Here is a 228575-nt window from a genome sequence, read left to right as displayed (position 1 = left end):
ATCTCCAACTTTGTCTTTGGCTGGAGAAAAACTCTCTCAGAAACAGCCTTTAAGTGGAGAAAATTCACCCCAGAAACAAAGTACATACAAACTGTAACTAAAAATCCAAATAAACCATGCTGCAGTAATTAACTTGACAGGGTAGGATTAGGAATTTCCGACTTGAAAGCACAGCAAAACTCAACACAATTGGGAAGACGCCAAGAACACAGATAAGCCTTGACGATACCAGGTAATTCACGATTTGCTCCCAACAAGTCGCTGTGCACAATTTCCCTGTTTAAACACTGTGTTCCCAGCTGCAGTTAATGAAGGGAATCAGGACCCTTTCCTCCCCTGTAAGCCGTGCAACTCATGTTGCTCCCTTCTCCGTTCCTCCCTATGTGCCCTAGGATGAAGAGCGGGTGGGCCTAGGTCTTCCTCTGAATGCACAGCTGGACTGTGCCCTTCCCCAGTTTCTTCCACAGCCAACAGAGCCACACTCCTACTCCCTGTCAGCTGCTCAGCCTCCCCCTCTGAATCAGATTCCAATTGGGACATAACAATCCCCATGGTCATGTGATCAAAATTCAGATGCTTGGCAACCAACTCATATGTATGATGGTTGCCGTGTCTTGAGGTCATGTGATCCCCTTTTGGGACCTTCCAACAAGCAAAGGCAATGGGCAAGCCAGATTCATGTAACAACTGTGTTATTACCTGAACAATGGCGGTGATTAACTTAACAACGGTGCCAGGAAAGCTTGTAAAATGGGGCAAAACTCATTCAGTAAACACTTGTCTTGCTTAACAACAGAAATTTTGGGCTCCATTGTGGTTGTAAATTGAGGACAACCTGTGTATTATTTATCCAAAGCACTCGAGGGCAGGACAAGAAGCAACAGATGGAAACAAGGAGAGAAGCAACCTAGAATTAAGAAGAAATTTCCTGACAGTGAGGACAAGCAGGGGGTTGGACTAGAAGACCTCCAAGGTCCCTTCTAACTGTTCCCCTCCCTCCCCTCCCCTCCCCTTCCCTACCCTGGCCTCCACTCTACTCCACTCCACTCCACTTTCTACTCTACTCTACTCTACTCTACTCTACTCTACTCTACTCTACTCTACTCTACTCTACTCTTCTACTCTCTACTCTATCTATTCTACTCTAATCTACTCTTCTACTCTATCTATTCTACTCTACTCTTCTACTCTCTATTCTACTCTATCTATTCTACTCTAATCTACTCTTCTACTCTCTCTTCTACTCTATCTATTCTACTCTACTCTACTTTTCTACTCCCTATTCTACTCTACTCTATCTATTCTATTCTACTCTACTCTTCTACTCTCTACTCTTATCTATTCTACTCTACTCTTCTACTCTCTATTCTACTCTATCTATTCTACTCTAATCTACTCTTCTACTCCCTATTCTACTCTATTTATTCTACTCTACTCTTCTACTCTCTACTCTATCTATTCTACTCTACTCTACTCTACTCTTCTACTCTCTATTCTACTCTATCTATTCTACTCTAATCCACTCTTCTACTCCCTATTTATTCTACTCTACTCTTCTACTCTCTACTCTATCTATTCTACTCTACTCTACTCTACTCTACTCTTCTACTCTCTATTCTACTCTATCTATTCTACTCTAATCCACTCTTCTACTCCCTATTCTACTCTACTCCTCTATTTTAATATTTTCTATGGTGCCCTGACATTAGACTTCTCCACATTGTTCTTTCCTTCCTGTAACCCTGCCTTTCTCCAAACTCCTTCTGTGACAGTTGTTTCATTGTGGTTTCCTCCAGCTACTGAGTCAAACCCAGCTAGCCCAGCTTTCTATTTTTTACCAGTTTGGCCTCAGAGTTGAGGAACCTGTTTAACAACACAGAGCCCTCCCCCCGCCCCCTCGGTCTGCTAGAGGAAACCTAAGTAGATTTCACGGATCGCTTGCACCCTTCCACGGTGGTGAAAAGCCACAGAATTGTATTTTTAAACCTTTCCTCTTGCATAGCTACAAAAGAGGAGGGGGAAGGAGGGAAGGGGGGAGGGTGGGGGACACACACACATGAATTTATCAGATTTGGTTTTTTTAAAACCAATCTGAAGCAAACCACAAATGTAAGGAAGTTAGAAGCTGCAACATATCTGTACATGAAGCATTTTTGCACAGACCCCAGAAAGGGCCAATTCCTGCAAGATCGAAGGAAAAGCTGTTTGAAACTCTGCAGATAGAAGAGCAACCAGGATGATTAGGGGACTGGAGGCTAAAACATACCATGAACTGGTTGCAAGAACTGGGCCTGGCTAGTCTAAGGAAGAGAAGGACCAGGGGAGACAGGAGAGCATCTTCCAGTATTTGAGGGGCTGCCACAGAGAGGAGGAAGGGGGTCAAGCTATTTTCCAAAGTGACAGAAAGACAGACAGACAGACAGACAGACAGACAGACAGAAAGAAAGAAAGAAAGAAAGAAAGAAAGAAAGAAAGAAAGAAAGAAAGAAAGAAAGAAAGAAAGACATCTGAGCAAACCATGGATGGAAAAGAAGGCAAGGAAAAGAAGGATGGGGTGACATGATACCAACATTCCAATATTTGAGGGGCTGCCCCAAAGAAGAAATGTGAAAAAGAAGTTGAGACTCTTGAAAAAAGGATAGAGAAGAGCAATGAAGATGATGAGCGGACTGGAGACTAAAACATACAATGAAAGGTTGCAGAAACTGGGCCTGGCTAGTCTATGGAAGAGAAGGACCAGGGGAGACAGGAGAGCAGTCTTCCAATATTTGAGGGGCTGCCCCAGAGAGGAGGAGGAGGGGGTCAAGCTATTTTCTAAAGCACCTGAAGGCCAGAAAAGGAATAATGGATGGAAACTGAACAAGGAGAGATTCAACCTGGAAATAAGGAGAAACTTTCTGACAGTGAGAACAATCAACCCGTGGAACAGAAGTTGCCTTCAGAAGTTGTGGGAGCGCCATCACTTGAGACTTTCAAGAAGAGATTGGACTGCCATCGGTCAGAAATGGTATAGGGTCTCCTGCTTGGACAGGGGGGTTGGACTAGATGACCTACAAGTTCCCTTCCAACTCTGATTGTCTGTTATCTGGAGTCCTCGACTTACGACCACAACGGAGCCCCCAAATTTCCTTCACTGAGTGACACAGTTTTTAAGTGAATTTTGCCCATTTTACGCCTTGTCCTGCCATAGACCTTTGTTGAATCACTGCAGTTGTGAAGTTAGTTACAGGGCGGTTAAGTGAACTGTAACCCTTCACACAAGATCGCAAAGGCGGATCAAGTGATCCCGGGACACGGCAACCGTCATAAATAGGAGTCAGTTGCCAAGCATCTGAATTTTGATCATGTGACCATGGGGATGCTGCAATGGTTGTGTGAAAAACGGCCATAAGTCCCTTTTTTCAGTGCCGCTGTCACTTTGAATGGTCACTATACGAATGGTTGCAAGTCAAGGACTATCCAAACTTTCTCTGCAATTTAATAGAATAGCAGAGTTGGAAGGGACCCTTGAGATCTTCTAGTCCAACCCCCTGCTCAGGCAGGAAACCCTTCATCACTTCAGGCAAATGGCTGTCCAGTCTCTTCTTAAAAACCTCCAGTGTTGGAGCACTTACAACTTCTGGTGGCAAGCAGTTCCACTGTTTAATTGTCCTCACTATCAGGAAATTCCTCCTTAATTCTCGGTTGCTTCTCTCCTTGATTGGTTTCTATCTGTTGCTTCTTGTCCTGCCTTCAGGTGCTTTGGAGAATAGCTTGACTCCCTCTTCTTTGGGGCAGCCCCTCAAATACTTAAAAGAGAACAATAGGACAGGGTCGGTAGGCACATTGGTGCGCTTATGCACGCCCCCTATAGGCCTCTTAGGAAAGGGGTGAGGTCAGTAGTAGGCAGTCTAAGGTTAAAGTTTTGGGGGAAAAAAACACAGGTAGAGTATTCCAGACATTGACCACTCTGTTGCTCAAGTTGTATTTCCTGCAATCAAGTTGGGTGCGATTAACCTTGAGTTTGTATCTATTGTTTGCTCTTGTGTTGTTATGGTTGAAGCTGAAGGATTCATTGACAGGTAGGACATTGCAATGTATGATTTTATATACTATACTTAGAACGGACCAAAGGCGGCGTAGTTCTAGGTTTTCTAGGTCTAGAATTTCAAGTCTGGTGGCATAAAGTCTTCTGCAACGAGTAGAGGAGTGGAGAACTCTTCTTGTGAAATATTTCTGGACTTTCTCTACTACGTTAATATCAGATACATAATGTTGGTTCCAGACTGATGAGCTATATTCAAGCATTGGTCTAGCAAATGTTTTGTATGCTCTAGTTAATAGTGTGATATTACCAGAGAAAAAGCTACAAGCAGGTTAACAACTCTTAATGTCTTTTTGGCTATGTAGTTACAGTGGGCTCTAGCACTTAGATCATTAGAGATGAGTATTCCAAGGTCCTTGACAGAGTTTGAATCATCAACAAGGTCTTGACTATTCAGCCTGTATTTTATTTTCTGATTTTTTTTTTGCCAATCTGAAAGACAGAGCATTTATATTTGTTGAGATTTGAAGTTGCCATTTGTTTGACCATTCTGATACACAGTCGAGGTCTTTTTCTGCCCAATTGTTCGGATTTAAAGCCCGTTCGATGGGGGAACCTATTTGGAAATTCAGCTCCTAAGATCACCTCCGTCGTCACTTGCCTCTACCAACCATCGTTTCATCCGTTGTTCGGAGCGGCAGGCCTGGAGGTCTCCGTCTGAAGGTTGAACCTCCCTGCAGTTGAGCCCCCCGTAATGGCCCTGCCACATCCCACACCTGCTGGCATCCATCACCGAGGACAAAGCTGTTTCTGCAAATCCTCCCCTTGGCCGGGGGAGAAATGTAATTTGGGAGCGCTTCCGTCTGCTAATGGGAAGGGAGAAGGCGGTCACATTCCATCACTCAGTTCACTGGCCCAGGGGAAAACGTGGGGTTAAATCCCTGCCCCAGCCTCCTCCCCCCCACCCCCCCAAAATACAAGGTTCCTCCTATGATGGAGTTTGTTTTAACTCTGGAGATTCCTGCCCCCTCTCTTTGGACTCAAAGGTTGGATTGGGGTGGGGGGAGGAAAGCAGCGGGGAGGGAGGGGCAGCCAAGCAGCAAGAGCCCCCTTCTTTCTGAGGGGAGGGGACAAGGACTGGAATCCGAGGTCAGTCCAGCATCTCCCAGGGATGAAAAAACAGCACGGTCACCCAGGACTGGTCTCAAAAATGAGCCGAGGGGGGAAAAAGAAAGGAAAGCTGAAAGAAGAGAGAAAGAGAGAAAGAAAGAAAGAAAGAAAGAAAGAAAGAAAGAAAGAAAGAAAGAAAGAAAAAGAAAGAAAGAGAGAGAGAGAGAGAGAAAGAGAGAGAGAGAAAAACCAGACCTCCCAAATATTCACCTCGTCACAAGAAAACAGGAAGCCATCTCTTCCTTCGGTCCTGTTTTATTCAGGACAGCCGATGCTTTTTTTTTACCGATGGCTTTTTTTCATGAATAAATTCAGTATTGCTTTCGTTTGTTCTTTGTTACATTTATTAAACCAATTTTATCTGTTCGTGTTTTTATCGGCTGTGTGTTTTTAGGATTGATGATTTTAATGTTTTGCAATGTTTTTTTTTAATGCGGTAAGCTGCCCAGAGTGGTTGGATAAGAGATGGGTGGCAAATAATAATAGACAGATAGTCAGATAGACAGATAAGTGATAGGTGATAGATAGATAGATAGATAGATAGATGGATAGATAGACAGACAGACAAACAGACAGACAGACAGACAGACAGACAGACTTCTTTATTGGCCAAGTGTGATTGGATAGATATGCTCTCAGTATACATAAAACAAGTCAAGAATTAAAAGGTACAACAATAATAGTCATAGGGTACAATAAGCAATCAAATCGTATGATAATCATAGAGAAGAGAGAGAGGAGAGAGAGAGAAATCACAGATAGATGATAGATAGATAAGATATAGATAAGATATAGCTAACTAGCTAGCTAGCTAAGATATAGATAAGATCTATCTATCTATCTATCTATCTATCTATCTATCTACGGTATCTATCTATGGTATCTATCTATCTTCTATCCATCCATCTATCCATCCATTCATCCATCCATCTATCGTATCTATCGTATCTATCTATCTATCTATCTATCTATCTATCTATCTAGCCAGATAGATAGATAGATAGATAGATAGATACGATAGATAGATAGATAGAGATAGATGATAGGTAGGTAGGTAGGTAGGTAGGTAGGTAGATAGATAGGTAGGTAGATAGATAGATAGATAGATAGATAGATAGATAGATAGATAGTTGATAGATAAATGATAGATATTTTGATCACGTGATGATGGGACATTGCAACCGTCATAAATAACACACCAGTTGCCAAGCATCCAAACTTTGATCACGTGACCCTGGGGATGCTGCAGTGGTCAAAAGTGTGACAGGCGGCCATAGGTCACTTTTTTCCAGTGCTGTTGTAACTTTGAACAGTCATGAAAGGAATGGCTGCACCTGTACACATGTCATCCTGGGAGCAGGAGACAGGTGGCAGATTCAGCACCATGGAGAGTTCTGACCAAAGCTTCTGATTTTGGGTCCCAAAGGTGCTTTTTCCAAGAGGCAACTGGACTTTTTTGTTTTTTTTTTCTTTTGAAGACGTTTCGCTTCTCATCCAAGAAGCTTCTTTCACTGTTGAACCCGGGTGCAGGTTGTTGGAGGTGAGTCTGTTCAGAGTTTTCCAGCATTAATTCAGCTCCACAAAAATAAACACAGATGGCTGGTGCTTCATTTAACGTCTTTATAAACATACTAAGTAAATTTTACAATACCAGTTGTAGATTTCTCCAACCTGGAGCCAACTCAAACGGAAACATGTTCCAAGTTCAAAGCAGAGCTCCAGTCTTCAGCAAGCAAGCAAGCAAGTTAGTTTCTCTTCTACTTTAATTCAGCAGGAACTCAACAGGCAGACTCGGAGCTTAACATAGCTGCAGAGTTGCAGAGCTTAATACAGAGCCAGGCCTAGGCTACTTCTAGTTTCAGTTTCCAAACAGTCCTCAGCGGCTGACTTAGTTGCTGTGCCTATTCATTGGCTGACCTTGTTAGCAAGCTCTATTCCAGTTCATTTAATATACTCTGACAGGGTCTGCGTTGTCTTCATCTCAAACTGAAGCGCAAAGGGTTTCTGTAGTCTGCGATTTTTCTGGAAATCTACTCACACATTTGAAAGGGTCTCATCCAGGGGTGGGATTCAAATTTTTTAACAACCGGTTCTGTGGGTGTGGCTTAGTTGGTGGGTGTGGCTTGGTGGTCATGTGACTGGCTGGGTGTGGCCAACTCAACATCACTCACATTGAGGCACGAATCTCCTCACCTGGCCTCTCATGACTGTGGGGATGCTACAACAGTCGTAAGTATGAAAAAATGGTCATAAGTCACTTTTTTCAGTGCCATTGTAACTTTGAATGGTCACTCCACACAAGCAAAGTACCTGCAAAGGAGGGGAAAAAAACTCCAGGGAAGTTCCAGAGACAAGAAGTCTAGTCCTGCCAGGAACGTAATAAGGGTTAACGGAGAGGCAGTTTCTGTAAGCAACACCAGAATGCTTCCTTCCTGCCTTCCTTGCAGGATTAGCCCAGTAATTCCTTCTCACAACCGGTTCTCTGAATTGCTTAGAATATTAACAACCGGTTCTAGCGAATAGGTGGGATCCTGTAGAATCCCACCCCTGGGCTCATCCTAAAGGGCATCACAAAATGTCTGCAGAGAGTCTCAATCCTCCGGGTCATAGTTGTCCCAAAGGTGCTTTTGCAAAGGAGGCAACTAGATTTTCTGGTTTTTCAACCCAGACTCATCCCCAGCAGCCTGACCGTTTTGCACACTTATGACAGTTGCAACATCCCCGCGGTCACATGATCAAAATTCAGACGCTTGGCAACAGACTCGTATTTACGACGGTTGCCCCGTCCTGGGGCTACGTGACCCCCACTTTTGAGACCTGGCAAGCCAAAGTTGATGGGGAAGCCGGATTCACTCAGCAACCCTGTGAATTGCAGTGATTTACTTTGCAACAGCGGCGAGAAAGGTCGTACAACGGGGCAAAGCTCACTTAACGGACGTCTCACTTAGCAACTGGAAGTTTTGGGCTCAACTTGCAGTCATAAGTCGAGGGCTAAAGCTCCAGCCACCCAGTGCCGAAACAATTTAACCCAGGTCAAAACCAAAGTGAAGTTAGCTTCTTGTGCCGAGACTTCCCCTGAACTTTCCCTGATTCAGTTCAACACTTTAGAAGAAATACAAAAGAACAGAATAACAGAGTTGGAAGGGACCTTGGAGGTCTTCTAGTCCAACCCCCTGCTCAGGCAGGAAACCTTAATGCCATTTCAGACAAATGGTTGTCCTATCTCTTCTTGAAAGCCTCCAGTGTTGGAGCATTTGCAACTTCTGGTGGCAGGCAGTTCCACTGGTTAATTGTTCTCAATGTCAGGAAATTTCTCCTTAATTCTAGTGTAGGAAGTTAGCACCCACCCCTCTCCGAGAAAATTGAAATGTCCTGGGAAATATGAAAAAGGCAGAATATTTCCCCTAAAACGAGTAGAAACTCAAGAGCAGAAACTCCCCTCAGAAGCAGAAGCTCACCCCCAGCTTTGGTTAATGGGTGGGCCATTAAGGCCTGGGCCAGAATACTTTACATAACAAAGATCTCCAGGTAAAGCAACAGCAATTGCTCAAAAGCCCTTTCAGCGCATCATCATCCAGCAAGGCTCAACCAAGCCTGGAACTCAGGACAGCCTACAGAGTTGCCCCTGGGAGTCTGACAACCAATCAGAATACAAGCTCAAATTCAAATCCCAACAGAGGTTATAAAACCCAGGCGCTCTCAGCACCTCGGCCCCTTTTTTGATCTGTTCCTTCACCTTGAAGCATGGGATCATCCTTCCTTTTCACTCTGGAGCTCCAGGCCACGTGGTTCTGCTGTCCACCATTAAACCTTCCAAACAGCCTCCATGTGTCCAGCGTCTTTTTCCCCACTTGGAACCGAACCCAGTAGGATAATTCTTCCAACACAAGGTTGCTTCTCTCCTTGATTAATTTCCACTCATAGCTTCTTGTCCTGCCTTCAGGTGCTTTGGAGAATAGCTTGACTCCCTCCTCTTCTTTGGGGCGGCCCCTGAGATATTGGACCACTGCTATCATATCTTCCCCTGGTCCGTCTTTTCATCAAACCAGACATACCCAGTTCCTGCAACCGTTCTTCATAGGTTTTAGCCTCCAGTCCCCTAATCACCTTTGTTGCTCTTCTCTGCACTCTTTCTAGAGTCTCAACATCTTTTTTACACCCTGGCGACCGAAACTTGATGCCGTATTCTAAGTGTGGCCTTACCAAGGGCCTTATAAAATGGTAACGCTTCTGTTTATGCAGCCTAGCCTTTGTGCGAATGCAACCCACGGTTGCCCCCTCCTCTGACAGACACCCCCTGCCTCCTCCTCCTCTTCCTCCCAAAAGATGAAGTGCTCTCTTTCCTTGGGATTGTGCAAGCCGGCATCCCAGTTTCAATTCGGTTCTTAAAAGGATTTAAATAACCAAGGAGGAAATGAGATGGAATGCCGATTATACCGCTCACTCCTTGCGCCCGGCTCTTGACCCGGTGACCCCGAGACCCTCCCCCTGCTGATCTCAAGGTCAGGGAATGCCTTAGGAAAAATGGGGGTCTGCAAATCTGCTGGCCCAGGGAAGGGATGGAACCAGAGGCTTGTTTTTATAACTCTGTGTGGGAGCGCCTCCTTCATTCCTGCTCATTTCGAGAGCTTCGGGCAAATTTAGCTTTCTTGAATCCGAGACCTTTCCTCCCTGCTGGGAACAATGGAAGGAGAACCCCTCCGCAGTTCTGGCTAATCCTATTTGTGGACGTTTAACTCTTTGAGGGACTTCATCGGGAGGAAAAGATAAGAGAATAACAGAGTTAGTGGGGACTTTGGAGGTCTTCTAGTCAAACCCCGCCGCCCCGCTCAAGCAGGAGACGATATAGCATGTCAGACAAAGGGGCTGCCAGAAGGAAGAGGGAGCCGACTTTGACACATTGTAGGTACTTCATCACTGGAAATTTTTAAGAAGAGACTGGACAGGCACTTGTCCGACCTGGTGTAGGTCAGGGGGCTGGACTAGAAGACCTCGAAGGTCCCTTCCAGCTCTGTTCTATTCGAGATAAATGAACAACTTTCTACAAGAAGAAATGAAAAGAAGGGCTGGAGGTGACAGGACAGCAGTCTTCCAATATTTGAGGGAATGCCACAAAGAAGAAGGGGGTCAATGTATTATCCAAAGCGGGATATTTATTCACCTGAAGGCAGGACAAGAAGCAACGGGTGGAAACTCACCAAGGAGAGAAGCAACCTAGAACTCAGGAGGAATTGGCTCACAGGGAGGGCAATTCGCCCGTGGAACAACTTGCCACCAGAAGTGGTGGATGCTCCAACACTGGAGATTTTTAAGAAGAGAGCGGTCAGCCACTTGTCTGAAATGATGGGTTGGACTAGAAGGCCTCCAAGGACCCTCTGGACTCCCTTAATCTGTTTAATGGGAGCTGAAATCCACAGGTCGTAAGGGGCCAGAGATGCCCCCCCCCTGATGGATACTGGCATGAAAAGGATCCTTATGTCCAAATTGGCAAACGCTTTAAAAAACGATTGAGCCTGGAATTCAAGACAAGCGTTGGGACTGCAGTGGGCGTTAAGAGAGGGGATTTATTCTTTTCTTCCTTTTTATGACTCTGGAAACAAAGGTCTTCTTCCATCATTGACTTTCTTCACCCCACAGGTGCCTGGGGGGGATTTAAAAAAAAAAATTGAATGCTTGCAGCAGCTGAGAGAACAATGGTTTTCTTCAAGACTGAGAAATCAGAGAGGAGAGAAATTCTCTCTCCCTCTCTCCCTCTCTCTTTCTCCATTTCTCTCTCTCTTTCTCTCCTCTCTTTTTGTCTCTCCCTCTCTCCTGCTCTTTGTCTCCCTTTTGCTTTTTCTCCCTTTTTCTCTCTTTCTTTCTTCCTTTCTGTCTCTTTCTCCTGCTCTCTCTCTCTCTCTTTCACTTTCTCTCTTTCTCCCTCTCCCCCTTCCGGCTCTCTCTTTCTCTCACTCCTGCTCTTTCTCTTTTTCTCTTTCTCCCTTTCTGTATCTCTCTTTCTCTCCCGCTGTCCCTTTCTCCCTTTCTCTCTCTCCTTCTCTCCTTCTCTCTCTCCTTCTCTCCTTCTCTCTCTCCCATTTACATCCCTTGACGTTATCGAAGGGTTTAAGCTGAATACAAGGCGTCCATGACCGTCATTCACAGTTGCTTTCACAATGAAATAGGAATCATTGTGGTTTATTCCATTTTCACAGTTGACAGATTGGGCCAGATGAGTGCAAACACAGATAGTCCCCGACTTACAACACTTCGTTTAGTGACCTTTCAAGGTTACAACAGCACTGGAAAAAAGTGACCGTTTTACAGACTGCAGTGATTCAGGGGATTCTCCTCCCTGGAGACTTTCCAATGGACAAAGACAGGGTGGGTTTTGTGAGGATTCCTACATGGAGCAGGGGTTGAACTAGATGACCTTTAAGGTCCTTTCCAATGCAAACATGATATGACTCTGGGATTCAGGAGGGCGGCAGCGGTGAAACTAAAAGAGAATTAAAGGGAGGACTCATCCCTGGGAATTTTCAGAATCGATAAAGGAAAAAAATGGTAACACACAGGAAGATTCTTTTAAGGGACTTTCCCTCTTCTTATAAGAAGCTGCTCAAAATCTGGGGGATTCTAAGGGTGGAATTTAATTTGCATGGTGCAGATGAAATATTTGCATCTCTCCACAGATCGGGGTTCGAAGATTAAAGATGCTGGGTTCAAAATCAGGAGACCATGAGCTTTAATCCCTCCTTAAGCATGAAAGCTGGCAAGGATAATCTGTTGAGGGATAGACTAGACTAGATTAGGGGTTGGAAGGGACCTTGGAGGTCTTCTAGTCCAACCCCTTCCTCAGGCAGGAGACCTCTCCTTGATTAGTTTCCATCCATTGCTTCTAGTCCTGCCTTCCTGCTATCATGTCTCCCTTATTTATTTTTTTATTTATACTTATTTATTTGATTTGTCTATCGCTTACAAGATAACAGGTATAAGTATATACATAGTTATGAATACATGAAATGGGTACATATAAGAAAAATAAAAGAAACAATAGGACAAGGACGGTAGGCACATCGATGCGCTTATGCACGCCCCCTACAGACCTCTTAGGAAAGGGGTGAGGTCAATAGTAGGCAGTCTAAGGTTAAAGGTTTTGGGGTTTGGGGAAGAAACCACAGAGTCAGGTAGAGTATTCCAGACATTGACCCCTCTGTTGCTCAAGTCGTATTTCCTGCAATCAAGCTTGGTGCGATTAACCTTGAGTTTGTATCTATTTTGTGCTCTTGTGTTGTTATGGTTGAAGCTGAAGTATTCATTGAAAGGTAGGACGTTGCAATGTATGATTTTATATACTATACTTAGATCGGACCGAAGGCGGCCTAGTTGTAGGTTTTCTAGGTCTAGAATTTCAAGTCTGGTGGCAAAAGGTATTCTGCAACGAGTAGAGGAGTGGAGAACTCTTCTTGTGAAATATTTCTGGACTTTCTCTACTGTGTTAATGCGGGTTCCAGACTGATGAGCTGTATTCAAGTATAGGTCTAGCAAATGTTTTGTATGCTCTAGTTAGTAGTGTGATATTACCAGAGAAAAAGCTACGTAGGATTAGGTTAACAACTCTTAATGCCTTTTTGGTTATGTAGTTACTTAGTCTCTCTTTTCATTAAACTAGACCTACCCAGTTCCTGCAACCATTTTTCATATGTTTTAGTGTCTCCCAATCCTTTTGGTTGCTCTTCTCTGCATTCTTTCCAGAGTCTCAAGATCTTTTTTATATTGTGGTGACCAAAACATGATGCAATATACCAAATGTGGTCTTACCAAGGCATTATAAAGGGGACTAACACTTTGGGGGGTGGGGTCTCTTTTATCAGGATCCTATGTGAGCTGAAAAAATGATGAAGATGATGATAAGGAGGAGGAGCAGGAAGAAGAAGAAGAAGAAGAAGAAGAAGAAGAAGAAGAAGAGGAGGAGGAGGAGGAGGAGGAGGAGGAGGAGGAGGAGGAGGAGGAGAAGCAGCAAAAGAGGATGAAAATAAGAAGAAGAGAAGGAGAAAAGGAAGAAGAGAAGGAGGAGGAATGGTTGCAGGAACTGGGTATGTCTAGTCTAATGAAAAGGACTAAGGGCGGCATGATAGCAGTGTTCCAATATCTAAGGGGCTGCCACAAAGAAGAAGAGGGAGCCAAGCTATTTATTCTCCAAAGCCCCAGAAGGCAGAAGAAGAAATAAGAATGGAAACCGATTAAGGAGAGAGATTCAACCTGGAACTAAGGAGAAATTTCCTGACGGTTAGAACAATTAACCAGTGGAACAACCTGCCTCCAGAAGCTGTGGATGCTCCAACACTGGAAGTTTTTAAAAAGATGTTGGACAACCATTTGTCTGAAGTGGTGTAGGCTTTCCTGCCTGGGCAGGGGGTTGGACTAGAAGACCTCTAAGGTCCCTTCCAACTCCATGTTATTCTGTCTACATTCAGAAGAGGTGGTGATGGTGGTGGTTTTCGGGGACCATGCCAGGCAACCTTCAAAGCGGTTATCTCAATCTCAGCAATATGCTGGCTGTTTGGGGAATTCTGGGACTTGAAGTCCACCCGCCTTCAAGTTGCCACGGTTGAGAAACAATGCTTTAAATAAAGCAACGACCTCTTTTCACAGTGTCGCAACAAAGAAGCAGCTTTCAAACCAGCAGAGATGGACCAGAGGTGGTGAATTCAGCAGGTTCTTCTGACCAGTTCTGGAGAACCGGTAGTGGAAATTTTGAGTAGTTCTGGAGAACCATCAAATCTCACCTCTGACTGGCCCCGCCCCCATCTATTCTCCGCCTCTCGAGTCCCAGCTGATCAGCTGGGTCTTCTTTGGTTGCCCTGCACAGGAGAACAGAACTGGAAAGCAGGTTAGAAAACAATTTCTACCAACCTGCCTTCCATGGAGGACCTGTATCCTGCACGAGTCAAAAAGAGGGCTGTGAAAATATCTACAGACCCCTCACATCCTGGACATAAACCGTTTCAACTCCTACCCTCAAGACGACGTTATAGAGCCCTGCACACCAGAACAACTAGACACAAGGACAGTTTTTCCCCAAACGCCATCACTCTGCTAAACAAATAATTCCCTCAACACTGTCCAACTATTTACAAAGACTGCACTACTATTACTATTAATCTTCTCGTCACTCCTTCTTACCCATCCCCTCCCACATGTGACTGTATGACTGTGACTTTGTCGCTTGTATCCTTATGATCTATATTGACTGTTTCGTAGTATGATTTGATTGCTTATTGTACACTATGACTATCATTAAGTGTTGTACCTGATGATTCTTGACTCTTGACGAATCTTTTCTATTATGTACACTGAGAGCATTTGCACCAAGACAAATTCCTTGTGCGTCCAACCACACTTGGCCAATAAAGAATTCTATTCTATTCTGTTCTGTTCTGTTCTGTTCTACTCTATTCTATTCTATATGCCAATATCCTATTTGATTGTTTCCTAGTATGATTTGATTGCTTATTGTACCCTATGACTATTAAGTGTTATATGTGATGATTCCTGACTCTTGACAAATGTATCTTTTCACTTATGCACACTGAGAGCATTTGCACCAAGACAAATTCCTTGTGTGTCCAATCACACTTGGCCAATAAAGAATCCTATCCTATCCTATCCTATCCTATCCTATCCTATCCTATCCTATCCTATCCTATCCTATCCTACTCTACTCTACTCTACTCCTATTCTATGCTATGCTATGCTATGCTATGTTATTCTATTCTATTCTATTCTATTCTATTCTATTCTAGTGGGGTAGGGTGGGGAGGGGGATTTTGCAGTAACCTCCCCCTGCCACGCCCACCAAGCCACGCCCACCAAGCCACGCCCACCAAGCCAAGCCCACAGAACCAGTAGTAAAAAAAAATTGAATCCCACCCCTGAGATGGACTCTGTATGCCTGGGGTTCCCAAGCCCCTCCCCATCCTTTTCCTATCGTCACCCCTCCCACCTATTCAAGCCTTAACTGGCCCCCAAGTGCCCCTTTGCCAACGTCCTTCCCCTGGGCGCACAGTTGTTCCCCCCGCCCCACGTCCCCAGGTCCACCTGCGAGGCCAGCGTCCCTTTTCCCAGAACCCGAGGAAGTGCGTCGTCGTGGCGAGGGCTATAATGGGGACAGGCGGAGGATTTTCCTGCTGTCTGTTTGATGGATGTGTGCTGGGTGTATGTGTTTATGTGTGTGTGTGTGTGTGTAAAAATCTCCTCTTCTCTGGTTTAGGGTGCCGTGCGCAGGCTTGGGTTTCACCATTCTTCAGAGCCCCGCGACAGGGAGATCCACAAGGGAAACAGATGCCCCGTTCCCAAAGGCATGCCGGCATCCGGCAGGTTTTTTTTCCCATCTGGATGTCAGCGCCCCCCTCCTCGCCATGCCCTTCCTTTCCCTCCCTTTTCCATTCTCCCACTCCTTGCAGGAATCTCAAACTGGGGGGGTTGCAGTGGGGGGGGAAGAGCCTAGATTTCCGGTGCAAAAGGACCGGTGCACCTTCCCCCCCACACACAGCCCAAAGGAACAGGCCAGGAAAAGGCCTGGGGGGTAGGAGGGCCACCTCCAGCTGCAGGGGAAGTGAGTCAGAGGTGAGAAGATGAGGACAGTGAGGACGGGGGCCGGGGGGGTGAAATAAGCCAAGGCTCTGGGATTGAGCTGAGGAGAGGAGGAGGAGAAGGAAAGGCCGTCTGAATGGGGCATATAGGGCAGTATCGGCCAGCTACCAGTCCTGTGGGCGTGGCTTGGTGGGCGTGGCAGGGGGAAGGATACTGCAAAATCCCCCTTCCTTCCCCATCCCCGCTAACCCGCTTTCCAGCTCCGTTCTCCTGTGCAGGGCAACCAAAGGAGACCCGGCCAATCAGCTGGGATTCTGGAGGCGGAGAATAAATGTGGGCGGGGCCAGTCAGAGGCGGTATTGGCCGGTTCTCCAAACTACTCAAAATTTCTGCTACTGGTTCTCCAGAACTGATGAGAACCCTCGCCCTAACCCTCGCTCTAACCCTGCTGAATACTACCTCTGAATCCTGCCCTATTGGACTACAAGTCCCATGACTCCCATAAGCACAGAGGGTGGCTTAGCCGCCTGCCTTACGGTGGTTGCAACGTCCCTGGAATCCCAGACTTGCCGTTTGCTGTCTTCCAAAGCAAAGTTCACGTGGGAAACCGGATTCGTTTAACGACCGGTGTGATTTCCTTTAACAACTTGGGCAACAACTACAAAAGGGGAGGGGCATGTATTTGGGCGTGAGTCACTTAACAACCATATCACTTAGCGACAAAGCCTCCTATAGCAATTGGGGACGTAAGTCAAGGACGACCTCTAAACAGCAGAAGGCTGGGAAAATCGCCCAGGAAAGTAATTACCTGGATAAAAGGTAGTCTTCGACTTACGGCCCCAATGGAGCCAGGGGTAGGATTCAAAAATTCCAGCAACCAGTTTATTGGGTGGGCAGGGCCATGGTTGGCGGGGCCTACCGGAACTTCCTGTTTCCGGCTTCTGGTGGGCCGGCAGGCCCGAGGGAGGCCATTTTTGCCCTCCCAAGGGTCCAGAGGCCTCCCCTGGGCCTCGGGGAGGGCAAAAACTGCCTCCCTTGGCCTCTGGAGGCTCTCCGGAAGCCAGAAACAGGCCCGTTTCCAGACTTCCAGTCTTTTCCCCCCCCCCCAGAACCTCCACGCGGACCCTGCACTTACCTCCATCGAAAATGGGCCACGTGGAGGCTCCTGGGAGGGAAGGAGTGGAGCCAGCCGGTCGGTTGAAATACGGGTTCGGTGAACCGGCTATAACTTTAACATCCGGTTTGCCCGAACCGGTAGAATCCCACCCCTGAACGGAGCCCATAATTTCTGTTTGCTAAATGAGACAGTTGTGAAGGGAGCTTTACCCCGTTTTATGACCTTTCTGGCTACAGTTATTCGATATATCACTGCAGTTGTTAAGTTAGCGACCTGGTTGTTAAGTGAATCCGGCTTTCACTTGGATTTTTGTGTGTCATAAGGTCGCAAAAGGGGATCACGCCACCCCAGGACACTGCAACCGTCATAAATATGAGTCAGTTGCCAAGCATCTGAATTTTGATCATGTGACCACGGGGATGTTGCGATGGTTGCAAAGTGTGACAATTGGTCACAACTCCCTTCTTTTTTTTAGCACCATTGTAACTTTGAACAGTCACTACATTTTTATTGTATTGCAAACAGTTGCTGGGGTGAATCCACAGTTTCATTGTACTTGTACAATGACAATAAAGTTCTTCTAATCTTCTCAAATGAACTGTGATAAGTCGAGGACTATCTGTATAGGAGAATATTTGAAGCTCAGGGTTGAAAAGAAGGGTTCTTGGGGCTCTCTGAGCTTGGTTGTCTCCTTTCATGACCCAACTAGGTAACATCATCAGTGCTAGAAAGGAAGAGGAGAAGGAGGAGGAGGAGTGGCCTTTATCGGGGTAGGATTCTACCGGTTTGGACTGGTTCTATAGAACCGGCTGTTATGATTCTATGCAGTTCAGAGAACCGGCAAATAGTGACCCTGGATGGCCCCGCCCCTCTCCGCCTGGCCCTCCTCTTCTTCCCCAGTCAGTCCTTATCGCGCATGCCCGACATCGCTGACTGCATCCTCCCCCACCCAGTCATCCTTAAGGTATTACTTTCTTTCCCCCTCCCAACATTCAGCTGTTCCAACGATCAGCTGTTCCAACGATCAGCTGTGCTGGGATCCCCCCTCGCTGTCTTACTGCTTAGCCCAGGAGGCTTCCCTGGGGCCCAGGAAGGCAAAAAATGGAGTGTGTGGGGGGCTCAGGCCCTTCCCTCACCACCCCCCACGCTCCATTTTTTGCCTTCCTGAGCCCCAGGGAAGCCTCCAAAGAGCAAAAATACCCCCCCTCAGGAGGCTTTCCTGAGGCCCATGAGGCGGTGCTGCCCCCCCAAAAAATATTGAATCCCACCCCTGGCCTTTTTTCAGTGGCCTTTCGAACGGTCACTAAACGAACAGCTGTAACTCGACGACTACCTGCGCTCAACTGGGTGCAAAAGATGCTTGACCGCTGCATCTTTCCATAAGATATCTCTATCCCCATCCCTGTCATCCTGATTGCCTCTGTGCCTTATTCAAAACATGTTTTTATTTTTAAAACATACGAAGGTTTTGTGGGTTTTTTTTTTTTGTTTTTTGAAATTTATTTTTAACGTATTTTTAAACTTCCAGGTTTGGGGCTCAAGCAAGGAGACGTGCCTCTCCGGAGAGCATCAGGGAGACTAATGCATTTCTTTCCCTGAACTCTCACCCATCACCCACCAAGCCTCCTTCTACCTTTGGACTTGTCAAAGTTAATTTAGAGACAATTCCCCAGAGTGGTTTTCTCCCTCCCACTCCACCTCCTCCCAGCTCAGCAAATGTCTCCTTTCACATTATGGGAAAAAACACACAAAACCAAAAAAATTGCAGTCGGTTTGTCAACTCCCACCATGGAAAGCATCCTGCTTCACCCACCCCGGGCTGGGAGGTAGCTGAGATATGGGGAGAAGGGACATGAGATCCTAAGGCGGGTCTTCAAACTTGGCAACTTTAAGACTTGTGGACTTCAACTCCCAGAATTCCCAGAAAGCTAGAGCCGCTGAACAACCCGCAAGGTCCACTTGATTGTAGTGATTTGCTTAACAACGGTGGCAAAAAGGGGTCATAAAATGGGCACAGCACGCTTAACAACGGTCTTGCTTAGCAACAGAAATTTTGAGCTCTGTTGCGGTCGTTAAGTCGGGGACTGCCTGTACTTGGACGTTGCAGAGGTTGTGTGATGACCCAGAGTGTAACACCAACGTAACAAAATCCAAAACGTAAACAAATGTCCGTTAATGCCTCCAACTTGGCCCCACCGTTCAATAATTCTCACTTGGAGATAAAACGTATTCAAAAATAGTCTTCAAAAGAAAGCAATACAGTCCGAACTTAATGAGCAGATAGAGGTGAAATAAAAACAAACAAACAAACTACAATGACGAAATCTCCACAACGGACCAGGATAAGTAATGACCAACTCCAAGGAGATAACAAGGCACAGTCTGTTGGAAGGACACCAACCAAGATAACTTCAGCCCAAAATAACACACGCTTTGCTTCTAGCAGTGCTGTGTTTTAATTGTCTCTCTTATATACTAGTCTCCCCAGCTGCAACCAATCAGGGGGATCATGGCTGCTTCCTCTCTCGTAAGCCAAGTTGCTCCCTTCTCTGTTCCTCCCTGCATGCCCTAGGATGAAGAGGGGATGGGCCTGGTTCTTCCTGACTGCCCAGCTGCCTTTGCCCTTCCACAACCTCCTCCACAACCTCCTGAGGCACACCTCCACTCCCTGTCAGCTGTTCAAAGTCAGTCTCAGAGGGGGCATGACAGATTGTTTGACATATCCTTCTTTAGGTCTAGTTTAGAAAAATGTTGGATATATCATTATGGGATCTCAGTTAAAGACAGGGTGAGCAACTACTAGGGGCCCTTTATGAGCTGTGGACTTCAACTCCCAGAATTCTAGCTGGGTCGGAATCCATGCTGGCTCAGGAATTCTGGGAATTGAAGTCCACAGGTCATCAAGGAGTTGTAGTTGCCCACCTTGGTCTCAGACATAAATTCTCAACCTTAGCAACATTAAGATATCTAGAACTCTCAGAATTTCCTAGGAAGTTTTAACTCCCAGAATTCCCCAGCCGATTCCACAGGGAATTCTGGGAGTTGAAGTCCACAAGTCTTAAAGTTGCCAAGTTTGTAGACCCCTGTCCTAAGGGTTTGTTGGGGAGAGCTGGCTTTCAAAAGATGACATTTCTCGAATTATGACCACGACGGAGCCCGCAATTTCTGTTGCTAAGCGAGATGTGAATTTTGCCCCATTTTCTGGCTGCCGTTGTTAAGTGAACCGCTGCCGCTGTTTAAGCCAGCACTGTGGTTGTTTAAGCAAATCTGGTTTGACCGTCGACTTGGCTGGTCCGAAGGTTGCAAAGGGGGATCGCATGACCCAGGGATGCTGTGATGGTCATTAATAGGAGTCGATGGCCAAGTGTCTGAATTCTGATCACATGACCATGGGGAAGCTGTTATGGTCGTATGTGTGAGAAACGGTCATAAGTCACTGTTTTTCTGTGCCATTGTAATTTTCAATGAACGGTTGTAAGTTGAGGACTGCCTGCTCTCTTGGGAACTTGTTGGGGGCTCAACAACCCTTCCATTTCAGACAATAAGCGAGTTGGAAGGGACCTTAGAGGACTTCTAGTCCAGTGGTCGCCAAGCAGTGGGCCAGGGACCACTGGTGGTCTGCGATAAAATTTTGGTGGTCCACAGGAAAATATCACCCCCCAAGCAGATAATTCAGGCTGCGCAGGAACACAATGCAGCGCTGCCCACATGGCCCGTGGGAACACAAGGCTTGCATCGCTTGCATTGCGAACAACACAAGATAGTGAGGGGGGGGTAAAGGGGGGAGGGGGAGAACTTGCCCCACGCGCCCCACGCGCCTGACCTGGCCACCGGGCTGCTTCTTTCCACTTCTTTCTTCTTCTGCTTTTAGTTGCATGCAAGGAAAGCAGCAGAAGTCTTTCTTTCTCTCCACCAAACTCCATCAGAAATGAGACTTTGGGACCTTGCAAGGCCTCCTGCTCCAAGAGGCTGCACCAACACAAGTCTCACAAAGACTCATTTCTGGCAGAGTTTGAGGAAGAGAAAGAAAGACTTCTGCTGCTTCTGCTGCTTTCCTTGCATGAAGCCAAAAGTCTCTCTTTCTCTCCCTCTCTCCTCCTGAGAACGGAGCTGGAGACGGTATCCTGCGATCCCAAATAAAGAATAATCGATCGGTAGGAAAACAGGGTGGGGAATTTTCTTGCAGACTTTTTTTGGGATTTTCCCAGGGTCTCTGCTCCTCAGGATTTAAAATTATGAGTTTGGTGGTCCCTAAGGTCAAAAGGTTGGAGACCTCTGGTCTAGTCCAACCTCCTGATCAAGCAGGAAAAGAAAAAAAACTATACAATTTCAGACAAATGGCCGAAATTCTCCAGCCCCTTCACCCCACCAGGACTTGCTGACAAAGTACAGGTAGCACTTACAACAATTTGGTTAGTTCAAAGTTACAACAGCACTGAAAAAAAGTGACTTATGGCCATTTTTCACACTTATGACCATTGCAGCATTCCCCCATGGTCACATGATCAAAATTCAGAGGCTTGGCAACTGACTGGTACTTCTGACGGTTGCAATGTCCCGGGGGTCACGCGATTCTTCTTTTGCGACCTTCCGCCAAGCAAAGACAATAGGGAAAGCCAGATTCACTGAACGACCGGCTGGCTAACTTGTCAGCTGCAGTGATTCACTTAATGGAAATTTGCAAAAAATCAGGAAAAAAAATCACTCAACAACCGTTGCGCGCTTAGCAACAGATATTTTGGGCTGGATTGTGGTCGTAAGCTGAGGGCTAGCTGTATTTGTGAGACGTCTAGGGTGCTGGACTCCTTTGGGGGGGTGGCTTTTCTAAAAATAGAGAACAATAAAAAAAGGAAATCCTACACATCTGAGATGAAGGCCCTTCAGATAACAGAAGACACAGCTTTGAGGAGCTCCTCTTCCTCTCCAAGGTCTGGGAGACCAGCCAAGATTTCCAGAATGCAGGTAATCTTCAACTTAGAGCCATTTGTTGCATGGCCAGAGTTATAATGGCACTGAAGAAAAATGACATTATAACTGTTTTCCCACACTTCCGGGGTCATTTGATCAGAATTCAGGAGCTTGGCAATTGTCATGTACTTATTTTTGTTTTTAATATTTTTATTTTTAACATACAATAAATCCATTCCATTTCAATCGTGTGTCGATTAGGTACATAGTTCACTTGCTTAACAATTACTAACAAGATTCTTCTTATCAATATAACAATATAACAACAATCACATTCCCATATATATAATATAAGTAATATCCAGTATATCTATTACGCTAGTTTTTATTATTGCTTTATAAATACATCTAATCCCTTTTATTTTCTAACCATTGGTAAAACAAGTCCCATAACCGTATAATATTGATTCTTCTTTTTCTTTGAGTTCTAATGTTAATCTATTCATTTCTGCACATTCAAATATTTCTTCAGTTACTTTTCCCTCTACTGGTATCTTGTCACTTTCCCAATTTTGAGCAAATACAATTCTAGCCGCTGTTAATACATGTTATAATTAAATATGTTTTTTTCTTTACTGTAACCTTCAGGTACCATTCCTAATAAGAATATTTCAGGCTTCAAGTCAGAGGTGGTATTCAGCAGGTACGGACCGGTTCTAGAGCACCAGTTATGGACATTTTGAGTAGTTCGGAGAACCAGCCAATACCACCTCTGGCCCCGCCCCCATCTATTCTCCGCCTCCCGAGTCCCATCTGATTGGCTGGGTCTTCTTTGGTTGCCCTGCCAAGGAGAACGGAGCTGGAAAGCAGGTTAGTCGGGTGGGGAGGGAATGGGGATTTTGCAATATCCTTCCCTGCCACGCCCACCAAGCCACGCCAGCAGAACCGGTAGTAAAAAAAAAAATTGAATCCCACCACTGCTTCAAATCTATATGCTGTTTGATTATTTTTTCCAACCATGTGTGGATTTTGGTCCAGTACCTTTTAGCCTCTGTGCAAGTCCACTACATACGGTAATATGTTCCTGGTCTTTGGTAACACTTCCAGCTGGCATGTACTTATGACAGTTGCAGTGCCCCAAGGTCACGTGATTCCCTTTTGCGACCTTGCCGGTGGGCTTCTGACAAGCAAAATCGATGGGGAAAAGCTAGACCCGCTGAACAACTGCAGGGGTCACTTGATTGTAGTGATTCGCTTAACAACGGTGGCAAAAAGGGGTCATAAAATGGACATAACACACTTAAGAATGGTCTTGCTTAGCAATGGAAATTTTGAGCTCCGTTGCGGTCGCTAATTCTGCACTTAGATGTTGCAGAGTGTGTTCGACGAATCCTTCTTTGAGAGCTGGTCTTGAAAAATGTTGCATATATCATTATGAGATCTCAGCTTAAGGCAGGGAGAGCAACTACTGGGGCCTTTTTGTGAGCTGCGGACTTCAACTCCCAGAATTCTGGCTGGGTCGGAATCCATGCTGGCTCAGGAATTCTGGGAATTGAAGTCCACAGGTCATCAAGGAGTTGTAGTTGCCCACTTTGGTATCACACTTTGCTTCTCAACCTTAGCAACATTAAAGAAATCTGGATCTGAACTCCCAGAATGCTCTAGCAAGTTTTAACTCCCAGAATCCCCCAGCTGATTCCATAGGGAATTCTGGGAGTTGAAGTCCAGAGATCATAAAGGAATCATAGTCGCCCACCTGGGTCTAAGGCCTTGTTTCTCAACCTTAGCAACATTAGGATATGTGAATCTGAACTCCCAGAATTCCCTAGCATGTTTTAACTCCCAGAATTCCCCAGCCAATTCCATGGGGAATTCTGGGAGTTGAAGTCCACACATTTTAAAGTTAGCACGATTGAGAGACACTGAACTAGAGGGAAAAAGACCAGGAATCCCTATTTCTTTGCAAAGCAAGTGGCATCGAGGGAGGGGCTGGAAACACGCTGGACTGTTTTAAGCTGCCGCTTGAAAGCGCTGCCCCAACCCCCCCGCTGCCCTCCCCACCATCACTCCAGTGAATTCTGAAGTGGGGGGGGGGACAGGCTTCCTCTCTTCCATTCAGAGAATGGGTGGGGTGGTCAGAGTACATCCTTCCTTTAGAGAGACCCCCTCCTGCAGCCAAGAATTGGATCCCAAGTGATAATAATTATATCCCTGAATGTATTGTTTATTTTAAAATGCATGAATCATCTTTTCATCTCAACAACTTTCAAGGCAAAATGCAGGTTGAATAACTAACACAGAGAGGGGGGAGGGAGAAAGGGAGGGAGGGAGGGAGAGAGAGAGAGAAAGGGAAAAGAGAGAGGAGGGAGGGAGAGAGGAGAGACAGACTCACAGAGAAAGGTAAAGAATGCAAGAAATAGAGAAAGGGAGAGAGAGAGAGAGGGAGGGAAGGAGGCAGGGCAGGAGAGGGAGAGGAAGAGGAGGAGGGAGGGGGAGAGAGAGAGAAAGGGAAAAAGAGTGGAAGAGAGAAAAACAGAGAAGGGGAAAAAGAGGGGAAGGGAAGGAGGCAGGGAGAGAGAGACACACACACACAGAGAAAGGTAGAGAGAGTGGGAGAGAGAGAAAGAGAGAGAGAAAGGGAGAAAAAGGGAGAGAGGGAGGGAGAGTGGGAGAGACAGAGAGAGAGAAACGGGGAGAGAAAGAGAGAAAGAGCTATGAATCTTGAAAACAACAACCATAACCCAATTGGTTCTTCCACTGGGGCTAATTTGGGCATCTCCTAGGGGTAATGGAGCAATTTGTAATTGCTTGTTTGTGAGTTGAAGATCCAGCGTGTGTGCTTGTGTAAAACAGCAAATCCTGGGTTTCGTTTTGGGGTTGTGCATGTTGGCATGAGGGTAATTGCTATATTGCAGACCAGGAAAATTTTTGTAAGACTGTTTAAAAACCACTGCACGAAACAGCAGAGTCAATTATAGAAGAAACCAAGAAGTAACTGTTGAATTCATCCAATGCCACCTTGCAGCTAAGCCAAGATGGAGGTCGGCCTGACCTTCTCAGGCTTATCTTCAAGATGGTGCTCTCTTGAGAGCTGTGTTCTGGCAGACGTTTCATTACCAAACTCGGTAACATCATCGGTGCTAGAAGCGGGTGGGGTTTGCTCTTTGTTTACATGCAAGGAATTTGCCCTGTCAGTGTGAGTGGGACTGTTGTGTTGTCCCCTGACTTCCAAAATGCCTACCCCCTGCAAGCTTCATCCAGATGTGAAAACTTTTGGGGACCAAAAGGGTACAGCTGGGTTCCAACCTCCAGGGAATGGTGCACCCACCACTTCTGGAGCCAAGCTGTTCCGTGGACTGAAAGTTCTCGCGGTCAATGGGATTCATCGGGTATTTCAAGAAGCTCTCTCTTCTTTTGACTTAACGCAAACTAAGCATCCAGTTCGCGCTTGGATGAGAGGCTATGTGCAAACCCCAAAGTTTGATCTGAGATGGGAAGTCAAGCGCATCCCCAAAGACAGCAGAAGTGGATCTAACCTAGAAGAAGTAGAAAAGACCCACCCAGGAGATGCTCCCAGAAGAGAGAACCAACCTAGAAGTAAGGAGAAGGTTTCTGACCACGAAAACAATTTTCTCTCCAGAAGTAGTGGGGGCTCCATCACTGGAGGTTTTCAAGAAGAGAGTGGATAACCATTTGTGTGGAATGATATGAGGTCCACCACTTGAGTAAGAGGTTACAAGACCTCTAAGGTCCCTTTCAGAGTTGGTCTTCAGCCGGTTCTGACCAGTTCTGGAGAACCAGAAGCGGAAATTTTGAGTAGTTCAGAGAACCGGCAAATCCCACCTCTGACTGGCCCCGCCAACCCCATCTCTTCTCTGCCTCCCATTGAGTCCCAGCTGATCGGCTGGGTCTCCTTTGGTTGCCCTGCACAGGAGAATGGAGCTGGAAAGCAGGTTAGTGCAGTGGGGAGGGAATGGGGATTTTGCAGTAACCTTCCTCTGCCACACCCACCAAGCCACGCCCACAGAACTGGTAGTAAAAAAAATAATAATTTCACCACTGCTCCCCATCCCAGTCTCGTCTCCACAGTAATCATTTCCCATACCAATCTTAAAACTGAGATGATCTTGGTTAGCTATCTCAGCCAAGGTTTGCTAGAGGATCCCCAGGGATCTTGCTAGATCTCTTGCTAATTTTCAATTCCACTCTATTTTTTTCCCCCTCATCGAATAACACTTGAGCACAGGAGAACGGAGCTGGAAAGCAGGTAAGTGGAGTGGGGAGGGAATGGGGATTTTGTAGTATCCTTTCCGTGCCACGCTCACCAAGCCACGCTCACCAAGCCAAACCCACAGAACCGGTAGTCCAAAATGTTGAATCCCACCACTGGTCTCTTTCAATCCTATTATTCTATGTTCTATGCCAGGGATGGCAATTATGACCCCTTTGTCAGGAATAGGCCCATAGCAAGCAAAACTTTGAGGCAGGTAAATTCCTCAAAGAATAGCTTTATTGGACGTATCATATTGGCACAGTTCTGGTGAAAACCAACTCTGGAGTTTCCCATGGTTTTCACCTAATTAAAAGTAAAAATTAGTCACTCTCTCAAAACCATCAGTCACACAGTCCAATCATGGTGTATAGTCTGGTTTCCAGGTGACATCACTCCGCCTTCCTCTGACCAGGGGTGAGAATGTCCTTGGTTCCCAAGAGAAAGCATTTTGTTTTGGCTACAAAACCCCCAGCTATCTCAAATTCCCCCCTCCCTACCGCTCAGCTCCAGTGTGGCAACACTGAAGCTGTCAAGATGTCTTCAGCCAGGGCTGACACCGTTTCTGATCTATGGATTTCAACTCCCAGAATCCTAAGGAAGCATGGCTGGCTCATGAATTCAGGGACTTGAAGTCAACCGGTCCATAAAGGCACCATCACAGTTGCCCAATCTTGTTCTGTGTTCTCTAAATGGTTGAGGTATCCTTGTGAAGGAATTCTATCCGGGTAATCCTCTGGGATTTTGGTCCACTTGTGTTTTTTTTTGCAAAGAAACCAGCCCATCCTATTCAGCAGACGCTCAGCTTGGTCATTGTTAACCAGGGTTAGTTTTGGCTCGATCACCACAGACCCAAACATGTTGACTTAACACAGCCTGGGATTGAGTCATTGTTCCTTTGCTCAGTCTTCTTTCGGGAACACTCAGCAGACAGGAGACCAGGAGCAAAGCCAGTGGGAACCTTTGTTTGCACAGTTGTGCAAACACGCGGCGTCCATTACTTCTGTCTTCTCGGCCATCACAAAGGAGGGGGAATAGGCTCCCACTTGGTTCCCCGCTGAGGGAGTCCTCAGTAACCCTGACACTCTGCCAGGGTGAGGTTGGGAGGAATTAGCAAAGCGGCCAGAGAGGGGGAGTTCCTAGAGAGGCCCCATTTTCAGGGAAGGGGCTTCTGCAATAGAATTTCAGGAGTCTGGAGAATCCATGAAGCCCCAGTCAGTTTGCACAATATGGGAAGGGAGTGCAATGGATCTAGCCCCAAAATACCCCAGCAGGGTTTCTCACAAAACATGGTGAAAAAGATTTCTTTCGTTCTTTAGGAAAATACATCTATATATAACCAATATGTATACAACCAAACTATCAATCAGTCAGTCAGTCTGTCTATCCGTCTATCTATCTATCGATCTAGCTATCTCCATTTCTGTCTGTCTGTTTGTCTGTTTGTCTACATCTCTCTCTCTCTCTGTGTCTACCTATATTATCTTTCTTTCTATCTATCTATCTATCTATCTATCTATCTATCTATCTATCTACATCTGTGTGTGTATGTGTGTCTGTCTCTATCTGTATCATCTGTCTATCTATCTCTCTATCTCTCTATCTCCATCTCTCTCTGTGTGTGTGTCTCTCTGTCTCTATCTGTATCATCTATCTATCTATCTATCTATCTATCTATCTATCTATCTATCTATCTATCGATCTAGCTATCTCCGTTTCTGTCTGTCTGTCTGTCTGTCTGTCTACATCTCTCTCTCTCTCTGTCTACCTATATTATCTATCTATCTATCTATCTATCTATCTATCTATCTATCTATCTATCTATCTATCTATCTATCTATCTCCATCTCTGTGTGTGTGTGTGTGTCTGTCTGTTTCTATCTGTATCATCTGTCTATCTATCTATCTATCTATCTATCTATCCATCTATCTATCTATCTATCTATCTATCTATCTATCTATCTATCTCCATCTCTGTGTGTGTGTGTGTGTCTGTCTGTTTCTATCTGTATCATCTGTCTATCTATCTATCTATCTATCTATCTATCTATCTATCTATCTATCTATCTATCTATCTATCTATCTATCTATCTCCATCTCTGTGTGTGTGTGTGTGTCTGTCTGTTTCTATCTGTATCATCTGTCTATCTATCTATCTATCTATCTATCTATCTATCTATCTATCTATCTATCTATCTATCTATCTATCTATCTCCATCTCTGTGTGTGTGTGTGTGTGTCTGTCTGTTTCTATCTGTATCATCTGTCTATCTATCTATCTATCTATCTATCTATCTATCTATCTATCTATCTATCTATCTATCTATCTATCTATCTCCATCTCTGTGTGTGTGTGTGTGTCTGTCTGTTTCTATCTGTATCATCTGTCTATCTATCTATCTATCTATCTATCTATCTATCTATCTATCTATCTATCTATCTATCTATCTATCTATCTATCTATCTCCATCTCTGTGTGTGTGTGTGTCTGTCTGTTTCTATCTGTATCATCTGTCTATCTATCTATCTATCTATCTATCTATCTATCTATCTATCTATCTATCTATCATTCTATCTATCTATCTATCTCCATCTCTCTGTGTGTGTGTCTGTCTCTATCTGTATCATCTATCTATCTATCTATCTATCTATCTATCTATCTATCTATCTATCTATCTATCTATCCATCCATCCATCTATCTATCTCCATGTGTGTGTGCGTGTGTGTGCCTGTCTGTCTCTGTCTCTCCATCTCTCTCTCTCTCTTTCTCTCTCTCTCTGTGCCTAACTGCCTGCCTGCCTATACAATCCAGCCCAACATTTCTGTGACCACGCAAGATGTTTGTTAATTGAATTTTTCTCCATTTAACGAACTTCCTTGCCACAGTTGTTAAGTGAATCACTGCACTTAATTAGTAACAGGGTTGTTAAGTGAAATTGATTGTCAATCAGTGTTGCTACCTAAGTGGACCGTTTGATTTCACAGAAGTGTGATTGACTTGGAGTTACATTGTGTTGTTTAAGTGTTCCCTTTATTTTTTTGAGCAGTGTATAATCCAGTCCAATCTAATCTATATCATATATGATATGATATACCATGATATAATTCATAAACTCTTTGGGGTCCTCAGTGGTTTTAAGATGCCAAAAGGGCCCAGAGACGAAAATATTTGACAAGACAGAGTTAGAGAGCTCACAGATTCTACATTCCTGGGACCTGGGTGATTGTATGTGTGAACAGGACCCAAAGACGCTTGCCTGGCTTACATGAACCACGCTGCCTAAAAAAAACACATAATCTCCCGTTCTGCTGAGCGATTGTGTTATTTGAGAAGCCTTCTCAAATCTGGGACCAAATGCAGATGGGAAATTCAGATACAGCGTTCCCTTTTCCCGACCAGCTGCTTGTGTGCAAAACAATCTGCCAAAGTGAGGAACGGAGACCTCAGAAAGTGCCCAGAAGTGGCAGAAGTGAAACCTTCCCAGGTTTGGAAGTGGGGTGTGTGTGTGGGGGGGAGATGCTTACATTTTTTAGAGCCCTCCCCAAGAACACCCTCCTACCCCAGGAGGTTTGGGCTGCTTTGGTCTGCCCTGCGCACTTGGGGGAATGGCGAATCAGAAGCTGTGGGCTGCAGCTGCTGTGCGTGGCAGGGGATTGAACCCCGCCAGCTAAATAAATATAAAATGTCCCTTCCAGCTGAGGAGGAGGGGAAGGGGGAGGAGGAAATAATTTTGGAGGGGGGAAAGTATAGCATGAATGCCTGAAGTCAAAGATCGCAAAGGTTATTACAAGAATTCAGGAGGAGTATCAAAGACTAGTTGGAGTCAGAAGCAGCTGGAATGAGGACACCTTTGTGTAGCGTTTCTCAGCCTCAGCAACTTTCAGATGTGGGGACTTCAACTCCCAGAATTCCCCCAACCAGCCATTCAACTTGGCTCCTTTTAAGATGTGGGGACTTCATTTCCCAGAATTCCCCCAACCAGCCATTCAACTTGGCTCCTTTTAAGATGTGGGGACTTCATTTCCCAGAATTCCCCCAACCAGCGATTCAACTTGGCTCCTTTTAAGATGTGGGGATTTCATTTCCCAGAATTCCCCCCAACCAGTGATTCAACTTGGCTCCTTTTAAGATGTGGGGACTTCATTTCCCAGAATTCCCCCAACCAGCCATGAACCTTGGTCACTTTACAATGTGGGGACTTCATTTCCCAGAATCCCCCCAACCAGCAATTAAACTTGGCTCCTTTTAAGATTTGGGGACTTCAACTCCCAGAATTCCCCCCAACCAGCCATGAACCTTGGTCACTTTACAATGTGTGGACCTCATCTCCCAGATATGGACATCGAAGCAGCAGGGTTACATGTATGCATGTGCAGAATGGTATGTATGTGTGCAAGGAAAACATGTGCAAACAAATCAATGCAAAGCTAAAAAAAACACAAGAGGCTTAATGAGTTTGTGGCTCAGGGTGCCTGGATCCTAAACGAAACCAAACATTGTAGGAAATCTGTCAACAGGATAACTCAGTGAGCCATGGCTTTGTACAGGTGATCCTCGATTTACGGCCACAATGGAGCCCAAAATTTCTGTTAAGTGAGACACTTGTTAAGTGGCTTTTGCCTCAGCTGTTAAGTGAATCACCACAGTTGATAAGTTAGTCACACAGTGGTGAAGTGAATCTGGCTTCCCCATGGACTCTGCTTGTCAGAAGATCGTAAAAGGGGATCATGTGACCCAGGGGTGGGATTCCAATTTTTTAACTGGTTCTGTGGGCATAGCTTAGGTGATGGGCATGGCTTGGTGGTTATGTGACTGGGTGGACATGCCTTGGTGGTCATGTTATTGGCTGGGTGTGGCCAACTCAATATCACTCACATGGAGGCACGCATCTCTTCGCCTGCCCTCTCATGACTGTGGGGATGCTGCAACAGTCATAAGTGGGAAAAATGGTCATAAGTCACTTTTTTCAGTGCCATTGTAACTTTGAATGGTCACGCCACACAAGCAAAGTACCAGCAAAGGAGGGGGAAAAAACTCCAGAGAAGTTCCTGAGACAGGAAGTCTAGTCCTGCCAAGAATGTAATTAGGGTTAACGGAGAGGCAGTTTCTGTAAGCGACACCAGAATGTTTCCTTCCTGTCTTCCTTACAGGATTAGGCCAGTAATTTCTTCTAACAACCGGTTCTCCAAACTGCTTAGAATGTTAACAACCAGTTCTAGAGAATAGGTGTGAACTGGTAGAATCCCACCCCTGATGTGACCTTGGGACACAGCAATGATCATAAGTATGAACCCTCTTGCCAAGTGTGTGAATTTTGATCACGTGACCATGGGGATGCTGCAAAGGCCATACCTCTGAAAAAGTCATACTTTTTTTTCAGTGCCGTTGTAACTCTGAACCATTACTAAACAAACTGTTGTAAGTTGAGAACTACCTGTAGTTTATCAGCAAGTCCTGGTGGTGCGGAGAAATTCAGCCATTTGTCTGAAATGGTGTAGGGTCTCCTGCTTGAGTGGTGGGTTGGACTAGATGACCTCTAAGGTCCATTCCAACTCTTGTTATTCTGATCTGTTGTCTCAAATGGAATGGTCATTGAGTCCCGACAAGGTCACAAGAGTACAGGTAGTCCTCGACTGTAACTTTGAAGGGTCACTAAACTAACTGCTGTAAGCCGAGGCCTTACCTGTATTGTTCCAGACACCCTGAACCCATAATTTGCTCAGCTTCTATAGGCCAAGCCTACTGTGTGAACTCAGCCTGCGTGTCTGCTTCCTATAGTATAGGGTTCTCTTGCTTGAGTAGAGGGTTGGACTAGAAGACCTCCAAGATTTCTATTCTATTCTATTCTATTCTATTCTATTCTATTCTATTCTATTCTATTCTATTCTATTCTATTCTATTCTATTCCATTCCATTTCCTATTCTATTCTATTCTATTCTATTCTATTCTTTTTCTATTCTATTCTTCTCTACTCTACTCTATTCCATTGCATTGCATTGCATTGCATTCCATTCTATTCTATTCTTCTCTACTCTATTCCATTCCATTCCCATTCTATTCTATTCTATTCATTCCTATTCTATTCTTTTCCTGTTCTGTTGTTTCTATTCTGTTCCCATTCCATTCCACATACTCCACTCCACGGTATTCTATTCTATGGCGTTCTGTTCTGTTCTTGTCTAATCTAGTCTATTCCTTATTCCATTCGATTCCATTCCTTCGAGGGTCCTGGGCTCTAGGAAGAGCCGTGGGAACCTTCCTGGGTCTGGAATGCACTGGCTTCTTGAGTCTCCCGCCTCCCCCGAAAGCGGCACCTCGGGGCGAGGGCAGCGCACCAGCTCGTGTGAACCTTCCCTGTCCGCGGAGCTCGGCTCCCTCCCGCCGCTTCCCCCTTCTTCGAGGGCAGGAAAGGCCCTGACCGTTGCCAGGACAACGGAAACCTCCGCTTGCCCTTGGCAACAATCTTGTCAGGGCTGCGCTCTCTCTCTCCCTCTCTCTCTCTCTCCCATCATGCTCAGCGCCCCACAGGTCCGGCCGGTCACTTGACAGTTGGCTCCCACCTCTCTCTCTTACTCACTCGGGGAGAAACAGACGCGCGAGGCTCCATCGGGGCGTGGCTTAAAAGAGATAGGGGTCCCTCTCTACCCAATCAGGGACGAGATCGCCTGCTCTTTTTTTTTTTTTTTTTTTTTTTAAAGCCCCGGCCGGCCCCGCCTCCTTCTTTTCCTTGCCTTTGCCGGCTTTACCGGGCTCGAGCATGGCCCCTCCCCACTCTCCGGCCAAGTTGGGTGAGGAGGAGGAGGCAGGAGCGCTCGCGCGCCCCTCCCCCCGTCTTGGGGGTGGGAGGGGGGAAAAGAGAGAGAGAGGGGAGGAGGCGGGAACGCGCTCCGGCGGTCCGTCTCCCCCGCATCCAACCTCCTCGCGACTCTCCTTTTCCCCCACAGCCCCGTGAGGGGAGCGCGGCGAGAGCGTTTGGCCGCTGCCCCCTCAGGTAAGCTGAGGCCGGAGGCCGAAAGCCGCTCGCAACTTGGCAACTTCCCTCGCGGAAGGGTTGGGGGGGGGGGGCGCCCTGTGTGTGTGTTCAAGGTGAATCCCCTCTCTTGCCCCCCCTGAAGCCCCCATGAGGCTGAGGAGAGATGTGGGGCGGGGGCGGGGGTGGGGGGAAGAAACCACCTTGTGGGCTGAAAGAGGGGGAGATGAGAGAGAGAGAGGAGATGCCCCCCCCGCAAGCGCTCCTTGAAGCTGGGGGGGGGGAGAGACCACCTATTCTGAGGGGAAATGAGGGGATGAAAGAGAAGGGACGTCCCCCAATAGCCCCTTGAGGCGGGGGTGGGTGGGTGGGTGGCCACCTTGAGGGCTATTCTGAGGGGAGATGGGGGGGGGTGAAAAAGGAGATTTCCCCCCCCAGCCCCAGGGCTCCTTGAAGCTCCAGGGAAGGAGGCCACCTTGAGAGCTATTCTGAGAGGAGTTGGGGTGTGTGTGTGTGTGTGTGTGTGTGTGTGTGGAAAGAGAGATGTACCCCATGAAGTGGAAGGGCGGGGGTGTTAAAGTGGCCACCTTGGGGGCTATTCTGAGAGGAGTTTGGGGGTGAAAGAGGAGCCCCCACAATACCCCTGAGGCTGAGGTGGGGAAGGAAAAGGCCACCTTGCACTGGCTGTTCTGAAGGAAGGTGGGGTGTGTGTCAAGAGAGAGCAGATAACACCCCCCAATTCGCCCCCTGAGGTTGATGGGGGGGTGGGTGGAGGAGAAGCCACCTTGAGGACTTGTATCCTGAAGGTTAGTGGGGTGGGGGGCGAGAGATAAAAGAGAGAGAGGAGATGACACCCCCCCTCCCCTGCAAATGGGGCAGGGGGCGCCTCCGTTCTCCTTTTGCCCCTGGACGCGCTTGCCTTATTTGGGGCTGGGGGCCGAGGGGGTGGGAGGGCTGAGGGGCAGGCAAGAGGCTGACTGGCAGGGGGTTAACCCCCCTCCTGCTGCTCCCCTCCCCCTCTCCCCCCCCCCACCTCCAAAAGGGGAATTTTCCAGCTGGTAATTTCTGCTGCGTCAACACCCAGCTGGAGGGACTGGAGAGGAGGGAGACAAGGGGGCATTTTCACAGCAGCTCCACTTCGCCAAAGAGGACCAACCACCCTGACCCGGGCTGGGCTGATAAAAGAGAGATATAATTATTATTTTTTTAAACTTTTTAAAAATTAAGCATCTGTGCAAGTTGGACCAAGAGTTACTCAAGAGAGAGAAGGGGAGAGGATAGAACCTGCTTGGGAGGAGAGGAGAAAAAAAAGGGGGGAATGAGGTAATAATGTTGATGAATCATGTATCTTTTCCCACTTTCTGCTTTCTCTTTCTGCCTCTTTAAAGCCATGCTGGTTCTGTTTGGGGTTATTGTGTCTTTCCCTAAAGCCAGACACAGTTCGCCCGATCTTTGCCTCCATTTTAATTGCAGACAGTAAACATTGAAAGTTACCCCCATACCTTGAAAAAGCCAGGCTCGGAATGTAGTTACCTTATAGTTCTGGAAGTTATTCAGACTGTTTTCAACAACTTAAGGTACCGGTTTGAAAATGTAGGTAGGACTTAATGGAAGAACTATCCTTAGGTTAGTAGAGGAAAGAAGAAGTTATAGCTTCTTTTTAAAAAGAGAAAAATGCAGCAACGGTGTTTTCTTTTTGTATGTGTAAATAACTAGGTTTGTTCCATAGATGTAAGTAGCCTTTTATAGGGAAATCCCCATGACAAAGCATAATGAAGATTTCTTGTTGTATAAACAGTGGAAGGTGGATTAACTGGAATAAATTGAGTAATTGAGTTCTTAAGCTAAGTGATATACTGTATACTGTAATTTAGGACAAGAAATGTGCATGCAAGAACAGTTTCATAATTGAGTTTTCTCCCTATCTTCAGTTTCTTGAATTTGTTTGACATGGAGTACTGAGAGGATTATCAGCTTTGTTTCATGATATTATAAAAAGAATAGTATAGCAAGTGGTGTTATTGAAAGTACCTGTACTGAATTGAAAGGGTTGTATATATCATAAAGTGATACTGTCTGTCTGTTTGACTGTCTATATCTATCTATCTATCTATCTATCTATCTATCTATCTATCTATCTATCTATCTATCTATCTATCTATCTATCTATCTATCTATGCATTTATTGTATATCTGTGTTGAGTGTTGCTTCGATTATAAAAGATTTTGTCCAAAGAGAAAAACTTTTGATTTAAAAAATGAGACACAAATCTTCAATTCTCAGAAGAGTTTTTTTCTCATGTGTACTGAAAACTTTGGGTGCTTTGGGTTACTTTTAATAATTATAGTATATTTCACAAATAAAAGTGCATAATAATGGACAGTTGATTCTGTTTTATTGCTGATTTGGAATGATTTTATAGCAGTTGAATAAACTACTAGTAGTCAAGTTCATTCTTGAAATCTTTGTGATACGGTACATATGTATTTGCCTGGACTTTACAGTTTCAGTAGAAGAAAATATATGTAGCTTGGGATGAACAGCAGAGCATTAAGGACTCCTCATTTACAGTTTTAATTTATGTAATGAACAATTATCACTTAACTATATCACATGACAGATTGCATTCTGTAAAATACTTGTGTCTTGATTTAGAACTTGTGCTATATTTACGGTATCAACCTCAGCACTAATTGTGGCTGTCATTTACTCTGATGAAATACTAATTTTGCTGTTGGTAAATTAGACCACTGATTGAAATTTTGTTCTAATAGAAAGGGTTTATTTCAGGTTGTGATATATCATATATACAACTCTTCTAAACACTGATCCAATTTATCTGGTCTTTTCAAAAGGGCAGTATTTAGTAATTAGACGAACATTTAATAACTGATGTGGAATATACAGCTCAGATCTTAAAATATAAGGGAAAAAAGGAAATGGGCCATATTGTCCCTAGGGCTTGTAATTTTAGGATGGTTTTATAGTAGTAATTACGTTTTTTTCAGGTGATGTATCTAAAAGAGATGCTTGAAGAATTTTATAATACAACCTTGGCACACTTTTTGTGGAGAAGCTAGGATAAGTACCTTACTAACTAAAAAGCTAGCATTGATATGAGACAGCTATACTCCATGAGAAAATTTCTACCTTAAGTGAACCCATTCAATAATACTTCACTTTCTTATTAATAAAAGTTTGCATACATTTATATATATAATTTATCTAATTCCAATTTATGTAAAAGTAATTTTGGCTATTATTTTGACTATAATTTAATTGGTTAATAAAAGGATGAAACCACTTAGTTAAAATTGTTGAAAGCCTTCTTCTATTTATCCCTTTATCTCCTGTTAGCTATCCTTCATAATTCCCTGAATTACTAATTATTTCTTTATAGAAGACCATAACAACATAGTAGACTATTTGATGTATTCTCAAATTCCTGTAGTAATGTACCAGTTGGTTAAAGGTTAAGTAGAGTTTTTCTCACAAAATCTGTCAGTTCAACTGTTTAAGCTTTTTTCAAATAATAACAGAGCAAATTAAAAATTTAAAGCTAAACTTTCAATGTTGCAGTAGTACTACCGTAAAAGCTGACATTCTCAAGAATATATTCTGCCAGATTAATTATTGCACATTTGTTTTAAAACAGATCATTAGTTCATTGATTTGTAAGTACTCTAGATATTTTTTATTTTAATAAAAGGATTAAAATATTTAGCTTGCAACAATTGTATGCATATATTGGAAAACAGTACTGTATTCAGAGATCTGTTTCATGTGAATTTTGTCTTTGTATCTACTATCCTTGTTCCATGTCTTATGTTGTAGAAAACAAGACAGTGGGATCATATAATATAGCCATAGACAGTGCATTAAAATATATGAATTATAATAAAACCAAGACAGTGCATGAATGCAGCTAGCAAGTATTTATCGAAGTGTGATGGTTGGATCTGAGATTTGTGATTTTTATCACATTTGTTAGTGATAGTTGATCAAGTTAATTGTATTCAATTTTGAGATGGCAAAGCCAGAATGGATAGGTATTATCTTAATTAAAGAAAATAAAACGTAAACAATTTTGTTAGAATGAAAACTGGGAACATAAAACATTGTAAAACATACCATAAAATAAATTAGAAATAATGAAAAATTTAATAATTAAAAAGGGATATGGGGCATAGATATGTATCTTGAAAGCCATATACTTGAAAAAATGAGATTGTTGTTTATCACAATTGAAAACTAAACACGAATATATTCCACTACAAAAAAGAAAAACCCTGGTGTGATATATGGCACAATAAAGCATCCACAGTACAATGCATTGGAAGTAATCATTCTATTTTATTCTGTGTTATCTGAAATACTAGATCAAGATCTGGCAAATTGCAATTTAGCAAGAAAGTAGAAAAATCAATTTAGAGGAAGGCAGTCAAAATAGTCAGAAGTATACAAACAAAGATATACAGGTAGACCTTGACTTATAACAGTTCATTTAATGACTGTTCAAAGTTACAACAGACCTGAAAAAAGTAACATAACCATTTTTCACACGATTATTGCAGCAGCATCATGGTCATGTGATCCATACTCAGATGCTTGGCAACTGACTCATGGGTTGCAGTATCCCAGGGTCATGTAATCTGACAAGTGGAGTCAATGTGGAAGCCAGATTCACTTAACAAACGTGTTGCTAAATAGCTGTAATTAGTCACTTAACAACTATGGCAAGAAATATCGTAAAATGGGGCAAAATTTTCTTAACCAATGTATCAACAACAGAAATGGTGGATTCAATTGTGGTTGTAAATTGAGGACTAACTGTACAATGTTACAGAAGGTTAAAGAACTGGGTACCTTTATGCTTCCTTAACATGGCTATCCTCCAGATGTGTGGATTTCCATTCCCAGAATTCTCCAGCCAGCATGAACTTTGGATAAAATTCTAGGAGGTTTTATATATAGAATCCCAAAATTTTAAGGGCTATCAAGTCTGGTCCTTTGCTCAGAAGTGGTTAGTGTTTATTTGCTGGGTTCCCAGTTAATTAAAGCTTGTATAACTATCAGAGAAGAAGGGAAAATGGAAAATGGGAGATGATAATGCCTCTTTTCAAATATTAATGATTGTCACAAGGAAGTGGATTTATTCTTTTCTACCTAGATCTAATAAGTTTAAGGGAAAGTCAATTTCAATGTGAGACATTAGAAAACATATCTGAATAGAAACAATAGAAAATACAGCTATTTATCTAGGATGCCACTAGGCTTTATTTTGCTGAAGTTTTTCAGGAAGAGGATGATCTTTTGAGATGCTGAAATTTGGATGATACCATCCAAATTTGATTTTGTGGCAGGATATACTAACTAGTAATATATGCACATATAAAAGTAATTCTTCAGGTGTATATTCTTGAACAGGTAGTCCTTGACTTATGATCCCAACTGAGCCCAAAATTTCCACTGCTAAACAAACAGTTAAGTGAATTTTACCCCATTTTATGATCTATCTTGCCACAGTCGCTAAGTGAATCACTGCACTTAAGTTAGTAACCTGATTGTTAAGTGAACAATGCTTTCACCATTGACTTGTCAGAAGTTGCCAAAGGGGATCACATGACCCCAGGATACTGCAACTGTCATAAATATGAGCCAGTTGAAAGTGTCCGAGTTTTGATTACGTGACTGTGGGGATGCTGTAACGGTTCGTTAATTGTAAAAAACAGTCATACGCCACTTTTTTCAGTGTTGTTTAACTTCGAACAGTCACTAAACAGGTGATCGTAAGTTGAGGATTACATGTAGAACCAAACTGACAGCAGCCATGTATTGTACACGAGGTATGCATTAGCATCTTCTGGTTTTGAATATTTTCAGAAATATAAATGAAGAGATTAAAATAGGATTTTAACCTGGGAAATAACGGATAGATGGAAGAATCTATCTTATTCTATGCTGCAACATTGGTAAAAGTCATAAATTATACTAAGCCTTGTTATTTTGTAAATCTGTTCACTGTGATTTAGCATAATGGGTGATCCAGGATGCTATATATTCTTCAACACCAGCAATTTTAAAATCTCTTGTTTATTGTGAAGTGTTAATTCTCCTTAGAGCTGCTCGGAGCATCCAGAAGTGGGTGGTGCTTCAGTCTCTGCATTTGTAGGCTGAGCTTAATTTTGAGGAACGCTCCTCTTCCACGTGACTCCTCCATAGCATTCCCCAGTTTATGCTCAGCCTCGTGCGAGACAGGCAGTGATTCAAAGAGCTCCTTGGCCGTTCCAAGAAAATCTCATTCTGCTTCATTTTTTCGTTCAGTTTCAGGTTGTATTATTTCTTTATCCCCCTTAGCCCTGCGCATTTGGTTTTCGGATTACCAATCACCCCAGGGAGGCGTTTTTTCCTCGCCCTAGAGGGTGGCAAAGAGGAGGGCCAGCAGTGCCTTCATGCTGCCCCCCCCATAGTCAAACTCCCCTGCCGTGCCCTTTTCCTCACCGCTTGGTTTTTCTATTTGTTTCTCTTAACAGCGGCTTGATTTACTTTCAGTTTAATTCCGTTTACCCCCCCCACCGCTGTTTTCGCCACCAGAAGAGTTTTTTTTCTCTTCCTTCCTGCTCTCCCTTTCCTTCGGACCTTGACTGGTCCCCGGGGAGCAATTTTTCCACCACTGAGAGGCCCCTGAGAAGTCCGCATGTCGCAGGCGGCCGCCATTTTGAGCGCCGCATCGTGCTCGGGCGCCATTTTGTTTTTCAAGTGTAAACGCTGCGCTGCGATTCTAACTCAAGGAACAGGACCCGTAGGCCTGTTCAGAGCCGTTTTTCCCTTCATTTATCCAGCCTTTCGTTTCTGAGGCTGATTCACTGAATTACTACTCGTTGGCTGATCCCGCAGCTTCTCTCAGCAGGCACAACAGTAGCAGCACCACACCCGCCCAGTTCCGCCTGGGAAGGCAGCTGCTGAAGGCCTACTTCTACACCTTATTAGCCCTCTGGCGTTCATTCGGCTGATTGGACCCCCGTTTTTTTCTGTATTTTTTTTTAAATAAATAAATATATACATATACATATACACATACACATACACACACACACACACACACATATATATATATATAAACAATAGTAAAAAAAGAAGAAGAAGAAATCAACGGGGGCGTGAAATACTTTTTAGGGCACCTGGCCTTGTTGCAGGACGAGCCCTAGGCGTGCCAACCGCCTCTCATTTAATTCTTATATTCTACAATTACCTTTGAAATGGCAGAGGGCAATCCTTCCAGAGGTCCTTCACTGAAGGCCAAATCCAAAACCCACCATCTGCGCAGGCAGGCTAAGGAAACTTCCAAAGCCTCTCAGAGGGATGCCTTAATACTCCACAAGGCGCTGGAAAAGGAGATTGACAGATGCACCAGACAGTCAGGCTCAGTGCCTCTGGTCCTACCACCCTCCACTACCTCTACTCAACCCTCCCCTCCTCTAGTCTATTCCTCCTTATCCAGGCGCAGCTCACCCTCTCAGGGTCATCAGGCTCCTGGAACACCGGCCAGACAGGCACCAGAAGCTACCTTCACCCCTACAGCCGCCGGTCTACACCAAGAGGAACCACTCATACAAGAGGTTCCAGAGCAACTGAGATTCTGGATGGAGTTGGCTATCCGCCAAGGGTTCGCGGAAGGACTCCAGCAGATAGTCAGGCCCGGTCTCCATCCGATGGCCCCTGAATTTGAATCTCAATCCGTAAGATCCCTGCCCAGATCGGAACCGCTCCATGAACAGGTACCCCCTCAGGGGGAAGTTCCCCCTTCAGTAAGGGAGGAGGAGGAGGAGGAAGGGGACTTAGATCTAATAAGGGAAGAAGAGGAGGAGTTTGACTTGGGGTCTTTGCAATACAGCGAACCCCTTTCTGAGGTGGACCCATTAGAAGCGGAGATGTCTGAGGACGAGGGTCTCACTCCCGACCAACTCGCCTTTGTGGGGCTATTCAAGCCCCAATTATTCAAATCCCTCCTTTTCAAGGCCAGGAATATTTCGGGCCTAAATACTCAGGCCCCCTCTGATCCCACTCCCCTTGCTCCAGAAGGTCCAGAGGACTCCATTTTTAAACAGCCCGTAGTGGAGGCCGAAGTCATCCCAACTCCTCCCATCTTCTCTGACCTGGTGGTTAAACAGTTGGCCTCTTCAGCGCCCCCCCCCCGCCTCGTCGGCCCACAATAAAAAAATTTTCAGTCTGGACCCAGAATTCTCCAATTTATTGGGCACTCCGGAGGTTGATGAGCCCATCGTGGGTCTTGCCTCTTCCTCCACCCTCAGTGACCCCCTGGAGGCCTTGAGGCCGGAGGAGAAGCGGGCCGAGCTGGCCTTGCACTGAGCCCACCAGTCGGATGCCTGGGCAATCAGATTGGCCATGGCCGCCTCTTTTTTCACCCGGTCATCCATTCGCTGGCTCCGCCAGCTCAAGCAACATGTCCCAGTCTCCAATGTCAGAGCTCATCAGGACATTGCCAAGATTATGGCCACAGCCAAGTTCTCGGCCGACGCCACCTTCCACTCTGTTAAATTCTCCACCAGAGCTATTTCATCTCATGTCACTGCCCGCTGTCTGTTCTGGCTGAAGCATTGGCAGGCAGACCTCAAGAATAAGGTTAAATTGGCTTCCGCTCCCCTTGTGGGAAACAAATTGTTTGGATCCCCTCTTAGTGGAAGGTTGCAATAAGAAGAAATTTCTCCCATCCCTTACCCGGAAGTCAGAACCCAGAACCTCTCAGCCCTTTCGGAGAGCTCCCTTTCGGCCCTTTTACCAGACCTCCTTCTCTCCTAGGTATCAAAGGCCCCCTCCCTTCGGGTCGGGTCAACCCCAAGACAGGACCGACTCCTCTGACAGAATCAGAAGGGGCGGTAACTACAAAAGGCCCTTTCGGGGATCTGGTAGCCAGCCCTTTTGGCGCTCCAGATAGGCCACATGATCCAATTCCCATTGGCAGGCGTCTTAAAGCCTTCGCCAACCAGTGGGATGCCTCTACATCTGACGCCTGGGTTAGGGACACCACCAGGTTCGGCCTTGCCCTCGAATTTCAATCCGCCCCCCCGCCCCGATTTCATCATGCCTTGTCCGCTATCTGGTATACACGTTGCAATCTATCCTGCTGGGAACTAGACAGGGAGACTGGTTGTCATCCATTGACCTCACAGAGGCATACCTTCACATCGCAATCCGACCTTCCCATTACAAATTTCTACGTTTTTGTTACAATAACCTCCACTTCCACTACGTGGCACTTCCATTCGGTTTAGCCTCCACCCCCAGAACCTTTACCAAGGTTCTAGCTGCACTAGCTGCCCACCTCAGGACCCTCCCGGTGCGCCTCCACTGTTACCTGGACGACATCCTCATCCTATCCCACTCTAAAGATCAAGCAGTGAGGGATACTCAGGTTACTCTAGCCACTCTCCAGGAACATGGGTTTCTTATCAATTGGAAGAAAAGCCAGTTATCCCCTTTCACCAGGATAACCCACCTGGGGATGGTGATTGACACTTTGAAAGGGAAGGTGTTCCTATCTTCGGATAGTCTTCCGTTAGAACCATCAGGCATCTTAAGAGGGTTTACCTTCTGGAATTATCTCAATTACTGGGGAAAATGATTTCATGTATTTCCATTATTCCCTGGGCCTGTTTACACTCCAGATCCCTCCAGTGGTTCCTGCTTCCATACCAAAGAGCCGGATCAAGCAACTCAAAACTCAAAGTCAGGGTTCCACCAAAGGTCCTCACGTCCCTCCTTTGGTGGAGCAAATTGTCCATCAACAAGGGCTGCCTCCTCAAGGAGCCCCAGACGCCAGCCTGTTCGGATGTGGCACTCATATTCAGTCCCTCACATCTCACGGCAGATGGTCAGCGACAGAACAACTATGCAACATAAACTGGCTAGAACTTCACGCCATCCACCTGGCCCTCCGCAGCTTCCTCCCTCAGGTACGCGGCCACCACATCCTCATCCTCACAGACAATGTCACGGCCAAAGCCCACATCAACAAACAAGGGGGCACACAATCATTACGCTTGATGAGGGAGGCTGAGCGCCTCTGCCGTTGGGCGGAGTCCCACCTCCTTTCCCTCAGGGCAGATCACATATCGGGTCTATCAAACACCCAAGCAGACTGGTTGAGCAGGGCCACCATAGACCAGTCGGAGTGGTGCCTCCACCCATCACTGTTCAAGGAGGCGGCATCCATCTTCGGGCAACCGGTAGTGGACCTGTTCGCCTCCCCCCTCAACGCCCAACTTCCAAGGTTTTTTTCAAGATTCCCGTCCCAAGGGGTGGAGAACCACAACGCCTTACATTGCCCGTGGCCCACGGGACTACTGTATGCATTCCCCCCCTTGGCGCTGGTGCCCAGGGTCATTCAAAGGGTACTTCACGAGAAAGCGGAACTACTTCTTGTAGCACCTTATTGGCCCAGATGTCCTTGGTTTGCGGACCTCCGCAGCCTATCAGTGGCCCTACCCTGGAGGATCCCATCAGACAGGATCTCCCTGTCTCAAGGACCTCTTCTCCACCCGGACCCCCAAGGGCTCCAACTAGCCGTCTGGAGGTTGAGCGGGACCGCTTGAAGAGGGAAAACCTATCTAGCGGTTCATTAACACTATACTAGCAGCCAGACGGCCCTCAACTATAAAAATCTACAACGCCACATGGTCCATTTTCCGTAAATGGTGTGTCAAGCTACAAATTGACCCCGCTTCCCCTTCCATTGCCCAAATTCTAGACTTTCTGCAGGAGGGACTCAGCAAGGGGCTGTCCCCTAATGCATTAAAACGACAGGTAGCAGCCTTATCAACGGTTATCTCCTGTGAAGAGGCCGGTTCCCTTTCCCATCATCCCTGTATTTGGGCCTTTCTGAGGGGGACCACAAATTTACACCCCCCGACCCTTCACCGGTACCCAACCTGGGACCTTAACAGGGTCCTTACCTCACTCACAAAACCCCCTTTAGAGCCCTTACGGGAGGTTTCTCTCCAGTTTCTATCCTACAAGGTAGTCTTCCTTTTAGCGATCACATCAGCCCGTAGGATATCAGAGATCGCTGCACTATCCATTAGAAAAGACTTTTGTGTATTTCACACTGATCGAGTGGTCCTCCGGCCCGACCCTTCCTTTTTGCCCAAAGTCAATTCGGTTTCCCACAGGGCTCAGGAACTTATCCTCCCAAATTTTTGCCCCAGGCCATCACAGGAAAGGGAGAGGCAATGGCACACTCTGGATGTGAGACGTGCCTTGCGTGTTTACATCAAACGCACAGAGGCCTTTCGAAAGTCAGAGGCCTTGTTTATTTCCTTTCAACCTAAAACACAGGGATTCAAGGTTCCACCAACCACCATAGGCCGTTGGATAAGGGCGGCCATTGCCAGATCATACCAGTCACAGGCCCTCCAGGTACCCAGGGATATCACGGCTCACTCCACCAAGAGTGCAGCAACCTCGGCTGCCTGGGCTACCCAGGCTCCAATAAACGAAATCTGCTGGGCAGCGACGTGGGCCTCTCCGTCACCCTTTATCAGGCATTACAAGATTGACATGTATGCCTCAGCTGAGGCTTCCTTTGGCAGAAGGGTTCTACAGAAGGTCTTTAGAGAGCCCAATGTGACTACAGACCAGACGGCGCCCCTCCCGTAGGACAGGCCCAGCTTTGGTAGGTCCCACTTCTGGATGCTCCGAGCAGCTCTAAGGAGAATGGGTGTTGGTACTTACCTGACACGCCATTTCTCTTCGAGCTGCGAGGAGCAGCCAGCCCCACTCTGATCTTTCACCGTCTGGTGGGGTCTTGTTTCGGCCAATGAACCATTAGCTAGTTAGGATGAGAGCACAAATTTTTTTCCTCTCGTCTTCACAAAACTGGGGAACGCTATGGAGGAGTCACGTGAAGGAGGAGGAGCGTTCCTCAAAATTAAGCTCAGTCTACAAATGTAGAGACTGAAGCACCACCCACTTCTGGATGCTCCTCACAGCTCGAAGAGAAATAGCGTGTCAGGTAAGTACCAACGCCCATTCCAACCATTATTTCAAATTCCACTTAAATAATATACAGTCAAATTAATCTAAGAGGTTACAGTTGTTTTCTTTGTTATTATTTGTTTGCTTTCTCTCCCCTCCCTTCCTATACTTACAACATAAATAAGATTTTTCCAGTATAAATAAGATTTTTTGCTTTCTTCTATCTCTTTCTTGCATCTTTGGTAAGAAAACAAAGAAATCATTCAGATGAATTGCATGTTTTTAAGAAAAAAATAAATATTGTAGCTTAGTATAATTTATAATTATCCCCTCAAGACTGTGTTGGCCTAATATATTCTGGCATAATTCTCATAAATAGAGTAAGAGGTCTTGAGAAGAATATCACATCTTTTTTTTAGTAATGTTTAACTCGTGAGATATAATTTTAAGAAGTAATATAATTAGGGTTTACATGTATTTAACATTTTAACTGATGCACTATAACCCTGAATAATATATTGAATCTAGGAATAGTTTTATTGGATTTTGAGAGAAACTGCTTTCATTAATATCGAATTGTTCCTACGTTATTTTGGCTGAGATTCTAATTTCAGTAGCAAGCATGGCACTTATACTGGTAGTATTAGACAAGCATTGATTCACAGCTGTGCTCACTTCCATATATACAAAGAACTGTCCAGAAGAAATGTTTTAGCTGGTACATTACATCAAAAGCATGATAGCTTTTCCTTGCAGCCACGGATTAATATTGCTATAGTAGTTGTGGTACCTGCTCATCAGTAAAATTGTGTTTGTATTGACTTAAAACTGGTGGAGGCTTGAGGTCATTTTTATTGTGCTTTGCATAGCTCAGGGGTGTCAAACTCAATTTCATTGAGGGCCGCATCAGGGTTGTGTTTGACCTTGGGGGCCAGGGTGGGCATGGCTAGCTTGATGTCACTCATGTCGGGGGCACCTATGGCTGCCTGAGTGCTCTGGCAGCAAAAATGGGCTCGTGAGCTCCGTTTTCAGCCACAATGGCCTCCTGCAGCCCTTTGCTAGCAAAAACGGAGCTCCGTTTTCGCTGGCAGAGGCACCATGGCCTGGTCCTTCGCTGTTTTCAGGGCAACCCCGTGGGCCAAGATCTAAGCATCCCATGGAACGGATCCAGCTCCCAAGCCTTGAGTTTCACACTCCTGACATAGCTGATCTTCAGATCAAAAGTCATCAAATGATTTTTCAGTGGCAATATGTCAGCCCTGACTGTTAATAGGATGTTTTTGAAAAGTAATATATTTGGGCTGCCTTATAGCATGAGTATTGGGTAATCTTTCTATAGCACACTTAATTCAGTCCATTACTGATCTTGTCAAATCTTCTTACTGGTAGCTTTGGCAATACACAATCATACTATGCATCTCCTCTCTTCCTTTTAGTTGGTTCCTTTTAGTTTGGCTACTGTTTAAAGAGGATATGTCTTTTCTTAGAATAGGAAACCCCTGCCAGAACCATAGCATATTCCTCAGTTTGGATCCGAATACAGTACTATACTGCATATTCTACTCCTATTAACTTTTCATTAACTCACTGATAGTGAAATTTTTGTTTACTAGAGTTGCTTTTTTCCAGGCCAGTCTATGAAGTGATTATATAGATGTTGTGGAAACAGGAATTATTTACAGATGTTAAAAAGTATGGAGAGGAATTGGGAAAGATAACAGTATAAATATACCCTCTTGGCTATATTTTCTTTCATTATCTCATGCCTTTAATTTCTTTGGCATGCTACTTGTTTCTGCTTTGTATAATTTTCTCTATTGCAAATGGAAATAGCTGACAGGCTTATATGTATATGTGTTTATGAATCAACTATCTAAATTCTGACCCCAGTGAAGAAAACTTGACAGATACTTTCAGACAAGACGAATATATTAAATTCAAGAAAGACAGGCTTGTTGGGCCCAAACAATTTTGGAAGGATATACAAGATCTGATGGTAAATCTTGAAGTAAAAATCATGTGGAAAAAATGAATGATAGAAGATTCAAGATAGACGAACAAACATTCTTTGCACAGCATATATAGTCAGCATATGGAAGTACTTTCCCTGAGATGTAGCAATGGTTACCAAGCTGGACAGCTTTAAAAATGGATTAAACAATTAATGGAGGATAATACAATTAATGATGCTTGTATGCTTCTTTCAGATCTGAGATAGCATGCCTCTGACTGCTACTCATTGGGGAACAATAGTAGAGAGAGAGAGAGACTGTTGCTTTCATGGCCTGTTTACAATCCGTATTCCCACAGGAACTATAGGCACAGGATGCTACAGTAGGCAGCTTTTTAGCTTGATCCAGCAGAGTTGCATTTAATAGTACATTAACAAAATAATGTTCATCTAAATTGAGCCATGTGTTTTAAAAGGAAGCTATCACAAAATTAAGAGCGATGAAGTACTCTATCACGATTATTATATTAATGTTGTTTGGGGAAGACATGCATTCATGGTTCTCTTTGTACAAACGTACAAAATATTTAGTCAAAGGTAAGTCAAACCAACCAGAATCTCTCTCATTCTAATTATTGTGCCTTCCTGAGAGATCTGCATATATCTTGTCAAAGCAATCTGTCATAAATCAAATGACTGCACGTTTGCTCTAATAGTGGAAATATGTGAGATGATTCTGAATGCTAATCTGACTTGCATTTCAGGGATTTCCAAAAAGCGAGAACATTTAAGCCTGAGTTTGTGTCTTGTCTTAGCTCTCACACAAAAGCTCAAAGTTCCGGTTTGAAGGGCTTCGGAAACAGACAGAAATCCGCAATCGTGCGCGGTTTCTGTCTAGGCTTGCCGCTGGAGTGCCCTGAGCCAGCTGGTTTCGGGGTTAAGCTACCCCGTAGAGGTGGTGAAGAGGGGGGAGACCACCAGCAGGGTTGAGGAGAGCCGCATCTCTCCTCCTCAGCTGGCCATTACTCCCTTTCCCGAAGGCGGTTGTAGCGGTGGTCAGAAATGGCCACCACAAAGGAGAACTCGACCGGAAAAGAATGTGCAGGAGGAAGATAAGTGAAAGTTTCGGCTGACCGGGCTAAATTGTAAAAGCAACAACTAAGGTACCCTGGAATTTAAACTTACAAAAAATAACATCACTCCCAAAGAAGAGTCGGAAGCAGCGAAGGAAAGTGAAAAGGGAAAGGTTTGGCTTTTTTTTTTCTCTCTCTCTCCTTCCCTATACTGACAACTAAGACTTAAATAAGAAATCGGAAAAATTCTCTTTGACATCAGTAGGCAATTACTGAAAATAAAACAAAATGCCAAAGGGATAATAAAGATTTCTGGACATTAAAATTTTTCTTTTTCATAAGCAGGAAGGGAGAGAAAAGGAATAAGGGCAGGATCTGGAAGAGGGAGGAGACTGCCTGGAATTAAAAAGAATCTACAGTAAAACTTCAACAAGACTTCTAAAAGATACATTTTAACTGAAACTTTGCAACTAAATAGTAACCCCAGGAAGAGAAAGTGAAAAAAAAGAGCAAAAAAGAAACAGCTTGCGTGTATTTGGATTATTTGGTGATCTTTGGATTCTTGGTTATTATATTTGAATGACTAAAATCAATTGGGTGGTTGTTTAAAAATTTATACAATGGCACCACTTCTGGATGAATTGAAAATGGGACTTAAAAAGTACAAAGAAGATGCACAAGAAGGGAGGGGTTCTTTTGGCTTCGTTTTTCAATTGTTAGAAATGGAGATTTGGAACTATGAGAAACAACAAGAAACGGCTGCAAAACAAGAAAACTGGGACAAAGCCATTTTTAATGAACAAGCAAGTTTATGTGGGGAAGAAAAAGGAAAGGGGGGAAAGAGAATGGAGAATTTAAGACTTTAAAAAACAACCAAAGGAAAGAAAAATAATTCGAAAAATAAGTATAATACTGGAAAGCAACAGAAAAGGGGAATACAGAAAAGAGAAATAGAGGTAGAGAGACAAGGGGGTAAAAAGGGGAGAGAAGAAGAGAGGGAAGAAGGAAAGGAAAAGAAGTTACAAAGGACTGGAGCAAGATATAGAGAAACAGGACCTATTTAGAGATAATGGGTGAAAATCTAACTGAAAAAAAGGATTCTGTAAAGGTACATAAGATTGTATTGTTATATTAGTAATAGAAATAACTTTAGAACATTGGAAACAACCTATGATTAAAATGAGGGATAAAATTGTGTAATTTAGTGAAATGTTTGTGAATAAAATAAGTGAAATAAAATAAATGAGAAAATTGAATTAGGAAGGAATGGGAACATTTTAATTAGTTAATGTTTTATAAAATATAAGCGAAAGGGAGGGGAAATTAACTATGGAAAGCTTATAATTGTTCCCATAGAAGTATGATATTTAATTGAAAAGTAATGTTAAAGATGTTAAGACTTTAATGAATATTAATATTAATGATAGAATTGAATTGGAAAGGAATGTTGTTTTAATTATATACATTTATATTTTTTTCTTTTTTTAAGAATACAGTGTGTATTTTAAGAATGTACCAAGCAGAATCTGAATGGAAGTTATGTATTATATTGAATGTTACAACTTTAGGGAAAAGATATAAAGGCGTCATACTCCAATCAGTAACTACAGGAGAAATTTTGTTTAATGAGAAAAGATAATAGATAATTGAAACAGGACAGGCAAAAAATATAAATACAATGATTTGAATTGAGATGAGATAATTAAAATAAAATTGAGAAAATTAAAAGAGGGGAGAAGCTATGCAGAAAATGTAAAATAGTAATAAGATATGGAATAGAATATAAAAATGAGCATGAACCTGAATTTGTGTCTGTACGAAGAAATGTAACCCGGGATTATGCTGCTTTCAAAAAAGATGTTTTATTTGTATTTTTTTTTTCTCTTTGTGAAAATTCAAATAAAATTTACAAAAAAAAGAAAAAGTTCAAAGTCATATTATTTTAGATTTAAACAAAAGCAAAAAAAGCTGTCCCAAAGCATTTTGAACAAAGGTAAAAGGACCAGATTATCTGGGTAGTCATAAGAAAGGATGAATTCGAAGTATAGAATACTCTTGTCAGTCTGTTACAGATATTGTTTCAACACTTGAAAGTTCTTAGGTTGAGATCTCCAACCAGTCACAAGTGGCACTGGTCAAGGCTGATTGCAGATGCAATCCAACGGTCTATTCCCAAGGTGTTACTCAAAACAGCCTGTCACTTTTCCATCTCCCTCATGCTTTTTGACTGTCATTGTTGACTTGAAGATCATATTACTGTGTCAAGATGAGTATCTAGATTTACAAGTCGGAATGGAAAAAGCCAGTTCAGTTGAGCCTCAGAGCTTGAAGAGATTAGGTTCATTAGTTTAGTTAGTTAAACACTTTATTGTATTTAGCTAGTGGAAACTAGTGTGGTTATACTTGTATATTTGATATAAATTTGAAATTAGTAATAATACTATGTACATCCAGAATGTTCAGGATTCCTGCTTGGCCACCCTTCTCTCCTCCGAGGTATTTGGATTATTGTACCCTGCTCTGTACATGAGGCTGCCTTTTAAGAGACAATTCAGAAACTACAGGTAGTCTCCGACTTACAATCACAACTGAGCCCAAAATTTCTCTTGCTAAATGAAACATTTGTTAACTGAGTTTTGCCCCATTTTACAACCTTTTTTGCCACAGTTGTTAAGTGAATCTTTGCGGTTAAGTTAATAACACAGTTGTTGAGTAAATCTGGCTCTCCCATTAACTTTTCTTGTCAGAAGGTCACATAAAGGGACCACGTGACCCCAGGACACTGCAACCATCATAAATATGAGTCAGTTGCCAAGCGTCTGAATTTTGCTCACATGACTACAGGGATTGTAAGTGTGAAAAACGGTCATAAGTCACTTTTTCAATGCCATTGAAACTGAGCAGTTACTTAATGAATTGTTATAAGTCAAGGGCTATCTGGTTCGGATAGCTGGTTCAGCATTAGGCGGCCTGTTATGGACACACTAAGGTTTATCCGGTATCTCTTCTGGAGAGCCTGCATTGATTGCTGGTTAACTTTCACATGCAATTGAAGGTATTGGTTGAGGCCTTAAAGCCATATATGGCTTAGAGGCTTGGTGTCTCTGAGACAGCCTGTTGTGAGTGGAATCTGTCTACAGCATTTGGTAAGACCGGGGAAAGAAAGAATGTTAAGAGTGCTGAGATTAAGCCCACTTCAAGGGCCTGAATTTAGGCTGTCTTATTATTTTGGAAAACCTTTCCACTGGAACTAGAGATTTTTCCTTCCCTGTTAAGCTTTTGAGGACTCTTGAAGATCTGGCTTTTCTGGAGATCATTTGGCATATGGATGAAATACTGAACAATGTCTTTTCTTTTTTGTTGAAACAGAATATCTTAAAAGTTTCCTGATCCTTGCTTCTGATTACAGATAGTCCTCTACTTACAACAGTTCATTTAGTGACCATTCAAAGTTACAATGGCACTGAAAAAGTGACATGACCATTTTTCACATTTATGATTGTTGTGGCATCTCCTCAAGGCCACATGATTGGATGCTTGGCAACTGACTCATGCTTATGATGGCTGCAGTGTCTTGGGGATCAAATCATCTTTTGGGGCCTTCTTGATAAGCAAAGTCAACGGAGAAGCCAGAATCCCTTAATAACCATGTTACTAACTTAACAGTTGAGTGATTCAACAACAACTGTGGCAAGAAAGATCATAGAACGGGGCAAAACTCACTTAACAAATGTCTTACTTAGCAACAGAAAGGTTGGGCTCAATTTTGGTCATAATTTGAGGATTACCTGTATATTGTTTTAATATATAACTGTAAGCCTCTTAGAAACTCCTGATTGGAGACTTTTTTCTCCCATGACTTTGCCTTTCTATCTTTCTTAGATTTTTCCTCCCCTTTTTATATTTTTGTCATGTTACACTGCATGTTTCAGTAGCATAAGCAATAGCACACATGTTAGAGGCTTACAAACAGAGGGACATTTTTATTTCCCATATTCCAAGTCATGTAAACATTAGAGTGTTACCTTTATATTGTGTATTAATTTTATATAATCAATTTTGCACAAATATAGTATTGAGGTAATAAATATACTGTATTAAGATTTGTAACAATAAAAGGGAAAAAGACATAGGATAGGAGTTACTTTAAAACTGCTGATTACCATCAAGGATTGTTCACTTGTGATTCTCATTTTGAAGATGTAATAAACTGAGATTGAAGTGAATTTATGTATAGCTCTCTCACTACATAGTTTGCTGATGTAATCTTAGGACAGTGGCTTCCTTGAGAGTTACTGCTATCTCTCTGGTAAAACAGAATCTGTATTTGTATACAATTTCAGCAATAGTTTGATACCATCTTTGCATACTATAAGTTTAAATTCTTTTTAGAATTGAAAACTAATTCTTCTGTTAATTATATTTGAAAGATTCATAGGTACAAAATGCTTGGGTAATTATTTGAATACCTTATAACTGAGCTTTTAAACAACAATAATAGTTGATGAATTATATCTCAGAGTTGAATCAAACCCAAGGTAAATGCTCCTTTGAAATGGCTTTGCTAATGTAGAATGCTGATCATCACAGGAATTTAAGCAGATCTGCTGGTTTTTAGCCTTCCCCTCCCACCAATGACCCCCGTGATGTTTGGCATTGATGTTCCTGTCTGCATTGAGAGAAAAATGTCCATTGCTGCCAACGTGTTAACGTCTGTCTTTCTTCCTCACAGAGTGTGCAGACGTGGGAGTGCAAATACTTCTAAATGAATAATCAGAAGGAAGATATGGAGATTGCCTCCCATTATCATCATCTCCTTCAGGAACTCAATGAACAAAGGCAGCATGGTATCCTCTGTGATGTTTGCATTATAGTGGAAGGAAAGATTTTCAAGGCTCATAAAAATATTTTACTTGGGAGTAGTCGTTACTTCAAGACATTGTATTGCCAGGTGCAGAAGACCTCTGACCAAGCCACAGTCACTCATTTGGATATTGTAACGGCACAGGGCTTTAAAGCAATCATTGACTTCATGTACTCGGCACACCTTGCGTTGACCAGCAGGAACGTGATTGAGGTGATGTCAGCTGCCAGCTATCTTCAGATGACTGAGATTGTGCAAGCTTGCCACAATTTCATAAAGGCTGCTCTTGACATAAGCATAAAGTCTGATGCATCGGATGATCTTATTGATTATGAGTTTGGGGCTTCCTCTAGCAGCAGTACGGATGCTCTGATTTCTGCTGTCGTGGCTGGTAGGAGCATATCTCCCTGGCTGGCTCGAAGGACGAGTCCGGCAAACTCTTCTGGAGATTCAGCTATTGCTAGCTGTCACGAAGGAGGAAGCACCTGTGGAAAAGAGGATCAAGAGCCAAAATCAGATAGTCACGATGACATGTCATCCCAGTCTCTTTGGTCGACTGATTTGGCCTATGGGACTTTGCGTGTCAAAGAAGAACAGATCTCTCCCGCTCATTATGGAGGGAATGAATTACAGTCTGCCAAAGATAGTGCAATGCAAAATGCTTTCTCAGAACAAGGAACTACAGATGGGTGGCAACCGACAGGGCGTAGAAAGAACAGAAAAAATAAGGATACTGTGCGCCATATCACACAACAACTTGGAGAGGACAGCAGGACAACTTCACCAGTGCCACCCTTTCTAACTGCCCCTGGATGGCCATACAGTAATCAAGAAGCAAGTAAGAATGTTTAACTCAAGTTCTGTGCAACTATATAATGCTCATGAATAGTTGTTTATAATACATTAATTTTTAAAAAAAACCAAAAGTTTTTAAATACTGTAGTTTTTATTAGAAGTTTACATATTTAACAAGAACATTCAAAGAAAAAGATAAATGTGAAAGAGAAAAGGAGATAGATAAAAGAAAATAAAAGAACAGAAAACATGAAAAAAATATAAATAAGTGATTTCTGATCTTCCTCTCACATTGTAACCAAACGTACCCTTCAAAAATTATATCATTATTCCCTTTTTTCTATAATTTTTCTAATAAGTCATACAATAATTTTTTACACAAAACATCCATAAGGGGTCTCTAGTCATTGATGAATATCAATAACAATCTTTCTCCAGTCACGTTTTGTCAATTTTGTCATCAAGTACTCAGTTTCACCAACCCATTTCCTCCATGTGGGGTAGTCCTGGATATTTCCATCTTTATGCATAAAATAAACTCGCCACGTAATCCTATATTGAAATACTCTTCCATGAATCTTTTGTAACTGTATATCCATCAGTCCTGAAAGGAGATGTTCTGGCTTCATTTGAATGTTTATATTTATTCCATATTCCAAATATGGCATATCTAATAACATGAGTTTTAAAATCCACGTTTAACTTTATTGTACCATAAACATCCATGCCATCTGAAGTTTAGTTCATAATCTTCTAACTCAAAAATCTTTTGTTTTGTTCTTTCTTCCATATCAAACAACAAAAGCAATATAAAATTTCAAATTTGGTAGACCAATTCTTTCTCCTTTATTTTACTTTATTTTCCTTATTTGTATCCTGCTTTTATTATTTTTACAAATAACTCAAGGTGGCAAACATGCCCAACACACTTTCCTTCTCCTACTTTCCTCTTGGGCTGAGCAAGAGTGATTGGCCCAAAGACACACAGTTGGCTCTCATGGCTAAGGTTGGACTTATGCTCACGGTCCTGCTTTCTCCTGCTTTCTAGCCTGTTGCCTTAACCACTAGACCAAATTGGTTCTTACAATATTTTATATTTCCATGCAAATTTAGTTATATCTTTTTGCCATTGCTTGAAAATACATCAAGTGTCAAAACAGACACCATCTGAAACAAAAACATTGTTCATTTTTAATCACAGAAATTCTCCTCAACAGTGTCAATTTTAATTTCTCCCATCTTACTTAACATGCCCTCCTTCATTTCATTTCATGTCTTTAACACAATTATGCCATTGCTTTCTTGGCTATTGCTACTGCCTTTTGGAACATTCTCTTCCAAGAAGTGATATGGGCCCCCAGAAATGCCTAAAGACCTGGCTCTGCCCGCTGGTTTGGCGCTCACAGGCCAAGGGGCTGGTTAGTACCCTGAAAGCCCACCCACCTTTTAATTAAATTTTAATCTGAATTTTCTTTGCTTCTGTTTTAATATTTTACTTGTACATCATCCAGAAGCATTCTGTAAGGGAGCTGGGGGGTTTCTAAATTTAATAAATATCATACAATTCATATTTATTATAGTAGTGTATTTATTATTATTTTTTAATTTTATTTTTATTTGTCAATTGCTTACAAGATAATAGGTAGAAGTAAAAACATAGTTATGAATACATGGATACATATAAGAAAAAAATATATAAAAGAAACAATAGAACAGGGACGGTAGGCACGTTGGTGCGCTTATGCACGCCCCCTACAGACTTCTTAGGAAAGGGGTGAGGTCAACAGTAGACAGTCTAAGGTTAAAGTTTTGCGGGTTTGGGGAAAAAAATCACAGAATCAGGTAGAGTTACTAAGAGCCGCGGTGGCAAAGTGGTTAAAATGCAGTACTACAAGCTAGTTCTGCTGACTGCCGACTGCCTGCAATTTGGCAGTTCAAATCTCATCAGGCTCAAGGTTGACCAAATCTCATCAGGCTCAAGGTTGACTCAGCCTTCCATCCTTCTGAGGTGGGTAAAACGAGGACCCAGATTGTTGGGGGCAAGAGGCTGACTCTGTAAACTGCTTAGAGGACTGTAAAGCACTGTAAAGCAGTATATAAGTCTTTACTATTGCTATTAGTAAAATTACTATCATAAATGTATCTCATTTTTAATCTTAAAATCTGATAGCATACCAAAGTCCTTAATTCTCCATTGATATTTTTACTCCCTCTTAATAGAAGACAAGCTCAGGATTCAGAAAGATCTTGACAGACTTGAACAATGGGCCCTAGCCAACAAAATGAAATTTAATGTGGAGAAAAGCAAGATTTTACACCTGGGCAGGAAAGTACAGATTAGGCGAAACCTGGCTCAAAAATAGTAACTGAGAGAGACCTTGGAGTCTTAGTGGGCGATCACTTAAACTTGAGCCAGCAGAGTGTGGTAGCAGTCAAAAAAGCTAATACAATCCTTGGTTAAATAAACAGAGGCAAAGAATCAAAATCACTTGAAGTTATTAGGGCTACTTTATAAAGCCTTAATAAAGACACACCTGGAATACTGCATCCAGTTTTGGTAACATTTGTCCTTGTTACTTCCATTTGCATTTAGCAGGAACTTTTAGAATTAAAACAAGCTCACAAAGGAAGAATAATTTCAATTTTATATTCTTCTATCACCCACCATCAAATTGTACATTTTCTGCCATGGAACCCTTGCATGCCTTGTAGGCCTGGGGCAACATGCCAGCCAAGGAAGGTTATAGGTAGAAAAGCAAGGATTTCTTCCAGCCAATGAAAATACAGTAATTTTCTTAAGGAGTTTTTATATATATTATCATGCTTCAGGCAAGACACTGATGATTGCAAGATGCAAGTAGGTAAGAGTCTATGTTTGGATAAGATGATCTGGTTTCTGTACATATATTATTCTGATTTGTATGTTATTTAGCCCTGAAATCCATAACCATGTAACTGTCTGCAAAAAATTTTTAAGAAAAATAGAGCTCAAATTAAGAAATACCTGAAGAGCACAATTCATTTCTGAAATATGAGGGAGACCAAGATCCCAGATCCCCTCCTGGGATCTGGATCCTATGGGGATGGATATGGATATACCTTGGCCCTTGTTAAGTTTCAGTATTGAGAAAGAAGAAACATTTATAGCCAACCAGTTGCTTATTTTATTTATGTGTGCAATTTATATAAGCCTCAGTCCTCAAGGCAGTTTACAGACATTATAGATATTTGGAAGTGACCCCATTTTTTTCTCATCACTAAGGCAGGGGGAAAAGGGGTGTGACTTGGATTCAGTCTTAACATGTTAAATGGAAAATCCTCCGTTTTATATTTGAACTGCCAGCCAAAGTTTTTCAACTACTAAAACAGCAGTAATATTAAGATACTTTGAACATAGGAAATCACATGGTATATAAACTGAGGAGCACCTCTGAAAATATTGTACTGATTGTTGAAGACTACTTTTTCACAATTTAATATATGTATATTACTCTCATAACTTTCTACAACTTTGATGTATTTGAGAAATGTGTAGGTTAAATGTTATACTGTATTTCATGTAACATCAAGAATAGGTTTGAAAAGTATGTGTGACCAATATCAGGATTATTTTTGCCATTTCTGACCACTTACTGTAAGTCATTCTTCCAATTTGAAGTCTGAACAGATGAAGGCAGTCTTTTTGGTAGCTGTCCAAAAGTGCATGTTGGCAGTAATGAACAACTTGGGTTTTAAATGATGAATGAGCCAACACTTCTGACATAGTGAAAACAATATCCTGGGCATTCACCATCATGTAGTAAAGCTTTAAGTATATGATTTCATTTTAATAGCTCCATTTGTTCCAAATTTATTATCTAATTATGATGGAAATGTCAGTCTTTCATTACAGACAGTTTCCTAGAGGAGGCTCCTTTTGGATAGGGTCTATGCATACTATCAGGGGAGAAGTTCTAGGTTTGCCAAGGGAAGAATCTTACCAAATGGTATTGTTTTGAAAGAAAGAGGTAATTTTTCCCTGCCATCATAATAAAAAAAATAAATTATGTCTTTTTCCACACAACTTTGCATTTCATTAAAAAGAGGATATATGCTGTATTTTTTAAATCTGATTATTTGAAGACTCAAATACAATAGTGTTTTAGTGTTGCTTCATTTAGCCTAAGATATGGGTAAAGGTAATGCAAAGAATTGTTTTTATCATATCAAATGCTACATTGTCCCTCCAAAAAAAAAGAAAAGAAAAGAAAAAAAGCCAGATCTGCAACACACTGGTTTTATTGTTATCCAAGTTAGACCAATGTAATGTGCACTAGTGTGGCCAATGATTTTTTTTAAACTATTTGGAAATGTAATTAATACTGCCCTGGAATATTATCCAGAATACATATCCATGGAGCATATAATTAATTTTTATGTTATCTTTATTGCTCCCTATAGAGTTTTTGGTGTTCTCTGTGAGTGTGATTGTTTGCTTGATTTCTTTACCCAAATAGGTACCATTATTAGTGCTGATCACTGATGGCAGAATCACTTATTGGGTTGCTATTTCTTTGTACTATCAATGAAAGCTTTTTGCATATTTATTTTATTTTCATCTCTAATACATTTAATACATTTTCTGTGATTGAAAAAGAAAGGAAGAGGTACTGGGAAGCAGCAGTATGACCAATCAAAGACACTTTGATTCCTTCCTCCCCTGCTCTTTTGCCAGGTTCTATGAATAAGGCAGAGCAGAACTATTGCAGAATAAAATCTGATCTACTCCCAAATGATGTTTGGATTTTACAGTCCTGTTTAGTTGAAATCAATGTAAGGATCATCTTTGGAAGTCCTTCTTTAGTCCCTAGTTGTATGCAGTAGAAAGCAATTCTCAAGCAGGATCTTGATAAGGAAACATCTGCCTGAAAATGGTCATTTTTGATTTCCATCTCCTGTGAAGAAAAATTAGAGAGTAAGAAATGTGTGCTATATTAGAGGGCATTTGGGACAAAAAAGCTAATTCTTTCTGGCCAAATTTCATTTCTATTTAATTATTGCTAGTTCAATAGTATCTTATTAAATGAAAATGATGTATATCTTCTGTGAATAGGAAGCAGTAAAAAAATACCCGGGAAGATACTGGAAAAGATAATAAAAAAACAGATCTGCCAACATCTAGAAACAAGTAAAGTAATAACTAGCAGTCAGCACGGGTTTGTTAAAAACAGATCATGCCAAACCAATCTTATTTCATTCTTTAACACAGTGACTAAATTAGTAGACCAGCAAAATACTGTGGACATAATATATTTAGTTTTTAGCAAGGCATTCAATAAAGTAGACCACAACCTACTTCTTAGTAAGCTAGAAAAAAGTGGAATAGATAGCACCACCACTAGATGGATTCGCAACTGGCTGGCAACCCATACTCAACGAGTAGTCCTTAATGGGTCTAAGTCTGCATGGAGGGAAGTAAGCAGTGGGGTGCCACAAGGTTCCGTCTTAGGCCCAGTACTCTTCAATAGCTTCATGAACGACTTAGATGAGGGAATAGAAGGGGAACTTACCAGATTTGCAGATGATACTAAGCTGGCAGGAATAGCTAACGCCCAAGAAGATCGGCTCAAGATCCAGATGGATCTTGACAGACTAGAACACCATATCTAATAAAATGAAATTCAATATAGAAAAAGTAAAGTCCTACACTTAGGCAAGAAAAACCAAAAGGACACACACAGACTGGGGGAAACCAGGCTCAATAGTAGTAACTGTGAGAGGGATCTTGGAGTCTTAGTGGACAACCAGCTAAATATGAGCAAGCAGTGTGCAGCCGCCGCCCAAAAAGCTAATGCAATCCTAAGTTGTATTAACAGAGGGATACAGTCAAGATCAAGGAAAGTACTAATACCACTCTATAAAGCCTTAGTAAGACCACACCTAGAGTCCTGCATCCAGTTTTGGTCACCACATTATAAAAAAGATGTTGAGACTCTAGAAATAGTACAGAAAAAAGCAACCAGGATGATTAGGGGACTGGAGGCTAAAACATATAACGAACGGTTGCAGGACCTGGGCTTGGCTAGTTTAGTAAAGAGAAGGACCAGGGGAGACACGATAGCGGTCTTCCAATGTTTGAGGGGCTGCCACAGGGAGGAGGAAGGGGTCAAGCTATTTTCTAAAGCTCCTATAGGCCAGACAAGGAATAATGGTTGGAAACTGAACAAGGAGAGATTTAACCCAGAAACAAGGAGAAACTTTCTGACAGAACAATCAACCCATGGAACAGCTTTGCCCTCAGAAGTTGTGGGAGCGCCATCAGTTGAGATTTTCAAGAAGAGATTGGACTGCCATTTGTCAGAAATGGTGTAAGATCTCCTGCTTGGTGGTGGGGTTGGACTAGATGACTGACAAGGTCCCTTCCAACTCTGATTATCTGTACATCTGTAAATACTTGTAACATTTTCTTTCCTGTTATCTAGCACAGTGTCCATTCTTCATCAGTTTCTGGGCTAATACTTTTACTAATAAACTTTTTCTGTGCTGTATATTCTGTTATAGTTATGCATCCTGTTGTGTTAAGTTTAAGAACCAAAAGTTCAGCAGGTTCAATATAATGAAAGTGATGGTCATCATTATATTACAAGAAGATGAACTTTCTTGAATTAAATATGTTAGGTTACAAGAGTAAAAATAATGCACATTAGACTAAAATATTCTGACTAGAATAATTATCAACTTCCTTTTCAATGATCTTGGAATAGTAACTATAAGTTCAAATTCTGATTCTCAGTTAACGTCTTTCTTTGTTGGCCAGTGATGAAAAACAGCAGTGTGTCTTATGGACATGTAAAACAATAGAGTTAGCTTTTAGCATGCTACGCTGTCACAGGTTTAACTTAGGTCTTCATCACGACAAAAATGACATTTCACAGAGCTCTTCCTACACCAGTGGCAGTCTACATGCATATACATAGAGGTAAAATTCTGGGGGTGACAGTACTGAGTTAATGGTGGAAGATCTGGAGCATCAATTATAAATTGTACAAGAATTGTTTTTTCAAAGGGATTAAATCAGCTGCCCTGTTTATTTACAGTTGTGTTTCCAGCTAGGTAGTTTAATTCAGTTCAGGTGGTAACACAAAATCCGTAAACATAAAATAACCAAATAAATCAAAATGTCAAACATTTTATGAAATTTTGAGCCCGTTTAAGTTTTTGTCATAAGTATAGATACATTCAAAAGCCAGGTTTTTATATTGTGGGAAGCAATCAGTTGTTCAGAGAATGGTGGATAAGTTTTCAGATACCTTAGAACAGGGATGTCAAACTTGCAGCCCATTGGACAAATGCGTCATGCACTGGCCACACCCACACCCAGTTTAGCGAAAGGGGAAAAACACATGAAAACAATGCAATAAGAAAGAGAGATAAAACTGAACCTGATGGAGTACAGGAAATACGTATTATACCTAATAACCAAAGAATCTTGTACATAAACCTGCTGCAATAATTTCCTCAGTCCCTCCTACCATTCTGATTAACCAACTGACCCAGAATAGGAGAAAAGAGAAAGCAGGTCTCAGTGAATGCTTGTTTCTTTTTCCTTTGTTGTTAGTGTCCAGTTACAAATGTTTTTTTTTAATTGTGCCTCTTGATCACTAATTGGACATTAACACCAAGGAGTCTATAGATTTTAAAGTGATAAATTACTTCAAATGTATTTAAAACCATTTTAAACTAACTGTGATACATCAGCAAAAAAAGGAATGTGAGTAGAAAAACAAACCAAGGAACTAAAACCTGGGGAAGATTATTTTACTTTATTTGTTAAAATTGTACACTAACACTACCTTTTTACTAGGTGATCTATATATAAGAAATAACACTTCCATTCCTTAAAAATCAGATTCTTTTCAAAAATCAATGTACCTCTCCACCATAAAAACAATGTTAGAACATAACTTCCAGAAAAGGCGAGGCAGTCACCCTTGTACTTAAGTGGAAATGTCTGCTTAAGAAGAAGTTTCTTCATACCAAGAACAAAGGGAACAAATACATATTGTATAAGATCATGGCAACCACAGAGAAAGTCAATCTTCTATCTCACATCCTTCTCACATTTTCTTGGGGCAGGATCTTAAACTGGTCCTCTCTAAATGTTCTCACGGGAGGGGCAAAATCATTTTGAATAACGTGCATAATAGTGGCAGCATAGCTGAACCCTTAATGTAAAAGATAAGAGGGCTCACACCTTGTCACACAGAAACCCTGGAATCTTCACACCCTGGACCTGCCTGCCTTTCTGCTTTTGAGTATAATACCTTGGGATTCTGTGACCATGCAGTTCAAGCAACTCGCAGAGATCCTGACTTAATGTAAGCCACAAATGTGGGTATGGAGTATATCTCTAGATTCCACGAACCTGTAATCGGACCCTTTTTGAAACTGGCATTGAACCTGGTTAGTGAGACCAGGCACAAATCTTGCTTGTTAATTGTGTGCTTCTATCAGGGGCTTTGATACAAGAATCATTAAGACTGTGATTTTTTTAAAAAAAAAAACTAGGGGTAACTATCCCTAAGGTGTAATTTGGGAATATCTTTGGGGTGGTAGAACAAGTTGTAATTGCTTGTTTGTGAATCAAGATTCAATCTGGCCCAGCTGCTGCTGAGATGCTTGTGTAAAATAACAGATTCTGGGTTTTTGGGGGGTGGGAGTAATGACTATATGAACCTGGAAAAAGAGATTACAATTTAACAAATTTAACAATTTAAAAAGCACTGCTTTAAGAGATTGGCTAGTCCTACCAGGGATAAACAAAATAAATTTATTTAAAAGGTGAAAATATGAAGTTTCTTTTTAATTGTAGATTTTTAAATGGTAACATATTCTGTTGAAGAGAGAAATAAAGGGTTCCTTTCAAATAAATAAATAAAGGGGGAAATGTAAAATAAGATGCAGTGCTTCAGTCAAACCAAACAAATTGCTTCTGATCACCTACAGAGTCATCAGAAGGAAACTGGAGGCTGAGGAATGACAAAAAGAATTAAAGGAAAATACATACCATACACAGTCCTTGAAAAAGAACAGAAGCTTTTAGAGATCAGTACAATACATTCTGCTAGTTAGTCTTCTCTGAAATGTGTATGATGAAAGTTATTTAACATTGCATCTGCATCTGGAAAGAAGTGTAAGGCCGTGAGAAAGACTATATTTTACCTCTCAAATGTATATACTGTTGGGAAACATGGTCACAGCTATTTGCTAATGTAGAAAATATGCCTAGCGTTCAAGAGGTCCTAGATTCCTTTTTTTTTTTTTTGGCATGTCGCATTAGAGCTGGGAAAGATATTCTGAAACCTTATAGATAGCTGCTGATTGTTTACACAGAGAGTTGAAGTAGATATTATCAACAGTGTGATCACTTTATATGAAGCATCTAACCTGGAACTGGATCTAGTATTTGCTTGAAATGTAGGAAATCTTAAATAGACCCAAATCTCTCTGAATTAAATATTTAGCTTTTTAGTTTGCGAACCATCAATCATTACATTCAAGTCTATTCCTTAGCACTGGAAATAAATCTTAATAATAATATTTAGCATTTGTTACTTTTTAATAGTGTTTCTCACTTGGCACTTCCTTAAAACACCATGTAGCAGCTGAGTTTAAGCAATATTTTCACCTATTTACCATTATTACATTGGAGAATGGGAATTGAAAAAATAGTTTCAGTCCAGTGGCTGCTTAATGAATTTAGGTAAGCCAAGATCAGAATCACTGATCTTTAAACTGATTCTAATAAATATGAAGTTATCTTTGAATGAAACTCAACTCCTGGTGATTTACATAAGACAGATTGATGAATTAGAGTTCATGAATTGATATGAAAGCACTTTTGGTATGACTTTGCTCCAGGGTGTCTTTTGGTTTTTCAGTCTAGCTCTAGGTTTCCCATCTAAGAACTAACAAGCAAGGAAACTTGCTTAGCTTTCTAGATAATACGGGATTGGCTAGATGCTGCCATCTGCGGAGGCATGCCACAATTCTTTATTTGTATATTATGCCAGTTGGTAATCAATTTATTTCTCTAGGAATTAAGATTAGATAGTACTGGGACTATAATTAATCAATTTGCAAATCAGTTTGTGAAATACAAACTAATGTCCCAGATCTTTTAGCACTTTCTCACTTTATCAGGATCCTCTTCCTGACTATTATTTTTGTATTATAAACGTTATTTTTTAAAATCTTGGAGTTTTATGTTATGTTTATATGTATCTGCAAGAGTCTTGTTTATGATTGCTATACTATAGAACCCAATTAAATTAATGCACTCTTTGTGTCCGTGTGTGTAGGTATGTGTATACACACAGAAATGTTCCTTGAATTAATAAAATAGATTGACCAGGTCAGTGGTGGGATTCAATTTTTTTTACTACCAGTTCTGTGGGTTTGGCTCGGTGGGCCTGGCTTGCTGGGTGTGGCAGGGGAAGGATACTGCAAAATCCCCATTTCCTCCCCACTCTTCTACCTGCTTTCCAGCTCTGTTCTCCTTTGCAGGGCAACCAAAGGAGACCCAGCAGATCAGCTGGGACTCCAGAGAAAGAGAATAGATGGGGGTGGGGCCAGTCAGAGGTGGTATTTGCCGGTTCTCCAAACTACTCAAAATTTCCGCTACCAGTTCTCCAGAACCGGTCAGAACCTGCTGAATACCCCCTCTTTTTATTTATTCTAATTTTTGTAGACTACTTTTATGACTTTCAATAGTGAATTTAAAAAAAACCAAAGAGTAAAAAGAGAAAAAAGATTAACAAAATAATAAAATATCTTCACTTTAATTTTATTGTGAATAAACTATTCCATTATTCAGCAGGGAGAAAGAGAGAGACTTGGTTTAGGAGGAAGGAAAGGATTACTTTCTACCTGATCTAGGTGACAATGGGATTTGAGAGAGGCTGGTGGGGTGGGTTGAGTAAGGTACGCCGACCTTCCACTGAGAGCAGGATTGGACAGGGCATGTGAGATGGATAATTTGATGGAAGTTATGGAATTGTGTTACCAGGTGCAGCTGGAGGGGATTAGAAGAGGAAAAGCTAAAGATAGGCAATGTGTACGAAAAACATTGCACAGAACAGCCAGTAACTTCAGCAAAATGAATAGAGGTATCCCTGAGTAATTGTACAGCAATAATTGGTAGACTATAATATTCAGGTTTCATGGAACAATTACAGGATAAGTAAAGCAATGAGGCTGTGGGAATAGCTCTATTTTAAGGCTCCTTTATGAAAGGGTTAGGTCAAGTTATTTTTAAAAAAGAAGCTAAGAGATTGCTTGAAACTCAGACTTTTGTTTGACTACACCCTAGTTTAAATGGGCTCCACCTCAACCCCATTTTATCTATGTGTCTATTTCCCTTCCCCACCCTATATTCCATTTTCCTCAAACTCAAAATCTTCTACTGCATCTACTCCTCCCCATAAGAACAGCCTTTCCTGCAATAATGTATTTAACTCTCTATACTGGAGCTTACTTCCTTTCTATTTTTGAATGCTTTTCTTGTTTGCTTTAATGATTGGCTTAATTAGAGACTATACTATTCACTAATCTATTTATGTTGCCCTTTAAAATAAATTGCTACTATCCTTTCTAATTGTTGCAACCTAGCTGCTTTTCTTAATTATAGCTTGTCCTAATTATTGACTTTTATGTCAAAATTTTGAAATTTCACCTTCTTCTCTGTTCTGTTAGGTATTTTTATACTTACAATGGTATATTGATCTCATTACTTTAAATTACATAATGATTGCACCTGTAGTCTCATGCAGATATTAAATAGCTCTGGGGACAAAATAGTACTCTTAGTTGTCTCCAAAGTGCTGTTATAGAAAGATAAATCAGCCTTGAAGCCATAAGGAGCCTCTTTGGCACAGTGGTTAGAGTGCGGTACTTCTGTAACCAGCCATCTACAGTTTGGCAGTTCAAATCCCACCAGGCTCAAGGTTGACTCAACCTTCCATCCTTCCAAGGTGGGTAAAATGAGGACCCAAATTCAACAATTTGGGGCAATATGCTGACTCTAAACCTCTTGGAGAGGGCTGTAAAGCACTATAAAGTGGTATATAAGTCTAAGTGCTATTGCTATATATTGTAGTCATCTTTCTTTTCCAAGAGATCCTGCAATTAGGCCATCACTAGTGTTTCAGTCTTATCCAGAAATGGATTCTACCAAGGGTTTCAGGCAGGGGTGGGCTGCTACTGGTTCACACCGGTTCAGGCAAACCGGTTATTAATTTTATGGCCAGTTCAGCGAACCAGCAAATCCCACCCATGGCTCATCCCACCCTGCCCTTTCCCGGCATCCCCACACGGCCCGTTTTGGATCATAGGTAAGTGTGGAGGCTGAGGAAGGCAAAAAATGGGCCTTCCGGAAGGCCGGAAACGGGGCCTGTTTCCAGCCTCCAGAGCCCAGGGAGGCCATTTTCGCCCTCCTGGGGTTTTGAGGAAAGCCTCCAGAGCCCAGGGAAGGTGAAAATGCCTCCCCCATGGCCCGTTTTTGCAACCAGGGTGATGCAGGAGGCCTACTAGGTCATGCACACCACGGCCACACCCAGCCAGCAGCCAGGCAGAGAACCGGCTGTTAAACTATTTGAAGCTCACCCCTGGTTTCAGGCAACATTTTTCAAGAACTCCAGGGAGGTGGGTTTTTTTTCAGAATGGTTCCAAGGTTGCATAAGATGCATTATCCATTCCCTCAGCCCATTTGGCCAATGCCTGCGGCTAGTTTTAATAAGCTGTGATGGGCAGTAGTCAAGAGGTTCTAAGATGGGCTGCATTTCTGCAAGAGTTTCTGAGGTTGATTCCATTAATCTCTGTAGCAGAACACTAATGCTGTGAAATCAAACTTTATACCAGCAAATGTTCTTATATAATCATGTGATTTCAATCCCTCCTGTTATCAGATCACCTGTCTCACACAATGGGGTGAATACCGGATCAAGAGTGTATGAGATGAAATCAATAGAGTGTCCTGCCCTGTGTGTGGGGCCACCAATGCGCTAAAAAAAAAACCCTGATGGTTGCCATAGAGTCCATAAAATCCCCAAATGGATTGTCCAAGACAGCATGAATATCCCCTTAGGCATACAACTTCATTCTCAAAATTACTTCAGCCAGCTCATGCAGAAAGGCCGCTGGGTAATACAGTGGAAGGCAGGCCAACCGCAATCCCCATCTGTCTCTCTGATCTCACTGCATGATCAAAACATCTCCTGCTTAGTAAAATGGGCGTTCTTTGAGTCACAGTACCCCAATACCCAAGCTTAGGATGGTCATGTACCATGAACCTTTAAAGATGTACCAAACCAGTTTAAAATAATTCCACTCATCTTGTACCACCACCACCCAATTTATTAATGTATCCCAGATTGAATTTCCTCATCAAATCAAGGATTAATTTGGCCTTATGAACTGAACTAGTACTGAACAATAATACCAAGGGAAAAGAGGGAACAGCAGTAGTGCAATCAGTTAAGTGGGAAATAGAAGGAAGAGGGTTTGTTTGTAAATAGATATGTCTCTTACTCCCACCAGCATACCCTTGGTTACTATAGCAGTAGCACTTAGACTTAGATACCACTTCATAGTGCTTTACAGTACTCTGAGCAGTTAACAAATGTCAGCATATTGCTCCCAACAATCTGGTTCCTCCTTTTTCCAACCTTGGAACAGGGGTGGGATTCTACCAGTTCATACCTATTCGCTAGAACTTATTGTTAACATTCTAAGCAGTTCGGAGAACCGGTTGTTAGAAGAAATTACAGGGCTAATCCTATAAGGAAGGCAGGAAGGAAACATTCAGGCGTAGCTTACAGAAACTGCTTCTCTGTTAACCCTTATTACATTCTTGGCAGGACTAGACTTCCTGTCTCAGGAACTTCTCTGGAGTTTTTTTTTTCCTCCTTTGTTGGTACTTTGCTTGTGTGGAGTGATCATTCAAAGTTACAGTGGCACTGAAAAAAGTGACTTATGACCATTTTTCACACTTACGACTGTTACAGCATCCCCACAGTCATGAGAGGCCAGGCGAGGAGATGCGTGCCTCGATGTGAGTGATATTGAGTTGGCCATGCCCAGCCAATAACATGACCACCAAGCCATGTCCACCCAGTCACATGACCACCAAGCCACGCCCACCAACCAAGCCACGCCCACAGAACCGGTTGTTAAAAAATTTGAATCCCACCCCTGCTTTGGAAGGATGGAAGGCTGAGTCAACCTTGAACCAGCCATGGTTGAACTTCTGGCTGTGGACAGATTAGCTTTCAATACTGCATTCTAACCACTGTGCCACCATGGCTACTATGATAATGCCCTCTTCTTATATTGACTAAATCACAGCTTCAGGAGTTATACCTTGTGCTAAATGAAGCATGGTTCACAGATGATACAGTAATGGATCGTTTTACACAACGCTCTAAATTAATATAGAAGAAACCATATTATACTTCATGTAGTGTATAAATACAACCCCTGTGAACTAACTAGAACTGATTTCAGTATTTTAAACGTGTGGCAAAATAAATACCATATGGGGCAAGGCATATAGTTTATGACAATGGTTAAATAATATTTTTAAGTTAATACTTTTCATTGGAAAGAAAGTGACAATGGCATTGAAAAATAGTCATAATGTAAAATTGTTTTGAGTGTGTCCACTTCTGAGAGTGTGACTTTAGCAAAATTTAGAAGACTGAATATGACCAAAACAGTTTGGTCTATTCCTCTTGTAAAGGGTTTATTAATCCTATAAATTGAGTTCTCAATCATACATCAAGACGAGTGTTTAAAATCTCTTCACAACCTTTTTCTCTACATATATCAGAAATCTAGTTCTATCACTTTATTCAGTTTGTTTTTCAGATTGATAAGGGTAAGCAGAAATCAGGTTTGTTTTTATAAATGACCTATTAATAAAATGGAAGCTTTATTTATTTTTTTAAATTCTGAGTTTCTAGTTATTAACTTCCCCAACTCCTTTCTGTAACAGATGGAGGAGGTTTTTCAATTTGTATTCCTGTAATGTCTGATACAGCTCCCACAATTTAATTAAGTTTTTCATTTATCTGTGTCAACTTCTATCACCATTGTATCATAGTTCATGGTCTTGCCCTTCTTCATATAGCAGCAGTAAATTTAATCTTGGACAGTACAGTTCTTGGTTCATCAGTTCCCTGATGTGGGTGTGAAAATAGAATGCTGAAACAGGATAACAAAAATCTGGAAATGATTTTTCTGGCCTTCCAGTGTAATTGGTTCCTATGTACTAAGAATTTGAAAATGGTTTGTTCTTCTGCTTCCAAAGAAGATGAAGGGCAGTGAGGTAGTTCAACGCTCATTAATAGATACTGATTACCCTGAATATTTTTTTAAAATACATCTTGTTTCCAAGTTGCTTAATTGATTGCGATGGTGTGATCTCAGCAGCAATATCTGGTAACTAGACACGGCAAGAGTGTCTTTGACAGACCTCAGTGACTTTTATTGTTATTGGTAATAGCATTTTTCTGGTCCTGATTTCTGAAAGAAGATATTCAGGACATGGTTCTATAAACTTCATGTTCTGCTACTTGATCTTTGAAAAGTATTGTTAAAAAATGAAAGTATATTGCTATGGAAGTAATGAATTTCATGAGAGACCTGCTTTTTAACGCTACCTTTTAAGTTAGGAAATAGTATAAAATGTAGTGTACAGTACACTCTTTGATTAAACTGTAGCAGAGTTAACAAAAGAAACAAAAAGCTAATCTGGATTAATTTTTTTAAACTGGTTAATTAGTCTTTGGTACTATAGCAGCAAAGATACAACAAAGTGCTATATATATATATATTGTATATCTTGCAAAGTGTACACTCTATGAAAGTAATATCAGTGAAGAGATCATAACATGAAGATATGAAATGTAAGTTGGGAAAAAAGCATATATTTTAAGACTATTAGCTCTGAATACTGGTGCTGACACTGTGAGCTCTAATGTGATTTTACAAATGCACTTCTGCTAAGTCTACATGCTTAAATTATTTCTTTCTTTTTCTTTCTTTCTTTTTCATTCAGGTGTGGATCTGACAGGGGCAGAGCCCAACAATTCTGACAACAGAATAGAGAGAGTGGATCTTTATGCAAAGGTTGATGAAGCACTCCTAGGAGGTGATGTGAGTTATCTCTCTCAGCCACTTAATCCAGAGAAAGAGGATGCACTTCAGGCTCTAGCAGTTGCTAACTTGCGAGCAGCTCTCATGAGCAAGAATAGCTTATTGTCCTTGAAAGCTGACATGCTGGGAGAAGAGAGTTCTCTGCTCTTTGAATATTTACCCAAAGGCACACACTCATTGTCCTGTAAGTTGCTGTTTCTGTGTATACTACTAAAAGGTTAATTAGCATTCATAAAAGAGCTGTTAAACCAAATTCAGGTCACTCTAAATTTATGTCCCTGTATGATGGACGCAAAATATTCTCAGCCATCTTGAGAATGTACAGTCTGAAACATTTTAGGTCTCAGATCTCACAAATAGTGGCTAGGGCAATACATTTATGTTTTGATTGTACCTTTCGTAAAACATGAGAAATATCTCTGTGTATAACCCTTGTCTTCCTCTTGTGATGGTATGTTTTTAGATCTAAGATTATTTTTCCTATTGGATTGTTTGGGAACATTCAATGATATGAGTCTGTGATATGTGGTATCTGCACTATTTCATTTGCTGATCAAATAGCAGTATTTCTAATGTTGCGGCTTAACTCTTTTCTGTTTAGTTAAGGCTAACGCACACAGATTGGCTTTCTATATGGAACACCTTGGCCTGAGTGATTGATTGATTTGATTAATCATATGAATGTTGTGCTTATCGGGGTCGTTAAAATGTCTAACATTACGTATGTCAGAGTTTGATTGAGCCACCATATTATTCTAAGGATCCATAAAGTAAATTTATTAATATAAATAGTAATATAATAGCTGGTGGTTTGTCTTTGGTACTTTGCTTCTCATTTTGTTAACCACAGAACACATGCCTGAGTAGCCTTATCATTTCCCCAAAGTTTCCCTCTTCAAAGTAGCTAGAATCTTGCATCTTGATTTAATGGACCTTGATTTTGCAGGTTTATTTTTTAAAAGTTCTGTATCCAAGTTTTATCCAAATTCTAGGCAGTGGTGGAATTTTGCTACAATGATTGATAAAGTATGTTACTTGGTATCAGTCTGGTCAATTATTGCTGTTCGCCCTTGAAATGGGCATTCACATATTGTTGGTAAATATAGCTTGGAAAGTAGGTTTCTTCAGAACTGTCTACTTAAAATAGAGTTGACTCATCCAGCAAGATCCTTCCAGGATAAGTTGCTTGTTGTCCCCCATTTTCATGAGGTGAGATGGGGTAGAACCAGATAATACTGTTGTTTCATCGTGGCTCCCATACACTTGAACAACTTTCCTTCAGAAGCTTAGATGTCTTCTTCAGTGGTGACCTTCAAGAATGTAGTGAAATGATATTCTTCTGGAAGTCTTTGAAGATAAGTGTTATTGGAACCAAATTTTGGCTTGTTTCTTATTTATTAATCTTGTGCTCTGGTGTGAATGTGCCATATGATAAATAAATAAATAATCTTGTGCTTTATTTGTTATAATTTTTTACTTTGGCTTGATGATACAGTGGCTTGGATTTTATTTTATTGTAATCTGCCTAAATTCATTATGATTTAAGCATATTATGAGTTTGATAAACCAATTACATTTCATTTAGTGTTTTACATGTAGCAAACAGGAAGATACAGTGGTTCTCCCTTGAGCTGTTCAGAGCATCCAGAAGTGGGAGGTGCTTCAGTCTCTTCTGGAAAGGCTGGGCTTAAAACTCCGGGACGCTCCTCCTCCTCCATGGGACACCTCCTCAGCATCCCCCAGTTTTAGCTCAGCCTTCATGGTAAGAGGTTGTGCACTCCCTGACTGGAACGGTTTCTGATTCAGCTACTCAAAATTCAGGTTTGCTCTTGGGTTAATTCGGCTTGTAATTTTTTTTTCCCAATTAATTTGGTGATTTCAAGGCTTGTGGCTCTATTAGGTTATCCCCCCTGATCACTTGAGAGCAGCTCTTTGTGACAGGCGGAGCCTGCCACTCCATAGGCAGCCTGAGACAGCCGCTTCAGGCAATTAGCTTATCTATTCCCCCGATCGTTTTATCTCTGCGATCTTGGTGGAGCGCTCGCAGCCGCGGCTCTCTCCTCCGTGCCGTTTTGACTGACAGGATCATTTATCTGACAATTTAGAGAGTCAGCAGCAGCGGCTCGTTAAGCTGCTCAGGCAATTAACATCGGAGATTCTGCCTTCCCGCCATTTTCAACGCCTGGCTTCAAGTTCACGACTAAATACACAGGCGCCATTCCCCGCTGGTTTCCCTTCTTGGGGACCGGGGCAAGTCCTTCCCACTCCACTTTCCTGGGATTATTTCTCTTTTATCTTGCTGGCGTTGGATAAGCAGGCTAGTTCTTAAACAGGAATTTCTTTGCAATTCCTTTTGAATCATTACATTGGAGTGAAGCCGCAAATGCCATTTCAAACAGCGGGACGTTTTTTGACAGGAAAGGATCCATCCAGGTCCTGTATAGCTGGTTTCCCTTGTTGGGGACCCTTAGATCACCATATACTCAGTTTTACATACATACATACATACATACATACATACATACATACATACATACATGTTATGTCTCACCTTTCCATGGAAGATGAGAACTCCCAAACTCTGACCAAATACAGGCAGGCAAGAAGATTCAGTATTTACAGAGTTAATTCCTTTGAGTCGGCAATGTTCTTGGCAGTATCACACATGCTGCCTGCCAAGTCCGACAAAATAACAGAAACATTAATCACGAAAGTTTTCAAGAAACAGGATACACCAAAGATCCACAGAAAAATTCACACTTTGTCCCGTACGGAGTTCCCAGAGCAAACACACCCACTTTTATTCCCTGTGGGGTGTGTCACTAACTCAGCTCAGTCTCTGATTCGTCCATGTCTCCTGCGTTGCAGCTCACACTTTTTCCTGCGAAGCTGCCTAGCATCAAGCCAGCGTTCATCTGCTTGATTCTCTGTCAAAGGCTACTGCGATATGCCCTCCTCCTCCTGATTAGCCTCAGGCTGTCCCTCTCGGTTATCTGCCAAAACCTGAGGCACAATCGGGGAGGAAGGCATTGCCGAAGACGAAGGTCCTGGGGAGGAAGGCATTCCCAATTTCACCTCTTCCTCATCTTTCGAGTCCTCTTCCTCTAAGAATGCAGACTCAGGACTCGGAGCCACAACATACATACATACATACATACATACATACATACATACATACATACATACATACATATATATATATATATATATATATATATATATATATATATATATATATATACATATATACATACATATACATCTGTATGTGTGTGTGTGTAGATAGATAGACAGACAGAAAGACAGACAGACAGACAGACAGACTTACACTCCTGGAGAAGCATTCTACTTTCAACCACAGGGGTAGGCATCACCCCTAACTACAAATAATAATAATAATAATAATAATTTTTAAAAATAATATTTTTTTAAAAAAAATAAAGTTAGAGGCACAAGAACCAGTCCTCCATAATGCAAGGTGACAACGTCTTTCGCTCCAAGACAAATAAGTCCCGAGATAAGTCAGTGGGCCCCAAAAAGGCCTCTAAGGTGGCGGATAAGGATGCCCATGGACGGCACCAAGCCTTGGAAAGGCAGTTGCAGAAACGGGCCAGGGAGGCGGACAAGATGGTTATGACACATCAGTCGGATCAGGACCCAAGTCCATTGCTGGGGCCCTTGGACTTATCTACCCAGCCCAGACAGACTATCTCTCGACAGCCTCCCATAGACATAACTCCTACAATGAGCATTGCTCGGTGAATCCCAGAGGCAACCTTCACCCCTACGGCTGCTGGTTTAAGACAGGAGGAGGGATTACCTGAGACTATTCCCATCGAAATGAGGCAATGGATGGAGATGGCCATAAAAACCGGCATTGCAGCTGGAGTTCATCAATCCATCCGGACCAGATACCTTTCGGCTACTTCAGAAGCGGGATCCCTATCTGCTCGTTCCTTTGCGCATTTGGGACACCATCAAACTCAGATATTCCCCAATACTTCTGACTTACCAGTCCAGGGTCTTCGGGAGGAGGTGGAATTAGATGACCAGAATGTTCCGAAGGAGGTGGGGTCAATCCATCAGATGGACTTGGGGTTGTCAGAGGCTGACCCACTAGAACGAGGAATGTTGGATGATGAAGGCCTCATTCCGGACCAACTTACCTTCTCTGGCCTTTTTCGTCCGCACCTCTTTACAACTTTACTGTTCAAAGCAAAGAACACTGCTAAACTAGGGACATCAAACCCTCATCCATTATCATCAGGGTCTCAGGACGAATCCGAGTATCTAATATTCTCATAACCAGCTAATGAGGCAGAAACTATTCCTGTCCCTCGTATGTTTGCTGATTTAGTACAAAATCAATGGGCATCAGCAGCATCCTACCCAGCCCCAACAGGGTACGATAAACGATATTATAATTTAGCACCAGAGTTTACAAATTTTCTCAAAATGCCGGAGGTGGATGAGCCTATTGTGGCACTGGTCTCTTCTTCAACTTTTCCCACCGAGGCCGAGGAAGCCCTGAGACCGGAGAAAAAGAGAGCAGAGTTGGCACTCCGTAGGGTGCACATTTCTGATGCCTGGTCCATTAGGGCAGTTACAGCTGCACCTTTTTTCACACGGTCCTCCCTACGATGGCTCTTCCACTTGAGGGATATATTGCCAGCGTCAAATGTCAGAGCCCACCAGGACATTGCTAAGATTATTGCAGCGGCAGAATTCTCCACCGACGCCGCTTTTAATGCAGTCACGTATCAGCACGGAGACTGCTATGGCTCAGACATTGGCAGGCGGATACCAAGCATAAATGCAAGCTGGCATCAGCCCCAATATCGGGGGATAAATTATTTGGCAGTGTCTTAGAGCCCCTGCTTATTGAGAATAGGAACAAGAAAAAAGTGCTTCCCCCTCTTTTTCGGAGGTCTGAAAACAGAACGCTCCAGTTGTTTTGAAGGGGTTCCTTTCGGCCCTACTATCAAGGCCCATACATTCCCAGATCGCAGAGAACATCAGGCTACAGGCCCAGTTTTAGACAGGAGAGATCGGAATCTTCCGATAGAGGTCAGCGGGGAGGCCAAAACAGAAGAAACCCCAGAGGTACTGGAGGCCGATTTTTTCATCGCCCCAAGTGAGTCCTTGACAGCAGCTCCCATTGGAGGGCGACTAAAATTGTTTGCTGATCAATGGGATAGTTCCACCTCTGATGCATGGGTCAGGGACACTGTTAGGTTTGGTTTGGCGCTAGAGTTTCAATCCTCCCCCCCCCTGAACTTTTTCATTAGGAGCCCTAGGTCCACGGACCCCATTAAGAGGACGTTGATGCAGGAGGCTATCAATCATCTTCTGCATATTCGGGTCATTAGAGAGGTCCCATCTGAACAACGGGGTCAAGGCTGTTACTCTATTGTTTGTGGTCCCAAAGAGTTCGGGGGGCTGGAGGGCAATTCTGGACCTCAAACGTTTGAACAGATCATTGGTTTATCGAAAATTCAAGATGACTACTGTCCAGTCCATTCTGCTCAGCATCAGAGAGAACTATGTCCTGACCTCTATAGATCTGACAGAGGCTTATCTACATATACCAATTAGACCTGCTCACTAGAAGTATCTCAGATTTTGCTATTGTGATCAGCACTATGAATATATCGCCCTACCATTTGGTCTGGCTTCGGCCCCTAGGACCTTTACCAAGGTCGTGGCGGCTTTGGCTGCCTCCCTCAGGATCAAATCTATTCGTTTACAATGTTATCTGGATGATATTTTAATTTTGTCATCTTTCAGACATCAAGCAAATTTGGATTCCAAGATTACTCTGGAGACCCTTCAAGGTCACGGCTTTTCCATAAATTGGGATAAAAGCCATTTGACTCCTTCAACTAGGTTAGTTCATTTAGGGGGCAGTGATAGATACCGTGGACGGCAAGGTTTTTCTCTCTCAGGACAGGCTGAATAGCATCTAGTCTTTGGCCAGAAAGATCAGAACCTTAAAGAGGGTTTCCTTGGCAGTTCTGTCTCAACTGTTAGGGAAACTGATTTCTTGTATTTCCATTGTGCCTTGGGCTTGGTTCCATTCTAGAGATCTGCAATGGTTCCTGCTACCTTTCCAGCGATCCGGAAGAGCCACTTCCAACGTCCGGATAAAGGTACCACACAATGTTCTCCGATCGCTCCACTGGCGGTCGGAAAATACGATAAACAAGGGATGTCCTTTCAAGGAACCTTGCAGGGCAATAATCACAACTGATGCCAGCCTGGTAGGGTGGGGAGCTCACTTCCAATCCCACACTGTACAGGGAACTTGGACTATTTCCGAACAATCACAAAGCATCAACCTGTTGGAACTACGAGCAGTTCATCTGGTGTTACGCAGTTTTCTACCCCTTTTCCAATCATGCCACGTTCTGGTCTTGACAGACAATATCACAACCAAGGCACACGTAAACAGACACGGGGGGTACCCATTCCAAACTTCTGATGCTGGAGACGGCCAGGCTGTTCAAGTGGGCCGAGACCAATCTGCTTTCGCTCAAAGCAGAGCACATAGCAGGGGCCTTAAACACACAAGCGAACTGGCTCAGCAGGGCCACGATAGATCAGGCAGAGTGATGCCTACACCCATCTGCCTTCCAGGAAGCAGTGCGGAGGTTTGGGCAACTGGTGATCGATCTATTTGCCTCTCCCCTCAACGCCCAATTACCCCAGTATATTTCAAGGACCTGACTTGGGGCGGAGGCCGTAAACGCCCTGCGATGTCAGTGGCCTCCCGGACTTCTATATGCGTTTCCTCCACTCCCTGTAATACCTAGGTTGATCCAGAAGTTATTGGAGAAACGAGTGGAATTGATATTGGTTTCCCCTTACTGGCCCAGGCGAACGTGGTTCGCGGACTTACAGGACCTGTCGAGACAACCACCTTGGAAAATTCCACCATCGAGGGTTTCCCTCTTGCAAGGGCTGGTACTTCATCCGGAGCCACAATGGCTCAGCCTAGCCATATGGAGGTTGAATGGAGCCGTTTTAAGGACCCAACAGATTTCAGAGGATGCCATTGCCACCATACAAGCATCCAGACGGTCCTCAACACATCGTATATACGAGGCTGCATGGTCCGCTTTCTGTCACTGGTGCCGGGGGTCTAAGATCGATCCAACCGCCCCATCAATAGGACAATTATTGGCCTTTTACAGGAGGAGTTGACCAAGGGCCTATCTCCAAATACTTTACGCAGACAGGTGGCGGCCTTAGCCTCGGTGATATCCTGGGGTGACCTTCGTTCCATAGCGCACCATCCACATGTCCGCAGCTTTCTTAAGGGTGCTGCAAACTTACAACCTCCTGCAATTCACCGCTATCCCACTTGGGAACTCAACAAGGTGTTAACCGCACTTACATCTGGCCCATTCGAGCCTTTAAGAACCGCTAATCTCAAATTCCTGACATATAAAGTGGTCTTCTTAATTGCGATCGCATCAGCAAGGAGGATTTCCGAATTGGCAGCATTGTCAATGAGAAAGGACCTGTGCGTGTTTCATGCAGACAGAGTGGTTCTCAGATTGGATCCATCGTTCACCCCTAAAGTAAATTCAGTCTTCCACAGAGTGCAGGAGTTGGTGCTTCCAAATTTTTGTCCGAAACCATCTCATAGACTGGAGCATCAATGGCATCGACTTAACATTCGAAGGGCATTGAGCATCTATCTGGACCGCACGGCGGCATTTCGAAAATCTGAGGCTCTATTCCTATCCTTCAACCCATCCACTTTAGGACACAAGGTGTCAACAACCATTGGTAGATGGTTGAGAGCCACCATAGCTAAAAGTTGCGAATGCCAGTCCATCTCAGTTCCTAAGGGCATTACAGCCCACTCAACAAGGAGTGCGGCAACATCAGCAGCATGGGCCACAAGGGCTTCCATAGACAAAATTTGCAGAGCGGAAACTTGGGCTTCACCATCGCCCTTTGTCAGAAATTATAACATTGATGTCTATGCCTCAGCGGATGCTTCATTTGGCAGAAGAGTCCTGCAGAGGGTCTACAGAGTTTAGGAGTGGATTTCGATCCAGAAGGAGTCTCTCCCTAAGGACAGGCCAAGCTTTGGTATGTCCCACTTCTGGATGCTCTGAACAGCTCATGGGAGAAAGGGCGTTGGTACTTACCTGATACACCTGTTCTCTGTGAGCTGTGAAGAGCATCCAGCCCCACCCATTTCTTTCCATCTGGTGGGGTTCTGTTCCAGTCAGGGATCTACATTAGGTGATGAGTTCCGGACTTTGGCACTCAGTCTTCGCAAAATTGGGGGACGCTGGGGAGGTGTCCTGTGGAGGAGGAGGAGGAGCGTCCCGGAGTTTTAAGCCCAGCCTTTCCAGAAGAGACTGAAGCACCTCCCACTTCGGGATACTCCTCACAGCTCACAGAGAACGGACGTACCAACGCCCTTTTTATTTCAAACTGTAGTGCAACATACAGCCTTGTAAAACATGTGAAAAGCTTTGTGTAATGAAAGTGTCCAATCTCTGCATTATAAATCATGCTTCTGTATTTAATATAATTTAATATAAATTAAATATAATATGATTTAATATAAAAAAGCTAGTCCAGAGGTGTCAAACTCACATCATCACATCAGCGTTATGTGACATATCAGGACTTTTCCCCCTTTCGCTAAACTGGGGATGGGCGTGGCTAGCATGTGACACATCCAGCCCGCAGGCTGTGAGTTTGACACCCCTGAGCTAGTCCATAAGAGTGTTTCAGATAGTTGCACAATAGTGAGGAAAAAATCGAATTAGATTCCTAGAGAGAAAAATATGGACTTATTTTAATAAGTTCTGAAATAAATGAAGAAGTCACCTGACAGGTTTTGGTGCTTATTATTGAAGAAGTTAGCATTTGGGTGATAAGAGTATAATATTGAACTTTTTTGCCCCATGCTATCACTCTGCTAAACAACTAATTCCCACAACACTGTCTATGCCTTAGGACAGTGATGGCTAATCTTTTCCATGTTGCTTGCCAAAACTCTGCATACCTGCATCCATGATGCAATACGTGCATGACCCCCCTGCTCCCCTTCACATGTGCACACGACCCCCTGTGCAGCATGCCTCTGTGCATGCGCGCGTGACCTGCTGTGCGCCCCCCGCGCTCTGTTTTTTGCCTTCCTGGGCCTCAGGGAAGCTTCCTGGAGGCAAAAACACCCCCCAGGAGGCTTCCCTGAAGCCCAGGAAGCCCAAAAACGGAGCACCCGGGGGTGGGGAGCTGCAAAAAAAAAATGTCATGCCCACCCAGTCACGTGGCCACACCCATCTAGTCATGTCCACCTAGCCATGCCCACAGAACCAGTTGTTAAAAATTTTGAATCCCATCCCTGACCATATGCAACCTCTAGTTTAGTTTACTTTATTGTCATTGCACCTCGTACAACGAAATCAAACACCATCTTCAGTGCACATCATGACCATGACCGTGAAAATAAACACAAACACACATCCTTCACCCTTCACACATTGAACCGGAAACCCCGACACCACACCAACACTGCACTATACAGCAGAATTCAAAAGAGCTACTGCCCTGGGATAGAAGCTGTTTTTCAGCCTTTTTGTCCTTGTTTTTATTATTCTGTACTGTCTGCCAGATGGTAATAGTTCAAAAAAAGGGTGTGCCCAGGATGAGATGGTTTTTGAGAATGTTTTGAACTCTTTTAAGGCAGCGGGAGCTATGAAGCTCTTCCAAAGAGGGGAGAGGGCAACCAATGATCTTCTGGGCAATGATGTTCACCTTCTGGAGTGCTTTCCTATCTGCCACTGTGCAATTGGCAAACCATACAGAGGTGCAGTATGTTAAAAGGCTCTCTATGGTGCAGCGGTAGAAGGTCACCAGCAGTTTTTCATTTAGTTGTTTTCTGAGAAGTCTCAGGTAGTATAATCTCTGCTGGGTCCTTTTGACCAGGGCTGCAATGTGGGTACCCCAGGTCAGGTCCTCTTTTAGGGTAACACCCAGAAACTTAAAACCGGCCACTTGCTCCACTCGGTCTCTATTGATAAGCCAGGGCTGGAGGTCTGATCTGTTCCTTCTATAGTCCACTATAAGCTCCTTGGTCTTATTGGTGTTGAGGTCCAAGTTATTGTCTCCACACCACCAAAGCAACCGGTCCACCTCATCTCGGTAGGCAGACTTATCTTACTTAATTAGCCAGAAAAAGTGGAGGGTGTTGCAGTTCAATTTGGTTTGTTAATTTTGTTTAGAAATGTAGAGAATGAGAACAGACTTTCGTTTTCTCTCCTCCTGTGTGTTTGTGGGGAATGTGTGTGTGTTTTCTATTTATCACTGGTCCCTTGGCAAGACAACTAGTCTTCTTTCGGTTTTTCTTATTCTTGGAAACACAAGGTATATCTGTAATCTTGTGCACTCCTGCTCCTGTGCGGTTTTATCATCCTTAGGGAGCTCTTGACAAAGTGAACAGGATATTTAAATATATTCCAAGGCCTCAGGTACAATGGCAGTTAGAGTCAGAAAAGACATATTGGTTCCTGGAATGCAGTTTATTTTTCTTCCTTTAAGCTTTACATAGATAACCATCCCAAAAGAATTGGTTATTTTTCAGAAAGGACAGGTATAATACTTACATGGCTGTCAATGTGTGGGGAAAACCTATTTTTTTCTCCCTGGACAAAAAATAAGGTAATACCCTGGAAATATATTTCTCCTTACAAAAGGCCTTAAAATTTTGAGCACATGACTGTGGGGATGTTGAAACAGTCGTAAGTGGTTTCCTTTGCTTTTGATTATATGTTATGCTTTGATATGAAGTATGATGACTTGTGATCAGGGTTTCAAATATTACTATTTCTGCGTATCCAGAGTTAAGCCATTCACAACTTTACATTTCCAGTATTTGTTTCATTAGCCCATTATTGTAATCTAAAAATATGCAGTAGGCAAATTTTCTACAATTTAAAACTAAATATTTCTGTACTTGCCTGTGTCTTTATTTTTGAAACTTCTAAAATGTGGGAGGAGAAGGAGATATATAGTGTAGCATTAAAAACTATTAATCATATTTCTATATGTTTTTTATAGAAGAAGCTCTTGTCTGCCTAATTAACTTAGATAACCTTATAATCTTCTTTCAGTTCCTTCTGTCAGTTTTCTTTTTAGAAACTGCCTAGATATGGGTTATGTTCTGATGTTCAAGTACAGCCTTTATAGGAAAAAGCATAGAGTTATGGTGAGGTTACTGTCTTGGAACATTTTTAATATAACTGTACACATTAAACAGCATTGGTTCCCCCCGCAAACTTGATATGCCTCTATATTCTCTATTTATTCTATATATTACATAACTTAAACAAATAAGATCCAAGACAATAAGGTGAAAGTTTGCACACTGCTCTTTATTTTTTGTTTTGGAAGTACCAGGTGTAGAATTCCTGGTATCTCAGGGGCTTGAACTACACTTTGCATATTTGGTACACTTCATTTCTACGTTCATATCTTGGAATCAACTCTTACATTTTCTTCAGCCATATCATGCTGTGCTGTTTTTTTTCTCACACAAATCTACTATACGTTTTAACAGTATTTTACCATAAGATGCTGTATAGTTCATTTCTAGCTAACCATGTTAGATTTCAGCATAATATATGAATGAGATTGTATCTAATTATAAGATTGAGAAATGATTTTCTTTTTATGCTATATTTTCTCAAATGCTTCTTTCTTGAAAGCCTTTCTGTAGAATAGATTGTCTACTATTAAATGAGCAGTTATGCTCGGTTTAGCTAAATTCAGCTTTATCTTGGTGCATGTTATTTTCTCCAGCAGTAGGAATATTTTATGTACCTCAGCCCATATAAGCTGTGGGACATAGGTACCATAAAATTTAAATTCATGTAACATTTTGTTCTTTTTTTTTAACGAAATGGATATTTTTCTACTGGTATTTTAAACAAATCTTCATTCATTTTTGTTGAAATTCATATATATTTTCTTATGAAGCTCTATTGCAGCAAATATCAGCACATATCCAACTTTGGGTGATACTGGAACAGCTAAACAGGATCAGTTCAGTTAGCTGGAGGAGAGACTACCAGGAAGTCCCAGAGTTTCAGTCTATGTTGAGAAGCTTTGTTTTTTTTCTCTTAAAAACCCTCCTACAGGCATGCAGATGGTTTCTTTATTGTTACCAAAAAACAGTCTTGTAAGTCACCAGCATCAAGCTGAACTAGACAGGATAGTTATGAACCTTCCAAACCATCTAATGAAAAAGCATGCAGCATCTGTTGCCCTTTTTCCTCACAAATACTGATTTTTGTGGTGAGAAAATAATAGAAAAGGACAATTACCTTGAAGACAGTGACATCTGAGCCTCTTTGTAAAATTAATGATTGAAGTAGCTTGACTTTATAGGAGAATCCATCTCTGGAAACATCTCAAAGTCATTATTTGATTGTTGTTATGGCGCCATTTTTATTTCAAAAAGTTTTGAGAAATCTTTTGGAAAACCAATACGGACTGGAAAATATTTTGAATGCTACCGAATGCTGAAGAAAGATGATGATGGAATAATATGCCAATGTCAAAGGATATCTGGAATTTGCTCTCATCGCCTTCCCTCCTGGTTCCCTCTGCACTTTGTGGGGGGGAGATTATTTAAAATGACCTGTGGTCCCGGACTGTTTTATCTCTTCGTTCCCTCTACTGACAGAAGATTAAGCTGCAGCAGTTCATTCTCTGCCTTTTGTAAAACCATCGGCTGATGGTAATTCATGTGGGTGAGATTCGTTTCCTGTGTTCCTCAGGGCCTGGCAGCCAGTTGAATAATTCCAGGGATGAATGTAACGGCAAAAGGGAAGCACCACCTCTGCTGCTGGTTTCATCATAGCTTGCCACTCAGATCTCTACTTCCATCATTACAACTTCTGATAATGTATCTAAAATCTCCAGAAACTCTTAAGAGAGTGACTCTTGTCAACTCAGGTAAGATGATAATTGACTATGATGATGCTTTATAGACCCACATATTGTCAGATGTTTAGGAGATATTAGAATTAAATTAACCCTGAACCTGTGGCTTGATGTAGCATACATACTTTGTTAGATGGGATAATAGTTCAGAATGATTAAAATACATTATTTATCATACTGCTAACACTATACAGATAGTCCTTGACTCACAGCCACAATTGAGCCCAAAATTTCTGCTGTTAAGTGAGACATTTGTTAAGTGAATTTTGCCCCATTTTATGACCTTTCTTGCCACAGTTGTTAAGTGAATTACTGCAGTTGTAGAGTTAGTAGTACAGTTGATAAGTGAATGTGGCTTCCCCATTGATTTTGCTAGCCAAAAGTTTGCAAAAGGGGATCACATGACTTTGGGAGTCTGCAACCATCATAAGTATGAACCAGTTACCAAGAATCTGAATTTTGCTCACATGATCCTGGGGATGCTACAAAGGTCGTATGTGTGAAAAATGGTCATAAGTCCCTTTTTGCAGTGCCGTTGTAACTTTAAATGGTCACTAAATGACCTGTTGTAAGTCAAGGACTAGCTGGATATCTCTTTTGCCTCTTCTTGTAAATGGTAAGAATATCTTTGTAATGCATAGACACATGGTGATTTATGCCTTCTACTTGAAACAGTAGTGGGTCTTCATTAAATATGTAGACCAGTTAGACAGCAATTCTGTTTTTACTTTCTGAAAACAAGCTTAATTGAAGTCAATGGATTCTGGACTTAATAGAATAGAATAGAATTCTTTATTGGCCAAGTGTGATTGGACACACAATAATTTGTCTTTGGTGCATATGCTCTCAGTGTACATAAAGGAAAACATACATTCATCAAGAATCATAAGATACAAGACTTAGTGATAGTCATAGACTACTAATAAGCAATATAATCATGAAAACACATGTTGTTTAGAAATACAGTTTAGATTTTTATTGGATAGATTCAGATACATTTGGAAGCCAGCCTTATACCAGAGATATCATAAAGCAGCACTAACTATTGTTTAGATAAATTTATGATGAAGATATATGGAATTATTTTCCATATATCTTGCTATTATTCTAAACACAAAGACATGAGTAGAGTCAAAGACAGTTTGATAACTGTAAAATGTAATTTAAAATTCTGTAAAATGTAGGTTAAAAGAATCACATTTAATTTTTAGCTAAAAGTTTCATAGTGTTCTCAGTGTTCGCTGTCCTGATGTTCTTTAATTATCTGTTATTCCTGTTAGAGAAGAATGATCTTTCACGTGAGATATACAGTGTGAATAATTTGTAAATATAAACTATTCTTTTAAATGAGATTATTGTTAGTTAGAGTTGCCCCTAAAATGGATAAAATAGGCATAGCTTTTGTTTGGAAATTTCAAAATTAATCATTCAAATTTGGGGAAATTTTTTTCTGTCCAGGAACAGTTTAGTAATATTTTTGTATTAGGTTGAATAAAGCAGTTTTGTAAGAAATTCACTGACATTCTCTAAAAGCAGCAAGTGAGAAGGCATGAGAGAGTTTCACTTTCCCCTCTGACCATGTGAGTCTTCTATAAATAGAACCAATACATTGGATAAAGTGTTCCAAATCTCTTCTCAGCTAGGACGCATCCTGAGAGCTCTTGAGCACTTTATTGCATGGAGTCCTGTCGGTTGTTTGAAACTGAAAATATTTGTGTCAATGCAGAACTGGGATGTATAAGATTTTTCCTTCTATTGCAATCAATTAGTCATCTTCAGAAGACGCTCTGTAGGTGGCCAACTCCATTCCTCCAGAGCAGATTTTTGAGGACATGGTGGGATTATAGGAGGGAAGAGGAAAATTACATTGCATGACCAAAAATCTATGGGCTAAATATCACCCGTTATGTCTTAAACTAAGCTAGTTCACATAATTAACCCATAAAAACATTAGTGGCTAGAGAACAAAAGCAGCACTTTGAATCCCTTTGACAAATATGTATAATGCAAATGTATATAAATGTTTCAATTAATAAAAATTTATAATGAAATAATTAAGACAATAATTAATTAAGTCTACTACTTTTTAATAGGGAAATTTTAAGGTTGTTTTACTCATAGCCTAAAAAGCTGTATTGATATGAAACTACAGTCAGCTCTCTATTCAAATATTAAATATAATATCTAAAGGTCTGGTTTCTGTACTATTCACTAGAAACAAAGATGATTTTAAGAACAATAAAATTGCTATGATAATAATACTTTATTTGTGGTCACAGACCAAAACACAAATACAACAAAAGAAGAACATGGGAAAATTAGTCATGAACAATTGGTCACCAAAAACTTGACTAAGGGGAATTACAGTGTTCTCCTCTGATGGTTACAGCTCTTAAAATTTTTTTGGAAACCTGAGAAGTGATATATGAGGAGCCACCCCCTACACAATGTAAGAACAATATAAGAACAAATTACTAACATTGGGTCTAGAAGGGTGTGTTTCAAGGAGAGACAGTAACTTAGATCTGCCTGCATTATACATAGGGTAATATAAAAGGACATGCTGCACAGTTTCAACCTCAGCTCTGTCACAGGAGCATAGCCGCTCGTTAATCGGGAGCCTCTTAAATCGCTCATCCAGTAGTGCTGAGGGCAAAACATTAAAGCGAGCTAGGGAGAAAGCTCTTCTATACTTGGGAATGGTTAGAGTGTAAAAATAGGAAGCCATGCTCAGTCTGTAATTATTAAATTGGCTGAAGATCAGAGGGGAGCAAGTTTTGTTAACTCTAGCTCATAGATATTGCAAGTCAATGTCCACAAGCCGTTGGACTACCCTAAATTGGGCGTCCTTAAGACCATAATCTCCCAGGGCATCCCCCATAAAACCTAGCAGGTATAATTTCTTCATCAGCTCCCTCTCCCAATGAGAAATATGAGAGTCAGCCAATGCCAGGGAGAGGTAGCTACCAGAGGCTGCCAGAAAGAGCACCTGAAACCACCATTTAAAGGTGTTAATCCATGCCATACATTCAACTGATTGAGTGCCCAGTTCCAGGTACATCAGAGCAAAACCAACACAAGAAGGAAGACCCAGAAGTTTTCTAAGAAAGACAGTCTGGGTTCTTTCAATACAATCCTTGAAGCCCCGTATCCATATGGGAATTCCGTAGAGTCTGAGCCAAAGTTTTGGCTTTGTAAATATGCAGAGCAGAAGGAATAAACTGGCCTCCTTGGGTATAAAAAAATCTTAAAATCTGCTGGTGACTACAGGAGGCCGATTTCAGCACCTGGCCTTGACAATGAATAGGAGGGCATACGCATCGTCAGCATAAAGGAGAAGCGGGATCTTTGTAGTTGACAGCTTTGGGCGATGGGATTCAATACGTCCAATGTGAAAGGCCAAGTCAGATAAGAATAAATTAAACAAAGAGGAACCAGAACACAACCCTGCCTTACTCCGTTCTTAATCGGGATAGGATTTGAAAGTTCTCCCTGCAAACCACACCTAACCTGACGAGAGGTCTGGTTGTACAAGGATCTAATTAGGAACAGAAGACGTCTATCGATAGAACTTTTGAGTAGTTTTGACCACAGCAGTCCCTAGGGACTGAGTCAAACGCTGACTTCAGGTCGATAAAAGCAGTAAAAAGTTTGCCACCTGGTATGGTAGTATATTTATCGACCAGGTGCTCTAAGACAAAGCAGTGGTCCAGTGTGGCACAACCCGCTTTAAACCCAATCTGTTCAGCACTGGTAATATTAGACGACTCAACCCAAGTGAGGAGTCTACATTGGAGATATTTACCATACAGTTTTCCAATGATGGAGAGCAGGCTTATGGGGCGATAGTCGGCTGGGTTGTTCCTATTTCCTCATTTAAAAACTGGAACAATAATTGCTAAGCTCCAGGAGGTAGGGATCCTGCCAGAGGTATTGATATGTGTAAAGTCTTGTTAAGAGAGGAATCCACCACTCGGGATTGGATTTTAGCAAATCGGGGTATAGTATCAGGGCCAGGGGCTTTGCCTGACTTGAGTTCGGAGATAAGCTCGGTAATCTCAGCATGAGTCACAGGTTGCCAGTCAGGAATTGCAGGAGGCAGCTGTGGCCCAAGCACGATCAAACTTGTTAACGCCTGGAAAATTGCCAAGAAATGGTTTTCCCAATCTCTGTTGGAAATACAGCAGAGGGGGGCTATAATAAAATTATAGATGTTAATGACCCATTCTTAGAATTTGGATGTCCAGGAAAACGATATTTAGCTTTTGGAGATAAAAAATAATATTGTGGAAAAAGTTTATTAATATTTATGAAATTACAGCCAGATTCAGTACCAAATTATTTGTGAAAGAGATATTATTTGTATCTTTAGAGCTACAGGATGTGAAAGAATCAAACCAAATACAAGTAATTTCTGAATTTCATTGTGCTTTTCTATTTCAGTTCACTTATGATAGATTTCTAGCATTGTGGCCTTTAGAGGGCTTTCACACAGGTAAACGAAAAGAACAGCGCTCAGTCATTTATGATTCTGAGTATAAAAACTAAAAATTAATGTATTCATTCCTATTTTAGATACGAATACTGCACAATCTGAAGACCTGGGCTTGGACCATGAAGATTTGTTTCTGGATTTTCCAGGAGCCAGGACACTGTGCTGTACTTTCTGCAGGAAAATTTTTCAGTGTTTGACTAAAGGAACATTTCCAAGGACATACATTCCCTATGATTATCTCTCTTGATATGACTGACTATCATAGGCCAAAACTGGCTGGTTCTGTTCTTCAAGCCTCATACCAAAGTCAAAACTGGATCGGCATGAAACAAACAATCCATTTCATGCAGTGCCCTCACTGCCTCAAATTATTTCAAGAGAAAATAGACTTAAATCGGCATCTTATAATCTGTTCACTCCAGCTAATGTCTTTTTTTGTGGGAAGGGCTTTCTTTGGTACTTGGAAAAACCTAACTACTCATAAGAAAGGTTGCTATCTAATTTTCCCACAGCCATCTGAAGAACATCTACAGAATATTGATCAAAATCAGGAATACGATCTGAAGTAAGAAAACCAGGGGTGGCATGGAATTCAGCTCTTCAGTCCTTGAAATACCTAACACCTCAACTGGGTAGTGTGCACGTAGTTCTTCTTTTAACAACCATTCATTTACTACCATTACAAAGGCACTGAAAAAAGTGACTCGTAACTCGCATACACAACCGTTGCAGGAACCCCGCTGTCCAATGATCAAACTTTGGGCGCTTGGCAACTAACATGTATTTTATTCAGGGGTCATGTGATCACCATTTGTGGCCTTCCCATCTAGTTTCTGACTAGCAAAGTCCGTGGGGGAAGCCAGATTCGCTTAACAAACTGCAGGATTCACTGCTGTGTGATTCGCTTAAAAACCGGGATAAAAAAAAGATCATAACATGGGGTGCGCCTCAGTTCACAACTGCCTTGCTTAACAAAGGATATTCTGGTTGCAATTGTGGTCATAAGTTGAGGGCTACCTCTGTTTACAGTTTTGTGGTATAAATCTTTTTAATATAAAGTAAATCCTGATTAACATCAGGTACAGAAAGGGATTGTATACTCTTAGCATTTCTAAATTCTATGACCAAAATGGATAAATATGAAAGTTTTAATTTTTTTAAGGTTTGGTATGCATAATTTTTAGAGAAAACATTTAAAAGATTTTTGTACTATATTTTTACAGTTGGTTTAAATTATCTATACTACATTTTAATACTGTATGATATCAGCACTTCGCAAACCTACTGTAATTCTGCTTTAGTAGCAGTATACTATTTAGAAATACATCTACACTGATTCTTCAACAGAGTAAAAGTACATTATATTATATTTTCATTGGAACATTATATCTTGCTACATTTATTGTAAAAAATATTTTTCTCCCCCAGACCTCATGGTTATGTGTGTGCATTCTGTGTCTGTTGATGTAGGCCTACAAAATTCTGCTGGCCTTTTAAAATAAGTTAGAAAGGAAGCAGTCCATCCACCTACATGATGGTATCCAGTAAAGGGCTCCTTGTTTGACAATTAAAAAAAAAGACGTTTTGTAGATTCTTCATTTGTAATAGATTTTCTGTGAATGTGGTAGGGTGACTGCACAACACAAGCCTAATTTGAAGCATCTACAGGATGTCCTATTAAATAAGAGATAATAACCCACACAACTTATTTGTTTATAATTAAAAGAACTACAGTACTTGTTCTTTGAGGCTAGAAAAGCTACCCATAGTCATCATTCTGTATTGTGTGAACAGTGGAAGAAGTTAGAAGAATATATTGTTATTAGATTAGATTTTGTCAGGCACAAATAACAGCAATAGCACTTAGAGTTATATACCTCTTCACAGTGCTTTACAGCATTCTCTAAGCTAGGTGTGTCAAATTCAATTGTGTCGCAGGCAGATCGTGATGTATCGTGATGTTTTTTGCCTTTGTGGAGCCAGGGTGGGCATGGCCTGTGTGGGCCATCAGTTTGATGAGCTTGCTCTAAGCAATTTACAGAGTCAGCCTCTCTCCCCCCCCCCAAAAAAAAATCTGGGTCCTCATTTTACTGACCTTGGAAGGATGGAAGGTTGAGTCAACCTTGAGCCGGTCAGGATCGAAGGAATCAAACTTCTGGCCTGCATGAGCAGAGTTAGCCTGCAATACTGCATTCTAACCACTGCACCACCACAGCTCTTAACCAGGAACAGAAGTTGAGTTCAAAGCGCTAAGAGTTTAGTTTTGCCCATCTCCTACAGATTTTTTTTATCCCACCTTTATTACTTTATAAAGAACTCTAGGTGACGAACATACATGATACTCTTTCCTCCTATTTTACCCACAACCACCAGCACCCCATGAAGTGGGTTGAGCTGAGAGAAAGTGACTGGCCCAAGGTCACCCAGATGGCTTCCATGCCTAAAGTGGGACTACAGCTTACAGTCACCCGGTTTCTAGGCCAGCACCTTAACCATTACACCAGACTAGTTCTATAGATGCAGCAAAACAGCTATAGTGATCAAATCATTCTCCCATGAGCTGTTCAGAACATCCAGTAGTGGGAGGTGCTTCAGTCTCCGCATGTCTAGGCTGGGCTTAATTTGTGGAACACTCCTCCTCCTCCATGGGACTCCTCCCCAGCGTTCCCCAGTTTTTGCTCAGCCTCGTTGTGGATAGGCAGTGCTTTTTGTTCTTCCTTGGCCGAAATAGGAGTATTATTCAGCAGGTTTGGATATAGTCCAGTTCGTTTTTTCAGGCTTTTAGCCTCCAAAGCACTTTACGATCTCCCAATGTTAGCTCTCTCCATCTGGTCATCGGAGATAATTTGCATTTTTGGGCAGCGCTGTTTCACGCCTGAAGCGGCGGGTGGCTTCGGCATTGCTCCGAGACCCCCCGCATCTGCTTGTTCTACCCCCTGCCATTGTGATTCCGCATTGCCTTTCTCTAAATCGGCAATAGCGGCGTGGGCATTATCGCTCTCATCCAAGTTGTATTGTTGAGTTTTCCCCTCAGAATGCCGTCTTGGTGTGGAAAGCAGTAAGAATTCTTTCCGCCCCTTCCGCTGCCATTCCTTTTAGCCACAAGGAGAAGTCGTTGGAGGCATTTCCCCAGGCGGCAGGAGTTTGTTGCTGGGAAGCACGCGTGCACCAAAAATAACGGCCATTGTTTTTGCCTTTACTTAAAAAAAACAACTGCGTGGCCATGCTATTTGTAACGTGAGCTGTGTGAGGTAGTTTTCCTTCCTGATCAGAGGTTTTTCCTTCTGATAACCTAAGGAATTATTACACCTCATTTTCTTTTTCGATTCGAGGCCATCCGTGTATTATTGTTGGCTTAACCCTCGCAGTGTTACCTAGCGGCACAACAGGAGCACCCAGGCCCGTGTCCGCCTGTGCAGGGAAGCTGTTGAAGGCCTCTCTTTATTATCTTGGCCTTTCAGGCGTTCTTAATTTTGGCTGCTTGGATATTCACTCTATCAAGCTGTTTCTCTCTCTCTCTCTCTCTCTATATATATATGACTTTCATTCGCTCCAATAATAATAATAATAATAATAATAATAATAAATATTCAGTATTAATATTTTAATAAGGAAAGATATTATTACTGTGATACGACTCATATTATATATACATATATCTTAATTGAAAAAAACAAGGGGATAAGATATCAGGGCAACCGGTCCCTTCTTGGATCAGGCCCCTGGGCGTGCCAACTGCCTCAACAGTATCGCTTTGAATAACGAGCATACTGCATCTCTTTCAATTCAAAATGGCAGGCGGTAGTAGCTCTCAACCCTCAACATCAAGGGTCAAAGCTAAATCTCAGCACAAATCCAAACAGACAAAAGGGCATTCTAAAGCTTCAGAAAAGGGTGCCAACAGGCGCCATAAAGCATTAGAAAAGCAAATAGATAGATGTGCAAGGGAAGCACACAGAGCCTCACAGGACCTTCTGCCCCCCCCAGTCCAGTACCGTCTACCTCTTCCCATCCTCCTCCTCCCCTGGATTTCTCCCTCTCATCCAGACACAGCTTGGTTTTCCAGAGTCAACAGGCCCAGTTACCTGGAACACAGACCACGCGAAGAGCTCCTGAAGCTACATTCACTCCGATGGCTGCTGGTCTTCAACAGGATGACATTCTTCCAGTGGAAGTTCCAGAGAGAATGAAGGCGTGGGTGGAGCTGGCAATCCGTCAGGGAATTGCAGCAGGTCTTCAACACGCAGTTCTGACCAGGGAACACCCGGTAACCACTGACTATGATTCTCAATCTCTAAGGTCATTGACGAGATCGGAGCAACACTATACCCAGGTACAGTTTCAGGGGGACATGCCCCTCCAGGGGCCGCAGGAGGAGGAGGAGGAGGAGGCAGAAGAAGTGGATCACATTGATCAAATGGAACAGATTGGGTCAGGATCAATACATGACAGTGACCCGACCCTGTCAGAAGCAGACCCCCTAGAAAGTGGGATGTCTGAGGATGAGGGCCTTATTCCTGATCAACCGGTATTTTCAGGCTTATTCTGCCCACAACTATTCAGATCACTTTTGTTTAAGGCAAAAAACATTGCACGCCTGAACAAGTCGGGCCCTTCTACCACTCCAACTCTTTCAGAAGTGGGACCAGAAGATCTAATTTTCAACCAACCGGTCGAGGCAGATGTGATTCCAGTTCCTCACATGTTTTCAGACCTGGTACAGAAACAGTGGATGTCTGCAGTGGTGTACCCTGCCCCCACGGGATATGACAGGAAATATTTTAATTTGGCCCCTGATTTCTCAAAATTGTTGAATACTCCTGAAGTAGACGAACCTATAGTGGGATTAGCGTCCTTGTCCTCCATTCCCAGTGAAGCGCTGGAGGCATTAAAGCTGGAGGAAAAATGAGCCGAGCTTGCCCTACGCAGGGCCCATCAGTCTGACACGTGGGCCATCAGAGTGGCCACAGCCGCTTCCTTCTTTACCCATGCTGCTTTCAGGTGGCTCCGTCTCTTATGGGAGCATGTCCCTAATTCCAACATTAGAGCGCACCAAGATATTGCAAAACTTATAGCAGCTGCTTAATTCTCAGCTGATGCAGCTTATCATGCGGTCAAGTTTTCAGCCAGGGCCATTACCTCATATGTCACAGCGTGATGCTTACTATGGTTAAAACATTGGCAAGCGGACATTAAGCACAAATGCAAGCTGGCTTCATCTCCTGTTGTGGGAGACAGACTCTTTGGCCCTGCCCTCGACCCACTGCTAATTGAAACCCGAAACAAAAAGAAAATTCTACCTTCCCTTTTTCGGAAGTCAGATTCTAGAAACCCTCAGTCCTTTCGGAGTGGATCCTTTCGGCCCTTTTATCAGGGATTCTTCTCACCCAGATACCAGAGACCTCCATCTTTCAGACCAGGGCAGCAGTCAGATAGGTCCGACTTCGGGGATAGGAACAGAAGGGGTGGCCAATCCAAGAGATCCTTTCGAGGAGCAGGAAATAGGTCTTTCCAGCGTCCAAGATAACTCCCTGGACCCGGCTCCCATTGGCGGATGCCTTAAATTATTTGCAGACCAATGGGACTCCTCAATGTCTGATTCCTGGGTCAGAGACACGATCAGATTTGGTCTTGCACTGGAGTTTCAATCCACTCCCCCAGACTTTTTTATGTCATGCCCTGTTTCCAGAGATCCGGTTAAACGTAATCTTATGGAAACTCCCCAGACTTTTTTATGTCATGCCCTGTTTCCAGAGATCCGGTTAAACATAATCTTATGGAAACAGCTATCCATCATCTACTGGACATACGAGCCATCCAACCAGTAGCTACCAATCAACGAGGGTGAGGTTTCTATTCACATCTTTTTGTTGTTCCCAAAAGTTCGGTGGTGGTGGTGGTGGAGAGCAATGTTGGATCTGAAACGTCTCAACCGTTTCTTAGTATATCGCAAGTTTAAAATGCACACCCTGCAATCTATCTTACTTTGCATCAGAAAGAATGATGTCCTTACGTCCATAGATTTGACGGAGGCATACCTACATATTGCTATTTGGCCTTCCCACTATAAATTTCTGAGATTCTGTTATAATAACCACCATTTCGAATATGTGGCCCTTCCTTTCGGACTAGCTTCTGCCCCCAGAACCTTCACGAAAGTTCTCGCAGTGCTAGCTGCTCATCTCCGTGATATCCCCGTATGACTCCAGTGTTATCTTGATGACATCTTGATTTTGTCATCCTCCGCTCATCAAGCAGTCAAAGATACTCAGAACACATTACAATCCCTACAACACGGATTCTCAATAAATTGGAAAAAGAGTCATTTAACACCATCAACTCAGTTAACCCATCTGGGGGCAGTCATAGATACGGTGGAAGGCAAAGTTTACCTGTCACCAGATAGACTAAATAGCATTCAGCAATTAGTTAAGGAGATCAGGGGTCTTAAGAGGGTGTCCCTAGCAGAACTATCAAAATTGTTAGGCAAGATGATCTCATGTATATCTATCATCCCCTGGGCCCGGCTCCACACTTGATCCCTCCAGTGGTTCCTGCTCCCGTACCAGCACTCTGGCCGAAGCAACTCCAAATACAAGGTCAGGGTACCATCAAAGGTCCTCATATCTCTCCTCTGGTGGACCAGGCCAGTCATCAACAGAGGCTGCCTCTTCAAAGAGCCACACAGACTTACCATCACCACCGATGCCAGCCTGTTTGGATGGGGAGCGCACGTTCGATCGCTCACAATCCAAGGCCGCTGGTCCTCCATAGAACATTCGTGCAGCATAAACTGGCTCGAGCTTCGAGCAGTACACCTGGCTCTCCGCAGCTTCCTTCCACAGGTACGCTATCAGCATATACTAATATTGACCGATAACGTAATAGCCAAAGCTCACATAAACAAATGGGGGCACACAGTTGAAACATCTCATGCGGGAAGCGGAGCATTTGTGTCGTTGGGCGGAGAGCAACCTACTTTCCATCAGAGCAGAGCACATTTCGGGCCTTTCAAATACACAGGCAGACTGGCTAAGCAGGGCCACGATCGATCGATCGGAATGGTGCCTCTATCCGACCCTGTTTCAAGAGACGGTCAGGACATTTGGACAGCTGGTGGTGGACCTGTTCACTTCCCCCCTCAACGCTCAGCTCCCGAGATTTTTTTCCAGGTACCCCTCGCAAGGAGCGGAGAAGTTCAATTCACTCCGCTGTCGTTGGCCCCCGGGACTTCTGTATGCATTCCTGCCATTTCCACTGCTTCCCAAGGTCATCCAGAAACTGCTAGACGAGAGGGCGGAGCTGCTTCTAGTAGCTCCTTACTGGCCCAGACGGCCGTGGTTTGCAGACCTCCACAGTCTATCCATATCAACACCATGGAAAATTGCACCAGACAAGGTCTTGCTAACCCAGGGACCCCTTCAACATCTGGTCCCTCAATGGTTGCACCTGACCGTCTGGAGGTTGAGCGGAGTCGTCTGAAGAGTGAAAAGTTTTCCAACAGAGTTATCACCACCATCCAAGCTGCCATACGCCCCTCAACAACTTGCATTTACAATGCCACATGGTCCACTTTCTGCAAATGGTGTACCGAGTCTCGAATTGATCCCATCTCTCCATCTGTGGCTCAGATCCTAGCGTTCTTGCAAGAGGGACTTGACAAGGGATTATCACCTAATACGTTGAAAAGACAGGTGGTGGCCTTGGCGTCAGTTCTCACTTGTGAAGGTCTACTATCTCTTCCCATCATCCACGCATATGGAGTCTCCTTTGAGGAGCCACAAATTTACGCCCTCCAGCGGTACACCGTTATCCCACATGGGACCTTAACAGGGTCCTCGTCACACTCACTAAGGGCCCTTTCGAACCCTTGAAATCATCAAGTCTCCAATTTCTGACGTATGAAGTAGTTTTCCTTGTAGCGATCACTTCTGCTCATCATATTTCAGAACTTGCAGCTTTGTCTATCAGACAAGATCTTTGTGTTTTCCATTCTGACCGGGTGGTCCTTCGTCGTGATCCTACGTTTATTCCCAAAATTAACTCAGTCCTTCATAGGACACAAGAGCTGATACTTCCTAATTTTTTTCCCAGACCATCCCAAGGGTTGGAACTACAATGGCATAGGCTTGATGTGAGGCGAGCATTGCAAATATATATTATCTGCACAGCAACTTTCAGAAAAACGGAAGCCTTATTTGTGTCATTTCAGCCCAACACTCAGGGATGCAAGGTGTCATTTACAATAGGCTGTTGGCTACGGGCCGCGATAGCGAAAACGTATCAGACTCAATCACTGCAGGTGCCCAGGGGCGTAACAGCTCATTCAACAAGGTGCGCCACAACATCAGCAGCGTGGGCCACACAGGCACCAATAACTGAAATTTGTCGAGCCACAACCTGGGCCTCTCCATCGCCATTCATTAGGCATTATAGAATAGATGTGTTTGCATCCGCTGAGGCCTCCTTTGGCAGAAGAGTTCTGCAATGGGTCCACAGGGACCAGGATGGGTTTCCAGGCCTGACGGAGTCCCTCCCGTAGGACAGGCCAAGCTTTAGTATGTCCCACTACTGGATGCTCTGAACAGCTCATGGGAAAAAGGGCGTTGGTACTTACCTGACACGCCCGTTCTCTTTGAGCTGTGAAGAGCATCCAGCCCCACCCTTTTTCCGTCGGGTGGGGTCCCGTTTCGGCCAACAAATTTGTTAGGGCATTGAGGATGAGGGCGTTCATTTCTCTCGTCTTTGCCAAAACTGGGGAACGCTGGGGAGGAGTCCTGTGGAGGAGGAGCGTTCCACAAATTAAGCCCAGCCTAGACATGCGGAGACTGAAGCACCTCCCACTACTGGATGCTCTTCACAGCTCAAAGAGAACGGGCGTGTCAGGTGAGTACCAACGCTCTTTCTTTCTAAGGGTGGTATTGTCAGTGTTTATGAAGATGAACCGTAAGCATTTTTCTCGTTAGTAAGAGTTGTATTTCTGGCAACATTCCAATAAAATGTCAGGTGTGAGAGTAGGAATCCAATAAGTCCTGAAAGGAGCTGAACTGATGGCAATATTTAGCATTAAAAGTTTGGTTTCCTAATCTTATGCCCAGATCTACTTTTCTGAAATCCAGCTTCTTTGCCCTTTGACAATTTTATTAATTTTGGTGATTTTGAAACTGTTGCAAAATGTTGGGCAGGTCAATATGTACGGTATAAATGATTATTGTTCATCCTAATCCTTAATCAGAAGAAGTGCTATCAAAAATTCTTTACCATAATTTTTTTAAGTTGATGGTCGTCAACATATTTATTACGTTTTTTCATGTTTATCATTCCACACATTGATTCTATTACAAACTCTCATTCTCATACTAAAAATCAGCAATATTGCATTAAGTTATTCGATGTATACAAGTACACAAAGGCAAGCCCTGAAGTGTACCGCCCTTTATTCTTTTTGCAAAAAGGTGAAAAACTTGTATACGTAAGGCAAACAGATACATAGTAATATAGCTGGATACTATTGTGAGAAAAAGACTGATTTCTGAAGAACATTTTGGTACCTCAGGTCCTCACCTACCTTATGAAATACAACCCCCTTCAAAACTCCCAAGTCAATATGTTTGCAGGCCCATCTGCAAAACAAGCTATCTGTAAGTATGTTTTGGAGAATTAAAGGCCTGGCTTCCAGGTCAAATTGAAATCAACTGCTTCAAGGCAAGATCAATACTTTAATGCTTAAGTCACAGAGTTAAGCTCCCAGCTGAAAAGAAAATGAAAAGCACATTGTGAAAGGAGGCTTTGTTCTGGCCAAGGGTCACTAAAGAGGTGCTTGGATAATTCTAAACAGCTTTTTAAAACACGAATTCATTCACAGGGAAGACATTTGGATAGTGGATTATCATGGTAGACTGGGTGCTTTCTCTGGTAGTAAATGTACTAGTGAGAAAATTGTGTTGTCTATGTCACACAAACTGCTGGTGGTCTTTTCTTTTTCTCCTTACCTATGTGCAAGTTTGTTTGGGAAAGGATTTTTGTGTAATAATGGGTGTCACTTGACGTAATTTCTCTCTCTTCGTAGTATGCTTTTGTTAGGGTTTAATTGTTTCATCTTGAGGTAATTAGTAAATACAAGTAATTCTATAAAGCGTAAAGAAGTGAACCTGTGCAGTTAATACAATGAGAGAATGCTTTGACTTTTTGGTTTTATATCTCCATCCACTTGAGATGGTATCTCATATCATATCCGTTCAGGTATGATAAGCTAGTCTTGCTGTGCTTCAGCGTGCTTGGACAGGAACTGTTTTGGACCTGTAGAAGCAGGACAATCTGCATCTAGCCATCATTGGCTGAAAACATAAGAGGCTAAACAAGGTCAGACCTGGTTATCCCTTGAAAGGGAGACCACCAGAATATGCTAGAGGTAGGAATACAAATTTAAAAAAATCCTAAAAGGCAAGATAATTACGTGGATGTATCCATGATGTTACCAAGAATCAGCACGGAGTGGAAGCCCACTCCCTGAATATTTGTTTTCTTAAGTTTTCGCTGGTATTTATATGTATGGTATTTAGCATTGTTCGGGTATTTTCCCACGCCATTATAGTTGTGCTTTTAAAGTTGTAGCAATGTTTCGGCAGAATTTCATCTGCCATCATTAGGCTTGTGTATTGGGTTCATCTATGTGTCAGGCTGAAGAAAAAAACCATTCTAACACAGCAGTAGGCTAGCACCAAATTTAAAACAGAAACGGCTGTGAAAGCCTGACACACAGACGAACCCAATACACAAGCCTGATGATGGCAGATGAGATTCTGCCGAAACGTCACTACAACTTTAAAAGCACAACTATAATGACATGGGAAAATACCCAAACAAAGCTGAATTACATACATACATACATACATACATACATACATACATACATACATACATACGCAAATTTAAAAGGGAAAAAAAGTTACTTTCCACTTCATAGAGAAAATATGATTTCAGTAACTGATAACCTTCGTACTACAGTCCAACTTTCAAAAAAACTATCATGTTTTCCACCAATCAACACATCTTCCGATTGGAAGGTTTCTTACAATTAATTTCAAATTCTTCATTTTTTTTTATAAAATTCAAAACAACCCACAGGAAAGATTCTTGCAATTAATTTCAAAGTCACTTCAGCTCTATGCCTGATGCCTTAATTTGTTTATAACTTTCCAAAATCCATGATCTAATCAACCTTTTGCAATTTACTCCAAAACAAAAATATTTTTAAATCCTTAAACCTTGCATAAAATCTTTTTCGGCAAGGATTGGAGGAAACTCACCTGGTGTGATGAAACGTGCCTTTCTGAAAGTTCTTAATATCCCCAAAAAGTTAACTAGTTATTTTGAAAAATGATTAAGAAAGGAAATACAGGTAGTCCTCAACTTACAACAGTTCATGTAATGACCTTTCGAAGTTACAATAGCGCTGAAAAAAGTGACTTATGACCATTTTTCACACTTACGACCCTTGTAGCATCCCCATTGTCATGTGATTTACATTCAGATGCTTGACAGCTGACTCACATTTATGATAATTGCAGTGTCCTGGAGTCATGTGATCCACTTTTGGGACCAGCAAACTCAATGAGGAAACCAGATTCACTCAACAACCGTGTTACTAATACAACAACTGCGGTGATTCACTTAACAATTCTGGCAAAAGTAGTGGTAAAATAGGACAAAACTCAATTAACAAATTTCCCATTTAAAAACATAAATTTGGGGCTCAATTGTGGTCGTACGTTGAGGACTACCTAAATGCAAACCCAGCATCCAGTTGAAGGCTCCAAACCTGGGCTTGGGTGGTGATCGCTCAGTTCCTACCTGTCAGATTCCAAAAACTAAGAAAGACACACAGAGTTACTTCTAAGCAATTTCCTTTATTGTTCCTCACATGTAGACAGCATCTGGCCAAACTTGCATCGTTAAAGTTGTATCTGAGAACTTCTAGGAAGGAGCTGACTTTACCCTCTTCCTCTCAACTACAGTGTCTAAACTTAGCTGTCTCATACTCCTCTAGAAGCCATTCCTTCTCCCGTGGGAATCAGAACTACATTCTTCCACATTACCACTCTAAATCCTCTGGAGATCACTATGGGTAGTCCTCAACTTACAACCGTTCATTTAATGACCATTCAAAGTTACAACAGACTGAAAAAAATGGTTCATGACTGTTTTTCACACAACGGTTGCAGCATCCCCATTCTTGGCCACTGGTTCATATTTATGACGGTTGCAGTGTCCCGGTGAGGTCATGTGATCACCTTTTGTGACCTTCTGACAAGCAGAGTCAATGGGGAAGCCAGATTTACTTAACAACTATGTTACTAACTTAACAACTGAAGTGATTCACTTAACTGTGGTAAAAAAGATCATGAAATGGGAGCAAAGTACACTTAAATATCTCACTTAGCAACAGAAATTTTTGGCTCAGTGGAGGTCGTATGTTGAGGACTACCTGTACTTTCCTCTACCAGCCTCTTTAAATAAGCTATCTTGAAACATATTTAATTTAGCTGTGTATGGAAGCAGAGGCATAGGAAACACCAATCATAGAAACAGCTAACCCAAAAAAATTCAGGGACCAAATATTAGAATAATTTAAAACATGTATTTTATGTTTCTTGATTAAGATAGTTTTCAGATACCCTGTTTCCCCCAAAATAAGACCCATCCTGAAAATAGGCCCTAGCCTGTTTATGCATGCACCTAACATGAGCCCTACCCCCCCCAAAATAAGCCCTAGTTAAGTACCTGCGCAGCAGGCTGGCTGCCTATTCCATCTGGTTGCTCTGCAGTGCGAGGCAGGTTGGGTGGGAGTTGCCCCACACACCCTGCACTGGCCTACCTCAGGACCCCGGGAGCCATCCATGCCCCCACAACTGCCTCACAGCAGCAGCACCAGCAACCATTTGCAGCCATGGCCAATGGCCCACTTCTGCTTGTTTGCATCCAAAACAAAGCAGGAGGCCAAGTGATGCGCCAGTGCCATGAAGCAAGGCAGGCAAGGTGGAGGTGCCTCATGTGCCCTGCACTGGCTTACCTCAGGGCTCCTGCAGCCAGGCCATCCACGCCCTGACAACTGCCTTGTGGCCACAGCATGAGCGCATCATTCAGCCTCTTCTGTAGCAGCAAGCAGAAGTGGTAAACCAATGCGTGGTGCATGGGGAAGCTCAACCTTCCCACTTTGTGGCAGTGGCACTGGCGCTCTGGGCAGCCCTTCTGCCTTGTCACGAGTAAGCAGAAGAAGTGGGCCTCACACACGGGAAAAAACAATAAGACATCCCCTGAAAATAAGCCCTAGTGTTTATTTCGGAGCCCAAAAGAAAGTAAAAGTGGGTCTTATTTGGCGGGAAATGCGGGTATATTGGCTACAGTATGGCGAAATTCTGTCCTGTTGCCTTTTCATAAATCCTCAATCTGGGAATTCTTCACATAGCGGTTGATATGACAAATTTCAATGATCTTTGAAAGCCTGCTGCCTTAAATAGAGACTTGCAGATAAACTATTTTTAAAAAAATATTTATACAAAGTATACCGAGTTGAACTGGGAGGAAACCCCCCCCCACCCCCGTGGCATCAAAATTTTCCCCCTGTGGTATCTTATGTGGAAATTGGTAGAAATTATCCTCAACCTTAGGAGGCTTTTAAAAAACAACCTTTGCCTTTTGAACAGCAAATATTTCAAGCTCTCTTGCTCTGTTTTATGGACTACCGGTAGCAAAATGTTTGGCATGAGTGTGCAAACAAATATTTCCCCCATGTCTCCTTCCAATTATCACAGCTAGCCTGCAATTTTACAGTCTGGCGACTGCTAAATAATTTATTGTGCTCTTTGGCAAACAGTGGGTGGGGAAAGAAGAAAACACAGCAAGACCGGCAGAGATCAGCAGATGAGATTTGATACTCTGGGGGAAAAGGCTTCTGGAATATGTGGGGGCAATTTTTGGCTAAGAAGGAGACAGCAGATCACTTTCTGAGGCCAGAAGCTAAGTGGCTGCCTGGGATAGGCTCCCATGCATGTCCCACTAAATTGAATTCCCCAAAGGTTGGGTTTATGCAAAATGTTCTCAGCAGGTTGTTTCCACCTGGGTTTACAGTTCAGTGGAAGCTGATTATGCCAGCAAGGTTTACTTCAAGGAGTGTGTAGCATTGCAACTTTGTTCATTGACAAAGGTGATTGTTACAAGCTGTGAGCCAATTCCAAGCACTTGCAGAGGTCATCTGGACAAAGAATAGCAGAATAACAGAGTTGGAAGGGACTTTGGGAGGTCTTCTAATCCAGGGGTCCCAAACCTCTGGGCCACGGCCCACTGCCGTGCCTATTTAGAATTGGGCTGTGTGGGACTTCCGGTTTGAGCTTCTTCAGCGACAGACCGAAACCTCGTCTCTCTCCGAGGCTTCGATCTGTGCTCGCCGCTGGAGCGCCCCGAGCCGGCTGGTTTTGGGGCTAAGCCACCCCGTAGAGGTGGTGAAGAGGGGGGAGACTGCCAGCAGGGTTGAGGAGAGCCGCATCTCTCCTCCCCAGCTGGCCATTACTCCCTTTCCTGAAGGCGGTTGTAGCGGTGGTCAGAAATGGCCACCACAAAGAAGAACTCGACCGGAAAAGAATGTGCAGGAGGAAGATAAGAAGAGAAAATTTTGGTTGACCGGGTCAAACAGCAAAAGCAAATAAGGAATTTAAACTTAACAACATTGTTCCCAAAGAAGATTTTGAAGCTGCAAAGGAGAGAGAGAAGGGAAAGGATTAGGGTTTTTTTTCTTCCCTTCCTTATACTGATTGCTAAGAGACTTAAGTAAGAAATTGAAAAAAAATCCACTTTGACATTAATAGGCATCTAAGCTGAAAATAAAAGTCAAAGGGATAATAAAGATTTGTGGACATTTAAAAGTTTTTAAAAGCAGGAAAGGAGAAAAAAAGAGAATAAAAAGGCAGGATCTGGAAAAATGGAGGAGACTGCCTGGAATTAAGGAATGGAACTGTAATTAAAAGGAACTTGCAGTGAAATTTTAACAAGATTCCTCAAAGATACATTTTAATTGAAACTTGGTAACAAAATAATAGAACTCCAGGAAGAGAAAGTGGAAAAAAGAAGCAAGTAGAAACAGCCTTGGATTATTTGGATTATTTGGTGTTTTTTGGTTTTTGCATCTAGATGACTAAAATTAACCAGGTGGTTGTTTAAAAGTTTTTAAAATGGTATCACTCTTAGAAGAACTGAAAACGGAACTTTAAAAATGGAAAGAAGATGCACAAGAAGGGAGAAGTTCTTTTGGCTTCGTGTTTCATTTCTTAGAAATGGAGATCTGGAACTATGAGAAACAAAAAGAAACGCTTGCAGAACAAGAAGATTGGGACAAAGAAGAAGCCATCTTTAATGATCAAATAATTTTAAGTGGGGGGAAAAAGAAAAGCGGGGAAAGAGAGTGAAAGGTTTAAGACTAGAAAAAACAACCAAAAAGAAGAACAATTTGAAGTAGAGAGATGAGTGGGTAAAAAGGGGAGGGAGAAGAAGAGGGGGAAAAAGGCAAGGAAAAGAAGTTGTAAAAAAACAGAAACAAGAAATGGAGAAATAGAGAAAAGATATAAGGATTGTAACACAAGCTTGTTTAGAGATAATGGGTGAAAATTTAATTGCAAAAGGAATTCTGCAAAGGTACATAAGATAGCATTGTTATATTACAAATAGAAATAATTTTAGAAAATATGATGATGGATAAAATATTTACTGTAATGTAGTAGGATGTTTGTTAATAAATAAATGAATTAAAATGATTGAGAGAATTAAAAGGGAATATTTTTAATTAGTAATGATTTATAAAAATATAACTGAGAAATATGGAAAAAAAAGAATTAACTATGGAAAGTTTATAAGTATTCCCAAGGAAGTATGATATTTAATTGAAAAGAAATGTTAAAGATGTTAATATTTTAATGCATATTAATGATAGAATTGAATTGAAATGGATTGTGTGTTTTATTTACATATATATATATATTTTTCTTTTTAAGAATATAATCTCTATTTTAAGAATGTACCAAGCAGAATTCAATTGGAAGTTATGTATTATATTGAATGCTATAATCTTAAAGGTATACATTGAAGCTTAAATAAGAGTTTGAATGGATAAAATTAAAAGGTGTCATACTCTAATTGGTAACTACAGGGAAAATTTTGCTTAATAAGAAAAGATAATGTGAAATTGAAACAGGACAGACAAAAGTATAAATATAATGATTTGAATTGAGATGAGATAATTAAAACAAAGTTGAGAAAATTAAAAGGGGACAAACTATGTAGAAAATATAAAATGGTAATAAGATATGGAATAGAATATAAAAATGAGCATGAATTTGAGTTTTGTGTCGGTATGAAGAAGTGATAACCTGGGACCATGCTGTTTTCAAAAAAGATGTTTTATTTGTATTTTGTTTTTGTGAAAATGCAAATAAAATTTTCAAAAAATAATAATAATTGGGCTTCGTGAATGGCTGGCTGGAGCGGTCATGTACGCAGCTGAACTTGCACGACTGGTGGGCCAGTGTGCAATCGTGCACACACGTGCCAACCCGCTGCTCGCGCAAGTCAAACAGCATGCATGCCAGAGGTGGTGAATTCAGCAGGTTCTGACCAGTTCTGGAGAACCGGTAGCGGAAATGTTGAGTAGTTTGGAGAACTGGCAAATCCCACCTCTGACTGGCTCTGCCCCCATCTATTCTCTGCCTCTCAAGTCCCAGCTGATTGGCTGGGTCTCCTTTGGTTGCCCTGCACAGGAGAACGGAGCTGGAAAGCAGGTGAGTGGGGTGGGGATTTTGCAGTAACTTTCCCCTGCCACGCTCACCAAACCACGCCAAACAGAACTGGTAGTAAAAAAATGCGAATGCATGCACACTGGCCCACTGCTCCTGCGACCCAGTTCCACTCCTCCTCCCAGCCAGGCTGCCAAGCCACGAAGGTTGGGGACCACTGTTCTAGTCCAATCCCCTGCCCAGGCAGGAAACCCTATAGCATTTCAGACAAATGGTTGTCCAAGCCCTTCTTAAAAACCTCCACTGATGGAGCCCCCACAACTTCTGGAGTCAAGTTGTTCCACTGATTAATTGCTCTCACTGTTAGGAAGTTTCTCCTTCATTCCAGGTTTCTTCTCTCTTTGATTAGTTTCCAACCATTGTTTATTTTCCTGCTTTGGAGAATAATTTGACCCCTTCTTCTTTGTGGAGGAAGGTGTGCTGGTTATGTTTGCCATCTTGAGTTGGTTGTAAAAATAACAAAGACAGGATACAAATTAAACAAACAAATATTCAGCCTCATCTATAGCATAGGGTAATGGCTGTGGGAATAAAAAGAAGGGGAATCCTAGAGAAAGATGCCTTGAGCTCCTATAAAAATGATTAGATTAGGATTAGATTAGATTATTGATTGGAAAGAGTGAAATCACCCTGAGATGCACTGCCATGGCTACTACTTTCTCTTACCTGTTTATTCAGTCTCAAATATTATTCCTTTCCTCTTAAATCTTTGTCCTTCATCTGTAACAATCTGATATGTTTGAAGTTGGCATATGTCATCTTGACACCTAGTAGCTACCTGGGATTCCATACAGATGAGTGAATAGACTGGCTTTTTTTTTCTAGAGATGATCGGGCAATAGAGGAATAATTGCTTTTTTGTGTGAAAGTGGATTTATTACTTCCATGCATTTCTTTGCTTCTAGTCTCACATACACATAATGTTATCTTATTTTGATAATTCTTTGATTACAGAAATCCAAATGTCATTGGGATTTTAAAATAAGGAATTGAGACAAAATCCATATTTTCTGCATTATTGATTATAAAATTGTTCTTGTTTTCTTCAATCCTGTTTTTTTTTCATTACCTATAGTGTCAATATACTAAGAGTTTTACCTGCTAGATTTTCTTTCTAAGGCAGTTGAATGCTGATACTAACTGATATAACAAATTTGGTTTAGCAGATATTAAGATTAAATATGTAATGTAGTCATAAAAGAAAATGAACTTAGACAGTTGTATAGCCATTATTTTAGATAAAAACCTTAGGACCCTTAAAGATGAATACATATGGGGTGATTGGTTCTCTCTAAACATGATTGTTTGCTAGCAGATGTTTCATTACTCAAGCAGATAACCTTATCAGTATCAGCCAGTATGAGGTTACCTGTCTGTTTACATGCTGTAGTTTGCTCTGACAGTTTTTGGTGGGGTTGTAGTTCTCCTTGATGGTTCCTGGATCAAAGAATTGTTTTCTGCCTGATTGTTTGTCTGATGTTGATCCCTGCTTATCTAATATTGGATTCTACGGAGAGGATCTGTTGTAGTCTTTTTATTTCCTTTCTAGCTTTGGTACTATCTCTTCTTAATGATGTGTAAATGTGGTTTGTCTCTGTGTCTATTGATGGCTGATTTGTCTGAATACCCAACTTCCAGGAACTCCCTAGTATTTTTGGATTTGGCTCAATCCAAGACGCTAATACTGTTCCAGTCGAAACTGTGGTTGAGAACAGTTCATGTGTGTGGTTGGACTGTGGTTGAGAACAATTCATGTGTTGTCAGATTGTGTTTTCATCATGTCTTCTGGCAAGAATTTGGGCTGCTCTGCCAATCTTCTGCCTGTTAGTTCTACATACAGTCCTTGCATTGTATATTGTAGATGATCCCTGTTTTTTCTTTTTGGGCTACTGGATCTTTTGGTTTGCTCAAAATGTTTTGGAAGGCTTTTGTTGTGAGCTATAGTAATACCATGTCTGTTGAATGTTTGAGTTTTTTTATGCACGGGACTGTTATTTTCAATGTTTTGTGCTATAGGAGGTCAATCCTCAATTCTAGATGGCTCATCTGTTATTCTAGCTGGCTCACAATTTAAGGGTTCTTTGGAATTCATGGCAGAAGCCAAACTCAGGAGAACCTTCACATAATTGCATTTTCTGTACCAATTGTGGTCATTTCTGTATCAGAAAACCTTACGCATGGTGAGCGCTCATGCTCTCATCGTGTCTCAGTTGGGCTACTGCAATTTATTCTACATTCCTGCAGCTATCTATGCAATTATGGAGAGATTGAAATTTGCCCCTGTAATGCTGTTATTTTGGGAGCTGCACTGGCTGTCAGTTAGCTTCCAGGTGCTGGATATCTTTGAAGCCTTCCACGGTTCTGGACCTGGATACCTATGAAACCACTGCCTGCCAATGAGATTAGGAAGAGAACACCTGTTGAACATACCCTGTAGGTGGTGGAAAAGTCAGCTACATCAGTGGTCCCCAACCTTTTTTGTGCCGCGGCCCGGTACCAGCATCACAAAATCATCCGCGGCCCGGTACCAGCATCAGCACGCATGGCAAGGTGAGCCGAGCGACCGGCCAGCCAGCCGTCCCCCGCTTCTTCCCGCCACTTTCAACTCCTCCTTTGTATCTGTGTCGATGGGCTTCGGGACGGCTTCGGGACGGTCACTCGGCTCACCTTGCCATGCGTGCTGAAAGAATCCTCGCGCCTTAGTTTTGTTCGAAGCCGCCCCCCCCCCCGATGAAACTAAGGCGTGAGGATTCTTTCAGCACCCAAACGCCGCTTTCTACCCGGAAAAGCTCACCGGAAGCACTTTTTCATCAAAACAAGATGGCGGCGCCCAGCAAACCGGCGGCCCGGTAGAAATTGTACCATGGACCGGTACCGATCCCCGGACCGGTGGTTGGGGACCCCTGAGCTACATAGAACTGATGGGTAAGCCTTCCCAGCGATGCCCTCTTCCTCTGGAACAAGCCTGCCCTATCTTATTGGGCTTCCAGAGGGCTAAAAAAAAAATGATCATTTGAAAGGTTTTAGGGAATGTGGAAATTTAGACTGCCTCCAGGCATACCAGCCACCTAAGATGCAACATTTTTTAACCCTATGTTTGGATTGCCACTATGGACCCACACAAATGTACAGCACAGAAGCCCAAGTCAATACATAAAATAACCTTTCAGTAAAGAAGACCAAAGATGCATTCTTCCCCTCACCTGTTTACTTGGAGAGTATCCCAGTTCCAGTTCCATTGGAAAGGCCAGCTGTGAGACCACTGTGCATTCTGCTAGTTAAATTAGACTTGTTATTGCAGCTGTCTGAGAATGCATCTAGGACCATGTAAAATGTGCGTAAAATGCACGGCAACGGGGATGAACCACATCTTAAATGTGCATTGCATACAGGTCTCATGTTGACATATAATATGTAAGCCTTGTCAACCTAGGAGTTGGGGTGGTGAACAACATCCTAGATAGAAGTTGGCTTGATTCCAGACCTTGTATCTGATGACTGAGATGCTCTGCCTCATTTCAGCAGGGATAATGATTTAAAGCTGCCTGCTATTAAATGGAACACCTATCTCCTTATTTCTGAAAAATGTATTTCTGTTCTGAATGACAATATTATAGCTCAACGGGCATCTTTTCACTCTTGGGGTGTTCCTGGTTACGAAGTGCAGATTTTGGTATATTGCATTTATGGTTCGGTGGCTCACTATGAGTTGTTTATGGTCTCACTCCATATATCAGGGCATTGTTGCTAGGGTCAGACTCAGCCTGGACATCAAAAATCCATATAGAAGACAGTTACACATTATTACTTAGTGCCTCATCAGAGCTCAGAAATATTGCCACCTTGTAGCAAAATATTTGAATTTGTGATGAAGTCACCCATCACTCCTACATCAGTGAAGAGATATTATTTAAATCTCTAAACAGTACAAGCATTAAGAAGTTGGTGCAGCTTAAATCAGTGTATCTGTTTGCACTGTTCTACCCTCATAGGAAATCTGGCTCTTGCCGTATTTATTTTTTTATTTATCCATATCCTGTCTTTATTATTTTTACAAATAACCAAAGGCAACAAATATAGTCAATATGCCTTCTTCCTCATATTTTCCCCATAACAACATCTTGAACTAGTGATAAATTTAGAAACTTTGGCAGAATCTCAGCAGTAATTATAGAAAAGTAGTAGTAGTAGTAGTAGAAACCAAAAGCAAAAAAAATGCATAAACACATGAATTGATCATGTACTAAAGAAACAATCCTAAATTCATGTTAATATTTATACATTTAATACAGTTCATTTAGTGACTGTTCAAATTTACAAAATTCAAAGTTACAAAGCAGCATTGAAAAATGTGACTTATGCCCGTATTTCAGAGGTACCACCTTGGCAGCTTCCCTATGATCATATGATCAAAATTCAGACGCGTGGTTCAGATTTATGACTGTTGCTGTGTCCCAGGGTCATGTGATCCCCTTTTGCGACCTTCTCAAAAGCAAAGTCAATGGGGATGCCAGATTCACTTAACAGAGCTGAAGAAGCTTCTTGGATGAGAAGCGAAACGTCTTCAAAGAATAAACAAAGTCTTGAAAAAAGGACCTTTGGAACAACTGAACAACTGCAGTGATTTACATAGAAATCGTGGCAGACAAGGTTGTAAAATGGGGCAAAACTCGCTTAATAGTCGTCTTGTTTAGCCACAGAAATTTGGAGTCAATTGTGGTTGTAAATTGAGGATTGCATGTACAAGTGAGAACTATGGGGGCAATTAGAGTTTTCCAGGGCTTTTTCTTGAGCCATTTGAAGTTTAATGTTACATTGCCCTATTGATCACTTTGTCATGTTGGTTGTTTTTTAAATCAATTGTATTGCTTAACATTGTTCCTCGAAGGGCCGTTCTAAATTTATTTTAAGATGTAAACCTCGGAGAGTCATTCCAGATTCTAAAACAGACAGAATACAATAAATTTCTTTGCAACATAAAATTATGCACTATTTCCATTATCTTCCTGTTCATTTCCAGAAAATAATATAAACACTCAGAAAATACTTAGAAATAATGTAAGCACTTGAGGAAAAAAAAACAATGAAACTCTAAAACAATAACAAGAAATAAATCAGGCAGAAGTTAATACTCTAATCCAGGAATCCCCAAGGAACAAACTACACCTTTACCAAATTGGCAGTATAAGCTACTTGCAGCTAACCTCACACTCACCACCACTGATAAGGTAACTTACCTGGATAATAAAATGTCTGCAGGCAAACAACTAAGTTCAGCATCAAGAACTTCACAGCTAGGGATATTTCTATTGAAATAAATAACTTGCATTTGGAAGATGGTGTCATTCCATTAAATGAAAAAAAATGTTGATTTAAATTACCCATCTCCCACAATTAGCTGAACCTGTCCCTTGAACACCTATGCCCACCAGCTGGAATAGATATCCTATAGATGTACAGCCATATTTTTGTTCAATTACCTGTAATTTTAAATCTACAGAAATTATTGTGATTGTTAAAATGGTCTTTCATGAAAGGTTCTTATTTGATGCCTCATTATATAATGGGTCATCTAGCACAGAATGCTCAAACAGACGTGTATAAACAAACGATTACATTTTATAAAGCAATATTGATCAGATTTTGCTAGAGGAGATGCTGAAGTAGTCAAAGCTGTTGGTCCATATCCTGGTCTCAAGGGGTCTTTTAAACTATTTTTTTTTCCTTTTAGCCCTTTCCCTGAATGGGGAAGCAGTTAAGATACAGTTCCAATTTCTTCCTTGCAAAATATAGTATGGTCACCAACACAAATAAAAATGTTGAGCAGGCAACAGAATTTCAATTTTTAATGTGCTCATAGAGTAAAAACAATTGACAATAAAGTTATCTTATCTTTAAAATGTTGAAAGCTTGCAAGATAAGCTAACCATTTTCCCTCCTGAAGCCAAATCCAGACAGTTTGTGAGACATTGCAGAGATTCTTTGAAAAATGATCCGATGGGCTATTTTATTGTTTGTTTGTAATCCTGCCTTCCTTGTTTTTACAAATCATATACTCCAAACCTCAAGAGGGGGCTGTAATCTGCGTTGCCTTGTGCTTCTTTTCAGTAAATGAGTTCACGGTCATCAGGAAGAAGTTCAAGTGTCCCTACTGCAGCTTCTCAGCCATGCACCAGTGCATCCTGAAGAGGCACATGCGATCCCACACAGGAGAACGACCCTACCCGTGTGAAACTTGCGGGAAGAAATTCACCCGGCGGGAGCACATGAAGCGGCACACCTTGGTAAGTTGGGACCCCTAGAGACGTTGCAAGAGGCAAGGATGCATAGAAACTTGAGATCTGCGTGAAAGAGGATATGGATGGGCATAGGGATATATTGACCGAGATATTGTGCCCTCGGCTTTTGCATCCTTCTTTCTATTTATTGGGCAATGATTTTTGCCAGCATCGCATACAATGATGGACTTAAAAATTCATAACTATGAAAACATTAAATATACTCGAAACCAGAATATGGTTTTATTTTTATTTATTTCTATCTATTATCTTTTTATAAATGACTCAAGGTGGCAAAGACACACAGTATACTTTTCTCCTCCTATTTTCCCCATAACAATCCTGTGAGAGAGGAACTGGCCCAAAGTCACCCAGCCAGTTTTGGGGACTAAAGAGGGACTAGAATTCAGCATCTTCTGGTGATTGGCCCAAAGTCACCCAGTCAGCTTTCTTGGCTAAGGCAGGACTAGAACTCACCATCTCTTGGTAATTGGCCCAAAGTCACCCAGCTGGCTTTTGTGCCTAAAGTGGGACTAGAACTCTCAGTCTCCTGGCTTCTTGCCTGCTGTAGGCCAAATTAGAGAGTAAAATAAAATTAACAATGCATGTCTGATATGAACAGAATCTACATATTGACTTTGAGAAGCAGGTTTTTAAAATCCACTGCTGGTATGTGTGAGCAGCGTTCTTTCTTATTTGCCACGTAGCCTATCAAACTGACCAATAGTTGGTTTTGTTGTTGGAAATCAATATGTTTATAAAGTAGAGCAGTATTTTTTGCCAGATTATGTGATCAGCATTTAGTAAAATACATGTGTTGGTAGAGAATATTGCTTTGGGGATAAGTAATTCCCCAAAGATTACTTAAGTAGCTAAATGCCACTTAGCATGTAAATGTTACTTTATATTACAAGAGCACTTTTCTATTTTAATGGTAATCATAATGGCATTTACTTTTCATAGCATTACACATGACTTTTTCCGAGTTCTTTTTCTTGAGTGAGCTAAAACTACATACCTCCGGTCACTTTCAGAAATGAACCATAAATAGAAATAAATAAATGGGAAACTTATTGCATGAAGACTAATTAAGCGACCAGTCTGTTTTCTGGTGATAAGATACTGTACTACAGGTAGTCTTTGACTTATGGCCACAATTAAGCTCAAAATATATTTTTGCTAAGCCAGGTAGTTGTTAAGTGAGTTTTTGCTCCATTTTACGACTTTTTTTGCCACAGTTGTTAGGCGAATCACTGCAGATGTGAAGTGAATCTGGCTTCTCCCATTGACTTTGCTTCTTGGAAGCCAGATAGGAAGGTTGTAGTTGATGATCACCTGATCCCAGGACAGGGCAGCTATCATAAATATGTGTCAATTTCCAAGGACCCAAATTTTGATTCTATGTCTATGGATATGCTGCGATGGTCACATAAATGGGAATAACAGTTATAAGTAACTTTTTTCAGAGCCACTGTAACTTTGAATGATAACTAAATGAAGAGTTGTAAGTCAGTTCTTGTACTATTTTAACAGTAGCATTCTTCTAGAAAAGAAGTCTTTTAGTGGTATTTCTGGTCCAATTCACACATTGAAGCAAGCCAGTGAAAGCCCTAGCAGGTTTAATGTTAAATCAGAAGTCTCCAAACTTGGCAACTTTAAGACTTGTGGACTTCAATTCCCAGAATTCTGGGAGGTGAAGTCCAAAAAGTCTTAAAGTTGTTAAGTTTGGGGAGCCTTGTGTTAAATCTTGGTTATAGTTTTTGGTAGCATAGTGTACTGTGCCCATTCGATCCATTGGATTACTTTATGATTCAGTGTATTCAGTTTGGATTTAAAACCAGGTTAAAACATTAACCAGTTAAATGTGCTTTATGAATCGACCAGTGCTTTCCTAATCCATCACCACACTCTCCTCCAGTATGATTTGAAGAAATCTGAGACCTCCTGCCATCAGAATATTTCAAATACTTCAGATTTTTAAAAGAGAAAAGAAAACAAATGTGTTTGAATATTGAATTGAAGTAAATATTTATTTATTTGTCAAGCGATTATAAGATAACAGGTATAAGTATAAGCATAGTTATGAATACATGAAATGGATACATATAAGAAAAATAAAAAGAAACAATAGGACAGGGACGATAGGCACGTTGGTGCGCTTATGCACGCCCCCTGCAGACCTCTTAGGAAAGGGGTGAGGTCACTAATAGACAGTCTAAGGTAACATGGAATCGATTTTTAAACCATTCCGAAGACTTTTGTAGCAAGATTCAAAGATAGGAAGTGCATCCGTGAAAGAAATCCTGTTTCCTCCCAGCTGTTCTCTGGCTATCGGGGCAGGATATTTTGCAGACAGGCTGCCTTGCGCCCAGTTGCCTTTTGGAAATGGCTGCCTTCCTTTCCACGGGGAAAACATTCAATGCTCAGCTGGTATGCTACTGTCTGCTTACCACAGGTGCAAGGTTGCATCTTGTCTTGCCAAATGGTGGCATTTTGCAGATAGAGATGGGCAGCTAGCTTCCATTGCTTCAACAGCAACGTTTAAGGGCCACTGCACTCTGTTGCCATAGTACCCAAAACCTGCTGCCACCTTCCATTTCTCCACGAATCCTTGTCCATTCGGATGACTGCTTCGGCCATCTGGACATGGGACCAATTGCTCCCAAGATGCCCCTTTATTTGCTCCATTGGGTTGGGCTTTGGTAGCCTGAGATATTAATTCAGCTACAGACACACAGGCCTCCAGTCTCTTCTTTGTTCTTTCTTGAAACTAAACTCACCTCAGTGGTTGAATTTCAGGTACGTTTTGTTTTAAAAAAATGGAAAATTGCAAGGCAAGGGACAAGTTACCATCAGTTGATAATGAAACATAAAAACTATCTGCATACAGATGCAAAAAAAAGAGAAAAGGCTTGTGTGTTTATGTCCTTTCAAATATATAGGGGTTGTTTCTGTGGGGAAAATAGGAGCAGGAAGGAGTATTATTAATAAAGGAAAATATTTGTAGCTCAGGGTTGGCATTAGGGGCCCTTGGTGCTCTCTGAGCTCGCTTGTTTTCTTGCAGACATCTCATTACCCAAACTAGGTAACATCATCAGTGCTAGAAGGGAGTGGGGAAAGGAGGAGGAAGGGGAGGAGAACTGCGGGGTCCTTGGTGCTCTCAGAGTTTGCATGTTTTCTTGCAGACGTTTCATTACCCAAACTAGGTAACATCACCAGTGTTAGTGATATTGTTATTAGCACTGATGATGTTATCTAGTTTGGGTAATGAAACGTCTGCAAGAAAACAAGCAAGCTTGGACAGGACCACGATCCCTCAAGGAGTATTTTGTATGTTCACCACCTTGACTTACTTATAAAGTAAGAAAGTTGGGATAAAACACCATTATTACATAACAGATCTTTTATTTAATTTGTACTTTGCTATGCTTTTATGGCATAGGGCAGATTAATAACCAGGGCCTTTGGAGGCAAAATAAAATGCAATTAAATCAAGATAAACATGTGTTTGTCTGTGGTCACGTAAAACAATATGCATAAAAGTTTCCCTCACCTTCGGTTATATCTCGCAACAAAAGCTCTGGGCAGGGAGAGAATGATTGGCACAGTGCCTGCCTAGCGAGATTTGTGATCGTGTGGAGACTTGAACAGTCCAACCAACACAATTTAATCTCTGTAGTACTTAAAAGAACCTAGCCAGGGTTTGATACAGCCCTCAATTTACGACCCCCACTGAGCCCAGAATTAATTTTGCTAAGCGAGAAATTTGTTAAGTGACTTTTGCCCCATTTTAGGACTTTTCTTGCCACATTTGTTAAGCAAATTCACTGCAGTTGTTCAATTAGTAACAATTAGTTGTTAAGTGAATCTTTCTCATTGACTTTGCTTGTCAGAAAGTCGCAAAGGAGGGTCGCGTGACCCTGGGACACTGCAACCAGTTGTCAAGCATCCAAATGTAAACCACATGACCATGGGGATGCTGCAACAATTGTAAATGTGGAAAATAGCAATAGCCCTTAGACTTAGATACCACTTCACAGTGCTTTTACAGCCCTCTCTAAAGCGGTTTACAGAGTCAGCCTGTTGCCCCCAACAATCTGGCTCCTCATATGACCGACCTTAGAAGGATGGAAGACTGAGTCAAGACTTGAGCCTGGTGAGATTCGAACTGCCAAATTGCAGGCAGTCGGCAGTCAGCAGCGGCACTGCACTCTAATCACTGCGCCACCGTGGCTCATGATGGTCGTAAGTCACTTTTTTCAGCGATGCTGTAACTTCGAACGGTCACTAAGTAACAGAATAACAGAGTGTACAACAAACAAACTGTCATAAGATGAGGACCGCGGATTAGCGGATACATTAGACCCTGGCATTTTTCCTCCGCTAATTTACCTGCTTTAATTTTTGTCTTCCTCCCTCCAGGTTCACAGCAAAGACAAAAAGTACGTCTGCAAAGTGTGCAGCCGCGTGTTCATGTCGGCCGCCAGCGTGGGCATCAAGCACGGTTCCCGTCGCCATGGCGTCTGCACGGACTGTTCTGGCCATGGCATGGTTGGCCACTTAGAGGCGGGCGTCCGGGACGGGTCCTCAGATGGATTGTACGGCACTGAGGGCCCTTACGCCGAAGACCCCGACGACCTCAAGGCGGAAGGAGACGAAGAGGAGGAAGAGGATCTGAAATGGAAAGAGGAGATGGAGGTTTCACAAGACGAGGCCATCTTGGAAAATGGCAAAGATGGTGCTGACTCTGCCCCGGAGAATCCTGGGGAGGCCGACAAGGATTTCACTTGGATTTCTTAGGGATTTGGGGGTTTTTTCTGCCAGTTTGGGGATTGCAAGGTGAGGAGAGCTGTATCGGGAAAACTCCAGTATCCTGGCCATTGTCCCCGTGTGTAGAAACACATTAGTATGTGAAGACTCTTTTTTTTTCTTTTCAAAGAACCTCAAAGTTCTCTATCGGATTTTTTTGCATCAATAAGCATTTCCCGCGATGCTGTCACTTCCCTTCTTTTAAATCCTTCCAACTGTTTTAAAAATTGGCAAAGAAGAAACCTAACCCTCATTTTTTTTCAGTCGGAAGCGATCGAGTTACATGCAGGCAGCATGGAGTGTTACCTCTCTCAAATAGATATATATATATATATATTTCCACGGTCAAACTTAACATAGAGAAAACATGTTCTTCTCCAATGATAATGATCAAAAATGTTTTAAAATAACTCCCCCCCCCGTCCCCCCAGCAGCCAGGGAACGTGGTATCAAGGTTACCGATAGTAAACAAAACAGTTGGGAGCGTTTTGAGAGCCCTAGCCGGAGAGAACAATAGGTTTCGCCGTCTCTCGCAGCCTTCCCTAGACTATTGTCCTCTTTCCCTGAAGTGGGTTGATCAAAGGATTAATTTAGCCCACTGGCATTTGAATCACCTCAGGTCGCCTCCATTTATAACTTGCTTGCTAATGAGGGAAGAGTGAGACAACACCCCCCCCCACGCCACAAACATGCCCCCTTGTGGCGAAGTCTAATAAAAATTCACTTTTCTGTCTTTGGATGTGTCTCTCTTAGGGACAGAAGAAGCGGCTGTTTGAACCGAGCATTGTGGCAGTGCGAGGAACCAAAGGGTTTTTCTTAGCCAAGCTCCATTAAGAAATAAATAGCTGTGTTGGGTTGTTAGCTAAACCACACATCCAGTAACTACATCGGCTGGGCCGATCTTTGCCGTTGTGTTGAATGGGGAACCTGCAGAGATCATCCGTGGCACAGTCCCTCTCAAGGAATGAGGGCTAATCAAGTCCACAAGTCCACATCGATAGAGCAAGTGTTTTGAGCAGGAGCAGGAAAATTTCACTTGGTTTGCCAGCCTGGTCAGGAGATGGTCTTTGACCGCCCTAAGAAAATCTCACCTATTCCTCCAAAGGCCTTAGTTAGTACCACTTTTATCTGGAGTTTTAGGACCTGCACATTTGGGGAAACAACCTTTTGTATTTAAACAAGTTGTTTCCTGACCTTTCTTCTCTGTAATGATTCAATAGGAATTCTGGGTGGTTACTGCTATTTTTCTGGGACATCTTTAAAAGGGTCATTTTGCCAATCTGTTCTTTTATCTTTGCCTCCTGCGTTGAGCAGAAAAAGTACATCTGAAACTTCTTGTTCTTAGCTGCAGAACCTGTAGTTTTATTCCGAATACTGTGAGGCTCAAAACAATTATCTTAAAACTGACCTTAAAAAAAAAAACAAGTCTGAGAGTCAGAGAGGTCAAACAGTTAAAAAGTGCTGATTCTCATTCTCTCTCTGTGTGTGTGTGTGTGTGTGTGTGTAACATAGGGTCTGTGTATTGTCAGATCTGATAACAAAGGTAACATATCATAATTTCTAAAGAGTAATATTATCCTTTCCTTCTTTGGCACTTTTTCTAACTTTTGGAATCTTGGAATATTTCAATAATGTAACTTAAGGAGTTGGGAACATCCTAGTTTCAGAGCTTCGTTTCATTTCCTCTATTTTCAATTGTAGTTACTTACTTCATAAATCAGTGGAGAAGGGAGAAGCGTACAAGAATGAAAGACACTTGGCATTGTTAATCCTCCCTAAAGAATCCCCTTAATGTTTCTAAAAGAGAGAAAGTGAAAGAGAAGCATAATTTCCCAGTTTAAAAAAACTTCCTATGCAGGTTTGTAGAAGAGTGTGCCCTTGGTTTAACGTAGCAAATGAGTGCAGAAGCAGTGTCAAATTGCAGGGGGTTGTACTTACAATTATTTTTAATTTATTTATTAAATTTGTATGTTGCTCATCTCTCTACAACTGACTCTGGGCAGCTTACGACGTAACAAATAACTGAATAAAACAATTACAGTATTAGAACATTAAAACACCAACCGTTAAAGCGCTGAAACATTAAAAAGTAACCTTAGATAAAAAGAACCAACGCATAGATGGGACGGAGGCGAGATCTTGTACTAATCTGTCTAGTAGCCACTTCCAAAATGGGATGCCCGCAGCGGGGGGCCGTAAGTCAGTTGGCAGAGCCAGATTTTCAGGCTTTTAATCCATCTGGTGATCATGATAAGAAAAACACCTCCAGGCTTTACTGCATCATGCTTCAAACGCTGCCTATACTTGCATATATCTAGTCTTATCTGGAGATCATGGAAAGACAGAAAATAATGGATTGTTAAGAGCAATAAAATGGTCTGCTTACGCTTCTATAGATTCTAGAAGGCTGCCACAAAGACTGAATGGGCTCCAAGCCAGGCATCCTGCAACTTAGTTTGTGAGGAGGATTGTTTGACGTCTCTTCCAAAAGGGCTTCAAATCCAAAGAAAGACAATCCAGGTGCTAAAATGCTCCCCATTTAAATTTTGCATTCCTCACTGGAGAGGTCTGAGCAGAAATTACACTCCAGTTTGCACTAAGATAGGGGTCTCCAAGGTTGGAGACCCCTGCACTAAGAAACAGCTTCTTCCAAGCTGTGTATTTTACCTATCTTTGTTTCATTACATTTCACAGCCCCGCTGTTTCCTCCTTTACTGCGGTAGATCTTGTGCAGCAAAGGGAACCGAGAGGGGAATTTAAGAAACATGCTGTTCTGCTCATGTCTTTTTCCTATGTATCAATCCTTGCCTTTTCCCCATCACAGTTTTCATTTTTCCCACGCTCCCCATTCATTGGAGGGTGGCGGTTTAAGCTACAGTTTTTCTGAAGTCAAGAATGCATTTATTGCCTGTATGGACCCAACGTGCTTCACATAGTTACTGCAGCAACTTGTTTTCTGAGTTTACAGAATAATTGAACCATAAACTAACCTAATAAGAGTTCAACCCACCTGCTAAGATGCCAAAACCAAGGTTAAAAGTAACCAGGTTTAGCATCAGAGCACGAGATGAGCAGCATATAAATTGGATAAATAAATATCTCTGGAGATTCTCAGTCATCCAGGTCATAGTTGTCTCAAAAGTGCTTTTTCAAAAGGCGGCTGGCCTGTTTTTTTTCCTTGAGGAAGAGGTTTCACTTCTCAACCACGAAGCTTCATCGGTTCGCCAGTAGCCTTTTGAAAAAGATAAATTAAGATAAATAAATAAATGTATAAATGGAGATGTTAAGTCTGACTCTGCTTGGTTGGAGAAATACAGCTCTTGCAGGAATGTGGGATACTCAGTGACTGGAACAGATCATGGACTTATATGAAGATGTAAAACAGCATGTTAATTTAACTATTGAAAAAACATTCCAACCAAATACTTTATGATCATTTACAAACGAAAGGGCGAACGGGAGGGAAAAGGCGTAGTTTTTAACAGATCTTTGCAACTTCTTGCATTTTGTATTGTATTTTAACCAGAGGGCGATATTTTAAGATTGGGCTTTTGTATACGTTTTTAAAGGGCTTGGAAAAGTTGTCAGCAATTACACCCACCTCACTGGGTGCAGGATACAAACCTTTTCTTCAGTTTCTTGACTGTCTGCCTTAGCAACTTTCTCATTTATTGATGATGGTTCCAAAAGCATTCCCGAGATTCAGTTCCCTCTTGGTTCTATCTCAACAGCTGGGTTCAAATTCAGATATTTAAGTGGGGACAGTTTTCAGGTTTTGGAGACATTCCATTTCCCTCCTACCCAGACCTGAGAATTGGATTTCCCATTCTGCCGCCTTATTCAAGTAGGTCTCTGGCAAGCTGGCTTTTACTTCCAATTACATATACGAAGTGCAGCCCTATACAAAAAGAGGGACGAGGGGAGGACTTCTAATTTCTCCTGGATCTTTTCTTGTGCCTTCTCCTCCCTCTGCCCTTGTAAGCGTGGTCAAAGTTGGTTCCAAGTTGGTCCAGTCTGTACTGTTAGCATATAACTGAGGCAAAAGGCTTGAATACAATCCAAACTCTGGTCTCTCTAAGACATTGTCTAATTCCCCTTTCCTTCCCTGTTTGTGGCTGGTTAGATTTTATTTATTATATTTTGAAGAGACTTTTTTTTCTGCTTTCTCTCTCTCCTCTCTCCTTTCTGCTTAAAATAGGGGGCTCTTTGCTTTTACAGCTGTTTATCAACAACACAGAGGAAAAGCAATCACATTAAAGTCATTGCTGATGTCAGTTGCAGGGCTGTTGTCTTTGCTTGCCCACAAGGGACACAATTTCAGATTTTTTAGGCACTAAATTCTGGGGGAAACGTGATGCTTGGTGTTGACCCAAGTGTTTTATGGTCCAAAACTAGGGAGCTATTGGAAAAGTCTTGGGAGTTTCTGAAGAAGGAAACCTAACTGTTGTGGGGTATAACAAGCCATGTTGCACAGCTTTTAAGAGTCATGATGACATAAGAGTGGTTAGAATGCAGCATTGCAGGCTAATTCTGCCCACTGCCAGGAGTTCGATCCTGACCGGCTCCAGGTTGACTCAGCCTTCCATCCGTCTGAGGTGGGTAAAATGAGGACCCAGATTGTTGGGGGGGAAGAGGTTGACTCTGTAAAACCGCTTAGAGAGAGCTGTAAAAGCACTGCGAAGTGGTATATAAGTCTAAGCGCTATTGCTATTTTGTCCACCTTGTGGGATTCTATCTAGGAGAGTGGTACAGTGACCTAGAGGTGGCGTTCTCCCCTTACAATCAGGAGACTGTGAGTTCGATCCTAGGTAGAGGTGGATATTTCTCTCTTTCAGCACAATGAGAGTCTATCTGCTGAACAAGACTCCACATTGGCGATATGAAGGGCATCCGGCCAGTAAACAGTTCCATTCAGTTGCCCAGACCCCACCTCGCAAGGGATTATGGGGTTGTTAAAATGATAGTGACGATGGGATTCTACCTAGGAGGCATTGTTGTGGGTCATTCGTTCTATCTACAGTTGCTTTGTGAGCTGCTAGAATAGAGTTCTATCAATCTTGCGCAACCCTAATGTTCAACGGGCCTGTTGCCGACTCAAATGTGATGCTTGCTTTGTTCTGCAAACATGCCAGGGATGTTTGCTGTTCTAGCAGTTGCAGTGATCTGTACAAAAAAAGGGCACGGATGCCAGAGGACCTCAGAAGGCCAGACTGACTTAACATTTTGTGTAAATCCATCCTTGGGAATTCCTAAACATGGATTTACAGCTGGCTTTTGATTTTGGATGAGGAATGATTAGGTGTGGATTGGGAAGTCCTTCCTTCCTCCCTTCCTTCCTTCCTTCCTTCCTTCCTTCCTTCCTTCCTTCCTTCCTTCCTTCCTTCCTTCCTTCCTTCCTTCCTTCCTTCCTTCCTTCCTTCCTTCCTTCCTTCCTTCCCTCCCTCCCTCCCTCCCTCCCTCCCTCCCTCCTTTTTAATGTTTTAGGTCTTGTGCTTCATGTTTTGGGTGTTCCATGCCTTGAAATGCCAGGAAACCTTGCCACCGAATTTTCTGCACCGAATAGCCAGGTTCAGATAGAAAAGGGGCTTGGGTGCTGTATGCAGCCTATTTTATGGCCAATTACAGATTATTCCAGAGTTCCCCAACCTTTCCAGCTTTGCGGACGGACAGAATTGGGTGCGAGGGGGTGATTCCGTGTAAGCGGCAGGCGCTCACGCATTTGCCCGCCACTTCCATGGCCCAGTTCTGAATGGTTCAAGGCCTGATAGTGGGCTGCGCATCCCAGGAGTTGAGAACCCTGGATTATTCAATAGTAAACCATGGCATGGGAAAATTATATATATATATATATATATATATATATATATATATATATATATATATATATATATATATACGGTCTGGGTGACTTGAAGAGTTGGCGAGAGACATTGATAGGTGCTACAGTACTTCTGACTGCCTACCAAGCATTAGAACAGGGTTTGGCAATTTAAAGATGTCTGAACTTCAACTCCCAGGTTTCCCCAGCCAGCATGGCTGGCTGGGGAATCCTGGGATTTGAAGTCTAATGTGGGTAAGTCAACGTGGGTAAGTCCTGTATTAGAGGAAGGGTAGATGCACAGAGCTGGAGGGTACTTTGGCAGGTCTTCTAGTCCAGCCCCCTGCTCAAGACCCTATATCATTTCAGGTAAGTGACTGTCCAGTCTCTTCTTAAAAACCTCCCGTGATGGAGTGCCCATAATGTCTGGTGGCAAGCTGTTCCACTGCTTAATTGTCCTCACTGTTCGGAAGTTTCTCCTAAATTCCAGGTTGCTTCTCTCTTTGATTAGTTTCCATCCATTGTTTCTTGCCCTGCCATCAGGTGCTTTGGAGCAGTGGTCCCCAACCACCGGGCCCCGGACCGGTACCGGTCCGTGGACCATTTTGCTTGGGCGCCGCCATCTTGTTTCGACGGCGCTTGAGAAAGTGCTTCCGGGTGAGCTTGTCGGTCGTTGGTTGGACAGTGGCGTTTGGGTGCTGAAGGAATCCTCGCACCTTAGTTTCGTCGAAGGGGGGTGGTGGCTTCGAATGAAGAGCCGTCCTGATGGCGGTGAAGTCTCGCGTTACTCAGGAGGAGATTAAGAAAGAGCCCGAAAAGCCCATCGACCGCGAGAAGGTACAAAGGAGGAGTTGAAGGTGGCGGGGAGAAGCGGGGGACGGCTGGCTGGCCAGTCGCTCAGCTCACCTTGCCTTGGTTGTTTGTGCTGATGCCGGTACCGGTCTGTGGATCGATCCGTGGATTTTACCGGTCCGTGGTACAAAAAAGGTTGGGGACCACTGCTTTGGAGAATAGATATGACTCCCTCTTCTTTGTGGCAGCTCCTCCAATCCTGGAACACTGCTATGATGTCACCCCTTGGCCTTCTTTTCTCTAGACTAGCTAAACCCAAATCCTGCAGCCGTTCTTCCCATGTTTTGGTCTCCAGGACTTTAATCATCTTAGTTGCTCTTCTCTGAACTTTCTCCAAAGATGTGACCCACAGGGCTGGTCCTATCATTGGACCACCATCCCTTTCAGGGGAAGGAGAGAGATTGGAGGGATGAGCGCTATAGTCTGCTGGCTATTTTGGCTATTGTACACAACTCTTCCTGAAATCCTTGGACTGCTACCTCAAACTGTGCTAAGGGAAACTCTTTCACTGCCAATCCAATCATCTACTCATCATTTCAGAAAAGGGGCATTATGATTGTTCGTCTGAATGTCTTGGCTTCCTTTGTCCCAAGAGGCTATGATGTGACTTTTCCCCCATCTTTGGTAGGACTCACAACACGCAAGCTGCATCTTTGTGAAAACGCTACCAGCCATCATGCAGATCCACCCAGCATTTCAGGTTCTCTTTGTCCCCTGCATTAAAATACAATTTCATGAATTGAAAACATTTCTTGTGTATTTCAACGCAATAAGCACTGGGGGTGGGGGGAGTATTTGGCAATCCATGATCTGAAGGATGAAAAGAAGTAACCAATTAATTACGGCAGTTCCTCCTTGGTTCATGGTGAACGCCTTTTATTGGGGCAAGAGGTGCCAGTTTTGACTCGATGCAGCTTTTGAACACACAAAGCTATCATACTGAATTAGCCAGAATATATAATCAAACTTTCCAAACTGGCAATAGCTTTGTTTTGGTACTTACAGTAACTACGGGCTGAACCTCTGCCTAAAAAGTGTTTTCTGTATCCATGATCTCAACCCTCTTCTAAGGGATGGCAAGTTGGATTTACAAGAAAGAAAAAGTTGACACAAGCAGGGATTAAAATCAGGGGTTGAATATCTGTGTAAAAAAATAAATCTATTTTGACAATTGCCAGATTAAGAAAACGTTTTCCTGGAGGTAAACAGGAATCCAATGTTATGTTTTTAAAATATCTGCTCAAATCCTTCCAAGGTTTTAGAACTAGCCAGCTTTTTAAAGATGCCAGGATCGAAAACCATCCTGAGATAATAACCATGTTTGCATGTCTTCCCGGGATGCATTTCCTTCCAATGTCAAATACTTTTATCTGTGATTTTCTTCCTCACCTCGTCCCAAGGCAGAGAGAATGAGCACGCTCTCCTGCAGGATTTAAAACCCCCCTTTTACAATGGAGCCTGTCCCACGCTGCGCAGAATGGTGAAAAGGGATCTTCTTTTTCAGGTGATGGATCCTGCCACTCGTGTCTTGTGCTCCTCTGTCAACAGATTGCAAGAAACATTTTGTACGTGCATTTGTACCAGAAGCTTTGAAGCGATTGCTACAAAAATCAATAGATAGATTTGACTGAACCTTGTTTGTAAAACAGCCCCATACAAATCGCTGCTATTGCGGGAAAAAAAATGGAAAAAATAGCAGCCAGAAATCTCGGAACAGCATTATCAGCCATTGCGGAGAACTTCTAGAGATGCTGGCTCAAAGATGTTTGATTCACCTTAGACTCGTTCAGGGACAGAGCATAGGAAAAAGAAAAAGTCATCGGAATGTCTAACACGAGTATAATTTGGTTTTTTGCCTCTGAAGTTAGTGCTTCTTTGGCTCAGTCAAAGCAGCCTTCTGATAAAACGAGGCTGGCCCACTCTTAATTTCCGTGCTTCCACATTTCCACAACTACTTCCTCTGTTAAAACGCAGACTAAAAACTCAGTTCTTTTAAAATGCAAAAACTGGGAGAAAAATGCAATAGTAATGAGTTTATTTCATTCTGTGACCCACGCAACTGTTGATGAAAAAAAAAAAGCCATACTGAATGGTATTTTTAAAAAATTTTTTGTGGTTCTCTTAATGTATGATTTGAATTTCTGCCTTTTCTAAAGGATTCCTTCAGAATAAGGGGTACTCTTTGTGTGCGCTTTCATAAATATATATATATTTATTTTTCGGTGTGCTTTTTACTGTCTACTGAAGTGAATGGAGGACAGCGTTTAAGCACTGTTTTTTCCCCCTTGAGAATATTCTATATTATACTGACTTTATATATTATTATAAACTTGTGTTTGTATCGGCAATGTTTAATAATATTGGGGAGATGAGGGGACGAAAGATTTTGGTGCCCCTGTCTTGGGGATACATGGTTTGTACTTTTTTCTCCATAGTTGAGGTAATTGGGTTTGTTTTCTAAACCATTTCAGACTTTGTCTGTCTAGATCAGGGTTTCTCAACTTTGACAACTTTTGAGACATATAGATTTCCAACTCCCAGAATTCCCCAGACAGCCAGTTGAATTGAAATCAACCTCTCTTAAAATTTGTCAAGGATGACAAACACTGGCCTAGGCAGCCCCACCATCTGCCTGTCTGATTATATTTTGTCATGGGATTAACTTCAATGCATACAAAAAATAAAATCAGTCACTTTCAATAAATCAGAACATTGCTGTTAAAATATATCAGTGTTTACAATGTCACTGTATTTCTTTTAATAATTTCCTGAGCTTTGCCATTTAATATGGAGTCCTTGATGCTCTCTGAGCTTGGTGGTTTTCTTGCGGACCTTCCGTGATCCAACTAGGTAACATCATCAGTGCTAGAATGGGGTGTGTGGAAAGGATTGCGGGATCCTTGGTGCCCTCGGAGCTGGGTTGCTTTCCTGCAGATGTTTCATAACCCAGCTAGGTAACGTCATCAATGCTAGAAGGGAGTGGGGTTCGCTCTGTTTATATATATAGTAGCTTACCCTGCCAGGGTTGTGTGTATGTTGTTTTCCCCTTGGTAGCTCCTTTCCAAAAATTGAGAAAGTATGTAATTTGAGTTGATTTTTGGGGGGAAGCCAAAGTAGTATGAATCCAGGGGACAAGTTATCCTCCAAACTAAGGTTGGATGGGCAGCTATCAGAGATAATTATATTTAGTCCTTGGACCAAGTAAGGGGTTGGCCGACATCAGGGGTGTCCAACTTGGTCATTTTAAGACCTGAGGATTTCAACTCCCCAAAATTCTGGGAGTTGAAGTCCACAAGTCTTAAACTTGCCAAGGTTGGACATCCCTGGCCTAGATAAAACTTGGAACAACTTCTTAATACCATGGTTAGAATGCAGCATTGCACGCTAATTCTGCCAGCAGTTTGAATCCGCCAGGCTCAAGGTTGACTCAGCCTTCCGTCCTTCCGAGGTTGGTAAAATGAGGACCCAGATGGTCGGGGGCAATAGGCTGAGTCTGTAAACCGCTTAGAGAGAGCTGTAAAGCACTGTGAAGCAGTATATAAGTCTAAGGGATATTGCTAAATAGGCAGTCCTCAACTTGTGACCATAATTGAGCCCATAATGTATGTTGTTTTAAGGCAAGATATTGAGTGAGGTTTTACTCCATTTTATGACCTTTCTTGCCACAGTTGATAAGTTAGTAACAAGGTTATTAAGTGAATCTGGCTTCCCCTTTTACTTGTCAAAAGGTCACAGAAGAGGATCCACATGACCTTAGAACACAGCAGTGGTCATTAAATAAGAACCAGTTCCCCAAGCACTGGGCTGCTACAAAGATCATAAGTGTGAAAAATGGACATTTTACGTCCATTTTTTTCCAGTGCCACTGATAACTTTGAACAGTCACTAAATGAACTGGCTAGGAAATTCCGGCAGTTGAAGTCTGTAACACAGGTGGCACTTGGCAAGTGCCACCTGTGCTACAGACTTCAACTCCCAGAATTCCCCAGGCAGCATGATTATCTCCCAGAATTCTGGGAGCTTAAATCTACGCCTCTGGAAGTGTCTCAAAGAGTGAAGGAAATTACTCTCCAGGAGCTGGAATTAGCTCCCTTAACCATTTTTATCGCCAACGTGATCACCAACGTCCGATGACGGCTATGGCACAAGAAGGAGGAACCATTTTTAATTTTTAATACCACCTAAATATGGTTTCCTGTGGCATCTCTTCTTACAGTAAATGTACTCTGAGAAACCATCAGTTCAAAAATGGCAACTGTCTTCCCTACTGCCAAAAGTCACTCGCATTATTGAAACCCGATTCAAGAACTTAATACAAGGTACAATGTATGCTGCACAGGTAGTCCTCGACTTACAACTGTTCTGACCAAGGCTTCCTGAGACCATAGTTAATTAAGCACACACTTCGTCCAAACTACTCATTTTATTCCAACGCTGGGAATTGTGTGCATTCCCAGCCTGTAATGAGTCCCAAACAGTCCCTTGAGATAAGCACCCACCTTTCTCTCCTTTGAATTGCTGCCAACAACCAAAGTGCCAAATGAACTGTAAAAAAACAGCCGAAATACAAAGTCGACACAGAGCTTCAAGGTTGAATCCGAACAGAGTGGCGTTGCTTCCTGCAAAGGTTTTCCTACCTTTGCACTTCCTTTATACCATATAAAGAGGTGATTACCGCTCCCAACCTTACTCCTGAGTCACCCCTTTTGTCTTAGCTGATGTTGCCTTCTAGCAGCTCTGTGCACATGCGCACTGGGAACAGGCTCCCCTTGCTCCTCTGCCTTGCTGCTGCCCGATTCCAAAGGCAGCACCCCTCTCTCAGATGGTCCTGGCCCCATCTCTGCATCGGATGCAGGACCCTTGTCCAAGTCCTCCCCAGACTCCTGGTCTGGTCCCCGTTCTTCCCCACTGTCCGATTCAGCTGCCGTCTGCATAGGCTGCGGCGACAACAGTTCATTTAGTGACCGTTCAAAGTTGCCATGACACTGGGGAAAGAAGGGACTTCTGACCATTTTTCGCTCTTACAACCAACCGTGCAGCATCCCTGTGATCCAAATTCAGACACTGCCCGACTCACTCATATTTATGACAATCGCCGTTTGCAACCTTCTGAGCAAAGTCCACGGGGAAGCCAGATTCACTTAACAACTGGGGTACTGACTTAACAACTGCAGCGATTCCCTTAAGGGTGGCAAGGAAAGGTCGTAAAACGGGACAAAGCTGACTTAACCAATGTCTTATTTGGCAACATAAATTTGGGGCTCCGTTGTGGTCATAAGCCGAGAGTTAGCTGTACTTCGCTGGGAGTATACCCTACCAAATTCAATAGGGCTCAGTTCTAGGAATAGAACTGCACTATTAAAATATCAGCAGAAGCTCAACTCTTCTTTTTTTAAAACGTTCAGGTAGTCCTTGCTTAATGACTGGTTGCTTAGCAACTGAAGTTTACAACAGACCCCCCCCCCCCAAAAAAATGGTCCAATCTGGATTGGAAATTGCTGCCTCTACCCCCATGCTCATGAGCTTAGTAACCTGCTAGCATTTATGACTGTTTTCAATATCTTATGGCCATGCAACCAGCATGTATGTAAGTATGTATGTATGTATGTATGTATAACAGTTGTAGCATCCCGGGGTCATGTCAGTATCTTTATGTCCCAGGTGGCCTTCAAATAGCAAAGTCAACAAGGGAAGCAGGATTCACTTAACAACCGTGTGGTCCACTTAACAACCACGGTCATTCACTGTACCATGGCAAGTCGTAAAACCATGCATAGCTCACTTAACAGACAAACTGCTTAGCAATGAAATTCTGCTCCCCATTGTGGCTGGAAATTATGGGGTTTTCTATTGTCCTATTGCACACTGGCTGCTGGATCTGACCATACAGGTAGTCCTCAATTTACAATCACAATTGAGGCCAAAATTTTCTGCTGCTATTTTCCACAGCTATGAGTTTTGACCCCATTTTACCATCTTTCTTGCCACAGTTATTAAACGACTCGCGGGAGTTAAGTTAGTAACACGGTTGTTAAATGAATCTGGTCTTCCCCCCCGTGGAATTTACTTGCCGATTGGGACACTCCTGGCAAAAGTGAGGCTCGATCCCCAATTTTAAGCCCAACTGGGCCAACGATCAAACAGGAAAGCCTACAAGACTCATACAGTTAAAAATAATAATCTGTATTTTTTTTTTTTTTACCAATTCAAAAGTAGGTGTGTGTGCACATCTTGGGATAAGTGTACATAGAAAGCTTCCTGAATTAACAGAAACGAAACAACTCGTTCACTCGTTACACATCCTTGCAAAGCACAGCAAGGCCAACTCTCTCCCAGAACATTTCCCCTGCAATGATAGGACACACTGCTAAATAGGTTTGTAATAGGATCAAAACAAAAACAAAACAAAAAACAAAAAAAAAGCCACTTGGGATGCAGTCAAGACAGCAAGAATTATCTCCAAAATTAACAATCATGGTCGATTTGGGTGCAGCCACCAGACTACAAAGCTTTAAAAATGGGTGGGATGAGGGGGGAAAGAGAAGGGAAGCGCCAGTTTGCTTGGCACAGCCATTCCCAACTTGGTGGTGTCCAGATGGGTTGGGAACATCCCAATTCCTCCAGAGAACACCCAGTAGGGGGGTAAAAATACCAATAAAAGAGAATATTTGTAGCACAGGGTTGACATGAGGGGTCTCCTTGGTGCTCTCTGAGCTTGGTTGTTTTTCTTGCAGAGATTTCATTACTCAAAATAGGTAACATCATCTAGAACTACCCTGTTTCCTCCAAAATACGACTTACCCTGAAAGTAAGTCCTAGCTTGATTTTTACATGTGCGCCCAATATAATCCCTATCCCCAAAATAGGCCCTAATTAAGATTCCACCCCCACTCCAGAGTGGACGGATAAAAATTAAACTAGGGTGGAGATGGGGGTGTGTGGAGTTACCCTACTACTTATCTTTGGACAGTTGTAGCCAGGCCTCGCAACCCCCTGCCTTGCTAGCTCATTTCTTCTGCAGCAGGCAAGGCTTTCCTGAAGGCCTCTGGAGCTGATAAGAAAGCTCTGGATCGATCCTGAGCTCTGTTATCGGCTGCAGAGGCCTTCAGGAAAGCCTTGCCAGCCGCAGACGGAGTTTCTGAAGGCCTCTGACAGTGAAAAGGAGGCTGCGGGGCGACACTTGCAAGTGAGGTTAGTCAGTGGATGGCATCCCCGAAAATAAGACCTGGTGCCTTTTTTTTTGGTGGAAAAAAAAGTATAAGACAGGGTCTTATTTTCGGGGAAACACGGTAGCACTGATGATGTACCAAGTTTGGGTGATGAAACGTCTGCAAGAAAACAACCAAACTCAAGAGAGCACCGAGGACCCCTCCAAGGAAAAAAAAAAAAAAACACCTTTAAAAGGGGAGGTTTTTAAAAAGTTTTAATGCTTTCGTGGAAACCTGTCCTCCGAAGACACATCAGGGTTGTGTGTTGGAAACAGAAAGGGCAGTCACTCCCTCTCTCCCCCCACACACACCCGACACACGTACAAATCAATCTCTGAAAAACATGATGGTTAGAATACCAATCCGGCTAACATTGGCTTGAGTGGGATAGAATAGAAAACGGGGAGGCAGGAAAAAGCTTAAAAAACCCCTGTGCAGTTTGCAATAGTGCAACGAGTAGAAATCGGGGGGGAGGTCTTCGCACTCTCATTTCTGACGAGCGCACGCTGGCAAACACCATCCGACGCTTGCGCCAACAACGCTCAAGGATGGTTGTTGCAGCCGGACAAACTCCTGCGGCTCTTTGGTCTTCGGCTTGCAGGCCTTCCGTGCCTTGGGTATTTTCACTGATATTCACCCAAGACACAAACAAGACGTGTTGTTGTTTGCAGAGAATTTCTTTTCTTTTCTTTTTTTTTTTAAAAAAAAGCATCTCCAGGTGCCACAAAGTGCTGTAAGAACAAGCAGGGGACAGGTGCACGGAAATACGACGGTGAGGTTAAATGGTAAAGGAATTTGGTGGCAGAGCAGAACGGGCACGGCGGCTCAGGTTTCCCTTTGTAGAGAGAAGCTCGCTAAACCGGGATGGAGACGGGAGGGAATTGGGAGTTAGAAGAGATGGTTGGTTTTTTGTTTTTTTAGGTGTGCAAGAAATTGGAAAAATTCCAGGCATCGTTCTATTACGAGCCTCTATCCTCAAAAAGATGAGTCTGGGTGGCTTATATAGAATTCATTTTGTGCAAAGGATTGAAAGACGCATGGAGACATCCTGTTTAAAGCCGAATACTTTTGGGTCAGAGCAGTGTTGTTCAGCCTTTTGTGACTTTTTAAGATGTGCCGGCTGTGGAATTCTGGGAGTTGAAGTCCACCCATCTTAAAAAGGTTGCCAAAGCTGACAAATACGTTACTAAAGAGACTTCAATCGATCTCGCAGTGCCACCATCTGGTGACTTTTTAAAAGCAAAACCCAGAAACTTAATGCTGGCTCCTGGACCTCGCCGCTCTGAAACCCCGAAAATTGTCAGCAAGACAGAACCCAAACAATCCCAGTCCAAGGAGCCACAAACCCATAGAAATGGCTTTAAACGAAGTTTAATCCCACTTCCAAAGTTCCACGCGGATCAGTGATAGATTTTCTTTTTATAAAAATAATCCTAATTCCAAAATTGGCTTTTAAGTTGGGCTTCCTTTTTTTTTCTTTTAAGGGGAACTGAAGTGCAGAGTGAGAAATCTTACTGATATGCCAGCTTTGCTGCTAAAACGGGGAAAAAGCTATGACAGTAGAGAGAAACATCACATTCCTACCACCCCATTGCGTAATTTTTTTTTTAAAAAAAACACCAAACCCCTGGGATTGCACACATAAGGGAAATCAACAATTTTTTTCTCTCCCCGCGGTCGAGAGTTGGCTTGGATGCAAATTCAGTCCCCGTTTGCAAATTGGTCAGGCTACATTTTCAGCGCATAGCTTATTCTTTTTGCGAGACACTTAATACTTTCATTCACGAGACGGTTTGCAGTGGGGAAAAACATTTTCCTATCAGCGAGCTTTTCTTTGGCAGGCACCATTGGGAAGGGAGTATTTTTTTGGGGGGTGGGAGATTTAAAAAAATTAAAAACCCGAAAAAACTCCCCGAGATCCGAAAGCAAAAAGAATTTTCAACTTTCTGCAGACGGTTCTGACAGGTTTGTTATTTTCTAGTCTTCAGTTTCATCCGTCTCTTAAGCCGGACGTTCAAGCTTCCAAATTGAAATTTAAATGAAATTGTGGCGGGGAGATGTTTTACAGAAACTTGCTTGCAGCCAGCAAATGAAAAGGGCGAGAGGAAGCAAAGACCTTTTCTTTTCTTTTCAACGCCCGTTTTTGTCTTCCGCTCTGAAGTCCTTAACGCCAAAGCTTACCGAAAAGGGAAAAAAAAAAAAAATATTGCAGGACAGGTATCAAAAAAACAAAAAAAAACCCCTCCACAACCCATCAGGCTTGGCTTTCCATCCCAGAGAACGAAAAATTATCCATAGCTTCACATCACAGTTCCGAAGAGCTTTCTAGAACGTGTGCTTTCTCAAACCTCGACACGGTTGGGAGGTCCGTAGTGGCGGGTAAAAGGAGAAAAAAAGAGGACGAAGAGAGACATAGCTTATTTCAGAAGTTAAGAAAAAAACAAAACAAAAATAAAACACCATCCAAAAAAAGGACAAGCAATGGCTTCAATTTTCACATGTGTGGATGGACGCGGGTAAATCCAACAAAGGCTTGGATTGGCAGGTATCCCTGGATGAAGAGAGAGGCCGTCCAGGAGGATCCAAAAGCCACTGCCCTCCCGCCGGACGATGCTTCAGCCGGCCGGAGTGGCCAAGGCGCTCTCGCCTTCCTTTTGCAAAGGGTCGTTTCCACACACACCCCGACGTTCATCCCAGAAACTCGTTTCCTGAGCCAAGGCACAATTGGGGAAGAGGCCCCCCTACCCATCTCGGAGAAGGGGGGCGAGTGGACGTGTGGGTTAGGGCAAGGGGTTTGGGGGTGGGTGGGCAGCAGACGGTGCAAGGAGATCAGGCTGGAAAGGCACCAAAAGTGCAAATCATGCTAGGCAGGCGGAGGGCAAGGTGTGGCCGAAGATTTCCCCACCCGCCCCCCGAGCTCAATCGACGAACCGCTGGCAGGCTTTCTTCCAGCGACAGGCTGTACACCACATGCTGCGGTTCTCCATCCCGTAGACTTTGCGGCATTTCTTGGCTTCGCCACGCGGCTTCCTGCAAGGAGGCAGAGAGAGGAAAGTGGGTTGAGAGGACGGAGGAAGCGGGTGAGGGGCTGGCGAGAAGCAGAGGGAGGATTCAGGACCTCCACGGTATGCAAATCGGGGGTGAAATTCAAAGCACCTCGGCCCACCTCAGAAGGGGTAGTAGAGACGAATTGAATCGGTAAAAAATCGCCCCTGGTTGCTGTTGCTATTATGCCAAGTATACCAAGCCACGCCCACAGAGCCTGTAGGGAAAACTTTTGAATTTCACCCGATATATGTGCGTGTATGTGTAGATGTATATATTTATATTTATTTTCGTAGATTTTCACGGGTACAGGTATGCAGGTCTTGGCGTGTTCGGGTCTTTTCCCGTGTAAGTTTGAGAGTATAAGTGTAAGATGGGTTTGTACCTAATACACAAGCCTGATGATGGCAGATGAGATTCTGCTGAAACGTTGCTACAACTTTAAAAGCACAACTATAATGACGTGGGAAAATACCCGAACAAAGCTGAATACCATACATATAAATACACGCGAAAACTTAAGAAAACAAATATAGATAGATGATAGATAGATAGATAGATAGATAGATAGATACATGACAGACAGATATAGATACAGAGATATAGATATAGATATAGATATAGATACAGATATATATGTTTTCGTAGATTTTCATGGGTACAGGTATGCAGGTCTTGGTGTGTTCGGGTCTTTTCCCATGTAAGATTGAGAGCATCTTGGCGACGTTTCGACAAGGTCCCACTTGCCATCTTCAGGCTGGTGCTTTCGGCTTCGTGCTTGTGCGAGCAAAGTGTGATCGGAGCTGCCGTCTCTCTATAAATACTCGTAGGGAGGTTGGCTGTGTTGTCATTTCTTGAAAACAAGACAGGCGGCAGCTCCAATCACACTAATTGCCAGAACCAAACGCCTGGCAGACAAGACACATTAAGACTGAACTAGGCACCCTGACTAAAGTACTGACAGCCAACGGCTTGCACAACAGCAAAATCACAGGTCTGATCCACAAAAACACACTGACACATAATGGAGACCCAGAAGATGAACAGACCTATGGAACAGCTGTCCTGCCTGACATAAGAGGTACTACAGACAAAATCAGTAAGATACTACATAGGCACCACATCAAGACTGCCTTCAAAACAGACAGAAAAATAGCAGCCATCCTAAGAAACCCCAGAGATAAAATTGATTTGGAAAACCAAGGCATATATGAAATCCCCTGCGCATCATGCCCTGCCACATACATCGGACAGACCAATAGAAGAATAAGTACCCGCCTGGATGTACACAAAAATGCAGTAAAAAAGCTGGAACACACTTCCTCACTAGTCCAACACATGAAAGCCACAGGTCATAGCATCGATTTCAATGGCACCAAAACCCTAGCCACTATAGAAAACCCCAGCCATTGAATTATCAGAGAAGCCATAGAGATTGAAAAAAGCATGAATAGAAGAGATGATTCCACCAGACGGTCAATTATTTGGAAGCCTGCCTTCTCAAACAAAAAAATCTCCACACCACAAGCCAGGCAAACACCTGGGCACAGACAGATCCCCCCTGATACCTCCAGCTCAAACACACCCCAACCAGGCACCCAGATGAAACCTAGCTTCCTAATAAATGATAGCCGTCCATTTACTCAGAGCCAAGCCGCACTAAAAGCCTCCAATACAGGAAACACAATGTTGCCAGCCAATCAAGATGAAAAAAGCTACAAAACAGACAGAAGATATTAGAAACACCAATCAAGCAGAACACAGCAAACTCCAAGACCAATAAACACAGACCAAGACTCCCAACCAATCAGGATGAAGAAAAAAACATTCTGGCACAGCAGATGGCTAGCACCAAATTTAAAACAGAAACGGCTGTGAAAGGCTGACTCACAGACGAACACAATACACAAGCCTGATGATGGCAGATTAGAATTCTGCCGAAACATTGCTACAACTTTAAAAGCACAACTACAATGATGTGAGAAAATACCCGAACAAAGCTGAATACCATACATGTAAGTACCCACAAAAACTTAAGAAAATATATATATACACACACACACATATACACACATACATGTCGCAGTGTCCTGAGGTCTGTGATCCCCTTTTGCAACCTTCTGACGAGCTAAGTCAATCGGGAAGCCACAGTCAGTTAACAGCCATGTTACTCACTTAACAACTGCTTCAAACCTTTGACCAGAAAGGCCATAAAATGGTGCAAAACTCACTGAGCCCTCTTGTTTAGCGATGGAAATTTGGGGCTTAACTGTATTCATAAGTCTAACACTACCAGGCTTTGAGTAACCAGGAAAAGAGATTTATATAGCTTACCTTCCAAGCCCAAAGGGCACACACACAAAAAATTGAATTTGGAACAGATGGTGAGGTCTAGGGCAGTGATGGCGAACCTTTTTGTTGTGGTGTGCTGAAAGCGTGCGCCGTCACTCACAATGCAATGTGCCCTGACCCCCCACGCAACCCCCCTTACCTGCATTGTGCATGCGCACACCTCCCAGCTGATTTTCGGCCCATTTGAGGCCTTTTTTGCCCTCCTGAAGGCTCGAGGGAAGCCTTTGCAGGCCGAAAAATGGGCCGGTTTCGGCACTTCCGCTATTTCCAGAAGTCCTGTTTTTCAGCCTCCCGAGGCTGCAGAGGCTTCCCTCGAACCCCCGGAAGGGCGAAAACAGCCTCAAATGGGCCAAAACTCAGCTGGGAGGCACACGCACGAGCAGTGCAGATAATTTTGGCTGGGGCTCGCGTGCCCGCACAAATGGCTCTATATTCCACCTGTGGCACGCAGTCTAGGGGCACCTAATTATTCCAGAAAGGAACAGGTTTCTTCTTGTATCCATGCACTGGTCAAGCACACTTGAGCATTGAGAATGCCGCAGTGGTGGGATTTAACATTTGTTACTACAAATGGCTTGGTGGGCGTGTCAGGGGAAGGATACAGCAAAATCCCCCTTCCCTCTCCACCCCACTGACCTACTTTCCAGCTCCGTTCTCCTGTGCAGGGCAACCAAAGAAGACCCAGCCAATCAGCTGGGACTCAGGAGGCGGAGTATAGAGGGGGGGCGGGGCCATTCAGAGGTGGGATTTGCCGGTTATCCGAACTACTCCAAATTTCCGCTACCGGTTCTCCAGAACCGGTCAGAACCTGCTGAATACCACCTCTGCCAGGGGGCACTAGGGTCACCCAGAGACTGGGTTGGAGGTGCCAGACTGGGGAGCAGAGGGTGGGGGAAGAGAAGATGTGACGGAAAGCCACCCACCTGGTGCCCGTTGCAGGCTTTGGCACAGAAGAGGGCAATAATGGCTGTCCTTTGGCAACTGACACAGGGGGGCCTTGCAGGCGTTTCTCTTCTGAATCGGCAGGTCGGATTGGAGTCAGGCAGCTCTGGTGGAGGAGGAGGAGGAGGAAGAGGAAGAAGAAGAAGAGAGTGGGTCATTTGGGAAGGGAAGGGGGAGCAGACCTCAAGGACGCAGCTAAGAAGTCAACCGTGGGGTCCTTGGTGCTCTCTGAGCTTGGTGGTTTTCTTGCAGACGTTTCATGACCCAAGTAGGGAACATTATCAGTGCTAGAAGGAAGTGGGGTTTGCGGAATGGAGGAGGAGGAAGAGAATGACAGGGTGCAAGTCCACAAGTCTTAAAGTTGCCAAGGTTGGACACCCCTGATCGAAGGGGTTGCGTGTTAGCCCAGAAGCTCCTAAACTTTGTTCTCGATTCAACTCTCCGCTGGCCAAGGAAAAATATTGGGGTGGGCTTCTCATTACTCACTGAGGGGCTTTTGAAGAGGACGGGGGACAGAGATGGCGGGAAAAGGGCTGGCTGCTGCCACGATATGCTGATTTCCATCCCAGCTGGGGGAGCCTTCAGATCCGCCAGCACCCCGGTAGGACCCATCGCCTGAAAGCAAAAAGAGACACATCTCAAAACAAGACAATGAAGGAACTGAACGTTGGGGAACTCTATCAGTCAGCGAAAGGAGGAGGCTGTCATGCCCTTGTGGGAGTCTGATCCTGAGGGGGAGACTGAGCAACTGACAGGAGGGAGTGGGAGTGTGGCTCCTCTGGCTGTGGAAGAAACAGGGGAAGGGCACAGTCCAGCTGGCATTCATGGAAAGACCCAGGGACACCCTCTCTTCGCCTTAGGGCATGCAGGGAGGAACAGAGAAGGGAGCAACATGGCTTACGGGAGAGAAAAGGGCCCTGATCCCTTTCATTAGTTGCAGCTGGGAGAACAGGATATAAGAAGGGCGGTTTGCACACAGCACCTTGCTGGAAGCAAAGTGTACATTATCTTGGTCGAGGCTTATCTGGGTCCTGGCATCTTTCCAACTGTGTGTGCTTCGTTATCATTTGGAAGTCTGCAATTTATTATCCTGGCCTGTCGTGTTAATTACTTCAGTGTTGTTTTTTTTAATTTTTAATTTATCTTTACTTTGGGTTTGGACTGCATTTCTTTCCTTTGTAGACTGTTTTTGGAAGAGTTTGATCTCCCGATGAGGATAACTGGGCATTGGGGCCAATGTATTCTACTTTGGTGACTTCGTTATTTTTGTGCCACGCCCGGGTCATTACAGAGTCATTAAGCAGGGAAGTAGCCTTGAATAGCCGCAAGAAGCTGAGGCCTCACCCCCTCCCATCAAGTTCCATCTGATTGTTCCCAAGAAAGGGCAAACAGCCTGGGAAGATTCTTGTATCATAGGCACAAAACAACAAAGTACAGGTAGTCCTTGACTTATGTCTGTTTAGTGACCATTCGAAGCTACAACGGCACTGAAAAAAAGTGACATAGGACTGTTTTTCACACTTACAACCGTTGTAGCATCCGCCATGTCACATCATCAAAATTTAACCGCTTGGCAACTGGTCCACATTTACGATGGTTAGGGTGTCCCAGGATCATGCGATCCTCTTTTACGACCTTCTAACGAGCGAAGTCAAACGGGGGAGCCAGATTCTCGTAACAACTGCGTGACTAACTTAACAACTGCAGCGATTCACTTAGCAACGGTGGCAAGGAAAACCGTAACATAGGGCAAAACGCTTAGCCATGGAAATATTTCCAGCTTGAATGTGGAAGTCAAGGACTACCTGTAGTCAATTTGAATCCTTCACACATGTGGGATCTGGTGGACACTGATCTGGCCGGAAAGGCTCCTCTGGATGACTGGAAACACACACCTGATAGGCATGATCGGTTTGGATGTGCGCCAGACCTGTGGGTGCCGACTGGCTGAGGAGGTTTAGGGGTGCCGACTGGCTCAGGTGAGACACCACGGAAACCTTGGGGTTGAGTGGAATAGGCAGGATTTTCTGGACCTCCTCCAGGACTGGAAAGGGAGGGGGAACCGGGGAGGTTGGGGAGACGGGAGTCAGGCTGGAGAGACCGTCGGTCAAGGAATCCACGTTGACATCCAGCTCGGTGTAGTAAAAATCTTCCTCTCCATCACTCTGATCCAGGTCAGCCTTCCTCCTGGGAACAAAGGAACACGGGGGGCCCCTTAAGTATCTTCAGGGAGGTAACAACGGCTCCAAAAGTGACAATCTTTTGCTGGGAATACAAGGGACTGTCATCCTAGGCACGGTGGAAGTGCTTGTGGTGCCGCTAAGGACAAGAGACACCCATGAATGAAAAGTGGCAGGAGAAAATAAATGCAAAGGGAAGTCTGAAGACCAGGGGAGAAGGTGCCTTCTTCTTTTGGCATCATCTCAACTGTCTCCTTTCTGGTATCATCTCAACCTCCTTTCTGGTATCACCTCAACTTTCTCCTTTGTGCTATCCTCTCAATCTCCTCTTTTCTGGTATCCTCTCAACCTTCTTTCTGGTATCAATCTTCTTTTCTGGTATCCTCAACCTCATCTCAACCTTCTCTTTTCTGGTATCATCTCAACCTTCTCTTTTCTGGTATTATCTCAGCCTCCTTTCTGATATCATCTCAATCTTCTCTTTTCTGGTATCCTCAACCTCATCTCAACCTTCTCCTTTCTGGTATCCTCTCAACCTTCTCCTTTCTGGTATCAATCTTCTCTTTTCTGGTATCCTCAACCTCATCTCAACCTTCTCCTTTCTGGTACCATCTCCTTTCTGGTATCCCCTCAACTTTCTCCTTTGTGCTATCCTCTCAATCTCCTCTTTTCTGGTATCCTCTCAAGCTCCTTTCTGGTATCAATCTTCTTTTCTGGTATCCTCAACCTCATCTCACCCTTTTCCTTTCTGGTATCATCTCAACCTTTTCCTTTCTGGTATTATCTCAATCTTCTCTTTTCTGGTATCCTCAACCTCATCTCAACCTTCTCCTTTCTGGTATCATCTCAACCTTCTCCTTTCTGGTATTATCTCAATCTTCTCTTTTCTGGTATCCTCTCAACCTTCTCCTTTCTGGTATCAATCGTCTCTTTTCTGGTATAATCTCAACCTCCTTTCTGGTATTATTTCAACCTTCTCTTTTCTGGTATTATCTCAACCTCCTTTCTGGTATTATCTCAATCTTCTCTTTTCTGGTATCATCTCAATCTTCTCTTTTCTGGTATCCTCAACCTCATCTCAACCTTCTCCTTTCTGGTATCATCTCAACCTTCTCCTTTCTGGTATCATCTCAACCTTCTTTCTGGTATCATCTCAATCTTCTCTTTTCTGGTATCCTCAACCTCATCTCAACCTTCTCCTTTCTGGTATCATCTCAACCTTCTCCTTTCTAGTATCCTCTCAACCTTCTCCTTTCTGGTATCCATCGTCTCTTTTCTGGTATAATCTCAACCTCCTTTCCTAGTACCATCACCGGTAGGTCTTTGGCCCATGCCTAACTCCCACTTGGGCGAATTTCCCACCCAGCCATTTGAAATCTTTGTGGGTCCTTCTTCAGACGTCCTCCTCCTCCTCAAAGGAAGCCAGGCAGGTGGCTATCAACAATGGAGTTTCCTCAACCATGGCACCCCCTTTATACATACGTAGCCCTGCCCAGGAAACAGCATCTGGTGGATGATGGTTCTAATGGAAGCCTACCTAGATGGCTTCCAAAGGGGAATCCATGATTGTCCTTGCTATGATTATTGGAGGGCGCTTTCCTAACCCTGAATCACAGTCAATCTATTTTAGTCTTTGCTGCTAAGAGCTATAGTGGCGAAAGGGCTCCGTCCGCTCCCTTCCCCCAACCCAGACTTGGTGAGCTTCTGAAGGTCATTCGGTAGCCACCACGAGACCCTGGCAGGCTGCATTAAACAGACCCGTGACCTGATTCGGCCAGGTGCAGAAGAAAACAAAGACACATTAGATCTTAGTGGTGGGAAGCCAGTTGGTAGATCCTATGGAACTCCCTTCTCAGAAGTCAACCTATTCACACCTGCCACCACACAGACGCGTCTTCCCAATGACCAAGAGGCTGACCTACCCCAGGTGAATGGCTCGGATGTGCCTCTGCATCCCCGAGGAACTGCTGAGAACCTTCCCACAGCTCTTCCACAAACACTTGAACATCACCTTCGTGGAGTTCTGTAACGTGAGAACATGCAGCTTAGGTCCGGTGGACCTCTCATCCCGTCTCAGGATTCCAAAGGTCCTCCTGGAGATTCAAATTCTACCATCGGTCAGATCCCTGGACTATTTAACTTTCCCCGCCATCTCATCTGCGGCCCAAGAAACTAGAGAGAAACTCAAAGAGATAATGGAATCAAGGAGTGATGTCGTGCCCCTGTCGGAGTCTGAATCCGAGGAGGAAGACGGACAGCTGACAGGGAGTGGGAGCGTGACTCTGTTGGCTGTGGAGGAAACTGAGGAAGGGCAAAGTCCGGCTGGGCAGAGCAGGAGAGAGGCAGAACAAGGGAGAGGGAATTGAGAGGAAGACCCAAGGCCATCCCCTCTTCATCCTAGGGCACGCAGAGAGGAACGGAGAAGGGAGCAACATGGCTTACGGGAGAGAAAAAGGCCCTGATCCCTGTCATTAGTTGCAGCTGGGAGAACAGGATATAAGTGGGGCATTCTACACAACTCTTTGCTGGAGGCAAAGCGTGCATTATCTTCGGCTTATCTGGGTTTTGGCGTCCTCTTAACTGTGGTTGCGGTGTTATCTTGTGGAAGTCTGCAATTTATCATCCTGGCCTGCCGTGTTAATTACTTCAGTGTGGTTTGTATTTTTTTTATTTTATTTCTGATTATCTTTACTTTGGGTTTGGGCTGCATTTACTCTCTTCGTAGACTGTTTTTGGAAGAGTCTGTTATCCAGTCGAGTATAATTGGACATTGGGGGCCAAGTTGGAGGCATTAAAGGGAATTTCTTCTACTTTGGTGACTGTGTTATTTTTGTGTCATACCCCGGGTCATCACACACACACACACCCTTCTCACCTTCCTCTTCCTGGGTACGGGCTCCCCAAAGAGAAACTGGGTGGCTTCTGTTTCCTCCAGGTCGGACTGCAGGGAGGACAGGATGCTGGTCGTGATGTCGGCGGTCAGGGGCGGTGAAGGAGTGGAGGGGGTGGAAAAGTCACTCGGGGGATCCCAGCTCCCATCGCCACTGTGGTTGCTGCTGGAGCAGCTGGAAGACCTCACGGGGGCCGCTTTCCACACGTCACAGTTCATTTCTGTCGCAAAACAAAACAGGCGGCGAGGTTAGAAAGCCTGAAACAAACAGACTCCCCAAGCGTAAGGTTCAACTAGCTGCGGGGAGTCCTCGACTTACGACCGCAACGGAGGCCCAAATTCCTGCCGCGAAGCGAGACAATTGTGAAGTGAGCTTTGCCCCCTTTTATGGCTTTTCTTGCCACCGCCGTTAAGCGAATCACTGCCGTTAATTAAGGACATGGTGGTTAAGGGAATCGATCTGCACCATTGACGGCTTGTCACAAAAGGGGACAGCTCATGAGGAGCCCCAGGACATGATGTTTTAAAGGCCTGGAGACTAAAGGATAGAAAGAATGGTTGCAGGGACCGAGTTTAGAATTAGAATAACAGAGTTGGAAGGGACCTTGGAGGTCTTCTAGTCCAGCCCCCTGCTTAGGCAGGAAACACTATAGCAGTGATGGCGAACCTTTTTGTTATGGTGTGCCGAAAGCATGCGAATGCTGGCACCCACAATGCAATGCACCGCGCCCCCCTGCGCATGCGTGCACAACACCCTCACCCCAACCCTAACCTGCACTGCGCATGTGTGTGTCTCCCAGTTGATTTTTGGCCCGTTTGAGGCCGTTTTCACCCTCCCGGAGGCTCGAGGGAAGCCTCTGCAACCTTGGGAGGCCGAAAAATGGGTCCGTTTTGTCACTTCCGGTATTTCCGGAAGGCCTGTTTTTCAGCCTCCCGAGGCTGCAGAGGCTTCCCTCGAGCCCGCTGAAGGGTGAAAATGGCCTCAAACAGGCCAAAAATCACCTGGGAGGTGCGCGCAGTGTACGTAAGTTTGGCTGCGGCTCACATGCCCACAAAAATGGCCACAGATTCACCCGCACACATGCCATAGGTTTGCCATCATGGCCTTATAGCATTTCAGACAAATGGTTATCCAATCTCTTCTTAAAAACTTCCAGTGTTGCTGCATTCACAACTTCTACAGCAGGGCTCTCCAAGCTTGACAGCTTGAAGACCTTGTGGACTTCAACTCCCAGAATTCCTCCTCCAACCATGTTAGTTCAGGAATTCTGGAAGTTGAAGTCCACAAGTCTTAAACTTTCCCAGTTTGAAGACCCGTGTTCTAGAGGCAAGTAGTTCCACTGTTTAATTGTCTTCACTGTCAGGAAATTCTTCCTTAGTTCCAGGTTCCTTCTCTCCTTATATATTTTGGTTACTTTAATATACTTTAGATGTGATTGGTAAATCATTACATAAACATCATAACAATATTTTTAACATTTTTTGTTTCATTTGTATGGCCAGTCTAGAGCAAAGAAGGCCTACGGGGGACATGATAGCAGTCTTCCAATATCTGAGGGGCTGCCCCAAAGAAGAGGCAGTCAAGCTATTCTCCAAAGCACCTGAAGGCAGGAAAAGAAACAACGGATGGAAACTAACCAAGGAGAGAAGCAACCTAGAACTAAGGAGGAATTTCCTGATAGTGAGAACAATTAATCAGTGGAACAACTTGCCTCCAGAAGTTGTGAATGCTCCAACACTGGAAGATTTTAAGAAGAGATTGGACAGCCATTTGTCAGAAATGGTATAGGGTTCCTTGCTTGAGCAGGGGGTTGGACTAGAAGACCTCCAAGGTCCCTTCCAACTCTGTTATCCTGTTATTTAGTGACAGATCTTAGCACTAAGAAGCTTTCCCTCTCATCACAAAACACCACAACATACCTTTGATTCCACTCCTATTCCCTGCATTTTGGTTTTGTTCTGCAATTTGGTTTCAATCTTATTATTCTATTTCACTGGGGCCCTTCAAACTTGTCACTGTTATTCCCTGAGATACCAAAACGGTTTTGGGATTGGTGTGGGTTTTTTTTTTTTTTTAATGGTAAGGGAACCTATAAATAACAAAAGAACACAAAACCAGCCAAGAGTCATAAACAACACATACTGCATGACAAATGTTTATATTTAGAACTTTAATATCTTTTTTTTTTTTTTTTGGCTCGGGTGGAAAATATTCTCACCGCCCCAAATCCCTAACTTGAGACTTGTTCTTAAAGAGTTGGGAAAAGTAAGAGAGAGACAAAAACAGACCCCTGGCTGATACACACACTTTATATCACACACCAAACCTGTGGACTTCAATTCCCAGCATTCCTGAGCCAGCAAGGCTGTCTCAGGAATGCTTGGAGTTGAACTCCACAAGTCTTAAGTGGCCATAGCTACCCACCTCCTACCAAACAGACTTAAGACCAGAAGAGAATTCTGGGAGTCGAAGTCCACAGGTCTTAAAGTGGCCATAGGGGCCCACTTCCTACCAAACAGCCTTAAGACCAGAAGAGAATTCTGGGAGTCAAAGTCCACAGGTCTTAAAGTGGCCATAGGGGCCCACTTCCTACCAAAAAGATTTAAGACCGGAAAAGAATTCTGGGAATCGAAGTCCACAGGTCTTAAAGTGGCCATAGGGGACCACTTCCTACCAAAAAGCCTTAAGACAAAAAAAGAATTCTGGGAGTTGAAGTCCACAGGTCTTAAAGTGGCCATCAGGGCCCACTTCCTACCAAAAAGCCTTAAGACCAGAAAAGAATTCTGGGAGTCGAAGTCCACAGGTCTTAAAGTGGCCATAGAGGCCTACTTCCTACCAAACAGCCTTAAGACCAGAAGAGAATTCTGGGAGTCGAAGTCCACCCATCTTCAACTTGCCCAGATTGACAAACACTGCCTTCAGGGAAGGCGGGTCTCCGCAGATAGTCCTCTACTTACAGCAGTTCATTTACTGACCGTTCGACGTTACCACAGCACGGAAAAAAAGGCCATTTTTTCACCCTCATGTTCCAGGGATCAATATTTAGATGCTTGGCCACTGACTCGTATTTATGACGGTTGCATGCGATCTCCTTTTCGTGACCTTCTGACCAAGAACAGCGACAGGGAACGCCGGACTCACTTAACGCCTTGAACCAACTGCAGTGTTTCATTTAACAACAGTGGCAAGAAAGGTCAGTAAATGGGGCAAAGCGAAGGTAACAGATGCCTCTCACTTAGCAACGTAACGGTGAGGTGCGACTGTGGTCGTAGGCAAGGACCACCTCCATCAAGCTGGAGTGACCTCTTCCCCCCTTCCCAGCTGAAGGAATACCTGCGCTGAAACCATTGGGGTGATGGCCCAGCACCACCGGACTTGTAGACAGGCTGGTAAGCACTGCGGCCGCCGTGACTTCGTCAATTCCAGCCTTCTCCGTTGGCTTTCTGCAGGGCGCAGAGAGGGAAAAAGAAATGTCAATCAAAGCTGCATTAACACGCAAGACAACCCTGTCGAGGATCTGATCAGCGGTGGGATTCATTTTTTTTTTTTTACTACTGGTTCTGTGGGCGTGGCTTGGTGGGCGTGGCAGGGGAAGGATACTGCAAAAATCTCCATTCCCTCCTCACCCCACTAAACCTGCTTTCCAGCTCCGTTCTCCTGTGCGGGGCAACCAAGGAAGACCCAGCCAATCAACTCGGACTCGGGAGGCGGATGGGGGCGGGGCCAGTCAGAGGTGGGATTTGCCGGTTCTCTGAACTACTCCAAATTTCCGCTTCTGGTTCTCCAGAACTGGTCAGAACCTGCTGGATCTGATGAATGCGTCCCTCTGGAATCTCTACCTCTGGAAGGTCACCTTGTCTTGGGGACCTTCTCAGAAGTCTTAAGAGAGAAATTGCTGAAAACCTCTATCTTCTTCTTCTCGTGCCATATCCGTCATCGGACGTTGGCGATCCTATTTTTATCAACAGCCGCATGAAAAAAAGTGCTGCTGAGTTTTGTCCAAACCAGTCCCAGATTTTGAAGCCTTGGTGTTTTTCTTCTGCCTGGACTAGAATCAGAAGTGGTCAATTCAGCAGGTTCTGAGCAGTTCTGGAGAACCAGTAGTGGAAATTTTGAGTAGTTGGGAGAACCGGCCAATCCCACCTCTGACTGGCCCCACCGACCTCATCTCTTCTCTGACTCCAGAGTCCCAGCTGATTGGCTGGGTCTTCTTTGGTTGCCCCTGCACAGGAGAACGGAGCTGGAAAGCAGGTTAGTGGGGTGGGGAGGGAAGTGGGATTTGCGGTATATCCTTCCCCTGCCACACCCACCAGACCACACCCTCAGAACCAGTAGTAAAAACTTTTGAATCCCACCACTGCCTAGAACCTCTGTGGACCAATGCAAACAAGAAACAACAGAGGGAAACTAATCCAGGAGAGAACTAGGGAGAAATTTCCCTACAGGGAGAACGATGAACCAGTGGAACAGCTTGCTACCAGAAGTTGTGGGTGCTCCAACACTGGAGGTTTTTAAGAAGAGACAGGACCACCCTTTCTCTGGTGTAGGGTCTCCTGCTGGAGCAGGGGGTTGGACTAGAAGATCTCCAAGGTCCCTTCCCACTCTGCTAGTCTGCATCCAGCATCCTAGTATCTGCAAAACTCAGGCTTATATTTCACTAGCTCAATACTCGTGCTTCGCTACGTAATTATGTGATCGGGCTTAGTTTTGGGGGAGGAAAATAAGGGGGAAAAAAATTCTGCCTCTGCCTACCAGCATCCATCGGTATTCATCTGTCTAGCTTCCTGTCAGCGTGTGAGCGAGTTGAGGACTGTTTGGAAACTGAAACAGCATTTGCTGTGTGAGCAAGGAAACAGCAAGGAGCCTGGGCGTGGCTGAGCTTAACTGTTCTGTACTGTGAAACTAAAACTGAAACCGAAACGCCTCCCCTCTGCTTGTCTTTTGCATTTGGAAGAGATTTCTTTTCAGGTGGTGAAGGGGAGTAGAACTCTTTAGCATCAGAGCGCGTTAATAATAATAATATAGGAAGTACTTTAAATGCTCTGATGGTCATTTCGAGAAATCCTTTCTTAGTGAGCCCTTAGAAGCCAAGAGGAACATACAGGCCAAATTTAAAGTTTGTAGGCTTTACAGTTCTGGAGAGTTTGTGATGATGCGTGAGTGGTATTTAGCTCTACACACACACACACACACACACACACGACCAATTTATACTCAAAATAAGCTTATCCCATCATGCAAAACTTCCTCTAGATGTACACTCCACATGTGCATTTTTGGACTGTTTCCTAATTGAGCAGGATTCACTTAACAATCACCTTGCTTAGCAGTGCAAATTCTGGTTGTAAGTCAAGGACCAGCTGTACTTTGCAGCAGGGGTGGGATTCAATTTTTTTAACAACCGGTTCTGTGGGCGTGGCTTAGTTGGTGGTCATGTTATTGGCTGGGCGTGGCCAACTCAATATCACTCACTTCAAGACACGCATCTCCCCACCTGGCCTCTCATTGTGGGGGTGCTGCAACAGTCATAAGTGTGAAAAATGGCCATAAGTCACTTTTTAAAAGTGCCACTGTAACTTTGAATGGTCACTCCACACAAGCAAAGTACCAGCAAAGGAGTGGGGAAAAAACTCCAGAGACGTTCCTGAGACAGGAAATCTAGTCCTGCCAAGAATGTAATAAGGGTTAACGGAGAGGCAGTTTCTGTAAGCAACACCAGAATGTTTCCTTCCTGCCTTCCTTACAGGATTAGGCCAGTAATTTCTTCTAACAACCGGTTCTCCCAACTGCTTAGAAGGTTAACAACCAGTTCTAGCGAATAGGTGCGAACTGTAGAATCTCACCCCTGCTTTGCAGGCAGGGAACCAAACCATGCCACTGTGGGGTAGAAACAGCAGAAGGTGTGAAACCATGAACACTTTTACACAATCTGGATCAAGGTTTTTCAAAGTTGTTTACCTTAAGACATGTGGACTTGAACTCCCAGAATTCCCCAGCCAGCAAAGTTTGGGTGGGGAATTCTGGGAGTTCAAGTCCACACCTCCTAAAGCTGCCATGATTGAGAGACACGATTATACCATCCCATTAATTAAACACCTCTTTGGAAGCAAGGCCCCAGCCCTACCCAGCTCTGAAATGCAGCTTCAAAGCACCCTCTTGGCACAGCAGCCGCACGCAATCTGCCAACCAGCCCATGGCGGCTTGTTTAGACAAGTCTGTTGCTTCAGCACAAAGCCACAAAACTAGCTCCAGAATCCTGGGATTGCAGAATGACGATCAGATCTAGAAGCACGACACATTAAGAGGAGTCCAGATTGCAGGATCTTACTTTAGAACATACCATAAACCAGTCCTAGGCCCCCACATGAATAATTCCCTGCTTCCTTCTATATTCTGGAAATGGGGACTCTTCCTATATACAGGAGGGTCTTCAAACTTGACAGCTTGAAGACTTGTTGGACTTCAACTCCCAGAATTCCTCCTCCAGTCATGTTAGCTCAGGAATTCAGGGAGTTGGAAGTCCACAAGTCTTAAGATTTGCCAAGTTTGAAGACCCTTGCTAAACAGTATGGTGGTTGAGCTGTATCCAAATTGAATCCGTTTCGAGAGAGTTCTAGTCCCACCTTAGGCAAAGATGGCCAGGTGACTTCGGCCAACTACCAGGAGTCAGTAAGTTTTAGTTCCACCTCAGACATGAAAGATGGCCAGATGACTTCGGCCAACTACCAGGAGTCAGTAAGTTTTAGTTCCACCTCAGACATGAAAGATGGCTAGGTGACTTCGGCCAACTACCAGGAGTCAGTAAGTTTTAGTTCCACCTCAGACATGAAAGATGGCCGGATGACTTCGGCCAACTACCAGGAGTCAGTAAGTTCTAGTTCCACCTCAGACATGAAAGATGGCCGGGTGACTTCGGCCAACTACCAGGAGTCAGTAAGTTCTAGTTCCACCTCAGACATGAAAGATGGCTACGTGACTTTGGGCCCCTCACCAGGAGTCGGTAAGTTCTAGTTCCACCTCAGACATGAAAGATGGCTAGGTGACTTTGGGCCCTCACCAGGAGACGGTAAGTTCTAGTTCCACCTCAGACATGAAAGATGGCTAGGTGACTTTGGGCCCACCACCAGGAGTCGGTAAGTTCTAGTTCCACCTCAGACATGAAAGATGGCTAGGTGACTTTGGGCCCCTCACCAGGAGACGGTAAGTTCTAGTTCCACCTCAGACATGAAAGATGGCTAGGTGACTTTGGGCCCCTCACCAGGAGACGGTAAGTTCTAGTTCCACCTCAGACATGAAAGATGGCTAGGTGACTTTGGGCCCACCACCAGGAGACAGTAAGTTCTAGTTCCACCTCAGACATGAAAGATGGCTAGGTGACTTTGGGCCCATCACCAGGAGACAGTAAGTTCTAGTTCCACCTCAGACATGAAAGATGGCTAGGTGACTTTGGGCCCATCACCAGGAGACGGTAAGTTCTAGTTCCATCTCAGACATGAAAGATGGCTAGGTGACTTTGGGCCCTCACCAGGAGACGGTAAGTTCTAGTTCCACCTCAGACATGAAAGATGGCCGTGTGACTTCGGCCAACTACTAGGAGTCAGTAAGTTCTAGTTCCACCTCAGACATGAAAGATGGCTAGGTGACTTTGGGCCCTCACCAGGAGACGGTAAGTTCTAGTTCCATCTCAGACATGAAAGATGGCTAGGTGACTTTGGGCCCCTCACCAGGAGACGGTAAGTTCTACTTCCACCTCAGACATGAAAGATGGCTAGGTGACTTTGGGCCCACCACCAGGAGACAGTAAGTTCTAGTTCCACCTCAGACATGAAAGATGGCTAGGTGACTTTGGGCCCATCACCAGGAGACAGTAAGTTCTAGTTCCACCTCAGACATGAAAGATGGCTAGGTGACTTTGGGCCCATCACCAGGAGACGGTAAGTTCTAGTTCCATCTCAGACATGAAAGATGGCTAGGTGACTTTGGGCCCCTCACCAGGAGACGGTAAGTTCTAGTTCCACCTCAGACATGAAAGATGGCCGTGTGACTTCGGCCAACTACTAGGAGTCAGTAAGTTCTAGTTCCACCTCAGACATGAAAGATGGCTAGGTGACTTTGGGCCCTCACCAGGAGACGGTAAGTTCTAGTTCCATCTCAGACATGAAAGATGGCTAGGTGACTTTGGGCCCCTCACCAGGAGACGGTAAGTTCTAGTTCCACCTCAGACATGAAAGATGGCTAGGTGACTTTGGGCCCACCACCAGGAGACAGTAAGTTCTAGTTCCACCTCAGACATGAAAGATGGCTAGGTGACTTTGGGCCCATCACCAGGAGACAGTAAGTTCTAGTTCCACCTCAGACATGAAAGATGGCTAGGTGACTTTGGGCCCATCACCAGGAGTCAGTAAGTTTTAGTTCCACCTCAGACATGAAAGATGGCTAGGTGACTTCGCCAACTACCAGGAGTCAGTAAGTTTTAGTTCCACCTCAGACATGAAAGATGGCCGGATGACTTCGCCAACTACCAGGAGTCAGTAAGTTCTAGTTCCACCTCAGACATGAAAGATGGCCGGGTGACTTCGGCCAACTACCAGGAGTCAGTAAGTTCTAGTTCCACCTCAGACATGAAAGATGGCTACGTGACTTTGGGCCCCTCACCAGGAGTCGGTAAGTTCTAGTTCCACCTCAGACATGAAAGATGGCTAGGTGACTTTGGGCCCCTCACCAGGAGACTGGGAGTTCTAGTTCCACCTCAGACATGAAAGATGGCTAGGTGACTTTGGGCCCCTCACCAGGAGACGGTAAGTTCTAGTTCCACCTCAGACATGAAAGATGGCCGTGTGACTTCGGCCAACTACTAGGAGTCAGTAAGTTCTAGTTCCACCTCAGACATGAAAGATGGCTAGGTGACTTTGGGCCCTCACCAGGAGACGGTAAGTTCTAGTTCCACCTCAGACATGAAAGATGGCTAGGTGACTTTGGGCCCACCACCAGGAGACAGTAAGTTCTAGTTCCACCTCAGACATGAAAGATGGCTAGGTGACTTTGGGCCCATCACCAGGAGACAGTAAGTTCTAGTTCCACCTCAGACATGAAAGATGGCTAGGTGACTTTGGGCCCATCACCAGGAGACGGTAAGTTCTAGTTCCATCTCAGACATGAAAGATGGCTAGGTGACTTTGGGCCCTCACCAGGAGACGGTAAGTTCTAGTTCCACCTCAGACATGAAAGATGGCCGTGTGACTTCGGCCAACTACTAGGAGTCAGTAAGTTCTAGTTCCACCTCAGACATGAAAGATGGCTAGGTGACTTTGGGCCCCTCACCAGGAGACAGTAAGTTCTAGTTCCATCTCAGACATGAAAGATGGCTAGGTGACTTTGGGCCCCTCACCAGGAGACGGTAAGTTCTAGTTCCACCTCAGACATGAAAGATGGCTAGGTGACTTTGGGCCCACCACCAGGAGACAGTAAGTTCTAGTTCCACCTCAGACATGAAAGATGGCTAGGTGACTTTGGGCCCATCACCAGGAGACGGTAAGTTCTAGTTCCACCTCAGACATGAAAGATGGCTAGGTGACTTTGGGCCCATCACCAGGAGACGGTAAGTTCTAGTTCCACCTCAGACATGAAAGATGGCTAGGTGACTTTGGGCCCATCACCAGGAGACGGTAAGTTCTAGTTCCACCTCAGACATGAAAGATGGCTAGGTGACTTTGGGCCCATCACCAGGAGACGGTAAGTTCTAGTTCCACCTCAGACATGAAAGATGGCTAGGTGACTCTGGGCCCATCACCAAGAGATGGTGAGTTCTAGTTTTGCAACCTCCCTAATGGTCACGTGAACCTTCTGCAAGCAGAGGTTATATGTCATATGGGTTTCCAGGTTTGAGGCAAATTCCAGCTGAGGTAAAACAACAATCATACTAGGAAACATTGAAAGCAAGCCAGCTGGGGAATTCTGGGAGTTGAAGTCCAGACATCTTCAAAGTTGCTCAGGTTGAGAAATACCTGGTTAATTAATACCATTCCAGGGAAGGGCTCAGTTCTACTTGGAATCCAGCAATGAAGCAATTTAATTTAATGAGCCGTGTGCCCATCCTTCAAGGTAGACCAAACTGGAGACATTTGGCGCTATCTTGCCATTCAGCACGCGTGACTTCATTCTCCAGCAAGGAGAATATTGGATTTTATTTTTGTTTAAAGTTACCTGCGAATAACTTTGGTAAAATCTAGCAACAGTTATACAGGTAGTATCCCCTTGCAACAGTTCATTTAGTGACTGTTCCAAGTTGCAACAATGACTTATGACTGTTTTTCACATTTACGACCGTTGCCGCATCCCCGTGGTCATGTGATCCGAATTCAGACGCTTGGCAACGGACTCATCGTTATGATGGTGGCAGTGTTCCCTTTTGCAACCTTCTGAGAAGCGAAGTCAATGGGGAAACCAGATTCATTCATATAACAAATAATCAGAGTTGGAAGGGACCTTATAGGTCATCTAGTCCAACCCCCTGCCCAAGCGGGAGACCCTACACCAATTCTGGCAAATGGCAGTCCAATCTCTTCTTGAAAGTCTCAAGTGATGAAGCTCCCACAACTTCTGAGGGCAACTTCTGTTCCATTGGTTGATTGTTCTCACTATCAGAAAGTTTCTCCTTATTTCCAGGTTGAATCTCTCCTTGGTCAGTTTCCATCCATTATTCCTTGTCTGGCCTTTGGGTGCCTTGGAAAACAGCTTGACCCCTTTCCTCCTCTCTGTGGCAGCCCCTCAGATATTGAAAGGGGAGAATTGTCTCCCCTGGTCCTTCTCTTCCCTAGACTAGCCAGGCCCAGTTCCTATAACTGTTCTTCGTATGTTTTAGTCTCCAGTCCCCTAATCATCCTGGTTGCTCTTCTCTGTACTTTTTCTAGAGTCTCAACATCTTTTTTGTAATGTGGTGACCAAAACTGGATGCGGCACTCTAGGTGTGGCCTTACTAAGGCTTTACAGAGTGGTATTAGTACTTCCCTTGATCTCGATTGTATCCCTCTGTTAATGCAACTTAGGATTGCGTTGGCTTTTTTGGCAGCTGCTGCACACGGCTGGCTCCTATTTAGCTGGTTGTCCTCAAAGACTCCAAGATCCCTCTCCCAGTTCCTGCTATTGAGCCTGGTTTCACCCAGTCTATCTATATGTGTCCTTTGGGTTTTTCTTGCCTAAGTGTAGGACTTTACTTTTCTCTACATTGAATTTCATTTTGTTAGATTAGGGCCCAGGGTTCTAGTCTGTCAAGGTCCATCTGGATCTTGAGCCGATCTTCTTGGGTGTTAACTATTCCTGCCAGTTTAGTATCACCTGCAAATATGATAAATTCCCATTCTATACACTCATCTAAGTCGTTAACGATCTAAGTCACTTACCGACCGTGTCACTAACGTAACAAAAATGCAGTGATTCACATAATTGTCCCTTATTTTCGTTTTCCGTTGTAACTTCAGATGGTCGCTGAACCAACAACTGTGAGTCGAGGACCACCTGTATCACAGCGGAGACACCTGCAGAGCTTCCTACTTTGTGCCCCAATGAAGAGCCACTAAACCAGGGGTCAGCAACCTTAAACACTCAAAGAGCCATCTGGATCCGTTTCCCACAGAAAACACCGGGAGCCACAAAACCTACCGTGTGTGTGTGTGTGTGTGTGTGTGTGTGTGTGTGTGTGTGAAAAGCTCAAGAAATCGTGTGCCAACGGGTGTTGCACATTGGTGGTTGTGACACATAGTTTGAGCGACAAGGGAGCTATTATTATTATTATTACATTTATTGTCAGAGTACAACCTGTGTACAATGAGATTGGCTGAGCCTCCCTTCGTATACACACCCCGTAACACAACTCACAGTGAGGACAGAAGCCCCTCACCCAGTTCCAACCTTATTACACTATGTGACCTTGTTGCACAACGCACCGGCCCCGCAAGTCTATCCTACTATGTTGACATGAAGTTATTTTCCATTCAGGAGTCTGACAGCCCACGGGTAGAAACTGTTCTTCAGCCTGTTGGTGCGGCTGGCTATGCTTCTCTTATCTCCTTCCCGATGGTAGGAGAGTGAAGAAGGGCTGACCGGGGTGTGAGTGGACCCTGAGGATTTTCCTCACAGAGAGCCCTAGGCAGCGAGCCCTAGCGAGGTCATCTAGTGGTGTCAGGGAACAGCCCACGATGTTTTGTGCTGTGGTCACCACCCTCTGTGGTGTCTTTCTATCCGCGGCTGTCAAGCCAGCTTACCACACCGTCATGCAATATGTGAGGACGCTTTCTATTAGGAGGAGGTCATCCGTTGTTGTTCCGCTTTAATCTTTCGCAGGACCCTGAGGAAATGGAAGTCTCTGTTGGGCCTTTCTGGCCACCTGGGTTGTGTTGATTTTCCAGGCGAGGTCTTCGCGGAGGAATTTACTCTCTCCACAGTCCCACTCGATGTAAAGTGGGGCAGGTTCCTCTCTCTTCTTCCGGAAGTCTATCACCATCTCCTTTGGCCTGCTGATGGCTTAGGTGCAGGTTGTTTTCTAGGCACCATGAGGATAATTTTTGAACCTGCCCCCTGTACGCTGATCCGTCTCCACCTGTAATGAGACCCAATACGGCGGTATCACCTGCGAACTTAATGATCACAAGGGATGGGTCAGACGATACACAATCACGTGTGTACGGTGCGTACAGGTAGGGACTGAGCACCCAGCCCTGTGGGGGAGCCAGTGCTAAGCCTCAGGGAGGTGGATGTAGAGCCGCAGGTTGTTTGCGCTAAACGTCCTGCTCCACTGTGATCCGACTTGTTCCTCTAACACGGAAGAGGACCTCGCCTTTGTTGATGAAAACGAGAAACTTGGATCGCTCCGGCTGTAAGTTCCAGGTCCCTCCTCAACTTTCTTCAACTCTCCAGCCAGAGATCTTGGCCAGTTCCACAGAGCCAGAAAAATAAAAATACAAATGAGAATGCAGTTTTGGAAAGGGAGACCGGGAAAGTGCGGGGGGAGGAAACCCACCCCAAACGAAGCAAACTAAAATTGTGCAATTATGCAAGGCGTTTCTGAGTGATTTATGCTGTTTACGAGATTCTGCTCGGCTTGGCACCCAATCTGCAGACTCTTGGCACACCGTTTGACTTGGGGATTTTTTTTTATTTTTTTATTTTTTCCTTTTGAGAACCATGTGGCATGCACACTGCCTGCCAAAAACGCATGGATGCTACGCAGCAGGCGTTCTAAATCTCGCCTGTCATGCAAAGAAACCTGGAAGCGTTTATAGCTTCCCGAGGTTCCAGCCACCGACCGAAAGGGGGGGGGAAATAAAATATAAAAATTCCCCCCTCCCAGCCCCCAAAGGCAGGCGTGGTCAGCTGCGTGGAAACACACACGGGGGCGACCGTGGCTCAAAGCCTCCTCTTGCCAGGCCGGGAGAGCCAATAGCAAAGCCGTTCGCGGTAGGAGGGACGCTCCGGTGCTAAAATCCGTGGCAGGCTTTTGCTAACTTCCGCTGGCTGTTCCAGAAAGAGAGAATTCCCAATTATTTTCCCCCCCTCCTTTCCAAGCTGGGAGCTCCAGGACTTCCAGATCCAGAGGAGAGAAAGGCAAACAGGCTGCCAATGTATACAGGTAGTCCTGGTAACGCCGTTGTTAAGTGAATCGGGCTTCCCCGTTGACATTGTCAGAAAGGTCTCAAAAAGAGGATCAGACAACCTTGGGATGTAAATATGATGAACTGGCTCTGTGCTTCGCTATGAAACTATGTTATCAAGCTTAGATTTTGGGGAGGAAATTCTGCCTCTGCCTACCAGCGTCCATTGGTATTCATCTGGCTAGCGTCCTGTCAGTGTGTGAGAGTGTGGAGGGCTGTTTGGAAACGGAAACGATATTTGCTGTGTGAGCAAGGAGACAGCAAGGAGCTTGGGCATGGCTTAGCTCAACTGTTCTGTACTAAAGCTGCTTGGTGCTGTGAAACTAAAACTGAAACTCTTGTGCTTTGCCTTTGAAAGAGATTTCTTTTCAGGTGGGGATGGGGAGTAGAACTCCTTAGCCTCACAGCGTGTTAATAATAATAATAATAATAATAATAATAATAATAATAATAATAATAATAATAATATACTAAATGCTAATGCTCTGATGGTCATTTTGAAAAATCCTTTCTTAGTGAGCGCCCAGAAGCCAAGATTCCAAATTTCAAGTTTGCAGGCTTTATGGTTCTGGAGATTTTGTGATGATGCGTGAGCGGTATTTCGCTTTTATATACTGTATATAGATACTATTTTATTTGTATTAAAATGCGATTAAGGGGATATTTTTAAATATAACAGTAGCATCATTAGTAACTAAAAAGGGGATAATTAGTGGAAAATTACAACTCAATATAAATGTTATTAGAACTATACGGTCAAGTTAACACTGCAAATATGATTTATTAATATATTATCTGCAGTAAAAGGAGTGATGTTAAGAATCTAGAGAGATTGACAGAAAAATAACCTACTGTAAGATTGAGTAATCAGGAATGATAATTTAACAAAAGATGCATATTAATATCAAATTCTAAAAGCTTGTCAACTGCACTTAAATATGGAAAATATTGTCATATTGGTTTTAAAAGGTAAGACACTTGGTGTCATGTCCCTGGTGGAGACTGACTCTGAGGGAGAGGAGGAACAACCAACAGGGAGTAGAAGGGTGGCTCTGGAGGTTGTGGAGGAGGCTGGGGAAGGGCAGAGGCCGGCTGGGCAGTCAGAGGAGGACCCAGGCCCATCCCCTCTCCATCCTAGGACACGCAGGGAGGAGAGAATAAGGGAGAGACTGGTCTACGGAGGAGGAAAGGGCCTTGATCCTCTTCATGGGCTGCAGCTGTGAGAACTGGATAAGAGGACGGACATGCATACGGACTAGTGCTGGAAACAAAGCGTGGAAGTATCTCTAGTTTATAGTTCCTCTCCGAGTTTGGTGTCCTTCCCAGTGTGTGTTCTGATATCTGTGGATGTCTTCCAGCCCTTATCCTGCCTGGTTTGTGTTGTTTTTTACTCTTTATAATTTAAACCGCATTTCCTCCTTCTGGTAACTGCTTGTGTGGGAGTTTTTTTGTTATCTCCAGTCAAGGATATTTGGAGCTTGGAAGCAAAGTGAAGGAATAAAAGGGGCTTCACCTGTTTTTTGTGACCGTGTTTATTTTGTATCCACCCTGGGTCAGCACACTTGGGAGCCACGCTGTTCACACAATGATATGTTTGTTGAAACAAAATAATAATTTTAAAAAATTATTTTTAAACAATCAAAAACCTTGGGATATTCTGCGACCGTCGTAAATATGCAACGGTTGTCGAGGGTCCGAATGGAAATCACGTGACCACGGGGAGACTGCAAGTGTGGAAAATGGTCCAAAGTCACTTTTTCCCCCAATGCTGTTTGTAATTTTGGACAGTCACTGTGCCGAATCATCACAACCAGTTCAGTGGTGGGATTCAATTTTTTTTTACTACCGGTTCCGAGGGCGTGGCTTGGTGGGCGTGGCAGGGGAAGGATACTGTAAAAATCTCCATTCCCTCCCCACCCCACTAACCTGCTTTCCAGCTCCATTCTCCTGTGCAGGGCAACCAAAGGAGACCCAGCCAATCAGCTGAGACTTAATGGGAGGTGGAGAAGAGATGGGGCGGGGCCAGTTAGAGGTGGGATTTGCTGGTTTTCTGAACTACTCAAAATTTCCACTACCGGTTCTCCAGAACTGGTCAGAACCAGCTGAATGCCACCTCTGGACCGGTTCTATATCTCTCAACCGGTAGAATCCCACTTCTGAATGCACCCACACAACACCAGAAAAAAAAAGCTCAACAAATAAATACCCAAAAGGAAAATTGTGCAGATAATCTTCCACTTGCACAAGAATTATTTAGGGATTGATCGTTGAACGTAACAACAACTCTGGAAAAAAAGTGACTTACAACCTTTCCTCACACTTACGACGGTTGCATCCCCCGTGGTCAGGTGATCCAACTTCAGAGGCTTGGCAACTGGCATGTTATTTATGACGGTCGCGATGTCCCCAGGGGGGTGGTTACACGATCCACTTTGGCGACCTTCTGACGAGCAACGTCAATGGAGGAAGAGGGATTTGCTTCACAACCGGGTTGCTCACTTAACAACGGCAGTGATTCGCTTAACAACAGTGGCAAGAAAAGGCTGTGAAATGGGGCGAAACTGACCTAAAACTGTTTCGCTTAGCAACAGAAAAGTTTCAATTCAACTGCGGTCATACGCCGAGGACTAGCTGTATATCCACTGCCAAAGACATAGGCTTGGTGCATTAGAGGTGCCAATCCTAGACCGGCCTTCTCAACCTGAAGCCCCTTTCCGGACAGGGCTGGGCCTTCAACTCCCAGAATTCTCTATGTGACAGAGGAATTCTGGGGATTTCCTATCCCTGCATCAGGAAGAGAACAGCAACCTCAAAGAGTTGGCTTGCTGTCAGGATTCCAGCAATCGCCCTAATTAAATTATGATTCTCAAGCCAAACTTCAAAAAACTTGAAAGCAGGGGTCGCCAATCTTTTGGACCTCAGGGACCACCAAGCTCATAATTTTAAATCCCGTGGACCAGAGACCCTGGAAAAATCCGCCCAAAAGTCTGCAGGAAAATTCCCCATCCCCATTTTCCTACCGATCGATCATTCTTTATTTGGGATCGCAGGATACTGTCTCCAGCTCCGTTCTCAGGGAGAGAGAGAGAAAGAAAGAGAGAGACTTTTGGCTTCATGCAAGGAAAGCAGCAGAAGCTGCAGAAGTCTTTCTTTCTCTCCCCCAAACTCCGCCAGAAATGAGTCTTTGCCAGTGCAGCTTCTTGGAGCAGGAGGCCTTGCAGGGTCCCAAAGACTCATTTCTGGCAGAGTTTGGGGGAGAGAAAGAAAGACTTTTGCTGCTTTCCTTGCGTGCAGCCAAAAGCAGAAGAAAGAAGCGGAAAGAAGCAGCCCGGTGGCCAAGCCAAGTGCGTGTCGTGAGTGGGGCAAGTCCCCCCCCCACCCTTTCCCCCCTCCCCTCACTACCTCGTGTTGTTCACAATGCAAGCAACACAAGCCTTGTGTTCCCGCGGGCCATGTGGGCAACACAGCCTTGTGTTCCCTCCCAGCCTGGATTCATTGCTTTGGGAGTGACATTTCTCTGCATACCACCAAAATTTTCTTGCGGGCCACCAGTGGTCCCTGACCCACTGGTTGGCAACCACTGCTTCAAAGGAGGTAACATACTGGCCCTGCCCTGTATGAAGCCAACTCCAGCATACGTAATTTACAGCCCCCTCTGACCCCCCCTCTCCCCCCTGGGTGTGTCATCAATCAGATTCTCCAATTGAGCACATTCACGGCCTGGGTGTCCTCATTCACGTTCTCCAATTAAATATAATCGTGGGGCAAAAATTCTGGTAGTTTAGTTACAATCTTTTAAAGATAAGAGTTGGAATATAATTTCGCTTTCAACTGCTCTTCCAGATTTCCTTCCTCCTCCTCCTTTCCTTTTCAAAATGGCAACTACTAAAACAGGCACCGGAATGTTTTACGAGTTGACATCCTATTTACAACGCAGTAACAAATACAGGGAGTCCTCGGCTTACGACCGCAATGGAGCCCCCAATTTCTGTTGTTTAAGCGAGACCCTTGTTTAATGAACTTTGTCCCATTTTACGACCTTTCTTGCCACCGCTGTTAAGTGAACCCCTGCGGGTTGATAGGTTAGTAACCCAGTTGTTAAGTGGGATCCAGGTTCCCCATTGATCTTGGCTTGTCCAGAAGGTCGCGAAAAGGGGATCGGGTGGCCTTGGGACACAGCAACCGTAATAAATGTGAGTCAAAGAGTCTGAATTTGGACCACGTGACCATCGGGGATGCTGGACATGAAGTCGTTAACTGTGAAAAACAGTCGTAAGTCCCTTTTTTTCAGTGCTGTGACAACTACGGTATGAACGGTCCCTAAGCGAACTTCTGTCAGGCGAGACTAGCTGTGGTTTTGCAAGCAAAGCTGACATGTTTTCCTCTTCTCCAGCCCAGAAAGAATATTCTCTTTCCACTAGGCAACACTGCCTTGGATCATTCGTCAGCTCCATTTCTCCAGAGCAAAAGAATTTATTTTATTTTATTTTCTTCCCTCTCAACCCCCCGGGGCTGCTTCATGTCAGCCGGATCAGACGGCCTTTATGGCAGCGCCCTTCGCTCTGGTAATCTAAGAAGATTAAACGTGCATAAATTGGCCTCTTGACTGGTGGCTTATTTTTAGCCTGGTGTGGCTGTGAAGCGCGCAGCCGGCGTGCAGCACACTGGCTGCGAGCGATGGAGTCGTGGCAGATGCACAAAAGGCACAACGCAACAACCAGCCAGCCCCACTGGGATTGGGGTGGACTTGCATGCACGACCGTCAGACATTTTGCACCCATGTTTTGCCTAATTGAATGAATTTTGTCTAATTCAGTGTTTTTCAACCTTGGGAATTTCATCTTGGGGGACTTCAATTCCCATAATTCCCCTGCCAGCATGGTGGACTTCAACTCCCATAATTCCCCAGCCAGGTTGGTTTAATTCTGGGAGTTGAAGTCTACCAAGCTGGCTGGGGAATTCTGGGAGTTGAAGTCTACCAAGCTGGCAGGGGAATTATGGGAATGGAAGTCCAGCAAGCTGGCTGGGGAATTCTGGGACTTGAAGCCCAGCAAGCTGGCTGGGGAATTCTGGGAGTTGAAATCTACCAAGCTGGCTAGGGGATTCTGGAGTTGAAGTCTACCAAACTGGCTGGGAAATTCTGGGAGTTGAAGTCTACCAAGCTGGCTGGGGAATTCTGGGAGTTGAAGTCTACCAAGCTGGCTGGGGAATTCTGGGAGTTGAAGTCTACCAAGCTGGCAGGGGAATTCTGGGAGTTGAAGTCTACCAAGCTGGCTGGGGAATTCTGGGACTTGAAGTCTACCAAGCTGGCTGGGGAATTCTGGGACTTGAAGCCCAGCAAGATGGCTGGGGAATTCTGGGAGTTCAAGTCTACCAAGCTGGCTGGGAAATTCTGGGAGTTCAAGTCTACCAAGCTGGCTAGGGGATTCTGGGAGTTGAAGTCTACCAAGCTGGCTGGGGAATTCTGGGACTTGAAGTCTACCAAGCTGGCTGGGGAATTCTGGGACTTGAAGCCCAGCAAGCTGGCTGGGGAATTCTGGGAGTTGAAATCTACCAAGCTGGCTAGGGGATTCTGGGAGTTGAAGTCTACCAAGCTGGCTGGGAAATTCTGGGAGTTGAAGTCTACCAAGCTGGCTGGGAAATTCTGGGAGTTGAAGTCTACCAAGCTGGCTGGGGAATTCTGGGAGTTGAAGTCTACCAAGCTGGCTGGGGAATTCTGGGAGTTGAAGTCTACCAAGCTGGCTGGGGAATTCTGGGAGTTGAAATCTACCAAGCTGGCTAGGGGATTCTGGGAGTTGAAGTCTACCAAGCTGGCTGGAGAATTATGGGAGTTGAAGTCCAGCAAGCTGGCTGGGGAATTCTGGGACTTGAAGTCTACCAAGCTGGCTAGGGGATTCTGGGAGTTGAAGTCCATCATGCTGGCTAGGGAATTTTGGGAGTTGAAATCTACCAAACTGGCTGGGAAATTATGGGACCTGAAGTCTACCAAGCTGGCTAGGGGATTCTGGGACTTGAAGTCTATCAAGCTGGCTGGGGAATTCTGGGAATTGAAGTCCACCATGCCGGCTAGGAAATATTGGGAGTTGAAGCCCACCAAACTGAAAGTTTCCAAGCCTGAGAAATACTGCTTTAAAATTAACCAATGTATATATTTTTTTCTGATTCATTGCTTTGACAGGTGGCCCTGGGCCCATCATTTCTGTTGCTAAGAGGGTGGCGCCCCATTTTACAGCCTCTCTTACCAGAATTCTTAAGTGGATCACTGCAGTTATTCAATTAGTACCACGGTTGTTAAGTGAATCTGGCTTCCCCGTGGACTTTGTTTGTCAGAAGATCACAAAAGAGGATCACACGACACCCCCCCCAGGGACACCGCAACCGTCATGAGTCAGTTGCCAATCATCTGAATTTGGATCACGTGACCCTGGGGATGCTACAATGGTTGTAAGTGTGAAAAACGGCCATAAGTCCCTTTTTTACAATGCCTTTGTAACTCTGAATGGTCACTAAATGAAACTGTTGCAAGTTGAGGACTGCCTGTGTTATTGTTGTTTTTTTACTGGTTGCCATCTGGAATCATCGGACATTATACAGGTAGTCCTCAACTTACAACAGTTCATTTAGTGACCATTCAAAGTTACAACGGAGCTGGGGGGAAAAGTGATTTACGACCGTTTTTCACGCTTACGACCATTGCAGCATCCTCACGGCCACGTGACCAAAACTTAGGAGCTTGGGCACTGACTCATATTTATGACGGCTGCTGTGTCCCGGGGTCATGTTTCGACAAGCAAACTTGATGGGGAAAGCCAGATTTACTTAACAACGGTGCCCTAATTTAACAACTAAAGTGACTCACTTAACAACTGCAGAAACGAAGGTCGTAAAACGGGACAAAGTTCATTCCGCAAGTGTCTCGCCTACCCCCAGAAATTTGGGGCACAACTGTGGCCATAACTCAAGGACTACCTAAGAAAGAAACAAATACACAGCCCCTCTGTGCCGGTGTAAACCAGATGCCATATTTCTCCTTTGAAATTAAAGCAGCTTCGGAAATTCTGCAGGAGAAAAATCTGTGCTTTCTGACTTTAAAAACTTTCTGCACGCTTTTAAGTTAGCTTCATCTGTCTTACCTGCACAGGTAACCATCTGGACACTGCCGTCTGCATTAATCTTTTTATTTTTGTATTTTGTTTATACTTTTTTCTTTAACATACAGAGGTGCTTAGTGAACAGTGCATTGTCTGGGTCAATTTTAATCATCATCATCAGTGGGTGCAAGAAAATTTCACAAACTGACTACCCGGAACGCCATAACCGAGTTGCTAAAATCATTCACTGTGATTGTGCCAAAAGTTTCGATTTTGAGTATAGTAGCAACTACTGGGACCATCAGGTTGAGAAGGTTCTGGAGAATGAAAAAGTCAAGATCTTGTGGGACTTCAGAATTCAGACGGACAGGCACTTGGCCCACAACACACCTGACATAACAATAGTTGAAGAGAAAAAGGGTTGGTTCATTGACATTGCAATACCTGGTGAGGCAGGAATTGAAGACACGCAGCAAGGAAAAATCACAAAGTATCGGGACTTACAAATTGAAGTTGAGCGACTTTGGAAAAAGAAATTGTGTGCTATGCCAATTGCAGTTGGAGCCCTTGGAGCAATACCTAAAGGGCTACCTTGCTATTTGGAATTTATCAGACTTAAATACCCTGATTCTACAAAAAACTACCCTACTTGGAACAGCTTATATCCTCCGATGCTACCTGAACAATTCCTAGGTCCTTGGTTAGGACTCGAGCTGTTGAGCCACTAACCAGCCCCAAAGGCTGTGAATCTCACTAAAGATTAAATAATAATAATAATCACCATCATCATCTTAAGAAAATACTTGGTTGATACCTAGGATGCTGGCAGCAACCTGTATCAACCATAAGCGCCAATCAATTATGTTTGTGATACATTTTTTAATGTTCAGTTGAACGAGTTTCATGTTTAATGACTAAAAGAGATAATAATAATAATATTTAAGCATACATATTAACAATCTTTCAATGCCTAATATTTATGTATACATAATAATAATATTATGTTATGTGACACTATACATAATAGTATTTTCCCAATTTGTACTTTCTACCTCTATTTTCTAACCATTAATAAAACAAATAAAGCAAAAACCTCCAGTGATGAAGTAGCCACAACTTTTGGAGGCCAAGTTGTCTCCCTGGTTCATCGTTCCTTTGATGCTTTCACCGGGCAACTGCATGCTGGCTGGGGAATTCTGGGATCTGAACTCCGCACATTTTAAAGCAGCCGAAGTTGAGAAGCAGAGCTTTGAAGAAAACCCCCCTGGCATTCATGAGTATCCCAGCGCTAACAACCGCTGTGCCTGTTTTCTCTCCGAAAGTACTGCAGACGCATGAGATGAAGAGAAGAAGCAGAGAAGACGGGAGGGGAGAGGAGAGGAGAGAGGGGTGGAGGAAGGAAGGAAAGAAGGAAGGAAGGAAAGAGGGAGGGAGGAGGACAGAGGAAGGGAGGGCAGAGGTGGTAAGGCTGATCAGGAAGGAAGAGAGCGAGGGAAGGGGAAGGGAGGAGAGGGAATTGATCAGGAAGGGAGGGAGAGTGGAAGGAAGGAAGGAAAGAGGGAGGGAGGAAGGAAGGAAGGAAGGGAGAGAGAGGGAGAGAAAAGGAGAGAGGAGGGTTGATCAGGAAGGGAGGGATGGAGGAAGGAAGGAAGGAAGGAAGGAAGGAAGGAAGGAAGGAGGGGGGGTTGATCAGGAAGGGAGAGAGAGGGAGAGAAAAGGAGAGAGGAGGGTTGATCAGGAAGGAGGGATGGAGGAAGGAAGGGAGGAAGGAAGGAAAGGAGAGGGGGGGAGGGAGGGAAGGACAGAGAAAGGGAGGGTAGAGAATGTTGATCAAGAAGGAGGGAGGGAGAGTGGAGGGAAGGAAGAAAGGAAGAAAGGAAAGAAGGAGGGAGGAAGGAAGGGAGAGAGAGGGAGAGAAAAGGAGAGAGGAGGGTTGATCAGGAAGGAGGGGAGGAAGGAAGGAAGGAAGGGGAGGGAGGGAAGGAAGGAAGGGAGGAAAGAGAGGGAGGAAGGAGGGAGAGAGGAGGGAGAGAGAAAGGAGAGGGAGGGTTGATCAGGAAGGAGGGATGGAGGAAGGAAGGAGAACAGAAGGAAGAGAGGGAGGAAGGAGGAGAGGGAAAGGAAGGAGGGAGAGTGGAAGGAAGGAAGGAAGGAAGGAAGAGGAGGGAGGGAGGAAGGAAGGAAGGGAGAGAGGAGAGAAAAGGAGAGAGGAGGGTTGATCAGGAAGGGAGGGATGGAGGAAGGAAGGAAGGAAGGAAGGAAGGAAGGAAGGAAGAAGAAGGAAGGGAGGGAGAGGGGAGGAGGGAAGGACAGAAAGGAGGTGAGAAGGTTGATCAGGAAGGGAGGGAGAGTGGAGGGAAGGAAGGAAGAACAGAAGGAAGAGAAGGAGGGGGGAGGGGATTCATCAGGAAGGGAAGGAAGAAAGGAAAGAGGCAGGGAGGAAGAGGAAGGGAGAGGGGAGGGGAGGAGAGGAGAGAGGGAGGGTTGATCAGGTAGGAATAGAGGGAGGGAGGGAGGAAAGGAAAGAAGGAAAGGAGAGAGGAAGGGAGGTGAGAGGAGAGGAGAGGAGAACAAACTGCCACTACGAATGGTGGCCCCACGCATCCTACCTCTGCCGGGGCACCGGGATGTAGGCCGAATGGTGCAAGGGAGTCTCATCCAGGAGTCGCAGAGCCGTCACTTCTTCCACCACCGGCTGTTTTAGCACCACAGGATTCGGCGTGAGCCTCAGGTGGCCATTGGCAGGCTCCAACTCCGCTGGAAACGCTTTGCCATTACAATGACTGGAACTCTGCAAGAAAGAGTTGGAGGCCTTTAGGGGAACCGGCCCTTTGGGGGTCCAGTGGCATCGATTATTTTTTTCCCCCTCAATGGATGTAGACCCCCATCCCAATTGCACGACTGCGAGCGGTTTACAACAATTCACAACTGCCAAAAGAACAAAGTATATAGTCTTAACACGTATAAAAACCATATAAACCTAACAACAAAATTCACAGCTGGGCTCTAAAAGCAATCTAAGCTCAGCATAAGCACCATAAACTTGAAACATAGAATAACCAAGTTGGAAGGGGCCTTGGAGGTCTTCTAGTCCAACCTCCTGCCCAAGCAGGAGACCTGACACCAGACAAATGGCTGACCAATCTCTTTTTTGAAAACCTCCAGGGATGGGGCACCTACAACTTACTGATTTATAATTTATACTCCTTGCAGACAGCTGGTCATTTGCATCCTTTTAGTGGGTCGTTGAGGCCACTTGGAGGTCTGCGAGGAGTATAAATCCTTCCGTGCCCCACCATCCAGTCAGAGCTGAAGAAACTTCTTGGATGAGAAGCGAAACGTCTTCAAAAGAAGATTTTTATTTTATTTTATTTTTATTCATTTGATTTGCCAATCGCTTACAAGAAAAAAATGCCTTTTGGGACAACCACAACCTAGAAGACTGAGAATCTCCATACACAATCCTAGTGGACAGTCACTTAAGCATGAGCCAGTGTTGTGCGGCAGCTGCCAAAAAAAGCTAACACATTCTTGGGCTCCATTAACAGAGGGATAGAATCAAGATCATGGGAAGTGTTAATATCATTTTATAACGCCTTAGTAAGGCCACAATTGGAATACTGCATCCAATTTTGCTCGCCATAATGTAAAAAGGATGTTCAGAGTGCCAAGAAGAGCAAACAAGTTGATCCCAATATAATGGTTGCAGGAACTGGGTATGTCTGGTTTAATGAAAAGAAGGACCAGGAGTGACATGATACAGTAGAGTAGAGTAGAGTAGAGTATACAGAATGGAATAGGAATAGAACAGGAATAGAACAGAAGAGAACAGAACAGAATTAGAACAGGAATAGAATAGAATAGAATAGAATAGAATAGAATAGAATAGAATAGAATAGAATAGAATAGAATAGAATAGAATAGAATTCTTTATTGGCCAAGTGTAATTGGACACAGAAGGAATTTGTCTTGGTGCAAATGCTCTCAGGTTACATAAAAGAAAAGAGACATCCGTCAAGAGTCAAGACTCATCAGGTACAACACTTAATGATAGTCATAGGGTACAATAAGCAATCCAATCATACTAGGAAACAGTCAATATAAATTGTAAGGATACAAGCGACAAAGTTACAGTCATACAGTCACAAGTGGGAGGGGATAGGTAAGAAGGAGTGGATGAGAAGGTTAATAGTAATAGTAGTGCAGACTTTGTAATTGTTTGACAGTGTTGAGGGAATTATTTGTTTAGCAGAGTGATGGCGTTCAGGGGAAAAACTGCTCTTGTTCTGGTGTGCAGGGCTCTATAGCGTCGTTTTGAGGGAAGGAGTTGAAACAGTTTATATCCAGGATGTGAGGGGTCTGTAAATATTTTCACACCTCTCTTTTTGACTCGTACTGTATACAGGTCCTCGATGGAAGGCAGGTGGGTAGCAATTGTTTTTTTCTGCAGTCCTAATTACTCTCTGAAGTCTGTATTTGTCCTGTTGGGTTGCAGAACCAAACCAGACAGTGATAGAGGTGACGATAACAGACTCCATCATTCCTCTGTAGAACTGGATCCGCAGCTCCTTGGGCAGTTTGAGCTTTCTGAGTTGATAGCAGGATTACAATATTTGAGGGGCTGCCACAAAGAAGAGGGGGTCCAATTTATTTTCCAAAGCATCAACAGGCAGGACAAGAAACAATGGATGGGAACTAATCGAGGAGAGAAGCAACTTAGAACTAAGGAGAAACTTTCTAACAGTGAGGACAATCGGTGGAACAACTTGCCACCAGAAGTTGTGGATGCTCCAACACTGGAGGTTTTTAAGAAGAGACTGGACAACCATTTGACTGAAATAGTTTCCTGTCTGAGCAGGGGTTGGACTAGAAGACCTCAAAGGTTCCTTCCACCTCTTGTTATTCTATTCTCTTATTTCTGCAGGGATGATATTCCAAGCGATGAAGCTATCACAGAGAAGACCCCTCTTCGCTCCTGATCCAACGGAATTCTTTTTTTTCCCCTAAAAAGCTCTCTTATTTCCGCTCTTCCCCACACCCAGGAGGACTTATGGGGCTTGTAGTCCCTGCAAATCCAGCCAACCCTAAAACCTCTCCCCGAAGGCTGCAGAGACCCTGCCTTTATCTTAGATCAACACAGCAGGTGTAGACAGAAGCAGTGCGCACGCTCGCCCCGGCGCCAAATGAAATTCAGACTCTGGGAAAGGGCTAGCCGATAAGCATGTTGGAACATGGAGCGCAATTCCTCAGCTCTGGCACGGGGGAGTCTGCACCCCATCAGGCTGCGAAAAACAAACACACAGCCTACCACAAGGAGGGCTGGACAAACTCCCACTAAAGATGGCTGCAAAGTGCAGGGATTGTGAGATATTTCGCACAGCCTGCCCGGGCATGCAACAATCCAAAGATCTGGGGTGGGGGGTAATCACTTTTTTCTGGTCTCCCTTACAGAAAAAAATAGCCAGGGATTTCGCACGCCCCTGAATCCGCAAGGCCAGGACAAACATTACATTACATCCCGTTGACACCCAAGCTTAACCGAAATTAAGAGGCATCAACGAACAGCGATATAATTTACAAATATTAAAAGCTCGCTCTGGAACGGAACTCATTTTCTTGGCTACAGTACAAAAGGGGTTTGCCGTCACCCTCTGATGGGATTATGTGTTGACTTCTTACCTTGAAATTTCCTAGTGGACTCTTAATCAAAGACTAACTAGGTACAAACCTTGTTTTTTTTAAAGATAGGCCCAGGATCAACTGTAAATGCCCAGATTCGTGGAGAGGTTGTGGTGTTGGCCTAGAAACCAGGAGATCGTGAGTTCTAGTCCAGCCTTAGGCATGAAAGACAACTGGGTGACTTTGGGCCAATCACCAGGAGACGGTGAATTCTAGTCCCGCCTTAGTCATGAAAACCGGCTGGGTGACTTTAAGACCAATCATCAGGTGACTGGGAGTTCTAGTCCCACCTTAGTCATGAAAAACGTCTGGGTGACTTTAAGACCAATCATCAGGAGACTGGGAGTTCTAGTCCTGCCTTAGGCATGACAACCAGCTGGGTGACTTTAAGACTAATCATCAGGAGACTGGGAGTTCTAGTCCCGCCTTAGGCATGAAAACCGTCTGGGTGACTTTAAGACCAATCATCAGGAGAGCTGGGAGTTCTAGTCCCGTCTTAGGCATGAAAACCGTCTGGGTGACTTTAAGACCAATCATCAGGTGACTGGGAGTTCTAGTCCTGCCTTAGGCATGAAAACCGTCTGGGTGACTTTAAGACCAATCATCAGGAGACTGGGAGTTCTAGTCCCGTCTTAGGCATGAAAACCGCTGGGTGACTTTAAGACCAATCATCAGGAGACTGGGAGTTCTAGTCCTGCCTTAGGCATGAAAACCGTCTGGGTGACTTTAAGACCAATCATCAGGAGACTGGGAGTTCTAGTCCCGCTTAGGCATGAAAACCGTCTGGGTGACTTTAAGACCAATCATCAGGTGACTGGGAGTTCTAGTCCTGCCTTAGGCATGAAAACCGTCTGGGTGACTTTAAGACCAACCATCAGGAGACTGGGAGTTCTAGTCCTGCCTTAGGCATGAAAACCGTCTGGGTGACTTTAAGGCCAATCATCAGGAGACTGGGAGTTCTAGTCCCATCTTAGTCATGAAAACCGGCTGGGTGACTTTAAGGCCAATCATCAGGTGACTGGGAGTTCTAGTCCCGTCTTAGGCATGAAAACCGTCTGGGTGACTTTAAGGCCAACCATCAGGAGACTGGGAGTTCTAGTCCCATCTTAGGCATGAAAGCCGTCTAGGTGACTTTGAGCCAATCAATCTCTTAGCCAAACCCACCTCACAGGACTGTTGTTGGGGGGGGGGAAAGAGGAGGAGGAGAAAGCATTCTTCATTTCTGGCCACCATGAGTTACTTATAAAATAATAAAGGTGGGGCAAAAATTTAATGAATAATAAAATAAATAACACTTATATGTCCATGGAGTTGCTTTGGCCACCATATGGAAGGCATTATCAAGGTCTTCCTCCTATACTGCATTTTGTCTTCTCAAAGATTCCATACTGCTGATACTCCCTGTAGGTCTCTTCTAGGTCTCTCCTCCAATTACCAACCAGATCTGGCCCTGCTTAGCTTCCCAACCTTGACTATGTGCTGCCACCTAGCAGACCAAATGCAATCAGCACCTACCTATGAAAGTGTTTTATTATCTTTCAGCTGCAAATTTTAGGGTAAATTTTGAAGGGATCTTGGAGACAGAAACCTGGCCTTGCAACCCTGGAATATGACTTTCGTCATTCAGCCTTTCACAGCTAATATATAGATACAAATATATACATTTAATAAAATAATTACAAGTAAATGAACTCATGTGAGTTGGAGAAAAAGAGGAGTAACAAGGGAAAAAAAAGACACAAGCCCAACGTTAGGGTGTAATTTTGTGTCTATTTTAATCCCGGGTTCTGAATGCTATTAAAAAGCACCAGAATCAATCCAGTTTTCCTTTGCATAAATGAGACAAACAACAGAACACACAATCAACATTCACACAAAATACACAAACTACGCTGGGGGGCGGGGTAATCCAACATGTGCATTCATCCCATGGGGAAAAGGACTTTCTTTTTAACCCAGTTCCTTTCATGTTGAGCCAGTTTGGTGTAGTGGTTAAGGCACCAGGTTCGAAACAGGGAAACAGCGAGTTCGAGTCCTGCCTTAGGTTCGAAAGCTGGCTGGATGACTTTGGACCGATCAACAGGAAATGGTGAGCACTTCTAGTCCCATGTGAGGCATGGAAGTAGGCTGGGTAACTTTGGACCAATAAAAAGGAGAACGTGAGTTCTAGTCCTGTCTTAGGCATGGAAACTGGCTGGGTGACTTTGGGCCAATCACCACGGTGAGTTCTAGTCCCGCCATAGGTATAAAAGCCGTGTGGGTGACTTTGGGCCAATCACCAGGAGATGGGGAATTCTAGTCCTGCTTTAGGAATGAAAATGACTGGGTGACTTTGGGCCAATCACCAGCAGACGGGGAGTTCTAGTCCCACCTTAGGTATAAAAGCTGGCTGGGTGACTTTGGGCCAATCACCAGGAGACGGGGAGTTTTAATCCCGCCTTAGGCATGAAAGCTGGCTGGGTGACTTTGAGCCAGTTCCCCCCTCTCAACCCAGCCCAGCCCACCTCACAGGGTTGTTGTTGTGAGGAAAACAGGAAGAGAAAGGTGTATGGGATATGTTGGCCAGGTTGTCTTTGGAGCAAAGGTATTATAACCCAGGAAAAGAATAACGTCAGGAATAACCCAGGAAAAGAATAACGTCAGGAATTAAGTCATGCTTGTTCTGCAAAGTCGGTCTGAGTTGATCCTTTTGCAGAAAAACAGAGGGGGAAAAAAACAGGCCAAGCTCAGGTTGCACCTTGTCTGCAGTCACCTGCCAGACATACGACCCACCTGCTCCCCACCCAAACAAGCCCATGTGTCTTGGATTTAAGTCGCGACACGTTTTCTGTCATCTGCTTCTGAACTCTGGGACGACAATGGTCACCATTTCTGGATCACCGAAATCCCACAGGTGTAGCTTACAGTTATCACAGCCAGGATCAGGAGCGGCACCGCCCATCACCTTCCCGTCCCTTGCAAAACCATCATCCTGAGCCCTTTGGTGTGAGAGAACACTAAGTTTTCCCCATTCCTTTTTTCAATTCCTATTCATCCTGGTTTATGGTCCCTTTTGGAGTGGATGGTCAAAAACTGTCCCATCAAACCTGGATGGTTTGATTTTGTTAACTTTACGGTTTAACAGAGTCAGAAGGGATCCTATAGGTCATCTAGTCCAACCCCCAACCCCTTAAGCTTGTTTCGGCCTTCTTTGGTTTTACCTGGATTCCCTCCTCCCCCCCCCCAATTAGAAGGACTTAAATCTAAACGGGGCTTCCCTGCATTTGCCTTGAAAAGGCCCCCAAAGTTATTAATTTTATTGCATTTACAGGCCTCCCGCCACCAGCTGCACTTGCTGAACTCACGAAAGCGACCGCGGAAGCAAAGTTTCTAGTCCTCAGGACCCTTTGCTCTAGTCAGAAAAAACAAAAACCAGGATTTTCCCGACCGGCTGGGACAGAGAAGCGATGGCAAGCCCTCCAAGTTGCGGGGGAAGGCGGGCACCAACTTGGCACATCCCTACCCAAGCCAGGTGGAGGGTCGGGGCACACCGATCGTGAGAATGGAGCCGCCGACCCGTGTTGCGATCGGGACTCGGGGCCGGGCGAGCGAGCGAGCGAGCGAGGCGCGCGCGGATCCACTCGATCCCCCGGCCGGGATCCACTCGACCCCCGGCATAATGCGGGGAGCGGATAAGGCCGGGGATCGAGTGGATCCTCCCCGCCCCCTTCCTTCCTTCGTTCCTCGCTCGCTCGCTCGCCCGGCCCCACGTCCCGATCGCCCCGCCCGGCCCACGTGAGAACTGCGGCCCGCCCGGAGCTGCGAGGGCGGAGGCGGCAGCGCCTTTTCCATCCGGGCTGGGGTTGGGGGGGGGGACGGACCCACCTTCGGGGCCGGCCGACTAGCCGGCGGCTGGGCGCCCGCGGAGATTGATTGATGATGACCGTCCGGCCGAGCAACGCAAGCCCGATCCTCTCCGCCAAAGCCGGGAGGCGGTGGCGGCGGCGGCGGCGCCGGCAGGGCCGGGCGGAGCGAGAGAGGCGTCCCCCGCGGGCGGCTGGCCAAGTCCCGGCCCCCTTTCGCAAGTCCCCTCCCTTCGGTCAAACTTTTCCTCGCAGCGAAGCAGCCGCCGCCGCCGCCGCCGTCGCTGCAGCCGGGAGGGCGCCATTTTTTTCGCCCAGGCCGGTCCGCGCCCGTCCCGACGAAGCCGCCCCCCCGCCCCCCCCAAAAAGAAGCCGGTCTGGTGGGGGATCCCGGGGAAGCGGCCCCGTCGGCAACCGAGAGGCCCGCGGGCGCCACTCAATCACCCCAGGCTTGGGGGCAGGCCGTGGGGAGGGGGATTTCCCAGCCGTCTCGGTTTGGGAATCTCCAGCGGTGCCCCATTTGGCGTCTCTCTCTCCAGCTCCGACGGGAGTTTCCTTTCCCCGGGGGCAACGCAAGGCCATCCAAACCCCCCCGGGGATCCAAGCCGGGGCGAGGAATAGCCCGGCCGGAGCGCGTGGCTTTGGGAAGTCCGTGCTCGCTTGCAAGAGGGGCCGGGGTGCAGCCACCCCAACCCCCCCCCCTTTCTCCTCCTCCTCTCCTTCCCCCTATCCGGCTTTGGGGCTGGAAAATAAAAGAGGGGGGGTGTGGAGAGTCTTGCAATATGCACGACGACCAGCCGCCCCCGCCCGGCTCTGCAAAGCGGGAGAGGAAACACCCCCCCCCCGCCACTTTTTACTCCCCCTCCCGATGCTCCACTAGGTCTTCCGCCCCCTCGGGGGTGGGGTGGGGGTGGAATAAAAAGGAGCGGGGGGGGGGGAAAGACACCCGGCGGGCTTCCCCGTTTGCAAGTCCGCCGCCTGTCAGCCTCGTAGGCCCGGCCCGTGGGGACACACCCACCCCGCTCCGGCCCGCCGACAGCCAGCCAGCCAGCCAGCCAAGGCCGGGCGGACGGAGGGACAGACGGGGCAGGAGTTTGCGCGGGCCGCGCTCTGGCTTGGCTTCCCGTTTACCTTTTGCAAAAGCTGGACTTTGCTTCGGGCGCAGCCGCTGCCCCCGGCGGGACGACTCCGGCCGCCGCCGCCGTCCTCGGAGCTCCTACGCCGGGCTCTCCTCCTCCGGAGCGACGCCGGATCTTCTGCTGCTGCTGCTGGTTCTTCTTCCACCAGCACCGTGTAAACGGCGTTGCCGGGCGGGGCGGGCGAAGCGGAGGAGGCGAGCGGCTTGCAAGCGGCCGCTACCCCGCAGCACAAACCGGGGGCGGGGGCGGCGACGACGACGGTGGTCGGGGGGCTGCCGCCGACGCTGTCAGGGCAGCTGGGGGCCGCCACCACCGCCGCCGCCGCTGACGTCAAGCCCGGCGGCGGAGAGCAAAGCCGGCCGCCCGGGGAAGCGGCGCGTTTGAAAAGCCGCGGCTTGGGGGCTTCCATGCTTGAGGGGCCGGCCGGCTGGCTGGCTGGCTGGCTGGCGGGGCGCCGAGCCAACACCCCCCGCCCTCCCCGCCCCTGGCCCGGAAAGGGGCAGATCGGTGCACGGTGAAGCCCCGCACGCCGCCGCCGCCGCCGCCGCCGCGAGTTTCCCTCCAGCCAGCGGCGCTCCCCCGCCGGGCCACGCCCCCTCCTGGACTGCCCCGCCCCCTCGGAGCTGGAGCTGGAGCGAGCGGCTGTCGGGTTGCTACCAAAAAAAAAAAAAAAAAGTGAAAATCGTCTCCGCTCCTCCTGCGGCCGCAACGCCATTGGCTGGCGCGCTGTGTCAACATTCCACAATGGAACGTTGCCCGGAGCCGGCTCGCGCGCTCATTGGTCGGGACGACGTTGCCAATTGTATCAAGCGAGGGAAAGGAGGAGGAGGAGGAAGAAGGCGCGGGGGGAGTCGTCGCGATCTCTTCCCAGTTGCTGCTGCCGCTGTAGCCGCTGCTTGCTTCGTTTTTGCGGCGATCTCTCCCGCGCTTGGAAAGCGGGATCGCCGTCCGGCTCCGCCTTGGCTTAGTCGCTTCTTGAAGCCGGAGTGTGGAAGGAAAACCGGCCTCGGGTTTTTGTTTTTCCCCTCTCCCCGGTCTTGTTGCGTCCGCTATATACCTTCCGCCATGGCGGGCGGGGAGTCGACGGCCGCCGGGCGGAGACTTTGCAAACCACGGGGGGAGGCGAGGCAGGAATCCGAGCGCGCCGAAGAACCAGAAGGTGCGGCTCCTCGTTGGAAACGAACCCCTAACTAGGGGCGTTGGAAACCCCAAAGCCGGTGACTGCAAGGCGAATTTTGCATTGTTGTTTCTTCCCCCCTTGCATTTTCACGCGCCTTTTGCAGAGGATCGCGAAGAAACCCGACTTTTACTTCCCTCCCGAGTTTAGGTTGTCATTTTTCCCCGCCCCCTCAAGGCCCTGCACGTAGAAAGCGAGCTCACATCTAGCGGCTTGAAGAGCTGGCTTTCTTTTTTCTGGAAAAAGAAAAAGTACCCCACCCTCATCGTTTTCCTAAAGGCGGGGGGGGGCTCTTCAAATTTGATATCTTTAAGACTTGTTGTACTTCAACTCCCAGAATTCCTCCTCTGGTCATGTTAGCTCAGGAATTCTGGGAGTTGAAGTCCACAAGTCTTATACTTGCCAAGTTTGAAGACCCTTGGTCTATTCTATCTATCTATCTACCTATCTATCTATCTATCTATCTATCTATCCATCCATCCTATTCTCTCTCTCTCTCTCTCTACCTTTTTATCTATTCCAGGAGTCTTCAAACTTGACAGCTTTAAGACTTGTGGACTTCAACTCCCAGAATTCCTCCTCCAGTCACTATCTATCTATCTATCTATCTATCTATCTATCTATCTATCTATCTATCTATCTATCTATCTATCTATCCTATTCTCTCTCTCTCTCTCTCTCTCTCCTACCTCTCTATTCCAGGGCTCTTCAAACTTGACAGCTTTAAGACTTGTGGACTTCAACTCCCAGAATTCCTCCTCCAGTCATGTTAGCTCAGGAATTCTGGGAGTTGAAGTCCACAAGTCTTAAACTTGCCAAGTTTGAAGACCCTTGCTCTATTATATCTATCTACCCTATCCTATCTATTCTATATCTATCCTATCCTATCTATATTCTACCTATCTACCAAATCTAATCTAATTATCTATTTATTCTCTCTCTCTCTCTCTCTCTCTATCTATCTCTCTCTTTATCTATTCCAGGGGCCTTCAAACTTGACAGCTTTAAGACTTGTGGACTTCAACTCCCAGAATTCCTCCTCCAGTCATGTTAGTTCAGGAATTCTGGGAGTTGAAGTCCACGAGTCTTAAACTTGCCCTAAGGAGGACCTCCCCTCTCCCACGCTTAACCCCCCAAAAAAAAGTCTGGAGAAATCCATAATTCACTTTTTAAGAGTGAGACACTCTTAAAAATAAGACTCCGTTGTCCTGGCAACTCCAGTGGAAGGTCCCCAACATTACAGAGAATCAGAGTTGGAAGGGACCTTATAGGACATCTAATCCAACCCCTTCCCCCCCCTCCACCTTAAGCAGGAGACCCTACACCCTTTCTGTGTCTTGGTGGTCTGTGTTTCTCAAACTGGACAACTGGAAGATGGGTGGACTTCCGCTCCCAGAATGCTCTGCTCTTTGTGCAGGCGGTCGAGCTGCTTCTGTGTTTCTCAAACTTTGGTGCAAAGTTCTCTCCGTTAACCCTTGGTGCTGCAACCACCTGAAAGCCAAATAAGCAGAGAGACGGCCCTCCAGTGGAGGGGTCTCCAACCTTGGCAACTTTTAAGACTTGTGGACTTCAACTCAAAGCAAAGCTGGCCGAGGAACTCTGGGAGTTGAAGTCCACAAGTCTTAAAAGTTGCCAAGACCCTGCACTAGGCTAACCTCTTCTTCCAAACCTTCCTCCTTGGATAAATCTTTTCTGAAACTATTTTTTTCCTGAAATGAAAGAGACAGAATGCCAAATAACGGAGCCGGAAGGGACCTTGTGAGGTCTTCTAGTCCAACTCCCTGCTCCAGCAGAAGACCCTATAGCATTTCGGATAAATGGGCACCCACAACATCTGGTGGCAAGTCGTTCCACTGGTTAATTCTTACTTAAGGTAAAGGTTCCCCTCGCACATACGTGCTAGTCGTTTCCAGCTCTAGGGGGCGCCAGTGCTCATCTCCGTTACAAAGCCGAAGAAGAGCCAGCGCTGTCCGAAGACGTCTCCGTGGTCATGTGGCCTTTGAAGACGCACGGAACGCTCTTCCCTTCCCACCAAAGATGGTCCCTATTTTCCTACTTGCATTTTTTACGTGCTTTCGAACTGCTAGGTTGGCAGAAGCCGCTGGGACAAGGAACGGGAGCTCACTCCATGACGTGGCGCTGGGGATTCTAACCGCCGACCTGCCGACCTTTCCGATCAACGTCTTAGCCCCCGAGCTAAGTTAGTTAATTAATTAATTAATTAGCTAAATTACTTGAGTCCTTTAATTCTTACTTACTCCTTAGTTCTAGATTGGATCTCTCTCTTCTACTTCATCTTGCACTTACTGGCTGCGTCAGAAGCCGCATGGAATAGAGATAACGCATTCATCCTAAGACTTCTTGGTGGTCTAGAAGCTAGAATAGAATGAGGGGGAAGGGACCCTGGAGGTCTTCTAGTCCAACCCCTTAGTCAAGCAAGAGAACCTATACCATTTCAGGCAAGTGACTGTCCAAACTCTTCTTAAAAACCTCCAGTGATGAAGCACCCACAACTTCTGAAGTTTCTTGTCTCTAGGATCCAGGATTTCCTGTGAGGATTCCTGGGATCTACTCGTTAGATGCTGATCTCTAAAGGATCTTTGCTGGGTGAAGTCCTCTCTTGGTTTCGGGAGATATTATCAATACGTTGGTGCTACAGTTCGTCCCGAACTTACAACCATTGAAACCGGAATTTCCGCTGCCAAGTGGAGCGGTTGTTAAGGGAGTTGCATCCGAACCGATGACTTTTTTGCCGCGATCCTTAAGGGAATCACCACGGTCATGAAGTGAATCGCACGGTTATTAAGCCAATCTTACTCCCCGCCTCTCCTTGACGTGGCTTCTCAGAAGGCGGCTGGGAAATTCACACACGGGGGTCACATGACTCCCATATGCGTAAATACATGGCGCGTGCCAAGCAGGTGATTTTTTTTTTTAATCACGTGACCAGTGGGACGTTCTAACCGTTGTGAATGCGAGGACCGCTTGCGAATCGCATTTTTCAGCACCTTTGTAACTTGGAACAGTCACTAAACAAAAGAGTTGCAAGTTGAGGATTGCTACACCTACACCTGATAAACTACACCTACAATGGTGTGGGTTAACCAGTGCTGTGATGGAGATCTAGAAGTGGGGGTGGGTGGGGCTTGTGTAACGGATCAGTCTAGAACCTGGATCCATCTCCAATTTCTTTTGGAGTGGCTCACATGACCTTAAAAGTTCAGGTCTCTAACTTGGGGTCCTTTTGGACTCAGGACTAAGGGTTGATCCCCAAATAGAGGTGTTGGCTAGGTGGGCCTTTACCCAGCTTCAACTGGGAGGCGAGTGCAGGACTTTTCAATATCATTAAAGAGGAGGGAATAGAAGGGGAACTGACCCAATTTGCAGGTGATACTAAGCTGGCAGGAATAGCTAACACCCCAAAAGATCGGCTCAAGATCCAGATAACCTTGACAGACTAGAACACTGGGACCTATCTAACAAAATGAAATTCAATGTAGAGAAAAGTAAAAGTCCTACACTTAGGCAAGAAAACCCCAAAGGACACATATAGACTGGGTGAAACCAGCCTCAAAATACAGGAACTGGGAGAGAGATCTTGGAGTCTTAGTGGACAACCAGCGAAATAGGAGCCAGCCATACGATGAACGGTTGCAGGAACTGGGCCTGGCTAGTCTAGGGAGGAGAAGGACCAGGGGAGACAGGAGAGCATCTTCCAATATTTGAGGGGCTGCCACAGAGAGGAGGAAAGGGGGTCAAGCTATTTTCTAAACCACCCGATGGCCAGACAAGGAATCATGAATGGAAACTGAACAAAGAGAGAGATTCAACCTGGAAATAAGGAGGAATTTTCTGACAGGAAGAACCATCCACCCATGGAACAGAAGTTGCCTCCGGAAGTTGTGGGAGCTTCATCCCTGGAGGTTTTCAAGAAGAGATTGGACTCCCGTCTATCAGAAATGGTGTAGGGTCTCCTGCATGGGCAGGGGGTTGGACTGGATGACCTCCAAGGTCCCTTCCCACTCTGTTAATCTGTTAATCAAATTGCTGCTGGACTACCGCACCACCCTCTTTTTGAGGCCGCCCTTGAAGACAATCTAGAAGTTGCAATTGGTCCAAATTGCAGTGATTTGACTGCAGTGTAGATCCTCTTCGACTTACAACCGTTCGTTTAGTGACCCTTTGAAGTCACAATACCACTGAAACTTTAGTGACTTTAAGACTGTTTCCCACACTGACAGCATTCCCCGGGGTCCTGTGATTTAAATTCGGATGCTCGACCACAGATTCATATTTATGATGGTTCGCAGTCCCTTGGAGTCCCACGGTCTCCTTTTGTAACCTTCTGACAAGCAAAGTCCATGGGAGAAGCCAGATTCACTTAACAACTGTGTGACTCACTAAACAACTGAAGTGATTCGCTTAATAATCGTGGCAAGACAGTTCATAAAATGGGGGCAAAGCTCACTTAACAAATGTCTCGCTTAGCAACAAAAACGTTGGGTTCAATTGTGGTGGTAAGTGGAGGACTCGCCTGTAGTCCAGTCTGACCTAGTCCTCAGGCCAGGGCATTGGCTACCAATAGATTTCCAGGCTTAATTCAAAGTTGGGGTGTTTCCGTATTGAAGTCACCTACGGGTAAACCTTGACTTATAACAATTCATTTAGCGACCGTTCAAAGTTACAACAGCACCAAAAAAATATGACTTAATGGCTGATTTTCACAGTTACGACCACGGGTGGGTTTCAACAATCCCAACAACCGGTTCTCTGCCCGGTTGCTGGTGGGCGTGGCCATGGGAGGGTGTGACCTACCAGAACTTTCAGGAAGGCTGTTTGTCGCCTTCCCCAGAGTCCGGAGGCTTCCCTTGGGATTCTGGGAGGGCGAAAACGGCCTTCCCCAGGCTCCAGAGGGCCTCAAGAAGCCGGAAACAGGCGCATTTTCGGACTTCCGGTACTTCTGGAAGGGCCGTTTCTCACCTTCCCAAGGCCTCCATGCGGACCCTGCCCTTCCCTGCATCCCAAACAGGCAGCATGGAGACTCCTGGGAGAGGAGGGGCAGAGTGGGCAAGGTCAGCCGGTCGGTTCAACTACCAGTTTGGCAAACCGGATGTAAATGTAACATCCCGTTTGCCCGAACCAGCTAAATCCCACCTACGGTTACGATCTTTGCAGCACCCTCATGTTGACGTGATTTATATTCAGCTGATCCACCATTGATTCACATTTATGACGGTTGCAGTGTCCCGGGGTCACGTGATCAGAAGTGATGAATTCAGCAGGTTCTGACCGGTTCTGGAGAACCGGTAGCGGACATTTTGAGTTGTTCGGAGAACCGGCCAATCCCACCTCTGACAGGCCCCGCCCCCATCTAGTCTCTGTCTCCCAAGACTCAGCTGATTGGCTGGGTCTCCTTTGGTTGCCCTACACAGGAGAACGGAGCTGGAAAGCAGGTTAGTGGAGTGGGGAGGGAATGCGGATTTTGCAGTATCCTTCCCCTGTCACGCCCACCAAGCCACACCCACAGAACGCCATGCCCACCAAGCCACACCCACCAAACCACGCCCACAGCTGATCAGCTGGGTCTCCTTTGGTTGCCCTGCACAGGAGAACGGAGCTGGAAAGCAGGTTAGTGGGGTGGGGAGGGAATGCGGATTTTGCAGTATCCTTCCCCTGCCACGCCCACCAAGCCACGCCCACAGAACCGGTAGTAAAAAAAAAAATTGAATCCCACCACCGCACGTGATCCTGTTTCGCGACCTTCTGACAAAATCAACGGGGAAACTAGATTAGTAATTAGTTTTCTACTGTAACCACTGCAGTGATTCTTCACTTAATGGCGGCAAGAAAAGTTGTAACATGGGACAAACTGTCTCACTTCGCGACATAAATTTTTTGGTGCTCAATTGCGGTCGTAACCCGGGGACTTCCCGTACTGGTTGTTGAGGTTTGATTGCAGCATGTAAATTGCCCCAAGCTTTTTTGGGGGGTGGAAAAAAACTAAAACAAAACAGGAGGGTATAGAAATGTTGTCCTAACTAAATAAAGGCGAGTTGAAAGCCGATCTTTCTTTCCGAGCGATTTAATGCTACGACCTCATTAGAAACAAAGGAGCAGAATTCCTTTGACTTTCCGGCAAAGGACCCGAGATTTAGGTCATAAATCTAGAACATGCATTGTGTGTGGCAGGCGTGGCCACGTCGGGCCCTTGGTCTAATCCAGTCGTGAAGATTGCATCTACTTTGCAAGAGGCTCTGATGCAGCCTTATATTTGTTGTTTAGTTGCAATGTCGTGTCCAGCGGTGGAATTCGGGTTTCCCCTATTCGGGCGGGCGGGCGGGGGGCAAGGAAAAATTTTTCCTTACTCCACCAGTCCTGTGGGCCGTGGCTTGCAGTGGTCATGGTGACCACATGGCTGGAGTGGGCGGGAAAGATGGGCGGGGAACGAGGTGAGATTGCTGAACTTAACCCCAAATTTCCTCCCCGTCTCCAGAACTGGTCAGACTGCTGACCACCACCTGATCGCAACCCCATGGACGCTTCTCCAGGCCTCTGTCTCTCCCTCTGGCCATTTAAGCACAGCCCACTCCTCAGGACCCATCCACCACCCTTCCGCCTCTTCCCTCCCATTGCCAATCAGCTTGGGCCAGCCTTTGAGGCCCAGGCTGCCTCGGGAGAGCGAGGTGAATCTAGGATGGACCGGTCGGGGCCAGTCCAAGGACCATGGGATTCGGATGATTCTCTGAACTACTCAAAATGTCCGCTACCGGTTCTCCAGAACTGGTCAGAACCTGCTGAATTCACCACCTCTGATGAGGACACAGATAAAGCTCCAAGTGGCCTCAACGACCCTCTAAAAGGATACAAATGACCAGCTGTCTGCAAAAAATATAAATACTTCCATTCCCCACTGTTCTGTATTTGCATTCTTGTAGACTCGCATTCCGATTGGTCCACCCGGACCGCGACGTGATTGGCTTACTGAACTCCTGTGATTGGAGCGCTAAGAATCTACCGCGATTGGCCGAGCCAATCGCGGGAGATTTAAAGCGCTGCCATTGGCCATCGAGCCGCCGGCCGGCTGTATAAAGCCAAGCGGCTTGCAAGCTTTTGCTGTCCTTGTTCTCAAGCTATAATAAAGAGCTGAATGTTCGCTATCGTGTCTCGACTCTTTATGTGACCCGATCCACCGATCTAACACCCACCATCCAGTCAGAGCTTCTTGGATGAGAAGCAAAACATCTTCAGAAGGACAAAAAAAAAAAAAAGCAAGAAAAGTCCAATTGTTTCCTGGAAAAGCACTTTTGGGACAAGTATGACCTGGAGGATTGAAAATCTCTCCTGACTTTTAGCTATACTGTTTGGGATGAACACCCTTGGAATGGTGTGGATGTAGGAATAGATTTCCGGGGTGGTGGTGGTGGAATTGCAGGTTACAGGAACGATTTGCATCACTCAGGTGACCCTAAGGACACAGATGAACCTCCAAGTGGCCTCAACGACCCTCTAAAAGGATGCAAATGACCAGCTGTCTTCCAGGAATATAAATCCTTCCCTACCGCCCAGTCAGAGTTGAAGAAGCTTCTGGAATGAGAAGCAAAATGTCTTCAAAAGAAAAAACAAACAAACCGGAAAGACCGGTTGCCTCTTGAAAAAAAAATAAAAAAGCACCTTTGGGGAAAAGTCACTTCACAAGTCTTACTTAACAACAGAAATCAATAGTAATCCTAAACTGAGGACTCGCCAAAGTGGGAGCTGGCTTGCTTTGTGCTCTTCAAAGAGGAGGGAGGAGGCTTATCAGAATTCGGGAGAGGGCAGGAATGGGACAGAGGAAATTAAAAAAGAAAGGGCCAGCTACTTAATCCTCTCTTTTTCTCGTGCCAAAACAGTGAGTGCCAGAGGCCACCGTGCCTCCACCGGCAAATCGGATTAATAATTAAAAATGGTTATCTAAGTATGGTAGTTCCGTTCCTTTGCCAATTTTTTTCCTCTCTTGTTTAACCAATTCATTCTCCTCCCTTGACGCCATTCCTTTGCTGTGACCGTAGTCCTCAAGGTACGACCGCGAGGGAGCCCAACATTTCCGTTTGCTAAGCGAGGCGGGTGTGAAGTGAGTTCGGCCTCGTTTTACGATCCTTCCCGCCACCGTTGTTAAGCGGATGCCTACCAAGTTGAGAACGCGGTGGTTTGAGTGAATCTTGCCGCCGCTGGTCAGAAGGTGGCCAAAAAAGGGGGTCGCACGGTTCCTGAAGACACTGCAGCCGTCATAACTATGATCCAGCGGCCCAGCGTCCAAATTTTGATCCCATGACCGTGGGGAGGTGCTGCAAAGGTTGTAAGCGTGAAATATGGTCGTCAGTCAGTTTTTTCATCACCACTGTAATGTCAAGTGGTCACTAAATGAATGGTTATAAGTCAAGGACAGGGGTGGGATTCAAACTTTTTAACAACAGGTTCTGTGGGTGTGGCTAGGTGGCCTTGGCTTGTTTTGGGGCGGAAAGGGCTCTCCATTTTGGGGCCTTCCGGGCCTCAGGGAAGCCTGATTCAAAAAAATTCAGACGTTTGTTGATGACCCCCTGGGGGAAAAATTTGGGCTGTGGGATAGATTTGGATAAATGGTAGAAATTATGGAATAGCAATTAGAAATTAATGATGTCAACAGCCTATAAAAATAATTTGTATGTCATGCCCCTGTTAGAATCTGACTCCGAGGGAGAGGAGGAACAGCTGACAGGGAATGGGATTGTGGCTCCGGGGGTTGCGGAGGAAACTGGGGAAGGGCACAGGCCGGCTGGCATTCAGAGGAAGACCTCTTCATCTTAGGGAACGCAGGGAGGAAAGGATAAGGGAGAAACGTGAATGGCATGGTCTACGGGGGAGGAAGGGGTCCTGATCCCCTTCATGGGCTGCAGCTGGGAGGACTGGTTAAAAGGACAAACCGCGCACGGGCCAGTGCTGGAAGCAAAGCGTGAAATAATTCTAGTCTTTCACTTCTTATCTGGCATCCTTCCCAGTGTGTGTATTTCGATTTCTGTGGACATCTTCAAGCCCTTATCCTGCCTTGTCTCATTAATTGCTTCAGTGTGGTTTGTGTTTCTTTTTCTATTTATAATTTATATGTATTTTGAGTTTGAACGGAAGTTCTTCCTTTTTCGCAACTGTTTGTGGAGGAGTTTTTTTTCTCCAGTCAATGATAATTGGACCTTGGAGGCCAAGTTGAAGGAATTAAAGGGACTTCACCTTTTTTTGTGACTGTGTTGTTTTTGTATCCCACCCTGGGTCATCACATTGTGTAAGATGTTTTACAGGTGGCACTTACCTTTGGCAAGACTGGCAACGATGTTTAAAGACAAATCAGCGAAATGTTGGAAATGTCACTAGACACCTGGAACATACTACCGTATGTGGTGGACATGCACAGGAGCGAAAAGATATTGGACTAAAATACACACGTGGTTGGAAAAGATGATAAAAAAAACATATACACTTAAAGCCTGAGATATTTCTATTGGGGATCTTTTCTGAGAACTATAATAAAGAAATAACATACTTGATTATACGTGTACTAACAGCAGCTAGAATTGTATTTGCTAAAATTGGGAAAACGAGAAAATTCCATTGGAGGTGATTAAGAAAATACTGGAATCTGCAGAAATGAGTAGGTTAACACTGGCAATGAAAGAACAAGAAGAAATGGAGTAGTATAAGATTTGGGATCTATTTTATGGATGGTTGGAAAATAAAGCAAGAAATTAAATGACACTGTAATAATGATATACTATGATGTATAATGCGGAATAGGCTATATGATATGAATGTAAACTCAGTAAGAAATGTATACCAATATTATTATGTGCCCAAGATATATGTACCCAGTCAACATACTGTATAATTGAAAGATGGTTTATTTTGTTGTTTTTGTTATAAACAATATATATATTGTTCGGGTATTTTCCCATGTCATTATAGCATTATAATATATATTGTGTTCACAGACAAACACAATACAGAAGCCTGATGATGGCAGATGAGATTCTGCGAAACGTTGCTATAACTTTAAAAGCACAACTACAATGACGTGGGAAAATACCGAACAAAGCTGAATACCATACATGTAAGCACCCACGAAAACTTAAGAAAACAAATATATATATATATATATATATATATATATATATATATGTATATGTATATGTATATGTATATGTATATGTATATGTATATGTATGGTATTCAGCTTTGTTCGTACTTTTTCCCACGTCATTATGGTTGTGCTTTTAAAGTTGACGTGGGAAAATACCCGAACAAAGCTGAATACCATACATATAAATACCCGCGAAAACTTAAGAAAACATATATATATATATGAAACCTGATGATGGCAGATGAGATTCTGCCAAAACGTTGCTACAACTTTAAAAGCACAACTATAATGACGTGGGAAAATACTCGAACAAACTAAATACCATATATAAATATAAATATAAATATAAATTATAAATACAAATACAAATATAAATATATATTCAGACGTTTGACAACTGATTCATACTTACGACAGTTGCCGTATTCCGGGGCTTATGTGATCTCCTTCTGAGAAGCCTCGTCCATGGGAAAGCCAGATTCACTTAGCAACTGTGTTACTAACTTGCAGAGATGCACTTAACAAAGGCAGCAGAAATGGTCATAAAATGTGACAAAACGCACTTAATTCTCGCTTAAGCCACAGAAATTTTGGTCATACGTTGAGGACTTGCTTGGACTTTGTAACCTTTTTTTTTGTTGAGTCTGTCACAACCGTGAACCACGGTTATGCAATCAGTTGTTAAGCGAGGACTTGCCCAGATTTGTAGTTTGGGGTTAGAGTTACGCAGACTTAATAGACAGATCATCAGAGTTGGAAGGGACCTTGTAAGTCATCTAGTCCAACCCCCCGCCTAAGCAGGAAACCCTACACCATTTCTGACAAAGGGCAGTCCAATCTCTTCTTGAAAGTCTCAAGTGATGGCGCTCCCACAATTTCTGAAGGCAATTTCTGTTCCATTGGTTGATTGTTCTCACTGTCAGAAAATTTCTCCTTATTTCCAGGTTGAATCTCTCCTTGTTCAGTTTCCATCCATTGTTCCTTGTCTGGCCTTTGGGTGGTTTAGAAAATAGCTTGACCCCCTTCCTCCTTCTCTCTGTGGCAGCCCCTCAAATATTGGAGCACTGCTCTCCTGTCTCCCCTGGTCCTTCTCTTCCCTAGACTAGCCAGGCCCAGTTTCTGCAACCGTTCATTGTATATTTTGGTCTCCAGTCCCCTCATCATCCTGGCTGCTCTTCTCTGCACTTTTTCTAGAGTCTCAACATCTTTTTTATGATGTGGTGACCAAAACTGGATGCAGTACTCTAGGTGTGGCCTTACTAAGGCTTCATAGACTGGTATTAGTACCTCCCTTGATCTTGATTGTATCCCTCTGTTAATGCAATTTAGGATTGCATTAGCTTTTTTGGCTGCTGCTGCACATGACTGAGGATATCTAATGCACACCTGTGGCATATTTTACTCAACTAAAGGAGAGAGAAATGGGTGTCTTTGCAAAGTTACTTAAGGTCTCTAGGCACTAGCTCAATCCTTTTTGCCTTTACTAGCTTCTTTACAGTACTTTACAAATTCCAGCAAACCAAAAAAAAATATGATTTATTAAATTTAAAGCCTCCCACACAGACTTCCTGTTAAAATGTCACTGCCACGTGTCGCTCTTTTTTTCCATCTCCAAAAAGCTTTTTTTTAAAAAAAGGAAAACCCTAGGGCTGCTAATTTTTTTCCTCCTTGTTTAAAACTACACTCACACTTAATTTAAGATATTCGTTGTTGTGTATTCGCCATGCATATTATCTTAGCATTTCACGCCTATGGTTTATGGTGCCTTCTTCTTACACTGCCTTCTTCTCACAAGCTGCAGAAATAATTGGCTTTCCAGTTGCAGCTGAACTCCAAATCCCAACAGGCTTTTCCTTTCCTGAGGGATTCTGGGAGCCGTAGTACAACAAAACATCTGGAAAGTCGCAGACTAAAATCCAGAGAAGGACTTTATGACAACTTTCTGGACTTCAACTCCCAGAATTCCTGAGCCAGCCATGGTATTTATTAGTAAACTGGTGACTATTGTAAGCTTAATATATAAGGTCGATTTATTATTATTTTTTCTATCTGTTTCTCAGGTTTATAAATTGCTTTGTTATATTGGGGGGGAACTTTGGGGGTTTTGTCCATATTTTCATCCCCCTCGCTTAAGTTTAAATAAATAAATGAAACCAAGCAGAGCTGTCATCTCAGACTCTTAACTAAATTTCTAAATTCTTTTTCCAGGTGCCTGTAGGTTGTTCTCCACGCTAGACATTCATTTATTTTATTTATCAGATTTTTTATTACTCTTTAAGTAACTAACATGCCTAATTCTGTTTCCTCTACCTATTTTTCCAACAACCACCTTATAAGGTGGGTTGGGTTGACAGAAAGATGGACTGGCCCAAACTTAGAGGTGGCTTTCATGCTTAAGGCGGGACTACAACTCACGGTCACCTGGTGATTGGCCCAAAGTCACCCAGCCGACTGTCATGACTAAAGCAGTACTAGAACTCACAGTCGCCTGGTGATTGGCCCAAACTCACCCAGCCGACTGTCATGCCTAAAGCAGTACTAGAACTCACAGCCGCCTGGTGATTGGCCCAAACTCACCCAGCCGACTGTCATGCCTAAAGCAGTACTAGAACTCACAGTCGCCTGGTGATTGGCCCAAACTCACCCAGCCGACTGTCATGCCTAAAGCAGTACTAGAACTCACAGCCGCCTGGTGATTGGCCCAAACTCACCCAGCCGACTGTCATGCCTAAAGCAGTACTAGAACTCACAGTCGCCTGGTGATTGGCCCAAACTCACCCAGCAGGCTGTCATGCCTAAAGCAGTACTAGAACTCACAGCCGCCTGGTGATTGGCCCAAACTCACCCAGCCGACTGTCATGCCTAAAGCAGTACTAGAACTCACGGTCTCCTGGTTCTAGGCCAGTGTCTTAACCACTACCCCAAACTGTTTCTCTCTCTGTTATGGCAAAGGTAGAAATGATGGTGAACAATCGTGCCTGTTGGAGTGGAAAACTTGCTTTTGGGGGAGGAGGGGCTTTTAGACAAAGATGGCAGCGGGGGGCTTCATCTGGTTTTTGCAGGGGTTCACCCCATGCAAACAGAGAGAGGGAGAGAGAGGGAGAGACAGAGACAGAGAAGGACACCAATGGAGAGGTAGAAAGAGAAAGTGACAGAGACTGACAGAAAGAAAAAGAGAGAGAGGGAGAGGAAAAAAAAGAGAGAGAGGAAAAGAGAAGGAGAGAGAGAAGGAGACCGAGGGAGAGCTAGAAAGAAAAAGACAGAAAGTGAGAGAGACACAGAGAGAAAAAGAAGGAGAGAGAGAGAGAGAGAGAGAGAGAGAGAGAGAGAGAGAGAGAGAAGACAAAGGGGAGGAAAAGAGAGAGACAGAGACAGAGACCCAAGGAGAGAAAGAGAAAAAGGGGAGAGAGAGAAAGACAGAAAGGGAGAAAGAGGGGGAGAGGGAGAGAGAAAAACAGGAGAGAGAGAAAGAGAGAGAGGAAAAGAGAGAGGGAGAGAAGGAGACCGAGGGAGAGATAGAGAAAGAGAGAAAGTGAGAGAGACAGAGAGAGAAAGGGAGAGAGAGAGAGAGAAAAAGAGAAAGAAGACAGAGAAAAAAGAGAGAGAGAGAGAAAGACAGAAAGGGAAAGAGAGAGGGAGAGGGAGAGAGAAAAACAGGAGAGAGAGAGAGAGAGAGAGAGAGAGAGGAAAAGAGAGAGGGAGAGAAGGAGACCGAGGAGAGATAGAGAAAGAGAAAAGTGAGAGAGACAGAGAGAGAAAGGGAGAGACAGAGAGAGAAAAAGAGAAAGAAGACAGAGAAAAAGAGAGAGAGACAGAGATAGAGACCGAGGGAGAGAAAGAGAGAAAGGGGGAGATAGAGAAAGGGAGAGATAGAAAGGGAAAGAGAGAGAGAAAGAGGGAGAGAAAGACAGGAGAGAGACAGGAGAGAGAGAGAGAGAGAGAAAGAGACAGAGAAAGATAGCGGTAAGGAAACAGAAGGAAGATAGAAAGAAAGAGACAGGGTGATAGAGAAAGAGAGACCGAAAGGGAGAGAAAGAGAGGGATAGAAAGACGAAGAGAGAGAGAGAGAGACTGACTGACTGACTGACTGACTTAGGGAGCATTTCTGACACCAAGCGCTCTTCCCCTCATCCCAAACCTTCACTGAGTTTTTACAACAGTTTTATTTTTGGGACTCGAAGGTTGTACAAATATTTTCCTGCGCTTAATATTAGGAGAAAAAGGCAAGGGCGGGAGGGAGGGAGGGAGGGAGGGAAAGAGGAGAGCAAACGAACAGAGGAATCAACCAGCAAGCCAGGAATTTCTTGCCAAGGAAATTAAAAAGGCAGATTTTTTTTCCTTTTTTCCCCACCACCGGAAAAACAACACAACACCTTCCGTGGGTTTTTTTTTTCCTCGTTTATTCCCCACCCTGCTCTTCCTCGTCCCCTTTAATTTTACGAGCCAGCCTGCCCTCTTTTTCTCTCTTGCCTTTTCCTTCCTTACAGCCCTTGTTTAATCTTTGACATAAAAATGCTGATCGGGCTTTTTTTTTAAAAAAAAACACACACACACAATTAATTAATTAAATATTACACAATAGCAAATACAGGCATTTCGCAAGAAGAGCCTCTCTAAGGAAAAGGAAGGAAAAACCCCTCAGGCTCCACGCAAGTTTTCCAGGCTTTCTCCTTCTAGCCCGGCTGTTTTCTCCTCTTGGTCTCCACTCTCTCGCCTTCCTCGACTTAACGGCAGGTTTGTTTAGTGACCATTCCGAGTTACGATGCCGCTGGAGAAAGCGCCTTCCGTTTTTCACACTGAAAAGCTGTCGCAGCATCCCCGTTGAGTCACTAATTCAAAATTCAGACACCGGGCAAGTGTCTCGTGCTTATGACGGTTGCAGCGTCCCCGGGGTCTCCTTTCGCGACCTTCTGGACCAGCAAAGTCCAATGGGGAAGCTGGATTCACTTAACAACCGTGTTAATCACTTAACAGCTGCGGTGATTCACTTAACAACGGTGGCTAGAAAGATGGGGTGAAAACTCTCTTAAGAAATTCCTCACTTAGCAGCGATAGATTTTGGGCCTCCCTTGGGGTTGTGCAGTCGACAATGAACGGCAAGAAAGGTCGTAAAATGGGACTCAAAACTCTGTCTCGCTTAGCGACATCAATTTTGGGCTCAGTTGTGGTCATAAGTCAAGAACTACCTGTGACGTGGACCACACAGGAGGAAAAAAATGAAGATTAAATAATATCTTGATTATTATTTTTTCCCTCTTTTAAACCCTTCGTGAGAAGCCTGAGTTCTGGGCCGCACAGCTGTTGTGGGGTTTTTCATCCACTTCCCTCCCTATTAATTGGAGACCCTGCTTTTGCAGATCTTTAACAGATAATCCGAGTTGAAAGGGACCTTATAGGTCATCTAGTCCAACCCGCTGCCCAAGTGGGAGACCCTACACCAGGCTTGTCCAACCTGCGGCCCAAGGGCCGCATGCGGCCCAGGTCACCTTGTAATGCGGCCCAGTGCCCACCCCAACCTTCGTGCCAGAGCCAGCGAGGAGGAGGAGGAGAAGCAGGCGCGAGGCAGGGCGAGGCGAGCGCCAGGCCGAGCAGCAACAGAAAAAGCAGGCGCCGTCAGAGCGCCACCTCCTGCTGTTGCCACCACCGCCATTGCCGCTGCTTCTGCCCCCGCCGCTTCTGCCCCCGCTGCCACTTCTGCCCCTGCCGTCGCTGCCGCTTCTGCCCCCGCCACCTCCGCTTCTGCCCCCGCCACCACTGCTGCTTCTGCCCCCGCCGCCACTGCCCCCGGCGCTGCTTCTGCCCCTGCCGCTGCTGCTGCTTCTGCCTTCCAGTCCTGCCTCATCCAGCCAGGCCATTTGTAGGAGGAGAGGTAGGCGCGAGGCGGGCGAGCTCCCCCCCCCCGCAAAATTTGGCCGGAAAATAAACCATGATAAAAAAAACCGTGATAAAAAACTGATAAAAATAAATAATTTTTAATAAATAATTAATAATAAAAACAACTCACTAACTTCATTTCCAAATAAATTTAATATGTTAACTATGTTTTCTATGGTTTTTTTGGATGATTGGGTATCGTTACTGTTATTTTATTTTATGTGCAGCCCAAACCAAATTTTCATCTTCTAATGTGGCCCAGGGAAGATGAAAGGTTGGACACCCCTGCCCTACACCATTTCTGACAAATGGCAGTCCAATCTCTTGGCACAGGCATCACTCTGAAAGCCATTTTCATTCATTCATTTATTCTGCAGAATTTGAAGGGAGACCCCCCAGAGGTCATCCAGCCCAGCCCCCTGTTCAACGTAGGCTTGACTACAGCACGAAGGAAGTGGGGTCATTCTGCGGGCTTGCGAGATTTTTTTGGGGGGAGGGGGAGTCCAAAGCCCGTGGAAATTGCAAAGTTGAAGAAGCTCCAAGAATTTCCAGGGAAAAATTTCCAAACTTTTATCTCACACGGAATATTTTCAGGGCCTGCAGATGTGCACTGTAATTTTTTTCTTTTTTTTTTTAAAAAAAAATTCTTTTGTTAAACTATTTTGTTTTTGATTATTCATCTTTTTTTAAAAATATATATATTAAAAATTTTATAAAAAAAAAAACCAACAACCCCCAAAACAAACTAAAAATGACATTGGTTTGGTTTAATTGCTGGCCGTGACGGTAGCGACATTTTACAACCTTGCTACTCAGCCATTGGTAAAGAACAGAACAGAATAACAAGAGTTGGAAGGAGACCTCAGAGATCTTCTAGTCCAACCCACTGCTCAGGCGGGAAACTCTATAACCAGTTGAGGCAAATGGTTGTCCAATCTCTTCTTCAAGACCAGTGTTGGAGCATCCGCAACTTCTGAAAGAAAGCTGTGCAGCCGATTAATTGTTCTGTTCGGAAATTTCCTCCTTAGTTCCAGGTTGCTTCTCTCCTTGATGAGTTTCCATCCGTTACTTTTTGTCCTGCCTTCAGGAGCTTTGGAGAATAGCTTGACTCCCCTCTTCTTTGGGGCAGCCCCTGAGATATTGGAAAACTGCTATCCTGTCCCAGTAGTCCAGGCGTATCAAACTCCATTTCATTGAGGGCCACATCAGGGTTGTGTCTGACCTCCAAGGGCCATGGTGGGTGTGGCCCAGAGGTGGTATTCAGCCAGTTCTGACCAGTTCTGGAGAACCAGTAGCGGAAAATTTGAGTCGTTGGGAGAACCAGCCAATCCCACCTCTGACTGGCCCCGCCAACCCCATCTCTTCTCTGCCTCCCATTGAGTCCCAGCTGATCGGCTGGATCTCCTTTGGTTGCCCTGCACAGGAGAATGGAGCTGGAAAGCAGGTTAGTGGGGTGGGGAGGGAAGGGGATTTTGCACTATCCTTCCCCTGCCACACCCACCAAGCCACGCCCACCAAGACACACCCACCAAGCCACACCACACCCCACAAAACACACCTATAGAACCAGTAGTAAAAAATTTTTTGAATCCCACCACTGGTGTGGCCAGCTCAATGTCATTCATGTCGGCAGCACCTGTGCTGGCCAAGGAACTCTGCCAGCCAAAATGGCCTCCCGAGCTCTGTTTTTGGCTGCAACGGCCTCCTGCAACCCTCTGCCAGTGAAAATGCAGCTTTTTTGTCTGACAGAGGCACCATGGGCTGGTCCTTCGCTCTTTCCAGGGTAATCCTGCAGGACAGATCTAAGCACCCTGCAGGCAGGATCCAGCCTCTGGGCCTTGAGTTTGACACCATTGCCCTAGTCCCGTGATGGTGAACCTACAAGTGGCACACAGAGCCATTTGTGCCGGCCTGCAAGCTACAGGCAAACTTACTGTGCATGCACACACCTCACAGCTGATTTTCGGCCGGTTTGTGGCCTTTTTCAGCCTCCCAGAGGCTTGAGGGAGGCTTCTGCAGGTTTCTTGCAGGCTTTGCAGGCCGAAAACTAGGCCTGTGTCATCACTTCCTGTTTTTCCGGAAACTCTGGAAGTGACAAAACAGGCCGAGTTTTCGCCCTTGAAAAGCCTGCAGAAGCCTACCTCAAGCCTCTGGGAGGCCAAAAAAGGCCTCAAATTGGCCGAAAATCAGCTGTGAGGCACAGTGCAAGTAAGTGAGCAACGGGGTGGTGGGGGTGGGGATTGCACGCGCATGCATAGGAGGCATGGGGTGTGTGCACTGCCTTCTGGGTGCTGGCACACGAGCGCGAGTGTGCAAGCACACACCCATTTTTTGGCACAGGAGCCCAAAAAGATTAGCCACCACTGCCCTAGTCCTTCTTGTCATCAAACTAGACAGATCCAATTCCCGCAACCATTCTTTACATGTTTTATCTTCCAGTCCCCTCATCCTCCCTTGTTGCTCTTCTCTGCATCCTTTTCCAGAGTCTCAACATCTTTTTTTCACATCGTGGCAAACAAAACATCATGCAGGCTTCCAAGTGGCCACCGCAATTGTTAAGCAAAGTGATGGTTTGTTATGGGTAACCGCTGAAAAGATCAATGTATGGTTTCGTTTACTCAACAGCCTGAAGATGTGATTGTCACCTAGGAGTGGATTGCCTAGAGACGTAGCTTTTGTAGGGACAAATATAATGAAATATGGGATTCGTTTATACTTTACACAGTGGATTTTTTTTTTGAAAAAGAGCTGTATAATGTATTAGAAATACATACTTGAATAATATTCTCATTAGACCAGTACATATAGAATTGTAACCTTTTACTGTATTTTCACAGGTAGTTCTCGACTTAACACTCCTCAATTTACAATCATTCTAACAGATAACAGATAATCAGAGTTGGGAGGGACCTTGTAGGTCATCTAGTCCAACCCCCTGCCCAAGCGGGAGACCTTACACCATTTCTGACAGATGGCAGTCCAGTCTCTTCTTGAAAGCCTCAAGTGATGGTGCTCCCACCACTTCCGAGGGCAACTTCTGTTCCATGGGTTGATTTCTCTCGCTGTCAGAAAGTTTCTCCTTATTTCTAGGTTGAATCTCTCCTTGATCAGTTTCCATCCATTATTCCTTGCCTGGCCTTCAGGTGCTTTGGGAAATAGCTTGACCCCTTCCTCCTCTCTGGGGCAGCCCCTCAGATATTGGAAGACCGCTATCACATCTCCCCTGGTCCTTCTCTTCACTAGACTAGCCAGGCCCAGTTCCTGCAACCGTCCATCGTATGTTTTAGTCTCCAATCCCCTCATCATCCTGGTTGCTCTTCTCTGCACTTTTTCTAGAGCCTCAACATCTTTTTTATAGTGTGGTGACCAAAACTGGATGCAGTACTCCAGGTGTGGTCTTTCTAAGGCTTTATAGAGTGGTATTAGTACCTCCCTTGATCTTGATTGTATCCCTCTGTTAATGCAACTTAGGATTGCATTGGCTTTTTTGGCTGCTTTGTTTAATGACCGTCCAAAGTTACAACGGCACTGAAAAAAAAGGGGACTTAGGGCCATTTTTCACAGTTATGATTGTTTCAGCATCCCCATGGTCCGGGATGAGAATTCGGAAGCTTGGCAACTGGCCTGCATTTACGACGGTTGTCATGCGATCCACCTTCTGGGAGGCAAAGTCGATGGGGAAGCCAGATTCGCTTAACAACCGTGTTCCTCACGTCACAAGTGTGGTGATTCATTTAACCACTGTGGCAAGGAAGGGGGTAAAATAGGGCAAAACTCACTTAACAATTGTCTCGCTTAATCAACAGAAATGCTAAAACTCAGTTCTGGTCGTGATCAGGGTGGGATTCGAATTTTTTAACAACCGGTTCTGTGGACTGACGGGGAGGGGAGGGGTGGGCGGAGAGAGGCGGGACCAACCAGGCGCATGATTTGCCGGTTATCCGAACTGCGCAGAATCATAACAACCGGTTCTATAGAACCAGTCCAGAACCGATAGAATCCCATCCCTGGTCATAAGTCAAGTACAATAAGTCTTGTACCACTTCCCTTGGGATCTACAGTTTCTACCCACCCACCCTTACAGCCCCCATTTTCAGTCTTTTTTATGGATTAGGTCCCAACGATTTAAATTATCTTTAAATTCTTTGCTTAAGCCCTGGAAATTGGTATAAAGAAAGTACCTACATCCATGGCTGGCTAGGGAATTCTGGGAATTGAAGTCCACTTTACATCTTCAAGTCTAAGGTTGAGGAAGAGTTTTTGGACGTTCATGCGCCCTCTGGTGGTAGTAAGCCTAAAGTGCCTGCAGAATTTTCACTTGTTCCTCCTTTCCAATTGGTTTCCCCAATACAATCCCGCAGTGCCCTGGATCGAAATAGAAGCCCTGAAGTTTGTTTTAGGGTAGTGTCTTTCATCCTCCACAGTGTTAAGAAGTGTGATCTTCGGCTCCCAGAATTCCTCAGCTGGACACCAAATGGAAAATGGGATTCTGTAAATATCCAGATCTTGGAATGATATAATACGCAAGATAATAAAAATGTAATGATATGATATAATTGAATATAATGAAATGAATTATATGTTCTCAGATTTGTTAAAACTCAGATTTGCTCGATAAGAATTACGTAAACTTGTAGTTAGTCTAATAATTATATAATAATAATACGATATAATATGTATAGTTGACTTACGTAACATGAATGTATGTTTGGAAGGGGAAGACAGTTGATATTATGACATTGCACAAAAGAAATGTACCAACTGACACGCTGTATTTTGGAAAATGGTTTTATGTTGATGTTTTATTTTTGGGTTTATTAATGTTTTTCTTTAAAAAAATAAAAAAACTTTAAGGAAAATAAATAAATATCCAGATCTTTGATGCATAAGATCCTTTAAAAAAGACAACCAATACTTGGAAACAAATTTAGGCGAAGATGATTAGGGGACTGGAAGCTAAAACATATAAAGAACAGTTGCTGGAATTGGATATGCCCAGTCTAATGAAAAGAAAGGGGGACATGACTGCAGTATCGCAGGAAGCCAACTTATTCTCCAAAGCCCCTGAAGGCAGTACAAGAAGCAACGGATGGAAACTAATCAAGGAGAGAAGCAACCTGGAACTAAGGAGGAATTTCCTGACAGTGAGTACAATTAATCAGTGGAACATTTTGCCTTCAGAAGTTGTGGATGTTCCAACACTGGAAGCTTTAAAAATTATGTTGGATAGCCATTTGTCTGAAGTGATATATAGGGTTTCCTGCCTGAGCAGGGGTTGGACTAGAAGACCTCCAAGGTCCCTTCCAATTAATACTATACTATACTATACTATACTATACTATACTATACTATTACTATTACTATTACTATTACTAATACTAATACTAATACTATACTATACTATACTATACTATACTATACTATACTATACTATACTATACTATACTATACTAGAAAGCTCAAACTGCCCAAGGAGCTGCTGATCCAGTTCTACAGAGGAATTATTGAGTCTGTCATCTGCACCTCTATAACTGTCTGGTCTGGTTCTGCAACCCAGCAGGACAGACACAGACTTCAGAGAGTAATTAGGACTGCAGAAAAAACAATTACTACCCACCTGCCTTCAGTCGAGGTCCTGTATACTGCACGAGTCAAAAAGAGGGTTGTGAAAATATTTACAGACCCCTCACATCCCGGACATAAACTGTTTCAACTCCTTCCCTCAAAACGACGCTATAGAGCATTGCACACCAGAACAACTAGACACAAGGACAGTTTTTTCCCGAATGCCATCACTCTGCTAAACAAAGAATTCCCTCAACATTGTTCAACTATTTACAAAGTGCACACTACTATTACTGTTAATCTTCTCATAACTCCTTATCGCCCATCTCCTCCCACTTGTGACTATATGGCTGTAACTTTGTCGCTTGTATCCTTACGATTTATATTGACTGTTTCCTTGTATGATTTGATTGCTTATTATACCCTATGACTATCATTAAGTGTTGTACCTAATGATTCTTGACTCTTGACAATGTATCTTTTCTTTTATGCATACTGAGAGTATTTGCACCAAGACAAATTCCTTGTGTGTCCAATCACACTTGGCCAATAAAGAATTCTGTTCTATTCTTTCTATTCTATTCTATTCTATTCTATTCTTATTCTATTCTATTCATTCCATTCCATTCCATTCCATTCCCTATTCTATTCTATTCTATTCTATTCTATTCTATTCTATTCTATTCTATTCTATTCTATTCTATTCTTTCATATTATATTCTGTTCTGTTCAATTATTTCTATTTCTAATTCTAGTCTAGTCTAGTCTATCCTCAAACTGCTTTAAAATAAATCTCTGGCGGCATGTCAGGCTAGCTACCACCAGGGGGCACCAGACTCCCTCAATTGATAACTCAAAATACACCCTTTTCTCCTTAATTTCTAGGATTATAATTCAATACACATAATTCTCCAGGATTACCTGCATATATTCACTGTTTTATCTTCATTTTTGTTTTATGCTGCCTAGAATTGCCTTTTGGCGAGATGTGCAGCTATATGAATCAGAGAAATTCAAGTAAGTCCTCGACTTAACGGTCGCAATGGAGCCCAAACCTTCTATCGCTAAGCAAGACGGCTTTTAAGTGAGCTGTGCTCCATTTTACGACCTTTCTTATTACGGTTATTACGGTTAACCACAGCCGTTGTTCGCAAAAACAGTTGTTAAGTGAACCTGGCTTCCCCGTTGAGTTTGCTTGTCAGGAGGTCGCAAAAGGGGACCACGTAAGCCTGGTGCACTGCATACATATGAACCACTAGCCAAGCACCTGAATTTTCATCACATGCCCACATGTGGGATGTTGCGACAGTCGTAAGTGTGAAAAACGGTCATAAGTCCCTTTTTTCAGGGCCGTCGTAACTTCGAACGGTCCCTAAATGAACGGTTGTAAATCGAGGCCCATCTGTAAAGTAAAATAAACCCTAGTCCAGGGGGGGCTAACCGTTGGGGGCTCCTGTGCTCAAATTGGTGTGCACACTTGCATGCCAGCACCCAGAATGCAATGCGCGCCCCCTCCCCTAACCCTAACCCCCTGCACGTGTGCATGGAATACCCCCCCCGCACTCCCACCCCCCCCTTACCTGCACTGCGCCTCCCAGAGATTTTTCGGCTGGTTTAAAGCCTTTTCCAGCCTCCCAGAGGTGTGATGACTCAGGGTGGCATAGAAAAGCCACATAGGCACAAAAACAAGTGAAGTCCCTTAAATTCCTTCAACTTGGCTTCAAAGCTCCAAATATCCTCGACTGGAGACAAAAAACTCCCCCACAAAACAGTTGCAAAAAGGAGGAAATGCCATTTAAACTAAAAATACCTATAAATTATATAGAAAAAACAACAACGCAAACCACACTGAAGCAATTAATGAGACCAGGCAAGATAAGGGCTTGAAGACGTCCACAGATATCAAAACACACTCTGGAAAGGATGCCAAACTCAGAGAGGAACAATAAAGTAGAGATATTTCCATGCTTTGTTTCCAACACTCGCCTGTACGCATGTCTGTCCTCTTATCCAGTTCTCACAGCTGCAGCCCATGAAGGGGATCAAGGCCCTTTCTTCCCCTGTAGACCACGCCATTCATATTTCTCCCTTAGCCTCTCCTCCCTGCGTGCCCTAGGATGGAGAGGGGATGGGCCTGGGTCCTCCTCTGACTGCCCAGCCGGCCTCTGCCCTTCCCCAGCCTCCTCCACAACCTCCGGAGCCACACTTCCACTCCCTGTTGGCTGTTCCTCCTCTCCCTTGGAATAAGCCTCTGCAAGGCTTTTCAGGACGAATTCTAGGCCCGTTTCATCACTTCCAGTATTACAGGAAGTGATGAAACCGGCCTGTAATGTGGCCTGTAAAAACCTTGCAGAGACTTTTTCCAAGCCTGTGGGAGACTGAAAAAGGCCTCAAACCAACCAACCCCCCCCAAAAAAAAATCAGCTGTGAGGCGCACACATGTGCAGTGAGGTAAGTTTGCCTGCGTGCCATAGGTTCGCCATCACATCCCTAGTCTAATTGGCTGCCTCTTCAGCCTTTAAAACTCCCGGGTGTCCTTTTTGAGATAGTGGGGTCTGCACCATGTTGCTGGAAACACTCGGGCCAAAAATACTGCTATAGTTCTGCCGGTTACCTGCATCTCTGTCTGCAAACTTTTCTGCAGCGCCATGACTGTCATTTGGCACCAAGTGGTATTTGAGTTTAACACCCTCCTCTTCCCCTTTTACCTCCCCCATGACTGTTCAGCTGGCTGCATCCCCCTGCCTTCCCCCTCCAACTAGAGGTAGTATTCAGCTGGTTCTGACCACTTCTGGAGAACTGATAGCGGAAATTTTGAGTAGTTTGGAGAACCAGCAAATACCTCTGTTGACTTAAAAATACTTCTTTGGTCTTTTTAGTTGCCAGCAGAAAAGGAGTGGGGGGAAAGCAGTGCATTCCTTAAATGTTTCTGATAATTGCCAGGCAGCCTAAGCTGTTGGCGCACAAGATTATTACTGGAGAGCATAATTGATGACTCTTGGCTATGGAAGTGTCCCATTGGAGAATATACATCCAGGGGGTCGAGGGTGAAATTAACGATGTGCAACCAGGAAACACCAACATATCAATTCCTAATAAATCAATCTTTTTTACTCTGACAGGTGCGGCTAGAGACTTATGATTTTAATGGGGGTGCATGTCGGAGTCTTGACAACCACCTCTGACTGGCCCGGCCCCCATCTATTTTCTGCCTCCCAACTCCCAGCTGATCAGCTGGGTCTTCTTTGGTTGCCCTGCACAGGAGAATGGAGCTGGAAAGCAGGTTAGTGAGGTGGGGAGGGAATAGGGTTTTTGCAGTGTTCTTCCACCAGGAGTGGGGTGGAAATGGAGAGTTTACAGTATCCTTCCCCTGCCACACCCATCACACCACGCCCACAGAACCAATAGTAAAAAAAAACATTGAATCCCACTACTGCCTCCAACCCTCCACTGGACTTTCTGTAATTTTTTCCGCTGGACTTTCCGTAATGACAGTCTGTAATTTAATATTTATTTGAGAAAACAGCAATAGCACTTAAGACTTATATGCCGCTTCACAGTGCTTCACAGCCCCCTCCGAGCAGTTTTACAGATTCAGCCTGTCGGGCCCCAACAATCTGGCTCTTCATTTTATCGATCTCAGAAGGAGGGAAGGCTGAATCAGCCTTGAGCCTGGTGAGGATCGAACTGCTCTCAGTGAGCTGAATTAGCCTGCAATGCTGCATTCTAATAGATAGATTAGGATAGGTAGGTAGATAGGTAGAAAGATACATAGATAGATAGATAGATAGATAGATAGATAGATAGATAGATAGATAGATATGATAAAGATAGATAGAGATAGATGATAAAGATAGATAGAGATAGATAGATAGAGATAGATAGATAGATAGATAGATATAGATTATAAAGATAAGATAGATAGATAGATAGATAGATAGATAGATAGATAGATAGATAGATATGATAAAGATCGATAGAGATAGAGATAGAGAGAGAGAGAGAGAGAGAGATAGAGAGATAGAGGGATAGAGAGATAGATGATAAAGATCGATAGATAGAGATAGATAGATAGATAGATAGATAGATAGATAGATAGATAGATACAGATAGATGATAAAGATAGATAGATAGAGATAGATAGAGAGAGAGAGAGAGAGAGAGAGAGATGATAAAGATAGATAGATAGATAGATAGATAGAGATAGATAGAGATAGATGATAAAGATAGATAGATAGAGATGGATAGAGATAGAGAGATAGATAGATAGATAGATAGATAGATAGATAGATAGATAGATAAATACATATAGATAGATGATAAGATAGAGATAGATAGATAGAGATAGATAGATGATAGATAGATAGATAGATAGAGATAGATGATAGATAGAGATAGATAGATAGAGATAGATAGATGATAGAGATAGAGATAGATAGAGATAGAGATAGATAGATAGATAGATGATAAAGATAGATAGATAGAGATAGATAGATAGATAGATAGATAGATAGATAGATATCAAGAGTAACAGTAACAGAGTTGGAAGGGACCTTGGAGGTCATCTAGTCCAACCCGTGCTCTCACAGGAGTCCAATACTATGTATGCGTGGGCAGCTTATCAGAAGCACACAACCGTTCTCAGGTCTGGTCATGTATGGTTAATGGCCTCTTCATGGCATGTCCAGTCCTTGGCACTTGAGTTTTGTGGCCCTCAAGCTTTTAGGTTTATGCATTAAGATAAAACACAGATAGTCCTCGGTTTACGACCAGAATTGGGACCATGGTTTCCGTTGCTAAGCAAGGTGGTCAGTAAGTGAATCACAAGGAGGCCTCGACTTACAACAGTTCATTTAGTGACCGCTCGAAGCTACAACAGCATTGAAAAAAAGGCACTTACGACTGTTTTTCACACTTGCGACCATTGCAGCATCCCCATGGTTACGTGATTTTCATTCAAATGCTTGGCAACTGTTATGGTTTGCCAGCAGCAGGTGCAGATGGTTGAGGTCGGAGAGCGAGGACTCGGGTGAGGGGCCTGCATGTGATGCAGGGATGGGGCCAGGACCATCAGGGAGTGGAGTGCTGCCTTCGGAGGTTGTGGAGGCTGGCAGCAATGATGAAGAGGCCCCCGAGGAGCCTGTGCCCAGGGTGCGCGCATGCAGGGCTGCTCGAAGGGAAGAACAGCTGCAGCAGCACGGGCGACTCGGGAGTAAGGCTGCAAGGTAATGGCCCCTCCCTTAAGAGATAAAAGCCAGCTGAGAAACCGGAGTTCTTTGCAGGAAGCAAAGAAGTATTTGCACTCAAGCCTTGTGGACGTTCGGACTCTCTTAGTTTGTGTTTGGAGACTCTCTGTGTTTGAACTATTTCTTGGCAACTTTATCTGTTGTTCTTGGCAGCCTTGCACCACCTTGGCAAGACTCGTTCTTATCAGAGACAATTAGTTTGAAACAGCCTTTTAACTGGGAAGGAACAGAAGTCGTAAAAAAATCATTAAAAGGTTTTTGCTGTTACCTCCATTCCGTGTTTGTTTCCTTGGAACAAGGTTTGGGTCAGAACAGCAGCTGACTCATATTTATTTATTTATTTTGGAATTATTGTTAAATTTTTACAACAAAAACAAACAAAAACACTCTTTCCGTTATACAGTGTGTTATCTGAGTACATATATCTTGTGCACATATTCATATTTGCTGGCAACTGACTCATATTCATGACGGCTGCAATGTCCCGGGGTCACACGATTCCCCTTTTGCGACCTTCTGACAAGCAAAGTCCACGGATTCGCTTAACGACCATGTTACCCACTTAAGAACAACGGCAATGGGTTCACTTAACAACTGCGGGGAGGCAGGTCAGAAAACTCCCTTGACAAATGTCTCATTTAGCAACATTAATTTGGGGCCAACTGTGGTCGTAAGTCGAGGACTACCTATATTCTGATTGATTGATTGATTGATTGGTTGGTTGGTTGTAAGTTGAAGACTCTCTGTATTTACCGGTTGGAACTCAGGCCCGAGAAATGGCCACGCAGAGTCAGCTTTCCAGTTGTGAGGTTCTGCCTCAGTCTTGGCCCTGAATGGCTACTCGGTCGATGCTTTCATACAAATTTTCAGAAGCCATTTTGTTTTGGGGGGCCTTCCATTTCCTCTTCACCTCTTTGCAGTAAGTGTCCACAGACTCATAAGCCGGCTCGGCTACTGGCTGGCTTGCAACCTTGGACCGGGGTTCGCATGGCACAGACTCGTAATAAGGCTCCGTGGCGGTAGGGGCTGATGAGGACTGGTAACTTGCAATGCCGTTGGATTCCTGACTGACCATCCTCTCCTGGCAATGACCAGGATTCTCCTTTGCTTGAGGGGATGTCTCTTCGCCGGCCCCTTCGGAGTGCTGGGTTTTCTTCTTCTTTTTCTTTTTGCACACCACCGAGTACATTTCTTCTATCTGTAAAAGAAAGAACTGTTAGGGGCCTGTAGCAGCCATACAGGGAGTCCTCGTTTAACGACCAGAGTTAAGTGAAACCTCCACCCTCTTATCAGCTTACTTCTGCTTTACAGACCTGAAAAAGATCTTGACACTGAGGCGTTATCTCAACAATGCTTTAGTACATGGGTCTCCAAATTTGGCAACTGTAAGATTTGTGGACTTTAACTCCCAGGATTCCCTAGCCAGTCAGCTGTTCTGGCTGGGGAATTCTGGGAATTGAAGTCCCCAAGTTCAACTTCCAGGATTCCCGAGCCAGTCAGCCATTCTGGCTGGGGAATTCTGGGAATTGAAGTCCCCAAGTTCAACTTCCGGGATTCCCGAGCCAGTCAGCCGTTCTGGCTGGGGAATTCTGGGAATTGAAGTCCCCAAGTTCAACTTCCGGGATTCCTGAGCCAGTCAGCCGTTCTGGCTGGGGAATTCTGGGAATTGAAGTCCCCAAGTTCAACTTCCAGGATTCCCGAGCCAGTCAGCCATTCTGGCTGGGGAATTCTGGGAGTTGAAGTCTCCAAGTTCAATTTCCATAATTCCTCGGCCAGTCAGCCATGACGCATCCAGCCTGTCGGCCCCGAGTTTGACACCCCTGCTCTAGAGAATCAAGCACAAGGGATCTGTCCATCTAATCCTTCAAACCCATCTCAAGCTGGTAGGAAGAAATAGCAAATAGTTAACAAACAAAGATGAAGGATAATAAAGTCTTCCAATATCTAAGAAGAGGAGGAGGTCAACCCCAGGGGTGGGATTCTACTGGTTCAAACTGGTTCTATAGAACCAGTTGTTATTATGATTCCATGCAGTTTGGAGAACCAGCAAATCATGCCCCTGACTGGCCCCGCCCCTCTCTGCCCTCCCCTCCCCTCTCCTCCCAGTCAGTCCTTATCGTGCATGCGCGGCATCGCTGACTGCGTTCTCTCCTTCCCAGTCACTCCTTTTTTTCCTCTCTCCCGACGATCAGCTGTTCCTACGATCAGCTGATCTGGGATTCCCCTCGCTGTCTTACTACTTCGCCCAGGAGGCTTCCCTGAGGCCCAGGAGGCAAAGAGGGGCGTGCGGGGTGGTGGGAGTGGTGCAGCACCCCCCCTGTACTCCTTCCTGGGAGCAAAAATATTTTCTCCCCCCACCCAGAAGCAAAAATGCCCAACCCGTATGTATGTATGTGTATATGTACATGTGTGTGTGTGTGTGTGTGTGTGTGTGTGTGGATCTTTGGTTGTTCGGGTTTTCTCCCGCGTAAGATTCGAAGTATCTAGGCAACGTTTCGATGAAGTCTCATTCATCATCTTCAGGCTTCTGTCTCCGGCTCTGTGCTTCTCAGAGTAATGTGAGATTGCAGCTGCTTCCTCCTTTTAACTGCCAGTGGGGGTGGGACTTGATTGGGTGGGGGCTTGGCTGTGTTCTGATTGGGTGGGGGTGTGTTCTCATTGGTAGGGGTTTGGCTGTGTTCTGATTGGTTGGGGGTTAGCCGTGTTCTGATTGGTTGGAGGCGTGTTCTGTTCAGGTGGGGGCTTGGTTGTGCTCCGGTTAGTCTTAGTTGCTGGGGGATTTGAGCTGGTGAGTTGTGATCTTGCTGTTTGGCTTCTAGTTCGTGGTCCTGCTGCATCTTCATAGTGGGTGTCGGTTTGCTTCATGTATGGCTCGGAGGGGTTTGAAGTGGGTAGTGATGCAGCTGCCGTGCAGCTTCTGGTCCATGGTCGTGTCTCATCTTCTGAGTGGGTGGGAGTCTGTTTTCTACATGGAAGTGTGGTGGTGGCATCTTGTGTGGCTCTCATGGGTGTGGGTCTGGTGTCCTTCTTCATGTTAGGTACTGCCTGTTCATGAGGGCGGGTTTCCAAATGGCTGGAAGGCGGAGGTGTCATCTCGTTTGTTCATGCTGTGTGGGCGTTTTCTATCTCTATGGCTTCTCTGATTATTCTGCTGTTGAAGTGTTCGGTTTTGGCGATAGTTCTGGTATTTTTAAAATCAATTTCATGTCCTGTGGCTTTGAGGTGTTGGACCAGGGAAGAGGTCGTTTCTTCTTTTTTTGATTGAGTTCTTATGTTCTTCAATGCGTGCACTTATTCTTCTGTTAGTTTGTCCAATGTATGTGGTAGGGCAGGCAGTGCAGGGGATTTCGTATACTCCTTGGTTTTCTAATTCGATTTTGTCTTTGGGGTTTCTTAGGATGGTGGATATTTTTCTGTTTGTGCAGAATGCTGTTTTGATGTTGTGTTTTTGGAGGATCTTGCTAATTTTGTCTGTAGTGCCTTTTATATATGGGAGGAGGGCTTTGCCGTTTCCTTGTTCTCTGTCTTGGATTTTGGTTGGGGTTTCTTTTGGATTAGGTGGGTAATCTTCTTTCTTTGGAATCCATTGGCTGTAAGTACGTTGGTGAGAGTGTGTAGTTCGGTTTTTTGGTGTTGTTCATCGGCTAAGCATTTTGTTCTGGAGATGAGTGTCTTGGCTACGGAATTGATCTGTGCTGGGTGGTGGTGTGAGAGTGCATGTAGATAGCGGTTAGTATGTGTTTTCTTCTGGTAGATGGTGTGTCCTAGGGAGCCATTGGATCTTTTGTATACCAAGACATCTAGGAAGGGAAGTTGGTTGTTGGCTTCTGTTTCCATGGTGAATTGTATTTTGGGGTGTAGGCTGTTGAGGTGTGTGAGGAAGTTGTTCAGTTTTTTTCCCGTGTGGCCAGATTATGAAGGTGTCATCTACGTATCTGAGCCAGAGTTTGGGTTTGTGGTCGTATTTTTCTAGAGCTTGTGTTTCAAAGTGTTCCATGTAGAGGTTTGCGATGACAGGTGAGAGGGGTGATCCCATGGGTGCTCCTTCTATTTGTTTGTATTTTTGTCCATTGTAGGTGAAGTAGATACTTCGAATCTTACGCGGGAGAAAACCCGAACAACCAAAGATCCATATATATATATATATATATATATATATATATATATATATATATATATATATGTGTGTGTGTGTGTGTGTGTGTGTGTGTGTGTGTGTGTGTGTAGGTATATGTATATGTATGTATGTGTATGTGTATATGTATATAGTCAAGACATAATAGTCAAGACCTTGTTGATGATGCAAACTCTGTCAAGGATCTCAGAGTACTCATCTCTAATGATCTAAGTGCTAGAGCCCACTGTAACTACATAGCCAAAAAGACATTAAGAGTTGTTACGTAATCCTATGTAGCTTCTTCTCTGGTAATATCACACTACTAACTAGAGCATACAAAACATTTGCTAGACCTATACTTGAATACAGCTCATCAGTCTGGAACCCATATCATGTATCGGATATTAACACAATTGAAAAAGTCCAGAAATATTTCAAAGAAGAGTTCTCCGCTCCTCTAGTCATTGTAGAATACCTTATGCCACCAGACTTGAAACTCTAGACCTAGAAAACCTAGAACTAGTCTCCGGTCCAATCTAAGTATAGTATATAAAATCATACATTGCAATGTCCTACCTGCAAATGAATACTTCAGCTTCAACCATAACAATACAAGAGCAAACAATAGAAACAAACTCAAGGTTAACCGCACCAAACTTGATTGCAGGAAATACGACTTCACCAACAGAGTGGTCAATGTCTGGAAGACTCTATCTGACTCTGTGGTTTCTTCCCCAAACCCCAAAAACTTTAACTTGTCTACTATTGACCTCACCCCATTCCTAAGAGGTCTTTAGGGGGCGTGCATAAGCGCACCAACGTGCCTACCGTCCCTGTCCGATTGTTTCTTTTTCTTTTTCTTTTTTTGTAAATTTTATTTGAGTTTTCACAAAGAGAAAAAAATACAAATAAAACATCTTTTCTGAAAGCAGCATAATCCCGGGTTACATTTCTTCGCACAGACACAAATTCAGGTTTATGCTCATTTTTATATTCTATTCCATATCTTATTACTATTTTACATTTTCTGCATAGCTTCTCCCCTCTTTTAATTTTCTCAATTTGATTTTAATTATCTCATCTCAATTCAAATCATTGTATTTATATTTTTTGTCTGTCTTGTTTCAATTATCTATTATCTTTTCTCATTAAACAAAATTTCTCCTGTAGTTACTGATTGGAGTATGACGCCTTTATATCTTTTCCCTAAAGTTGTAACATTCAATATAATACATAACTTCCATTCGGATTCTGCTTGGTACATTCTTAAAATACACACTGTATTCTTAAAAAGAAAAATTATAAATGTATATAATTAAAACACCATTCCATTCCAATTCAATTCTATCATTAATATTAATATTCATTAAAGTCTTAACATCTTTAACATTACTTTTCAATTAAATATCATACTTCTATGGGAACAGTTATAAGCTTTCCATAATTCCCCCCCTTCATTATATTTTATAAAACATTAACTAATTAAAATGTTCCAGTTCCTTCCTAATTCAATTTTCTCATTTATTTTATTTCACTTATTTTATTCACAAACATTTCACTAAATTACACTAACTATTTTATCCCTCATTTTAATCATGTTGTTTCCAATTTTCTAAAGTTATTTCTATTACTAATATAACAATACAATCTTATGTACCTTTACAGAATCCCTTTTTCAGTTAGATTTTCACCCATTATCTCTAAATAGGTCCTGTTTCTCTATATCTTGCTCCGGTCCTTTGTAACTTCTTTTCCTTTCCTTCTTCCCTCTCTTCTTCTCTCTCCCTTTTTACCCCTTGTCTCTCTATCTCTATTTCTCTCTTCTGTATTCCCCTTTTCTGTTGCTTTCCAGTATTATACTTATTTTTCGAATTGTTTTTCTTTTCTTTGGTTGTTTTTTTAAGTCTTAAATTCTCCATTCTCTTTCCCCCCTTTCCTTTTTCTTCCTCACATAGAATTATTTGTTCATTAAAGATGGCTTCTTCTTTGTCCCAGTCTTCTTGTTTTGCAGCCGTTTCTTGTTGTTTCTCATAGTTCCAAATCTCCATTTCTAACAATTGAAAAATGAAGCCAAAAGAACCCCTCCCTTCTTGTGCATCTTCTTTGTACTTTTTAAGTTCCATTTTCAATTCACCCAGAAGTGATGCCATTGTATAAATTTTAAAACAACCACCTGATTGATTTTAGTCATTCAACTATAATAACCAAAAATCCAAAGATCACCAAATAATCCAAATACATGCAAGCTGTTTCTTTTTTGCTCTTTTTTTCACTTTCTCTTCCTGGGGTTACTATTTAGTGGCAAAGTTTCAGTTAAAATGTATCTTTTAGAAGTCTTGTTGAAGTTTTACTGTAGATTCTTTTTAATTCCAGGCAGTCTCCTCCCTCTTCCAGATCCTGCCCTTATTCTTTTTCTCTCCCTTCCTGCTTATGAAAAAGATTTAATGTCTAGAAATCTTTATTATCCCTTTGGCATTTTGTTTTATTTTCAGCTTAATTGCCTACTGATGCCAAAGTGGATTTTTCTGATTTCTTATTTAAGTCTCTTAGTTGTCAGTATAGGGAAGGAGAGAGAAGAAGAAAAAAAAAAAAGCCAAACCTTTCCCTTTTCACTTTCCTTCGCTGCTTCCGACTCTTTTTTGGGAGCGATGTTAATTTTTCTAAGTTTAAATTCCAGGGTACCTTGGTTGTTGCTTTTACAATTAAACCCGGTCAGCCAAAACTTTCACTTCTTATCTTCCTCCTGCACGTTCTTTTCCGGTCAAGTTCTTCTTTGTGGTGGCCATTTCTGACCACCGCTGCAACCGCCTTCGGGAAAGGGAGTAATGGCCAGCTGACGAGGAGAGATGCGGCTCTCCTCGACCCTGCTGGTGGTCTCCCCCCTCTTCACCACCTCTACGGGGTGGCTTAGCCCCGAAACCAGCCAGCTCAGGGCGCTCCAGCGGTGAGCCCAGACAGGAACCGCGTATGATTGTGGATTTCTGTCTGTTGCTGAAGCCCTTCAAACCGGAAGCTCTCTTTTTATTTTTCTGATATGTACCCATTTCATGTATACATAACTATGTTTTTACTTATACCTATTATCTTGTAAGCGATTGACAAATCAAATCAATAAATAAATAAATAAATAAATAAAAATATAGGCTCCCCTGCTTGAGCAGAGGGTTGGACTAGAAGACCTCCAAGGTCCCTTTCAACTCTGATACTCTATTCTATTTATCTGGGTGGAGCCTTGATGAAACTTTGGGATGCTCTCCAGAATTCAAAAGAGGTACATCACCTAAGCTTGACACCTGTGGTAAGGTGTCAGGCATTATTTCCAAGTTTCTCAACCTTGGTTATGTTACGTTTAAGTGATGCTCAATGCTCAGAACTCCCCAGCCAGCATGCCCTCAACTTATGACCACAGTTGGTAGCAGAACACAAGGTCGAGGACTTCCTGTGCATTTAATAAATGGATAAATAAATTTTCCATGGTCAAGTGGAGAACTACCTGTACTCAGAGAGTTATTGTTGTGGCTCTCCGGCAGCCTGTACAGATGGCAGAGGAATTGGACAGTGGGGAAGAATGGGGACCAGTCTGGAAGTCTGGAGAGGACTCGGACGAGGGTCCTGCATCCGATGCAGAGATGGGGCCAGGACTATCTGGGAGTGGGGTGCTGCCTCTTGAGTCTCCGGAGTCTGGCAGCAGCAAGGCAGAGGAGCAAGGGGAGCCTGTTCCCAGTGCGCGTGTGTGCAGAGCTGCCAGAAGGCAAGAGCAGCTAAGACAACAGGGGTGACTCGGGAGTAAGGCTGGGAGGTGATTGCCCCTCCCATCATCTAGAAAGAAAGTGCAAAGGTAGGAAAACCTTTGCAGGAAGCAACGTCATTCACTCTGATCAGGTTGGGTTCTGAAAGGTCTGTGGTGAATTTGTTCTCTGTTTGGTTTTGGAAAGACTAATTGGGACTTTAGTCGTTGGCAGCACTTCAAGTAAGATAAGGTGCGTTCTTATCAGGTGCCCTTACGAAGAACTTTGGCAGATGTCCCTGGGGCTAATTATAACCGGTTAAGTCTCATACCGGCCTGTGAATGACGATAATTCACAGCCATTGAACTAAAATAAAAGAGGTTTGGATTTTCCATGTTGTGATGGCCCAGGGCATGACACAAAAGCAACAAAGTCACAAAAGTAGGTAAAGTCCCTTTAATTCCTCCCACTTGGCCCCCAATGTTCAGTTATCATCGGCTGGAGAAAAAACTCTCCCAAGAACAGTTTTTAAAGGGAAGAAATTCAGTCCGAACCCAAAGTAGATATAGATTATAAATAAAAACCAACACAAACCACGCTGCAGCAATTAACGAGACAGGGCAGGATAAGGAATTGCAGACTTCAAAACACACACAGTTGGGAGGATGCCAGAACACAGATAAGACTTGACAAACAAAGATAATGCATACTTTGCTTCCAGCAAGGTGCTGTGCACAAACATCCTTTTTAAACCCTGTTATCCCAGCTGCAGCTAATGAAGGGAATCAGGGCCCTTTTCTCCCCATAAGCCACTTTGCTCCCTTCTCTGTTCCTCCCTGCATGCCCTTAGGATGAAGGGGGGATGGGCCTGGGTCTTCCTCTGAATGCCCAGCCAGTCTGTGCCCTTCCCCAGGTTCCTCCACAACCACTGGAGCCACACTCCCACTTCCTGTCAGCTGTTCAACCTCCCCCTCGGAATCAGATGCCAACAGGGGCATGACACATGTGTTTGTTGGTGTCTCAGGAAGCCTTGGTCAGAACAGCGCTTAGGAGGGGAGATCTAACAATGAGAATCACCATTTTTGAACATAACAAGAACGTTTCTCTTGAAGGCCACTTAAAAACTTCTCCTACCTCTTTTGTTGGCGGAGGTATCGCCGTGCCAGTGAGATGAGACATCTCTTGTGGTTTATCCATCTCCATCCAGGTTTGTTTGCCATTGGTTGCCTTCTTTTTCTCCTCCTCCTCCTCCTCCTTCTTCTTCTTCTTCTTCTTCGCAACACACGCATAGCTGGGTCCACCTGCCTGGACGTTCTCCACTATCTTATCAGCCGCAGGATGACTGTTCTGGTTTTCTTCTGCCTCCACTCTCTGGGATTCGCACAGCGTCACCTCCCCTCGTTTTGGGAAGCTGAGGTTGGAGTAGGTCACCTCTGGAGAAAGCAAGACGTTGGGCAGGTCCCCCTGAGGGAGGAAGTAGAAGCTGCAGCTGCCCACCGTGTCATCGTCTTTGTCCGACAGGCGAGGAAGAGTCAGCAGGGCTGGTGCGATGTCTGCAGAGGGAAACACACTGAATGTCAGGGTCCTAAGTAATACACCAGGGATCCCCAAACTTGGCAAATTTAAGACCTGTGGACGTCAACTCCCAGAATTCTCCAGCCAGCATAGTTTACTCTCCTGTAATCCCTTCCTCAGCAATCTCTCCATTTTGGGAGGTTAAGAGAAAAACAGACACGGCTGGCTGGAGAATTCTGGGAGTTGAAGTCCACAAGTCTTAAAGTTGCCAAACTGGGAGACCTCTGTAATATACACACAACAAGCAAAACTCCGAAGCCGGTAGTTTCCTCAAAGGATAGTTTTATTGGCTATATCATATTGGCACAGTTCTGGTGAAAACCGACTCTGGTGTTTCCCTGCGGTTTTCACCTAATTCAAAGGTTTTTTTCTCCTTCCCCAAACAATCAGTCACATGGTCCAATTAGGTGCAGGGCTGGGCTACTGGGGGTTCGCAGGGGTTCAGGAGAGCCTCTAGCTAAGGTTCTGCACAGTTTGGATGACCCCTCCCAAATCCCACTCCTGGCTGGCCCCGCCCAACCCACCCCGCCCCTCCCAGGAGTCTCCATGTGGCCTATTTTGGGTGCAGGTAAGTGCAAGGTGTGTGCGGAGGCTCAGTGAGGGCAAAAAACAGGCCTCCCGGAAGTTCGGGAAGGCCGGAAATGTGCCTGTTTTTGGCTTCCAGAAGCCTCCAGAATGGCTGTTTTGCGCCCCCTGGAGGCTCGAGGAAAGCCTCTGGAGTCTGGAGAGGGCAAAAACGCCCCCCCCACTGTGGTGCAAGAGGCTGACTAGGCCACACCCACCATGGCCACGCCCACCCAGCAACTGGGCAGAGAACCCTTTGCTAAAATTTTTGAAGCCCACCCCTGAATTAGGGTGCCATCCTGTCGCCCGGTAACGTTGTTCCTCCTCTCTCTCTGACCGGGTGTGAGAATGTCCTTGGTTCCCAGGAGATGTGATGACCCGGGGCGTGACGCAAAAATAAGCAAGTCACAAAAATAGCATGAAGTCCCTTTAATGCCTCCAACTTGGGCCCAATGTCCGATTATCCTCGGCTGGATATCAAACTCTTAAAGAAAACAGTCTACGGAGGACAGAAATGCAGTCCGAACCCGAAGTAAAGATAATTAGAAATAAAAACAACAACACAAACCACACTGAAGGAATTAACACGGCAGGCCAGGATGATTAATTGCAGACTTCTACCAGATAACGCAGCAACCACAGCTGGGAGGAAGCCAAAACACAGAGAAGCTCCGACAAGAATAATGCACGCTTTGCTTCCAGCAATTTTGCCATGCAGAGTTTGTCCTTTTAAACAGTCTTCCCAGCTGCAGCCCGTGAAGGGGATCAGGGCCCTTTCCTCCACCGTAGACCACTTTTCTCCCTTATCCACTCCTCCCTGTGTTCCCTAGAATGAAGAGGGTCTTTCTGGGTCTTCCTCTGAATGCCCAGCTGGACTATGCCCTTCCCCAGTTTCCTCCACAACCACCAGAGCCACACTCCCACTCCCTGTCAGCTGTTCCTCCTCTCCTTCAGAGTCAGACTTCAACCGGGGCATGACAGGTGAAAGTATTTTGTTTTGGCTACACAACCCCAGCTATCTCTACTCTCCCCACCCTCCCTATCCCTCAGCTCCAGTGTGGCAACCCTTGAACCTTCCAAAATGGCTTCAGGATTGACGGTTGGTGATTTTAAGGCAGGCGTCTCCAACAACGGCAACTTTTAAGACTTGTGGACTTTTTGTCAGAAGAATTAATTTGGGGTTCCAACTCGAGCCAGGCTTGCGCAAGAATAAATAAAAATGAGATCCGGGCAGCTGTGAGGAAAGCAGAAATATAGGTATCCCTCCACTGACGGCCACAATTGGAGCCCAAAAGGTCTGTTGTTAAGTGAGACATTTGCCAAGTGAATTTTGCCTCTTTTTACCACCTTCCTTGCCTCGGTTGTTAAGTGAATCACTACAGTAGGCAAAATTAGTAATCTGGTTGTTAAGTGAATGTGGTGTCAACTCATAAAACATTCCTAGGCCTGTTTTAGTAATTGCCATTAAAAAAAAACTGGGGGGGGGGGAGGGAGAAGAAGGAAACCTGGAAGAACAGTGCAGCAGTTTTGAAAGTGAAATTACTGTACATTCCAACTCTTACCTTTAAAAGATTGTAGCTAAAATACTGGAGATTTTTGCCCGGGAATATATTTAATTGGAGAACGTGATGGATGACACCCAGCCTGTGAACGGCCTCAATTGGAGAATCTGGTTTATGAGATGCTCAGGGGGGAGGGGGGGAAACAGGGTCACAGGCAGTGGTGGTATTCAGCCGGTTCACACCGGATCGGGCGAACCGGTAGCAAGGGTTTGGCATGGGTCGGCAAACTGGTAGTAAGTTCTGGCTGGCCACGCTCCCGACCTGGTTGCCCGGTCACTGCTGGCTCGTTGGCCCCACTTGCCCGATGCTCACTCACCCCGCCCACCTGACGGTGGCCCCTTAAGGTATTTCTTTCTTTTTTCCCCCCTCCCGACGATCAGCTGTTCATCCAATCAGATGTGCCGGGATTCCCCTCGCTGACGCCCAGGAAGGCAAAAAATGGAGGGAGGGGCTAAGTCGACCCTCCATTTTTTTTTCTTCCTGAGCCCCAAAGGAGACTTCTGGGAGCAAAAACGCCCCCACCCCCCCCCGAAGCTCCTCTGAGGTCCAAAAGGCCCAAAAAACGGGTGGGGAGATGGCTGCAAAAAAGCAAAAAAACAAACAAAAAAACTGCTCACTCAGTCACATGGCCACGCCCACCTAACTACGTCCATCAAGCCACGCCCATAGTTCTAGAAAAGCTAGAACTATGCCGCCTTTGGTCCGATCTAAGTATAGTATATAAAATCATACATTGCAATGTCCTACCTGCAAATGAATCCTTCAGCTTCAACCACAACAACACAAGAGCGAACAATAGATACAAACTCAAGGTTAATCGCACCAAACTTGATTGCAGGAAACACAACTTCAGCAACAAAGTGGTCAATGTCTGGAATACTCTACCCTACTCTGAAGTTTCTTCCCCAAACCCCAAAAACTTTAACCTTAGACTGTCTACTCTTGACCTCACCCCATTCCTAAGAGGTCTGTAGGGGGCGTGCATAAGCGCACCAACGTGCCTACCGTCCCTGTCCTATTGTTTCTTTTATTTTTTATTTTTCTTATATGTATCCATGTATTCATAACTATGTTTTTACTCATACCTATTATCTTGTAAACAATTGAGAATAAATAAATAAATAAAATAAAATAAAATATTTTAGTATTGTCAAAGAAGATTGAGATTTGTAAAAAGTTATTTCTAAATTTATGTTTCAAATTTCAATAAAGGTTAATTAAAACATTTTAAAAAAAGAATAAAATATTTAATGGATATAAAACATCTCGCAACTTCAATTCCCAGAATTCTTCAACCAGCCAAGCTGGCTGAGGAATTCTGGGAGTTGAAGTCCCAAGTCTTAAAGGAGTCAACTTTGGCGACTCCTAGTTTAGGATAAGATTTTTTTGAGTTAAAATGGGTCTTGGGCTGCCTTAAATGTTGAGGTTTGACAACCTGTTGTTTTTTTCTAGAGCCATAGAAAATGACTGGCTGTTGAGACAGGAAACCCACAACAATTAACCGAAACCTGACTGAGTTTTAAAAAACAAAGGCTCGCCCCCTCACATTCACATATGCCAAAGAGACAGGAAACCCACAAAACTTAAAACAGAGATTCAACTAAGTTTTTCAAAGAATGATTCCTTCTCTTCACCTGCGCGCGCCCCCCACCCCTAGCACAATAGAGATAGCTTTTGACTGACAATCATTTGCTTAATGACTGTTCAAAGGTGCAATGGCACAGAAAAAGATGATTTATGTGACCCATGCTTGCACTTATGACCATTTGCAGTCACGTGAGGAAAAATTATCACGGTCACGTGAGGAAAAATTATCATGGTCACGTGAGGAAAATTCAGAGGCTTGGCAAACGCTGTGCTTTTGACGGTTGCAGGGCCCTGAGTTCAAGTGATCCTGATTTGTGACCTTCTCTGAGGTATCTGAGATATTTATCTCTCTCTGGCCACACTGAGAATGTATCTTTTGAATAAAACTCTGTACTGGCAACAGGAAGGGCATCTGGCCAGTAAACACTCAGCTCCATTCAGTTGCCCGGACTCCACTCCGCAAGGGATTATGGGGTCATGAAAAAGAGGATGATGGTTTCATGGAAAAGTTGGGGAGCTCCAATTCTGATGAAAAACATCTGGCCACTTACTTGCAACCCCTGGATCACTCCCGCTGTCCTGCTGCAGATTGGGCAGTGAGCCTCCAATTGCCAAGGGTGCCATCGGTCCTGGCACAGCCTGCAAAATGACAAGGGAAACCGGTGAGGCAAGGTTCAGAAGCAGGAACCCCAAAGGGAATCTTTCTGGGCCTGGAATTCTGTGCACGCATGTCCTCTTGGGTGCTTGCCCTTGCTATGTTTCTCTGCAACAGCAACCCAGTAAGGTAGGCTGGCAAGAGAGAGAGGGAGAGGGAGAGGGAGAGGGAGAGGGAGAGGGAGAGAGAGAGAGAGAGAGAGAGAGAGAGAGAGAGAGAGAGAGATGAATTTCTCCAGAGGCAGCTTCTACGCCTATGGGAGGATTAGAACCCAGATCTCTCTATTCTTAGTCTAGCATCTTCTCTACTGTACTTAGAGCTGAGATGTGGATAAAGATGATAGCTATCGATATAGATAGATTAGATAGATAGATAGATAGATAGATAGATAGATAGATAGATAGATAGATAGATAGATAGATAGAAAGGAAGAAAGGAAGGAAGGAAGGAAGGAAGGAAGGAAGGAAGGAAGGAAGGAAGGAAGGAAGGAAGGAAGGAAGGAAGGAAGGAAGGAAGGTGGGAAGAGATAGATAGACAGATGATAGATGATAGATAGATAGATAGATAGATAGATAGATAGATAGATAGGAAGGAAGGAGGAGGGAAGAGATAGATAGATAGACAGATGATAGATGAGAGAGAGAGATAAACAAATAGATGATAGGTAGATAGATGGATAGATAGGAAGGAAGGAAAGTGGGAAGATAGATAGATAGGAAGGAAGGAAGGAAGGAAGGAAGGTGGGAAGAGATAGATAGATAGATAGACAGATGATATATGATAGAGAGATAGATAGATAGATAGATAGATGATAGATAGATAGATAGATAGATAGATAGATAGATAGATAGATAGATAGGAAGGAAGGAAGGAAAGTGGGAAGATAGATAGATAGATCATAGGTAGATTGATGGATGGATGGATAGATAGATAGATAGAGATAGAAAAAAGAGAGAGATGATATACGATAGGTAGATGATAGGTGAGTGAATGAATGAATGAATGAATGAATGAATGAGCATACATATATAGAATAGAGAATAACAAAATTGGAAGGGACCCTGGAGGTCTTCTAGTCCAACCCTGCTCAGGCAAGTGACCCTATATCCAGCAATGCTGCAGCCCTCTCTCTGTTTATTTTCTAAGCCTCTGGACCAAGTCCACGTGGTATATTTTCCCCTTTCCAAAGACCTTCGTTTGTCTCTCACACCTGAAATCAGGCACAGGGACCGAGACCAGCAAGCATAAAAGGAAACGGACATTTGAGTCATGAGCATTCTAGTCCTCATGAATGCCCAGAGAACGTAATAGGAGAAGAACTGCACTCACAGGTTCATCACACAACACCTGTTCATCATCCTGGGAAGACAGCTTGCTCTCATCTCTCCTAAATAACACAAAAGGGACAAAATTAATCTCTGGACAGGTGAATCGCTTAAGTGAGTTTTGTTATTGTGGTCCACAAAAATAACCCTGGAATTATCCATTCAACTCAAGTGGACACCATGACCTCACATTCCCAAATCCCAAAGCAGTTTCCCCCCCATTTGGGCCTTTTCCAGCTAACTTGACTTTTGCTAAGTCTTATGGGAAATGAAAGCCTCCGATCCTTGGATTTCCTTGTGGTCTCCTATTCAAAGATTAACCAGTTCAAAGATTAACCCAGCCCAGTTCAGTTGAGCTCCCAAGCCTAATAAAACCAGCCAGGTGTTGGTAAGAAAGGTCATTGATGGGTCTTTGATTAGGCTGTTGTTTACTGCTTGATTATTTGTCTGAGCTGGTATTTCCTTGATTGTCCCACTAACACGGACAATTCTAACACTGACGATGTTACCTAGTCAGGTCGTGAAATGTTTGCAAGAAAATAACCAATCTCAAAGAGCAAACAAGGACCTCACAGACTTCCTCCTCCTCCTCCTCCTCCTCCCCACTTACAAACCCCACTCCCTTCTAGCACTGATGATGTTATCTAGTTGGGTAATGAAACGTCTGCAAGAAAACCACCAAGCTCAGCGAGCCCCAAGGATCCACAGTCCTCCTCCTCCTCCTCCTCCTCCTCCTCCTCCTCCTCCTCCTTTTCCCCCACTTTTTGCAAACCCCACTCCCTTTTAGTACTAATGATGTTACGTAGTATGGTAATGAAAGGTCTGCAAGAAAACCACCAAGCTCAGAGAGTACCAAGGACCCACAGTCTTCCTCCTTCTCCTTTTTTTCCATTTTTTGCAAACCCCGCTCCCTTTTAGCACTGATGATGTTATCTAGTTTGGTAGTGAGACGTCTGCAAGAAAAGCACCAAGCTCAGAGAGCAGCGGTCCTCCTCCCCCCTCCTCTTCCTCTCTGCAAACCCTGCTTCCTTCTACCTTAAAAAAAAAAGCCTCCAACAGCTGAGAGGAGGGGAACAAGCTGCGTGTGCAACCCCCCCCACCCAACCAGTAGTGACTGAGATAGCATTCCCGCTACTATCTCCCATCGGGAAGGAGATACAGCCAGCTGTGCAAACAGGCTGAAGAACAGTTTTTATCCATAGGCTGTCAGACCAGCAGTGGGATCCTACCTGTTCTACTACCGGTTTGGTGATCGTGCACACACACACCTAACGCATGCACACCTATTGTGCGTGTGCAGGTTTTTCACACACCAGCTGAGGCCTGCAGCGCCAGTCAGCTGAGAGCAGAAAGAAGAGACAAGCGCAGGGGCCGGTGGGAAAGCCGATTTTGCACTTTTTCCTCTTCTTCCTCCTCCCAGCTGATCAGCTAATCGTGGGAGGCATTCTTTAGAACCAGTAGAACACCACCACTGTGAATGGAAAACAACCTCACGACAACACAATACTTGCGCGGCCGAGCACGACGTGCAATAAGTCAACATGGTGCAATAGGAGTGTGCATTTGTTAGTAGCATTCACAGGGTTTGGGATTTTCTGTCTTCACTGTGAGTTGTATGATGTTGACTTGTATGACATTCACAAAGGGAGGCTCAGCCAATCTGATTGTACGCATGTTGTACTCTGACAATAAAGTTCTTTTTGGCACTCTGACAATAAAGTTCTTTTCTGCGCCAACTCAGAAAGCTCAAACTGCCTAAGGAGCTGCTGATCCAGTTCTACAGAGGAATGATTGAGTCTGTCATCTGCACCTCTATCACTGTCTGGTTTGGTTCTGCAACCCAACAAGACAGACACAGATTTATTTCAGAGAGCGATTAGGACGGCAGAAAAAAACAATTACTACCAACCTGCCTTCCATGGAGGACCTGTATCCTGCACGAGTCAAAAAGAGGGCTGTGGAAATATTTACAGACCCCTCACATCCTGGATATATACCCTGTTTCAACTCCTTCCCTCAATACGACGCTACAGAGCCCTGCACACCAGAACAACTAGACACAAGGACAGTTTTTTCCTGAATGCCATCACTTTGCTAAACAAATAATTCCCTCAGCACTGTCCAACTCTTTACAAAGTCTGCACTACTATTACTATTAATCTTCTCATCGCTCCTTATCGCCCATTCCCTCCCACTTGTGACTGTATGACTGTAACTTTGTCGCTTGTATTCTTACGATTTATATTGACTGTTTCCTAGTATGATTTGATTGCTTATTGTACCTTATCGCTACCATTAAGTGTTGTATCTGATGATTCTTGACTCTTGATGAATGTATCTTCTCTTTTATGTACACTGAGGGCATTTGCACCAAGACAAATTCCTTGTGTGTCCAATCACACTTGGCCAATAAAGAATTCTATCCATAAAGGTTTGATCTTGAATTCTATTCATCTGAGGATATTGTTTCATCTTCCAACATGCCCAGAGCAGCCCTTGGAGGACCAAACAAGGCAGAGGCTGAAGATTGAGTGGATGCAGGGGAGGATGGTGTTAGGATCGCATCTGATACACCTATTCATTTTTAAAGTAGGGTACACCCTACTTATTGCTGAGCTCCTTTTGCAGGGGGGGAACCCTGGCCATAAAATTTGCTCCGACCCTTACCTTTTGCAGGCTACGCAGAGCGCCACAAAGCAGGCAGAGAGCAGCGACACCCCAGCAATGAAGAAGGGGAACCCAACCACCGGTGCTTCCTCAAAGGCAGACGCCATAAAATGGAGGTCAAAAAGCTGCTTGGCACAGGAAGCTGAAAACAGAGAGGGAGGGAGAGGGAGAGAGAGAGAGAATCAGCCCCTGAAACACAGGTAGTCCTCGACTTGCGACCACAACAGAGCCCCAAAATTTATGTCGCTTAGCGAGACAGAAATTTTGGTTTAAGCGAATTTCGCCTCTTTTCACAAACTTTCTTGCCACACTTGCAGCCGTTCAAGTTAGTAACCCAGTTGTTAAGTGAAATCTGGCTTCCCTGTTGACGTTTGCTTGTCTGAAAGTTGCAAAAGGAGGATCACGTGACCCCAGGGCACTGGCAAGCATCATAAATACGAGTCAATCCCCACGCCTCTGAATTTGGATTGTGTGATTACGGATTGCTACAAAGGTTGTGTGAAAAATGGTCCTAAGTCCCTTTTATCAGCACCGTTATAACTTTGGTCACTAAATGAATCATTGTAAATCGAGGACTACCTGTATTTGCCGGTTGCCAAGCGCCTGAATCACTTTTTTTTCAGAAATCAGCCTTGAGGGCCTTAAGTAATTATCCCTCATATGCCAAATTAGAATATATATGGATTCTAATAAATAAGCATTTTAGTTTAGTTTAGTTTAAGTTTAGTTTAAGTTTAATTTAATTTAATTTAGTTTAGGTTTAGTTTAGGTTTATTTTACTTTAGCGTTACTTTAGTTTAGTTTAGTTTTAGTTTACTTTACTTCTTTACTTTACTTTTTATTGTCATTGCACTTCATACCATGAAATTAAATACCATCTTCATTATGGTTATGAAAATAAACACAAACACACATCCTTCACATTCTGTACATTGAATTGAAAACCCCTGATATTGCAATTATATTGCAATATACAGTAGAATTCAACAGAGCTACTGCCCTGGGATAGAAGCTGTTTTTCAGCCTATTTGTCCTTGTTTTTATTATTTATTTTTAAAAAGGCTCCAAAGATCTACACTGCTCAAAAAAATAAAGGGAACACAAAAATAAGACATCCTAGATCTGAATGAATGAAATATTCTCATTAAATACTTCGTTCATTACACAGCTGAATGTGCTGACAACAAAATCACACAAAAATTATCAATGGAAATCAAATTTAGCAACCCATGGAGGTCTGGATTTGGAGTTACACTCAAAATAGAAGTGGAAAAAAACACAACAGGCTGATCCAACTTTGATGTAATGTCCTTAAGACAAGTCAAAATGAGGCTCAGTAGTGTGTGTAGCCTCCGTGTGCCTGTATGACCTCCCTACAACACCTGGGCATGCTCCTGATGAGGTGGCAGATGGTCTCCTGAGGGATCTCCTCCCATACCTGGACTAAAGCATCCCCCAACTCCTGGACAGTCTGTGGTGCAACATGGCATTGGTGGATGGAGCGAGACATGATGTCCCAGATGTGCTCAATTGAATTCAGGTCTGGGGAATGGGCGGGCTAGTCCATAGCATCAAGGCCTTCGTCTTGCAGGAACTGCTGACACACTCCAGCCACATGAGGTCCAGCATTGTCGCGCTTTAGGAGGAACCCAGGGCCAACCGCACCAGCATATGGTCTCACAAGGGGTCTGAGGATCTCATCTCAGTACCTAATGGCAGTCAGGCTACCTCTGGTGAGCACATGGAGGACTGTGCGGCCCCCTAAAGAAATGCCACCCCACACCATTATTGACCCACTGCCAAACAGGTCATGCTGGAGGATGTTACAGGCAGCAGAACGTTCTCCACGGCGTCTCCAGACCCTGTCACGTCTGTCACATGTGCTCAGTGTGAACCTGCTTTCATCTATGAAGAGCACAGGGCACCAGAGGCGAATTTGCAAATCTTGGTGTTCTCTGGCAAATGCCAAACATCCTGCACGGTGTTGGGCTGTAAGCACAACCCCCACCTGTGGGACGTCGGACCCTCATACCACCCTCATGGAGTCTGTTTCTGACTGTTTGAGAAGCCACATGCACATTTGTGGCCTGCTGGAGGTCATTTTGCAGTGCTCTGGCAGTGCTCCTCCTGTCCCTCCTTGCACAAAGGCGAATGTAGTGGTCCTGATGCTGGGTTGTTGCCCTCCTATGGCCTCCTCCATGTCTCCTGATGTACTGGCCTGTCTCCTGGTAGCGCCTCCATGCTCTGGACACTACGCTGACAGACACAGCAAACCTTCTTGCCACAGCTTGCATTGATGTGTCATTCTGGATGAGCTGCACTACCTGAGCCACTTGTGTGGGTTGTAGACTCCGTCTCATGCTACCACTAGAGTGAAAGCACCACCAGCATTCAAAAGTGACCAAACCATCAGCCAGAAAGCATAAGAACTGAAAAGTTATTGGGGATGTCTTGCTAACTGCCTCTGCTTTCCACCAGTTGTCTATTCCACTTGCACAACAGCATGTGAAATTGATTGTCAATCAGTGTTGCTACCTAAGTGGACAGTTTGATTTCACAGAAGTGTGACTGACTTGGAGTTAACATTGTGTTGTTTAAGTGCTCCCTTTATTTTTTTGAGCAGTGTATATTGAATCAAGAACAGACAGGTGTTTTCTCTTACCATTTTTTTTGGCTTCTTTTAACTTTTATTTTAATTTAATTTGTACTTTAATTAAGATCCACTTAGTTGAGGGTGCTTTGTCCTTATGCCTGTCCTTCCCTGGGAAATTGGTGACTTTTGTTATGACCATTCTTCAACTTACAACAAGTTCATTTAGTGACCGTTTGAAGTTCGAAGTTACAACGGCAATGAAAATACTAACTTATGACTATTTTCCACACTTCCGGCCATGGGCATGTGATCAAAATTCAGATGCTTGGCCACTGACTTGCATTTATGACGGTTGCAGAGTTCCTGGGTTCACATCATGATCTCCTTTTGCAACCGTCTGACGAGCAAACGAAGGAGCCGGGCTCACTTAGCAACCGGGTTAAAATCTTAATTTTCAGCTTGTGAGCTTTTTAATCTCCTTACTGGTTGATACATTCCTCACCAGAGAACGAACATAGCTCATGGAGCCACCATCTTCTATAACATCCCTACACTTTGATCAGTTAGTAAATCAGGGGTCTCCAACCTTGGTCACTTTAAGCCTGGAGGACTTCAACTCCCAGAATTCTGGGAGTTGAAGTCCTCCAGGTTTAAAGTGACCAAGGTTGGAGACCCCTGAGTTAGTCTGTCTTCACCATGTCACACCTTCTTCTCCTTAAGTTTGTTAACTATTCACCTCTTTCTTCCTACTGGCTTGAGATGAGTTGAAGGATTAGAAGATGAACAGATCCCTCGTGCTTGATTCTCCAAGGTCTCTAAAATTGACACAAATTAAGATCTGTGGACTTCAACTCCCAGAATTCCCCAGCCGGAACAGCTGACTGGCTGAGGAATTCTGGAAGTTGAATTTGTGGACTTCAATTCCCAGAATCCCCCAGCCAGCATCATTCTTCTTTTCATTAAACCAGATATATCCAATTCCTTTCTTTATATATATTTTAACCTCTGGTCTCCTAATCCTCTTTGTTGCTCTTCTCTGCACTCTTTCCAGAGTCTCAACATCTCTTTTATAGAATGTTACACCTGGGTGTCACACATGAAAAAGTTACTTATACAATGCAAAGCTGGAAATGTGCATCATTTTGAACCATACAGGTCTTGGGTGTCCTTTTTGCAGTTCCCATGTTTATATAATGCACAATGCCCTGACATCTGCACTCTGAAACAAACACATACACACATACACACACACATATACACACACGTCTTATTCTTTACTACCAGCATAAACATAAATATTTGTCTGCTCACAATGCTCTTCCAATATAGAGCATTGTGTGGTATAATTTTTCTCTCTTCTTGTTCTCCCCCAATTCATTTTTTCTGTATGTTCTGTAGTTATGCCACGTTTTACTGAACAATAGAATAGAATAGAATACTTTTATTGTCGTTGCATTCCACAAATACAATGACGTCTGAAAGCTACTCCAGCACAGTGCCCCAAACACCACATCACAATCACACTACAGAGTATTTAAAATAATAATAATAATAATAATAATAATAATAATAATAATAATAATAATAAACCTAGTCTAAAACCTATCTAAAACATTTAGTAAGTTAAATAGTTTAAAAATGCCACTATATACATAGGACTAAATCACAAATGCACTGCTTGATTCAAGACAATTACTGCCTTGGAAAACAAACTGTTTCTCAATCTATTAGTCCTCACTTTAAGACACCTATAACGCCTCCCTGATGCTAACAGATCAAAATATGAATGTCCAGGATGAGAACGGTCTGTGGAGATTTTTAGCGCTCTAGAGCGGAGTCTGGTCTTCGCAATCTCTTCCAAAGAAGAAAGTAGAAGCTGCGGTAGAAGCATTAAGTTCTGATCCTGCTCAGCCAATGGATGACCAAAGCTGGAGAGAACTATTCCAAGTGTGGCCTTATCAAGGTGATATTAAAACTTCCCGCGATCTTGATTCTATCTGTTCATGCAGCCTAAGATTGCATTGGCTTTTTTGGGGGTAGCTGCAGCACAACCCTGGCTCCTAGTTCATCGATTTGTCCACCAGGACTCCAAGATCACAAACCCAACCCTGTTGGCATAGAAACAGACCAAGGGGCCTTCAAAGAAGAGAAGGGGGACACACAGCCAAGTTGCAGTGTCCACAGAGACAACTTACTTCACTCGTTCGAGAACCGCAGGAAGCCAAAGTCAACTTTTATAGCCTTTCTCACTCGGGCGTAACGGTTTCTCATGGATCTTCTTCTCGCAGGTTGAACCTTCTTGTAGACGTCCTTCAAGCCAGAACTCCCAACTCCCGCTTGGAGGCCCTTTTTTGCTTGCTGGAGGGAACCAACCGCCCCAGCTCTCTCTCTCTCACACAGCTGTTTTCAAGAGAAGGTGTGAAGTGCACCAGCCCAACAGCGCAGCAGTCAAAAGATAATGCTTCGGTTTCCTGGCCACGACGTGACCCAATGACAAAGCGACTGTTTGAAACCAAACAACTGAAAAGCACCCAGATCTGGTGGGTTAGGCAGGGAGTGAATCAGCTATAGGTAGTCCTGGTTGAGCCTGGGATTTCTGTTGCTAAGTGAAATATTTAGCAATAGCAACAGCCCTTAGACTTATGTACCGCTTCGCAGTCCTTTACAGCCCTCTCTAAGCGGTTTACAGAGTCAGCCTCTTTGGCCCCCAACAATCTGGGTCCTCATTTTACTGACCTTGGAAGGATGGAAGGCTGAGTCCAACCTTGAGCCGGTCAGGATCAAACTCCTGCCAGTTAGTCTGCTGTATTGCATTTAGATAGATACCATAGATAGATGAGAGAGAGAGGGAGGGAGGGAAAGAGAGGAGGGAAGGGAGAGAGAGGAAAAGAGATGGGGGGGAGAAGGGAAAGAGAGAAGGAAATAGGGGGAGGGGAAAGACAGAGGGAAGGAAAGAGGAGGGGAAAGAAAGAGAGAGAGAGAGAGAGAGAGAGAGAGAGAGAGAACAATAACAACAGCACATAGATTTATATGCCACTTCGCAGTGCTTTTACAGCCCTCTCTAAGCGGTTTTACAGAGTCCGCCTCTTGCCTCCAACCATCTGGGTCTTCATTTTACTCACCTTGGAAGGCTGGAGGCCTCAGTCAACCTGGAAGAGGTAGCCTGCAATACTGCATTTAGAGAGATACCGTAGATAGATGAGAGAAAGAGGGAAGAGGGGAGGGGAAGAGAGCGGGGGGGAGAGAAAGAGAGAGAGAGGGAGGGAGTGAAAGAGACAGAGGGAGGGGGAGAAGGGAAAGAGAGAAAGAGAGGGAGGAGGGGAAAGACAGAGGGAGAGAAAAAGAGAGAGGGGAGAGGGAAAGAAAGAGAGAGAGAGGACAATAGCAATCACATTTAGACTTAAATACCGCTTCATAGAGCTTTGCAGCCTTCTCTAAGCGGTTTACAGGGTCAGCCTCTTGCCCCCTAACAATCTGGGTCCTCATTTGACCCACCTCGGAAGGAGGGAAGGCTGAGCCAACCTTGAGCCTGGTGAGATTCGAACTGCCAAATTGCAGGCAGCCGGCAGTCAGCAGAAATAGCCTGCAGTACTGCGTTCTCACCACTGCGCCCACATGGCTCATAGATCTTTACAGAAATGGCTTGTTCATGTTATTATGAAAAAAAAAAGTTGTGATTTGATGTTAATGCCTTATTCTACTGCAACGGAGAGAGTCGCAAGTCCTCGAATGAATGACCGTTGTATCACTCCAACGGTCACGGTGGGATACAAATTTTTTGACTACCAGTTCTGTGGGCGTGGCTTGGTGGGCGTGGCAGGGGAAGGATACTGCAAAGTCCCCTTTCCCTCCCCAGCCCACTAACCTGCTTTCCAGCTCCGTTCTCCTGTGCAGGGCAACCAAAGGAGACCCAGCCAATCAGCTGTGGGCGTGGTTTGGTGGGTGTGGCTTGGTGGGTGTGGCTTGGTGGGCATGGTGTTCTGTGGGCGTGGCTTGGTGGGCAAGGCAGGGGAAGGATCCTGCAAAATCCCCATTCCCTCCCCACCCCACTAACCTGCTTTCCAGCTCCGTTCTCCTGTGCAGGGCAACCAAAGGAGACCCAGCCGATCAGCTGTGGGCATGATTTGGTGGGTGTGGCTTGGTGGGTGAGGCTTGGTGGGCATGGCGTTCTGTGGGCGTGGCTTGGTGGGCATGGCAGGGGAAGGATACTGAAAAATCCCCATTTTCTCCCCACCCCACTAACCTGCTTTCCAGCTCCGTTCTCCTGTGCAGGGCAACCAAAGAAGGCCCAGCCGATCAGCTGGGACTCAATGGGAGGCAGAGAAGAGATGGGGGTGGGGCCAGTCAGAGGTGGGATTGGCCGGTTCTCCAAACTACTCAAAATGTCCGCTATCGGTTCTCCAGAACTGGTCAGAACCTGCTAAATTCACCACCTCTGACGGGTTTGCCGTTTGGGCCCTTGGCAGAGGGCTCCCACTTATGACTGGTTGCAGTTTCCTGTGTGATCATGGTTTGTGATCATCTCAACCGGCTTCTGACAAGCCCAGCCTCATGAGGGAAGATGGATTCACTTAATGACTGTGGTTAAAAATGGTCACAAAACCGGGGGCAGTCCTGTGATGACTTCCCCTAATGAGCGCTTCACTTAGTAACTGAAATTCTGGTTCCAGTGGCGGCTGTTGGATTCTCATCCTGCCCCGCCAAACCAAAATTGGTGGAAACCATCATGTCAGCTATTCTTGCTCCTTTGCAAGAAGACCGGTTGATAAACCGAAAAGACCCCTGGAAGCTGACTACAAAGTAGCCCTCGACTTACGACCACGATTGAGCCTGAAATTTCCGTTGCTAAGTGAGACAGTTTACATTTTGGCCCATTTTATTATGACTTTTCTTGCCACATTTGTTAGGGAATCTGTAATGACCTGGGGTGTGACACAAAAATACTCTAAATGCTCTGATGGTCATTTTGAAAAATCCTTTCTTAGTGAGCCCCTAGAAGCCAAGAGGGACATAGGTGGCAAATGTCAAGTTTGTAGGCTTTACGGTTCTGGAGATTTTGTGATGTGTGAGTGGGATTTCGCTTTTATATATATAGAAGAAAGGGAGGTGCTAGAGGAGGCGACGCAGCAGCAGAAGCAAAGGAAAAGAAGCAAAGGAAGACAAAAATAAAAAGAGAAGGAGGATGGAGGATGGAGGAGGAGAAGAGGAGAAAGAGGAGAAGGAGAAGGAGGAGGAGAAGGAGGAGGAGGAGAAGAAGAAGAAGAAGAAGAAGAAGAAGAAGAAGAAGAAGAAGAAGAAGAAGAAGAAGAAGAAGAAGAAGAAGAAGAAGAAGAAGAAGAAGAAGGTGGTGATGATGATGATGATGATGATGATGATTTGGGGAATTAGAACAGCGAAGAAAATTTCCTCAGAAAAATGCAAAAGGACAAGCTGGTCTTTTAGCAGTTTACGATAGAGTTCAAATTTGCAACAAACCGCTTGCAAAGATGAAAGGGGAGTGAAGGGAAACCACAGTGAGCTCATTTTTCCCTCGCAGTTTTGCGGGATGCGCGAGGAGAAAATGTGCACAGGAAATGGCAGCGATAAACAAGAGTTATTGTGGTACCATGACTTCACTGCTGCTCTTGGTGCGCACACCGCTTGTTCGCTTTACCCTCATTGCCTGGGCTGAGTCTAAGGAAAAAACAACGGTTGTTTCCCCAAAGGCGCTATTTTTGGTTTTTGGTTTTCAAAAGGCAATTGGACTTTCTTGTTTTGCTAGAAGACATTTCGTGCGATGACCCAGGGTGGGTTACAAAATAAACACAGTCACAAAAACAGGTGAAGCCCCTTTTATTCCTTCACTTTGCTTCAAAGCTCCAAATATCCTTAACTGGAGACAAAAAAACTCCCCCACAAGCAGTTACAAAAAGGAGGAAATGCCATTTAAACTAAAAATGCCTATAAATTATAAAGAGTAAAAACAACACAAACCACACTGAAGCAATTAAGGGAACCAGGCAAGATAAAGGGTTTGAAAACATCCACAGATATCAGAACACACAATGGGAAGGGCGCTAAACTCAGAGAGGAACAATAAACTAGAGATATTTCCATGCTTTGTTTCCAGCACTGGCCCATACGCATGTCCGTCCTTTTAACCAGTTCTCACAGCTGCAGCCCATGAAGGGGATCAAGGCCCTTTCCTGCCCCGTAGACCATGCCATTCACGTCTCTCCCTTATTCTCTCCTCCCTGTGTGTAGGATGGAGAGGGGATGGGCCTGGGTCTTCCTCTGACTGCCCAGCCGGCCTCTGCCCTTCCCCAGCCTCCTCCACCACCTCTGGAGCCACACCTTCCACTCCCTGTCAGATGTTCCTCCTCTCCCTCGGAGTCAGTCTCCACCAGGGGCATGACATTTCGCTTCTCCTCCAAGAAGCTTCTCTTGTTCTGATGGAATAATGGAAGATGAAGGATTTAATATTCTTTAGCAGTCCTTTGGTCGTTAGTCCTCTCTCTGAGAGTCATTGCTGAGGCCACTTGGGAGGTTTATCTGTGCCCTCGGGGGTCACCTGAATTAGTGCAAATGGGTGTGTGGCCTTCTTGGAACTGATGAAAGGACTGGGTGTACAAGGTTCCACAGCCATTTGCACGATTCAGGTCACTCTTGAGGGCACAGATGAACCTCCAAATGAATGTCAGGAATAGAAATCCTTCCATTCTCTGTTCAAAGTATTGTGGCGTAAATTCAGCGCCAGAAAAGTAAACACAGATGGCTGAGGCTTCATTTAACTTCTTTATAAATACATGAAGTAAATTTTACAATACCAGTTGTAGATTTCTCCAACATGGAGCAAAGCAGACATGTTACGGGTTCAGAGCAGAGCAGCAACTCAACTTCAGCAGACAAGCAAGTTAGTTTCTCTTTCACTTTAGAGCTGAGCACAGAACAGCAGATAAACCACACCCAGGTTCTCTCTTGAAGTTTCAGCCCTCAGCTCAGTTCTCATTGGCTGACGTTGTTACTAAGCTCTATTCCACTTCATGAATATATTCTGACTTCTTCCACCATTCAGTCAGAACTGTAAGACGCTTCTTGGATAAGAAGCGAAACATCTTCTAGCAAAAAAACAAGGGATGCTGTGTTTAATATTTGATTGAAAATATGAGAATATATACAATGTAATTGTAATTGAAGACTACGAAATGGAAGCACAAAACAATTTGTAAACCGACATACTGTATGTATATATATGGAAGATGGCTTGATGTTTTTATGCTTTGTTTGTCTATGTTTGTCTTTAAAAACAATAAAATTGTTCCATATATATATATGGATCTTTGGTTATTCGGGTTTTCTCCCGCGTAAGATTGGAAGTATCTAGGCAACGTTTCGATGAAGTCTCATTCATCATCTTCAGGCTTGTGTCTTCAGCTCTGTGCTTCTCAGAGTGATGTGAACTTGCAGGTGCTTCTTCCTTTATATATATGTTTTCTTAAGTTTTTGCGGGTACTTACATGTATGGCATTCAGCTTTGTTCGGGTATTTTCCCACGTCATTGTAGTTGTGCTTTTAAAGTTGTAGCAACGTTTCGGCAGAATCTCATCTGCCATCAGAAGCCTGATGATGAAAATACCCATATACACACACACACACACACCAAGGGATGCTATTGTGGGGAAAATGGAAAGGGGGGAAGAGAAAGGTGCATTGAATGTTGCCACCTTGAATTGTTTGTAAACAGTAAACAAACAAACAACTGAAAAGAGGCATGGCCCCTGGGTAAAGGGGTAGGTGTGGTCTGCTAGCTTGAAATGCAACGCAATCCAAGGACCGCTTTCTGCAAGAATATTGTTGAGCCTCCTGCTGGTCAAGTAACAAAACACAATTGAAAGGGACCTTTTAGGGTTAGTGATGGCTAACCTTTCGCGCACGCATGCGAGGTTGCACCTATAATGCACTGCACGTGTGAACCTTCCCGCCCTCTGCGCATGTGCGCACAATCCCATGTGCGCTGCACGCCTCTGCGCATGCACGCACCCTGCCCCCGCATGGCAGATACTTGACAATCAGCTTGTTGGCGGGAAGCACGCACACATGCACAGTGCGCTGATCTGAGGCGACAACTTGCGTGCTGGCAGAAAGAGCTCTGCAAGCCAGTTCCAGCACGTGTGCCATAGGTTTGCCATCACGGTTTTAGGTCATCTAGTCCAGGGATTAGCAAC

The 228575-nt window shown here is 44.2% G+C and overlaps 3 protein-coding genes and 1 pseudogene across 6 annotated transcripts; 2 read left to right on the top strand and 2 right to left on the bottom strand.

The window, feature by feature from the left end:
• The first annotated feature begins 32789 nt into the window (after positions 1-32789).
• Positions 32790-162377, top strand: ZBTB46 (zinc finger and BTB domain containing 46). 3 transcript variants are annotated; one of them, XM_087928846.1, is made up of 6 exons: positions 32801-33058; positions 34265-34360; positions 52791-53758; positions 69812-70093; positions 110329-110504; positions 161461-162377. In XM_087928846.1, the coding sequence occupies exons 3-6, from the start codon at positions 52822-52824 to the stop codon at positions 162058-162060; spliced, it is 1995 nt and encodes a 664-aa protein (XP_087784972.1). In that variant the 5' UTR covers positions 32801-33058; positions 34265-34360; positions 52791-52821; the 3' UTR covers positions 162061-162377. The 3 variants fall into 3 exon arrangements, with proteins under 3 accessions (XP_087784971.1, XP_087784973.1, XP_087784972.1); XM_087928845.1 differs by lacking the exon at positions 34265-34360 and having other exon boundaries at positions 32790-33058; positions 52789-53758; XM_087928847.1 differs by lacking the exons at positions 34265-34360; positions 161461-162377 and adding an exon at positions 114921-115706 and having other exon boundaries at positions 32790-33058; positions 52789-53758.
• LOC148125997 (uncharacterized) lies at positions 72554-88540 on the top strand (annotated as a pseudogene).
• On the bottom strand, positions 128140-172583 carry SLC2A4RG (SLC2A4 regulator). Its single transcript, XM_087928843.1, has 9 exons — positions 171985-172583; positions 163942-164123; positions 143929-144038; positions 140580-140815; positions 139627-139727; positions 137420-137711; positions 136011-136139; positions 135506-135630; positions 128140-132215 (listed from the first exon to the last, which is right to left on the bottom strand). Exons 1-9 carry the CDS (start codon positions 172399-172401, stop codon positions 132104-132106), a joined length of 1704 nt encoding a protein of 567 aa, XP_087784969.1. The 5' UTR covers positions 172402-172583; the 3' UTR covers positions 128140-132103.
• A 27738-nt stretch (positions 172584-200321) lies between these two features.
• On the bottom strand, positions 200322-223222 carry LOC113434514 (uncharacterized). Of its 2 annotated transcripts, none has more exons than XM_087928824.1 (6): positions 223108-223222; positions 217779-217920; positions 215116-215173; positions 213683-213770; positions 208978-209396; positions 200322-201196 (listed from the first exon to the last, which is right to left on the bottom strand). In XM_087928824.1, exons 2-6 carry the CDS (start codon positions 217883-217885, stop codon positions 200816-200818), a joined length of 1053 nt encoding a protein of 350 aa, XP_087784950.1. In that variant the 5' UTR covers positions 217886-217920; positions 223108-223222; the 3' UTR covers positions 200322-200815. The 2 variants fall into 2 exon arrangements, with proteins under 2 accessions (XP_087784950.1, XP_087784949.1); XM_087928823.1 differs by lacking the exon at positions 223108-223222 and adding an exon at positions 222567-222837.
• Positions 223223-228575: the final 5353 nt, after the last annotated feature.

This window comes from Pseudonaja textilis, chromosome 3 (genome assembly GCF_049901715.1).
Source record: "Pseudonaja textilis isolate UNSWEBS1 chromosome 3, rPseTex1.2, whole genome shotgun sequence".
NCBI lineage: Eukaryota > Metazoa > Chordata > Lepidosauria > Squamata > Elapidae > Pseudonaja > Pseudonaja textilis.
This window is presented reverse-complemented; position numbering and strand designations above follow the sequence as displayed.

Excerpts from the sequence above, each read along its gene's own strand:
- LOC113434514 (XM_087928824.1), bottom strand. The coding sequence starts at position 217,885 with ATGGCGTCTGCCTTTGAGGAAGCACCGGTGGTTGGGTTCCCCTTCTTC. Across the intron at positions 215,174-217,778 it reads CTCTGCGTAGCCTGCAAAAG|GAGAGATGAGAGCAAGCTGT; the intron begins GTAAGGGTCGGA and ends TGTGTTATTTAG. Across the intron at positions 213,771-215,115 it reads AGGTGTTGTGTGATGAACCT|GCTGTGCCAGGACCGATGGC; the intron begins GTGAGTGCAGTT and ends GTCATTTTGCAG.
- SLC2A4RG (XM_087928843.1), bottom strand. The coding sequence starts at position 172,401 with ATGGAAGCCCCCAAGCCGCGGCTTTTCAAACGCGCCGCTTCCCCGGGC. Across the intron at positions 144,039-163,941 it reads ATCCCGGTGCCCCGGCAGAG|AAAGCCAACGGAGAAGGCTG; the intron begins GTAGGATGCGTG and ends TGCGCCCTGCAG. Across the intron at positions 132,216-135,505 it reads AAGCCTGCAACGGGCACCAG|GAAGCCGCGTGGCGAAGCCA; the intron begins GTGGGTGGCTTT and ends GCCTCCTTGCAG.
- ZBTB46 (XM_087928845.1), top strand. The coding sequence starts at position 52,822 with ATGAATAATCAGAAGGAAGATATGGAGATTGCCTCCCATTATCATCAT. Across the intron at positions 70,094-110,328 it reads AGGCACACACTCATTGTCCT|TAAATGAGTTCACGGTCATC; the intron begins GTAAGTTGCTGT and ends GCTTCTTTTCAG. Across the intron at positions 110,505-161,460 it reads ACATGAAGCGGCACACCTTG|AGGTGCTTAGTGAACAGTGC; the intron begins GTAAGTTGGGAC and ends TTTAACATACAG.